Genomic DNA, 243,793 nt, shown 5'->3' on the forward strand with positions numbered 1-243,793 from the left:
GTCTCAAGAATGCTGCATGCTTCTTTACAGGGTTACAGCCTTATTGGAAGAACTAGAACCCAGCCTGAAGGGGCAGAGGAATTTCTGGTGACCTATGCTAATAGGTTGATTCAACCAAGGTATAAAAAAGTTAGGTTCTCCCCACCATTCCATTTCTGAGATAGAGGGAACTGATGCTACTTTAATGTTTGCTTTGGACCACTATTTCTGTTCAAAGCAAACCTAGTATCATTTGCTGTCATCCTGCACTGAAAAAGCCTGGGGAGGAAATCAAGGCTGAAGTGTATATTTATCAGTAGATTAAATAGCAACAGTGAAGCGGAGCATATGACTGGAGTACATTGACGATTTATCTTGAGCCTGCATGCTCTTAGGGTCAGGGGGGAATGACATTTGCCACAGTCCTGCATGGATTAAATTTGATCTCAGGTCTATTATTTGAAGTTAATTAGATTGCAAATGTTGAGTCCTTAAACAGAGGTGAATTGTTTAGTCCTATGAACTGATGCTACTTTAGTGTTTACTTTGCACCACTATTTCTTTGCACCCCTTGGTTTGGGTCTGTGTCCCTATGTGCAGGGCTGTCAAGTACATCCAAGATTTTCAGAAAGATTTTCCTCCCTACCTTTGCTGAGGGCATGGTTGGTTCTGTATTGCAATAGTCTTCTCCCACAGTCACTGGTCAGATGTACTTCTCCCTCAGCTGGGACAGGGAAGCAAAACCAAGCTCTGATCAGAGGGAGCACTAGGCAGAGCAAGTAAAGTTACTCTAATTGGCTGAAACTGCTGGCTTTGTGTTTGAGGCAGAGTTGATTATTGAGTTGCTGAAAGGAAACAGCAGCTTGGAAATGTAGCATGCTTTAGTCTCGTTTCCTTCCCCTTCTCAGTTTGCTTTCCTTGCTGGAGCTTGCTCTGGGTTATAGAGCCTAAGTAGTCTTCCTGCTGGTAAGTTTGTTTACTGTATGCACAGTTTGGTGCCACTATGTACAGATGAAAGGGAGCTATATTTCAGTCAGTACGGCTGTGCAACGCTTCAGGTGCTGATTCAATTCGGAGGAGATTCAGCCCCATTCGGTGGCTGAATCTCCAAATCCGAAATGAATCAAGGAACCAATAAAAAGGTTCAAATTGATTTGAAGCTCTCCAAATCTTCAGAAAAGATTCAGAGAGCTTTGGTGATTTGGGCAGTCCTTCCCCGCTGCAGCAGGAAGCTGGACCCAGACTCCGTTCCAGTAAGTAGGGTCTGGCTGAGGGAAGGCTGCAGGAAGGTGGCGGGGGACCCCTGGCAGGCCCCATCCTCTGCCTGCTCCCCCAGCCCCCCCCATTGCTCCCCTGCCTGCCCCAGCTCCCAGCCCTTTAAAAAAAAAAAAGCCCCTACTCACCAGGTGCTGCCCCCCCACCTCATGCCGCATGGGGGGCTCCGCACGAGCCCCCCCAGCCTCTCCCATGGCTGCCCCGCCCAACCCAGATCTGGTCCTTTAAGAAAAAAACCTGAACCCCCCCCCTAAACTCACCAGCTCCTGCAGTGCCCTCAGGGTTTCAGGGGGCTCATGGAAGAGTCCCCCACATGGCACTGTGCAGATTACCCCCCACTGGCCTGGAACCATGAGTTGACAGTTTTTTTCCTTAAAGGGCTGGAGCTGGGGTGGGCAGGGCAGCCATTGGGGCGGGGGGGGGGGGTGCTGAGATAGCGGCGAGGGTCAGGGGGCTCATGCAGCGTGGGACAGTGGGGATAGCACCCCTACCTGGCAGCACCTGGTGAGTGCAAGCTTTTTTTTTCCCCCCCTCCAAAGTGCCAGGAGCTGGTGGGGTGGAGCAGCCAGGCTGGGAGAGTGAGTGGGGAATGGGCCTGGATGATTTGGCCAAATTGATTTGGGACAGTGATTCGAGTCACCGAATCAAATCACTATCCCCTGAATCGGCGGAATCTGAAGCGAATACTAGCCGCTTCACACAGGCCTATCAGTCAGTCACTATCAAAGGTAGGGCTTATCTCTCTGCAATGCATCCAGAAGAATGGAAGCTCTGGCACAGTAGGGGCAGGTGAGATACTCTAAATATAGGCTGCAGACTCCAGTTGCCCACTCACTTATCTCACAGATGCTCAGGTACTTGGCATCCCTTCCTGCCTCCCAGCAGCTCTGCTAGGACATTAGGTATCCACAAGCTGCTTCTCCTGGTCACCAGAAGGCTACTGTAGCAATAGAACTGTAACAGCTAAGGTGCTTCTTGATGCATTTCTTGAAATTGCAAGCCAGCAGAGTAACTGTATTTGATTGCCCCAGTGCCTTGCCAGCACAGCAGAGGTGTGGGGAGGGTTAAGGAGTTGAAGTGGAATGGAGACAGAATGGGAGTTTCTGGAGCAGCCTGGCTCAGTTGATGCAGGTTCAGTGCCCCAACCAACCCATACCTGAGGTTGCCCCAGGCTTCCTTCAGTTTTCCTGATCCTTGAACTCTCAACCCGTGCCACTAAGCACTGAGTTCCTCTGGCTCCCCCAGCTGCTTCTGAGGAGTTGACACCTGCCTCTATTCATTCCTGCTCCCAAAGTCCCTCAGGATGAGACCAATTCTCATAGCCAAAGTACATTATATGCATCTGCAAAAAATGCGGTAGCTCTGTGTTTGTTTGTGAAGGGGAAGGTACTTTATCTGGCTCCTTAACTCCAAAGGCTAACCAATGCTCAGAGCCTCCCAGACGTTAGACACCAACAAGTTTGTCTGATTCAGTGGGTTCTGTGGGTGCTCAGCGTCTCAGAATCAGTTTACTGAAGCATTCAGGAGTGCCATGCACAGGGTAGCACAGGCCATTTATTTGCCTGGGGTTTCCTTTCCCACTCAGCTGTGTGGCTGGCTGCCATGCAAGAAACACATTTTGAAATGGCTTCCTGCAATCTGGCTGGTTTCTTGCTGTATCAGCTGGCTGGGTATATAAGCAGGTTTTTTGTATTTTTTTTTTTTCAAAGACTTGAACCCGTCCTGGATTAGATTGTCAACCCTCAAATAATGAGCCTCAGTTTTTTAACCAAGTGGTCCAGTTTCCATCACTAACAGATGCAATAATTTGATTCTCAGTTGCTGCGAGTCTCATTAGGAGCTTTTGTTTATAACATATGCCAGATTGAGAATGCTGTAAAGTCTTTGGCATCCAAGACAACCCTGTGAAGTTGGGTGCCCTTGGCTGATTTTGTGTGTGTTGTTAATTGGAGCAAATTCACCAAGTGGGCATTCACCATATGAAACAACAACAGAAGCAATCCCCAAAGACTGCAGTACTACAGTTCTGGAAATGCCAAGAGTATGGGCCTGCTCTGCTTTCTGCATTGAGATGATCAGTGTCCTCACTGCTTGTGTGAAAGAGAAGTTGGATCCTAGTTTGTGGAATGTGGAAACTTTCTTTTAAGCAAATAAATAATTAGCTTGGCTGTAGTTACTGAATTAATTTATCTGATATTCCTGGAACATTAACAAATGCCACTGTAAGATGTTCTCTGGAATACTGCTGCAATCACTCATTTCACAGTGAAATGTTTAAAAAATAGATGAGCTTCCATGATTTACAGGGAAACAGTCAAGGGATCTTGGTGGCATCATAAACCACAGCAGCAGATCACCCAAGCAAATATTAATTGCTTAAACCTCAGAGCATCCTATTTGTTGATAATGATATATGGAGCCAGCTTTGACATATTTTAACATTTTAAAAATAAATAACTAAAGCTTTAATTAGTGCAACTGCTCATTTAACTTTCCTAGCAACTGTTATAATTGTATTTAAAAGTCCAACATTTACAGTAGTTTAAAATTAAAACAAACCAACAAGCATGTAAATGCTTGAAAACAATTCTGATTCCTACAGGAAGACGGTAAACATGATGAAATCCCTCTTTCTTCACTGAGTGACCCATCATAATCAATTCAAGGTAGCTGCTTGTCATCAGTTGTGATTGCCTGCCTTTATCCCTAGCTCTGCTTGCCTGCTCCTTGGGTTTGATCAGAGTGCTGAAATGTCTAAGCATCATGTTTACTGCTTAGGAGGCCAGGAGAGGTGGTCATAAGGGAGAGATAGTAAACTGGGAATACCCCTGTATATTTTGCAAACCAGAAGAAAGTAGAATAGACTTGTACACTTTGCAGTTTGGTTTAATTGATCTGGCCTAACTATTTATGGGGACAGATTGAGAGAGGGTGCCACACGATGGAGTTACACACAAGGAGAGGCTGTCCAGCGGTGACTGCTGCTGCCAGTGCCTTTTTCAAAATCCCATCTGTTGTGTTCCATGTTCTAACCCTGGCACCCAGAGTCAGTTGGAAGGCAACAGCTTTCTGTTGCTACTAACCAGCAGTTGAGCAGAACCAAGAAAAAGGGGGGAGGGCTGCTTGCCCCCATTGCCATGTAGTAAATGAAAACTGCTGGCAGCAATTCAGAAATCAGAGAGGTAGACCCAAAAAGTTCCCTCGGGGAGCAGAGCTTCCAGAAAAGTCAATCCAGGATTTGAGAAGTGGCCGAGAGGTCCAGAAGGAGGCTGGATTGCCCATCCTAAGGTAGTGTCTGTCAAAGGAAAAGGAGAGTCAGGCCTTCTCTGAACCACACTAACTACATGGCTGAGAACTGTAGTCGGGGCAGGATCATACTGTGTCAGTACTTGGACTAGAGTCTGGTACAGCCTAGGGTTTTAACCATACTGCAATTTTTAATTGTAGCTGGGTCCTGTGGCTCAGTTGTAGTGATCAGTGTAGAGAGTGGGTGTTTAAGAACATGTTCTCTGGTGACACAATGTTTAATACTTTTCCTCACATCCCAAGAGAGATGAGGGCTGGACTTCCAAATCTCGCCTTGTTCTTCTCCAGGCTGAGAAGGAATCTTGTATAAGAAACCTGTGGTGGCTAACCTGCAGCATGTGTGCCACAAGAGCAGGGATGGCCTCTGTGGCACGTGGCAGATCAGGGAGGGGGCAAGCAGCACAGCAGCAGATAAGGCAGGGAGCAGACAGCAGAGCAACAGATCAAGCAGGGAAAGGAGATTGGAGTGGCACTCAGGGAGGGTATAGGGCTAAACTGTGGTACACCTGCCCCTACTGTAACAAACAATGAGAAGAAGGAGCCTCCTGGCTGTGAAAGAAAGCAGGAGTCCAGAGCAGGACTGGGGGATGGGAAGGCCCTCCTTGTATGAAGAGAATAAATAAATATCATGGAGATGATGAATGGGGATTATAGAAAAAGTGAAGCAAGTTACAGTTAGAAAATTGGAACAAATAATCCATTTATTCTCGAGGCCCCATTATAAACCTTCTAAATCCAGATTAATATAAACCATTGCCATAGAGACTTCAGGGTTTATTCACTTAAAAATGCTTGTTTTTTCAGCTTGGAGCATTAGATCTCCCACCAGGCTGACCCTCTGCTTGTAAGACATGGCTTTAAGGTATATAAATCCTGAAGCTGCAGTTCCCAAATGCATTCATGTAATGAATATGAAGGGATGCCCTAAAAATGTCATAATCCATTTCTGGAGCATCAGCGTAGCCTATTTATCTATCAGAGTTTATACGGTGCACTCATTCATCATTGCAGGTGCTGAGCTGAGAGACAGAATAGGACAGTGTCTTCATTATTGATTAAAATGTGCATGCAGCCTTGTAAGGTGCTGTGTGTCCTGTATTCCCAGCCCCAGTGAAGTCAGTGTATGCTCAGCTCCTTACTGGATTGAACCCTGTGTTCCTATTTAGGACTAAGTTGCGCCTTTGCCTCAGCTAAGGATCATCAGACTTTTGGCGCACAGCCACTGGACCAGACAAGAAGGCAGAATCCTGGAATCTGCTATTCTCCAAGGGGAAGTTGCCTGTGCCAGATCTATACCCAGGGCAGCATAAACACATTCACAAACACTAAATCAACCATCCTGTCCACGTGGATAATTTGCAGATCTTCCTCTGCACTCCAGACTTGGCTCCATCTGTCCAAACTAAAATCCTAACTTGTCTCTTTGACATCTCCTTGTGGATTTGTAGTCATCAGCTCCAGCCCAGCAATGCTAAAAGAGAGCTCTTAATCTTCCCTGACAAACCCTCCCTGCTGTCCCTTTGCTTGCTCTGGGGATGAAAACAGGGTCCTGTCTGTCAGTCAGGTTCCAAATCTTGGCTTTGTCTTTGACTTAGCCATCAGTCTGGGCCTCATACCTAGGCTATGTCTAAGTCTTACAGATCCTTTCTTCATAGCGGCTCTAAGATACAGCATCTCCTTTTCATCTCTGCAGCCAAAACTTTTTTCCCCAAGTTATCATCATCTAATGTCTTAATTAGTTTAACATCCTATTTGCTGGTCTTGACAGATGTGACCTTGCCTGGACGTTAACTTTCCAAAATATTGCTGCAAAGAACACTTTCCTACTCTGTTGGTTTGACCGTGTTGCCCCTCTCTGTGCCTCTTGACAAGGTTTTCCCCTTTTCTACTTGTCTTTGGTTTTAAATTCCTTCATAGCATATCCTTTTCCTACCTATCATCTCTCATTCAGTGTCAGCCCATGATTTCAGCCTTCTGTTTGTTTTCATCTAGGCACATTCCTGCTCTGTTCCATGCTCCTCTTTCCCCCCCCCAGTTACTTTGGAAGAAACTTCCTATAGACACTCACACAGTTATTCAATGCTCTTCTCCCAGGCCAGCCTTAGAACTATCCTTTGCCATGTGGCCTGCAAAAGTCTTGAGAACAAATAACTGCTGGTGTACTGCGATCATTGCCTATCACACAGACCAAGATTTTCTTATTATCCCCTTGTGCTTGCCTGTCCATTTGTATCCACATGTCATCTCTTATAATTAGATCGTGAGCTCTTTGTGGAACAGGCTGTCTTTGTATGGCACCTAGCATGGTATGGTCCTGGTCCATCACCAGGAGCCCCACTACTATTATAATACAAATAATGTGTGTAGCCAATGGGGGTAGGGTGGACAGACGTGTGGTATGTTTGGATAGGTGAGTGAGTGGTAGCTAAGAGCCTTATCTGATGAGAAACTAGTGTTTGAGAGCATTTGGCTACTTGCTTTAAAGCAAAAAATACAGAAAGGAAAGCATTGTCCTGACATCCATCCTGAGCTATATAACCTTGAGGTTTCTTTCCCCACTTAGAAAGGTGAATGAGCACGGCTGTGTGTAGGTAAAGTTATTTTCTTGCCAAATGTGTATGCCTTTACTACTAAATGAAGTGAAGGTGAACAATACTTAGAGTCATAATATCCCCTTTTTCCCACTCTAGTTTCTAAACCATTTGCCTACGTCTTGCTTAGAGGTGGATTTAACACTAATGCTTTAAAGTAGACAAATTCTTTAATATTGTTTCACCCAGTGTTCAGAAATGTAATCACATTGCCCATCTGAATGCCCTGTGCCTGAGCCTGAATGCCCTGTGCCACTCAGCAGATCTTTAGGTATTCAAGAAATTCCTAGTATATTTGTATCCTTATTCCACTGACAGCACCCTCAAGACATTTACACAGATCAAGGAAGTTTTGATAGGTTAAACGTGGAGGGATTAGCAGATTTGGTGTCATAGCTATGTAGGGGTATAGACCTGTGGCCCTGATAGCTTAACTCAATCAGGGCTTGAATAGGTTGAATAGGACTTGTAGAGAGATGCTGGCCAGAATGAACTTTACCAGTCACTCTTGATGTACATGTGGAAAGGCTTATTTCCTTTCTTGCATGAATATGGCATCTTCTCATTATCTTTCCCTTCCTGATTTCTGTAAGTGGTATTTTGCCCTTGGGAATGATGCAACCATACGTTCTTCATTTTCACAGATAAAATAACCTTGAATGACCTTATCACACTGTTCTTTCACTTTCTGTAAACCTCCCAGATTTTCCCTGCTGAATACAGCTAACAGTTATGGTGTTGTAGCATGGCTTATAAGGATACTTCCCCAGGGGGACAGAACTCCTCCTAGTTAGGTTTGATTTACCATATTCATTGGGATGAAGAGGTAGTTTTTCTTCATATACTGCAGTTGAAAGAGGACCTTTTTAGAACCAACTGTATGTAGGCTAGATCAGGGTAAGTGCTGAGTATGCTGAAATCCAGTTGTGTCTAATATGAATTGGAGACTCAACACTACATAGGATTCAGACCTGACGCACCTTATTCTTTTTCAGATTGTCATTGCTAGTTTTCTTTACTAGTGTGTCTTGTTTTATTTTTATTTTTTTGCCTTTTACACTAATGATGTAATGATGTATGACCCAGTTGATTTCAGTGGAATAGCTCCTGGTTATCAAAACATGGGATCAAAATTGTGCCCATTAACTTTTAACTAGTACTAGGTGATTTTTTTTTTTTTGTGGCAAAAACTTGCTGGGAGGCTAGGGGAGGGGCTAGTTTTGGAGTAACCAGAACTATATGCAAAATTCTGTTGAATTCACTGAATACTTTTGGCGAAAAATGGAGGAATTATTTTTTTTAAATGTGGAAATATATTAATGAAATTTTCAAAATGAAACATTTTGACTTTTTGTTTCAAAATTGTTTTGACCTAAAACTTAAAAGGAAAAGGTAAAACATATTTGGGTGAAACAAAATGTTCAGGTCAACTCCAAATGATTTTTTTTTTTCACTTTGGGTTTTTTTTCTTTCATTAAGCTATGAAAAGGAAAGATTTTCATTTAGGTTCTCTGTGAGCCATTCTCTCCTTCCCTTTGGCAGCTTGCTGGAAAAAACATGATTTGCTCAAGTCAGGGGCTGGACACTGGGATTTGTGCAGATTCCTATGCATTTCTACAGGATGCTTCGAAAAATCACATCTGGGTGTGTGAGATTTCCCTGTTTCTTTGGAATCCACTATGATGTCTGGATGCTGTTGAAACCACCTTGCTGTGCTTGGTGGTTTCATCCCTACATCCCAGTTTCTTCTGACACACTGTGAATTCATTCCCTTTTTGAAATGCAATATATTGGATTGGTAGCAAGTGACTGTGTTTTGAATTCCAAGGAGAAGCAGCTTTCTGAATTCCTCCATCAGATTGATTGTCACCTTGTACAAATCAGTCTTTCCTGGATCTCTTGAGCATATTTTAATAATCTTTGCAGCAGCAGGATGTTGGACACCATGGTCCCCCTGCTTTATCTATGGCAGGTTATGGTGTTAAGTCTTGTGGTTGTGATGGGGATGACTGCATAGTTTTGCTAATATGTTAGATAATGGATTCATACAGGGTGGTTTAGATAGGTTTGATCCTGCCTGCCTCAACCAGGGGATTGGACTAGATGATCTCTGGAGGTCTCTTCCTGCCCTATATGATTTTTCTGTAGAATTCTCAAAAGATTACAACTACTTTACAGGTTCTGAGAGTCTCTCTGACAAGAAATCTGGGAAGAACTTGCTTTCAGTCATCATTAGCTGAAAAGAGGCAGGGGAATATGATTATGACTACTAACAGACACAAGGATATGAGAATTTTGGTGGTGGGGGGAGAAATTATTGAGGAGTCTTGAGATCACTAAACTCATCAGTCATCACCTGTATTTCAGATCTTCCACCTATGACAGCTTGAGCTAATAAAAAAACCTAACTGGTGTTGTAATCAGTCTGTTACAGTCACTACTGAAATGGGCAATGCTCCATGAAGGGAAATGGACCAATTTATAAATGCATCTCTTAAAACTATAACATTTGTGACACTTTCAAGGATTTTTCCTAATGCCTCTTCCCAGTCTCCATATATAGTGCATTTTGTCTAATCTCTCATGTTCCTCTTTAACCTTCTTATGTTTTTAGTTCAATTATGGTTGTCTCTGAAACATTGTTTGTAAGGAGCTTTTTGACTGAGAGCTTTAATAAATTAAGATTATGACCCTAATTCTCCATGGAGGAATGCTCTCAGGGACTATTGCAATTTCATGCCTGGAGGGAGTCACATTTGCTGGAGAATGTTTGTAATTTACAATTCCTGAATTAGCTCTGAGAAACCATAATTCCTGATAAGAATACTGAACACACAACCCCTGTGCCCCATTAGCCAACAGAACCACAGTGGTTCTTGCAGAAGGGGTTGTAGCCTTGAAAGGTTCAGTCAAGAGCCTGATCTGGTTAGTGCAGAGAATGTCTGCAATTTTTATGCACAGGACCATTCTTAACAGCAAGCACCACCTGGTAAGATCATATCCAAAGTCAGATCTGCTGTACTAAGAGTATACTCAAGTCAGCTATTTATTTCTTGCAAAGCAAATCAGGCAAGTGGCATTTTGCCCCTCCACGCCTGCTTCACTTCTCCCCACCCCCAGTCAAAAAAACCTTAAAAGAAGAAAGGGCAGTTTAGGTTTCAGTATCAACTTGGCCAAATAGATGTGTCCCTGGGAAACCTTATTCTGTGGGATGTTAAAGCCTCTCCTAAATCTTTCATATCTTTATGGCTGAAATTGTATGTACATAATAAGCATTAGCCTCCCTCTCTCTCTCTCTGTTTCTGTAAGCAATGGGAGTAGTATGGGAAGGAGACATTTAAGTGAGCACATACCAAAGTACAGGAAGGGAGAAGTGGAGAGGTACAGGAGGAAAGAAAAAGTTTCCTAGAGTAGGACTGAGAGCAGAGAAGTTATGACTGGACATAGGGCTAGAATAAATTCAACCCTGATATAACTCCTGTACTTAGTGGAGGGAGATGAGAGCCCAATCCTTCAAACTTGGACCAATCCTTCAAATTTTTGTCTGCACATAGTATATCAGAAGCTTTGCTGCTCAGCATGAGCCACTTGATCTCAGGGGTTATATCAATGTGAATCTGGATTAACTCCACTGAAGCCAACAGGATTTGTTTGGATCTGTAACTGGTGATACAGAAAACAGTGTCTGGCCCTATAGGCAAAATCCTGGACTGTTGAGAGCAACAGGGATTTTGCCATTACCTTCTGTGGACTTCTAATGATTTCTGCCATTGAGTCTTAAAATCAGTGAAAAGTCAACTGGCAAGTGCTTTTCCCAGCAGGCACCCAAACAGCTGGGCAGAGCATTGAGAACTCCATAGTGGAGAACAGGGGATGGTAAAGACGGGCCAGAGCTGCTTCCAGGGCATGAAGGGATCTAGGACCAGAAGACACAGAGGGCTGAAGACACTGAAAACAAAGTGGCAGATGAGTATTGTTTGTTACTTGTATTGTTATAGCACTAGAAAGCCCCAGTCAGGGCTTGCCAAAATTGCCTCCATGGAGACCCCTGAACTGTTGCTGAGAATCAAGCCTGCCTTTTCGTTTCTGTTTCATGTGTCCCCAGACTCAGTAGTCAGGTAGAGTAGAGGTCCTAGATGGGTCTTAAGCATGCTCTTCTGTTGTCTTCCTTCAGAGAACCCAATATTGCTGCCTAATTGCCAATCTTGGTCACGTGTTCGTCCATACCCCAGAAATCTTCCAATTACTGGGCTGTGTTTGGTTGTCTCTCTTGCCTCCATCTTCTGCATGTTGTTTATCTTCTGAAGTATGTTTGCAGTGCGGTAGGGATTGTACCCTTAAGGCTCAAAGCTCTTTGGGGAAGGTGCCTGTTCTGTTCCGCTTATACAGAGCCTAGTGGAGTAGGGCCCTGATCTTGTCTGATATTTTTGATGCTATTGCAGAGAAGATGCTTAACAGAGATGTTTTCCCAAGGCTCAGAAGACCTGAGCCCAGCTCCCTGGGGCTGATGGGGAACATTGTACATTTTTAAAGGTAAGAGGATACTAAGTCAGTTAGCTGGGTGTTTACTGAAGAATGTCGGTTAGATGGATTGGTTCTGTAACAAGTGAACTCCGGTGTCAAAGTCATCACACAGGCTTTGCTTCCACTAGCAGCTTAGACCGCTTCCCTTTTTTACTTTTGCTGACTAAAAACATTAACTTCTCTCTGGAAAAAAAACTTACTTGTGTATTCTCTCCCGCCCCCTCTCTCTCCTTGTTCTTCTTCAGCAACTCTTTGTAGTCGAAGATGATTGTCTTTCATGATTGTCTTATTTGTGTGTCCAAAGATGGCTGATGAGGCCTATCCAGGTTCAACGGACTACCACAGTCTGGGCATGTGTTTCTGTGTGGGGTGGGTGGCCCTGGACTTTTTATTTGGTCCATGACATGCTGTGTCTGCTGCTCCCACTTTTCCATTTCCTGTTGTTGTGAGATTTCAAAGTACTGAGTTCCCTGCAGCAGACTCTTCTTCCATTTGGGGCAGTCCTGGGTGATAGCCTTCCATGAGTTGACATTGATGCATTTTTTTTAAGTTGTCCTTGAGGATGTCCGTGAAGCTCTTTCTTTGTCCTCCTCTTGAGTATATGCCTTAGCTGAGCTGGGAGAATAGAACTTGCTTTGAGAGTCTGGAGTCAGACATCCGGATGACATGGCTGGTCCAATAAAGTTGATGCTGAATGATCATTGCCTCAATACTCATTGTGTTTCCTTTGAGGAGGATGATAATATTGGCACATCTCTCTTCCCACTGGATTTGGAGGATCTTCTGCAGGCTGTCTTGATGGTACTCCTCCAACAACTTTAGATGTCTCCTGTATGTTATCCATGACTCAGCTCTGTACAGCAAGCTGGGGTCATGACTGCTTGATAAACCATGAGCTTGGTTTCAGATCTGATGGCGCGATCTTCAAATACCCATTTCTTCAGGTGTCCAAAGGCTGCACTTGCACATTTGAGGCGATACTGGATTTCTTCGCTGATGTCAGCCTTCTGTGAGAGATGGCTTCGGAGGTATGGCAAATTCTCAACATTTTTCAGAGTCTCTCCATGAATTTGGATTACCAGAGCTGGGGACTATTTGTTAGGAGCTGGTTGATGGAGGACCTTAGTCTTCTGAATGTTAAGCATCGGTCCCATTTTCTTGTAGGCCTCAGTAAAGAAGTTGACAATTGCCTGAAGGTCTGCTTCCGAGTGAGTGCACACTACAGCATCATCAGCATACTGGAGCTCAGTGAATGTGGTTTTGACTTGGAATCAGATGAAGTTAAACAACTTACCATCCATTCAGTAGTTTAGCTCCACTTTGGCTGGAAGCTTGTTGTTGGTTGGATGTAACTTCATGACAAGGAATCTTGAGAAGAGTGTTGGAGCAATGATGTAGCCTTGCTTAACTCCTGTTTTAACCTCAAAGGGATCTGTGATAGATCTATTACTGAGAACCACTGCTTGCATACTGTCATGAAGCAGGCAGAGAATGGTGAAAAATTTCAATGGGCACCCATACTTCCCCCACAACACTTGCAGCATACAGAGTTGAAAGATTTTGGGGGGTCAAAAAAGGCCATGTAGAGATGCTTATGATATTCCTGATATTTCTCATGATCTTCAAGCTGTGAAGATCATGCCAGTTGTGCCTGTTGGTGTCCTAAACCCACACTGAGATTCTGGGAGGAGCTCTTCAGCAAGTGGAAGGAGATGGTTCAGAAAGGTTCTCACAATGAGCTTTCCTGTGGTGGACAACAAGGTGATCCCTCTGTTGTTTCCACAGTCATTCTTGTCTCCTTTCTTGAAGATTTGGCACCCCTGAGGTCATCTGGGATTGCCTCATAATTCTAGGTCCTTAAGATGAGGGCATGAAGCTGTGATGTGAGTTCTTCTCCTTCCTATTTTAAGATTTTAGCAGGGATTTCATCCGCTTCAGATGCCTTGTTGTTCTTCACTTGCTTGATGACTTTCCTAACCTCATCAAGGGTTGGAGGGATTTTGAGATCATCTCTGACTGTGGAGGTCATGGGATGGAGTTGAGACTACTCTTATAAACAGCAGAGCCTCAACTGAGTAGGTCTTCAGAATGCTCCTTCCTATGGGTATTGATGGCTTCCCTTTCCTTGGTCAGGTTTCCTCCATTCTTAGGTCTCAAAGGGGTTGGTTTCTGAGTGCTCAGACCATAGGTGACTTTGGTAGCACTGAAGAAGCCACATATATCATGGATGTCAGCCAGATGTTGAATCTCTTTAGCCTTATCTTCCCACCATTTGTTCTTCATATCACATGTCCACCTTTGGACCTCTGCTGTGGCTTGTTGGAGATTCAGTTTCTTTTGCTTGGAGTTGGTGTTGTTTTGCCAAGCACAAAAGGCCTTGCACTTGTGATCGATCAACTCGTGGATCTCCCGGTTGTTCTTATTAAACCAGTCTTGATGTTTCCTGGTAGAGAATCCAAGTGTCTCTTCACAGGTGTTGATGACAGTGGCCTTGAGGGCACTCCACATGCTGCTGCCATTCTGCCATTGCTGTTGTTTGTAATTCACCAGTTTTCCATTGAGGCACTGGTGGAAGAGGTCTCCCTTGCTTGGGTCCTTCAGTCCTTCAATGCTGATCTTCCGCTGGCACTGCTTTTGATGCAGCTGTTAATTTGGAGCCAGTATGAATGACATAACTCAGCAGATGAGTCAGTGATAAGTCCAGCAATCATCAGCTTCTTGGGTGATGCGAACATTTTTGTGATCCCGGACACGGACAATGACATAATCAAGTGCCAATGCTTAGATTGTGGGTGTTGCCATAATGTCTTGTGCCTGATATTCTGGAGGAACAGGGTTCTGGTGATGGTGAGTTCACGTTCTGTGCGTTTGGTCAAGACAAAGATGCCACTGGAGTTGACCTTTCCTTCTCCTTTCTTGCCAGTGGTTCCATTTTAGAGGTTAGAGTCCCTTTTGACTCTGGCGTTGAATCACTGAGAAGAACAAGTCTGTTTCCCTCCAGAACATTCGAAAGGACTTAGTCAAGGTTGGCATAGATTTCCTCCTAGATTTCATTTGTATCAAGAGTTGAGGGATACGTGCTGATGATAGTGCCATATTGGCTGCCTGCCAGTTTAAGATGGAGTCATGAGGTGCTTATTAATTCTGATAGGGAATTCATTGAGTTGGTTTATGAATTAATTCTTTGTGGCAAAAACAACTCCATGAAGTTTTCATTCTCCTTCCTGTGTATCCTTTCAGAATAAGGTACAGACACGTCCATGTTCTTTGAGCTGTCCACCTCCCACTTGCCAGGTCTTGCTCAGTGCAGCTACATCAGTGTTGTGTTACCTGAGTTCTCAGGCCATGACTGCAGTGTGGTGCTCTGGGCATTTGCTATTAGGGTTGTCTATGAGGGTCCTGCTGTTCTAGGTCCCAAAAAGAATGGTGCTTCTCCACTGGTATTTTTGACTGCAGTAAAGGTGATCCTACTGGACACAGTTGTCCAGTCAGGAAGAAATGCAGAATACTGGAATACTGTATGAGACAGGCTATGTTTAGGACACCTTTTCTAGCCCCCTCCCCATGTGGAGAAGGCATACACACACACACAGATTCACAGAAGTTTAGGGCTGGAAGGGACCTTGGGAGAGTATTGGATCCAGCCCCCCTGCTCTGGGCAGAAAAGACTGCTGGGGTCAAATAACCCCAGCAAGGTATGCGTGCAGTCTCCTTTTGAAGATCTCCAGGGTAGGTGCCTGCACCCCTCCCCCTCCCCCCCCCCCGGGAGTATATTCAAGAGTCTGGTCACATGAACCATGAAGAAGTTTTTCCTTATATCCAGTCTGAAACCTTCTTCTAGGAGTGTATGACCGTTGCTCCTGGTTTTCCCCTGTGATGCCTTGGTGAACAGTTGTTCACCTAGACCCTCATGCTCACCCCTGATATATTTGTAAGCTGCCACCAAATCCCCCTGAAGTCTTCTCTTTTCTAGGCTGAACCAGTCCCATATCTGTCAGCCTTCCCTTGTATAGCTTGCTCTTCAGGCCTATATTCCACCAGTCAAGTGTCTCTTTTCTGGACTCTCTCAAGCTTCTCCACATCCTTCTTAAAGTGTAGTGCCCAGAGCTGGATGCAATACTCCATCTGTGGCCTCACCAATGCCAAGTACTGTGGGAGAATAATTTCCTTAGTTTTGCTTGAAATGCATCGGTTGATGCATGCCAGCATATTGTTTGCTCTGCTAACTGTAGCATCACACTGATGGTTCATTTTCATTTTATGGTCTGTTTTGGACTTGGTGCTAGCTCGGGTAGCACCACTGAGCCTGTAAGTTTGTTGCAAATTTTTCCTCCCCAGCTGGAGCGCTTTATACTTTACAGTGTTGAATGAGCATCTGGTTTTGGGCCACCCATCTAACTAATCTGTCCAGGTCCACCTGGATTGTCAGCCTACCCTGAGGCATGGCTGCGCTTTCCCACAGCTCAGTGTCATCAGTGAACTTTGCCAGTGTGCTTTTCACCCCTGTATCAGGATCATTGATGAAGATGTTGAAAAGCATCGGTCCAAGTACTAAACCCTGGGGTACCTCACTGGCTACCTTCCGCCAGGTCAACACAGATCCATCTATTAGTGCTCTCTGGGTCTGATCCCACAGCCAGTTTCCCACCCATCTGACCATTGAATTGTTGAGCCCATAGTCCCCTAGTTTTACCTTGAAAGCTTCATGGAACACCAAGTCAAAGGCCTTCCTAAAGTCCAAGTAAATCATGTTGACCTCATCTCCCTTATCCAGGTGGTGAGAAGGAGATGAGGTTAGTCTGACATGACCTACTCATAACAAAACCAGGCTGGCTGTCATTCAGAATTTTGCCTTCTACTAGCTTATTGTATATGGACTGCTTGAGAAATTTTCCAAGGATTTTTCCTGGGATTGAAGTCAAGCTGATTGGCCTGTAGTTCCCTGGGTCCTTTCTCCTTTCCTTCTTGAAGATGGACACAACATTAGCTCTCTTCCAGTCTCCTGGAACCTCTCCTGAGTGCAATGAATTCTCCAAGAGGTTGGCCAGCAGTCTTGCAATGACTTTGGCTAGTTTGTTCAATACTCTTGGATGGAGTTCATCCAGTCCTGTTGACTGATAGACATCCAGCCTCTCTAGCTATTCTTTCACCAGCTCTGCATTGATTGTTGGTAGGTGATCATCCTTTCTGTGACTATTCTCTGTCATATTTGCATTTGGCAGGCTATCACTCTTAGACTGGTGAAATACAGATGCAAAATACTCATTCAGGAATTCAGTTTTATCCTTAGTGTTGGTGATCAGATACCCAGATGCATTGAGCAGTGGTCCCATGGTTCCACTGGTTTTCCTATATTGCCTGTTACCTACATACTTGTAGAAGGACTTATTGTCTTTGATCTCAGTTGCTAACCTGAATTCGGTCATTGCCTTTGCTTTTCTAATCTGTCCCCTAGAGGTGTGACCCAATCTTATGTAGTTCTCCTTGGGGCCAATTCCTAGCTTCCAACTTTGGTAAGCCTCCCTTTTCTTTTTCAGAAGATCTGCAACTTCCCTATTGAGCCAAGGTGGCCTCCCAGCCCCTGTGCCACCTTTTTTGTCTATAGGTATGGACAACTTCTGTGCACTAAGGACTGTGCCCTCAAGGATCAACCACTCTTCATAGACACTCTTTCCCTGTGGTCCATGATCTTGTAGGGCATTACTCACTAAAGGCCTTAGCTTACTGAAGTCAGCTTTTTTAAAAGTGAAGAATTTGTACCTTACTGATAGATTTCCCAGCCCCATGACAGACAGCAAAAGTGATAGAGTCGTGGTCACTGTCACCTAGGTTACCCTCTGTTGTCAGATCACTCACCAGGTCATCCCCCTTGGCCAAAACTAAATCTAGGAGCACATTTCCTCTGGTCAACCCTTATACTTTCTGAGACGGGTAGAGCTCATCGATACAAGTCAGGAATCTATGTGACCAGTCAGATCTGGCCAAATGTTCTTCGTAGGAGATGTCTGGGTAGTTAAAGTTGCCCATGATGACCATCTCCTGTGCTCTCACAGCCTCTTCCAGTTCATTGGAGAATTCCAGATCTAGCTCCTCATCTTGATTCGGAGGTCTGTAATATAATCCTACAGTTAGGTCCCTTTTGCTGTGTCCCCCTGTATCTTGACCCATCTCAAGTCGCCCTTCCTTGGTACTAATTTCCTTATAATATCATAGTCCCTGCTGGAAAGCAGGATGACCAGTTCCTCGTATTTGTTCCCCATGCTCCTGGCATTTGTCTACAGGGATTAGGGCTGTGTGAAGCTTTGGTAGTTAATTCGATTCAGAGGAGATTCAACAGCTGAATCCTCGAATCTGAATTAAATCAGGAGACCCATTAAAAGGTCTGAATTGAATTGGAAGCATCCAAATCAATTCTGGAAAGATCCAGAAGGCAGGCTTGCAGGAAACAGAAACTGAGAAGAGGGAGGGAGAAGGTGGGAGGGTGGGTAAGACTGCTCTGATATTGAAATTTGTAGCTGTCTAGTGACTGTGATCTTTCCCTGAGTTCCCTTCCAATTACAGTGCCCTGAGAGAGGGATGTAGAAACAACATATAAGGGTGTGTGTGAAGTGATCAGTTTCTGTGCCTTTTGTGAGCTGTCTTGCAGCACCATCTGAAAGGTTCTGGCTTGGTACCACTAGCTAGTCTCTTGCTATCAAGTTGTATCCAATCCTTTCCTACTTACGCTTGCCTACCATCCCTATTGTTATCCCTCTCAACTTATTCTTCCCCCAAAATCCTCTTATTTGTTCTTGTTAGCCTGTCTTTTTTTCCCCTACACAAAAAGAAATCTGTGTTTTCCCTGACAGTGTGTCATCACTGTGCAGAAAAGCATAACATACACACACACACACACACACACACACACACAAATTTTGCAGCACACCAAACATGAAGTGTGCTGGAAAGGCAAGTGCCAGGTCTTCTGTCAGGGAAGAGAGAGGGGACTGCAAGTTTCTCCCCTCCCCGCCCCCAACAACATAGGCACTCCCTCTTTTCTGGCAGTAATGAGTCTTCTGCTGCTAGTGGGAGCAAGGAGGTGGGAGCAGTGTCTGCACCTGTACCACCTCCACTAACACTAGTAATAACCACGAGCATGACAGTCTCAACCCCAATTTCAGATCCCAGCATGAGCCTTCCAGTGCCAGAAGAAGAGCTGGATCTGGAAGCAGAGGAGCTGAGTGGCATAGCTAAGGAAATTCTGGGGAAGGAGGGAGAATCTGAGTTTGTGCTCCACACTCCTCAGAGTTTCCCTAGAGGCAAGTCTCTTCTGGAAGGCACTTCAGAGGAGGTTGTGGGGGCAGGGGGCTCAGCTCAACTCCTATTGTTGTGCTTCTGCCTGGTGAGGAGGGGGATAAGGCAGGATCCCCACCCTCAACCCAGAAGCGGATGGGTAGTGTAGTGTGGGATCATTTTGAGACGGCAGATGATCCCAGGTCTGCTACCTGCCAACACTGCCGAAAGCAGATGAGCCAGGGCAAGGAGGTGAAACACTTCACCACCACAGCAATGCTGCTGTTTCTCATGAGGCAACACCCACTTGCCCTTGTTCCTTCTCAGCCTGGCACCAGTGGGAGCATGCCCAAAAAGAAGTCCCCCTCTTGCTTCAAAGCCCCCATCCCAAAGAAGCAGAGGCAGACCACCCTGGGCCAGTGAGGGAAAGTTGGAGACAAAGCGGGGCGCATTCTCAAGCCGAGTGAGATCACCCAGAGCACTGGGGAGATGCTTGCTCTGGATGGCCAGCCCTTCTTCTTTGTGAGGGTTTAGGCAGCTCATGGCGCATGTAGCCCCATCCTACCTACCAAGTGCCCGCATGCACCATCTTTAGGAGGGGGGTGGTACACTCCCTGTATGAGGCATACAGGAAGTACTTGAGGGAGGAGCTGCAGAAGGCAGGGCCACAGGTAGCTTTGCACTTCACCTCAAACATCTGGAGCAGCCACGCTGGAGATCATACCTACCTCTCCTTCACAAGGCACTGGTGCAATCAGTCAGGGCATTGGTGGGCTCTCCTTCAAGCAGAGGTGATGGATGCATCCCACATGGCAAGGGAGATCATGGTAGCCATGAACTGCATGGTGCAGGGGTGGCCCGTTGGGCAGGGCAAGCTCACCCGTGGGTTCATGGTCACTGGCAATGGGGCCAATATGGTGCAAGTGGTGCATGATTCCAACTTTGGCATCCACTGTGTGGCATACAAGTTCTACCTCATAGTCAGGGATGCCTTGGAGGGGTACAGGGCTCCTGGTGACAACATTGTCACTACCATTGCCAGCCAGCTCTTTTCAAAATGCAGGAAGGTGGGAGACTACTTCCACTGGGGCATCAAGCAGGGCAAGATGCTGTGGGACAAACAGGCAGAGCTGAGCATCTTGCAGCACAAAATCATGCAGGATGTGGAGACTCGGTGGAACGCCACATACTTGATGCTGGAAAGGCTGGTTGAGCAACAGAAGGTCATCCATGAGATGGCCTTGCTCAGGGAGATTGGGATCAGCGGCCCCCTTAAAATGGAGTGGGATACCATCTCCCAGATCTTGGTAGTCCTCAAGCCATTCCTCAAGGCAACTGAGAGCCTCAGTGCTGGTGAGACTCTCCTTAGCCAGGTGAACCCCATAGTGAAGGATCTTGAGAATCAAATGGAGAAGTTCCAAGGGATCAGTGTTTCTGGCTAGGGCAAGCCGCTTTCACCAGAGGTGCAGGTACTGGTGAAGTGGCTGAAGGAGGGCATCAAAAAGCAGCTGGATCTGTTGCAGTCCAGTATGGTCCACATGCTGGCAGACATGTGCAACCTTAGGATGAAGGGGAGCATCTGCAGCAGCAAAACCCTCGATCACTGGACGGAGGTGCTGGTGAACAGTCAGGGAGGCAGAAGGGCAGAGGCAAGGGGACATGGAAGAAGGGGATCCATTTTTCCATGTCAGCACTCCAACCTCCACCACAGCTGGTGCCAAAGTGGGCCAAGAGCATGGCTTCACTGTTGGGGTCCAGAGGCACCAGACCCCACCATCAGGCAGTTAGTAGCCACTGAGGCCTCTGTGCTATCTCCTTATCTCACCAAGGACATGGAGCCACTGCACTGCCGTTGGCCTATTGGGCAACCTACAGCCAGGTGTGGCAGAATCTGGCCATGGTTGCCCAGGAACAACTGTTCTGTTCACTGACCATTGTTCCTAGTGAGAGGGTGTTCAGCATTGCTATTGATGTTGTGACACCCCACTGCACCTCCTTGGATCCTGGCTTGATGGAACAGCTGGTGTTCTTGAAGGTGAATGTCCTGCTGCTGGGGTTCCCCAAGCTCCACATGCAGATTGAGCGAGTGCCATCCTCCTCATGCTGCACCTGTTGCTTTTTTAATTTGCTTTCAGAACCATTTAATGCCCCACTGTCAGAGCTGGAGGCAGCAGTTTAGTTTATCACCAGCCAGCAGAGGAAAAACATCTCTCTCTGTGGAGCTCCCATGCCAGGAAGAACTTGGAGGTGTGGACTGGGACTATGGGGAAGGAGGAGGCCTCAGGTCCTGGGCATGACCTAAAACTGCACCCTGCCAGGGTAGGGAGGTCTGGTGGGACTGCCGGTGATGTGGCAGCCCTCGGAAATGCCAGGACCACGAAGCTTCCTAGTGAAAGGTGGGTAGGCAGTGCCTGATAACCTCCAGCCACCGCATGCATGCACAGTCCTGGCTGGGGAAAGCCCAGACCTGTAAGATCTTTGAGAGGCTTGAGGCTCACTGGTTTCAGTGGAGTTGTGAGAGTGAGAACAGGCAGGCGACTCGGATCTGACCTGAGGTACCCTTGACTGGTCTGTGCTGGGGCCAGGACCAAAATGGGGGGCCAGGGGCCCACTGCAAGGTATGCCCAGAGCAAGAGGCTTAGGATTCTGACATGGTCTGAAGGCAGGTCCAGGGCCTAAGAGGGAGCCTCTCTGGGTACCACAGCTAGAGGTGGTGAAGGATGCAATCTGTGAGGTATGGGCTGCAGTGTAGGGAAGGTATGGAGCTGTGGAATGGGTTTCACCCCTAGATATCAGGGGCCTAAATAGGCAGCCTCCCACCTGGGTAATATCTGAATCAGTTTTCCATCAAGGCATGGCAGAAGAAAGAGGGGCGGGCAGTTGGCCCAGGAACAAGTGGGTGGGCTGAGATCTGTCTGGCACCGGGAAGGCCACAGGAAATCTATTAAAGACAAGAACACCCAGTTACCAGCGAGGGGCACGTTTCTCACAAGAAAACCACTCTCTCTCCAATCTCTCAGTCCTGATCCTCAAAGGGAATTTACAAAACAGTTTTCACAGACAAGCCTGTGAACTTCACTTTGTCAACCCCCTAGATACAAAAACTCATGGCCTCAATATAGAACATTGGATTTATGACACGCTATAACCTGCCTGACATTTGACTCCCCAGGTACCTCTCCACTTTTACCTGCTACATCTCCCTTCCCTGCCCATCCCCCCCACTCCCTGCCTATCTCTCACCCCCTAACACCTCAATTTACATTTTCACTGACTGGTTTTCCTGCACGCATACCAGCCTCTGGCTTCTTTACTATTCATTCCATCCAGGAAGAGCGCACACACCAACTGCAGATGCTTCCTTAACCTAACAAAGTGTTTTTAAACCCAAAAGCTTGCTAAGATATATTTCTCTGACTATTCAGTTGGTCTAATAAAAAATATCAGATTGACCCAAAGAACCTTGTCTGCCTATGCCCTTAGATCAACATGGCTACAACCTACAGCCCTTAACACACACAAGTCATATGAGTTTTGCTTTCAACAGTTTGAGGTGCACTTTCCTAGAAACTCCTTCATCTACCTCCTTGAGACTTGGCAGGTTTCATGTCCTCAGAAGGAGCTACCATTCCTGCTTCTTTTCATCCATGTCTGCAAAAAATGACAAAGTTATATGTGTTTTAGTGATTCCCCATTATAGTCGATGACCTAATCTCTGAATTGGCGGCAAATCTGTGAATCCGAATCAGCTAAATTTGAATCGGGACAGTGACTCGAATCACTGAATTGAATCACTGTCCCTCTGATTTGGCCGAATCCAAATCTGAATCGAATGCTTGCTGCTTTGTACAGGCCTAACAGGCATTTGAGCCCTCTGCTGGAGCTCCTCAGTTTCCTGTCACATGGAGGGAGCTCCATTTCCTCATTCCATGCTGTACTGTTGTTCCTGTCATCTCCTGTTGTAATTGTTGTTTATTTGTTGACCCCTGGGCTTGCGCCACTCATTGTACCCCCATTCTCCCCATCCCCTGGCGATCTCAGTTTAAAGCCCTGTCCAGAAGGACTGCTATCCTGGCTGAGAAAAGAGCATTCTCCTTCAGCGTGAGGTGGGTACTGTCCCTTCCCAGAAGACCTCTGTCTCTGAAGTGGATGCTGTGGTCAAGGAAACCCTCTCAGTAGCGCCATCACTGGAGCCTTCAGTTCACCTCTTTGATAAATCCGTCTCTTGTAAGCCCATGGCCCACAACTGGGAGCACGAGGAGAAAACTACCTGTGCCCCCAACCCATTAAGCCCAGCCCCCAAAGTCCTGTAGTCACTCATAACCTGACCAGGATTGGTCTGAGCTATCATTTGTGCTCACATGGATAAGGAGCATGGGGTTGTGGTTGGAGGGCTGGATGAGTTTAGGAATCCTCTCTGCCACATCCTAGATATGGGCCCCTGGGAGGCAGCAGACCTCATGGACATGCACACTTTATAATTTTATGTATATATATGTTAAAGAGAGACTATTATAAAACCCACCTCCTCAACACACAAAAGACTGATTCCTGCACAAGCTGACCTGTGCACGAGCTGACTGTAAGGATTTTAAAGCAGAAGTACTGTTCCAAGGAAATAATGTTAGGTTTTCCTTCCATAGGTAAGAATAGAGGAAAGGCTTAACTGCTGATGAGGATAGCTGGGTGCATGGCAACTCCTGTACTTTTTCATTTAGATAAACTCAAATAGCATTTTCTTGCTTTCCCAACCCCCTTAGGCTCATACTGATACCACTGGCCTTTCTGTCTCAGAGCATGGTTTCTCTTGTTTTGGCTGCTTTCTCTTCATTCTTTGTAAAACAGGTAATTATTAAAGAGCTAGATGTCTGTGCTGAGCTGCTGTTCCTGTCGTAACCCATCTGCTCTGCTCACTAAGGCCATATACAGACATTTAGTTTCTCCTGGGAGAGTTGTTGCTTTGTACCATAAGTATACAGATACTTAGGATTTTTCTCCTAGAATGAAAAAGGGCCAGTTGAGGAGAAAAATAACCTGGCAACAACTGGGGCTAAATCACTCCTAGGAGAGTTTCTCCTGGGAAAGCAGATGTCTGCACAGGCTGGCTTCTGAGAGAAGCCACAGCACTGTCCTCCTGCTTTGCCCCCACCACTATCTGTGCACTGCTGCCATTTTGTCTTCAGGCAGATGGAGGAGGGTGCGGAGCACACCAAAATGTGCCCCTGACTGCACAGAGTCAGCACTGTAAGCCTTCTGCTCTTCAAGGGCTCATTATCTGCATGTGTGTTTGGTCATTTCGGGGTAAGTCTTTCCACCAGGAGAACAAACCCATGAGTATTCTTCCAGATCATTTGACTGTGTGTATACAGCCTTAGTCTCAGTCTCTGTAGGTGGTACATAGGGCACAAATACCTGAACTGTGTTTCTGCTTGGGGGAATGGGTGGCTGTAAAGGTCATCTGTGCATAAAATGAATGTGTGTCTTACATTCTGCTGCTCCACAGAAGCTATAATAGACATCACCTGAGAGGGTTTCTTGGACTAGGACGAGGGTTTGACCAATGGCTGTCTAGATTCATTGGGTCTCAGTAGCAGAGGTTGTCGAAGTGGTGGTTGCTGCCCTTCAGTATTTTTACTGGCTTTGGAATTATACTTGGCTCAACCCCCATCTCTGCAGTCTTTAGTTCATCAGAAGTCACTGGGGAAATAAGCAAGTGATTATGGAAGTGACTCACCACATGCTCCTAATTCAGGTTCCCCAAGAAGACTCTTCCTTCAAAGTGCTCACAAATAATAAACCAGAAGGCTTTTAGGGTGTAGAAGTTAGTCTATTGAGGAGGGCTATGTGCATGGATTACCTCTACTGTACATTTCATGCTGGTGTAACTGCATTGACTCAGGTATCTTATTCTGACTTGCACCACCGTAGGAGGAAAAGCAGGCCCTGCATTACCTATTACAGCTCCCTAATCTAGCACTTTCCTGTAGGTCTCACAGGGTACCTTGGGTTCAAGTCAGTGCTGCTTTGCACCTTTTGTTGTCATTTATTCCTGTACAAAGTGGGTATGAAAAGGTCTTCTGTTCTCATTCAGTAGATTCTTCTTTTCAGCATACATGCAATGACTAAATAAAATGCAAGACAGCAAGAATTGGGGCCAGTATATGTTGTCACTGGAAACTTTGCCTTTTAATTACAAGTTCATTTCTGGGTTTTAGAAATCATACTGCTGCTGCTTCTAAATGAGCTGAGAAAGATGCCAGCTGGCAAGGTTCATCAATCTCTGGGATCATCCAAGATGCCCAAAGGATTCCAGAGCAAAGTTGTAGCACCTCGCAATCCTAAGCTGGTCAGAGAGGAAGAAAAGGCTATGACTGTAAGTACTTAACATGGCCAGAACATTTGGACATCATTAGAGTTGGTCCATATCCCCTTATCTTCTCTGTATGCAGGGAGGGGGGGAAGTCCTACCTCCTTTTATATTGCAGCTTCATGAAGCCTCTCTGGGGTCAGCAATCAATGGATTGTAGGGAAGTGGAAGGAAAGAAGAACATACTATCCTTCACAAATTCTGGAGTAAAGATGATGCTGGGGAGAAGCATAGCTAGGCAGCAGTTTCCTTGGAGTGGGAATTAAAAATACGTCTTTAATTAATGCAGTGATACTAATGGATGGCAGAGCAGGAGTTTGCTCTTCAAGCCATTTGTCCTGAGAGTACTCCTGTTCGGCACTGTTGGAAGATCCATCCTTGGGGAATTCTCCTAATGCAGGGACTTCTGTAGCTGGCATAGATACACTGACATGGCTTGATACCATTGCCTGTGGGATGCCTTGAGGGAGAACATGTGCTAGGAGTGATCTTCGAGAGAAAATGGCATGCCTTGAGTACTGCTGCACTTTGACTATACATAGTTGATACAGTGCCCCCTGTGAGCTTTGGATTCAGGTAAAGTGCGATCTTGGAGGCACCCATGTTTAAGCACCCCCATGCTTAAAATCTCAATGCCTCACTCCAGGAGAGCAGTTCAACTTGATCAGGTGTAGGCACCTAGAATCCCTATACAGTTAATAGGGAGAGACAGGATCTTCTGAAAAGTGACCCAGTTTGACCCCATATAGGTTGAGGTTCTATATAGAAAATAATGAGGGAGTTGCCTCTAAAGGGAGCTCTTGAAAGCTTGAAGGTAGCCAACACAGGTGTACCTGAACTTCTGCGTTTCTCTGGAGCTTAGGTGCCAGAATCAGGCTGAACATAAGGCATCTCTGTTTACCTGTGATCCACTACATGGAATCCCACTTCCGGGGGGAAGGTGGTGATACTGCCGCTGCCTACCTTTTGCCAAGTACTCTAGCAGTTAGAGCATTCACCCAGGGAATAACAAGCCTGATTTATAGGCTTGCATCATACTGAGGGGATTTGAACCACTTTCTAGGTGAGTGCCCTAAACACTGGTCCATGGTATGTCGAATCTGGGTCACTGAGTGGTCAACAGAGTCGAAAAGAGTAAGCAGCAGGGAGCATGACTATAGACTCATAGTTACAGCACTCCTTTATGAGGGGAGAGTTTCAGATTCTGGTCCCTACAGCCAGTGTTTTTGTTTTTTTAACTAATGGTTGTTTAATGCCAAAAAGAGAGACTGGCAGAAAGCGAGAGGGTGACTGACCTTGTAGGCTAGTGTTTATGGCATTCTCCATTGTAGGGGGAAAATCCTGGATTCCAGTTTTTACTGTCAGGACTCTTCAGGTTGATCTAACCTGTACCTTCAGCTGGTCCAAGATGCAGGAGGCACAGAACTGCCATAATGTCATCCTTGTCCCCTCTTAAGCCCTGCACCAAACTGCTTTCTACTTCAGGGAAGCACTGAGCCACTGACTTCTTATCAAGCAAATTGTGGCTAAGATAAATGGCTGGTAGAATTATTTTGCCTAACACCCACTTTCCATTAATCTAAGTGGGGCTTGTCTGAAATAAGGTAAGCATGATTTGACCCAAGACTAAGATTGTTTCAAGGTAACATCTCTTTAGACCAATAGGTTGATAAGGACAAAAAAAGAGAAGAAAACTGCTTATTAAAAATAGATGTTTTCAACTTGAACTCTTGAGGGTTCTCACTCCATTTTGTTTATGCTTTGATCTGGCAGTTCCCCCGGAGACGTCATCCCTACGCATAGTGAGCTTTGTGTACAATGGAGTCGTGGGATTTTTGTTGCTTTTCTGCTTCAGAGTGGCTTGCTTGATCCAGCAAAATTAAAGAAAAGTTAACTAACCAAACAAAAATAAATCTCCAAACACATGTCATTTCAAATCACAACTGAAGAAGAGGCTCATGGGATGGAACCAGTTAGTCAGTGCATGTGTATTCTGCTCTATATAATTAATTTACTGATTTTAAATATTTCAGTAGGCAGCTTAGAGGAGTTCCAGGAGTATCCTAACGGCTGTGGACACAAATTATTCATCAATGGCACTTTAACAAGAAAAACCTCTCTCAGTGTAAGAATTTATGTAGCTTTGGCTGCTGTTGTTTTAAATTGCAGCTGACTCCCTCTGCCTTCCTGAAGGAGATGTCTCTTACTACAGAACAGAAGCTGGCTAGCACTCATGAAATACGACTGCCCCAGATTATCAAGCTTTTAGACATGAGCGAAACCTCCCATCAAAAGGTAGTGCTTCCTTTTCTCTTTCTGTCAGTCTGTTTGAAGTGATACTTGAAGAGAAAGAGTGAAAGTGACACACTTGCCCTAAACTTGTTTAAATATTGCATGTAGTGGGTCTTACTGTCCTCTCAAGCCGTTGACTTCGGCGATGCTTCTGGTTTATACTGGTGTGAGAGGCAAATTTGTTCAGTCTTCCTTGGAGCTGAAAGAGCTGATTCTTACCTCCTTAATGCCAGTAGAAATGTAAAACTTCTCATATGCAACTAATGGACTTTATGTGGATCATCTCTACTGTTCATAAGGATAGCTCTTCTTTTTTAATTTTCATACTCTTGCCACTCAGAAGATCACAGCTCAGTACTTTTGAGTCCTTGTTCCCAAATATTTAGGATCATACTCTGCCTTAAGGTATGTACTGAAAACTCACAGAGGTGTTGTGGACATGCAACTAAAAGTAGAATTTGGCTTAACAAATGTCCTGATTGCTTGAATTTTGTAACAGCAGCGGAGTTTGTAAATACTTTAGCCTAAAAGAGCATGAAAAAAAGCTAAAGGTGCTCTGAAAATTAAGTTCCCCAAATCTTTCTCCAGTTTATTAGATAATGGGTAGCAGGATTGTGAAGGTTGCATGGGGAAGTTTCCCTCGGACAGCATGGATGCATGTAATATATCAGAATGTTTAAACCTGATTTTTTAAAAGGATGACTGTATATAATACACAATCCAAATGGGGGGGATTTCTGAAGTAAGCTACAGAGCAGAAAATGACCAGTAAGAGACTTGTAACAAATTGGTTAATAATTGAAATAGATAGCACAGGAAACTTGGAACATATCGGAACAATGGGGATGCTAAAATAGCTGGCAGGACAATTTGCAGTACTCCTAACCATGGAAGAAATGATGACCTCAGTGAAATAAAAAACTTCCGCTGACTTCTGTAGACTGGGCTTTCACTGCATAGGTCTAGACGTAAGGGGGTCTAAAGATATGCTGTGCTTGGGGAGAGCTTCCATGGAGCACCCTGCTCAGTTGCTTTTGTTCTGTGCAAGTCAGGTCTTGAAAATGAGGCATTGTAGCTGCCCTGAGGGCATGTCTGGCACTGCTCTTAGGCTCTCTGCCCCAGGCACAGCCAGCTTTAGGGAAAATGACACCCTGGGCAAACTTGGATTTTGCTGTCCCTCCTCCTCCCACTTCAGAAATAAAGCTATAATATCAAATGTTTTTTATAATTTACAAAAAAACCCAAAAAACAAAAGTGAAAATGACGCAAAATTCAATTAAATTCAGTTTTGTTCAAATAATGAATATACGTCATAAAAATAACATTATAGCTGTGGCAAATAAACTAGACATTAAATTAAACGCTAATAATAACAATAACAAGTAAAAAAACTTTGTTCACCAACTTTCCAAGACTCAGAAGATGATTCTGCATGCCTTTGTTGATATTGTTCGTGACAAGTCTACATTTTGAGCTACAAGCAGTCTTGATAGACAGGAGGGCCAGAAAAGATAGCCTGCCATCTCCTATGGTCAATTATAAATATGCTTTTATGACCTTCAACTTCAAGAAGCTCCATTTGCTGCTCACCACTGATATAGGCATGGTTAACAGGGTCCTGAGTGCTATGCATATGTTTGGGAAGTTGTCATGAGGTTCATTGTTGTAAATACATTGTGTAACTTCCTGAGGAGCATTACACTCCCTTGGAAGTAGACTTTGGAGATAGCCAAGTTCTTTGTAGAGGTCAACGTCATTAATGTCAGAGCTGTCTCCATATGTCAACCCACAATGAAGGACTTTACAGTGTTTCTTCAAAGTTTCTTTCAGGGAGTTGCATCATATTGTATAGACAGCCCCAAAGGCTCATGTGTTGATAGATTTGCTCAAACTGTTCTTCCACAGACAGTCTCACCATGTCTATAACCCGGTTGAAAAATTCAAGTTTCAGCTTGACTTCTGGATTGCTGTTTCCTTTTTACATTCATAACTGAATTGATGCTTTTTATGATGAATATGTGGGGCTGGTTTAGTGGAGCACTATATCAACGCAAAGATTATGCAATTATCCTGTTTTATCCTTTGCTCTGCTTCAACCCATCTTCAGCAGGAATTGAAATGACTAGATGACTTCTCATGTTGCATAAGAATCTGAGATGTGCTTCCAGCCATTTGACCCCTCAAATGCTAGAGGTGATTTTAGATTCAAGTTGAAGAGGTTGCAGCAGAAACAAAAAACCCTGTCAGTGGACTCTGAGTAAAGCAGCCAGCACTGCTTCAGAACTTCCCTGTTTTCAAGATTTCTGTACAAAAATGTCATAGACAAATGGCAGTTCTGCTCATCCAGAAGAAAATCCATGTCCTTTACTTTTGATGGACTGTTGCTCACTAGCAAATCTCCCATTTTCAACATTAGATTGGACCATAAAGCAGGACCAGAAATGGCATCACTAATGCCTATAATATGAATCACTTCATCACTGTTGCCAGTGGCATCATTGTTATTCTGGTCCAGATGAAGAATTTCTCTTTTGTTTGGGTCTCCTTGTTTCTCTTTTGATGATTCTTGGAAGGTGAATTGTGGATCATCTATACATTTTTCATCTGATATCTCTGACATGACCATCTCGGTACTATTGCATGGATTGTCATTAGCAAATTTCAAGTGTTTTTTTCATCATGTCTGCATCATTTTTCATTGCAGTTATTAACTGTGCTTTTGTTTCCTGTTCTGCCCCCCTAACATACTCTTTTTAGGTACTTGTGACATTTTCTTTCCTTTCAAGCATCATGGCTGGTGAAAATTAAAATGTCCCCTGGCACTCACTGGCATGAGCTTGCAAGAGTCACTGCCATTGAAAATTACAATGAACATCCTGGCTCAGGCTCTGTTCCTGCCAGCACTGCCACCGCTGAGCAGATGCCCCCCACCCCCAGGGTTGTACAACTCTGGTATGCTATTCAGCTGGGATCCTGGTTTTCTCTGTTTAAAAATCCCAAATTCTCCAATTAAAAGCCCCCCAAATTATCTGATACTCCCCAAAGTCTGTGTTTTTCTGTGATTAAAATGAAATGCCACTATATATATAGGTATCAGTTGACCACAATGTTTTATTGATATATTTACAGTTTTAAAGCAATTTCAAAGTCTAACAGTGCCTAATCATTATAATACAATACATTCTAAATACCTATATATTTTGATGTTTGATTTTGTTTTTTTCTGCTGTATAAAATCAGAGCTCCCCCTGCCCCTTTTGCTCAATTGAACACAGGTCCAGCTGTGGCTGTCACCACACTGTTTTGTGGCACTGAACAGTCTTGATATGCCAGTGTCCTGCCCCTGACCATACTGGTGCCTCTCACCCACAGCCAACAGTGCCCTTCACTCCCGACCCACAGCCCCCCTCCGCCCCCTGGTCCTGTCAGTGCCCCTCGCTCCTAACCCACTGCCTCCCTAACCCTGCTGGTACCCCTCATTCCCAGCCCACGGCCCTCTGGTCCTGATGGTGCTTCTCACTCTCAACACAGCCCCCTGGCTCTGTCAGTGACTCTCATTCCTAACACAGCCCCCTGGCCCTGCTGGTGCCCATCACTCTTGACTCACAGCCCCCTGGTCCTGCCAGTGCCCTTCACTCCTGGCCCGTAGCCCTCCCTGACCTACAGCCTCTTCATTCCCCCAGCCCCCCAGTGTGTGAGGAAGGGAGTGGGTGTGTGTGCACATATGACACATGGTGGGGGCAGAGGGTAGAGGCAATGTGGTGGGGGAAAAGTGGGGGCATGTGCCCCCTGACATTTCTGTTCCAACACTTGGGCGTGATGCTGCAGCCAGGCTGCACCAGTTCCAGGCAGAAGCTGCCTCCATGGCCAAGCAGGTGGGATCTGGTATGGGAGGGAGTGCTGCACTGCCATGGTTCTGCTGCCATTCCTCTCTTTGGAGGCCAAGTTCCCTCATTGGTGCTAGGCAAGCAGGGGATACCTCACCTTGGCCATGGTGGCATGGTGCTCCCTCCTGTGCCAGGACCCACCGCCTGGGCCACAGAGTTGGCCCCTTCCTGGAGCTGGTCTGGCCTGGCTGCAGCCCTGCACCTCACTGTGGGCACAGAAATCTTGGGGGCATGAGTGCCCCCCTACTGCACTGCCTTGGTCCCCCTGCTCTATGTCACCTGCGCTCCCCCAAATTGCTAATTCTCTAAATCAGCATCTAATCTTCAGATTCGGATTCAGCTGAGTCGAATCAGGGACAATAATCTGAATCAACGAATTGAATCCCTGTCCCTGATTCAGGCCAAATCCAAATCCGAGTAAAATAGGGCCCGCTTCGCGCATCCCCAGTGTTCATGGAATAAATTAAAACAAACTTTGAAAGAATAAAATAAAGTACTCATTTCTTCAATTTAAAACTCTTCAAAAAATGTATAAAGTTTAATCCTTGTTTAAGGTCTTCAAGTTATCAAGGTCATGTTAATCATGTAGTTTTCTTCTTTATCATCTTTGGCATAAATCTGATGATCTATAACATGTTTCTCCTTTTTTTTGGCCTTTTTTACAGACGATAAAATTCTCAAGTCACTAGTATAGTAAAATCCCTGTTATCTGCGATTTTACTAACCAGAATGCTCCATTAACTGGAATTTCAGCAGCAGGACACACATGGTGCTGCACTGTGCCCTGCCACTTTCTTACTTGCTGTGCTGCTTTCTTCCCTGGCTGCATGCACACCCCTCACCCATGTTGCAGTAGCCTGCAGCTAGGCTGTCCTGGTGTTTGAGGGCAGGGGGGAGTGGTGGCTGGCTGGACATGGAGGTGGGGACACCTGACCCCGGCACCAGCACCTCCCGCCCTGCCTGGGGTCAGAGCCAGGAGCCCCTCACTCCTGAACAGCAGCTCTAGCCTCATGGTCCCATGCAGAGCGGCCAGGTGCAGCACCTGCTGCAGGGACCAGGGCTGGGCTCTCCATGTCTGCCTCTCTGGCATGGCTTGCAGCTGACAGTGCCCAGGGCAGGGCCAGAGCCAGTGCTGCCAGGGTGCAGCTGGGACCTGCCCACCCTGGGAGTGATTCCTGCAGCCCCTCCTGCCATCCCTGGGATCGGAGCCAGGAGCCCCGCACCCTGGGCAGTGGCTCCAGCAACCCCCCTGGCCCTGTTCCACGTCTGGCTGGAAACCCTGTGCCTCAGGTAACTGACACTTTTAGCTTACCAGCACCTCACATTCCCCACTCATGATGGGTAACAGGGATTTTACTGTATCCTGGTGCCTCTATATTAGGGAGAGAGCAGGAAATAAAGCTAAAATGCATTCCAGGAATGCACTAAAGTCCTGTTTTAAGTTCATTGACCTTAGTTGTTCCTTGGCAAGTGTTTTCCACTGCTTTTATACCATTGCTCATATAGATGTTCTAAACTTAACCCTGCTAAAGAACAATGCAGAGTTGTCAATCATGACCCATCAGTTCCAATATACATTTGATTAAACAGTGTTTGTTTCTGTATCTTCAGTTCTCAACAGTTGATGTGGACCAAAGCTTGTTTCAGCCATTTCCATCAGAAGTGGTATTTCAGAACTATACCCCTTGTGAGATCTATGAAGTACCTCTGATTCTGAGGAACAATGACAAGGTAATGTGATTGTTTGGGAGAAATCCATGGGGTTGTCTAATTCATGTAGGTTTTTATATTGCACTGATCACTGTACTATTAGCCCAGTGTTGGAGCACAACTTACAATCAGATGTTTCCAGGAAAGCTGCTAGCATCCATTTTTCCAAGGTGACTATAACCTAACAATCTAATATGAGTGTCCGGGTGCTTAATGCTTCAGTGGAGAGCGTCCATGTTTTAAAACTTTGATTAGCGTGTGGAAAGGGTTTTTGTAGCACTGTATTGCATACTCAGATGTCTAACTGATGTATTTACAAGCGTAAATGCCAAATGACTTTTAAAGGCCTTGTGTTTGACGCTGAAAGTCAAGGTTTTCGTAATGACCAGGAGTGACCTCTCTAACTCATGTGACTTCCTTTTGAGGAGATAGACTTAGGGAGGCAGTACTTTATAAAGTTCTAAATTAGGTTTACTAGGGTTTGTGTTGGATAAGGCCAAAATCTCTTGTGCAAACTCTTTGTCTCCACTGAGAACTGTTTCTCCCTATACCAGCACTGGAATAGGCCCCAGGCCTAAGAAATTAATCCTAGGTTTGGGATCTATCTAGGATCCAGGAAGAGGTGACTTGTTTCTCATGGTTAGCAGTAGCTACACAGAAATAAAGGCATTTATAGAGTGATAGTGACTCCCTGTTTCTTTGAAGTGCCTGGTCCTGTGATGTGCTGGAGAATCATTTACATGTCTTTTTATGTTTATCTCTTCCCAGTAGAGTAATGAAGAGGTGAGGGGGTTGGAGGCAACTGGGGCACTAGTCTTGGGTGCTGACCCAGGGCTGGGGTGGTGGGGGAGAGGCACAGAATTAGCTGGCTGTGCTGCCAGCCCAGTGGTCGCTGCACCACTGGCGAGATAATCACTAATGCTGTCCCATGCACAGGTGCAGCTCAGGGTTCTCAAGCACCCACTTATACCTCTGTCTTTTTTCAAGGTTCATGCTGGTCTTCACAAAAAAAGCAAGGCATCTCAGGCTTGTCATGTTATGAACTGAAAGAGCAGTCTCATACTTATTGATGATACTGACCCTATTATCACTCTTATGCTTGGATCACATTAGCATTTGGCTACAGCAGAGGGGGTTTTCTCTCTGAGGTGAAATTTTTGATGGTGGAGATGGGTTCTTGTCAGAGGGAACTTCCCTCTTTCCTTAAGAACCATTCATTGAATGGGCCTATTCCCAGGAAATTAGCCTCAGTTAGGATAGTGGGTGAGGTGCACATCCAATGGACAGCCAAGTGCCTAAGATAGGGTCAGACTGTTCTGAGTTGTACACTGTGTAGGCTTTCTTATCCTTGAGATGTCCTTAGAAAAACAGAAAGGGATTTGTGACTGGAAGGTTCAAATACTGTCAGCCAGGGACCCTTTGTTGCCTTCAGCTTGTACATAGTATGTCTGCTCAGATCACACCAGTGTGTGTCCACTGCACTTTTTGCCTACTATGTGGTAGATTGTTTTGAACACAGGAATGTGCCTCCATTAAAAACTTTTCCTTAGGTTTATACTTTGGATTATACTTTGGACACCAACCTCCTTGTGGGGTCCCACCAGTGTGTGTGGAGTCACTAGTTCACTATACTGTTGTGGTTCCTATTGGGAAGCCCTCTGGGCCACTCATCTCAGCTCATCTTCCTCATGTATATAAAGAACTTCTAAATTTCTGCTAGGAACAAATTTGCTTGAATGAGGTGTGTGCTGGCATGGATCCTCAAGGAAAAGACAGCAGGGAGGAGGAGGAAAAAGGAGCTGACTTAGAAGGTGTTCCAGAGAGAATATTGTATGCCCAAGGGTTTTGCTTGACATCTAGCAATAAATATGCTAGGAATAGAGAAGGGTCATTGTGAAAGGACACAAAAGTGTGAAAAGTAATCAGAGATTCAGTACTGTAAGGAAAAAACATATTAGCAATTAAAATTTAAGGTACAGGGTAGGATGGGAAAGCATATAAGACAAAGTGGGAAAAGCATAAAGCGTGCCTTTAACAATGTAATTGTAAGAGGAAATAAACTAGGGAGCCTGCCACAAAATAATGATTCATAAGAAGCTCTGCAGCTGAAGAAGGAGCAAGAGTTCATGGAAGGACTCATAGCACCTCCTGAAAGTGGTGGAGTAATTTGAAAGATGCCACAGAGAATCTGACAAGGATGGGTGAAGGAACCAAGTACTAGGCAGTATCCCAGGAGGAGAAAAAGATACTGTAAGCAGTTCAGTCACCTTTTTGAACTGAATTTTCATGGTGATGGAATAATGGAAATATAGCTGTGTTACAGCACAGGTTCTCAGACCAGAGGGCCCAGTTTGGTGGTAATTCACCATGAAATGCCTTATCATCTCTAACACAATCTTGGATAATTTTTCCTGTACTGAGAGTCTCAGTGTAGTGCACATATTTGCTACAATGTCTGCTTAAGTTTTTTTTTAATTCCCTCTCTGCTGCATTTCCAAGCACTAGTGGTCTTTCAAATCACAGGCCTTCCGTTGTATTGGAATGATGATGGAGATGGGGCAGTAAGTGATGTTGAGCTTTTCCATCCACCAGGGATCACAAAAAGTTAACTTACTGTATTCCTGCTTCAGGTAGAAAAAAATCTGCATACATATTTTTTAAGCGTTCACTAACTTACTGAACTTTTCCAATTGAACCTTGGGATGCATATACTTTGCGAGTGAAAGATTGTGAATGAGACAGTGGAACTGTGGTGGGGTAGCTCCCCAGAAATGCTAGGCCAGTTACCTCCCCAGTGAAAGGTGGGTAGAGGTGCCAGAAAACATCAGCTTCCACATCCCTAGTCAGTGAGACCTGAAACAGGGGGAGCCCAGGCTCACTGCAAGCATGAGGCAGGGCCCAGGTTGGTGGAGGAACCGGTGGCAGTGCCCAGTCTCGCAGGAGAGCCTGAGCACATTAGGGAGCCAGGAGTTAGGCTCCATGGGGGACGGGGCTTGGAGCCCTAGTCCTGTTGTGAGGGGCTTAGAGCCCAGTGAGGGGGCCTGGGGCTCAGAGAGATAGAGAGTGGGTGGTGACAGGGGACAGGGCTTGGAGCCTGAGGATGGGGCTTAGAGCCAGGTGAGGTTTGTGCCCTGGGGATGGGGCTTGGAGCCTAAGTACAGGGCCTCGAGCCAGAGGATGGGGCTAGTAGGCCCAGGGATGAGGCTGGGTATTAGGCTGTAATGATGATGAGGCTGGGTGTTAGGCCAAGAAACATTTGTGAGGCATGGGACACGTGAAGGGCAGGTAAGAGTGTGTACAGAGGTCCTTCTCATCAGGGCAGGTAAAGGGCAGCCTCCCACATGATTAACATCTGATAATCAGGAGCATCAAGGCATGGCAGAAGATCCTGGCTGGTGGCCAGCCAGGAAGCAAGTGGGCAGGCCTACTTTGAGATCAGCCCTGGGGCACTCACTCGTTACAGACTCTAAGCAGCACTCCTTAGATTTAGGGAATCCCTCTATAACTTTTGTGAATTGAATGGCACTGTTTTAAAAACGAAATTTATATATTAAGTGCTTACCTCCTGCAGAGGGTCTCAGCAGTGGGGATGGGGGACCAGCCAGGCAGGGACAAGCCTGAGTCTGTTCTTACCTGTTTAGTTTATTTGCTTATCTCCTCACACCTTGTAGCACCCTTCAAAGGATCTGGCAGCACATCAGGCTACCTCAACACCCTGGTTGAGAATCTCTGACTTATATCTAGTTATAATACACTGAGGCCTGTGATAATAACTTTGATTTGCTTGTATAGTCCAAGTGTAGCCTCTGTAAGCTTTAAATGTAGAAGTAGCATGCTATATTCCTTCTCTATTGCTGCTATTTATACATTATCAAACTGTTTTTCTGCCTACTCCTTGCTCTTGCTTTCTCTAGCTCTTTTTCTGAGAGGGGTTTTCAGATATTTTAATGGTGGATCCAGCAGAAAAATGAACATGTGCTGTCATTTTTGTATACGATGACAGAAGACTTCCGAGCATAACATAAAATTAACTTCTGAAACTTGCTGCCATAAGTATTACTGAGGCTAAGAGCTTTGACGAATTCAGAGCAATATGGATTGACAATGAGAGTGACTGTGAGTGACTGGTTACTGGATGCCTGTAGCTGGACTGTCAGGCTAAGCTGGTTTGGAAATCTCTATGTTCCTAAGTCTTAATTGGTTTTTGTGCACCTGCAAAGCACCCTCACCTTGTTAATTAAAAATGTCCGGTTAAGCTTCTCAGCCATAGATTTGGTATTTTAGACATGATGCCTATGTACCAGTAAACACCTGTTTGTTTTCAGTTTGCTTCCAGTATTCTGAAGGGCAACACTCACTGCAATATGGCCTGCAGGGATTCCAATGTGTTGACAGGATACCCAGAAATCTGGCTTCACTGGGCTGTAACAGCTGTCTGGTTATTAGCTCACTAAGCAGTAAAACCCTCTGAAGAGTTCAGGTTTAGTTTTAATAATAAAACTACTGTACAAGTCACTGATGATAGCATATCTTCAAACTGAAAAAATACAGAAGTTGCATTCCCCCTAAAGCATAGAATTAACAGATAGGCATGGCTTAGGAATATGAGGAAAGAACAGCCTTGCTTTATCACATGAGATAGTTAGTAACTCTCTTGTAGATTTCCTCTTTTTGAAGGTTTGGGACTGTCCTTTCTGGATTCTCTTCAGCGACTACTTCAGCAACTTTTGGCTGTCTCATTCTCCTGCTGTTCTGCTGTCCCTCTGTGCCGCCCCAGCATTCTCTTACTTTCTTCATTCTTCCAGTGCTTCTTATTCTTAGATGAACTCACTTGCTCTCACAGCCACCGTGCTCACACTGATATATCTCAGGTCTTCTCCTTTTCCTAGCTTGCTGAGCAGTCTCTGTGGTGACATCTCACTAACAGCTCACACAACAGGTCAGATGTTTAATTTCTCCCTTTCCATGTACTTCCATCTCTGGGTCTCAAAGCTCTTTGTAAAGGCAGAGTAAGTAACTTCAGCACCATTTGATGGTCAGGGAAATATCGTTCTCTTGGTCCTTCCATGTGAATTGCATGATCAAATCATTTTGTATATCTCTGGTAGGTTCCACGGCTGGTGAAAGTTGTCCTGGAGAGCTCACCTTATTTTAGAGTGATCAGCCCCAATGACATTGGTCACAAAGTGGCACCAGGGATGCCATCCACATTTCGCATCCTCTTCACACCTGAGGACAACAAGGTAATGCTGCCGACTTCAAAGAGATCAGTGCCAAAGCATTGACTTTGAGTAAGAGGTTTTTAATAGTATTATCAATTATATATAACTTTTCTGACTTCCACCAGGTTATTCTGGTCCCAGTTCTTGGTAAGTAGGTCCCAAGTATGCTTCAGCCATTACTCCTTGGTAAAAATTTTACTTAAATAGACTGAATGTTCTTCTTACCCTTTGGCCTGTGGTGTACTGACCTATTTCATCCTTAAACACCCATGCATTTAAGATGGAATTCCTGCCATCATCTGTGGAAGAGAGGATCTCTCAAAATCCCTTGGGTCTCTATTAAATGATACCCTTTGGTTGGTTGGTTGGTTGGTTGGTTGGTTGGTTTCTAAGCTTTCAGAATGACTGTGCATTTCTGAATTTACTGAGGCAGGTATAAAGATTAATGTCTAAGTTTTCTAAAGTATCTTGTGATTTTTCAGAGATTCAACTTGAGATTTCTGAAAAGAATCCAGTTTCCAGTAGATGGAAGGTCAACATTTTCTGAAAGCATTTCCTTGAAGGTGCTTCATGTAGGACATCCAAAAATTGGGGCATGCGAATCCTTGATACCTAAGGTCTTTTTAGAACCAACCCTTGCACTATTGGAATGTAGTCTGCATGCCATGGTTTCAGAATAACTACTTTAAAATAAATGATCGGAGTAGGAGGACCATTGCTATAGACAACCCAATACTATGGAACTAGATTGCTGTTTGATAGACCACTTATAGGAATTACATTGTGGTCACATTTCTTATCTATGCATATGGGAAGGAAAACACACATATAGATATCCAGTTATTATAAGAATACCACAGGAATGTAAAAGACTAGGGAAACCATATTCCTCATTTCTCCTCCAACAACCAATATCTCATCCTCACTTTGACTTGGGGAAAAGAAACTGATTACTTTTTTTAAGGAAACTCTGTTTTTAGGCCTTACAGCTCTGCTTTCCCTGTAGATATTGGCCTGCCTAAATTTCAGCTGCAAGTCTGTGAAAGGAAGCACTATATATGTGGCAGAGAGCCAGCTTGGCACAGACAAATTGAGCAGTAGATGCTTTTAACTTAGTGGAGCTTGGTGTGCTGCAGAAGGCTTAGTGGGACTTGCATCTGAATGATTCTGTACAGAAATAAATGGAAATACAAAATCTGCCCTGCCATTTTATCTTTCTCATACACATGATGTGCAAATTCTAGTGTTTCTCACATAGTAGGGGGCAACTGAATAGAAACATCTCTTAATGTTGGTGTGGCTGTATCCTTTAGCATTGTTACCTTCAGGGCATGCCTACTAGGGCGGTGCAAACTTTGGTCCCTGATTTGGTTCAGCAGAGATTTGGCCGGATTCAGTGGCCAAATCTCCGAATTCAAATTGAATCAGGAGACCCTTTAATTTCTCTGAATCGAATTGGAACTCTCTACGTAGCAGGTGGCTCATGAATGCTGTGATCCTGGGGTGGATGGAGTGTCCACCCCAGAAGTGCAGGGGGCTGGAAGTGGACCAAAAGCACTTCAAGTCAAATTCCAGGTCTGCCTGGGAGCATGCAGGGGCCCCCCCTTGTATCTCCCTCGCTCAGCGACTGGTGCCTCCTGGGTCTGGGGGGGCACCCAGGGTCCACCCATGGCCGATCACTGAGCCAAGGCAGTGTTTTGGGGGGGGCTCCAGTGTGCTCCCTGGTGGACCCAGAAGTGGACCAGAATTACTTCCAGTCCATTTCCAGATTCACTGCCGAGCATGTGGGGGGGCCCCTGCAGTCTTGCGGGATGTTCCATCTGCCCCAGCATTGCAGCATGCATGAGCCATGCTTGCTACCTTGAGGTATGTAGAAAAAACATTTAAAGCTGTGTCTATGTCTGAATTGCTGATTCTTCAAATCGGCACCGAATCTTCAGATTCAGATTTGGCTGAATCGACTCAGGGACAGTGATCTGAATCAACTAATCGAATCACTGTCCCCAATTCGGACTGAATCCAAATCAAATAGGGCCTGTTTTGCACACCCCTAATAACTACACATTCATTAATGAGCTTTTCCTAATGTCCATTAAATTTAATACCTTCCATGTGAGGTACTAAATAAACATGTGTTAGGCTGCCGTAATGTGCAGTAGTGAAAGAACATACTATTTTAGTAATGCATAATGCACAGTAGTCTATTTTTACTGCACATTAGTGTATTAGCATGATTTTTATGTGATGTGTTAATGCACAGTAAAATAAACTACTGATAATATCTAATATAATCTCTATCTATCTATAGCAGTGTTTCCCAACCAGTGTGCCGCAGCACACTAGTGCGCCATGAATCAAGTCCAGGTGTGTTGTAGAATTTTGGGCTGGAGCCATGCCTCCCACCTGCTGCTGCCACAGAGAGACTGGGGGGCATGGCTCCAGCCAGTGATTTCCATCCCTGCAATGTGTTCAGCTGTGCCACCCCTGCCCCTGCTCTGCACCAGCTGCTTGGTTCCGCCCCAGCATTTGGCTGGTGTGTCATGGGATAGGAGAAGCCCAGTAAATGTGCCGCTGGAACTGAAAGGTTGGGAAACACTGATCTTGACTTGGCTAGATTACCATGCAGTGACTGTGAGTATGCAAATAGCATTGCTATACTAAAAGTGAGTATGATTCTATGTGACAGGGGGGTTGAATTCCCAGCAAGGTTGCATTCTATGCCCCATAAATTGAAGTGGTGGGTTTTTAATTGAAACCCACTGTTTCAATTTTTCTGCCAGATTACAGTGAGGGGCCCAATCATTTGGTTTTTTTTGGTCGGAGTCTGCCCCCAGTGAGGGGGTGAGCTGTTGGCAGGCCAAGTGGCCGCCGAGCTGCAAGGGGCCCTGTCCTTCCCTCTGCAGTGGCAGCACCCCTAGGGCTATCCAGGTGGGTTTCCAGCAGGCCAGGTACTGCCCCAGCCAGTTTGGGAACAGAGAAGAGTTAGATCAGGCCAGGTGCTGTCTCTGAGCTGGGAAAGCACTCAGCCTGCCCAGCCAGCCCTGGGGGGTGCTGTCACTGCAGACGGAAGGGTTGGGGCCCCCTGCAGCTCAGGGGCCACTCAGCCTACCAGCAGCTTGCTCCCTAGGTGTGGGGGAGGCAGGCAGGCTCTGCCAAAAAACATCACCACCACTAACAACAAAAAGGATTGGGCCTCTCACCACTTCTGCTTCAGTGGGTGCCTGCTGAAGGCAGAAGTAGTAAGGGGCCAAATCCTTTTTTTCTGTGGAGCTTGCCTGCCTTTCCCACAGCTGGGGGCGAGCTGACAGCTGCAGTGCATCGTTGCAAACTAAACTACATCCAGATGTAGTTTAGTTTGCAACGATGCAAAGTCATTTAACGCCCCCAAATACTTGAATGTGTGCAGCGTGATGCCATTAAGCCACACAAAGTGACATTTTCATCACATGTACATGTTAATGGTGTCACATGTACCAAGCACTCTGATGCCAACTTTTGATACTGTAGTCCTGAGATTTGTTCAGGCAAAGAAAGGATTAGCAGCTGGCAAGGAGAGGTAAAGGCAAGGCAGGAAGATGCTTAGAGAATCACAGAGCAATGTTTTTCACCATCATACTGCTACCTTTTAGCACTGTCTTTCAAATGATTTGCATTGCCCAAGAATAGCTTTGCATCAGCCTGTGTTGATATACTAAGACAGAGAATGGAGGGGTCTGTCTGGTCCTCTCTTTGGATAAGATTATTTTTTCTTTTCTCTTTTGTTTGTCAGTGTTTTGGTTTCATTTTGTTTCTTTTATCCCTATGTTTATAAGGTTTGGAAATGTGACGATGTAATAAATGAAAAGCACCAGGGGTTTGTGTTAGTAGTCAGCAGTGTGCTTTTTGGCAGTGGGCCAGAATGATCAAGTTTAGTTCTGAGATGAACTGGTGCTAAGACCTGGCTGCTGCCACTGCTTTTCCCTGTTCTTCAGCCACAGTGCAGCATGGGTGTGTAATGCAACATCCTATAGTGCTACATGGTGGATCCAATGATGCCATGGGCTGTATCTCACCCATGGGCCACATGTTGTTAACCCGTAGTATATATCCTCAGCAGCATGAGCATATAGAACAGGTATGGGCAAAATACAGCACGCGGGCCAGATCTGGCCCACAGCAGGTCATTGTCCGGGCTGCGGTGGGTCCCTTCATCCCTTGACCCAGGCACAATCCAGCCATGGTGATGGTGTGTCCTACCACCCCCTGGGCATACAGCAAGGCTGAGGTAGCTCCACAGCTAGACTTTCTTTCTAGGCAGCTCAGGTGGCAGATGGCTCCTTCCAGCTGCCACTGGCCCCAGCCCTGTGGCACTGCACAGCTCTAACCCTGTGCATCTGCTTTTGTCTTGCACCACTGCTGTTGAGCCTGGGTGGGTGCATGGGGACAGGGCTGTTCAGTGCAGGTCCCCGCTGGTACCACAGAGCTGGGACTGGGGCAGTGGTGGCAGCTGGAAGGAGCCACCTGGGCTGCCTAGAAAGGCAGTCTAGTTGCGATGCCTCCCCAGCCCTGCTGTGTGCCCACGGGGTGGCAGGATGCGCCATGGGCAGGCAGTGTGGAGCAGGCACAGGGTGGGGTGGGGCAGACTGGATCAGGGCTGTTCGTGGGTTCCAGCTGATCTCCTGCAGTGGGAATGAGCATGTGCGAGGCAGGCTGTGGTTGCACGGTGTTGGCAGTGGCCTGGCTGTTGTGGGGTGGGGGCGGTTGCTGACTGGCTTAGGGGGGTACATACAGGGGTCTCATGCACACCCCACCATACTTACAAACCCTCCTATGCAAACCCAACAACCACACCCTCCCCCACACACAATCATACACTCCGGAAACACTGCACCCACCCACACCCTCGCCCACATCTCCCCCATACACACAACTCTGGGGGGAGCCCCAGTCACTGTTATGCACCTCCACATACCTCACACCCACCCCCCACACACCCCACAAACCCCATACCCACACATCCCCACAAACACTACCCTCACAAAAATCCTACACCCACCCACATCCACAAACCCCATACTCACCCCTCCATACCCTCCTACCCCTCCGCACTCCCCTACAATATACAAGAGTTAAGGCTTCATTTTGAGCTATTATTCAATGACCTCAATATGTACCATACAAACACACACAAATCAGGACAAAAATATTTTTAAAAATAAAACTAAAATATGTTATTGTCAGTGTTTGATTTTTAGTGTATAATTAGGTTTTTTCCTGGTTCCAAGATGCCCCCCTCAAAAGGAGTACTTCTGGAGACAAGGGGAGGGACTTCTGGTGGTAAAGATCAGGCATTAGAGGGAGGACTTCCAGTCCCAAGATGACAACCAGGGGGCGGAGCACCTGTCAAGGGACAGGACTACCCTTGCGGCCCTTGACAGCTTGCCAAAACTCATTAAGTGGCCCTCCACCCAAAATAATTGCCTGCCCTGATGTAGAATAACCATTTCCTTTGGCAAGACTGAAAAGTTAGTGAAAATCATTAATATTTACAATAAAAAAATTGCAGGTATGGGTTATTTTTTAAAGTGCCCAAGTGACTAGGGAACCTAAATCTTACTTCCTTAGGTTCCTAAAAATACCTAGGTGACTTGTAAATGTTACCAATTGGGATTAGTTAATTAACATCCAAAAACTGAAGGAAAAAGCAGGATAAGAGGATGGAATAATTCCATCCTAGGTGCCTGCTGATGGAAAGCTGAGTCCTTGATAGCAGAAAGCCTACCTGACTGAAGTCACAGAAGTAAAAGTCTCACAGTACCAGGCTGTCTGAAGCCAGTGGAGAATTGACAGTCACCCTTGAATCCTCTCAGCAGTCTTTGCAGAGGGGGATTCTGGGGATTTCCAACTTCAAGCTAAGGCTGTTTTCATGAGGCAGAACTCCCTGGATGGGCAATAGTAGAAGAAACTCCCTGGATGGGCAATAGTAGAAATGCTATCACTGCCACAAAGATGAGTGCTGTCACTGATACGGCAGTCTGACAATTAGTTTGCAGTTTTTGTGCCAGCAGGAATCGAGTAGGACTGAGCTCTGTATTTCTCTGTTTAGATTACATCAATACCTGACACTGTGTCCCTCACCTATCCTTTTAAATGGACATGGTACAAAGGGACAGTTTTGCCTTTGTGCTACTAACTAGTGTGAGTTTTAGTTTTATACACATGCCTATAAGCATCCCTACAATACATTGTTTGAACAAAATTAGGTTGTGCCTGCAGACACTCTACTCTTCCCCCATATGCATCTGATTCCCCTCAAAGGCTGATTTCTTCTGCAGACTCTGTAAACAAGTATAAACAAGTTAGTCCGAGCCCCCAAGGTCTGGAACAGCCTGCCATCGGAGGTGGTTCAAGCACCTACTTTGAACACCTTCAAGAGAAATTTGGATGTTTATCTTGCTGGAATCCTATGACCCCAGCTGACTTCCTGCCCCTGGGGCAGGGGGCTGGACTTGATGATCTTTTGAGGTCCCTTCCAGCCCTAATGCCTTTGAAATCTATGAAATCCTGTAGCATATTCTAAAGGTCAGTATTGCTAGGTTGTTGTGTAAGGGGACAAGGTCAAGTTTTTAACTGAGGTCATTGGATAAAGAATTTTTCCACTGCTCCCCTTCTCTTTGAAATCACCATGAATGCAGAGTAATGTCAACCAGCAAAAGTTAGGCTTTGTGCACTTAAAATGCAGTGGTGCAAGTTATAACCCACTTCTCCCCCTGAAGTGCACCAAGATCCATAAGGACTCTGGAATATGTTGTATGTACATGTCTACATAACTTTATATCTGATATATAGAAAGCGTGCTTGCGTGTATTATGTAGTCTCAAACAAATAAGTAATCCTTACTCATGCATGAGAAAGTATTACAAGAACAGTCATTGAATTATTATACTTTACTTTTAAAAAGTTCAGTTTCCCAAAACTAAACTCACACATCTGCTTGTCTCCCTCTGCTTCTCTCCCCTGGTAAGAACGTTACTTTTTTAAGCTCTAGCCTTTCCCTATCATGGTTTGAGATCTTTGCTGATATTGTATTGGCTGCATATAATTCTCTTGCCCTAAATTTGATCTTCTACTGGTATAACTACACTCTGACTTCAGTGGAGTCATCCTCGATTTATAGAGGTGTAGCAGAGAGAAGAATCATAGCCTGCGTGTGCTAAAGAAAAAGGATTTGATAGCTGTCAGTGGCTGAAAGGCCACACAGAATGTGGCTCCTTCCTGAAGAATGAGTATTTTCGTATTATTTCTTAGTCATTTGGGACATGTCATGAAATTAGGCATTCAGTAAATAAATAAATAGCTGGCATGTATCTTCGTTCATTGGCGCTTGGTTTGTAAATGTGAAATGCTAATTTTTCTGCTGGGCAGCATTTCCAATTAGTTGCTCTAGCCAGTCCTGATTTACACTTTTCTGTTTTACGGCTCCATTTGTATAATGTGGGTGTTCTCATTCCATGATGCATTCCTGGGTGCTTGACAGTCTCTGCCTAATTAGAAACCATTGCTGAACCGATTTGCAAATAAACAATAGATAGGAGTTTTCATGTTTCTTATGTGTGTGTCCTTCAGGATTGTTAATAGATTACGTTAAATAAAAGAGAAGGCAAAGCAACAGGCATAAAAAACATTTTATAGAAGAGCTCATTTCATTTCCCTCTTGTTACTCCTTGTACTTTAAAAACCCAACCTTTTTCAGGCAATACAAGCTTAGGCTGTAGGGTTTGCAAAATTCATTACTGCTGCCCGGTGGAGATTGTCCTGTCATATTTCATATTAATCAACGGGCATTAATTCAACGAGTTATTGCATTAGTGGAATTAACTTATTTTAAATGCAACCCAGCCTTTTAGAGATGAATGGTAGCATATTGAAGCTATTCCAGGTATTTCTTGGGGGCACAGTTCCTTCAGGGAAGTGAGTATGCTCGCCTTAAGGCATGCATTGCGTAAAATGAAACTGGGGTAAAGCATCTCTTTGATAAGGATGGAAAATTCTAAGTCACTAATTGGATACTGTCTTGTGATATGATACATTCTGAGGGGATAGGGATAGGTCCTCACATAAAGGAGAATCAGAGAGGACACTCCTGAGATACCCAGAGTCTCTAGTCACTTGCAGTCTCTCTTTCCCACCTCCCAGCCACTCTGACTCCTCTTGCCCCATAGTTCTAGTCTTGGCCCTCTAGTCTGGTCCAGCATGCCTCGTAGTCTTATTATGGGGGGTCTAGGGGCATTCATCTCTGTGTCTATTTGTATTTGGTTATACAATTAAGTTTGCATCTGAGGGGCTGTTGACATATTGGGCAGGTAGGGTACATATCTTAGTGAAGCTAAAGAGTACCGATCATCCACCTGATGCAGAATTGTTTGAGGAGATGTGGCAGGGCAGCCTCCAGAGGTGCCGTGACCTCCCCTAGTGCCCCTACCTACCGTGCCAACTTGGGTCCCGAATGCACCCTCTATCTCGCCCACCACGTCTTGCTGGTATATTATCAATGGGAGGCTGCCTTCCTGCCCGCCTTGGCACATGCCTGCCTTGCTGTACCAGGGCTCTGGCCTACTTCCTGCCACCCTCTCCCGGGGCCTGCTCAATAACTGCACCCTCCCCCGGGGCCTGCTCAATATGCTCTTGCCCCCACCGGGGCCCTGCTTGCGCTCCCTGCCTGCACTCGGGCCTTGCCTCGCGCTTCTTGCTGTGAGGGGTCCATCCGCCGACCGACCGTCTCACTGGGGACTCCTGGTGAGAGGGGAGTGTGTCGTCCTCACTGCGCTCACACCAGTCTCGCCTGCCACGACTTTGATGGTAACCTAGGGGTTCATAATTGTGGCGCGTGCAGTCCGTCTCTGCGGGGTCCAGGGGTCCTGAGGGCTCCTCCTCCCCTACACCCTCGCCCGATCCTCCGGGAAAGTGGCCGCCTCTCAGGGCGGACCACTTGTCAGGGTGCTAGCCCCAATAAGGTTTGTGAAGGAGAAAAAAATACAAAGTCCAACAAAAGTTCCTGGCTGGGGTTCACCGGGGTCAGGGTTTGTTTGGCCCCTCAGCTGTCCCCCCCGATATCCCTTATCAGCTACGGGCTGACCCCCTTCCTGGATCTGGGCTGGGATCTTCCGCCCTCTCCCAGGGGCCTCCTTCCGCCCCTTAGTCTTCCCGAGGGTCACAGGCGCGGTGGTTTCCCCACCTGTGATTGCCCCTATATTACAGTACTTACGGTACCCGGCTCCTGCCAGGTGCCGCCGTTTCCTGCGGCGTTAAGCCGCTCGTCTCTCCACCACCGGTCGGCCAGGCCTCCTCGCTATGCCAGGGCTTACCCCTGCCCCAGAAGTTCCTGCTTCGTCACCAGGCGGCTCGCACCCGCTCCAGGGTGTATTCCCCGACGCCGGCTCTTCTCCCCCTCACCTCCAGATCCGCCGCTCCCATCTCCGCATCCGCCGCTCCTGCCTGGCCCGCCGGGCTCCTTTTATCCATCCGGGTAGGTCTCGACCCGGGTACTTCCGGGTTCCTGGAAGGGGGAAACTTGAGTGCCTGGCTTTCCGCCAGGACCCAGAAGTCGGGCCGGTTTCCGTCGCCCTCGCCCGGCACCTTCTTCACCCCCTCACATGCCCCACCCCTTAAGACGTCACTAGGCACTTCTTTACTCTGACCGTCGCCTCCCCTGTCCTGCCCTTTCTGCACTGGGGGGGGCCTCCTTCTGTGGCTCAGGCTGCGGTCCCGTTCCCCCGTGTCTTGACAAGAAGTCTGCCACGGTGTTAGTACGCCCTGGTTTGTATCCAATCTGAAATTGGAATGGCTGGAGTGCCAGGGCCCACCTCATGATTCGTGCATTTTCTGTTTTAGTGGAGTTAAGCCAGCGTAGGGGAGCATGGTCCATTACTAACTGGAACTCCCGGCCTAACAGATAGTATTTAAAGTAGTCAATACCCCACTTTATAGCCAAACACTCCCTTTCAATGGTAGAATACCTTTGCTCATTGTCATTTAACTTACGACTAGCAAACGCTACTGGGCGTTCCACTCCATCCACCTCCTGGGTGAGGACTGCCCCCAGGGCATAGGCCGAAGCATCTGTCTGCAGAGTAAACGGGACATTGAAATTAGGCGTGTGAAGAATGGCTTCCTGACAGAGTGCTTTCTTGAGCTCTTTGAAGGCTCTATGTCTCTCTGGAGTCCATTTAACTTTGTGGGGCTCTCGCCCCCTGGTTGTCTCGACTAAGGGATTGGCAACCTCGGCAAATTGGGGAACAAATCGTCGATAATAACTGGCCAAACCGAGAAACGCCTGCATCTGCTTCTTTGTCAGCTGCGCTTCATAGTTGCAGATGGCCTCCACTTTGTCCCTCAGTGGCTTCACCTGCCCATTGCCGACCAAGAAACCCAAGTACTTCGTCTCACTTTTGCCCAGGGCACACTTCTTTGGGTTGGCCATCAGACCTTTTCACCTCAGCTCTCGCAGAATCGCCCTTAAGGCCTTTACATGTTGCTCCCATGTCTGGGTGTATACCACGATGTCGTCTATATAGGCTGCAACGTATTCCTGGTGGGGTGCGAGTATCCAGTCTATAAGTCTTTGAAACGTTGCTGCCACGCCATTCAACCCAAAGGGCATCCTTTTAAACTCATACAACCCCCATGGCATGCCGAAAGCTGTCTTTGGTTGGTCTTCTGGCCGTAAGGGGATCTGCCAGTATCCCTTCGACAAATCTAAAGTGGAGATAAAGTTAGCTTGTCCTATCCGCTCCACCAGTTCATTCACCTGGGGCATGGGAAAGGCGTCAAACTGTGTTATTGCGTTTAGCTTTCTAAAATCCACACACAGTCGCAAGCTGCCATCCGGCTTTGTTACTGCCACTAGCAGACTCCGCCAGGGGCTACATGAGGGGGTAATGATCCCCTGCGCCAACATTCTGTCTAGCTCCTCCTTAATAGGTTGGTGTCAGTAAAAGGGAATCCTCCACCACCTCTCCCTGGCGACCTGGCCCCTCTTCGTCATGATAGCATGTTCGACTCCCTTCGCCTTCCCCGGGCTTTCTGTGAAGACATCTCTAAATTCATGGATTAAGTCTCGCAGTTGTCGTTCCTGCCCGTCCCTCAGCTGCCGATCCTTGGCGTCGGGAACATCCCTGGAGAGGCCTGGTGATGGGTCCCGCCCTTGAGTTTCTTGTTCTTCGGCCTCCCAATCCATCTCGAGCAGGAGCCCCTGGGGTTCTTGCCACTCCTTTAGTAGGTTAACATGGAAAACTTGGGTCTTCCGACATCTACCCTCCCTCCATACTTCATAATCCACCGGGCCCACTCGCCTCACCACCGTCACCGGTCCCTGCCACCATGATTCAAACTTGCTATTGGCACTAGGCAACATCACCAGCACCTTCTGACCTGGCTATAATTCCCGCTCCTTCGTCCCTCGGTTATACCGGTCCTTCTGTTGCCTCTGGGCTTCGGCCAGGTTATCGTGAGCCGTCTTCCGGGCCAGGTGAAGCCGCTCCTGTAGGTCCTGTACGTATTCAGCCGCCTTATGGCCTATGCGACCATCGTCCTCCCAGCCTTCCCGCATGATATCCAACAAGCTCCTGGGACGATGCCCAAAGACCAGTTCGAATGGGGAGTAGCCTGTCGAGGCCTGTGGGGCATCTCAGACCACAAATAAAAGTGGCAGCACTAGTGAGTCCCATCTCTTGGGGTCCTCCTGGGTGCAACGCCATAGCATCTCCTTTAGGGTAGCGTTGAAATGCTCTACCAACCCTTTGGCCTGAGGGTGGTATACTGTCGTTTTGAGGTGGTGTATCTGCAACACTTTGCACAGTGCCACTACCACCGCCAACATGAAGTTCGACCCCTGATCGGTTATTATTTCTGTAGGGGTTCCAAACTTAGTTACCCACTTCATAAGTTCTTCCGTGACCTTAACCCCCATCACCGCCCTCAGGGGTACGGCCTCTGGGAAGCGGGTGGCATAGTCAATGAGCACCAGAATAAACTGGTGCCCCGCCCCACTACGAGGTAATGGGCCCACTACATCTAAGGCAACCCTTGCAAATGGGTCCCGAACCACTGGCACCGACTGGAGGGGCGCCCGGGGGGGCTTGTTAGCGCTCACTTTTTGACATTTTTCGCATGCTTTGCAGAAGTTTTCTACATCTTCATACAGATGAAGCCAAAAGCACCAGTGCGTCAATCGAGCTTCCGTCTTACGTTTTTCCAGGTGTCCCCCCATAGGATTCCCATGTGCTAACTGCAATAGCAGGGCTATATAGGGTCGGGGAATCAGGAGTTGTTCTACCTCCTCCTCCGCCCGCTGACCTGGCTTAATGTGATACAACAAACCCCGCCTTATTTCTAGGCGGGGTCCCTTTGCTCGACTCGCGCTGGGGCTTACCTGCAGCCGGGGCCAGGTGACCGCCTCCTCTCTGAAGGGTTGCAGCTCTACATCCTCCTCTTGGGCCTCCCTGAACTGGTTGCCGCTGGCAAGGTCTTCCAGCTTTACATCGCTCTCTCTCTGAACTTCCCCTCCGGCTAAACCCGCCAGGGGTTTATCCTGGGGCCGGGCTTCGCCAGGACCTCAAAGATCTCCGGCCAGTCCCTTCCCAAAATCATGTGGTACAGTATCTCCTCGCTCAGGCCGACCGGCAGGCGTTGGGAGGTGCCCTGCACGCGTACGTCTAGGACCCTTCTTTCAAAATACGACCTCTGCTTATGAAGACAAACGAGGTGAATTCCGGCGCATCGGGGGGCTTGCCTCCACTCAATCATAGACGGCTGGACCAGGGTCTGTGCACACCCGGTATCCACCACGGCCGTCAAGGGGCATTGTCCCACCCAAGCTTGAACCTTGGGTAAAGGTTGGGGGGAAGCCCCCGCCCCCACGCAGACCCCACACTCCATGGGTTCCTCTCTCGTGGGCTCCCGCTCTCTCCTGGACCTGCCAGGGTACTGTCTCTCTTTGGCGGGTTGATAGCCCGGGTTTACCGGACAAACCCTGGCCATATGTCCTCTTCCTCCACAGCGGAAACAAAAGAAGTCCCTTCTTTCCAGTGTCCTTTCATTTTTACCTCCCTTCCCCCTCACGTCCCGACATACTTCTGTCTAGGCATAGTCCCTTTTGGGCTGCCTCATATTGCTCCGCCAAGCACAGGGCCTGGCGTGACGTTGTGGGCCCGTGACATCTGACCCAACGTTGCATGTTCTCCCCCAGATCCGCGAGGAACTGTTCCAGCAACACCTAGTCACAAATCTCCTTTTTAGTAGCCTCGGCTGGCCTCAGCCACTTGGCTAACTCATTGGCGAGGAATTGCCACAACATCTTAGGGCTCCTCTCGTTCTTTGTTTTGGCTTCTCGAAAAGCTTGCCGGTGTTTCTCTGCGGTAATTTCTAACCTCTGCAATATTTCGGCTTTCACCTTGTCGTAATCCATGGCTTCGCTCTGCGATAAAGCCCGATAAGCTGCTTGAGCCGGGCCCACCAACAGGACCCCCACGCGACCGGCCGACTTTGCCCGGTCTATCCCTGCGGCCAGGGCTGCTCGTTCGAAGGACTCCAGGAAAGCCTCCACATCATCCTCCTTTGTCATCCTTGGCATATTGAACTCTCCGGGGTATAGACCTCCCCGTGTCTGCTGCTGCAGCAGGTGCTCCTGCACATTCATCTGCCTCATGGCGGTCTGCTGATGCTGCTGTAATAGTTGGACCACCAGATGCAGGGTCTGCTGTCCGGTATACATGCCCATCAGGAGCTCCATTTGGGCTGCACCACCGGTCTAGGTTGCCCTTCCGGAATCCGCGTCACCGCCCCGGGTTCGAGATTCCTGGCCAATGCACCACTTGTGAGGGGTCCGTCCGCCGACCGACCGTCTCACTGGGGACACCTGGTGAGAGGAGAGTGTGTCGTCCTCATTGCACTCACGTCAGTCTCGCCTGCCACGACTTTGATGGTAACCTAGGGGTTCATAATTGTGACGCGTGCAGTCCGGAACCGGCACTCCATCTCCGCGGGGTCCAGGGGTCCTGAGGGCTCCTCCTCCCCTACACCCTCGCCTGATCCTCCGGGAAAGTGGCCGCCTCTCAGGGCGGACCACTCATCAGGGCGCTAGCCCCAATAAGGTTTGTGAAGGAGAAAAAAATACAAAGTCCAACAAAAGTTCCTGGCTGGGGTTCACCGGGGTCAGGGTTTGTTTGGCCCCTCGGCTGTCCCCCCCGATATACCTTATCAGCTGCGGGCTGACCCCCTTCCTGGATCCGGGCTGGGATCTTCTGCCCTCTCCCAGGGGCCTCCTTCCGCCCCTTAGTCTTCCTGAGGGTCACAGGCACGGTGGTTTCCCCACCTGTGATTGCCCCTATATTACAGTACTTACGGTACAAGGTGCCGCCGTTTCCCGCGGCGTTAAGCTGCTCGTCTCTCCACTGCCGGTCGGCCGGGCCTCTTCGCTGCGCCGGGGCTTACCCCTGCCCCAGAAGGTCCTGCCTCATCGCCAGGCGGCTCGCACCCGCTCCAGGGTGTATTCCCCGATGCCGGCTCTTCTCCCGCTCACCTCCGGATCCGCCGCTCCCGTCTCCGCATCCGCCGCTCCTGCCTGGCCCGCTGGGCTCCTTTTATCTGTCCGGGTAGGTCTCGACCCGGGTACTTCCGGGTTCCTGGAAGGGGGAAACTTGAGTGCCTGGCTTTTCGCCCGGACCCGGAAGTTGGGCCAGTTTCCGCCGCCGTCGGCATCGCCCTCACCCTCACCCTCGCCCGGCACCTTCTTCACCCCCTCACACTCGCGCCACGCTCTCCGCCTGCACTGGGGCCCTTGCCCGCACTTCTCGCGCTTTCCACCCGCACTGGGGCCCTTGCCCGCGCTTCTCGTGCTCTCCACCTGCACTGGGGCCCTTGCCCGTGCTTCTCGCGCTCTCCGCCTGCACTGGGGCCTTTGCCCGCGCTTCTCGTGCTCTCTGCCCACACTGGGGCCCTTGCCCGCACTTCTTGCGCTTGGGGCTCAGGCGGCTTTAGCCTTACCTGGCCCCAGACCCATTCTAGGGTCCTATGCCTGACTCGGGCTTCCCCCCGCATTGGGGCTCAGGTGGCCTTAGCCTTACCTGGCCCCCAGACCCACCTTCTTGGGCCTGTGCCCCACTAGGGCCTGTCCTGATAGTCGCCCACACTGGGGCTGGGGCTGGGACACCCCAAAACGCCGCGCCCCCTGCAGCGCTAGGAACACCCCCTTCTACTGGGGGAGCTCCCCTGAAGCCTCTTCCACCCCTACAGCCTCGCCAGGTCCTCCGGCAGTAACAATAACCAAACCAAAATCTCCCTCTCCTGGGTTACAACATAAACTTCAAGCCAACCTGGCTATCCCTTGCATATATCCTTATCAGGGTTTCTTCCACATTATCAGGCAGACACTCCAGCCATCAGGCTTCTCTCTTATGTTCTGCTCTGCTTGCTCCAACAGAGCTCCCTCTTCCTCTTAGGCTGCCACAAGGGGAACTGACTCTGGCCTTAGCCTTCTCTGTTTATAAAGGCCAGGCCTTGCCCCCTGCTGGTCAGCTGACCCAATCAGTTGCCATAGCAACTCCCACCTGCTGCCCTGGTGAGTGGCAGCTGAGCCCATTTACTACTATTCAGTGGCAGGCACCCTAGTGCCTTGCTACAGGAAAGCTATGCCCCCACTTTGAGAGAAGGAGTTACAGCTTGAGAGGGACAATAAGAAAGAGCAGGACGCCCCTGCACATGAAGCAGGGGAGTGGGAGTCGGTAGGGTTGGGAGGGAATAAGCGTGGGAAAAATTTTGTTTTCTTGTAGGGAAACATGGATTCTGGGTTACAAAGCAAGGTCAGGTTGGACAGAGGGATGCTCTGCTTAGTCAGAGGCAGGGGAGTAAAAAGGGGAGGACTGCTTTTGAATTTGGAGGATTATGCAGGGGAGTGTTTTTGTGATACCTTCTTATTTTGATATATATTCTGTTTCTATACCTTTTTGTTTTTTATTTTAAGCAGTCCAGAGCCTTTTTTGGAAAGGGCAGCATATCCACTTAATAAATAAATCAAATAAATAAAAGGTAGTTTATAGCTGTGGCTTACAATCATAATGCCTTCTGCCAATGTATTTTAACCATCTGTAATGAATATTGCTCTTGTCTGCAATGTACTTATAATGTCTCCGATCATTTATAAATTCCTTATAAGCCATTTATCGTGGGACCTTTGATTTAAGAATTACTAGACTGAGTCAGCCCTGAGGTCCTTCTAGTCCTTTGTCCTGTCTGTCAGTGTCCAGAAACATTTGCTTCTGAAAAAATGGCAAGAACCCTGCAACAGGCAGGTGTGGGGTCATCTTCTTCCATCATTAGATCTCCTAGCCTCTACTAGAGGTTGACTTATACCTTGAAACACAAAGTTCAATATCCATTCCAGAGTTTTATATAACTATAAAGGGTAACAGTTTTCATTTTATTCATCCTCAAAGGCTCTTTATTTTCTCTCTGTAGCAAGTTAAATAATGCCATTATCTGGAAAATATTGGTTAGGAAAAGCTCACTGACCATTTAGGGTGCTGACAGACATGTAGCTCCCCACTGTAACTCATGGTACTTCATAAAAATTATGAGGTGAAATTGATGTTTATCTGCATTTACCAATAAAAAACAAATCCTGCCAAGCCTAAGTATGTAGCACATTGCTGGCATTTTTATCATTATAACAGTTTGCCTGTAGCCTTTTAAAAATCTGCATGTGGCGAATAATGCATCACCTCTCCCAGAATTTTGCATCATGCATTTGAGACTGTGTTGACTGCATCCTCTCCTCAGGGCAGTATTCTTGAGGTGGAACCTCAGTTAGTGTTATTTGTCACAGCTCCATGAACTATAGTGGAACCAAAACGGTTTTTACCATCTGAGCACCTGCCGCTCAGGTAGTATACATACTTTGGATTTCCTGGTTTTTATCGTTTAAAATCCCTCTTGCTGACACTAATTTGATGCCAATTTATTTAAACACAAACCTTATGTTCAGCACCCATTGAAGTACCTGGCCATGAAGTACCTGACTTGACTTGGGAGTAACTTCTTTGATGCCCATGGAATTACCTTTGTAGAAGTGAGATGGGAGTCATGCAGTGTATTTTGATTTTCAGGCTTAGATTTCATCCCAAGGAATGAGGCAGCTTTTCATTTTTTAAACCTATTTTTGTTTTCAAGATGTCAAATACTGCTTGTCTTAATCATAAGGCCTGATTTTAATACTTTATTGACATTGGGCGTATCTACACAACATGCTTTACTGCAGTAGACCAATCTACTGCACAGTAAAGCATCACCATGTACACATGCACAGCATTTACTGCACAGTAAATTAGTCTAGTGTGCAATTGACTACTACCTGTAGATACAGGTAGTAGATTAACTGCAAAGTAGCTAGTGTGCAATAGTGCACATGTAGACAGCTGACCAGGAGCACTTCTCCCAGTCAGCCTGGGCAGTAGAGGGCCGGGAAACTGTCTCCTCCCCTGAGCAGCTGCTTCTCAGTCCCAGGCCCCAATCGACCAATCTGAGCACAGGGATGGGGGACAGCTGCCCCGAAGGTGGAATAGGTCCTTCCACTCTGCCAGAGCCCAGGTCTAACCCTAGTATTCCCTGCCTGCCCAGGGCTGGCACTTGGGGGAGCCTGGAGCTTCCCCTGGCTTCTGTAGGAGAGCAAAACAGAACAGGAGTAGCCCTGCACTGAACTACTCCCTTCAGGAGCAAATTTGCTCCCGATGGGCACATGTGTAGATGCATTTCCAAGGAAAGCTTACTGCACCTTATTTTACTGCGCAGTAAGTTTACAGCATATTAATGGCATGTGTAGCCATGCCACTTGAAGAGTCCCTTAATCCACAAGGGATCTAATTTATTTTGGTGCAAATATTCTTGATCTATGCACCATAAATAAAGGATGTCAAATGTGGTTCCATCATTATTTCGTTTGATTCAATGAGCTTGAGACATTACAGACTTGCATAGCATGGGAAGTATTTGGCCCTTTAGTTCTTTTTTACAATGATGTTGTTTTGTTCAGTCTCTTGCCCTCCACTAACTTTGAAAATTAATTTTTCATTACATGTCACTATCTTTCAGCTGCCCTAAACTATAGAAATGATTTATTTTTTTTACTGTTGATCTATATTTACCCCATCCTCCTCTGCCCACCTTGTTTCTGGAGAGAGAAGATATATAAATTACAGCATGCCAAAACTTAATAAGGTATTTGCCTTTCAAATGGAGTTGCAACACCCATGTTATATTTATGTGTCCAAAATGATAATGCATTTGACATTTTTCTGTCATTTACTAATTTGGCTTCTTGAAGATTTAAATAGTCAGAAGTGCTAAGTACTAAGAAAATACATACAGAAATTTCACACTAGCTACCTTTTAGCTTTTCTTTTCTTTTTGAGGGTTAGACTGCAGATTGAGCACAAAATTACTGATTCGGGAAATTTGGGGCAGATGAAACACACTGCTGAAATATGATATTCAGATTTGCCTGCAGAACTCCCTCATAGCTACTATTATGGTGCTTTATGCTTCTTTATATGGGAATCTCACATTCCTTTGCAATTTGCAGCTTGCCTGTTTGAGGTTTGTCTCCAAAATTCATTTTTTCTCTAATCCTGGATGTAACAGTGTCTGTTGTTGTAATGCAAGAACCCCCTTGGGGCCTGGTAGTCAGTATGGCACAAGAGCAGTGAAATGCACAAAATGTTAGCTGCTAATAAATAGGTCTAAACCTGTAGCTATGTCTGCATGCCTGGAATATCTTCCAATAGACAGTACCTTGAAGAGCACAGTATGACTGAAAGAAATAAATGTGCATCAGTCAGGTGATGGTAAAAAGCAGAAAATACTATGCACTGGGGTAATTTAGATGTTGCAATTGTTGAACAGGTTTACTGCTATGCTAGAAATGTGTCGGAATCAAAATTTTGGGACCATTGATTTGTTTAACAGTATTTGTAGCAAGGAGACAGTCTTCAAGATTTATAGAGCCTAAATGAAAGACCACTACTATGGTAAATGTCTGGTCAGAGATCAGTTGGTCTAATGAAGGATATCAGATTTACCGAAAGAACCTTGTCTGCCTATTAGGGCTGTGCGAAACAGAAGCGTTTCATTTTGACCAGCGTTTTGACTTTTTGACAGAACAGTGTTTTGTCTCAACTTTTGTTTCGAGTTGAAACAGCTGTTCCGTTCCGTCAAAACGTTTTGCTGTTTTGACCCTGTTCTGACATTTTGCCTATAGGATATAATGTGGAAGGGCAAAACAGGCTATAACTTTTTAATTTCTGGCCAGATTTGGATGAAACTGGAAGAACTTGTAGCCCCTTCTGAGAGCATGACATGTGCCAAGTTTCAAGAAGATAGATGCAGGGGGTTTGGAGAGACTGCACTGCAAAAACTTGAGAGAAAAAATCATGTCACGTGTATGTGTTAAGCCACAGTGTGGTCAAAACTGCAGAGATCGTAGCCCCTGCTGAGGCCACAAAGCCTGCCAAGTTTCAAGGAGATAGGTGCAGGGGTTTGGGGAAACTGCACCTCAAGCTGCAGACAAGCAAAACTTGTGACATGGGTGACAGTGTTTGTGTTGAGGCGCAGCACGGTGAAAGATGCAGGCCTCCTAGCCCCTGCTGAGGCCACAAAGCCTGACACCTGTTGAGGACATAGGTTCAGGGGTTCTGGGTTTGGGGGCCCTGCACCTCTGGCCACAGGCAGGCAAAACTCATGACATGGGTGCTTGTGCAACTGTTTCTGTCTTGGGGCAGGGTGCAGGGAAACTACTGCAGGCCTTCCTGCTAGGCCCTGCTGTCACCACAAAGCCTGCCAGCTGTGGCAGAGGGGTTCTGGGGCCCTGCCCCACTAGCTGCTGACAGGCAAAACTCTTGACATGGGCACTCATGCAACTGCTGCCTCTCATCAGGCAGCACGACTGAAAATCCCTCATCACTTGTCACCAATGTGGGAAAAGCGGGGGGGCTGAAAACGATTTTACGAGAACTCAGGAAGCATCTACATGCAGCTTGTTTCTCGCTCTGTTGTGCAAACATGCAAACCGCAGACTTGCAGTTGGAAAGTCCTTAGCTTCGCAACTATGCTAGTTTGAAATGCGATTGCGCTAATGGAATTTTCCCAATACCTTGTAATCAAGTATATAAGCAATGGAGAATAGGCACTCAGGGTCGGCTTTGATCTGAGTCTCATGACTCCAGGCCGACCTGCTTGCAAGCAATAAAGGCTTTACCTCTGTGGCTTGTGGTATGACTCACTTCTGGGGACCAAATGGGAACTTAGCCTCCAGGAGCTCGAACGGCCCCTTGTGCAACACCAAGACCTGAGGGTAATAATTGACCACAGTATGAACATGAGCTGGCAGTGTGATGCTGTAGCCAGTAGGGCCAACAATACATTGGCATGTATCAATTGATGCATTTCCAGCAAAACCATTGCAAAGAAATGATTCTCCTGCTCTACTCAGCTCTACTCAGCATTGGTGAGACCGTAGCTGGAGTACTGCGTCCTGTTCTGGGCTCTGCACCTTAACAAGGACATGGTAAAGCTTGAGAGAGTCCAGAGGAGGGCTTGTATGACCAGAGACTTGCATGACAAGCCATATGAGGAAAGGCTGAGGGACCTGGGACTCTTCAGCCTGAAAAAGAGAAGGAGGCTGAGAGGGGACTTGGTAGCAGCTTACAGCTACATAAGAAGTGTACATCTAGGGCTCGGTGAACAACTGTTCACCAGGGCACCCTTGGAGAAAACTAGGAATAATAGTCACAAACTCCTGGAAGATTGTTTCAGGCTCAACATTAGGAAAAACTACTTCATAACTAGGGTGTCCAGACTGACCATTGCTCCTAGACAGGCTGGGGAAGTGGGCAGAGAGCAACAGGATGCAATTCAATAAGGACAAGTGCAAGGTGCTGCATCTAGGGAGGAAGAACTGCCATCATACCTACAGGCTGGGGGGTGACCTTCTTAGCTCTACTGAGGTAGAAAAAGATCTTGGAGTCACTGTTGACTCCAGGATGAACATGAGTTGCCAATGTGATGAAGCAGGTGGCAGAGCCAATCACACCTTGTTGTGCATCCATAGGTGCTTCACAAACAGGTCCAGGGAAGTGATTCTCCCCCTCTATGCGGCACTGGTCAGATGGCAGCTGGAGTACTGTGTCCAGTTCTGGATGCCGCAGTTCAAGCGGGATGCGGACAACCTAGAGAAAGTCCAAAGAAGGGCCACTCTCCTGATTAAAGGCCTGTAGGGAAGGCCCTATGAGGAAAGGCTAAGGGACCTTAACCTCTTCAGCCTCTCCAAGAGAAGGCTGAGAGGGGACCTTGTGGTGGCCTACAAATTCATAAGGCAATGATCTGTTCACCAGGGCACCTCCTGGAATGACAAGGGACAAAGGCCATAAGCTACTAGAGAGAAGGTTTAGGCTGGACATTAGGAGACAGTTCTTCACAGTCAGGGTTGCCAGAATCTGGAATGGGTTCCCAAGGGAGGTGGTGTTTGCCCCATCCTTGGGGGTCTTCAAGAGGAGACTGGGCAGGCACCTGGCTGGGATCACATGATCCCAGGGTTAGTGACTCTTCTTGCCTGCCAGGGCAGGGGGTCAGACCAGATGGCACACTGAGGTCCCTTCCGACTCTATTAATCTACGAATCTTTGTGGTCAATTATTACCCTCAGGTCTTAGTGACAAGTGGTGGGGGATCGTCAGTCCTGCTGCCTGATGAGAGGCAGCAGTTGCACAAGCACCCATGTCAAGAGTTTTGCCTGTCAGCAGCTAGGGGTGCAAGGCCCCAGAACCCCCCTGCACCTATCTTCTCAACAGCTGGCAGGCTTAGTGGCCACAGCAGAGCCTAGCAGCCAGGCCTGCAGTGGTTTCCCCTCCCCCATGTCCCAAGACAGACACAGTTGCACAAGCACCCATGTCATGAGTTTTGCCTGTCAGCAGCCAGAGGCGCAGGGCCCCAAAACCCAGAACCCCTGCATCTATCTCGTTGACAGCTGGCAGGTTTCATGGCCTCAGCAGGGGCTAGCAGGCCTGCAGCTTTCACCCTGCTGCACCTTAACACACACAGTGTCACCCATGTCATGAGTTTTGCTTGTCCACAGCTTGAGGTGCAGTTTCCCCAAACCCCTGCACCTATCTCCTTGAAACTTGGCAGGCTCTGTGACCTCAGCAGGGGCCACCACCCCTGCGGTTTTGACCCTGCTGATGCCTCTGTCCTATTCCCTGCTGCTGCAGGTGCTGCCCAGTGCATGATACAGAATGGACTGTGCAGCTGCCACAGCTCCTTCATACATCAGGAACAGGAAGCATTTTGTGCTTTGAAGTGCTCCTTGCAGTCTGGTGGGTCCCAGAGCTTGGTAGGCCATGCACTGGGCTGGGGAGCAGCAAGGACTGGAATAGGGACTCTAGTATGTCCCCATCCAGATGGGGACTGGTACAGCAGTCAAGGAATGATCTGTGGGACTGGACTGGCTAGACTGCAATAAGTGGTGATACTGTGCAGGTAGGAGCCTTTTGCTGCAGTTTGGGATGCAGGTGGTGGATCTGCCTTCAATCAGTGCGTGAGCAAGGGCTACTTGCCCTCAACTCTCTTTCAGTGTCTATGGTTGAGGACTGTCTCCCCCTAAGGAAGTGATTTTCAACCAGGGTGTCACAACATGCTTTGTCATGATTCACAAAATAAACAAAGAGATTTCAAATAGGAATCCACAGGGTTAAAAACATTTTGAAATGTTTCCCTCTCCCCCAACTTCTTTGCAAGAAAAGAATTGCTCTGTTATTTTTCCATAGTCAAAAAATGAATGAAAACTAAGAGCTAACGTTTTCTGCTGGGTGCCTTGAGTCTAACAAGGGGTGCCTACAGTCTGACAAAGTCAAGAACCACTACCTTAGGGCTTGTAGCAGGACAGGGTTTTCAGTGGTGAATGGTGTGTGTCTTTCCAACTCCTGAGAAACTGCAAAGAGCTGGGTTGAGTCCAGTAGTTGTACATGTGCTTCAAGAAGGAGCCACCTGCTGTCACATTGCCGTTTAAGATCAACCACATAATATATTATAGCATTCAGCCCTCCTCATGACTTAGCTGTGTTAGTTTAGCCCTCTGTTACTGAAAGGTTGCTGATGCCTGCCATAAGTTAAACTGGAATTTCTGAGGTCTGAAGCAGAATGATTTTTGTAGTTTAACTGACCTCAGCGGTGTTTGCCCAAGTTACCAAAACTCCATTCAATTTGGTGTGATTGTACAGTTCTTTTCTGAAAAAGCCAGGCATGGTCCAGTTTGCTTTGATTAGGATGCATTGGCAGAGTTGTGTAGAGGACTGGGACATTCTGATTTGCAGCTGAATTCCACTGTTTCTTGAACTTTGACTTTTCTAATTTATCCAACTTTTGCAATATGAAAAGAACAAACTACCTTCATTCCCATACTCATCTGACTTGAACATTTTAATCACTGTGACCACTTCATTCAGGACTTTTTTGTTGATAGGTTTTTATTTTATCCTGCAAAGATCACATGAATGGATCCATTTTCTGTTTTTTAAAATCTGTGTATTCTGTTGATTCTCAATGAGGGTGGCATGGGTTGCTGTATAATATTATCAGTGTTAGGTGTGCAAACATCTGTATATGATTCAAAAGATACAACCAGAGAGGTTTCAAACGGTAATCCAATCCCTCAGCCTTTGCAGGGACAGGGTTGGCAGGGAGGAACCTTGTGCGACCTTTGACCATCTGTAGAAGGTGGCTAGCCAGTGTCACAGCAGTGTATCTAGGGGGCAGAGGCCTGAGTGGAAGGAAGGGAATGATGCTCCCCATTCCCTCCAGCCTTTACAGTGGTGGGAGAATCCCTACATTGTCTCTACCTAGCCACAGAAGCTAGGCAGTCAGCACTACACCAAACAGTGCATCTGCGAGTGCAAGTGGAGTAAGTGGAATGGTGCTCCTCACCTTCCCCTGGTCTGCTGTTGTTAGCATACCCTCACCCATGCCCCACCCCTATCCCAGGCTCTCGATTAACTCCCTACATCATTCATTGTAAATGTTAACCCCTACAGTCCAATTAATGCAATTATTCCTTTTTATAGTATATCCAAATCAGAGTATCAGATATTTTTGTTATATGATTGCTTAACAATTGCTTCCTCTTGAATGTATGGGTGTAGAGAGATAAAGTGCATTGAGAAGAGTGTTTGCCTTGCATACTGAGAGGTCCCTGTAAGTCACGCTACTGAGATTGTAAGCCATTAGAGTAATATGTAATCTTATATTATATAATCTAATGTAATAATTTAAAATGCATCACTTCAGAGACCAGAGCATTTTTTTTAAGCAGTTACTTCAGAGGCTTCTACAATGGGTAAATGGTTTAGAGAAAATAGGACTCTGCCCTTTCTTGTCAAAAACTGATGATATTCAAAGAAGTGCCTTCCTTAATTCATCTTGCTCTTTTACATCCTAGTTTTTCTGCTCCTTTTTTCAGCCATTGTGGGCACAGACAGAAGTTACATTTCGCGTGCAATCAGCCCCTTGAAAGTGCTCTACAGCCATGCACTTACAGAATTAGGATGTGCTGCAGATGTAGTGAGGGTTCAGATGAAGGTGCTCCAAAGGGGAGTGCTTTCATTAGTTTATGTCATGTGCCAGGAGCAGGACTAGGCTAGACTGATACAGCCTAGCCCTGCTCTTAGTGCTGTCCTCAGAATGTGAGGACAGTAAGGGGGGAGGGAGTTCCATCTGGGGTTTGCCCAGCCTGGGCCTGTCCACACATGCAAGCACATGCACTTGCAGCAGCTCAAGTAGAAGCGGTGCAAATTTGAGCTAGGGCTTTTTGCCAAAGTGCATGTGCCTGGACATGCACTTTGGTGTGGGGCAAATTGTGCCACTTGGGGCAACATAGCCCCCTCTCTTGCCATCAGGGACCAAGAGAAAGGGCAGTGAGAAGGGCTCTTCTTCAGCCTCCTCCACAGCTGGGGGGTGGGGAGGGCAAGGGCCCTGCTCCCAAGCCTAGACCACCTACGCCTGAGGGGACCAGCTGCACTACATCAGTCGGCACACCCGCTCAGCCTGGCCCTGGCCCTTGGCCCAGCCCCACCAATGTGGCCCTCCAGTGGGTGAATCACAGCTATGCACAGGCAGCTGTGGGGAGACCTGAAGTTGGGGGGTCTGGACCTTCCACTGCCAGCCCTTCCAGCTTGGGCAGCTGGGCCCCCTTTCCAGCACTCACCTGCAGGCAGGGGGTGAGGTGCCAACTACCCAGGTGGGAGAACCTACACTTTGAGGCCTGTGTGTAGGCCCTGGCTTGGGTAGTGAGGGGCCCCACAAGATTATGGTAGCTTACTACTTTCATGGCAAGGAGGTCTTTTTCCTTGTTTCAGAGGCTACCGCACAAAAGGTGGTGGAGAGGGGGCTCATGGTGGAGGGCACATACATCCTCCCTATATCCCTGATTGGGCCCTGCTCCCCCTGCTCCAAACCCTGGGGCGGGTTATCTGCTCAGTGGTGGCCCTCTCACTGGGGTGCTGAGACCCTGGCCTCTGCTTTATGTGCTTTTTCTGTCACCAGGGTATGATCCAGCTGGCAGCAGGAATGCAGCTAGAAGCTGAGGGGTGCCTGCTGATTCCTTTTTGGGGGGCCCTGGTGAGGGTTTTCTATACACTGGGGGACCTGTGGTGCTTCCAGTGCCATGTCCTGGGGCACTTGCGTCACAAGTGCCCCATGGGCCGGAAGGAGAGGACATCTGTAGGTCCCACTGATGAGAGAGGTGCCCATGTCACTGATACCCCTCCCCCCTCAGGCCTCTCTGGCATCCCAGCCACAACTACCAGCTCCCCAGTGAGCTATGGGGACTCCACCCCCCAACCAAGTTTGGAGTCCCAGGGAGGGGGGGCAGCAGCCAGGGGAGGAGAGGGAGCAGGACCTCCCAACCCCCAGCCATGTGTCTCCTGCCCCCCCCCCATAACTGCCCCAATCCTCACCTTCTACTGGAGCCTGTTCACCTGAGGACCACCCCATGGCTGAGTGGGTGCAAGTCCCCTCTGGCTGCAAAGCAAAAAGGAAGGCTCAGGTGTAGCTAGAGCCCTCTGATGTGGAGGACTTCTGCCCCACTCCCAAGACCACAACAAGGAGGGGGAAGGTGCAGCCCAGCTTCTGGGAGCCTCCCTGGCTGTGCTTGACAACCCACTCCTGAGAAAGAGATCAAATGAGTGATCCCTGTGAAGGAGGTTTCAGGGCTACTGGACAGCCCTGAGCAAAAGCCCATGGAGGAGACGCACCCCCATTCCACTGGCCAGAACCTATCCCCTGAGGTCATGGGCACTGAGGTTGAGGCCAACCCAATAAAAGGTCCATCAGTGGAGCCCTCCCCTCTAATGATCTAGGGGAGATGGGGGTCCTTAGGCTTACCCTGATGAGTTCTGAGGGGAGAAGTAACCTCTTCCAGGACCCCAAGACAGGCACTAATACCACCCTGGTGCCTGACAGGTCTTTCCCATTCCCAGTCAAACCCTGATACTAGCCTGCCCAGTGATTCCCACACCAGAGAGGGATGGGGTGGAGTCCTTGGACCAATGGTCTGATCTTGTCAGGGACCCCATACAGACGCACTGAAATTCCAACTCTGCCCTCCCATCTTGTGAGGTAACCCTGTCCTCATCCTTACCCCTATCCCAAGGGGCTACAGAACTCTCCCACTCCCAGCCAGAGTCTGGGGTTTTAGTGGACCAGGGGGTTCAGATGGCACCTAAGGAGCCCACTGAACCCCAGGACCAGGAGAAGGATGCCCAAGCATTGGCAGGCTCCATAGAGCCTGCAGACCCTTTGGTCCTGGCGAGCTACTTGCATTTCTTGACTGCTACTACACCCACTGGTCTGCCAGCAAGGTACAGCTTGCCTTGGACCACTGGGGAGATTTTGACAGTGTCCTCGCCACTGCGAGGGCGCTGGCAGGGGAAGGCAAGGGGCCCAAAAGCTGTAACACCCGGATCTATAGGCAGACCCACAGTTTTGGAGACACCCTCTATACTTATGGGAGGGTGCTGCGCGAGCTGGCGAACACCACATTGGGCTTTGAGATGCATGAGGCCTCTGCTGAACTGTCTGCTCTACTCCCCCAGTCATGAAGTCATTTAAGATCATGAACCTCAATGTCTGTGGCTGCAGGAAGGGTCTCCAAAGATCCTGGGTGCTCTCCTTCCTTCAGGAGCGGGGATATACCCTGTGGTATTCTTGCAGGAGACCCTGACAACTCCAGCCAATGAACCTAATTGGTGGCTGGAGTAACTAAAAGAGACCCTGCCTCCCCACCTCTTGGCCACCTCTTGTGGGGTGGCCACCCTGTTCTCCCCAGGCCTGCAGCCAGAGGTTCTCTGGGACGTTGAGGTAGTGCCGGGCCACCTGCTGCACCTCCAGGTCCAAGAGCAGGGGCTGTTCCTGAACCTTCTGAACGTACGAGCCTGAGCTGGTGGATTTTTCTGCCAGGTGGCCACTTACATTAGCACCCTCAACCCTTGCAAGTGCCTGGTCCCCTGGTCCTTGGCGGGGACTTTAACATCACCTTAGATGTGTGAGACCAGTCGGGCAGCAACCACAATCAGTCCGCTGTGGGAGTCCTCAGGGAGATCCTGATAGACTACTCTCTGGTGGGCATCTGGCATGCCAGTCACCCTGCTGACCCCCCCTGCCTTCACCTATGTGAGGGTGGGGGGTGGAGCAGGCATGCCACTCACAGTTGAATGAGGTTTATATCTCTTTGCTGCATTTTGCTGAGGCCCACTTCTCTGGCATCCGCCCGACCCCTTTCAGTGATCGCCACTTTGTCTGGGCCCAGGCCATGCTAGGGCCTGGGTGTCCAGGGTTGGCCTACTGGCATTTCAAAGCCAGTCTGCTGAAGGATGTGGGCTTCAGGGTGGCTTTCCAGGAGTTCTGGCTGGCCTGGTGGGAACAATGGGCAACTTTCCCCTTGGCTCAGAGATGGTGGAATGCAGGGAAGATGTGCATCTGGCTTTTTTGCTGCAGCTATACTTGGGGACACATCCAGCAGAGGGAGGCAGACTGGGAGCAGCTTGAGCAGGAAGTGTTAGAGCTGGAGCAGTGCCTGGCCACCGACCCAACCAACCCATCCTTCTACAGAGAGTGTTGAGAGAAGTGGGAAGATCTTCGTGCTCTGGACAACCACTGTGCCTGCAATGCATTTGTCTGCTTGCATGTCCATCTCCTGAAGCTCCTGCTTCTTCTATGCCCTGGAGAGGAGGCAGGGGGCCAAGCAGTACATCACCTGCCTTCTGACAGTTGATGGCACCCCCCTCACGGATCCAGGTGAGATGTGCCAGCTCACACAGGTCTTCTGTAAAGAGCTCTTCTCCCTGGATCTGACTGATGCCAAAGCCTGTCAGACCCTGTGGGAGGGACTCCCTCAGGTCAGCGTGGGTGACTGGGACCAGCTGGAAGCTTCTCTCACTCTGGCTGAGTTTTTGGCCATCCTCCACCTGGAACCTGGCAACAAGGCACTGGGCATTGATGGGCTGACTGCAGAGTTCTACCGGGCCTTCTGGGACATTCTCTGCCCAGACTTTGCCACAGTCTGAGCCGAATCCAGGGGAAGCGAGGAACTCCCCTTGTCATGCCAGAGGGCCCTGCTGACCCTTCTGCTGAAGAAGGGGGATCCCCACAACCTGAGGAACTGGTGTTTCATGTCCCTCCACCACACGGACTACAAGGTAGCAGCGAAAGCCATCTTGCTGTGCCTGTGGTCCATGCTGATGGACATGATCCATCCTGACCAGACATTTCATCTTGGACCTGTACCTGGTTTGGAACCTCCTGGAGCTAGCATGCTGGGAGGGCCTGTCTTTCACCCTCCTATCCCCAGACCAGGAGAAGGTGTTTGACAGAGTGGATTGTGGGTAGCTCATGGGCACGCTGTGGGTCTTTGGCTTTGGACCCTGCTTTGTGTGGGTTCTCCAGGTGCTGTATGCCTCTGCAGAGTGTTGGATTAAGTTCAACTGGACCATGATGGAGCCCATCCCATTCAGGACATGGGTGTGTCAAGGCCACCCACTATCAGGCCTTGACCTTGGAGACCTTCCTTTTTCTCCTATGGAGGCGGGTGGCAGGGTTGAAGCTCTGGGAGCTGGCGGTGTGGCCAGTCCTGTCAGCATATCCTGACAAGGTACTTCTTGTGGTCCAGGACTCGGGCGACCTGGTGCAGATGGAGGCCTGCCAGGCATTGTACTCGGTGGCCTCCTCTACCTGCATCAACTGGGTCAACCTTCTTCTGGCCCTGGCCAAGTGGGCCCTGTACTTGACCAGAAAAGAGGCTCTGGCCAGGAAGGTGCCCAGAGACTGCGGGGCTGCATTTCTCTCTCTTGTCTGTCTACTTTTCTGAGCAGAGCACCAATGGGTGCCATCTGCCAGCTCCTTGGATGCCTTTGAGGACCGGTGGGTGTGGCCCAAGGGGCTCTGCTTGGTGTCCCCCTCCAGAGAACTTCTTTTAAGATTTTGAACCTTTGACCCTCATGTCATCCCTACCCTTTTCTTCCTTGTTGTCTCACCAAAAAAGTAAAAATAAAAATCAGTTGTCTCTTTCAAACTTTGGCCCAGCTATTAGTTAACTAGCTGGGCCTTAAGGCCCATGATCTCTGGAAGATGCAAATGGACATGAGCTTCTGGGCACCAGCCAACTGGTATCTGGGGATACTAGCTCTTGTGCCAGCTGGACTGCTGAAGCAGCCTGAATGTTCCCTGCACCCTCTACCCACTGCAGCAGTCTGGCAGTGGGGGCTGCTGCCTGGATGTGACCTGGTGCCACTAGATATATATTAGAGAGGGAGAGAGCAGGAGATCAGTTGGGCAACATTTTATTATTATATTTACAATTGTAAAGCAACTTGGAAGCCTACCAGTGCCTCCATCATCATAATAAAACAAATTCTAATTATCTATACAGTTTGGCATTGACTTTGGGCTTCTCTGTCATAGAAAAATCAGACCTGTCCCTACCCCCTTCCCTCACCAGGATTTGCAGTGTTGAGCAGCACTGCTATGCCCCTGCCTCTCATTCTCAACCCACAACTTACACCCTGCCCCATTCCCCTCACTCCTGCCCCACATGCCTCTTGCAGTGTCTCAAAGGGCTTTGAGATGTTGCAAGATGCACATGTGCACCTGTGTGGATGCGCCCCCTGTGTTGGACTAGGGAGCAGATGGATTGGAGTTCCCCATGAAGTGGGAGGGTTCCAATCCACCCACCCTACCCTCCAGCACAGGCTGGGCAAATCCCAGACTGAATTCCCCCCCGTCCCTTCTCCCATTCTGAAGATAGCACCAGGGCTGGAGGGGTGGGGGGAGGGGAGGTGCTGATGAGTGGGGTAGTAGGGCTAGGGGACCAGTTGCAGGAACACGCTGCTCCAAGCTGGAGCTCAATCTCCCACCCCCCAGATACAACAGTGAAAGTCTGCTGGTCTGGGGGGAATCTTGCGAAGCGCCCGCGAGTTACAGCAGGGAACTGCAAGTCTGTCAGCTCCCTATTAGTTGTTAATCCCTCCTAACCTGGACTCTTATTATCTGCTTCTCCTTAAAACCCAGTTCTTCTACAGGCCTTCAACAAAAAAAACCTAACAAAGCTGAAAACTCTGGATTCTGAATCTCAGCAGGCCCAACCACTAGCTCTAGGCTGAAGTGCTAGACATGACAAAACTTCTGGGGTCAGTGCATTGTGTTCTGAGGGCCTGTCATCTTGCATAGGGAGGTTACAGTAATGAAGCTGGCTTGACAGAGAACACTAGATCCAATTGTAATCAGGTACCCCATTTATAATATTGGAAGCCCTTCTTGTCTACAGTTCAAGAAGACTATCCTATAAAAAAATCTTTTTAAAAAAAATGAGGCAACATTTGAAAGTCAGGGCCTGTAACCTAATGTTCACTTTTTGTAACGGAGTTTTTTGTCTGTGAAAACAGTCGTATCCCTTGAGACTCTTCTGTTATGGGAATGATATATGAGTTTAACTGATGCCGAGTTGATTTTCCCATAGGATTACTTCCACCAACTAACCTGCATCACTGAAAGAGAAAAGTTTATCATACCAATTCGAGCTATAGGTGCCCGAGGAATACTGGACTTTCCTGACCAGTTGAACTTCTCTACTTGCCCTGTCAAGTACAGCACTCAGAAAACTCTGCTGGTTCGCAACATTGGCAATAGAGAGGCTCGCTACCAGATCACCACCCAAAGGTAAGAGTTTGTGTGCACTTGCTGTATTATACCTTCTCACTTGCTAAAGGTGCAGTTCATGCTAGACAACAAAAGAAGCAGAGCAATCTTGGGGTGCATTCAGTTTTTAAAGGGGTGCAGGTTTAAACCCAAAAGCTTGCTTAAAATTTTTTCCCCCCAACAATTTAAGTTGGTCTAATAAAAGATATCAGATTCACCCAAAGAACCGTGTCTGCCTTCGGTTTTTAAAGTAATTTACTATGTTTTTACTTTCAAGGGAACTTTTTATCCATTGTCCATTGTACGTCATAGAGTTTTATAGCATGGGATTGTGTGTATCTCACAGAAACACCAGCCAAAAATCCTGTTGGCTTGAAAGGAACAAAACTTACTGTACTCTGATAGGCAGAAAGGATGTCTCCTGCTCATGAGAGAGAGAAAATCCATGATGGGAACTTTCTTTGACACATGGTTCGTAAAGTTTATATGCACCATTAAGAAATGATGCAGTGAGCTGGGGGAACACCCACTTAACTAGTTAACAAAATACTTTCCATAATAGAATTAATGAAAAGGAACAAGTTAGCAAAATCTCAGTGTAGCTGGTGATAGTGGAGACCCGTTTCCCAGAAACTTAAATGCAAAGGCACAGCCCCTTCAGTCTTCAGAAGAGCGCTAGAGCTATCTGCTAGTGGGCTGGCATGCATACTACATGTTGCGGGGTATGCACACACCCCAGATGGCAGGGTTTTGCGGTTGCCAAACACATGCTGAACCCCAGGAAGCCATAAATGTCATGTAGCAGTGCAGTTCTACCATGTCCTCTTGTTCCAAGTGGTTGTTGTGTCAGGTAACTAGTGCTAACTCCCATCACCTCACATTACACTGATTCAGAGAAACACTTAAGCATATGCTTAAATTGGGACTGAGATATGTGCATCAGTGCTTTGCTGAATAGGAATAGACTTTAGCATGCGAAGCACATTTTAGTGCTTTCCTGAACTGGAGTTCCAAATAAGTGCACAGTAGTGCCTTGGATTATGTATATGGGTGAAACAAATTAAAACAGCTCATAAGCAGTTGACAAAAATGTCATCTGGAAGTTTACACATGAGAGTAGGAGTCTAGAATTTAGCTGGAATTCTTTATATGAACTTGGTCGAGTGTCTAACGTCTCTGTCTCCATTTCCTCAACTCACAAACACAGGAAACGAGAGCTTAAAAGAAACCTTTGCCTTTTTTTGTACTACTTTTATGCCCCATTTAAATAATCTATATCCTCCCCAGTGCCAAATGAAGGGCTTCCTTTCTGGCACAGATTTCTCAGGTTCTGTCTGTCTTGTTTGACTATCTGGCCTTCCTCAACATCAGACTGACTGGCTGGAAATGCCAGTGAAACTGGGTAACTTGGGAGAGCTTGTCAGATTTCTCTCAAAGGAATGACTCTAGAGTTGGATTTCATGTCTTGTCTTTACTGATCCCAAGTCAAGTCTTGGAGTAATAGTTTTGAAGTTAGATAGCTCTAAAGTAAAACAGCTAGACACCACAGTATAGAACAGAAGAGTGAACAAACCAGGGCATTCTGTGAATTGGCCATGAAAAACCAGGGGTGCCTGGGGAGGATACAGAAGAAAGGGCCCCAAGTCCTCTTCCCATTATGAATTTTTTGTGGAATGGGCTCAAGTCAGAGACCTTTTCTCCCTGTGGTCCTCCAGACTTCAGTTTTATAGGTTAAATAAATGCTAACTATGGGCATTTTTACATGTGCTCCAGGAGGTGTGATGGGGCGCTTTAATTAGTGAGCTGCACTAATTAAAAGCATCCAAATGTTATGTGTATCAGCATCTGCCACACTGAAAAATGGTGGCAGGGCACTTTGAACTAAAGCTCACTGAACAAGCTTTAGTTCAAAGCACTCCGCCACCATTTTTCAATATGTGGATGCTGATACACACAATGCAGGAGGCTGCTGGAGCACATTAATCAAGTGCTCTGATGTGCTGAATTTCCAACACATTGGAGCCAGCTCCCTGCATATCTATAGGAGCCCTCAATACCTAATATCTTTAAATGTGCTTAATAACTCCTCTAACAGGTTCACTGTGTGTTTGTCACATACATGTTAAACCTCAATAAATATGTATTTAATGATCATTATTATTTCAGCAAGCAGTTATTTCTATCCTGATGTTGAAGTACATAATTTGTATATATTAGAAAATAATTTATAACCTCAAACCACAAGAAAAACCCAGAAGAATGCTACGAATAAGCATATTGATCAGGTGAAAAGATGAAAACCTGATATATTTCCCTTGTAGTCATGGTGTTGAAGGGAGTCTATCATCTCTTGCATGTCATTATGACTTTTCCCAAACCAGATTGGAACTTCAAACAGATCATTTACATCTTTGAGTACAAGTAAAATTTTATTCTAATTAATAAGAAGAGGGGCTCCACTTCCTTTCAGACTTCTTTTAAATATTTAGATGTTCTTCCATCCCTGCTTCTGCAGCAGGGCACATTTTTTAAGTGACAAAAAGGATTATATGAAATGTCAAAAAGAACTCTGCAGTGAGAACTTGGGGAAATTTAGTTCTATTAATGTGTACCCATATATACATGCATATATATTTAAGGAGGGGTAAATGGGTGTGGAATAGAGTTAGATGTTTTCTAAAGGTCACAATATGGAGCAGATATTGACTATGGCGTTCACTACAGCAGTGGAAAGTGTTCAGATACTGTGGTCATGAGCACAGAATGAATAAGAATCAAGGCAGAACAAAACTGGCCTTCAAACCAAACTGATAACTGGGCTGGACAGTCAGGCCAATATGCCACTCCATCAATTAATAGATCCTTATCTGACAATTTTCTGTGAATAAATGTGTGCACAGATCTTCACAAGAGACAGGCCATTTTTCTGTTAACATTAGGGGAATTAATTTCCCTGAAGTACAGGGTACAGCAGAGACTTCAGTATTATTAGCAATGCAGGTGATGGGGATTTGGTTTAATGTGTCACTAATTCTTCTATGTGACCAGTATTAGCTTGATGGTGATAGTGATTAATTATGATCATAGAACACTCAGAATAGTGTCAGGAGCTTCATAGATAAATGAGAGTCATGTTCCCGTCCTGAAAGTCTTAAAATGTAAATATAAGATGAGATGCACAACAAGGGGAAGGGATCACAAGGCATTCTAGTACAGATCTGACTTTAGGAATACATTTGAGAACATCAATTCATTTGTATTCAACAAAGTCTTGAAATACCTGCTTAAATTTAGATTTAAGCTTAAACACTTGCATGATCAGAGGTCAGCAGGGCAGGCCCTACAAGGACAGGCTAAGGGACCTGAACCTGTTCAACCTCCACAAGAGAAGGCCGAGGGGGGATCTAGTGGCTGTTTATGAACTAGTAAGGGGGGACCAACAGGCACTGGGGGAGTCCCTGTTCCCCCCAAGCACTACCAGGAGTGACTAGAAATAACGGTCACAAGCTGGCAGAGGGTAATTTCAGATTAGACATCAGGAGGCACTACTTCACTGTCAGGGCAGCTAGGATCTGGAACCAACTTCCAAGGGAAGTGGTGCTGGCTCCTACCCTGGGGGTCTTTAAGAGGAAGCTGGATGAATACCTGGCTGGGGTCGTTTGACTGCAGTACATTTTCCTGCCATGGCAGGAGGTCGGATTTGATGATCTGCTCAGATCCCTTCCGACCCTCCCAACTATGAAACTACAAATACTTTGCAAAATAAGAATGTATTTTTGACTCAAAGCCATAAAGATCATGTCTTGCATGTCCTCAGATTTTAAGTTGTTGTATTCGTAAGTACACTTATGTATTATTAATTGGGGAATTAGTGAGGTAGAATAGAATTCAAGTTATTTGTAAAGATCTAGAAATATCATCCAAGCTATGTCTTTAAATGTGCTTAATCCTTCTGCTTAACATCTCCAAGTTATTGTCTTTCCTGTTTATCCACACAGCCAAAATGCTTTTCATCTCATGTCTTGATTAACACAATATCACTTACTCAGACTGACAAATGCAATATTGCCCTGCTTGTACCTATCAAGAAAGCTACTACAAATATAACTTGCTAACCTGCTGCTTTGACTGCATCCTTCCACTAGCCTCCTCTCTTTGTGGTATCAACCACTAGTTACTTTCAAGGTCCTTCACAAACTATCCCTTCCCCACCTTTCCCCTCTCATTTTGTATACAGAGGTGTAGGAGGCTGTCTGTTCATATAACACAGTGAAATTGCCCCCACAGTAGACAATATAGACCATCAAATCACCAAACACACAGTACATAAACAAAAAATGGTTAACTCATACCCTTCATTCTTTTCCCAGACCTGACCCTGAGAAAGTACCTTGGCTCAATAATAATGCTGCTGCTCCTGCCACCTCTGCCACCCCTAGCCTTATAGCCTTCTCCTTTGCTCAGCTCCCTTCCCTGGGAGCTGTTAACTTCCTCTGGGCCAACTCATTATCCCCATCAGCTGGCCCAGTTCTCTCAGGCGGGCCTGCAACCGTCTTTTCCCTGCCTGAAGCTGGATTGCAGCCCCTGAGACATGCAGCCTGCTACAAGAGGTCAGTTCATTTGAGGTTGTCCATAATGCCAGCCTCTGTTGCTCACTAGTCTTATTTTCATATGGCCATTTCCTGCTTTGTTCCATAATACCTGCCATGCTTGGGAAGATCTTCCTTTAAACATCTATGAAGATTTAACATTGCCTCTCCCCTCCCCCAAACACTGCTTTGCCATGATACCTGCAAAAACCTTGGAAACAATTAGGCTGCTATTAAACTAAAAACACTGCCCATCACATTGTCCAGCATGGTCTCATTGTACCTTTTCTTGTCTGTGCCTGCCAGTCCATCTTTTATCTTCATTGTCACAGGGGTGCCCTGTTCCTATGGAGAGATAAGGGCAGTTGCCAATATTCAGGGCAACGCAGGTGGTGGTTGCTGGGGCAACCAGGCTGGTCAGATGACCAGGAGGGGGCAGGGCCTGGAGCGGAAGCCTAGGTAGTTGTTCCCCTCTGACAGGCTGAGAAGCAGGAGCTCTGCTGCAGAGCAGAGCAAGGCAGGACTGCCTGAGTGTTTGAGCGTCTGCGTGTTGATATGGGATGAAGAGGCCTCTGACAGGGAGGCTTGAAGGAGAGCCAGGGTGGCACGGAATGTTATAGCCAGTAGGCTGATTTTGGGTTACAGTTGGTTGGCATGGCTTTGAGTTTCTGTTTCAGTTATGAGGGTACACCGGAGGACCGGGTGAGGCTGTAGGGGAAGGAGGAGGCCTCAGGGGAGCTCCCCAGTAGCACGGGGGTTCCTGGTGCCCTGTAAGGGCACAGCGAGCGGTGCCAGGGAAGGCACAGCTGGCTGGCGCCGGGGTGGCGCTGCATTTGGGGTTTGTGTTGACCCCAGCCCTGTGTGGGCGATAGCTAGAGAAGCCCGAGCAGGGTGGAAGACCCAGGCGGTGGGTCAGGGGGCCAGGCACGGCTATGGCCACCTGAGCCCCGACTGTGAGAAGCGCAGGAGACAAGACCCCAGTGTGCGTGAGACCGTGGGAAGTGCTAGGCGCAGGCCTGAGTGTGGGTGACCGTGGGAAGCATGAGGCACAGGCCTGAATGCAGGTGACCGTGTGACCTACAGGAGGCAGGCCCCAGTAGGGCATTGCCTGTAAGGGAGAAGCTCCACAACGGGACAAGCCCATTGAGAAGCCCCGGAAAGGGAGCAAGTCCATTGAGAAGCCCGGTGAGGGCAAGGAGCGCATGAGCGCTGAGAGACTGGCCCCAGTGGTGCACTGTCTGTGTGAGAGAAGCCCCTGGAGAGGGCGTGTACTGAGAGAAGCCCCCGGAGAGGGCGCGTACTGAGAGGAAAAGGCCCGGTGTGAGTGAACATTCAGGTGGAGGCCTTTTGAGAAGGCCTCTAAGGAAAGTATATTGGCAGGATAACATCCGGAAAATCTGTGAGGCTTGGGGCATGCTAAAGGGGAGGTTGGAGGCACAAGTAGCCCATAAGGCTGGGGGTGCACCAAGTCACTCCTTACAGAATAGGGGACAGGACAAACGTAGCACCGTGTCCAAGAGGAAAAGGGCAGCCTCCCTTATAAAAATATATAACAGCAAGACATGGTGGGCGAGAACGAGGGTGCTGGATCACCTACTTGGCACAGTAGGGGGCGCTAGAGAGATCACGGCTGCTCCTAGGCCCTGCTCCATGACATTCATATTGTAATAATAAATAACAGTAATACAAAGATAGAAAGCTGTCATGGCTTCATCTGTTGCTCTTTTTCTCATTGTTCAAGGCAAGCTAATGAGTTTCTTCTCTGTGACATTCAGCAAGATAAATGTTAAATACCAGGAATTTTGAGTTGAAAAAGTTGGCTGGGAGGAAATCTCAATGCAGAGCTGCCATTTTTAACCTAACCTCTGCCTTCGACATTATAAACATTGTGCTGTACCACATTTAAGGGGAAAGGAGTTCAGTATAAAAGAACAGTTCGTTGGTAGAACTTCACAGTGGAACTTGTAGAAGTTAAGCAAACTATCGTGCAGACACGATTGTCAGTGCTACACTGTACTCTTGACTTATTGCAACTGCAATCCCAGAAACTCTCTCTTGCCCCTTCATATACCATTTAATGCTCCCTCCTTCTCTTTCCCACTGCTCTAGTCCCTGTCTCCAGGTCCATGAAACAGCTAAGGATATAGATGGCTAAGGATGTAGAACTGTCCTTGGAGAACTGACTCCTCTCACCTTTGTAGTGTATGGCCTGCACTGCATGCAGAGTTTAGCTGGGGAAGTGTTGTTGCCCTGATTGTCAGTTCCTCTTTTTCCTCAAACACGAGGCAGCATGAAGATCTGGGTGAGATCTGTCAATCACTGACATAATTCTGAAAGGGAGACATTCAAGGTGACTAGTTCTCATCCCAAACAGTAGAAAGACACTGAGGGTCAGATTCCTTTTGACTGTGAGTCCCGTGAAGTCATTGACATTACATAAGAGTTGAAATTGTCTGTTGGCCAAGCCAATTGAAAAGATGCTACCCCTGGTATCAGCCTGATTCTGGTAGACAAGGAAATGGAGAAAGTGAAAGCCTGATCTTCTCCAACAATGGTAATTTCAAAGCATGAATAAGGATTATTTTCTTGGTAAGAATGATCAGCTCAGAACTTCTTTAAATTTAATCTCAGAGGTCTCTCTGCAGTGCTTGTGTCCCTAACATAGTATGGAGCGCAGAGTGCTTGAGAGAGCTGTAGAGACCATTAGAGATGTCATGTTGTGCAAGGATCTTTCAGGGTTATTGCTTAATTTCGTTGAGGCCTAAGATGCAGAAGAACACTTAGAAGCTGAGGCCAGATACAGAGATTGGAAAGGCAGAAGCTGAAAATGTTAGAGATTCCCACCGGGCACAGGATTCTCTTTCAGAGTTATGGAGTCCTGGGTGTTCTGTTGTTTCAAACAAAGAGATATAATTAACAGGGATAGTCTCTTGTCTCTAGCATTATCAATATTAAAATGAATGTGTCTGCTTGGATTAAATTACGTTTTAGGTTTTTAATGGAAGTCTGGAAGACGTTTGGTTACTAGTAGGTTTTTGTAAGACTGAACCTTTCCCAAGAGTCTTCTTTATGAGATCTAGACTGGCTGAAAACTGTTTTTGTCAAACTGAAATGTTATATTGAGCAGGCTAGAAGGAGGAAAAGGAGAAAGACGTGTTTGGAAGGGGAAAAGGCAAAGTAGAGGCAGTTGATGAAAGATATTGGAGCTCTTATACATACATACATCTTATAATTGGACAGATACTGATGATTTAGAGTAAAGGCCTCAATAAATTAATTTAAAGTTGCCAATTCCATTCACTTTTGACAGTCACAATTCTAAGTTTATGACAGTGATTTTTGGGGTTTGGCATCACAACAAAACATAAATTCCATATGGATCTCCTTCTAGTGTAGAAACAGTGGGCTAGATTCTCAGCTGGCATAAATCAGTGAAGTTTGATTAAAGCTACTAGGGCCAGGGTCATTTACTCAAGCTGAAGATCCAAATTTATGCTTACTATTGACTCAGTACAGGCTTTGAAACTTTGGCAGGCAAGATGGAGATAACAGATCACAAATGGAATTTTATGAACAAACCAGAGAGCCAAATACGTAAGAACCAGTAGTAAGGGAGGATTTAAGTAAACCAGATGTAAGAAAAGTACGTTAAGAAGGAAACCTTTGCTGCATGTTTTCTCTGTTTAGAGTCCTGATGATTACTTAAAAGAACAGATCTGGAACCAGCACAATTAATGAACTAAAGGTCAAAGTTTAGTCTGACAGTTTCCCCTCACGCTGATGGATTTTTCATTTTCATTTAGCCATTGAAATATATTCCCTGCTGCAATTGTCTATCCATAGTCTGCGCCATTATTTAGTTTATTTCCCTTGTGAGCTGACTTAAGTCTAGGGATATAGGCCTTCCATTCCCCAGCCCTAGGGAGTCCAGTCCGAGGTAATGTCCTCAAGCTCCCAGAAAAAAGGGGAAGTAGAAAGAAGAGTCTAGTAGGTAGGGCATAGGGGATAGAAAACAAATGGCTTCTACTCCTGCCTCTGCTACTGATCTGCTTTGTGAACTTGGGAAAGTCACTTTTCCTCTCTGTACTTCCAGTTCCTTTTGTTTGCCTTGTCTTTTTAGATTGTATACTCTTTAGGTTGCAGATTATCTCTCATTTGCATGCCTATACACTGTGATCTTGGATGGAACCTCTACCATACCACAAAGAAGAATTTGATAATGAAGATTGGTCCCCTCATAAATATCTCCTAATGGCTAACCTAACACTGCAAGCAGTATCACCAAACCAAATGGAAAAGCAGTAAACGTGTTGTAGTCTCAAGCATAAAAAGGTGGGAGTTGTTAGTGGACTGAAATCAGGATCACCTTTCTGAAAACTTTTTTTTGTTTTTTGTAAAAAGGGGAGGAAACACTCCTTTCCTTTGACTGAGTAACCCTGTCACACATGTCAGACTACCTTCAAGGCATGCAGTTATTGAGATGTGGGGGAAACTATCAGGAATACTATAATAAGCTCAGCCTTTCCATATCAGGTCCACACCATTAATAGGGACAGAGTAAGCGATCTGAATGCTTTTGGCAGTTGAGGTAAACTGCATACCCTTGAGAGAGGATTTTTTTTTCCCTTTCAGCTGTATGGGACCAATTAATTCATGCAATTTGATACTTTCTGGCTTTCACAGCTCAGCTTCAATGAAATTGCTTGTCTGCCTTTGGCTTAGGCAAGAGCAAACCTGTATTTTAACGGAGGCCTAATCACTGGTATTCAACTACTTCCATCACATTAAAGGATGATTATTGGGGAACTGCAGACAGACTTAACTGGCAGTAGTTATTTACAGAGCTCCAAGCTTGGCAAGCAGAATGCAGGTGAATTACACCACATAGCAATCAAAGTCTACAGATATTGAGGGCCATAATGCCTAGTGCTGCTTTCCCAAAACAAACAGCTCTAAGAACCTGCATGTAATCACTTTGGGCCCAATCTTTTTCCCATTAAAGTCAGCAGAAAAACTGTCACGATGGTAATGGGAACAGGGTCAGGCTCCTAATTGCAGTAACATATCCTTAATGAGCAAAAACTTGAGCAATTTCATCGGCTGTCATAGTGCTCATATGAATAAAGCTCAGCTTGTGCATGACCAAGTTGTTCTCATTATTTTTATATGTGGACTGCATTTCAGAAACACAATACCATAGGACAGACTGCGTTGTTTAGGGTGATTATTTAACCACAAGCTAAGCTTTGTAAAGAAACAAATGAAAACTTTGGCTTTCCAGTAGAGGTGTGCAAAATGGGCCCTATTTGATTTGGATTCAGATTCGTTGATTCAGATCGCTGTCCCCAATTCATAGTTTCATAGTTAGTAGGGTTGGAAAGGACCCGAGCAGATCATCAAGTCCAACCCCATGCCATGGCAGGAAAGAGTACTGAGGTCAAACGACCCCAGCAAGGTGATTGTCAAGCCTAGTCTTAAAGACCTCCAGGGTAGGAGCCAGCACCACTTCACTTGGAAGTTGGTTCCAGATCTTAGCCACCCTGACAGTGAAGTTGCGCCTCCTGATATCTAGCCTAAATCTACCCTCTGCCAGCTTGTGACTGTTATTTCTAGTCACTCCTGGTAGCATTCGGGGGAACAGGGACTCTCCCAATTGCCTGCTGGTCCCCCCTGGCTAGGTTGTAACAGGCCACTAGATCCCCCCTCAGCCTTCTCTTGTGGAGGCTGAACAGGTTCAGGTCCTGTAGCCTCTCCTCATAGGGCCTGCCCTGCTGCCCCCTAATCATGCGAGTGGCCCTCCTCTGGACCCTCTCCCATGTTGTCCACATCCCTCCTGACATGCGGCGCCCAGAACTGGACGCAGTACTTCAACTGCAGCCTGACCAGTGCCACATAGAGGGGGAATATCACCTCCATGGACCTGCTTAAGATGCATCTGTGGATGCATGACAAGGTACGGTTGGCCTTCCTGACGGCATCCCCAAACTGCCTGCCCATATTCATCTTGGCATCAATGCTGACTCCAAGATCCTTTTCTGCCTCTGCACTGAAGGGAAAGGAGTTCCCCAGCCTGTAGGTATGGTGCTGGTTCTTCCTTCCCAGGTGCATCACATTGCACTTGTCAGTGTTGAATCCCATCCTATTCTCGTCCACCCACCCCTGTAACCTGTCTAGGTCCAATTATAGACTATTCCTTCCTTCTAACGTGCCCACTTCCCCCACATCTTAGTGTCATCAGCAAATTTGAACAAGGTGCTTTTTACCCCCTTGTCTGAGTCAGTGATGAAGATGTTGAACAGTGCGGGCCTGAGGACCAAGCCCTGGGGGACCCCACTGGCCATATCCCTCCAAGTCAAAAATTCGATTCGGCTGAACCTGAATCTGAAGATTCGATGCTGATTTGGACACAGACACAGCTTTAAATGTTTTTTCAGCACAGCTTGTAAATGCTGTGGTGCTAGGGCTCATGGAGCGTCCCACAGGAGCATTCCACCCCCAACATGCTTGGCAGCAAACCCAGAAGTGGACCGGAAGTACTTCTGATTCACTTTTGGGTCTACTGGGGAGCGCGCTGGGGGCCCCACCCCCTTGGCTCAGGAATTGGCTGTGGGAGGACCCCTGGTGCCCCTGCCCAGACCCAGAAGGCACTAGTCACCAAGCCAGGGGAGCACGGTGGGGGGGAGGGGGGGATGCCTGCATGCTCCCTGGTGGATCCAGAAGCAGACTGGAAGTGCTTCTGGGGGACACTCCATCCACCCCGGCATTGCAGCATTCACAAGCTGCTTGCTACCTAGAGTTATATAGGCACAGCTTTCAATGTTTTTTCTATGTCTGAATTACCAAATCTTTCCGAATTGATTTGGAGGGTTCCAGTTCAATTCGGAGAGATTAAAGGGTCCTCTGATTCCATTTGGATTTGGAGATTTGGCCACCGAATCGGATCAAATCTCTGCTGAATCTAATCAGTGACTGAAGCTTTGCACAGCCCTACTTTCCAGTGGGTGCTGTGTAACATCTCTTAACCCAAACTGCTATTGCCCAGATATGCATGTCACATGATCTGTTTAGGAAGCTACCGCAAGACATACAAATATTGATCTTTCCATTCAGTCAGCCAGGAATCCCTTGCTGTATCCCACTCCAGTCAACATTTTCTATCAGATTCCAAGGGCACTGATACATTCTCACAATGACTTCTAACACATTGCAAAGAACTTAAAACCAGTGTAGGTACTTTTCTTAAACATGGCAAGCATTTTTTATGAACTCTATTACTAAGTGTTCTAGAGTCCTGCTAACCAGAATTATAACCTGTATAATTTGAGCTTAAATAGAAAATCTCTATTAAATTCACTTATAATGAAATGCCCCTGTTCATTGCACTTCAGTTACTTAGCATCTAAATTGTTCAGGCTATAATTGAGGTACTCCTTTTTCTTGTGTAGTTTATTTACGTATCAGGGCACCACACTAACTATAATTTTCATTTGCATTGATTCAGAGTCTTTCTGATTGCTCCATTGCTTCCTAGAAACAACTGTCACTGATATACCAATAAAATACAACCCTTTTTACATATAAAAGGACATTTTTTATCATGAAAAAATGGAAATATGGAGTATCTTGATATTTCTGTCTTTTGCATGCCACAGAACTTGTTAGCACTTAGCAAATAATTAATGATAATTTCTTTTTGCAGAAATATTTATAGACTGAAACATCAGGTGAAAAAAAAGTCAACAGCTTCTCATTCAGAGTGTTGTTTCTAATGCTAAGTGCTGTTATGATCATTGTGTTCTTCAAAAGCAATTCTGCAATTATGTTTACTAACTTCCTACTTACAGTAACTAACAGAACTGGGTTTGTGAACTTGGTTCCAGAACCACTCTAGAAACTGAGGAGTCACAGAATCATTTCCTATAAATAGAAATGTATAAAGGAATAGCAGCGAAGGAATAAATCTGATGTATAGGCCAATTTCAAGACTCATTTGATATCTGTGTTTTTATCAGAAAGGTGGGGTCATTGGATCTGATTCGGATCATATATGCCCTGATTTAACTACTCTGATTACGGTGGAGTTAGTCTTAATGTACATAGGTGTAAGTGAGCAGAACTGGGCCTAGAACTTAGAACATGTGTTTGTTACTGACAAAAGGGTGTTTCTAATTTAGTCTTGATGTGTCTGTTTTGTTGCTGCAGCCCTTTCTCTGTGGAACCCTCCATTGGGACTCTAGGGATAGGGGAAACCATGCAGCTAATGGTGGAGTTTCAGCCTCGGAAAATAGGTGACCACTCCAAGTATCTGATCGTGAACTATGACACAGGTAGGTGGTGTGCTGTGACCTGTACAAGTGCTCCATGTAGTAGAAAAACAAAATACTATTAGAAAAAAGAGACGTCAGGCTAGAAGCGTGTTTCCTAGCAGTTCAGTAAATATCCAAATAAACATGAAACTTGCTTTTAAAAAATACTCTGTCACAGGGCGGGGGCCTAGGAGCGGCCGTGATCTCTCTTAGCGCCCCCTACCATGCCAAGTTCGTATAAATGCACCCTTGTTCTCGCCTGCCATGTCTTTGATGGTATTAGTGTTACGGGAGGCTGTCTTTTCAACCCCTTGGACACGGTACCCCTGATGTATCCTGGTCAGTGCCCCGTCTCAGCTGACCCCATGCACTAAAGCCTTAAGGGCTACACGTGGCTCCTACCACCCCTGATACCATGCCCCAAGCTTCGCAGATGTACCGGACGTTGTCTTGTTAAAATCCCTTGCTGCGCCCTCACGGCACCCCCTTGCTTGCCTACTATTGCCTGCGCCCTTGCAGACGCCCTTTGGGCTCGTCTCAATTGCCCACCCTGGGGCCTTTCTCCATGCTCCCCGTGGACGCTCTCTGGCCTTCGTCGCAGCCACGCCCTCACCAGGGCGCTCTCTCTCTCTCAGTTCTGCCTGCACTGGGGCCCTGCCTCACGAACAGGGCTCAGGTGGCCGTAGCCATGCCTGGCCCCCAAATCCCCTCCCTAGGGCTCCTATTCCTGTCCCCCCTCCCTGGGGCTCCTATTCCTGTGCCCCCTCCCTGGAGCTTAACGCAAGCACCCTCTGGGCTTCTCATTGGTGCCCACTCTGGTGCTCCTCATAACTGGGGCTCAGGTGGCTGTAGCTGTGCCTGGCCCCTAAATCCCCTCCTCGGGTCTACGATTCCTATACGGCTCAGGCGGCCTCGGCCTTACCTGGCCCTCAATCCACTGGGCCCCTTCTCAGGGCTGGGGTCAGTGCACCCCTGACTGCTGTGCCCTCCCTGGCACCAGGGTCCCCACACCGTTATGGAGCCCCTAATGAGGCCTCCTCCAACCCCTATTAGCCTTACCCAGTCCTCTGGTGTAACAACAAAGAAAAACCATAAGCCAATCGGCCACAACTCAAAACCAAGCCTCCTGGTTAAAAAGTAAACTCTAAACCATCAGGCCCTTTATCCTTCCAAATCCCTAGAAGGGCTTCCTCCACCTGGTCTCCTTCCATGGAAGCTGCTCAGGCCACCGGGCTTCTCTACTCTGCCCACTTCAACAGAGTTCCTACTTCCTCAGCTGCCAGAGAGGAACTGTCTGCTTGGCCTCAGCCTGGGCTGTTTATATAGGCCAGGCCCTGCCCCCTTCTTGTCAGCTGACCAAACTGCAGTTGCCCGAGCAACCGGCACCTGTAACTCTTTATAGGACCAGGGCACCTCAATGCCCTGCAACACTCTCTTTTAAAACTCCAAACATTTGATGGTCTGAAAATGGACAGCTGAAGGATCCAGACAAATATGTATTTCTTTGGTGTCTGCCATGATGGGGTCCTTGTCCATCACAGAGCTTCCTTGGTGGTACTTTAGTCCTCCTCCTCAAGTTTCCCCTCAGTGGCCACACCAAGATCTAAATGTAACTTTATCTTGTCAGAGTTATTTAAGCAGAAGCAAACTTGAATCTAACCAATGACTAAAGCAGGACTGTCCAACTGGTGGCCCCTGGGCTCCCACCCAGCCACCACTCCCCCCCTCCATCATTCTGGTGATAGCGATAGCTAAAGTCTCCAGGCTCCAGTTCCCTTCTCTAGCTTTTTTTCTGCCCTGGGCATGGCAAGCCAAGGCAATGCATTCCACAGCCTAGGGAGCTGAAGAAGGGGCCTTGGTGCATACACACATGGCACTGTGCAAGCGGGATTATGGCATGCAGTGCAGCAGCAGGGGGAGCCTCTGTATATGGTGTAATATGCTACTGTGGTAGGAGGAGGAGAAAGAATCATCTGGATGTGTAGTTGAGAATAGTGGTGTGGGGTATGTCTCGGGGATCCATGGTGCAGTGTAGAGGTGCACCCAGGTTGTTTGTGGCGCAGGGTGGGCATGGCCCACACTGGTATAGCCCCTGCTGAAAAGTTGGGCAGCCTCAGACTAAAGGCTTACTGGAATGGATTTCTTGAATATGAAACCCTACCCTTTCTCTTAACCTTTTCTGTTGCATGTCCTTTGCATTTACCTTCCTCATGTCATCCACCACATGCCCCTCACACCAAAAGTAGTAGGTTGAAGTAGGCCAGAGTTGAGGGCTCAATACTCTGCATGATCACCTTATAGGATGATGTTCATCATCTTACAGGATCAAGTTCAAAATGTGGTGTCAACGTGAATAAGAAGCCAAGGTTAGAAGTAAACATGATGTCAGTTGTAAGAATCAGCCTCAAAACCTACTTTCTAGTTTTAATACCTTTACTTAATATTACACAGTTGCTAGTATACTTGCTGAGAAGTGTGTAGCCTCATTCTGGGAAACTCTCTTCTTCTGGTGATGTCCTTCAAAAGAAAAGCAATCACAATTCCAGATGGAAAGCCATGCAAGTGCCTCATATATGTGTGTTTGCCATTTTCATTGCTTGCTTAATGAGAGGATAAAATGCAAAGGGCCATACCTTTCACTGGTGTGAACCAAAGCCAGCTGAGTTTGGGAGTGGGTTTCTAGGGAAATGTAGGGAGGGGCTTATATCTTGGTGTACTCAAAATGCTGATGCTAAAAATGCCTTTATATATTTTAAGAGTGATTGCAGGGCCATGAAGCCTTACTTCATGGCACTTTTGCATGTAATATATATGATTTGAAGAGCAGTAACACCTGATTTCTACCAAGATTTCATAGATTTCGTAGACATTAGGGCTGGAAGGGACCTTAAAAGATCATCGAGTCCATCCCCCTGCCCGAAAGGCAGGAAGTCAGCTGGGGTCATAGGATCCAAGCAAGATAAGCATCCGATTTGCTCTTGAAGTTGTTCAATGTAGGTGCTTGAACCACCTCCGATGGCAGGCTGTTTCAGACCTTGGGGGCTCGGACAGTAATGAAATTCTTCCTTATGTCCAGCCTGAAACGGTCTTACAGGACTTTATAACCATTCGACCTCATCATCCCTTGGGGTGCTCTGGTGAACAAACGTTCCCTCAGATCCTGGTGGTCACCCCTGATAAACTTATAGGTGGCCATCAGATCACTCCTGAGCCCACGCTTTTCAAGGCTAAAGAGCCCTATAGCTCTCAGCCAGTCATCATAAGATCTGTTTTCCTGACCTCTGATCATGCATGTGGCTCTTCTCTGGACTCTCTCACGCTTCTCCACATCCCTTTTGAATTGTGGAGCCCATAACTGGATGCGGTACTCCAGCTGCGGCCTCACCAAGCCCGAGTACAAGGGGAGAATGACGTCTCGGGGTTTGCCAATTTCCCAGCCAGCGGATCGTGGTGGACTCAAGGCCACAATTGGCCAGTTTTGCTAAGAGGTAATCATAGGATACCAGATCGAAGACTTTTTTGAAGTCAAGATATATGACATCAATCTCTTCTCCCTTGTCCAGGTGATAATTCACCTGGTTGTAGAAGGAAATGAGATTGGTCAAGCAAGACCTACCCACAACAAACCTATGCTGGCTATCCCTCAGGATGTTGGCATCGGCCAGTCCATTTAGGATGGCCTTTTTTATAAACTTTTGTAAGACCTTCCCTGGGGTAGAGGTCAGGTTGATGGGCCTATAGTTAGCTGGATCCACTTTCCTCCCTTTCTTGAAGATAGGCACCACATTGGCCTTCTTCCAGTCTTCGGGCACTACACCAGAGTGCCAGGAGTTCTCAAAGAGGCTGGGCTTTGATGCTCACCAGCTTCTTGAGTACCCTGGGGTGTAGATTGTCAGGGCCAGCTGACTTGAAGGTATCCAGCCTCTCAAGGTCTTCCTTCACGTGGTCAGCGAGGTCACAAGTGAGATCAGAATCAGAGCTCAAATACCTAGATGGCTTGAACAGAGTGTCAGTCTGATTTTTAAAGGACCCCATTCACTTAAACAGCCAGCTTGAGTGGTCTCATTATTATCAGTTCCTACCAAAACATATGGACCCCTGGAGTTGACCTAGCACCTTATAGCCCCAAGAGGTGCTTAATCTTTACTGGGGCTCAAGTTCATTTAAGGACTTGTATGGAAGGCTGGCAGCGTACCTGTCCTATAGGTAATTACTGGACACCGCCCCCCGCCCCCATCACAGTGTTGACCAGTGAAGGGTGTGGACTCTACTTTTTTCCCAAAGAAATTTGGCTTCTTGCCTAATCTCTTTTCTGCCAAGACTTTGATGTACAAAAAGTGGCTAGCAGAATCTAGCAGGACAAACTTACTGCTTCCTGTTGGAATCAATTCTCTTTTCTCATCCTCGTAACCGAGTTGTCTTCAACTTCCTTCTCTTTAAGGCTGAAGACATCTTTGTGGTTATATGTAGTCACATTTGCACAATACAGGCACCATCTGCTATCACTCTGCAGAAAGATAGGTCATCCCATTGCTCACTATCTTGTCTGCCATGACTGGTATAATACAAATTGGGGAGGGAATGATTTGTGTCAGGATTATTCTGTCTTCTTAAGAGGGTAGAACTGTGGGCTGCTTCAGATTTTGGGCCTTAAGAGCCAAACTGGGATCTCCTCCAATCTCTGTACTCCTACCTCAACCTCCATGTGGATAATTGTACAGATCCTCAGTCCTTATCAAAACACCCTGACACTGTGGTTGAAAGTGCTTGATTTTGCCCCAGGAATACCTAGTAGTCCATTAAGGATTAGTACAAGCTCTTCTGCTCCTCACCAGTCTCTCTCTCTGCATATGCTGCTGTCTGTGTTCCCTCATTGCTCAGCTGCTGAGGTTTCTTAAGGAGTCTGTCTGATCTCCACGGCTAATCTGGTTCCAGCTCTGCCATGCAGCTGCAGCTCATGTTCCATGCTGGGGTTAACAACTGTGCCTGCAGCAGCTAGCTTGCTGCTTGCCATCAGGGGAGATATACCTGACCAGCTCTGCCCCCACTCAAGAGTCCATCTTGTCCCAGCAGGCATCCCTGCCCCTGGTTCCCTTCCAGGCTGCTCTTCCTGGTGCAGCTGGAAGTGAGACCCAGCTCTGAAATGGGTAGCTCTGCTCTGGCACAGTGCAGGGTCCCGAGGGGGTCCCAGACCTCTTCTGGGTGAGGGGGAGGGTATCATAGAATTGTAGAATCAATGAGTGGGAAGGGACTCCATCTAGTCTGACCCCCTGCCATGGGCAAGAAGGAGCACTGGGAGTGGGAGGGGTCATAAGACCCCAGCCAGGTGCCTATCCAGTCTCTTCTTGAAGATTTCCAGGGAAGGTGAGAGCACCACCTTTCTGGGAAGCCCATTCCAGGCTCTGGCCACCCTTACAGTGAAGTAATTCTTCCTAATATCTAACCTAAACCTATCCTCCCTCAGCTTGTGGCCATTGTTCCTAGTGACTCCAAGGGGGGCCCTGGTGAACAGACTTTCCCCGAGTCCCTGTCGGTGGCCCCGATAAGGTTGTAGGCAGCCACAAGATCCCCCCTCAGTCTCCTCTTGCAGAGACTGAAGAGATTCAGGTCCCTCAGCCTCTTCTCATAGGGCTGGCCATGGAGGCCCCCAACCATATGAGTGGCCTCCTCTGGACCCTCTCCAGGTTCTCCACATCCTTCTTGAAGTGCGGCACCCAGAACTGGACACAGTACTCCAACTGCGGCCCGACCAGCGCCACAGAGTGGGAGCAAGACCTCTCTGGGCCTGTTAGTGATGCCTCTGTTGATGCATGACAGGGTGCAGTTGGCTCTGCCTGTTGCTTCATGACATTGGCAACTCATATTCATCCTGGAGTCAATCCTGACTCCAAGATCCCTCTCTGCCTTCGTGCTGCCGAGAGGGACAGCCCCTAACCTATAACCATAATGCTGGTTCCCTCTCCCCAGGTGCAGCACCCTGCACTTGTCCTTGTTGAACTGCATCCTGTTCCGATCCGCCCACTTCTCTAACCTGTCCAGGTCTGCCTGGATGCGGTCCCTGCCTGCCGGTGTATTCCCTTTACCCCACAGCTTGGTGTCATCAGCGAACTTGAACAGGGTGCTCTCCACACCCTCGTCCAGGTCACTAATGAAGATGTTGAAGAGCACCAGCCCTAGGACCAAGCCCTGGGGGACTCCGCTGCCCACACCCTCTCAGGTCGACGTCGACCTGTCCACCACCACCCTCTGGGTGCGACCCTGGAGCCAGTTTGCCACCCATGTGACTGTGCATTCGTCAATGCCGCAGTCCCTCAGCTTGCCCACCAGAATTGGGTGGGACACTGTGTCGAAGGCCTTCTGGAAGTCCAAGAAGATGACATTGACTTCTTCCTTCCCATCTAAGCTCTTTGTTACCTGGTCATAGAAAGAGACCAGATTAGTCAGGCAGGATCGGCCTTGCACGAACCCATGTTGGTTACCCCTCAACATCACTTTCCCTGCAGGGCTCTTACAAATGTGGCCCTTGATAATTTTTTGAAAGACCTTCCCCAGGATAGAAGTGAGGTTGCCTGGCCTGTAGTTGCCAGGCTCTTCCTTCCTCCCGTTCTTGAAAATAGGGACCACACTGGCCCTTTTCCAGTCCTCAGGGACTTGGCCTGAGCATCAGGCGTCCTCGAACAGCTGTGCCAATGGCTCCACAATGACACCAGCCAATTTCCTCAGCACCCGCGGATGAAGGTCATCTGGGCCCGCCAACGTGGACACATCTAAGCCCTCCAGGTAGTCCTTAACTAGGTCTGAACTAACAGTCAGGGGACTCGCATCCTTCCCGAGTGCACCCCATTGTCAACGGACAGGAACACGGAGGCAAAGAACTTGTTGAAGAGTTCTGCCTTCTCTCGCACGTCCGTCACCATCTGCCCTGCCCTGCCTCGTAGGGGTCCAATGTTATCCTGAGACTTCTTCTTGCTACCTATATACTTGAAGAAGGACTTTTTTTTATCCTTAATCCCAGAAGCTCATCTAAGTTCCAGTGCTGCTTTAGCCTCCCTTACCAAATCCCTACAAGCTCGGTTCAGGGAAGTGTACTCCTCCTTTGTCCCTGCCCCCTGCTTCCACCGTCAGTATGCTTTTTTCTTTCCCCTCAGGCCAGCTTGGATATCCGCGCTCAGCCATGAAGGTTTCCTGCCTTCCTGCACAGAGGAATTGAATCTGGCTGCGCCCCAAGGATAGCCTCCTTGAGGAAGGACCACCTTTCCTGGACCCCCATACTAGCTACCCCCTGGGCTCCGAGTGCCTCCCCGACTACTGCCCTGAGCACATCGAAGTTGGTTTTCCTAAAGTCAAGAATTTGCCCTGTGCTAGTTACCCTCCCCACCTTTCTCTGAATAGCAAACTGGATCATTTCACAATCACTGTCTCCTAGCCTCCCTTGTACTAGCACTTCCCCCACCAGGTCGTCCCCAGAGGCTAACACCAGATCCAGTATGGCATTTTCCCTAGTGGGGACGAGTACCTCCTGCACAAGGTGTAGGTCCTGTACGCACATCAGGAACCTGTGTGAGTGGCTAGACCTGGCTGACTGCTCCTCCCAGTTGATGTCAGAGTAATTCATATCACCCATGACCACAACATGCTTTGCATACACGGCCTCCCCCAGCTGCCTGGAGAATTCCAGATCCAGGGCTTCCTCCTGATGTGATGGCCTGTAGTAATACCACCAGATCCCTCTCCCCCCACCCTCCTTGAAGTTTGACCCACAGAGTCTCAGTTAAGCCTTCCTCTGGTCCCATTTGGAAGGTAGAACTGGTATACTGTTCCCTAACAGAATGTGCAGGGTTCTTTTCTTTTCACCCCCACCCACTATCACAATCCGCATGGGTGACTTCAACGCAAGAGTTGGGTGACACACTGAACTCTGGAGTGGCACCATTGGGAAAGAGGGGGTGGGGAAAGTCAATTCTAATGGTATCTCCCTCTTCAGCAATGTGCAGAGCATGATTTTCTTATCATGAATACTATCTTCAGACAGAGTGACAAATATAAGACCACTTGGAAACACCCATGCTCCAATCATCATCACCATCTTGACTATATTATTATCAGAGCCTGTGATTGTACTGATGCCTGTATCACCTGAGTCCTGAGAAGTACAGATGACTGTTGGACAGACCACCACTGAGTTGGATCAATCTTGGACATGCAGCTTGTACCACAACACTATAAAACAACCAAAAGGAATGTGGAAGAGATTTAACATCAAGGCACTACAAGAGCAAGCTAGATGTAAGGTTCTTCAGCAGTGTCTTATTGGGAGGACCAGATGGCATTCCCACAGAGGTCTTCAAAGCTGGTGGAACAGCACTAGCACAAAACCACCAGATTCTCATCAAGATAAGGGTTAATGAGGAACCCCACCTGACTTAAAGAATGCCAACATCATGACCATCTTCAAGAAAGGGGACAAGTCAGTGTGTGGGAACTACCAAGGCATTGACCTCCTTGCCATTGGGGGGAAGATTCTTACTCACATCCTTCTGAATTGCCTCCTCCCCCTTGCTGAAGATGTCTTTCCAGAATCCCAGTGTGGCTTTAGACCATCATGGGGTACCACTGACATGATTTTTGTTGCACGACAGATCCAGGAGTTCTTTATGGCATTCATTGACCTAACCAAGGCCTTTGAATCCAGTTGAGAAGCCTTATGGAAGGTACCGGCTAAGTTTGGTTTTCCACTGAAGTTAAATCAGCATCCTCAGCCTACTCCATGATGAGATAATCACCACAGTCCTTTTCAGTGGATCAGAGACGGACACATTTACTATCTGTACTAGTGTCATGCAGGACCGCATCATCACCTCAACCCTTTTCTCCATTTATCTGCTATCATTTTGATTCTTATCCGTGACTGCCTTCCTCCCAGAACTGGCGTTGACTATCAAATGGGCAGTCAGCCTTTCAACTTGTGGTGCCTCCACAGTAAAAAAAAAAATGTTACCAAGACTGGCATCACCAACTTCCAGTATGCTGACAACTGTGTTATCCTTGTACATGCTGAGACCAATCTGCAGTCCACCCTTGACCTTTTCTCAGGTCCCTATCATAGCTTGGGACTCCTCCTTAATATTGGGAATACCAAGGTGCTCCATCAGCTTGCTCCAGCACAAGTTGCTTCCCTCCCCCACACAAATTACCATTGGTGGAGAACCCTTGGAAAACTTTGAGCATTTCCCACACCTTGGTAGCCACATCTCCCAATCAGTCAGTCTTGATAGACAAGTCGAACATACAATTTTCTGTGCCAGACTATACTTTAAAAATCTGCTTTGCCATGTCTTTGCCAACAGAGGTCTACAGTTAGAAACTATGATCCTGGTCTACAATGCAGTGGTTATCCCTATGCTTCTCTGTGGGTGTGAGACATGGGTGACATATTAAAGCCATTTTAAGTGCCTGAAATGGTTCCATCAGTGTTGCCTCAGGAAGATCCTTTGCATTAGATGAGAAAGCTACTGCACCAATGCCAGCGTCCTCTCTGCAGCTATCATAACCAGCATTGAGGCAAAGATCATGAAACATTGACTCCAATGGGCTGGCCACTGTGTGGAGATAGATAACTGACACTTCTCCTGAAACAAGTCCTCTTCTCTCAATTCAGTCACGGTAAGAAGACCCACAGAGGACAGAGGAAGCACTGAGTGCTGACACTGGATTTTAGGAACCCAGCCCTTATACCTTTGTTCCAGGTGGGCACAACTTTCAGACTGATCACAACACCTGCCAGTTGATAACACGGGAATTTATTGATACAAAGTGATAACAGAAAAGCAACAAGACCAATCCTAGGGCTGTCACCAGAGTCAAAGTACATCTGGTCAGGATGCAGGCTCCACTGTGAGGCTCTCTTTCTTAGGTGTCAGCAGTCTGCGGCTGGGATTCCAAGGCCCACAGCCCCCCTCCAATGGGGTGCATGAGACAGGCTGTTGGCGTATGCCCTAAGTCCATGGAGGCCTCAGGGGCCTTTCTGAGGGGACAGGGACTCTGTTAATCTCATGTCCCTACTTGTATGTTCTCCTTCCCCTTTAATGTCTCCTGATGACTCTTCATGTGCCCCACCATCACAGCATTGACGAGCCACCTGCTACCCAGAGGTATGTAGAAGAAACATTGAAAGCTGTCGGTATGTCTGAATTGAATCGGAACCCTCCAAATTGATTCAGAGAGATTAAAGGGTCCTCTGATTTGATTTGGATACGGAGATTCGGCCACCAAATCAGGCACCAAAGTTTCACACAACCCTGGCAGTTGGCCAGGATGTTGTGTACTATCTCCCACCCCCACCCCCTGGCAGACATCGTCCTTGTATCCAGGGATAGCCAAAGTTGTAGAAAGGGAATGCAACAATGTCTCTCTGTGAGGCCTTGCAATTAAAGCTGGGCCATCAGCCACATTCTAGTTTATTCCTACTTGCCATTTGGGTACAGAACAAGAACTGTAGAATACTGCCTTAATGTGCAGTGCCAGATGCTTGGTTGGCCTTTGAAGAGCCAAGCTGAGTGGTGCAGTAGGTGCTGGGGTCATGGATCCACTTTTTTCCTCCCCAACCACCACCAGGACTGTGGCAAGGTGGCTATTGCACTGTCTACATAATCCTTTCACTTAGGGTACTTTACAGACTGTTTTTCCTGCAGGGGGCTGAAGGAGTGCAGAAAGGTTCTCTGCATGTGCACCACCACTTATACATAAATCCAGGACTGAAGCACAGTCTGACCTTAAGTCCCATTGGTGCAAGAGACTTGCTGCCTCTGGTTCACAGGAAAGCTTTTATGACCCTGATGCTTCTAGTTAGGTATCTGAAAGAAGAGTCTAGCTGGTTCTCTAAGCACAGGAAGGTTTGACATTCCCACTGCTTGAGAGGCAGGCGGGGGGTGGGGCCAGCGGGGGTCCCCCCAGTCCCCTTCCCCTTCTCCAGCCCCTCGTCCCCTTACTTACCTGCACTGGAGCCCTGATGCTGGCATGCTGCCTGCCCTGTATGGGCAGGCAGCGTGCTTCAGCACCAGGCCAAGGGCCAACCACAGGCGTGCCCCGCTTTTTTCACTTCAGTTCTTTTTGACCCCTGGATATCCAGGGGTCTAATTTTGCTCCCATGCTGGAAACTTGCAGCAGGGGGGAACCTTTTTCCATTCCCACATGTGACTCTTGCAGTGTCTCAAAGGGGTGTAAGGCATGGGCTCAAAGAGGCATGTGCAGACTGATCTGGATGTACCCCTCTTTTACAGGGAGTGGGAGCCATCTTGGGTGTCCCAAGAAATTCAGAGAAAGACAGTCCCTCAGGTTGGCTGGTCCCAGGTTCTTACGGCATCATCTCAGGAAATTCTAATATCAGGCAAATAAATCAAATTGAACAGGATTTGCACTGACCACTGCCTATTTGAGCATAAATCTTTATTATGTTATTAGTACTGCCATCTGGAATGAATTTGAGAGAGCTATCACAGCCAGGCCATGGTGCTTTCTTCCTTTGAGCCAACATGAACGTTTGTTGAATAGACATTGATTTGCTTGGGGACAGCCATAACAGAAAAAAATAATTCACAAAGCACTTTTCATCAGTAGATCTCAAAGAACTTCATAGAGGAACATTCTACCCACTGCTACAGTGTCACAGAACAAGTCAGCATCAGAACATGAGCCAGAAACTAGGTCTTCAGTTATATATGCATGGTTTAATCCACTAGGTCAAGATGTCTCAATTCTTACCTGTGGTTACATTCAGAATTATTTTTATTGCTGTCTTCTGTGATATTGACTTGTGGCAAAAAAACCAAACTAAACCAAACCAACATGTGCAGTCGTAAGTGATAACTATCGACTTGAAAAATCTTTCCCGACATTTAATCATGAACGGTGAAAGCAGGAATTAGATTGTGAGATTACAGAAAATACTAAGACTTATTTTAAATGCACCAGTTAGAAAGGTGACATGAATCTCTTTATTTAGTCCACCATAGAATGACAGCAAGTTTGATGTGATATTAGAGCCATTCAAAGTTGATAGAGATGACAGGTAACTACAGTATTTAGTATATTTGGTTGACAATGGTGAATGCAGAGCAAATGTAGCCTTCCAATAGCATTACAATGTTGCAAAGCCTACTGTACTTGAAAAATGGGTGAAAAGGAATTTTGCCAATGATATTAGAATGATTAATTCAGTTTCAGATGTGAGATTGGTATGGGGTTCCTTGGCTATTAATGCCCAAATTCTGGGGTACTCAGTTGCTTTTCTTAATACTTGTTTGGTGTATACCCTAAACAACTGGGTACATAGGAATGATGCCTTTCATTTGCTCTCTAAAGCTTCACAAAGCAATGAGTTAAGTTTTAGTGGTGAACTGTCTGTGCAGGCAAATCTACTGTTCTTAGTACTAAGGTGAGTTTCTCCTTGGCAGATATTCTGTTGACTCCAATGTACCACCACAGCTGTGAGCCCTGATCAAATGACTGCTGCTTCTAGCCTGGGAGCAGAGCAAAGCCCTTGGCTGTAATGTGACCCATGACTGGTTGTGGCAGGCAAATGATTGGTGCTTCCAGCCTCAGGAGCTTATTGGAGCCAAAGGCTATGATGCATTTCCAAGGCTAGCAGCCTCATCAAGTGATCGGTCTGGCCACATGTTTAAATTTAAAGTGCAGTGAAAATCAGGTCACAAAGTTATTACACATTTGTGGTTTATTCCCTACTTTATCATGGCAGCAATTGCATATACATGTGGCTAGGTTACTAAAGACACAATTAACTGGTTTATCCTGTCTTAAGTATAAGATCTGCCAGGGGCCTATGGTACAAAAAGGCATGAACTTCCATATATAACAGCCCAAGTCATCATTAGGCTGTCACATGTGAAAGCTTATGCCTCTTTATCAGGGCACCAATAGCAGTGAAGATGTAATAACATGGGTGTTACCATGTGATAACCATAGTAGGTACTCAAGGCCCCTGGAGATTTGTACTCCTCTTACATGGAAAGGCCCATGCTACTGCCTCTTTACTGTTATTACCATTGGTAGCTAGAGTAAACTAACACTAGTATGCTAGCACAAGCTCCCTATATTTCACCTTCACTTTGGTGTATAGATCTATCCATAGATGTAAAATATCCTAAACAGATATTAGCTTCTAGGGATATGAACTCCCTAGAACTCAGATATCTTCACATGCGTCTTTTGAGAATCTCTTCTCTATTAAGGCCCTGTCACCTGTCTTTTGGACATGGTGTTACAGTCAATGGCTTGTAAGGATGTGTAGCAGGTCTAGGTCTTTAGACACAGTGGTAATTCTCCCTGGTAGTCATGTAGCTCCTGCTTCACTCTGGCTCCCTATTCTCCCCTCCACTCTCTTGTCTGTCATATCTTGCTATAATTGTTTAACTTGGGATAAGGGATGTTTCCTAGGACCTCACAGCAACTTCTTGTCTTTTTTTGATGAGTACACAAGCATACCATGGGCCTTAGTGGTCACTTTCATAGATGCTAGGGTCAGAAGGGACCTCATCAGATCATCAGGTCTGACCCCCTACCTGGGCAGGAAAGAGTGATGGGGTCAAATGACCCCACCCAGATGCCTATCCAGCCTTCTCTTAGAGACCCGCCCCCCCCACAAGGTAGGGGAGAGCACCACCTCCCTTGGAAGCTCATTCCAAGTTCTGGCCACCCTTACTGTGAAAAGGCTTTCCCTATCTAGCCTAAATCTGTTCTCTGTTGGTTTGTGACCATTGTTCCTTGTTACCCCAAGAGGCACCCTGGCAAACAGAGCATCTCCAATTCCTTGCTGCACCCCCCTAATGAATTTGTAGGTGGTCACAAGATCACCTCTCAGCCCTCTCTTGCAGTGGCTGAAGATGTCCAGGTTCTTTAGTCTCTTCTCATAGGGCTTGGCCAGCAAACCCTTAACCCATACGAGTGGCCCTCCTCTGGACCCCCTCCAGGTTATCCACATCTTTCTTAAAGTATGGTGCCCAGAACCAGATGCAGTACTCCAACTGCAGTCTGACCAGTGCTGCATAGAGGGGAAGTATCACCTCCATGGTTCTCTTTGTCATGCATCTGCTAGTGCATGATAAAGTGCAGTTAGCCTTGCTGATGATTTTGTCACACTGACGACTCACGTTCATCTTGGACTCCACTATGACTTCTGAGATCCCTTTCGGCTTCTGAGCTGCTGAGAGGGTCATTCCCCAGCCAGTAGGTGTGCTGGATATTTTTATGCCCTAGGTGCAGCACTCTGCATTTGTCCTGGTTGAACTACATCCTGTTGTGTTCTGCCCACTTTTTCAACCTGTCTGGGCCTGCCTGCAATTGTTTCCTAGCCTCCAGAGTGTTTACTTCACCCCACAATTTAGTATCATCCGCAAACTTGGACAGAGTGTACTTTACACCTACATCCAAGTCACTGATGAAAACGTTGAAGAGTACAGGTCCAAGGACTGAGCCCTGTGGGACCCCACTGCCCACATCCTTCCTTGTCGATACCGCCCCAGCCACCACCACTCTCTGGGTGTGACCCCCAAGCCAATTTGCCACCCACCAGACTGTGTAATCATCTAAGTCACAGCCTCTTAATTTATTTGTGAGAATGGGATGACATACTGTATTGAAGGCCTTCCTAAAAATCCAAGAAAATGACATCTACCTCTACTCCTGTGTCTAAGCATTTTGTGACCTGGTCATAAAACAAAACCAGATTAGTTAGGCATGATCTACCCATTACAAATCCATACTGGTTGCCCTGCTGCATTATTTTTCCCAGAGGACTCCCACAAATATGATCCTTAATAAACTTTTCAAAGATTTTTCTGAGGATGGAGGTGAGACTGACTGGCCTATAATTACTTGGATCCTCCCTCCTCCCCTTCCTGAAAATAAGAACCACATCAGCCCTTTTCCAGTCCTCTAGGACCTGACCCAAGTGCCATGAGTACTCAAACAGCCATGCCAGTGGTTCTGCTATGACAGTGACTTTAGTGGCCTCAAACCTTCCTCCAACCATGTCCATGCTTCATAGGTGTTACCAGTTAATTTTCTGGATGGGCCCCCAGCCTTTGTCTAAGATATGGCCCTTTCATGCTTCCTTGTCTTTAAGAGTCCCAGCAGGCCCTCAGCCCCAGTCCAAGGTAAGGTCCTTTCCATGGACTCAGGGTTTGCCCTTCTTGGGCACCAGCTACCCTTGTGGGTTCAGTTTCCTCCCTCCAAGGCTTGGGATTCACCCCTGAAAGTCTCTAAATATTCTCATGCTGTTAGGCATTCAAATGGGACCTCCTTCTTCCCCTGCAGGTCCCAGTCCAAACCACCAATATAAACTATAAACAAAAAAATAAGCTTGCTGGGTCTGAACATAAATCTCAGCTCCTTGACGGTGCAACCCAAACCTCACCCTACCTTGGTCATTTTCTCCTGCAAGCCATCTATGCCTTACTTACAGTATCCCCTGTCAGCCCAGGAGTCCTCTGTAGTGTCTCTGCTTAGGAGCTCTCTCTCCTGCAGGACCAGACTGCGTCTCTAGACTCAGCCCTGGGATTATACATCCACTGGGCTATGCCCCTTGGGGTCATGAGCCTTCCTTTGGCCAGCTGCAGGTGTCCTCCATTAAGATCCCAGACTGGCCTGACAGCTGCAGCAGCATCTCTCTTCTCCAGGCTGAGCTCTCTACTACAGTATTACTACTGTGCTACCAGCACTGCAGTTGACACTTTGCCACCCAGGTCACTCAGTTGTATTGCCTTATTGTTGAGCCACTTATTTTGCATTGGGTGCATACAGCCTGTTAGTTCCTTACTGCCTGGCCTTTCCTGGCTCCTGGTAAGCAACTCCATGCATCTTGGGCTCCCTGTGGCAGTTTGCCACCCTTAAAGTAACAAGGAGTCCCTGGCTCCCTGTTACAGGATGCATTTTAAAAAGAAATAAAAAATCCATTAATCTTAAAATATTTTGCTCCTTCACAGTTTGTTCTTCCCTGTCATAGGATGCACTCCCAGAGATGGCACATTGCTCCTTTCTGAATCGTTAATGGATGTAAACAGGAGTGGAGGTCAGGGCTCATTGAAGCAGAGCCCTTGGTTTATTGTATTTGGTGATTCTGAATTTGCTAAAGCACAATCAAATGTAATGCAGAGTACTCTCAACTGGTCTTGACCTCAGAGATTGCTAAGAACGTTCAGCATTTTATAGACCAGTTCTCCACCAGAGTCTTAAAATCAAGGCTGGATGTTTATCAAAGTAACATCCCCTAATCCACTGTTCTTCCCCTAGATGTAGCTGTTGCCAGGTGAAATCTATGGCCTCTGCTACACAGGGGATCAGATTAGGTGATCTCAATGATCCCTTTTGGCTTACCCTCTGTGAATCTGACTGGGTCCCAAATAAGCTGACCTAGACCAGGAGGGATTGAAGAAAAAAATTACTTGCAGGATTTGGTTTACCAGAATTAGAGACTATTGAGACAGGAGATTTTACCCTCCCCCCCCCGCCCAAACACATGTAGGCTCCCAAAATGAGTTACCAGTGGGTAGGGTCTTACTGTGGAATAGCTGTCTGAAAACTGTTCATATATCTGTTCTTATCTTGTGGTAAGTCCCACTTCAATGAAAACTAAACCAGAAAATCTTAGTTCTGTTCTATTCAGAGGTAAACTTACCTCATTCAGTGTTCACATCTCAGAGGACTTGTGGGCACATAACCAGTTTCCTTACCTTTGCTCTTCCACAGAAGTCTCCAGCCCCTGTAGACTGGAGCTGTAGAGCCCATGTAAACTGGAATTCTTTAGACATGTTGTACACATTCAGTAGGAGAGTAATGTGTTGCCTATAATTCCTGTACTAATAAGCCAACCTTTTCAACTCAGAAAGAGGTACTGTGAAGATATGGTGAGAATTAATGGTTTCTCCATAGCATGAAGCATTGTGGGGTATCATAGAAGGTAGGGTTACAGCCATAAGAATCAAGATATTATTGGGGCCTTTTGCTTTAGATTTCTTTATCATGTGGCTCTTGTTCCAGGTAACTTTAAGGGCATTTTAGTTTGCTGTGAGCATCATTAGTAGTATTTATTATTCCACATACTGAAATTAGACAATTTTCCTGTACATAGAGTAGATGTTACTTCAGTGTTCCAATAGCTTCCTATGGCCACAGCTGTTTATAATGATTAGTATTGACGCCTATAGTTATTTATTTTAATGCAAGTCTTGATTCCTTAGCTACTTAAGCTAGTGCTAGGGAGATGAAATCTTCTGATCCCTAGACAGACCCCTCTTGCAGATCCCAGGTTAGCTGGTTTCACATTTTCTGTCCATATGCTCTCAATTTCAAGAACCAGTTCCAATAATCAGTTTTTCATTTTTCAGATAAGGCTACTGTACTTGTTACAGAATCTGTTCAGACTTCTGTCCCTGTGCAGGGCTCTTTGTATTGAGACAGATGATCTATCATTTTGAGAGCAAATGCAGAAGAATTAGGTTTGCATCTAATTTGAGATATCTACGAGGATCACATCTCATAGTAACGTAACTAGTAACCTAACTGGCAAGATCTTGTAGTAACATAACTAGCTCAGAGAATACACAAAGTTGTTAATGTAACACATTATGGCTTTACGTTTTCTACAGCCAGCTGGTGTAGAGGTAGGTTTCTGCAGGAACAGGAATGCATCCATGTTGCACATCTTTGCGTAATACTAATTATTGCATTAGCCAGAGATGTTACTGATATGAAAAGAAGATTTCCCATTAATGTCAATGGATATAGCTATCAATGACACTGACCCTGTGTGTGCAAAGACATCTTTGCACTCAAAATATCAACTTGAATATTTCACTTAATTAAGTTTTTACTTGAGGTAACCACAGAAGCAGAGATTTCCATGCAACTCAAGATTTCCTGACTTTTGCTTCCATGAAAGTGATCCTTCAGGAAGAGTGCACTTTCATCTTCCATTGCAGGTCATCATTGACTACAACCTGTTTAACCTTTTGTTTGTGGAAATTGCTAATGGATTCTTAAGTGTTACTAACTCTGGACATAGATGAAGGCAGCAGTGACCATTTAGTAGTCACATTTTCCTTCTGATCAATTAGTACTTGATTGAAAACATGAGAGCTTCTTGAAGGATGATTGATTTATTAAATAATATATTGTGCACTTTTTTGTCAGGCTATTAGGATTAAAGTTCTTGCGCCAGTCAAAGCAAGTATTTCAGCCAGGCAAGATATCCTCTCTCATCATTACCATAGCATGAATAATGGTTAAAAATAGGTCTCATCATCATATATATATTGCAGCCACATCTTTGCTTATCTTCTAGAGTATTATCCTATTCATCAAAGATATTCAGAGAGATTCCTCCACTGATTAGTAGCAGAGCCTCTTCAGTGACTCCCAATATTTTTTTCTGCCACAATATTGTATATAGTTCTTCTTATCAAGAGACAGTTACAACTTTTATGAATCCCAGGCATGATACAGAGGGGATGATAGCCTACTTTATATACCCCATTAAAGAAAGATGCAAGATGAATGTAGCAATTTACTTGTCTCCAAAATACCATATTTTTTGCATACAACACACCTTGGAATATAATGTGCTTTGTTTTTAAAAAGCAAAATGAAAGAAAAAAGATCTTTCTTTATAGTAAGGAAATACAATGGCAGCATCTAGGGAGCTGACTGCTCATTGTTCCGCTCCCTGTGGATTGTTGCAGATTTTACTTTCAGCTGGTAAGTGGCAGAACCTGCTCTTACCATATTCCTAGTATATAATGCATGCTCTGGTTTTCAGCTGCCTTTTTCTGGGGAAAAGGTGCAGTTCCATGTAAGAAAGTATGGTTGATGGAACGCTAGTATTTAGAACAGAGAGCTGTCTGTATCGGGTTAACCAGTACTGATTCCTTGTACTTCTTTGTCTGTTGCCACTTGTTTAATTTTGTCCTATACTTAGGTTGGAAGCTGTTTGGGTGGCATCTGTGTTTCTGTTTCAAGTTTGTGCAGAGTGACCTAATTTGGTCCTAGTCCTTGACTAATTCTCCTGGCTACTATAGGAGTAGAAATAATAATTGTAACAATAATATTTAGAATGTCCTGAGTTTTTATTCTATCCTGAAAATGATTCTCTAAAACTACACATTTTATCAACAGCAATTATTTAGTGATGACATTTATAAATGAGCAGTTACTGAGAGCTGGAGTAAATAATGCAGTTATTTAACAATGCCAAGAATTGAATCCTGGACACAGTCTGGTAGGAGCACAGCTAAAAATGACCTGCCTGTAGAATTGTTATTGGTTTGCAGTATGTTACTATGCAGGGAATCCAAGCAAGAAAGCTTATTTGTGGCTTCTTCTAGCCTTATAAAGATCAAATGTATCTTGGAGATGAAGCCATTAACTTCATTAACAAGTAAATGTTAGAACAAAATTATTTTGCATGACCAAATGGTAGCTCATTGTAGTGATTCCCAAACACTCAGAACTTGACAGACATCTGCTCATGTTGCCGCCTTAAGAGTCTAATTACAAATCCCAGCAAAGGAGAAAGGAACAATACATATTAATGAAGACATTAACACCCCCCCCCAAAAAAAAAAAAAACCCAAAAAACCAAAAAACCCCACTCCATGGTATTATTTCTGTCTGGCTGCCTAATCAATATTTTTGTCCATTCCTGGTGTCTAGAATAGTTAAAAATGAAGGTAAGTGTTGGCTACAAATCTCATAAACATCCCAAATTAATTTAGAAAGTTTGCCCATTGCTCTACTTATTTATTCATCCAAATATCCATTAAGGGTACTCAAAACATTCCTGTCTCTCTGTCTGAGGTCATTTTGAAGAGGGAGATGTGGAAAGTCTTCACCTCTAGTATTGTTAAGATAGTGTTTCCTGAATTATTAGTGGACTTCTGCAGTACTCTGTGACCACATCTACTCGAAATGCTGACTGCACAGTAGCTCATTACTACTGTGCAGTGGCATCATGTGGCACCAAGAGTGATGTGATGCTACTGTGCAGCAGTAATGAGCTGTTGCACAGTCATCATCACCAAGAGGCTGTGTGGTTACTGCGCAGTAATGCCAGTTACTGCACAGTCATTTTGTACTTGTGTATGCAAGTACTAAATGTTTGTGCAGTAATAACGGCACAGTCAGCGTCTTGTGTAGATCAGGTCTGTGTCACTTAATTTATTTTATCCTTTCAGTAGTTTGGCTTAGCATGGGCCTTCAGGAAGAATAATTAGATGGCTCCATCTTTTCTTTGGGAAGGGAAAAATCACCATGGTATGGTAAGCTACCTATGTCCATTGACTTGCAGATAAAAGCAGTACTAATATAGCTTGCTACCTGCTTTGTCAAAGAGTTTCAGAAGCACTACACTCCAGGTGCTCTGCTATTCTAATATATGAAAAGTCCATCTTGATTTAGTTTTCCAGCACAGTTGCATCTCAGGCTGTCAAGTGAGTTTGTCTTTGTGTCCTGCCTTTATGTAGGTAATTTATTTAAAAATATCTAAGGATGATGTGATTGACAGCCTCTGTAATAAGGATGCATGATATAAATAATGACAGCATAGACATACCCAGCTTCAGTAAATGTGTGGTTTCATGGCAGTAAAAAATCCCAAAAGACTAAACTGTAGACAACTACCCTGTCAAATGAAATTCTCAACCACTATATCACTATTACCGCAGCGAGATTTTTCCCTTACATATTAAGTGACCAAGAACCCTAAATGACATGTCACATCTGATTTGGCATCTCAGACATGAAGTATGCAAGTGCCCTTGGCTTACACTGACAGCTCTACTCTTTGTGTCAATTAATCTGTCTACCAATGAGAGAGAATCATAACAACTGAGAGCTGGAAGGGACTTCAGGAGGTCATCTAGTCCAACCCCCTGCTCAAAGCAGGACCATCCCCAACTAGATCATCCCAGCCAAGGCTTTGTCTAGCTGGGTCTTAAAAACCTCCAAGGATGGAGAGTCCAAAACCTTTCTGGGTAACCTGTTTCAGTGTTTTCATAGATTTCATAGATTTCATAGACATTAGGGCTGGAAGGGACCTCGGGAGATCATCGAGTCCAGCCCCCTGCCCAAAGGGCAGGAAGTCAGCTGGGGTCATAGGATCCCAGCAAGATAAGCATCCAATTTACTCTTGAAGGTGTTCAATGTAGGTGCTTGAACCACCTCCGCTGGCAGACTGTTCCAGACCTTGGGGGCTCGGACAGTAAAGAAATTCTTCCTTATGTCCAGCCTGAAACGGTCTTGCAGGAGTTTGTGACCGTTCGACCTCGTCATCCCTTGGGGCGCTCTGGTGAACAGATGTTCCCCCAGATCCTGGTGGTCACCCCTGATAAACTTATAGGTGGCCATCAGATCACCCCTGAGCCTGCGCTTTTCCAGGCTAAAGAGTCCCATGGCTCTCAGCCTGCCATCGTAAGATCTGTTTTCCTGACCTCTGATCATGCGTGTGGCTCTCCTCTGGACTCTCTCAAGCTTCTCCACATCCTTTTTGAATTGTGGAGCCCAAAACTGGACGCAGTACTCCAGCTGCGGCCTCACTAAGGCCGAGTACAAGGGGAGAATGACGTCCCGGGATTTGCTCGAGAAGCATGTATGGATGCAAGCCAGCATTCTGGTCGCTTTACTAGCCGCAGCATCGCATTGGAGGCTCATGTTCATCTTGTGGTCAATGATGACCCCCAAGTCTTTTTCTTCTGTAGTGCTAACCAATGTAGCACTGCCGAGCCTATAAGGGTGCTGCAGGTTTTTCCTCCCAAGGTGGAGAACCTTGGATTTTTCGGTGTTAAACACCATCAGGTTCTCATCTGCCCATTTGCTGAGCTTGTCCAGGTCAGCCGGGATCACCCGCCTATCTTCTGGCGTGGATGCTTTGCCCCAAAGTTTGGTGTCATCGGCAAACTTGGCCAGTCCACTCCTGACTCCAATGTCCACATCGTTAATGAAGATGTTGAACAGTATGGGTCCCAGGACAGAGCCTTGAGGGACCCCACTGGTCACAGGGCACCATGATGAGTGACTGCCATCAATCACAACTCTCTGGGTCCGACCACGAAGCCAATTTCCCAGCCAGCGGATCGTGGTGGAGCCAAAGCCACAACTGGGCAGTTTGGCCAAGAGATGATTGTGGGATACCAGATCAAAAGCTTTTTTGAAGTTAAGATATATGACATCAATCTTTTCTCCCTTGTCCAGGTGATAGGTCACCTGGTCATAGAAGGAAATGAGATTGGTCAAACAAGACTTACCCACAACAAACCCGTGCTGGCTATCCCTTCGGATGTTAGCCTGGGCCAGTCCCTCAAGGATGGCCTCCTTAATAAACTTTTCTAAGATCTTCCCCAGGATAGAAGTCAGGCTAATGGGCCTGTAGTTAGCCGGATCCACTCTCCTCCCTTTCTTGAAGATCGGCACCACATTGGCCTTCTTCCAGTCTTCGGGCACTACACCAGAGTGCCAGGAGTTTTCAAAGATCCGTGCCAGGGTCTGGGCTATGACGCTCGCCAGCTCCTTGAGTACCCTGGGGTGCAGGTTGTCAGGGCCAGCTGACTTGAAGGTATCTAGCTTCTCAAGGTGTTCCTTCACGAGGTCAGCATTGATGGAGGGTAGGGGATCCCCCTCACCCAGATTTCCCTGTCCCATAGCAGGCATGGGCATCCCATGTGACTGATGAAAGACTGACGCAAAGTACCTATTTAATAGGTTGGCTTGTTCCTGGGCGTCAGTTGTCAGTTTCCCCATCTGGTTTAGCAGGGGTCCAACATTGCCCTTGCTTTTCCTCCGGCTCCCCACATATCTGAAAAAGGACTTTTTGTTGTCCTTGATGCCTGAAGCTAGTTGGAGTTCAGTTGCAGCCTTGGCTTTCCTGGTTTGGTCCCTGCAGGACCGGACCAGCGTGGAGTAATCCTCCTTGGAGGTGAATCCCGTCCTCCATCCTTTGTAGGCTTTCCTTTTTAGCCGCAGGAGGTCCGCTAGGTCCCTAGAGAGCCGGGAGGGCTGCTGTGCCTTCTTGCTGCCTTTCCTCCGTGTTGGAATAGATTTAGCTTGTGCACTGAGGATCGCTTCCTTGAGAAGCAACCACTCTTCTTGAACTCCCAACTCCCTGGGGTCATGGTCCCTGATGGCCTGACCGACTAGCCTCTTGAGCTTGTCAAAGTCGGCTTTTCTGAAGTCAAGGACTTCTGTGTTGCTGACTGACTTGCCAGCTTTATGGCGGATGGTGAAGGTGATCAGCTCGTGGTTGCTGTCACTCAACTTCCTATCAATCACTAGGTCACCGATTAGGTCGTCCCCCATAGCCAGTACCAGGTCAAGCAGCGCTTTGCCTCTCGTTGGCCCATAGACTTCTTGAGTCAGGTAGAGGTCATCCACGCATGAGAGAAAGCTTTGCACCTGCTCAGATTTAGCTGAGTGATCTTCCCACGAGATGTCCGGGTAATTGAAGTCACCCATGACAACCAAGGTCCTGGAGCAAGCAGCCTCAGTCAGTTCCCGGGCGAACTCCTGGTCAAGCTCGGGACTTTGAGTGGGAGGTCTGTAGTAGATTCCCAGCGTTGTGTCCCCTGTGCCGAATTCCCCACGAATTTTTACCCAGAGGATCTCTAGCTGTCCATGCCGGTCGCCAACATCAGCTTGCAGGGACATGTAGCTTTCCTTCACATAGCGAGTTACACCCCCGCCCCTTTTGTCAACACAATCCCTCCTGTTTTACTACCCTCCTAGTGAGAAAATTCTTCCTAATATCAAACCTAAACTTCCTTTGCTGCAACTCGAGACCGTTACCCTTGTTCTGTCGTCTGCCACCACTGAGAACAGACTAGATCCATCCTTTTCTGACCCCCCCACTCCTTTCAGGTAGTTGAAGGCTGCTATTATATCCCCTCTCAGTCTTCTCTACTCTAAATCAAATAAACCTAGTTCCCTCAGCCTCTCCTCATAAGTCATGCTCCCCAGCCCCATCACCATTTTTGTTGCCCCTGTTGGACTCTCTCCAGTTTGTCCACATCCTTTCTGTAGTGGGGGGGGTGGCAAAACTGAACACACTACTCCTGGGGTGGCCTCACCAGTGCTGAATAGAGGGGACTAATCACTTCCCTTGACCTGCTGGCCACTCCTACCAATGCAGTCCAGTATGTCTTTAGCCTTCTTGGCAACAAGGACACATTGCTGACTCAAATCTTTCGTATTGTCCACTGTAACGCCCCGCCCTTTTCTGCAGGGCTGTTGCCTAGCCAGTCAGCCCCCAACTTGTACCGGTGTATGGGATTCTTCCATCCAAAGTGCAGGACTTTGCACTTGTTCTTGTTGAACTGCATAAGATTTCTTTTGGTCCAATCCTCCAATTTGTCTAGGTCACTCTGAATCCTAGCCCTACCCTCTAGCATATCTACTGTTCCCCCCAGCTTGGTGTCATCTGCAGACTTGCTGAGGGTGCATGCTGTGCCATCTTCCAGGTTGTTGATGAAGACAATGAACAAAACTGGCCCCAGGACCGATTCCTGTGGTACTCCATTTGATACCGGCTGCCAACTAGACATTGAGCCATTGACCACTACCCTCTGAGCCTGCTGCTCCAGCCAGTTTTCTATCCACCTTATAGTCCATTAGTCCAGCCCATACTTCCTTAGCTTACCTGTGAGAATATTGTGGGAGATTGTATCAAAAACCTTGCTAAAATCAAGGTATACCACATCCATTGGTCCCCCTGCATCCACAGAGCCAGTCATCTCATCATAGAAGGCAATCAAGTTGGTCAGGCATGACTTGCCCTTGGTGAATCTACGCTGACTGTTCCTGATCACCTCTCTCTCCTCCAAATGCTTAGGAATGGATTCTTTGAGGATCTGCTTCATGATTTTTCCAGGGATTGAGGTGAAACTGACCTGTCTGTAGTTCCCTGGCTCGTCATTTATCCCTTTGTTAAATATGGGCAGTATGTTTCCCCTTTTTCAGTCATCCAGCACCTCTTCCAATCACCCTGAGTTTTCAAGGATGGTGGCCAGTGGCTCTGCAGTCACATCAGTCAACTCCCTCAGCACCCTCTAGTGCAGGCTTGTCCAGCATACAGCCTGTGGGCCACCCTGAGGCCCGAGGTGCTGCGACGGGAAATGAAAGTAAACACTGTTTACATTCGTTCCCACCCCTTGTCCCTCCCTCAGCCCCTCAGCAGCGGGGGGGGGGGGGCGGTCCTTTGGCTGGGGTCTGGCCCACTGGGTGATAAAAAGTTCATGATCTGGCCCTACATTCAAAAAGGTTGGACACCCCTGCTCTAGTGCATCCTGTCTGGCCCCATGGACTTGTATTTGTCCAGCTGTTCTAAATAGTCTCTAAACTGTTCTTCAGATGCTGTTGGCTGCTCACCTCCTCCCCAAACTGTACTGCTTGGTGCAGTAGTCTGGGAGCTGACCTTTCTTGTGAAGACAGAAGCAAAAAAGGTACTGAGTACTTCAGCCTTTTCTGCATTCTCTGTCACTAGTTTGCCTCCCCCATTCAGTAAGAGACCCACACTTTCCCTGATCCTCCTGTTATTACTGACATACTTGTAGAAACCCTTCTTGTTACACTTCATATTCCTTGCTAGCTGCAATTCCAATTGCACTTTGACCTTCCTGATTTCATCCCATCATGAAGATGGGATAAGAAGCAATACTTTTTAGGCCTGTTCAAAGTGGCTAGTATTTGCTTTGGCTTTGGATGATTCGGGGGACAGTGATTCGATTTGGTGATTTGAATCACTGTCCTGAAACAATTTGGCTGAATTACCCAGTTCTATCCCTAGCCTGCTGTCCCAGCCCAAGCAATGGCTGCCCCACCCACCCCAGCTCCCGGCACTTTGAAAAAAATAGGCTGGATACAGCGGGTGTGGCCGGGCAGGGGGGCAATCCCCACTGCCCCACACTGCATGGGGGCGCTCTGCACAAGCCCCGCCTGCTGCCATGGCTGCCCTGCCTGCCCCAGGTCCGGCCCTTTAATCAGGTTGATTTGTTCCTGCACTCTCAGTAAGGCTTCTTTAGAGTACAGACAGCTCTCCTGGACTCTTCTGGAAATCCACAGCCTGCTGCCGACTCACTGGCGTCTGGGCATTGTATTGTGTATGAAGCTATCTGTGGATTTATATATTCAGGTTGATTTTGATTTCCTCTATTATTTTTTGCAGCAGGAGTTGCTCCTATAGGTTCTGAAGCCTTCAGAGAAACCCCTAGCACTTTACACCTAGGCCTTTGTTTTAAAGTGTATGGGCACAAGATTATAGGGCAGTCTCAGCTGATGAAATTGGGGGCAGGTCTTTGACTTCAGTAGAGCTCTGTTGCTTTGGTCTAGCTGATCTTACATATGCTTTTGAATATATTCAGAGCTGTGCATAGCTTGCATTTACCAGTGTGCACTGTGCTTTATCCACCAACCAAGGAGCATACAACAGGCTTGTGATGCATGCAAGACATGATCACTTGAAAAAAAGCGCCTCCTTAGACTCTGATAAACTGCCTGTCCTTGAAATTAGATTCTCCATTCATTGGAGAAATCATCGTCTTCCTGTCAAAATAGACTCATGTGCATCATAAAGCCACTCACTGTAGCACCAGTTCTCCTGCACACATAAGGGAATGAATGAAAGCGGGGCACGTTTCTTGCAGTGGTGAATCTTGTTTCACTTCCCAGAGTCATGGAGGATCCTTATATACCAGGATCAGTGTCAGTATGCTACATAGTAGCTGGGCCAGGGTTTGGGGGCCCATTCAGCACACAAGTACTTTTCTCCATGCTCTGGAATGCTGTCTCACAAGAGATCTCTGTGTGCTGCTCTGTAAAGGATATTTCCTACTGTGTAAAGAACATCTTCTGGCCACATTCGCATATAATCTGTTGAGTCACAAATCTTTGCTGAGGTTCCTCCAGCTTCAGAACTGGAAAAAATACTTCAGAGTAGCTTGACAGTGCGTAGCACATGGCCTGGCTGCTCAGGCTCAGCTGTGGAGCTGGTACTGGCTTTGGAGCTTGACTTTGGCCATAGGCACTGATCCATCACTCTTTACAGACAGTGGTTTCAGAAAAGCCATTTTTAGGTTAAAAAGTTAGAGCCATCATGTTCATCACATTCTTTTGTATTTGTGAGAAAATGTATTTTTGGATGTGTGCATAAGCATAACTGAATGCTAATACCCCAGGGCTCCTGTCTGGATTTTATGTATACCACTGAAGTTACCTTCTGAAAAAAACTTTTGGGTATGCAACCTTTAAAATACTAGTGTCCATTGAGGTTTAGGCGGGTGTCCTATTCACTTAGCAGGCTTGTAAGTAGTCCTTTATTAGTTTGTTGATTGCTCTGTGGAGTCTGCCACCATCTCCACTTCGTAGGCAGGGAGATGAAGGTTAGAAGGATCAAAGACGAGAATCCTCACTATGTTTATGTAAATAGTTGTGAACGTTCTCATCATGAAATCATGCAGTCATGAGTAAGTGACAGTATCAGGATAAAAGTAGCAGGCTAACCAGGCAGTATGCTATATATACATTGCCTCTCTCTCCCAGGCCAGATTCCAATGGCCTCAGTTCAGTGCATGTGAGTCAATTAATCCTTTCCTCTTTACCAAAGTGTTTCAAAAGAAAGAGGAGATTTCTTGCAGTAAAACAGCCAGCTTCTCCTATCTCCCTCTAAGCATATGTAGTTCAAAGGAAAAGTTGATTAGTAGGGCTGTGCAAAGCTTTGGATGCTGATTCAATTCGGAGGAGATTAGGCCTGATTCAGTGATCAAATCTCTGAATCTGAATTGAATCAGGAGACCAGGTAAAAGGTCTGAATCAATTCAAAGCTCTCCAAATCAATTCAGAAAAGATTTGGAGAACTTCAGCGATTCGGGCAGTCCCTGCTTCTTGCAGCAGGGAACTGGACACAGACTGCACGCTGGTAAGTAGGGAGTGGGGGAGGGGGCAGGGGACCATGGTGGGGACCCCCGCCAGGCCCCATCCTTTGCCTGCTTCCCCAGCCCCCTGAGTGCCCCCCTGATCCCTGCCCACTTTCCCTGCCCTCCCCACCCCCATGGCTGCCCTGCCTGCCCCAGCTCTTTAAATAAAAGCCCTGACTCACCGGGTGCTGCTGGGGGGGGGCAAGCCCCACTGCCCCCCACTGTATGGGGAGGTCTGTCATGTGCCTCTCAACCCCCGGCCATGCTCTCAGCCCGCCCCATGACTGCCCTGCCCACCCCAGCTCCTGGCCCTTAAAAAAAAAAAAAAAAAGTCCTGCCTCAATGTTGCAGCAGCTTTGGGGCTTCTGGGGGCTTGTGGTAGAGCCCCCCATGCAGCGTGGGGCAGTAGGAATTGCCCCCCACCTGTCAGGAGCTCATGAGTTCGGGCTTTTTTTCTTTTTTTTAAAGGGCCAGGAGCTGGGGGAGCGGACGGGGCAGCCATGGGGGTGGCTGAGAAAGTGGATGGGGATTGGGGGACTTATGGCAGAGTCCCCCATGCAGCATGGGGCAGCCGGGGGAAGCAGAGATTGCCCCCCTCCCTGGCAGCAGCCAGTGAGTGGGGACTTTTTTTTTCAAAGAGCCAGGAGCTGGGAGAGCGAGCAGGGGGTGAAGCCAAGTTGGAGATTCAGCCGGTTTGGCTGCGGCTGAATCTCCAAATCCAATTCAGACGAATCAATTTGGGACAGTGATTCGAATCAGTGAATTGAATCACTGTCCCCTGAATCGACCGAATTAAAAGTGAATACTAGCTGCTTTGCACTGGCCTATTGAGTAGGAAGGAGAAACATAGCACCTGTCCACTCTTGTCATTCAGGAAGCCCTGACCAAGTGGTGACTAAGGTGGCGACCTTCAAAAGCACATGAATATATAGAAACAGAAGTCTTCTTGACTTCCAGTGGCACTGCTGCTTCATAGTCAAGAAGCCACTTTTGCAAATGACACTGCAAATTATTACCAGCCTTGGGAGTGCACATCTCAAAAGAAATACAGAAAAAAGGTTAAGTCTTTGCAGTCCAGTATGCCATCTCTGTGTACTTTTCTCCTGCTCAAGAGGAACATGACTACATCACATGAGGACACAAACTTTGTTGGTCTTGACCATGTTTACTATCAGGATGAGTTAATACATTAATTGATTTCTCTACAAACTGAAACAAAAACTGGAAAGTGTTATTCATGTATTGTCCCAGCCAATAAAATAATTCACTTGGAAGAGGCAATTGAATTTCCCATCTTTTGCTCTGTTCTAGGTGAAGATATCCACGTAAGTATGTATGGAGCTGCCACAGATGTCAACATCAGGCTGTGCAAGAACTCCTTGACAATCGAGAAGGCATATATTACCCTGGCAAACCAGAGATCGGTGGTCATACATAATCGAAGTGATATCATAGCACACTTCCAGTGGAAGGTTTTTGCAACTCAGGAAGAGGAGGATCAACAAAAAGAAAGGTTAATTTGAAAGATAGATAGATTCCAATATGGTATTCTCTTATGGGTCAACTCCATGTATGGTTAAAGCTTTACAACCTTTGCACAGATAATATCAAATTGTGTTTTACTCTAACCGCCCTGGCTGGGGAAAAATTGCTAGGATCTAAGGCAGTGGGTCACAACATTTTTCATACCAGCTGTACCCCCAATACAGCTGTATTGGGTAGAGCTGGTATGATACAATACAACTGTAAATAATATTGTTCGAAGAGAAGCATAGTTGTGATGCCCTGACACCTGCGGGTCATGACCCCAAGCAAGGACATCCGTGCTCTAAGTGTTTAATTAACTTACACTGTTTGTTCAGTATGTGAATAGTGTGGAAAATATTGTAATCATGATAATAGCACATTTTACAGTTTTCTGGAGGAAAAAATCAGTTACATCAAAAAAACTATTGCTTTAATAAGAAAACTGGTATTACAAGATAATAGAGTAACTTAATCCTGTGCTCAGTGGCAGCATGCCCAACCGCTGCAGTGGCTTCTGTGAGATGATAAAGTAGCAAGGCCCAAATGAGAGTGATTCTGAGACTGCTTGAACTTGTACAGAGGTTCACCTCTGACACTGCGAGCCACAGAATTAGCAAAGAGCATTTTTTTTATTCATTATGCTGCTGAATAGAATGTCTTATAACCTATGGAGGAGTGAGTGGTCAAGGTGAAAACACTTTAAAAAAAAAGATCATTTCTAGGTGTTGTTTAATAGTGAAGAGGAGCTGAGATTGACTGAGGAGAGGTCAACTCTACCTCAGGGTTTGCCAGAGCAGCATAGGATCCCCTACCAATGTAATGGTTTGTTTACACTTACGGATCAGTCACAGGACTATCTTCAAATCTATAACGATTAGCCATCTACAGAAAGAACCCATAGGCTTCACCCCTGGTGGCTGTCCAGTCTGACGTTTGACCTTTTGCTGAGTATCCAAGGTTTGAGGTTTAACTTGCTGCCACCCATCCCTCCCTTAAGGGGGTTTGGAACTCACCCAGAGACTGCAGGCTGAAAATATAGCAGGTTGCCCAGCAGCAAATCTCTGCTTCTGACTTCTGATCCTTCTGCACCCCTACTTTGTCTCTTCTGCATATTGTTAAAGCCTATCAAAAGAAGAGAAATAAGTAGTGTGCAGACTGATTCCTAGAAGAGCTCTGCTTGAATAACAGGAAGTAGAATGCAGTTGACTGCACGGTAAAATTTTAATGGGGTAGGAAACTCATGTGGCTTGGATTAGTTGAGGGCAATCCTCAGGCTCAGTCCTCAATGCCAGTGAGGATGCACCGTATGATGCAACAGGGGAATTCATAAAAGCAGAGATGGAGAAGTTATATTGGCCCTGGTTGCACCCTCCACAGCATCTGTCTGTTTGTTATTGAAATAGTGCATAGTTTTTGGCTGTTACTCGTTTCAGCTTTGTCCTTGACATCCATCATGACTTATGATAGGAAGAACTCCTTTCTGTCCCTGTTGGCTTTTTCAAAGACTATACCCATTCCCTGTGGGCGTGATCTATCTGTTGGAATAAATAGGTTTGTCTCATCATGACTGGATGGCAGTAATTCACTCTGCAAACAGCAAGAAAATCTGCTCAAGACCAGTCCAGACCGTCAGCCTGTATAAAATGTGAGACGCCAAGGACCCATCACTCTAATGTAGCATGCTCACCAGAGGTTCCCCATTACTTCCTGGGGCACTTTAAAATTATTAAAGCCCTTGGTGATCTCCACCTAAACTATCTCCAAACAGCCTCTTAACACATGACTAAGCAAGGCATCTGTGGACATCTGAGATGCAGGAATTAGATGCAACTGGGGTGAAAAAGTCAGGAGCCAGGAGTTAGGAATTCTTGGCTGTGGAGATTGGAACGTGCTTTCCTTTGTATGTGCCTTTTCAAGAGCCCATCATTTTGCAGTGGCTTCTTCTCAGGAGCCCATAAGAGAAAATGAATGCAGGTGAAGAAGGCAGACAAAAAGACGGAAAGAGGGGGAAATTGGCAGAGAAAGAGTTTAGCCAGTAGCAGACTGTTGCAGCAATGCTTACTACATTCTAAATAAATTACATCTTAAGTCTAATGTCTGATAAGGCCCATAGTGATGTACAAAAGACCTACCCACAGCAGTATCTGCTGTTGAGTCACTTTCTGAGCACTGAAAAGGAGGCATATTTCCAAGCAGCCATACCTCTGCAGGTAACTGAGCCAGCTGGAAGTAGTTAGACCACTTACAGTTCAGGTTGTTAGGGTCAATCTTTCTGCTTCCCTATCTCTTGACAGCCTAGAACCTGCATCTCCTGCTTCCTGGGCAAATGACCTAACCAGTAGACTACTGGGCTACAGCATAGGCTCCACCCCATTGCTGTTGGCAGGTATGCATGCGGGGTGATTCTGTTTCACTGAAAAGTGAAATAGGATCCCAAACTGCATGTAAGGTCATTTAGGTGTGTACAGTGAAATAGGACTCTACCCTAAATTTACTGCATAGAAGTGGTGTATAAATACCATGAGTTGGTGGATTAATGTGTTGAGATGTCTGTCCATTTCCACCAAAAATGTGAGGAAGTACAAAGCAAAAATTGATATAATATCTCTACCAATGGAGCATCTTTTTTCCCTGCTCTAGCCATTCCTCCTCTCCTGGCCATTCTTGCTTTGCAGTCTGCTCACACTCCACATGAAGATTAATGTAAGGGTTTGGTATGAAATGCCACCTTCTTGAATACTCTTCTGTTATAACTGAAATTTATATTGGCCAAAGAACCACCAGGCTTAGCATGTGGAAGAATGTAGTTCAGCCTTCAAAAGTGACCTGGGATGTTAATGCTGCTCTTATCCCCTGCTGAAGGCATCAGAGATTCATTCTTCATTCTGGTGTCACTGTAAACAAAGGGACTTTTCAAAGTCATTGTGGTGTGGCTTATACATTGGCTTTCTCGTAACTGGGCACTTTCAGGAACTGTAGGATTCACATATGGCAATAGCTTGCCTTAGCTTGTATCAAATAATTTAGTAGTAGATAGACTTTCCAATCTTGGCTGAAATTAGCAGGGTGAGGATCAGGGAAAGGTACTGGGATTTGCTGGGTTTTGTCCTTATGAACTCCAATAGTGGCCCCCTCTCATCCTTCCTGAGAGAACACCCACGCAGAATATACAGGCACCTTTAATGATTTGAGGCATCTTGAGCACTTAAAATGAAATGTTTTAAAGAAGTGCAGAGAGAGATGAGGTAAAGAGTGTGTGGTCCTCTCGGAGCTACACACCCAGCGATGTAACAGGGTGGAGCAACTAGGGCAGCATTCTTTGTTGAGGGGAGGTGAGAAAGGTGGCAGTTGGCCATGCTGGTGCCATTGGCACCATGGCAGCTGACTGCCCTGTGCATTATATCTGCCTCAAGCACAGCGGTGCCTTGCTATACCTCTGCATACATATCTACTGCGTGAGATTTTTCTTCCCTTGTTTAGGGCCAAGAGGGTTTGTGCATAAGTATTTAGGAGGATTACTCTAATTATATATGAAGAGGGGGCTGGGACAGTATCCAGTCCTGCTGCTCTCATGTGCTTGCTTCATGTATTTACGTAGCTTCTTTGGCTAACTGGAACAAAAGTACAGATAGAGACAAAGAAAGACTGCAGAGATAAATGACCAGGAATAATTTCTCTGGACCAAGGTGAATGTGAGGGGACAGTACTGTATAGGGAAATACAGACCAAAGCCCTCATTCTGGATAAAATGAAAAGGCAGGAAACAGTTCCTTCAGTCTACTGGTGCCTGTACACAAGTGTGAAGGCTGCTCAAATGTGCTGTAATTACAGCATGTCGAAGCAGACTTTGAGTCAGTCTTTCTGCTGCCCTGTCTTCTGACAGCTGTATTTCCTGCTTCCTGGGCAAGTGCCCTAGCCACTAGGCTATCAAGTCTGCTGGAGTGTGGTAATTACCATGCTCCAGCAGCCCCCTGCATCTCATGTATCAGCATCCACATACTTAAAAATGGTGTGGGGGGGTGTTTAAACTAAAGCTCATCGAATGAGCTTTGGTTCAAGTGCCCCCGCCACCATTTTTAAGTGCAGGGACACTGATGCATGAGATTTTGTGGCACTTTAATTAGACTGGCTCTCGGAGCTGCTCTTATTAAAGCACCCCCCCCCCACCCCGACGCCCCTCCCAACCTCCAAAGCACATGTAAAAGTGTCCAGATAGCTGTCATTCCACATCCATTTTCAGGTCACACATGAATGCTTGCTCTTAGCAACTTGGGAGGGGAATTGGGAATCTACATCTACAAATTAGAGGATTTGGGGATTGGTCCTCTAGTTTTTCATGCTCAGAAGGAAGCAAGTGTCCAAAGACCACACTTTTAACTCACACATGATCAGGAAAAACTGCCTTAGACTGGAGCTAGTTTTAAGGGTTTCTGAGCAAATAAAGCTCAACATAATTGGGTCACCAATGCCTTGAAGGGCATAACTAGTTTTCTACTGCTCTCTGTTTTTAATTACAACGTATATGACTACTGTACAAACCTAGTGTTGAAAAGAAAAATCTAGTGACCTTCCACTGGAATTCGCTCCCTGCTTTCTTTTGCTCTTCTTCATATTTCTGCATCTCCAGCAAAGGCCCTAAAAAGTCTCTGCTAGTAATAGGGGGCTTTCCCTTTAGCCAAATCCAGGCAGATTTATGTATTCGATCTTGTGCCAATTTCCATTTTAAGATTTCAGTCTAATTTTTTTCATTTCTTCCATCCCCAGTGGATGATCACAAGTGTGGGGCAAACAGCTGTGGCATCACCCACTAATGTACACACTAATGCACACCTGACAGTATAGGTCTCCTATTTTTGCTGTGATCTGACATACTGAAAATTGAACGTGGTATCCCAAAAAGATTAAACTCTTTATCCACACCCTATTAGTGGATGGCCTGAATTGCTGTCTATAAACTACCCTCATTCATTCACAAAACACATGATCTGTGGGATACTACACTGTGGTTTCTACAGTGCAGTGGTGGCCAAGCATGTACCAAGGTCAGCCAACTGAAAACTCAAAATCAGAAATTCAACGGGTATGGCTCCAGGACTAGTTCAAGGAAATTCGGGGCTCCTTGTGAAACCATTTCAGTAGGCTCATCTGTCTGCAAGGACAAAGATCCAGTCCATTCCACTAATGACCATATGGCTTTGACTCTGTCAAGTCAGCTAGTCCCATGTGGAAGAAGCAGTGTTTGTGAAGCAGTCTGAAGATTAGCAAATAGAATAACAGAATCAAAAGGTGGGAAGGGACATACAAGACCGTATAATCCAGCCCCCTTCACAAATGCTGGAAAAAGAGATTGAGAGGGGACAAATTATAAAAGTTTCCAGATATCTGAAAGGCGGCCATAAAGACGAGGGAGAACAACTGTTTTCCCTTCTCAGAGGGCAGAAAGCAAGGCATTGAGTTTAAACTGTAGCTAAAGAGATTTAATCTCAAGGAAAAAACCTGCCTAACTGTAAAAGCAGAAAGACAATGGAAGAAACTACCTAGGAAAAATTCACTGGACATTTTCAACAGGGCATTGGTTAGGCATATATCTGGGGTAGTTTAGGGAAAGTGCAGCCTGCATTTCATAGTTTCATAGTTTGTAGGGTCGGAAGGGACCCGAGCAGATCATCAAATCCCAGTACTCTTTCCTGCCATGGCAGAGGGTCGGACTTGATGATCTGCTTAGGTCCCTTCTGACCCTACCAACTATGAAACTATGAAATGCAGGCTGCACTTTCCCTAAACTATCCCAGACACATGCCTAACCAATGCCCTGTTGAAAATTTCCAGTGAAATTTTCCTAGGTAGTTTCTTCCATTGTCTTTCTGCTTTTACAGTTAGGCAGGTTTTTTTCTTGAGATTAATCTCTTTAGCTATAGTTTAAACTCAATGTCTTGTTTTCTGCCCTCTGAGAAGGGAAAACAGTTGTTCTCCCTCTTCTTTATGGCTGCCTTTCAGATATCTGGAAACTTCTATAATTTATCCCCCTCTCTTAATCTCTTTCTCCAAACCAAATGTACATCTCAACCTTTCTTCACCTTTCTTCACCTGGCTTTAATTTCCCCCCTCTCCTCCACTCCTGAATTTTGCCACTCATTTGTGGCTCTTCTCTAGATTCTCTGCATCCTTCTAAATGCAGATTTCAGAAAAGGACACGAGACTCCAGTTGAGGCCTAACCAAATACTGAGTAGAGAGGTACTATCACTTCCTGTGTTTGGCATACTATTCTTCTTTGAATATAGCCCCAAAATGCATTTTTTTTGTGTGATGGCATCATATTGCTGATTCACACTGAGATCCTGATCCACCACAATCTCCCAATCCTTCTCAGCAGTACTACTGCCTAGTCAGCTATCCCTCATTCTATAGTTGTGCATTTGGTGTTTCTTTTCTAGGTGTAGCACCTTACATTTGTCTTTACTGAATTTAATTTTGTTGTCTGTAGCTCAGTTCTCCAATTTATCAAGATCTTCTTAAATTCTAATTCTGTCCTCCAAAGAGTCTGCATCCTCTTCCAGTGTTGTTTATCACACCAACCATGATCAGTGAGCTGTCTGTTCCTTCATCCAAACCATTAATAAAAATGTTAAACAGTGCTGGACTCAGAACAGCCCCCTGTGAAACCTCGCTTGAGACCTCTTGCCTTTCCTGACATTGATCAATGTATAGTTACTCTTTGCTTGCAGTTATTCAACCAGTTATGTATTCATCTAGCAGTAATTCTGTCTGGGCCACATTTCTCCAGTTTACTTGTGAGAAAGTCACATGGGATTGTGTCAAAAGCTTTACTAGAGTCCAGCAGGTATATTATGTCCACTGCATTTCTCTCTTTCAGCAAGCTAGTTACCCTGTCAAAGAAGGAAATCAAGTTGGTTGGTATGATTTGTTCTTAACAAATTCATTTTGGCTGTTATGATCCCCTTTCCTCCTCCAAATCTTTACAAATTGACTCTTCTATAATTTGCTCCAATAACTTATGAAGTTTTGAAGTCAGGCTGACTGATAATTTCCTGGGTCCTCCTTTTTTAAAAACAGGTACTACTTTAGCCCTTCTTCAGTCATTTGGGATCGTGCCAGTCATCCATGACTCTGCAAATATTATTAACAATGACTCTGAGATTTCTCCATCTAGTTTCTTCAGCATCCAGGGAAGAATTTTATCAGACGTGGCTGCCTTAGTCATTCAAATTTGTCAAAAGCTCTCTACTTCACTTTCTACTTATCTTGATCTACAGCCCTTCCCTTCCAAAATTAATATAAACAAAGAAGTTGTCTGGGCAGTTTATTTTTTTGTGAAAATTGCAGCAAAGTAGTCATTGAGTAGCTGTACCTTTTTTACAGTTCTATGAATAGCTTCACCATATCATTGAGCAGTCGACCCACAATTAACCTCATCTTTCTTTTCTGCCTGTAGAATCCTTTCCAGTTGTCTTTAATATTCCTTGTCAATTGTACCCCCTTTTACCTTTACTTTCCTAATTTTTATCCTTACATATTCTTGCTGTTCCTTATTATACTGCCTTAATGACTCAAACTTTCTTCCATTGTCTGTTTGTTTTTTCTCTTGATTTTGGAGGCTAGGAGCCCAAAGAGGTATGGGGAAATCACTGTGACTGGTGCTTCTGAGATGTTTTTGAAAATCCACCCACAGTCTTATTCAAATAGCACCCTTTCTGATGATCATAACAGATACTGACCCTCTCAGGGCACATGTCCCAACAAGCATGCACGTGCAGTTTGCAGCATTGCAACGTGCGTCCAGCACACATGCACCCATTCACCGTGCTGCTAATTAGCAGCACAGCAGTTCTTCTTGACATTGGAAGAGCCTGGTGTAAAAAAAAACAACCCAAAACCTGCTGCTAAAAAAAAGCAGCATGGTGCATGCCGCAGCAGCATGCACTGCCAGAAATGGAGCCTGGCTGGCCATGCTCTGACTGCTGGCCAGGTGCGTGCTGTACCACATGTGCAGGGGCATACTTGGGGACAAATATGTGCCACTGCTATTTGTTCCATGAAAAATGTGTACCCCTGCACATGTGCGATCATCAGGACACACCCCCAGTGACCATTGTCATAGTATGAACACAGTACAATGAAGAAGGACAATCTTGTTTGGATGCCACATGCAGCACTTCCTATCACTCCTGTGAGAAGCAACAGCTGATCTGAGGGGTAGGTGGATTTTGAACAGTGTCATCAGATATGACAAAGGCTGCAGGACATAGCATGGCATTTTTTTGCTGTAATTCCTATGCATGGGCCCATCAACTTTCCCTTTCCTATTCAGAGCTCTTGACTTTCAAAAATGCTTTATCCTTCAGTATGCTGAAATACAGAGGAAGGGTGAAGAGGGAGAAGTACCTCTTCCACCAAGCATGCACAGAGCAAAATAACCCACCTTACAAAATGAAACAGCAATTTCATTCCTAATCCATTAGAAAACCCATTGATTCAGTTATGCCCTCAGCCATGTGGTAGGTTGCTTCCTGCAACACTGCAACACTGAACTGTGAGTGTCGCTGCCCCAGCACATTGGTGATGTTCTTTGGAAAAAAATGTTGCTCATTAAATTATCTGCTTCCTTTGTCTCTCCCTTTGGCTTTAGGCTCTGTTACAGACAGCAGACCCAGGAAGACGATGAGACTGATCGATTTCTAAAGGAATGCAATGCAGATCCTACTCTCCGAGAACGCCTTTCCGTTCTCTCCCACAGTTTCCAGGACCACAGAAGAATGGTGCAAGGAGATTCTATGCTCTTCTCTGATAACATCTTTACTATTGAGCCAGTGGTGAGTGCAGACTAAGTATCCTACCGTGTACACTCTGTGTCATAAGGTCTCTCAATAGACAAATGCATATTGTTCAGTCACTGAGAGAGTCAGCTTTGCAATGTTTCCAGCTAGAAATGAAGAGCAAAATGCAATGTTATTGCTGAGTGGAGAGTCCCAACAGGCAATAAAAATTTGCTTCCATCAAAACCACTCCGTTACACCCACAATCTGATTTTTACTAGTCTGTGTTCTCCAACAGACAGTGGAGTGGTCCAGCCTGGGAGACAGTAGAATCAGATTCTGTTCTTGCTCTGCTGCTAAATAGTCGTATGACCTTGGGCAAGTCACTTACATTCTCCGGCTCCATTTCTTCATCTATAAAACAGGGATAATGATACTAAATTTTTTTTGTTTTGTTTTCTTGGTTAAGTCCTTTGAAGTCTATGACTGAAAAAGCTATGTATAGGAGCTAAGTAGTAGTACTTGACCATTCAATGCTAATATATTTAACTGTCCTTTCATAGGCAGGTGTTAGTATATGGTAGCTATTTATTACATGCACCTGTATGAGAAACATTAGCAGCTTGCATTGTTCAGAGAGGTGCTGATTTGAGCACATCTTGAGTATGTGGTATTTCAAGATTAATAACTTGTTATTGTGGCCACTGCTGATCACATGATCAGTCCAAGGTCAAGAGGTCTTTTGGGGATACAGGCCCAAATTCAGGCCAGGGGTAATCAGAGGTATATCCCCATACAGTTCCATCTGTATAGCTTTGACTTACACCAGGTCTGAATTTGCCCTCCAAGATCATTTCTAAGCCCTTCCATAAGCATGACACATTGGAATACATTTGTTATTTTTAATATATGTACCTTTAAAAGCAAGTTTTGCATGTCTTTGTAAACCTAATCTAGCTATGTGAACAAAAACCGAGGCATGCAAATTAACTGAAGCTGTAATTCTCTATATTTACACTGTCTGATACAATGTCTTCTCACTTTGCTGGGTAATGAAAAACCCTTTTCATTCTCTTTTGAGTAAAACCAATTATCTTTTTTTATTAAAATATATGGAACTCATTTTTTCTTACAGAAGGGGTCAGGTTTTCAGTTCCTTTGTATGTCTGGAGTAAAGCCCCTCCTGAAAACAGATTTTCACTGCTGTAAGTGAGAGCTGACTGTTAAATCAGAGGTTGTAGTAAAGTACATTACATATAGTGGAGTGGAGCACCTTAATTTTACCAAGGTCCCACAGCCAAATAGGCAGAATCTAGAATGGGGGGTGGCCCAACCCCCTGCTCTAGCAACAAGGGAACTATGAAAAAGTATCTACTGTATAATCTCAAAGGCAACTTAAAGGCTTTGGCTCAGACCCTCAGTGGGAGTTAAGCTTGAGGGTTATGTACCTGAATAGCTTTAAGGATTTGGGCCTTGAAGTCTCTCAGAGTCAATGAAGCTTATTTTTCCAAGTGATTAAGCTACTTCTAGAAATGTAACTTGCTGTGCTGTGCAAAGCTTCGGGTGGTGATTCGATTCAGAGGAGATTCGGCCCAATTCAGTGGCCAAATTTCCAAATCCAAATCAAATCAGGGGACCAATTTAAAGGTCCAAATTGATTCAAAGCTCTCTGAATGTTCGGAAAAGATTTGGAGAGCTTTGATTCGGGCACTCCCCGGCTCCCAACTGGCAAGTACTAGGGGTGGGGGAGGGGACTATGGGGGGGGCCCCCTGCCAGCCCCCATGATCACCCTGCTTTCCCAGCCCCCCCGACCCCCGCCTGCTCTCCCAGCCCCACCATGTCTGCTCCTGCCTGGCCCAGCTCCCCATACTTTTAAAAAAAAGCCTCAGTGCTTACTGGGTGCTGCCGGGTGGGGGATGATCCCTGCTGTCCCCCACTGCCCCACGCTGCATGGGGGGCTCTCCATGAGCCCCCCGACCCCTCCCCCAGTCCTTCCCACAGGTGCCCGACCCAGGCCAGGTGCTCCAGCTCTTTAAGAAAAAAAAACCAAGAAAAGCCCTGGGACTCACCTTTCAGGGCTTCAGGGGCTTGTGCAGGGATCTCCGTGTGCAGACAGGAGTGGTGAGTCCTGGGGTTTTTTCAGGTTTTTTTTTTCTTAAAGGGTGGGACACCTGTGGGGGGGGGGGCTGGGAGAGCGAGGGGAGGCTTGGGGGGGGCTTGTGCAGAGCCTCCCATGCAGCATGGGGCAGTGGGGGGGTAGCAGGGATCGTCTCCCACCCAGCAGCACCTGCTGAGTCAGGGCTTTTTTTAACAAGTGCCAGGAGCTGGGGCAGCCACTGCTGGGCTGGGAGAGGGGTGGCGGATGGGCCTGGCCTGGCAGATTCTGAGAATCCAAAGCAAATACTAGCTGCTTCTCACAGACCTCCTAATTAGCCCGCCTAAAGGGCCATGTGAATACAGCTACATTGCTTAAGGCCTATTTAAGGGTACTGCTGCCAAGCACGTTAAGTTTGCTGGGTAGACATTACTAAAATCTCCTGTTTATAGTTTATGGAATATGTAATAATTTATTTCTCCTCATACAACTTAGTACTTCTCTTTTTAATTCCAGTCTTATTTTGACTTAATTTTTCCATTCCAATATCACTGTATTTCCCATTTAGTATCAAATCTCTGGCAATCTCACCCATCCTCTCTATTTTTCTGAATCTTTGTCATCTATATTCCCATCTCTGCATCTCTCTCCCCTTCTGTTCTGGTAACTATTGATTTAGGCTAGGCATTGGGACCCTGACTGAACACAGCATTTTCTTGAAAGGTGGTATGGCTTTGGATGTAAAAGCCTCTGATTAAGCTATGTGTATGGAGCACTGGCTGAAGTGAGCAACACTTCTGCTTTTGTCTGCAGGTGCCACAGCTATCACAGACTACTGTAGGTGTCAGCCAATATAGGGTTAACTTATCTGACAGAAAATAAAATAGGAAAATGGCAAATAATTTCTGAATCAACATGTGACTATAAACCCCTGAAACATGTGACTATAAACATTTTCAGCAGCTTTCCATGCCCATGGGAAACAAACTGTTATGCAACTCTGACTTTCTGAGTGCATCTCGAATTTGGTTTAATTTATTTTTACAAATAGACATGATATGTCAGCAGAAACAGCTGTGGTGGAAGCCCAGGTGGCTACCAAAGGACAAAGATCTCGCTTTTTACTGCAATTTTCTTTTGAAGCATACCGTGCCATTATCTGTGAGTCACATTGAGACCATGTGGGAGCTGACTCCTTGGAAATGGAAACCAGAAAAGAGAAGGAGCTCAGGGATTTGCTACCATTGCACTGTCCTTGACAAATCATCACTGTCCTCTTATTGCCTTCTATGGATTCCTCAGCCTCCTATGTTCATGCTGGATAATGCCTCCATTATTGTAGTATAGTATGGCAGGGGAGAGGCAAGTGTTACACATTTGCTTCTCCCTGCTATTCTACATTACAATTATTAGTGTTACAGAGGCTCTCCAAACTGTGATTTCTTTAGCTATGCTCATTAAAAATGAGGCCACTGTTGACCAAGTCTGTCTTTGCCAGGAGAAGGTTCACTCTTTTGGGAAGGATTTCATCCATATAGCAACCCTTTTGTGTTGTATCATGATACCACTTCCTTAGCATTGTACTCCATGCAGCAGGTGGGCAGCTTGCATCCATTCCTGCCCCACGCACAAATGTCTCAGTGACATTGAGCCATGAACACTGTAGAATCATGCTTGTGGCTTTGCATCTGTTATTTCTTTCAAGGTCACGATTGTCTTTTCAGTGAAGCAACAGTTGTTTGGGACAAGACTCAGATATTGGCTTTTGTACTCTCCATTTTTATGATGAGGGGTACCCTGGTCTAGTGGAACGTGCTTGGGAGTCAGCAGCCCCTTAGTTCCATTACAAGCTCTTTTTGTTTCTTTATTGCTTTGAGCAAGTGAATTTACCTCTTTGCATCTACCTAACTCTGTCCTATCTGTATGATGGGATTAAGAGCATGATACTCAGGGTTTGTGAAAACATCAGTTAGGCTCATGTTTTCAAAAATGGCATTTTCTCATTTTAGATGATATAGAGCCTGGTCTGGAAAGCTGTAGGGATTGGCAGGGATTGTTGTAGGAATTGGCATCTCTGAAAATCTGGCTATGGGCATGAAGCTAGACACTTGCACATAAAGGCCTTTTTTGGACATATAGCATGCTCTGATTCTTAGAAGGCTGTTTTCCCCTGTATCAGGACCACATCCTGGGCGGGGTGGCTGTGATTCACTTTAGCAAGCTGATACCCTCATACCTAGCTGACCCTAGTCTTGCCCCTTAGTCTCTGAGTTGTGGATGTCCTGGTCCTAGTAGTGCCTCAGGGCACCCGTTGCCTTATGAGCAGAGGTCCTGGTTTTCTCTGTTTAAAACTTTCAAATTCTCTCATTAAACCCTCAAAATCCACATTTTTCCGCAATTAAAATGAAATGCCACTGCATATATATAGGTATCAGTTGAACATGGTGTTTTATTGATATATTTACAATATTAAACCAATTTGGAAGCCTACCAGTGCCTCAATCACTATAATAAAACAAATTCTAAATATTAATTTTGGCATTGGATTTTGGGCTTTTTACCATGGAAAATCAGAGCCCCTCCGACCCCTTAGCTCACCAAGATGCAGGTCCAGCAGCAGCTGTCCCCCCCACCACTGTTTTGTGGTGCTGAGCAGCCCTGATATTCTGGTGCCATGCCCATGACATTGCCCCTCACTCCCAAGCCGCAGCCCCCTGGCCCTGCCAGTGCTTCTCACTCCCTACCCACAACTCTCTGCCCCACTCAGCCCTGCCAGAGGGGGGCCCCAGCTGTGTCAGGGACCTGGGTTTGCAGCCCCCTGCCTCTCCAGCAGCACCTGAGCCCTGGCTGCTGCCCATAGGAGACAGCAGTTGTTTCAGACCAGGCAGAGCGTGGAGCCGTGCTCCCCCTCCCCCATAGGCGGCATGGTTAGAGTGGGGCCTGTGCCGGGGACAGATGCGGGCTGGTGGCTGCAGGCTTGAGGCTCTCTGCTATGCTGCCCTCCCCTTTGGGGGATCTGTTTTCCAGCAGGTGTGGAGACTGTGCCACCGCCAGAAGCTGTACACCTACATCCCTGCCTGCCCATCATCAGCAGGGATGGCAGCATGGAGTTGTGCCCCACACTGGTGGTGGGTGGGCAGGGGGTGTCTCGCAATGGCAGTGCTGGGCTTATGATGGTGACACTGAGTGTCCCCACCTAGTGGGCCATGGAAGCCCCCAGGAGGAGGGTGGCAGAGTGGGGAGCCTGAAGCCTGCAGGGGGCAGTGTGCATCCATTCCTGCCCCACACACAAATCTGGTGGGCATGTGCCCCCCATGCCTCCTCCCTGGAGCTCACACAGTGGCAGGGAGCCAGCCCCTCCATCACCCCCACAGATGAGCCACTTGCAGCTTCCGCAGTTCCATCCTACTCTCCAGTCGGGCCCTGTGGCCACGCATTCCCACCCTGGCCCCCAGGTCCCACATACTGCTTCAGCTGGGCAGTACCCCACACCCAGCCCCAGCCCTGACCAACTCCTTTCTTCCCTCCCTTACTTATGGGGCCTCAATGCCTTCCCCCCCTCCACCCTAACTAACTTGCAGAGAGCTGCAGGAGCTGCTCTCCATGCTGCCTGGTTGCCACGTGCATGTGTGTGCATGTAAATGCACGTGGCACCCCCTGCCTGATTGCCCTCCTCCTGCTCCACCCACATCCTTGCAGGATGGAACTCTGCCTGTCAGCAAGGGGAAACCTGCCGTTTCTCATGTTTTTCTCCTTTAAAGGAGAAAAGATGCCTTTTTCTCCTTAAAAAGGGTAAATCCATATTTTTCTCCTTAAAATAGGAAAATCCACATTTCACTGCAGTGAACAGAAAACTTGGATCCCTGCTTATTAGGGGTGTGTGAAGTGGGCCCTCTTTGATTTGGATTTGGCCCAAATCAGGCATAGTGATTCAATTAGTTGATTTGGATCACTGTGCCCAATTAGATTTGACTGAATCCGAATCTGAAGATTCAATGCCGATTCAGAGAATCACAGCAATTCGGACATAGACGCAGCTTTAAAAAATGTTTCTATGTACCTTGAGATACCAGTGCGGCTTATGAACATTGCAATGCTGGGGTGGATGGAGCATCCCACAGGAGTGCAGGGGGGCCTTCCGTGTGTTCAGCAGTGAACCCAGAAGTGGACCGGAAGTACTGCCAGTCCACTTCAGGGTCCACCAGGGAGTATGCGGGGGGCGCCCGCCACAGCTCCCTGGCTCAGCAGTTGGCTGCGGGGGAACCCTGGGAGCCCTCCCCAGACCCAGGAGGCATCAGGCACCGAGCCAGGGAGGGCATGGGGGGGCCCCCTGCATGCTCCCCAGCAGACCTGGAAATGGACCATAAGTTCTTCCGCTCCACTTGAGGGTCTGCTGCTGAGCGCACTGGGAAGTGCCCCTGCCCCCACCTCCCCTGCCCTAGTGCTTCTGTGGGACACTCCACGTGCCCCAGCATCACAGCAGTCGCAAGCTGCCTGCTATCTAGTGGTATGTAGAAAGAACATTTAAAGTTGTGACTATGTCTGAATCTCTGAATTGATTCAGAGGGTTCTGATTTTATTTGGAGAGATTAAAGTGTCCTCTGATTCGATTAAGATTAGGAGATTTCACCACTGAATCAGGCTGAATCTAATCGGTGACTGAAGCTTCCCACAGCCCTAATGCTTATGAGCTATATTCATGACCTCCATTCTCCCCTGTGGCCATGTCCATACCTCACAAATGTTACTCCATGTTAATTTAGAGTAGGGGGGCTCCATGGCCCCAGTGCAGCTTTTGGCTCTTAGGTTTTGAACTTTTGTCCAGGCCTCAGCTTTCCCAGCCTTGGCCCTTTTATTCTGGCTGTGACTATCAGCCCGGGTCCACTGTCCTGGACCTTGGCTACTGGGTCCCAGCCCCATCTCACACTCATGTGCTCTGGGCCTCTGTCACTTTGAGAGGTGAGAGCTGCTGGGATTTCATTGTATTGAATAATTAATTTGCTAGAATGCCCAATGCCAATGCCTTGGTTAAGTGTCTTTTTTTTTAACCTAAGGAAATCAATAAAATGAAGGTGCACACCATAGTCCATGAGGCAGTTACTCAACACACTTCGTAAAGCAATCTTGTGATAGACCACCATGCTACCACCACAATCCTAACAGGTACCTGTGTAACATCAGAAGTAGAATCCCAAGATACAGTTAGGAAAGATTTTTCTAAGAGAATGGAATAAACATACTGAAAAACTTGTGATTTTTCAGGGCCTCTGGCCCTGTCTTGTGCTCTGGGCCCCTGGCCTTATTCTGCACTTTTGTGCTCCAGACCTGTCTTCAGCCCTCTGGGTCCTTGATCACAGGCTAGGCCGCCTGTTGCAGAGTATTCCATCAGGCATCCCACCATGATCTCCACACCTCCCACGTAGCCACAGTCCAGTCCTATGGTATCCAGCTTAACTACAGCATAAAGAATGAAGCTGCTTTGCAAACTAAAAAGGCTCACCCACTCTGGGTCAATGTCATCTACAAGCCCTGCTTCCCATTGCTGTCTCTTATGCCAGCTCTAGGGTGGCTTGGGTGCCTGCCAGTGTATCTTCTGCGGCCCTTCTTTCCCAGGAACTCCTCTCCCTGCAGCACATGGGGCCAGAATGCCATCTTGAGCATAGGGACTGGGCTTATGTACCCCAAAGCTCCACCCCTTCCTGTCATGTGGCTTCCGAGCCACACACAGGGCCTTCTTGGGCTTGTTGGCCAGCCTGCTCTCCTCTGCTACAACAGCCAACTGCTCTCACCTCTCAGAGTGACAGGGCCTTGGCCCCTGTTACATCCCCCTTCTGTATTGCATTGCTTTATACTTTTTTATATAACAAAGCCATGTAAAAAACATTGCACCTATGTTTGTGCTGTCTTGAGACACAGCATCCCTGAGTACTTTATATTATGCAGCAGTTGTGTCTTGTTTCTGGTTGACTTTAACCCATAACACTGCAGAATCATGTTTGCTGTTTTCTATCTTTTACTTCTTTTAAGATAAATGTCACTTGTAGTTTTTCACCTTTGACTTAAATGTCTTTCTAAGGAGAACATGACTACCCAAGCTGACTACCCACTTCCAAAAACATGTAGCAGCTAGCCTGAAAGGGTAAGTAATGAACCGTAGCTGTTTAACCAGCGGTTCCTATTTTCTGTGGTGCAGCAGAAATGTACAGAACCTCATCAGCAGCCTATTTTAATTTCCCAAGAGAAATAACTCAGTATTTCACTACTTTTATAGCCTCATGTACAGTACCACTGATGGAAAAAGGGGTGGAAATTACTGAGAAGTTGCCTCTTTTGGGAAATATTTTTTCTTCTTTCTTTCTTTCTTTTTTTTCATGGAATGGAAAGATTGCTCACCAACATACTTGAGTTTTCCATCTATCACTTATCTTCTGGAATTAAACTGACTATCTGCCTGATAACAAGTACAGGGCAGATTTTTTGATAAGTTCTGCTGAAATTTTTTTTGTAACATACAGAATTCTACAGAGCACTAATTTGATATCAGAAGCTTGAGAAACTGGGCTTTTTAACTAGTTTGGCAGATGGGTTTTGAGTGGGAATGTGAGTGGAGCATTCCAGCAATAACACCACATTTACTTACTCCTGGGTATTATGTTGGTGTGTGAAGGGATGGCTTTATCACAAGTCTCTCAGTATGTTTATTCCATTCTCTTAGAAAAATCTTTCCTAATTTCCTTCTTGGGATTCTACTTCTGATGTTACACAGGTACCTGTTAGGATTGTGGTGGTAGCATGGTGGTCTGCCACAAGATTGCTTTAGGAAGTGTGTCAAGTAACTGTGCCTCATGGACTATGGTGTGCACCTTCATTTTATTGATTTCCTTGGGTTAAAAAAAAGACACTTAGACACTTATCCAAGGCATTGGGCATTCTAGCAAATTAATTATTCAGTACAATGAAATCCCAGCAGCTAAAAAGTAGTCACTTTGGGTGCATGTACACATGGTAGAGGTTTAGTCCTCAGGGTTTTATTCCCCTAAATTGGACCTGTGGGCTTTTAATTGAAACCCATCATTTCAAGTTTTCTGTCACATTCCTATGAAGGGCCTGATCCTTTTCTTTTCTTTTTTCTTTTCTTTTTTTTTTTTTTTTGTCAGAGCCAGAGCCTGCCCACAGCCAGGGGACAAGCTGCTGGTAGGCCAAGTGGCCCCTGAGCTACAGGGAGCTCCAGTCCTTCCCTCTGCAGTGGCAGCACCACCCAGGGCTGCCCAGGCAGGCCATTAGCGGGTCAGGCCCAGCCACAGCCACAGCTTGGAGGCAGCACCTGGCCCAATCCAACTGTTCCTCAACCTCAAGCTATAGCAGCACTCAGCCCATTAGAAGCACCTGTGTGGCCCTGGGGGTGCCATCACTGCACAGGGATGGACCAGGGCCCTCCGCAGCTCAGGGGCTGCTCAGCCTACCAGCAGGTTGCCCCCCAGCCAAGGGAGAGGCAGGCAGGCTCTGCCAGAAAAAAAAAAGGATTGGGCCCCTTGCTGCTTCTGTCTTCAGCAGGTCCCTGTGACCAGCAGGATGCCTTGGGCCACCTGAGAACAATGCGGGAAGGCTGCAGAAAGGCATTTGGGTTTGTTGGTGGCTGGAAAAGGCAGCGGGGACAGTGCATGGGGCACAAGTCTGCCCAGGTAGGCTTCTAGCTGGCTGGGTGCTGCCCCAGCTTGGAGGCACCCGATCCAGTGATTCCATGACCTTGCTTGGGCTCCCAGCTCCTCGTGCACTGTCCCCACCACCTTCTCCAGCTGCCAGCACACTCGTCTTGCCCCTCGGGCAGCACAGAGAGGTGGCAGGAGGGTGGCTGGGTATGCTGGCAGCCGGAGAAGGTGGCGGGATTGGGGAACAGTGCATGGAGCGCTGGAAGCCCAGGCAGGCTAGGGGAAGTATTAGATCGGGTACTTCCAACTTGCCTAGCCAATTAGCAGCCTACCCGGACTTCTAGCATGCTATGCACCATCCTTACCACCTTCTCCAGCTGCCAGCAAACCCAGCCACTTTTCCGTACTGCTCCAGGGGCAAGCCAGACCATTGCTGGGCAGCCCCAGGCATCCTGCCACCCATTGGCACAGCCACTGCTGAAGACAGAAGCAGTGAGGGGTCTAATCCTTTTTTTCTACAGAGCTTGCCTGCCTCTGCCATGGCTGGGGGCCGAGCTAACAGCTGCATTGTTGCAATTTGCAAACTAAGCTACATAGGGAGTTTGCAGCGATGCAAACTGATTTTAAAACTCCCAGGCTCTTGCACATGTACACTGTGACATCCTTAAGTCACACAGTGACATTTTTGTCACGTGCATGTTAATTGTATCACATGTACAAGCACCCTTTACTCCTAGTGGCATTAAAATAGACCTTCCAAAAGGAACTGTGCTAGTCAGACACATCCAGAGACTCATTTTCACATTTATATCTTTCTGAGAAGGAAATTATCAGCTCTCTCCCAGACCATCACAAATGGAGATGTTTTGCAACACATCTGGAAGGTCAATCTGCCATTCTGGACCAAGATGGACAGCAACTTCCAGAGTCCCAGAAACCTCAGAGAAAATGCCCTGTCAGCCTTCCCTTCCTCCTTCATAAGCAAATAGGTAGAAAAACATTTGATAAGGTGTCACTGAGGAAACTTGTTGATAAAGCTAAGATGACAGACTCTGATGATCTGGATTATAATTTGGGCACTGTGAAGGTTGTAGAGAGCAGGTGTTAATAGAGCAAAGTCATCCTGAACAAAGGAGTGTTGGGGACTAGGACCTAGTACAATCAGATAAGGCATTTGGGAGCTTAGGAAGTTATAGAATACAGTAATAGCAAGTATGTAAAGAACTGCCAAAAGGAGATAGAGCAGGAAAATGGTATAAAACTAGGTTTAACAAAGAGCAACAGTCTAAAGTTGTGTGTGGCTAAGAGTGAATGACAAAAGGTTATATGGCAGTTAGAAAGTGGCTAGATCCTTTTACTGATCATTTCCAGGCATCTGGAGGTTTTTGTGTTTTGAAAGGTCTAGAATTTCCATCAGGGAAATATAATAGTGAGCGTGCATTTCAGATGGTCTCTGATGACACATGCTTTCAGACTTACCTATTTCATAATCAAAAGATCTGTTTGAGAATAGACTTCTGTGCAGGTGATAAACCACTTTCTCCTATACCTGCTCCTTCTTTTTTCTGAAAATTCCTCTCCTGCTTTGCTTTTCCATCAGAAAAGGGAAAAATTGTTGTTTCAGTACAATTGACTAGGATATCTGAAAAAGACTGTTAACCCAGGAAATGTCTGGCAGACTTTCCGTTCCTCCCAGCCAGCTGACCTATATTCAGAAATCCCAGCAGTCTATCTCTACATTCCTCTTCTGGGACCCACCCTGCCTCTGCACTCCAGAAGAGCTGATGCTCACAGTCTTCTGTTAGAACAACTAGGGAATCTGGTTTGTTGGTGCTACAAGCCAGGACCCTGGGTTCCATTGCACAGACTCTACCACAGACTATGTGCATGGCCCAAGGAATGGCTGTTAGGGTCAGATTTTAAAATATATTAAGGTGTTTAACTTTTCTTCAAACCAACATCCAGGAAAAAGCCAAATCTCCTTAATGACTACTTTGCATTGGTCTTCCATCAGCCCATTGGGATCGCCCTGTCTGACTAGATGCAAGATCACCAGGGGAAGGGTGAACATACGCCCATCATTGGCACTGATCTTGTGAGGAAACACTTTGAGAGGCTGGGAATCTACAAGTCAGCCAGCCCAGACAAAATGAACCCAGAACTGCTAAAGGAACTGGCTGACATCATAACGTGGCCAATGGCAAGGATATTTGAGAACTCGTGGTGCTTGAGTGAGGTGCCTGAAGATTGAAGTGGGCCAATGTGGTGCCCATCTTCAAGAAGGGGAGGAAGGAAGACCCAAGGAACTACAAGCCAATCAGTTTGACCCCAATCCCTGGAAAGATCTTGCAAAAAATCATCAAAGAAGCCATTAACAACAGGCTTATAAGAAGTTACAGCTAGCAAGGGATGTGAAGGGGAACAAGAAGGGTTTCTGCAATTACTTCAGTAACAAGAAGAAAATCAGGGAAAGTGTGGGTCCCTAGTGACAGATGATGCAGAAAAGGCTGAAGTACTCGATACCTTTTTCACCTCAGTCTTCACAGGCAAGGTTAGCTCCCAGAGCACTTGGCAGCACAGTTTGGGGAGAAGGTGAGCAGCCAACAGTGATGAAAGAACAGGTCAGGGCCTATACAGAGTAGCTGGACATGTACACGTCCATGGAGCCAGGTGCAGTGCATCTGAGGGTACTGTAGGAGCTGGCTGATGTAACTGCAGAGCCACTGACCATTATCCTTGAAAACTGGATGACTTCCTTAGGTTGCTTATGAGAATGTTGTGGGAGACCATGTTAAAACCCTTACTAGAATCAAGGTATACCACATACACTGGTCTCCCTGCATCCACAGAGCCAGTCATCTCATCACAGAAGGCAATCAGGTTGGTCAGACATGACTTGTCTCTGGTGAATCCATGCTGATTGTTCTCCCGCAAGTGTGCATAGCCTGTGCCCTGCCAGAAGAGGCCATAGGTGGCTACCAACATTCTCCTTTTGCCAGCCAGCATCATGCATAGCCCAGGAGATGCAACAAAGGCCCCAGGGCTGCTGGCTTCTTGCTGCTTGGGCCTCAATAGTCTCAGCTGCCCCCAGAATCAAAAATGACCAAGAAAACCCATTTTGGCCCCCACAACTTCCCCTTTCTCACACACACTTCGAGTACTCCAATTGAAGCAAGGGCCAAAATCTGGGCCTCAGCGTGGCATGCCGAACCCCAAAGGGGGTTCGGCATGCCATGCTGAGGCCTCAACTTTCTTCCCTGGAGCCTTGCCACTACTCCGTTTGGTCCTGGGGACCATGGTAGCTTCCATGTGTCGTGGTGCAAAAAACAAAATTCTGGACACAAGCTCACAGGCACACACCCAGACACCAACTTGTACCTCTGTGGCCCCAGAGTCAGGACACCGTCCCTTATGCCACACAAGTAGGCAAATGGCATGCTTTCTCCCACACTGCCTTTCTCTTCACCACAGTCGCATCCATAGAATTGCCCACCTGTGGCCCACACTTAAAAAAAAAAAAAAAATTCAACCCCTTCACAGACGGGCCTGTGCCCTGCAAGAAGAGGCCATAGGTGGCCGCCAACACCCCCCTTTTGCCAGCCAGCATCATGCACAGCCCAGGAGATACAACAAAGGCTCCAGGGCTGCTGGCTTCTTGCTGCTCAGGCCTCAATAGTCTCAGCTGCCTCCAGAATCAAAAACAACAGAACAAGGAGCAATGGTCTTCAGTTACAGCAAGGGAAGTTTGGTTAGATATTAGGAAAAACTTTCTCACAAGGAGGGTAGTAATACACTGGAACAGGTTAGCCAGAAAGGTTGTGGACTCTCCATCTTTGGAGGTTTTTAAAACCCAGGTAGACAAAGCCTTAGCTGGGATGATTTAGTTGGGGATGGTTCTGCTCTGAGAAGGCGGTTGTATTAGATCACCTTCTGATGTTCCTTCCAACTCTAATTTTCTACAGTTTTATGATTTAGCTCCTATTGGCTGCAATGAAGTTAGGTGTCTAAGCACCTTAAAATACCTGGCCATTAATCTTTCTGGGTGAGTCTACATGGGATGCTAAATGTGCAGTAGACTAATTCTACTGTGTATTAGCATGTCATGGGAAAAGCTGTGCTATTCTGCTAGTGCACAATAGAATTAGTCTACTACACATTAGCATCACTAAAAAAGTGTGTGCCTGGGCTGTTGTACAGTAGTGCTGGTTAGTGCACATTTTGTACCTGTTATTATGGGTACTGAACTTAATGCACACTAACTGTGGCACATTAATGCACATGTAGATGGACCCTGTGTGTCTCATCACTGTGCTCTGCAGTAAGGGAGTAGCATTGCCCTGCCTCATGCGGTGTGGTGAGGATGAATGTGTTAAAACTTGTGAGGTGTTCAGATACTACAGTAATGGGGACTGGGATAGATTCCCAACGTGCCCACTAATTTGCCAGGTGATGTTAGTCAAGAATGCTGCTGGGCCTCAGTTTCTGTATATTGTAAAGCAGTGAAGACTTTTTATTTTCCTCATATTAGGATTGTAAAACAGAACTCACTAGTTTTCATGAGGTTCTTTGAAATCTTTGGGTGAAAGGTGCTATTTTTATAAGCCTTTTGTGTTAGTTCCTACATTCATTCCATAGATGCATTGGGTTTTTATTGGTATTCATGGGCAGAACTATTACTGCACATATTGGGTTAAGAATTCAATTGCCCAAAGTGTGAGGCTAAGATGGCCACCATAACTTGCGTGTATCTATCTTGACTGCATTATTTTAGGAGACAGATAATATAGTTTACAGTTTCCCATACCAGTCACTATATATGCCCAAATCTTTAACAGTGGGGAAATAAAATGCAGTCATTTGGGGGGGTAACTAATAACAAGACCGAACAGTTGCAGAGACCAATGCTGACTCTGGGCTATTTAATATGTCTGTCTCTGGCTCTTGGCATCGTGTCCCATATGTAGATCCACACATCCTATCAAGTCTGTCTGCCTATCCTCGCCTCTGTGACGTATTGCCATTACTGCACTCCTGATGGTAAGATCCCAATGTCAGTCATGATTCTGTCACAGATCTGCTAGCCTTGGAGTTCGTCAAAACCCAAAGTCAGCTAACCCCACTCGACTAGAAAATCATACTGTTGTTAGCAGATACATATTCATCAGGGCAATAATTCTTTTTAATTTTCTTTCTTTTCTATATACATTTGTTTTTGCCTATGTGTTACTGTAACGGGGAACCCTAGCCCTGTTACTAGACGGCAGGTCTAGGGTTCAGAAAGACCCCAGACGACGGAGAAGAGAGGGGGTTGTGTAACAGGGAACCCTAACCTTGTCACTAGAAGACGGATCAGCCCCTTTAAGGACAGAACTTTCTGGCATGGAATGCTGGTAAGGAGAGGGTTAAATACTGAGCCTGGCCAGCTAGTCAGCTGACCAGCAGGGGCAGGTCAGGACTATAAAAAACCCTGGGGAGAACAGCAGTGAGGGCTGGTAGCCGAAGGGGAAGGAGTGCATCCCAGAGCTCCATGAGAGGCTTGGTGAGCAGTCCAAAGGCTGGAAGAGGGGACTACGGAAGCCCTGAGAGATGGCAGCTGCCCCAGAAGCCAGTGGTGGGGAGCCAAAGCAGGAACCCAGTGTAAATGTAAGCTGATATACAGCTGTCTGAGCACATTTTTTTTTATTAGTGGCCGTTATTGCCCATGGATGGGACTGTCCATATTTCTTTTGGTTATTGAATACCCAGTGGTTTGGGTGAGGGTATTAGGGGGAGGAGGCCTCATTTGGGGGCCCACCACAGTGAGGACCCTGGTGCCAGTGAGGCTGTGGCTTTTTGGGGTATATAGGTACTGGCACCATAGGGGGTACAGGATTTTGGGGTGCACTGACAGCACCAGAAGGCACAACCTTAAAAGGCCAGGGTAGCCTGGTACACTTGATGTGTCATTCTAATTTTTTTTTTGGTGGGACTAAGCAAGTCCATCCCATGGTCTTGAACTTGCACCACCCTGGCTGTAGGGCTGGTGGCTAGACTTTTAGGCTAGGGAGACCATGCTTTAGACTGTAGCAGGAAAGAAGGCTAGAGCCTCAGAGTCAAACCCTGTTTGGTGGGTTTAGATGGGGAGGCCTAGCTAGAGAAAGACCGGGGTTAAGGCCTATGGAGGCGAAAGACCCTGACATATGAAATACAATAGGCAGTCTCCCGCTTTCAAGAACATCAACATAATAATTCTGATCAAGACATGGCAGGTGAGTAAAGAACGGGACACAAGAAACCTTAAAGAGGACTCTAAGGGTGCCCCATATAGGGCGCAGATAACAGGGAAAATGGCGCTGGGGAAAGCAACCTGTTACAGTTACATTGCACTTTCTTTCATTGAGATGTATTATACCTGTCAGCCTTTGAGTAATGTGCAAACTGTCCTGAGGGTAGGTTTTAAGGCCCGTGTGCTTGTGAGTGGAGCAGATAAATAGACCAGTACGTACAAGTGGTTCATGATCTAAATAGACAGCAATAAGGCACTTTATTGTGTAGTCAGTCAAAGAGTCTGACCCTGTACCATTAAAATTCTGGGGAGTTCTGCTACTGTCCTGAATGAAAGAAAGACTGATCCCTAACTGTTCCAGCCAGATTTGGATGTCACAGGAGTGCGAATTAGAACTAACCCTACTGAAATCAGTGGAATCCTTGGAATCATAGTGTGAGATTGGGCTGGGCCTGATGGTTTTGGTTTTATGATAATGGGTAGCTCAGAATGTGTTTAATTTCTATGGTGAAGGCATGTGTTCTGTGGTAGTGTATGCCTCCACTACTGCTCAGCATACCATATGGAACTGAAAAGAATATTGCCAGATTTGGGAAGGTTGGTTTAAAAAACTAAGTGTCACCAACATAACTCCTTTTTTAGCATTTATAAAGCCTGCTGCACTGGGATGAACTTGTCCCTGAAAGAAGAGGGAGCCACCGTACTCCCCTCCAGAGGAGGGAAAATGCCTGCCCTGAAGTAAATTGTTAGTCCTGGAATGTAAACCGGAGCTGGGCTTCCAGAAGAAAAGCAGGCCATTCACCAGAGGTTGGGGGACTGTGGGACAGCCCTTGGTTCCAGGAAAGAAACCAACTGCCTGATTGGAAGAACTCTGGTCTGACAGGGATAAGAAGCTCAGAGTTTGACAGACTCAGCATTTAGTTTGTTTTGGACTCCCAGAGACAATGTTGTGGTGATGTTTCCTGCTGAGCCAGGGACATTTGCTGTGAATTAACCTTTCTGGTGTCTGGCGGCTACCTTGTTGGATGTCCACAGCTGTGTCATGCCTGCCTTTGTGAAGCCCCAAAATAGCATGGGTTTACACAGGTCCAGACATGACTGCCTGTGATCACTGGAATATATAATCCTAGGTTATTGCTGTGCCATTTTATCATGGGTTCCTTAGGATTTCAATTTTAAAATAAGGCCACTTTCATCTTCCAACCATACTTGGCTTTATTCCTTCCTAAGGAACATCCCCCTCACCCCCCACGCACCCTCTCTCCCCAGTCTTATTGTAAACCTGAAGCCATCCTATTTTCCTCCTATTTTCCCTATACAGCCGTAAGACCTCTATCATAACTACGGTGCCTCAGGCCAAACAAGGTTCTGGTGATTCTCTCTGAAAGCATCAGTGTCTGAATTCTTATTCAACTGATGTGCTGATAGCCAGCAATGCAGAGTACTCCTTGTGCTCCTCAGGGAATGAATAGTCTCTGTAGCTTTCTTCTCTGAGGATCACAGCAACCAGACCAGGATAGAGTTACTAGTGGTCCACTTAGCCTATACAGTGCCAGATAGCTAAGATGTACATCTGCACAGTAGACAGTGTGGGGAAATAAAATTAATTGTGTATACACACACCTTCTCTGAAAATAGATTGCTGAGATATGAAATGATAGAATTAATAATATTAAACTGGATGAGGAGTAGAATGAAGACCACTCATGAATTATTAGACTTTAATTAACTAAACCAGGGAAATCTATCATTTGTCTCTGCTTTGAACTCCTGAGCTACAGTAAACTCTCAAAGACCGTGGCCTGAGTCTTGTTTTATTTAGTGACAGTGGAAAAGCTTTTAGTTAAATGTATAGAAACCAAAGGTAATTCCATGGAAGTTGTTGAACGAGTGTGATATCAAAATTGAGCCCAGTGGCTTTATAATGGAATGAAATGCTGACGGGTTTCCAATGCTGGTCTCTTAAATATTTCTAACATGCAGCATCAGGCAGCAGTGTGGAGATCTAATAATGTTTCATGCTATTAATTTTGCTGGGTAGAAACCTGCATTGGGAAGTACACTTGATTAAGCTGATATTTGCAGTAGGTTTATAAATGAATCCAAGTGGCTTTGTGTTATTCCATTTTTCTTAATTTTGTTTCTGCACTTGAAATGACTTTATCCATATTCTGTTCTTTGCTCTTTCCAATCTGTTCACTTCTAACCAGGCTAAAAGCATGGTATGCTTCAGGGAATCATTTGAAACTGCAGCCTAATAACTCACCATGTCATATTTCTTTAATTTCTACAAGGGCAATTCTGTGAGATGCTGAGTGCTCTCCCATTTAAGTTCATGGGAATTTTTCTGATTATTTAAAATTTATACTGCAGGAGTGCTTGGGGCTTCAACAGTGTTTGAGGCCTTCCTGTTCTACTTAAAGTCTTGAACTACCCAGTATTAGGCCAAAGTTTGCTAATAAAAATATTTCAATTCTCTCTTTCTCCCTCTATAACTGAGAACTTTCAGTTTTCAGAGATTTTTTTTATTGTGGTGCCCAATGCTAAACGTTGCATCCATTTATGTCAACAAATACATGCACAACAATTTGTAATGTTGTGGGTTGGGTTAAACTTCTTTAGACCTGGAGCTAATTTAAGTACGAAATGACTGCACAGTAACAACCATGCAGTTAGGGGCATGTGTAGACTAGACACACCCAGAGAGGAATGTCAGAGACAGTTACAGAAGGCCTTGTAGCTTGGCCCTGAGTAAAAGCTCCTACACTGTCTTTCTTGGCTGAGTGATGCTGAAAGAAGCTTGGAACTGTGAGTGAAGAAACCATCTCCTATGCTTAAAGAAATAACTCAGTAAATTCTCTATAACAGCTTTGTATAAAAGATATGATTCCATCATCAGGTTTTCCTCTTAACTAAAACATCTCATGACCCCAAATTGTTAGCTAGCCATTCAGGCCAAAAAAGACGACTGTAATAGTAACAGCAGCCATTAGTAGGAAGACATTTTTGTTGATATGCTTATCCTTAGGTATAAATGGTGTTCCTGGAATGTGTTAAGTGCCCTAAATTAGGACCATAGTAGTGGGAGCTGGAAAACATATACTAGATTGCTGATCAGACTCTCTGATAAAATGCATGTTCACAGCCAAGTTACCTAATGTAAGGTAAGGCACAGAGATCTTTGCTTGGCCTCAAACAGGCTTCAGGATTTGTACATGCAGATTTTGCATCTGCCTCTGGTTTTATATTCAATTTTGTGAACACAGAAATAAGATCCTACTGTTCTAAGGTAATTTAAATGCTACAATAACTGTTTATGTCTTTCATTTGTTTTAGGAAGGAGATGTTTGGCCTAATTCTACAGCTGAAATTAATGTGATTTTTAAACCACGAGAAGCCAGAGTCTATCAGCAAACAGTCTACTGTGATATCTCAGGTACAGCATTCCTACTTGCACAGTAAGGAAAAGGAATACTCCCCAGTACAAGGCACCCAGTTACTAGGCCTGTGCGAAGCAAAAAGTATTCACTTTGTATTTGGATTCAGCTGATTCAGAGGGACAGCGATTTGATTCAGTGGTTCGAATCACTGTCCCAATTCGATTTGGCTGATTCTGATTCAGAGATTCGGCACCGATTTGAAGATTTGACCATGGACTATAACAAGGAATCACATAAATACCTATAACTTTGTGATTTTTTTGCAGATGTGGATGAAAAAAAGCAGGGATGGTAGCCCCTTCTGAGGGCGTGAACCCTGCCAAGCTTCAAGGAGATAGGTACAGGGGTGTCTGTGCAAGTATGCCTCAAACTGCTGAAAGCAAAACTCGTAACACTTGTGTGTGTTAAGGCAGAGCGGGATGAAAACAGCTGGGATGGTAGCCCCTCATGCGGGCATGAGGCCTGCCAGGTTTCAGGCAGAGTGGTGCAGGGGTTTCTGTGAAAGTGCACCTCTAGGCTCTGAAAGCAAATTAAAAAATGAAATAGGTGCAGAGTGAGGAGGGTGGCACTCCATCTGCATGTGGATCTTGGTGAAATCCAGCAGCAGGACATTCACCTTCAGGAACACCAGCTGCTCCACAAAGCCAGGATCCAAAGAGATGTGGTGGAGTGTCACAACATCACCAGCAATGCTGAACATCCTCTCGCTTGGAACAGTGGTCAGTGAATAGGACAGGTGTTCCCAGGCAACCATGGCCAGATCCTGCCAGACCTGGCTGCAGGTTGCCCAATAGGTCAAGGGGTTGCAGTGCAGCATCTCCACGTCCTCAGTGAGATATGTAGCCACCGAGGCCTTCACACTACCTGCCTGATTGTGGGGTCTGGTGCCTCAGGACCCCAACACTGAAGCCATGCCGTTGGCCCACATTAGCAGCAGCTATGGTGGAGGAGATTGGCTTGTGGTTGGAGTACTGGCACAGAAAAGTGGATTCCTCTCTTTCTCTTCCCCCTGCTTGTGCCCTTCTGCCTCCCTGACTCTGTTCAATCACCTCTGTCCAGTGATTGAGGGTTTTGCTACTGCAGACACTCCCCTTCACCCTCAGGTCAAACATGCCCACCAGAACGTGGATCATACTGGACTATAATGGATCCAGCCATTTTTTGATGCCCTTCTTCAGCTGCTTCACCAGTGTCTGCACCTCTGGTGAAAGCGGCTTGCCCCAGCCAGAAACATCGATCCCCTGGAACTTCTCCATGTCATTTTCTCAAGCTCCTTCACTATAGGGATCACCTGGCTCAGGAGGATATCGCCAGCATTGAGCCTCCCTGTGGCCTCAAGGAATGGCTTGAGAACCACCAAAATCTGCAAGATAGTACCTGTTGCAGAGCACTCAGGTGCCCTGCACCTGAGAGCAGAAAACAGCTCAGGAGAGACCCCTTAGTGGCAAGAAGGGGGAGGCTCAGCTGCCAATCACCAGGGCAGCCAGAATCACAGGTGCTGGTTGTTAGGGCAACCGGTGGAGCCAGCTGACAGGAAGGGGCAGGGCTTAGCCCTTCTTAAGCCCCAGGCGTGAGGCTAGGAGGGCAGTTCCCCTCTGGTGGCCAAGGGTGGGGAGCTTGGCCAGTGCAGACAGAGGGAAGAAGCCTGACTTCATGAGCATCCCCTGATCGCTGCTATGGGTTGGAGTATTTCTCAGGAGGGATTGAATGTTGTTTGGCTGGATGGTTTAGTTTTTATGTTATAGCACGGGGGCTTTGTGTTTTTGTGTTTGCTGTTTTGACTGGAGGACCAGGTGAGGCTATTAGGGGTTGGAGGAGGCCTCATAGGGACTCCACAGTAGCATGGGGACCCTGATGCTAGAGAGGGTACAGCATTTGGGGTGCATTGGCCCCAGCGCCAGAACAAGGGGGCAGTGAGAAGGCCCAGAGCAAGGGGGGTGGGGCAGCGAGAAGCCCCAAGGAGGTAAAGGAGAGGGCCAAGTCACAACGGAGCCCAGGTCAAAAACTACGTCAGTACTATCTGTGTGGTGTAGGGGTGGAAAAGGAGCTGCAGATAGCACCCCCTGGCACTGGGGCACATACAGTGGGAAGCCTCCTGCTAATTACATCAGTCAATTAATCAATTAAGATCAAGGTATGGCAGGTGAGTAAGCAGGCGGTTGACCCATAACAGAAGGGTGGAGTCACCAATAGAAGGGCTCCAGTAGAGATACTCCTGTCACAGTATCCCACCCTGTTTTATTAAGGCGACCACTGAACCCAGTCTCCCCAAGAAAAGCCATCTCATGGATGGCCTTCTGTTGTTCAACCAGCCTTTCCAGCATCAGGTATGTGGAGTTCCACCAAATCTCCACATCCTGCATGATTTTGTGCTACAGGATGCTCAGCTCTGCCTGGTTGTCCTGCAGCATCTTGCCCCGCTTCATGGTCTGGTGGAAGTAGCCCACAGCCTTTCTGCATTTCAAAATGAGCTGGCTGGTAGTGACGGCACCATAACTGGGAGCCCTGTCCCCTTCCAAGGCATCCCTGACTATGAGATGGAACTTGTGTGCCACACAGCTGATGCCAACACCACCTTCACCATATTGACCTTGTTGTCAGTGACCATGAACCTGTGGCTGAGCTTATCCTGCCCAATGAGACACCCCTGCACCATGAGGTTCATGGCCATCATGATCTCCCTTGCCATGTGGGACTCATCCATTGCCTTCACTTAAAGGAGAGCCCACCGATGCCCTGACTGATCTAACCAGTGCCCTGTGAGGGAGAGGTAGGCACGATCTCCATCCTGGCTACTCCAGATGTCTGAGGTGAAGTGCAAGGCTGTCTGTGGACCTGTCTTCCGCAGCTTCTCCCTCAAGTGTTCCCTGCCTGCCTCATACAGGGAAGGCACCACCATCCTACTAAAGGTGGTTTGTGCAGGCACTTGGTACAATGGGGCCACAAGTGCCATGAACTGCCTGAACCCTGGATGCTCAACAAAGGAGAAGGGCCGGCTATTTGGAGCAAGCATCTGCCCAATGCTTTGGGTGACCTCACTCGTCTTGGGAATGCAGGGACTTCTTTTTGGGTGGTGCAGGGACGGGCAGTGCTACCACTTCCTTGCTTCCCACTAGCCCCAGAATACTCATTGCTGCCAGGAAAAAGGGTGCATCTGTGTTTGGGGTGGGGGGAACTTCCAGCTCTCCCTCTGCCTCCTCTCCCTCTCTTGTCGGAAGACCTGGTACCTGCCTTTCCAGCACATTTCATAATGTTTGGTGTGCTGCAAAATGTGTGTGTATGTAATACTTGTTGTGCTTTATTGTGCTGTGATAACACTGTCAGGGAAAATACAGATTTCTTTTTGTGGGTGGGAAAGAAGACAGATTAACAAGAACAAATAAGATGATTTGGGGGAAACAGAAGTTGAAAGCAATGGATAAAGATAACAATAGGGATTGTAGGCAAGGATAAGTAGAAAAGGATTGAATACAATTTACATGAAGAGAGACTACCTAGCAAGAGACTAAGACTTTCAGACACCACTTCTCCAACAGCTCACAAAAGGCACAGATCACTTCACACACCACTTTATACGTTGTTTTTTTGTCCCTACCCCAGAGCACTGTGATTGGAAGACAACTCAGAGAAAGATCACAGTCACTGGCCAGCTACAGATGTCAATATCAGAGCAGTTCCCCCCCACCCCCAGCCCTTTCCATATATGGAAGATCACCCCATTCCCATCCCTCTTCTCAGTTTCTGTTTGCCGCAAGCCTTCCGAATCTCTCTGAATTGATTCAGACGCTGCTGATTTGATTTGGACCTTTTAATGGGTCTCCCAGTTAGATTTCTGATTTGGAGATTCAGCCACTAAATTGAGCCAAATCTCCTCCTAATGAATTGGCTACTGAAGCTTTGCACAGCCCTACCAGTTATATACAAGAAGAATCCTTTTAGATAGACTAACCAGAATACTCACAGATCTACATCTGGATAAATAGTTTGTAGTTAACAAAAGGAGAAGTCTTGTGGGTAAGGCTGCAGGGTGGAATCCAGCAGATCTTTGCAGACTCCCTGTGTGACCTCAAGCAACTAACTTAATCTTTTTTGTGGCACAACTGTTTACCTGAAAAAATCCACAATAACAATAGTTTCTTTTTCCTGCTCTTTGTATTATATATATCCATAAATTTCTTCAGTGCATAATTCACAGTTGCTTGCCATTTGCTTGCTATGAGTAATTGCATCTCTTGCTACACTCAGCCCTGATTCCTGCATCCACATGAATGAGTGCAGGAGGCCAATAGTTGCAGGTGCCTTAGTTAATTACTAATTAATGTCTCTGGATCTGTTGACTTACTGAACTTATAAACAAAGAGTTTAACTTGTAAATTTTACAGACTAGTAGGTAGATGACTTGAAGCTGGCTTCCAGCAAATATTTGAACTAAGAATAATCTAGATATTCATACAAGTAAAGCTTCATCAATGTTTGTAGTAAGCAAACATGAAAAGGCTGGAAACACTATAATCCACATTCTTTTTTAGATTTTTCTGGATAAACATGGAAACTGTTTTGCTTACTTTCCCAGCAGCTCCACACAGCACGTTTCAGAATTCTGTACCTAGGGAGGCAGGTATTAACAAAATGCAGTAACCTCTCTATATTAGGGTTATGACCAATTTCTGTTGTAAAGCACTACCATAGGAGCCCTTATAGGTTTGGACTCTAAATCCTTAGTTCTAGAGAAGAAAAAGCTTTTATAGATTCCCAAGTCTAATAATACTCACTTTTTTAACTTCATGATCCCATGACTTGTCTAACCTATTTTCTTAAATTGTAAAGTGGACTTTTATTTGTGGCCACAGTAGTTACAAAAAGTGGGGTAGGGACAACACAAACCACAACAGATTCTATAAACCTTTATTTTAAAAAAACAGTGAAAGTTATTAAGTGACCATGAGATCTTTGTGTATCACATTATTTATTATGAAGTTTAAGCATGTAAAAGCAAGGAAGTGACAGTGGCTCTCAACCTTTTTAGAGTCAAGGAACCCCTTGATAGACTCAAGGCATGTGTCAGAAAATACCATCTCTTAGTTTTCACTTGCTTTTGACTATAGAAAAATTATAGAGCAATTCTTCTGGTGCATAGAACTCAGAAAGACCACAGCAGGGCAGAAAGTTTTTGACAGTATGGATTCCTATTTGAAATCTCAAGTTTATCTTGTGACTTATGTTTGCTAACATTGTGCTTAATAGTGCTAGGATGGTGTGGCACCCCATGGCATCCTTGACAGGATCTCAAGGCACCCCAGGGTAATGCAGTACTCTGGTTCAGAATTTTTTATGTAAGGCCACCATAAATATTACATTTATCACATTGCATGTCTACACAACATACCTAACTAGTCCCAATAGCCATAGTACAGTTCACTGTTAAGGACAGTATCCAGGTTCAGGTTTCTGATTTCATCATTGGAGGCTAGAACATTGGAGCTCCTGAAAACTCTCAGCTCCTTGGAAAGAGGAAGAATGGGTCTTTCGTTGTTCTCTTCCCATGTCCCACTGGAGGTAGACATGATGAGAGGCAGTGCCTAGAGATTCTGAACATGACTATCTTTCTCATCTGAGGGGGAAGGCCAGCTTTATGTGAGTTTCAAAATAGAAGGAATAAAATAAATAATTTCCTGGGGCTTCAGGAAACTTCTGAGATGGAGAGAATAAAAGAATAAAAGGAAGGTCTTCTTGGGACTTCAAGAGAGAACTGGAAAGTGCATCTGAAGGGGAAAAATGGTATGAATGTATTTTACTGCAGTGCCCTTCAAGGCATTCATCTCCCATCTGTACCCTTGATACAGCTAACCTTCCACAACCTGCTAAAACTTGAATGCTGGACATACTGAAATCTGTGACAGAGCTTCCATGAGCTTCAGTGGAGCCTCAACTTTCTTTTATGAAGTTTATACTGTTACTGATGCAATATGGAGATATCTTCTGACAACGTCCAACATTAAGTTCCTGATATAGCCAGCTCTGCAGTATCCATGAAATATAGATACTCAGCCCTATAATTAATATCAGGCCTGTGAAATATAAGTCTCTTCTTTGTGAGTGGGCAGTTGGACTTCTGCTATATCTATTTCAACATTATATCTTTATATTTAATGTATAAAACAAAGGCTTTACAACTCATATTTCCTAGCTGGGAGGTAATCAAATAGTCACCTCTCAAGGCTTTGAGACCATAAAAAAACAGCTTATCATTTGAAAGATCTAAGGCTGTCACAGGGCAGATTTTATAGTCATATATACAGTCAACCTCTGCTATCACAGTCCTTTCTTTCAATAATAAGTAATTCAGGATGGTCTTAAATTATCACACAAGAGGGTTAGAGAAGAATCTAAAATGTTATTTCCTTTAATACCAGATTTTTAATAAATTGTGAGCTTGAAACAAAAGTAACTTGTTAAAAAATAGAAAGATGTTTTTTCCTGGAGCTTTACAATGTCACTTGTACTGCAAGGACTTATCTTAGGCTGTGATTCACATGCTTTGTGCTACTCCAGTGGTTTAAAATAGCCTATAAACACAAAGGCTCTGTTCTGAGCTCTTTAACAGGCCAATATGGGAAAATTAGCAACTTATAAACTATAAGCACAAATGCAGGATAGATAGCTTATATTTATGTGGTGAGGGGACATTAGTGGTATATGTCCAATCTGGTCTCTTCAGAGATGGATCCACAGGGGTTGTGCCAATATGGATACACTCCCTTCTGCCCCTACCACTACTGTCCCCGGCTGATTCAAATGCAGGGGGAGCCCCAGAGCCACACCTGCAGCTGTCCAGGGTGCTAGGTTTAGCAGGGAACATCAGCAGCATCATTCAGGTTCCTCCTTCCAGAGCCTGCTCACAGCCAGTGTGGGATACAGAGGCGGGGAGGAAGGGAGGGAGGAGGGCAGGGTGGGAGTAGGGGCTAGAAGAAGAAAGTTATGTGCTAGTGCCACTGTACCCAGCTGAGTCTGGCTCCCCATATAGCTATTCCCTGGAGCCCCCAGCTGGAGGAGGGCAGGAGTGGCTCCAGCCATCCCTTGCTCCCTTCCCTCCATTGTTGAAGGGGCAGCATGCCGTGCCCCTTTGTAGTAAATCCTGGATTTGTCCATGGGTCTTTTGTACTTAAAAGCATACCACCTGTAATCAAGGAAAGACTTTGCCAAGGCTCAGTGCACTGAACACTAAGTTCTAACCATTTACATTCACAATGGCCATAACTGAGTGCTGCACACCTCTGAAGATTAGGTTCTTATTTAGGAGTCTAAATAGGAGCTCAACACTTGAGATTCTGCCCCTGAGTTTCTTGGACGATCTGACTTACATAGCCAAAATTATTTTGGTACATATTACACCCTAAAGAAATGGCCAATGCTTCATGGTTCTTAAGTAATTCTAGGTTGTAACTTTCAGGGCTTCAACCAACCTCTAAACATAAAAGACCAGCATGAGACCAACATGAGGACAAATTATCCCACCTGTACCTTCTGGAGGTTCCCATACTTTCCCAAAGCAGCTGGTTCTGGCCCTTGTCAGAGACAAGATCCTGAACTGGATGGGTCATTTCAACCTGACAGTTCTTGCCCTTGGGTCTTGTTACTGAAAATTTGATCTTCTTCACAGGCCGTGAGACCCGACTCCCCCTGCGTATCAGAGGGGAAGGAATGGGTCCCAAGCTCATCTTCAGTTTTGACCAGCTAGATATTGGGAAGATCTTCATTGGGTCAACACACAGTTATGAGGTGAGTACTTGGCTCATGACGTACGTACAACAGATATCCTAACTCCTTACTGAACAGCCTTGCAGTCAAGGGAAAGTAACTCTGCAGATCAGGGAGCTTCTTGCACTCCACAGCTTCAGGTAACTCAAGCTGGTGCACCTGGTGTCTTCAGTATAAGCTCCAAATGAGCACACTCGGGGCTTTCTGAATGGCTCTGAAAATCATGTCTTCGGAAGGTATGTATTCCCTTGTGAAGTGGTGATTGCAGCTTGCTTCTAGGAAGGCACTTTTTCTTGCCACATCCTTCTTATAGGGTTTCTAGATCAGATATTTTGAGTGGAATAAGATGCACTTTTAACATTAAAACAGTATACATACACAGTAGGGCTGTGCAAAGCGGCACCATTTCGTTTTGCCTTGAGTTTTGATGGTTCAACGGAACACCATTCCTTTTTGAATTTCATTTCAATTCGAAACAGCTGTTCCATTCTGTCAAAACAGAAAGGCTGTTTCGACATTCCACTGAGGATGAGGAGTCAGCCAGCTGGGTTGACTCCCCATCCCCTGCGCTAGATTGCGCTGGGGCAGGGAGTCAGCCCAGCCCCAGTGTGATCTAGTGTGGAGGATGGACAGTCAACCCAGCTGGGCTGACTTCCCACCCCCAGCGCGATCTAGCGCTGGGGAGGATGGGAAGTCAGCCCAGCTGGGCTGAGTTCCTTTTTCCAGTGCTATGGTCAAAATGTTTCAACTAGCCTTGTTTTGTTTCAAGGCTGTTTTGCAGCCCTTTTTTTTGTTTCAGTTTTGCTGTTTTGACCTTAAAATGAGTCAAAACAGTGTCAAAACGAAACAGCCAGCAAAATTTCACACAGCCCTAATACGCAGCCACTACTCTGCATGTAAAGGACAGCTCTTGACTTGGTTCATGTCCCGCTGTGCTGTGATTATTAAGAAGACACCATAGCTGCAACAAGGTTGCTGCATTTGAATTCAGATTCCCAGAAGTTTGCTGCAAACAACCCTCTTGTTCAATATATCCTGTAATTCCTAAGATTAAGGGAATACCATTTCCTCTGTTATTTCAAAATTGTTCTTTGTAAATGATTCCAAATACATCTCACTCCCCAGCCTTCACACAGTTTGCAGCAAGGACTTTAAGAATCGTTAAGAAACAGAGAGTTTCTGCAAAGGAATGTCCTGATCATTTCCCCCCTACAAAAGCATCAAATATTAGCACAAATGGAAAACACAGCAACCTAAAGAGGTATTAAATGAGGCAATGCATCATACTGGACATTTTTGAAAGCATGGGTATGGCAGGGAAGGACATGTAAAGGTGTTTTCTTACAAAAATATTTTGCTGTTTATGAATTTTTAATGCCAATGCCTTATTGTTTCTTTCTCTATCCATTTATTATTTTCTGTACTTGAGAAAATTTGAATAACTGGATGTTGCCCTTAGTCAAATGCGTTTCTTGGCAGCTATGCAGTGAGTAAAATTTATCATGGTGCAGCCTCTGTTAGGTATCTAGTGTGACTGAGAAGCAAGGTGTGTGAGAGGCCCATGTAGTTTTATGCTTACTTTTATTTCCTCTATTGAGGAATAGGGCAGTGTGAACTACATGCAGCAGCCACATTTAAAAACAAATCACATTTTTTTGCTTCTGATGCAATTCCTTTGCCAGATTCTGCAAGGACAAAAAGTAGTAAAGAGAAAAACAAAAGCCCAGACCCTAAAATAGATTAAATGTGTCTATGGAAGTGGCAGGATTTTGCCCTGGAGCAGTCAGGAAATTTACAACTTTGCTTTGGGCAAAATTTGTCAGTGACACACTGCCAACATTTGCTGGAAAAAGTGGTGACATTTTGACCAGCATAAAGGGTCTGATCTTGAGAGAAGTTGAGCCTGTTCTGGCTCTTGTTCCAGCCAGTGGGCTTTGTGGGTGCTTAGGAACTTTCAGAATCTAATCCCAAATCACATTTGTTTTTGAGTAATTATAAAATTCATAGACTATGCTTCTGAATCTTTGCGAGATGACAGTTGTTTGAATGGGAGGTTGAGGGGTAGCACGCACCGTGTTTCTCAGCTGGCATATAGAGTTCAGTCAAGATAAGATAACCAGCAAATTAAATAAAAAAGAAAAGGCCCTGCATTGAATCGGTATTGTGGATGCCTCTGGAAATAGTAAGAATGATATTTTAAAGTGCAATAAACAGCAGGTGACCTTGTTACATGCAAAGAATGGTGGTCAATAAAACGAGAAGTGGGTTAATAAAAATTGCACTTCAGTATCATTCCACCTATCATCTGATTACCCCAAAGCACTTTTCAAGGGTAGGATAAGCAACCAAGTAATAAATATAAGGATACTCCCTGGGAAGGGTGTGATTGGGTATCTGTATAATATGTTTTGTCACATCATTTGCACATGAAACTGGGGAATTTTGCTATTATATTGCCTGCATTTAAATTGATATCTGTTTTTGTCTAATCTACCTATCTATAAAACACAAAGTTATAACATTTCTGTTTGCAGTGGTTTATGTTCCCAGCTCTAAACAAGAAATGTGTATTGTTAATGTGATTATTACCACAGAGCCAGTGCCTTCAGCTTAGTGTTGGAGTAGGAATCAAATTCATTCAGCACCCTGCAGGATGAGTGCCCATCACGAGCAACATGGTCATAGAATGATTCGTCGGTAGTGGTGGGATTGTTCCTGGCTACTCTTTGGCAATGGAGCTAACCCAGAAGAGTCTTGCTGAGTGTCTGTCTTGCACTGCATGTTCAGCATAGAGGATTGTTTTCTCTTTTCAAAGTCATTGGTGTAAATCCAGAGTAACCCTTTTTATTTATTTGGAATTACTGCAGATTTACATGAGTGTAAGGGAGTGCAGCATTTGACCCATTGTATTTTCCTTGGCTTCCAACTGGCAGTGTCAAGTCACTCCTCCCCCACCCCTACACACACTTTACAGATGTTAATCATTTAATTAGAAAACAAATCAATTCAATATGTGAGAAAGGAAGGTTTCTCGTATGTTTTCTTTCTATCCTTTTTCCTGTTGCAGGCAATTCTGTCTAACAAAGGAGCCATTGATGCCCTGTTTAACTTGATCCCTGCATCTACTGCTCTTGGCTCTTGTTTCACCTTTGATCCCAAGGAAGGCATTATTCTGCCAGGTGGGCTTCAAACCATCCAAATCTCATTCAGTTCCACCATCTTAGGAGAGTTCGTGGAGGAGTTTAGGTTCAACATAAATGGATCACCCAAGTCTGTGAACCTGACTATTAGGTAAGATGGATTATAGCGATTATTCTTAGATCATTTGCATTCTCACAACATCTCTGGTTTTAGATAGTTTTTACTCTCCCCGGGCTCCTATGTAGTGAGTATTTCCATCTCGTTTTACAGATGGACATATGGAGGCCCTGAGAAGGTAAGAGATTTTGTCCAGAGTCGCGCCAGAGCCAAGACTAGAAGCCAGGATCATGGTTCCTTGTCCTCAGCAATAACCATAATCTACCCACTGTTTCTTAGGTGTTACCACATTTATATGGTGAAGTGTAAGGTTCTGTGAAGGGAGGAGTTTCTGCAAACTAATTTACCTTGGAGATTTCCTGTCCCTCAATGAGTGGCATTCACAACTGGGCAACCATTCAAATCAGGCCAGTTGAGCACTTCGGGATAATCCATTTGCATCAACTTCTGCCATGCAGTGGCAATCTTATGAGGCCCATTTGTATCCACATGCAAAGAATTGTCATGGGTACCAGTGTAGTGTTTTCTGTGTCATTGCTCATTCTAAAAGAAAGAGTCTCTCCTGGAGAAATATTTGAATGAGGATTGTACAGAAAGGCAGCTACATGGGAAGGACTGCCCCAGCTAGTGAGCTCCGATACTTCTGGTTGTTTTAAGGGCACTTTGGAAGTGCTCAGTGTCTGGAGGATTTAGAAGGTGGAAGAACTCATTTTTTAACTATGTTCAAGGTAAGAGTTGGCCATTTGTACCTTAGCAGTCATTGTGTCATCTGAAACCTACTTGAGCATTGGATAGGTAACTTTCTGGTGCTGGAACATCCTAATTTTTGCTATACATAGTACACTAGGGAAATTAATAAATAGCCTCATTCTGTGATGTACTGAGTGTTGTAGCTCCTCCTTTTGAAAATTAGTTGGGATCATCTTGAGAAACTTGTCCCAAAGCAGGGAACACCAGATCACTGTTGACAGTGAGACTCTGGAACCTATCAATGTTGCAAAGTGGGTTCAGCTTGGTTGTGTAACTGGAACCTGGCATTTTCATCCAAAGATAGAGCAGGCAGCACAGCAGCAGCTAGTAGCATATTGCACTTGACTAGGTAATTCCTATTCTTAGCAACAGCAAGTGCTGTGGTAGTTCATATATCTCATGAGATAAATGTTGATTCACAAGATCATTAATTTTACAGATAACACGAAAAGAAAAAGAATAGTGAAAATTAAGCTGTATCTGGTTTAAAGAATAATCTTCACAATTTGAATTAATGTGGGGGCAGAATACAGAATTGAAGGGCCAATTCTGCTGCCTTCTCCAACCTTTGTTGGGCACCATAATGATGAGAGAGGCTGCCAATGTAGAGAGGCATTGTCATGTGATAAGAGAAGACTCTTTCAGTGCTGGAGAAACATAGAGCTACTTTATGCTATCACAGTTGTTCCCCCTTATAAGCCTGAAGGATGGGATATATTGAGGCTGGTGGAGCAGTTGCTCATCACTTTGGAGATACTGGGCTGGGGTGCAGTTTACAGGCAGCCCTTGGAAGGTCCTTCTTATATTTGTCCAAAGGCATTCTGAAATAAAATTACTTCAACCACAAGTATAGGAGAGTGCTACCATGCTGGTAAGCATCAACTATATTGTGAACATAAAGTAAGGCTATGCATGTATTACTGTTAATAGATTCAATAAAAAGCATCTTCAGATTCTCATATGCACGTTCCAAACATTCCTGTATGTCACAGTCTGCATTTGCCGTGGGTTGCAGGAGTGAAGACATGCCACATATCAGTTCTCTAGTCCTAAAAGCTAAGTAATCTCCATGCTAGGCATTGAACTAGTTAACATGGAAGAGGAAAAGGCTGTCTGGTAGGTATTTTATTGTTATACATTTGTCTTCTTGGTCCAGTCAGAAACAGCAATAAAGGAGGCTTGTATCGGAGCAGTATATTGCCTATATCCCAAATTGTTGTGCTGCTACTGTATAAATACTGGTCCAGGCACATTTAGAATCCTGTTTAAAGCATCTTATTTGAAAAGAGACATAGTATGACGTGTACAGCATATAGGACCGCAGATTATAAATGGAATGGAAGAGACCATACATGAAGAGAGGATGACAAATCTGGGGATATTTAGCTTGTAGAGATGAGTAAAAGATGGTGTGATTGCATCAGTTACATTAACAGAGATGTTACTAAGTTCCATGATCTACTTTAAGCTGTTGAATAGACCAGAGCTGGGGGTAGTGCAGGTTTGAACTTCGGAATCAGTGTTAAGAATCAAATGAAGTTATTATTTTAGAGTGATGAGTAAGTAAAATGACATCCAGTTGTGGTGATGGAGTTAAATAACAAATTAAGCCAAAATTGATGACTGTACAATCTAGAAATTAACAAGTCAAACATGGTGTTGGTTTGGTGGTTGAAAGTACCCAGCTTTTCTATTTGGCAACCGACAGAGCATGTTTTGTCATAATGCTTTTCCTTCCTGTAGCAGGGCACTAGGGTGCCTGCTATTGAAGATAGGGAATGGCTTAGCTGCCACTTAGGAAGGCAGCAGGTATTAGCTGTTGGGAACTGATTAGATCAGCTGACAACCAGGGGGTGAGGCTTGGCCTTCATAAGGAAGGGAAGGCTGAGGCCAGAAACAGTTCCCCTCTGGCCACTGCAGGAGCAGGAGCTCTGCAGTGGAGAGCTGAGGAGCAAAGCTTACGCTGGCAGCTTACGCTGGCAGCTTGACCGCTGCAGTGATGCGAGGGGAGGGAGAGAACCCCTGCGAAAGGTATTGGAGAGAGCCAACATAGTTTGTGGAGTTGTGATTATTACACCGGAGGACTGGGCGAGGCTGTAGGGGTGGAGGAGGCCTCAGCAGGAGCTCTCCAGTAAGGTGGGGGAGTTCCTGGCACCGCGGAGGGTGCCACATTGTGGGGTTGTCCCTACCCCAGCCCACTGGGGTGACTTCAGGAAGAGCCTAGTAGAGGCGGAAGCCCAGTAGGGTGTGGGCCCAGGAAGGTGGGTCTGTGTAGTGGGGGGTCCCAACCCCAGCCCAGCATGGGCATTACCGGGACAGGCCCCAACTAGAAGTCCCAATTGGGAAGAGCCCCACTGGGGCGTAGGCCCAAGTTGGGCATAGGAGGCCCGAGTGCGGGCAGCGAGCGCAAGAGGCGCGAGTGAGGGCCCCAGCGGGGGCATAGAAGGCCCGAGTGCGGGCAGCGAGCGCAAGAGACGCGAGCGAGGGCCCCAGCGGGGGCATGGAAGGCCCGAGTGCGGGCAGTGAGCGCAAGAGACGCGAGCGAGGGCCCCAGCGGGGGCATGGAAGGCCCGAGTGCGGGCAGCGAGCGCAAGAGACGCGAGCGAGGGCCCCAGCGGGGGCATGGAAGGCCCGAGTGCGGGCAGCGAGCGCAAGAGGCGCGAGCGAGGGCCCCAGCGGGGGCATGGAAGGCCCGAGTGCGGGCAGCGAGCGCAAGAGGCGCGAGCGAGGGCCCCAGCGGGGGCATGGAAGGCCCGAGTGCGGGCAGCGAGCGCAAGAGGCGCGAGCGAGGGCCCCAGCGGGGGCATGGAAGGCCCGAGTGCGGGCAGCGAGCGCAAGAGACGCGAGCGAGGGCCCCAGCGGGGGCATGGAAGGCCCGAGTGCGGGCAGCGAGCGCAAGAGGCGCGAGCGAGGGCCCCAGCGGGGGCATGGAAGGCCCGAGTGCGGGCAGCGAGCGCAAGAGGCGCGAGCGAGGGCCCCAGCGGGGGCATGGAAGGCCCGAGTGCGGGCAGCGAGCGCAAGAGGCACGAGCGAGGGCCCCAGCGGGGGCATGGAAGGCCCGAGTGCGGGCAGCGAGCGCAAGAGGCGCGGGCAGCGAGCGCAAGAGGCGCGAGCGAGGGCCCCAGCGGGGGCATGGAAGGCCTGAGCGCAGGCAGCGAGCGCTAGAGGCGCGAACGAGGGCCCCAGCGGGGGCATAGGGAGGCCCGAGTGCGGGCAGCGAGCGCAAGAGGCGCGATTACAGGCCCGAGTGCGGGCACGGAGCTCGAGAGGCGCGACCACAGGCTCGAGTGCAGGCATAGGGAGTGCGGGACGCAGGTCAGGATGCGAGTGGCCGTGGACTATAAGGGAGGCAGGCCTGAGTGGGGCGCTGCCTGTGAGATACAAAGCCCGGGAGGGGGTGTGTGTATTGAGTTGGCCCCGTGAGAGGACCAGCACCGGGACTCGGAGAAAATTCCGGTATAGTAAGATCAGCCCCGTGCCAAGAAGGGTAGGAAGGCAGCCTCCTTAACTGAACTAAGAAGATCAAAGACGTGGCGGGCGAGACGGAGGATGTGTTAAAGACCCAGACTTGGCACGGTAGGCAAGGACACTAGGGGAGGTCACGGCACCCCTAGGGGCCGTCCTGCCACACTTCCCCAAATTGGTTTTGGTATGTTTTTGCATGGAGTGGTTTTTGCCTTCTACCAAGACATGATTTTTAAAGTATCTCTTACATTGATTGTACAGAGTAGTCACCAGATGACTCCTGAATTGAGATACCTGTAATTACATCCACTCTAACAGTGTGTGGCTATGTAATACAGGACATGTTGGACAGGCAGGTTGAAGTGGACAGTCATCTTTTCATTTGACTCTACACTTTATCTCACTTTCCTCTCCAACTGCCAGCTCAACTTCCTTTGTCTCAAGAATAATGGAACCTTCTTGTTGTTTCCTCTTTTCTAGACTCCTTCTCCTTCATTGTCGCTTCTACCTTTTCTGAGAGTACAAGGTCACTAATGGTCTTCTGCTCCATTCCCTTTCTTTCATGAGTTTGCACTCCTATGTTCAGCTCCTATTGGGAATGCTGTTCCATGGGATCCTTTAAAGGCTCTTCACTCTCCTCTCGTTGTCCCTCAGAGTTCTGTTTTTAGTCCCTTTCTCCTCTTATTCTCTCTGCGATCTCATCTGCTCCCTTGGTTTCTACTTGACTGGGACCTCTTGGGAAGGAAGCATATGTCTCTGGAATGGTCCCTTCTTCTGACTGATACTGGCATGAGGGGCTGCCCTCATCTGATGATTAAGAAGGAAAAAGAGACTGTCAGAAATCTCACCCTTATGTAAGGAGGGACAGTCTGGGTATGATTTCAGGGCATCAACTACTGGGCTACTCCAAGTTAGAGAAGCCAAACTGCTGCACTGAATGTATACATCAGCCCATGTAGGAGTCCCAGCTGAAGCTTGGAGGAGACTGGTGGAAGGATGTGTTGTCTCTGCATGAGGTGACATCTCTAATGGCGTAGAGCTGTCAGGCTGTAGGAACTCTTAAATTTCAGGGCAAAAATTTCATTGCAGTTTCTGAAACCTCACCTGTTAGCTCATAAGAGAGTTTCCAGTCCCACTAACCCCTGGATAGCCTCTGCAAAGATGCTTTTGAGCACCACTGTCCCCTCAGAGTGGGACTGTTCCAGTTGACCCCATTCTAGCCAGAGCTGTAGGCTCTTTTGGTTGTGTTTTGTCTGCCATGTTATTTCTTGGCATTATCCTGTGATGTATCATGCCTCCTTGTTAGTGTTTTCTTTACCACTCCCTTCTCATACCATTCATCCCATCCAGAACTGCCATTCCCATCTGTCCTCATAGGCAGCCCCTTCATCAGCAGAGATACCATTCTGATATCACCTTTTCCATTGACTGTGCTGATTAGCACTGTGACCTCATCCTGATTAAAGTGGGCATGTCTTCTGGTTTTGGTTGGATGCCCAGTCACCACAAATCTGTAATTGGAAGTAAATGTAGAGGTCCTTTCAGCTGAGCATTGGCTGACAGAATCTGAGAATGCTAGCTTAGGTGCAGAACTGTTACCTATATATTAATTTGGCATTATAACACTTAAATTAGGAAGGGACGATAGGTCATGCTGCTTTTGAAAACAGAACTGGTAATTGGCCACATAAACATTTGTGCCTTCTCTATACATTTCTCCTGTGTTCTGTCCACCAAACAAATGTCTTCAAATTGCTAACATCCACCATAACAGCTGATTATAACCCAAACACCTAGTCGCGTACTGTGTACCTGTCATTTCTGTTCACACTAAAATTTTGGCCTGTCTGAGATGTCCTTATGGAGAGAAGCTTGAGCTTTTGAGTAAGCAGCACATGCTCAAAATGGCTAAAAGAGATCTTTTTATCTTCCCCTTTAAAGTGACCCCACTACCTCCTTTTTTCTTATCTGAGAAACCTGTGACTCTCTTGCCAATCAGCCATATTCATTCCCTTTGACCTGAACATCCATTTAGTCCTCACACCTAGGCTATGTCTAAGTTTTGCAGATTTTTTCTGCACTCTTCTAAGCTACTGCCTTTCCTATCCTTCTATAGCTGAAATTCTTATCCAGGCTCTTAGCATCTCACATCTTAGTTACTGCACTAGGTTTGTTTTTTTTCTAACCTTGACAAATTCAGTTTTTCCTTGTGCGTATCTGTTCAGAGTGTTGCTGCAAAGATCTTTTCTCTGTGCCATTGCTTTGAGGATGTCACTTTTCACATCCCTCCACTGCCCCCCCTTATCATATCAGACAAAAGCTACTTGTCTTGACTTTCACCCTTTGTAGCCCCCCTTCTACCTCTCTATTACATCTCATTCAGTATTTAGAGGCAAGTGTCAGCCTCATGACTATCATGATGACAACCTTCATTGCCTCCAAATACTTAAAGGACAACCTTTGTGCTTATGCCATATTGTCACTCGTGCTTCAGAGAAGCTCCCTGTAAGCATTCACAAAGCTTTTTTTTTTAATAATTCTCTTTGCAGTCCAACCTGAAAACTCCTCTTTGCTGTGAAGCCTGCAGAACATTTGATAATATTTAGGCCACTGGTGCACTGAGATCACTGCCCATCATGCTGACCAATATACTCTCGCTGTCTCCTGGCCATCTGTCTGCATCCTTCTGTCTCTTCTCTTATACTTCAGCTGCAGGCTTTTGAGGGACTGTGGGGTTCTTTTCTGTTTTCATATAACTGGTATAATAGGCTCCTGACTGGGACTCCAATGTTTGTGGTATAAAAATACGTAAATAATAATAAGCCACCTAATAAGCAGTAGTTCTGCTACAAAGTAATCTTTGTGCCTTCCCCTTCCCAAAGTGTTTGAGAAACCTTGTGTTCACTAAATTAAATCAGACAGCTTTAGACTGCTCCAGCTCTCTATGGGTCCCTTGCCCACTGCTCCCCTCTAACCAAGCATTAAGTGTTTTTGCTGTAACACACTCAAAAGGTTCAGTTGTTTCAGAATTTACTGCCTTTTCTCATTACCTGCAAACTGCACTGTTATCAGCTGTTGTGTACGGAGTCCTGAGATGGACACTGAGAGTTTAACTCATTCAAGCACTGACACAAACCAGTGAGCAAAAACGGCAGTAGTTTTCCTTAGGACAGTCTATAATCAGGGCAGTCTTAGAGGGAACTTTCTTTTGTGATAAGGCAAGTGTCACTAAGCGGTGCTGTTATACATATGGGGGTGTAGGTTGTAGTCGTGTTGGTCTCAGGACATAGGCAGACAAGGTTCTTTGGGTGAATCTGATATCTTTTATTAGACCAATTTAAATAGTTGGAAAAAAATTTTAAGCAAGCTTTCAGGTTTAAAAACCCTTTGTCAGGCTGAGGACGTTTCTGCAGTTGGTGTGTGCTCTTTCTGGATGGGATGAAAAGTAAAGAAGCCAGAGGCTGGGCTGGTATGCATACAAGATAGGCAATCAGTGAAGATGTAAATTGAGGAGTCAGTGGGTGAGAGACAGGCTGGCTTTGTGGGAAGAGGAGGATGAATATAGCAGTTAAATAGTGGAGAGGTACCTGTGGACTTAGATGTCAGGCAGGTTGTAATGTGTTATAAATCCAATGTCCATATTTAGTCCATGGTTTTTAGTTTCCAGGGGGTTGATGAGGTGAAGTTCCTAGGTGCGTCTCTGAGAAGTGTTTTGTAAGTTTCCTTTGAAGATTAGAACTGAGAGATTGGAGAGAGAGTGGTTTTCTTGTGCGAAATGTGCCCCCACAGGTCATTTAGAAATCTATCAAAGACAAGAATACCCGTGTGCATTCATTCTGGTGTGCATTTGTTGTTTGGTCTCTCCTACATATTTTTTTTCCATCAGGGCATTTGGTGCATTGGATGAGATATATTACATTTCTGGAGGTGCAGCTGTAAGATCTGGGAATGTTGATGGCTATGTCGTGGGGCATAGTAATTGTGGGGGCGGTGGAGATGTGTTGATAGGTTTTGCATTTCTTGTCATGGCATGGTCTGGATCCATTCAGTGTGCTTTGGGCCATAGGAAGTCTGCTTCTGGTGATGAGGTTAGTGAGGTTCAGTCCTTGTTGGAAGGCTAGGATGGGTGGTTCTGGGAAGATCTCTTTAAGAATAGGATCTCTTTCTAGTATGGGTTGCAATTGTTTGAGGATTTTCCATATGGGTTTGAGGGAGGGTGATACGTCATAACCAGCGGTGTGCAATTTGTGGGGGGTTTTCTTCTGTACTGCAGCAATTCTTTACATGGTATCCAGGTGGCTCTTTCAAATGTCTGATCTATCTCTCTGGAGGAGTGTCCTCATTGTGTGAAAGCCTTTTTAAGATTGGTGAGGTGGTAATTGCAACTGAATCGAATCGGAGAGATTTGGACATAGACACAGCTTTAAATGTTTTTTCTATGTACCTCTAGGTACCAGGCAGCTGGAGATCGCTGCGATGCTGGGGCACATGGAGCGTTCCACAGGAGCACGGGGGAGTGGGGCCTCCAGCGTGCCCCCTGGCAGACCCGAAGTGGACTGGAAGTACTTCTGGTCCACTTCCGGGTTCACCGCCAAGCACATGGAGGGCCCCCCGCACTCCTGTGGGATGCTTCCTGCGCCCCAGCATCGCAGCAATGACGAGCTGTGCCTGGTACCTCAAGGTATGTAGAAAAAACTTTTAAAGCTTTGTCTGTGTCCAAATCACTGATTCTCCAAATCAGCATCAAATCTTCAGATTCGGATTCAGGCCGAATCCAAATCTGAATTGAATAGGGTCCGCTTCGCACCCCACTACAAAGAACCTTGTCTGCCACTGTTATACATAGGGATCTTTCATTTAACATGCCCAATTTCCTAGCCATGTAACTGCCATTTTGGGCTCTTACACATAGTTACTAATAAGGCTGTCAGTTAATTGCAGTTAATAAATTAACGAGTTCATTTAAATTAACAAAAATAAATTAACGAGTTCATTTTTTTAATAATCGTGTTAATCACACACATTGTTTTGACCAGCGGAGCAGACCAACTGCGGACCAGCTGAAACCTGTGAGCACAACCCAAACCCTGGCCTGCCCCATGCTGAGCAGTGCCTAGGCAGAAGCTGCTACTTGGCACGGGGGGAAAGTGGCACCTTTCCCTCACTGCTGCCAGGCCCATACTGCTGCAGCTGCCCAGAGCCCACACCCAGGCTACCCTGTGCCTCTTGTCTGCTGCCATCAACAGTGACTCCAGGCCTCCCGGTGAGACATTGGTGGCAGTGTAGAGGAGTCACAGGGGCTCTGGGTGGCTGCAGCAAGAAGGGCCCAGCAACGGTGAGGGGGAGAGCCTGATTTTCCTCCACGCTGAGCAGTAGCTTCTTCCTGACTACTACCACTGCTCATCATGGGCAGATGAGTTTGGAGCAAGCTCAGGGTGGGCCAGGGTTGTGGTTGTTTGTACGGGTTCCAGCTGGTCCGCCCTGGCTGGGGTGAGTCCAGAGCAGGCTGGGGTTGGGTGTGGGGCTAGGGCTGTGTCCTGGTGGTGGTGGCAGGGTGAAGCCGCAGGGCATATGGGCTCTGGGCTGTTAGGTAGTGGTGGGGAGGGTGCTGACTATTGTTTAACTGTGCAATTTAAATTGTAATTAATTGTGACTTTTTTTTAATCTCGCAATTAATTGTGATTAATTTTTTAATCACTTGTCAGCCCTAGTTAGTAATAATATTCCATGTGCAGTACCCTCCTCCACTGTGCATGCTCAGTAGGTTGCACTCTGATTGGGAAGGTTTATGTACATGGTGCCATCAGTCCCAAAATGGTGGCTAGGTAAAAATACATGGGCAGTGGGTATTAGATGCTGAAGGAAGAGGTCTAGGAGATCACTCAGAAAGTAGGAGACCCAGATTTACAGCCTCTTATCTAGAGCAGGTTTGAACTTATATTTCTCCTATTTCCCAGCATAGTGTTTCCCAGCCACAGATAAGGGCCAGGACTAGAATCACAGGGGCTGCCCATCCACCGCAGCAGCCATCTACGTAGTTACACAACTTCTAGCTTTGCTTTCCTTCCTCACCACACATCTGTGTCTGTCTCCATCTCCATCTCTGTCTCTGAGGGTTGGAGCAAGGCCTGCAGCCTGGTGATTAGCGCACTGTGCTAAGAAGCAGGAGATCTTTGTTCAAAACTCCTTTGGGTTAGCAGGAAGGGCGTAGAACAGGGGTTGGCAAAATATGACCCACGGGCTGTTCTGGGCTGCCAATTGATCTGATCCAGCACTCCACATGGGGCTGAGCCCTGCCCAGGGAAGCCCATGCCATGCTCCCACCTGTACTTGCCCAAGGCCCTAGCCAGTGCCCACAGCTTCATGGCAGGGCTGCTCCCTGTGTGGCTGCAGCCACCTGGGTACTGCTTGGCTCCCCCTGCCTCCAGCAGCTTCTCCTCCTCCTCCTCCTCCTGCCCCTGCTGTGCTGCTCTGGACAGCAGGTTGTGTGGGGAAGCAACAACAGCCATGGGGATGCGTCCTGGGTACTGCTTGCCCAACCGGACAGGGGAGAAGCTGCAGCCGAGCAGATCTTGATCCGGTATATGGGGCTCCAGCTCCAACTCCTGGCCGCCTTCCACCCACTTGGCCACCTGCAGGTGGTTGCTCATCATGCTAGGCAGCTAAGTGTGTGGAAGGCAGATGGGAGCTGAAGCTCTGTGTACTGGGGCAGGAGCCACCCAACTGCAGTTTGCCCTCCACCTGGCTGGACGTGTAATGCCCAGCACATGTGTCACACCTGCCATCACTTTCCCATGCTACCTGATGCCCAGAGCACTGCAGCAATGGATAGAGTAGAAGGAATATGAGGAGCTGCTGGATGCAGGGGTAGTAAAGCAGTACCCAGGCAGCTGCAGCCCCACTGGGAAGCTGTGCATGCAGAGCCAGAACCATTGGTGGGCACAGACTGGAGCATGATGTAGGCTGCCCCAGACAGGAGCAGGAGGGGCTCAGTACCATGCTGAGCACTGCAGGGGCAGCCACAAGCTGGATGGGGGAGGGAAGCATGGACTGTACCTGCACCCCACTGCCCAGGTGAGTTCTGCTGCTTGTGCCCCTTGCTCCCCCTCCCTCTCCCCATCCCTGGCCAGTTCCTGGGACCTAGCACATGGGCAGCCCTCCACACATGTACACGCTTACTCCTCCACACCCCGCACACCCTTCCCCCCACAGAATATACAATAGTAGGACTTTATTTTGAACTATTATGCAATCACCTCTATATACACTACACAAACACACATAAATTAAGACAAAATTATTTTTAAAATTAAAATATGTTTATAGTAGATATTTGATTTTTTTGTACACGATTTAGTATGAGTATACCTCCCTGACCCGAGCTTGTAGAGATTTGGCAAGGAAGGCTAAAGCAGCACTGGAGCTTAGATTAGCTTCTGGGATTAAGGATAACAAAAAGTCCTTCTTCAAGTATATAGGTAGCAAGAACAAGTCTTGGGGTAACATTGGACCCCTACGAGGCAGGGCAGGGCAGTTGGTGATGGCTGTGCAACAGAAGGCAGAACTCTTCACCAAGTTCTTTGCCTCCATGTTCCTGTCCACTGACAATGGGGTGCTCTCAGGTGATAGCATAGAGAGACCCAGGAAGGGTACGAGTCCCCTGACTGTTAGTTCAGACCTAGTTAAGGATTATCTGGAGGGCTTTTATGTGTCCAAGTCGGCGGGCCCAGATGACCTTCATCCATGGGTGCTGACAGAATTGGCTGGTGTCATTGGGGAGCCATTGGCATGACTGTTCGAGGACTCCTGGTGCTTGGGCCAAGTCCCTGAAGACTGGAAAAGGGCCAGTGTGGTCCCTATTTTCAAGAACAGGTGGAAGGAAGAGCCTGGCAACTACAGGTCAGTCAGCCTCACTTCTATCCTGGGGAAGGTCTTTCAAAAAATTATCAAGGGCCACATTTGTGAGAGCCCTGCAGGGGAAGTGATGTTGAGGGGTAACCAACATGGGTTCGTGCAAGGCCAATCCTGCCTGACTAATCTGGTCTCTTTCTATGACCAGGTAACAAAGAGCTTAGATGGGAAGGAAGAAGTCAATGTCATCTTCTTGGACTTCCAGAAGGCCTTTGACACAGTGTCCCACCCAATTCTGGTGGGCAAGCTGAGGGACTGCGGCATTGATGAATGCATGGTCACATGGGTGGCAAAGTGGCTCCAGGGTCGCACCCAGAGGGTGGTGGTGGACGGGTCAATGTTGACCTGAGAGGGTGTGGGCAGCGGAGTCCCCCAGGGCTCGGTCCTTGGGCTGGTGCTGTTCAATATCTTCATTAGCAACCTGGACAAGGGTGTGGAGCGCATCCTATTCAAGTTTGCTTATGACACCAAGCTGTGGGGTAAAATGAATACACCAGCAGGCAGGGACTGCATCCAGGCAGACCTGGATAGGTTGGAGAAGTGGGTGGACCTGAACAGGATGTGGTTCAACAAGGACAAGTGCAGGGTGCTGCACCTGGGGAGAGGGAACCAGCATTATAGGTTAGGGGCTGCCCCTCTCGGCAGCACAGAGGCAGAGAGGGATTTTGGAGTCATGATTGACTCCAGGATGAATATGAGTTGGCAATGCGATGAAGCAATAGGCAGAGCCAACCGCACCCTGTCATACATCAACAGGGGCATCACTAACAGGTCCAGAGAGGTCTTGCTTCCCGTGACAGGAGTATTGCTGGAGTCGTTCTAGTGATGACTCTGTTCTCCTGTTATGGGCCAGCCACCTGCTTGCTCACCTGCCATGCCTTGATCTTAATTGATTGAATGATGTAATTAGTGGGAGGCTGCCCACTTTATACGCCCCAGTGCCAGGGGGCACTATCTGTGGCTCCTTTCCTCCCCTACACCACAGCCCAAGCCTCGCAGATGGTACTGCCAGGATCTTGACCTGGGCCCTGCTGTAATTCAGCCCTCTCTTTTACCTCACTCGGGGCTCCTTGCTGCCCCCCTCTCGCTCAGGGCTCCTCGCTGCCCCCCTTATTCCAGGGCTGGGGCCAATGCACCCCCAAGATACTGCGCCCTCTCTGGCACCAGGACCCCACGGTACTGTAGAGTCTCTGTGAGGCCTCCTCCAACCCCTAATAGCCTCACCCAGTCCTCCGGTCAGACAGTAAGCACAAAGCCCCTGGGCTATAATGTAAAACTAAACCGTCCAGTCAAAACAACATTCGATCCCTACTAGGAAAAATACTCCAGCCCATGGCAGCAAACCAGGGGATGCTCATGCAGTCAATCTTCACCCCTCTCTCCGCACTGGCCAAGCTCCCCCCTCCTTGGCTGCCAGAGGGGAACTGCCCTCCTGGCCTCCTGCCTGGGCTTAAGAAGGGCTAAGCCCTGCCCCTTCCTGTCAGCAGGTTTCGCTGGTTGCCCCAGCAACCAGCACCTGTGCTGCCCTGGTGACTGAAAGCTGCGCCTCCCCCTTCTCACCGTTAGGGGTCTCTCTTGAGCCGTTTCTCTTTTCAGGCGCAGGGCACCTAAGTGCTCTGTGACGCTCCCCCTCTATGCAGCGCTGGTCAAGCTGCAGTTGGAGTCCTGTGTCCAGTTCTGGGCGCTGCACTTCAAGAAGGACGTGGAGAACCTGGAGAGGGTCCAGAGGAGGCCACTCGTATGGTTGGGGCCTCCGTGGCCAGCCCTATGAAGAGAGGCTGAGGGACCTGAGTCTCTTCAGTGTCCACAAGAGACTGAGGGGGGATCTTGTGGCTGCCTACAACCTTATCAGGGGCCAGCAGCAGGGACTCAGGGAAAGTCTGTTCACCAGGGCCCCCCTTGGAGTCACCAGGAACAATGGCCACAAGCTGAGGGAGGATAGGTTTAGGTTAGATATTAGGAAGAACTACTTCACTGTAAGGGTGGCCAGAGCCTGGAATAAGCTCCCCAGAGAGGTGGTGCTCTCACCTTCCCTGGAAATCTTCAAGAGGAGACTGGGTAGGCACCTGGCTGGGGTCTTATGACCCCTGCCACCCCCAGTGCTCCTTCCTGCCCATGGTAGGGGGCGGACTAGATGATCTGTCTAGGTCCCTTCCGACTCATTGATTCTATGATTTGTTTTTATCTATAATTTATTAAAATGATATCTTCTGAAAGTTTTTATGTATGCAGCCCTCAACAGCTCACCAAAACTCATTAAGTGGCCTGCCAGCCAAAATAATTCCCTGTCCTTTGGTCTCCTCCTTTCTGGATGAGTTCACTAACTTATGCGCTAAAACATGGAAGGATTCTTGTGACATATACTTGTACAGAGTCTTGTGCATCCACACTGCATGTGGAATAGGGTCTCAAAGTATGCACTGCTGGCAGATAATGGCAGTAATTCTGCTGAGTATGTGCCATTTGGGCAGGTAAAAGGAAATAAGAGCTAGCCCATAGTCTGCTGGCTCACTGGCTGTCTTGGGAAGATATGCAATGGTTGTTATATTTTTGCTCTGAAATATTCTGTATAGAGTCCGTGGTCTGCAAGGTCTTCTACTGCTCATACAGGCAGCTGTATGAGCAGCAGAAGACCTTTTGATCTCTGCCTTTGTATTTGAATAGAGAAAGCTCTTGGGGCAGAATTGACTGAGTATTACTGTAGGGTTGAAATTTCTTAAAGGTAAGAGTGCTCCGTGTGCTCTTTGACAATTTCTGTTCTAGGACTTCTGATGTATTTATACAATGTAAACAAAATTAAAATCAGAATATACCCAATTCCTTGTTGCTGATTTCTTTGCCAATGAGAAATCAATCAGAAGAAATCAAGATATATTTTTACTCACACTGTTGCCAGAAAAGAGGCAAAAAGTAGTGTTGGAAAAAGTAGAAACAGTGCTCACTGCATACAAAGTGAAGGTGAAGTTCCCCCAACAAGCTATTGGAAAATACCTTATCATCCATTTAAAATGGAAGCATGGCTGCCATCACAGTGCTCAGAAAAAAACTTGGAGGTACAATTCATTATAGGGTCTCAATTCCATTGAGAGAAAGGGATCTTAGTGTATTGAACCTGTCAGGTTGTACCTATAAATGGTTGGTTAGCATTTTCTAACCCCACACACTGGTTTCAATGGAGTTTGCAAATGTCCTACTTCTATCAGTGAAAAAGTGGAGGAATGAAAGAGAAAATGAGAATTTAAAAGTGAGTTAGCCTGAGAACAGTGCAGTTTCCTAGTGTCTTGATACAGGTATACATTAGGCCTTTGTGAAGCAGCTAGTATTCGCTTCAGATTCGGATTCGGCTGATTTGGGGGACAGTGATTTGATTCGGTGATTTGAATCACTGTCCCGAATCGATTAGACCAAATCTGATTCAGAGATTCAGCTGCTGCCGAATCACACAGTCCCATTCCCTGCCCGCTCTCCTGGCCCTGGCAATGGCTGTCCCATGCACCCCAGCTCCTGGCACTTTGGGGGAAAAAAGCCCCAGTTCACTGGGTGCTGCCAGGCAGGGGGTAATCCTCAGTGCCCCATGCCATGTGGGGGGGCTCTGCCATGAGTCCCCCAACCCCCTCCTGCTGTCTCAGCCCCCCTGTTGCTGCCTCGCCTACACCAGCTCTGGCCCTTTAAGGGGAAGAAAAAAACAGAAAAAACCCTGCACTCACCGGTTCCTGCCTGGCAGGGGGTAATCCCCACTGCCCCCTACTGCCCCACACTGCATGGAGGGCTCTTCCATGAGCCCCCCAAAGCCCCAAGGCTGCTGCAGGAACCAGTGAGTTTGGGTTTGGTTTTTTTTGGGGGGGGGGGGTTCTTAAACAGCTGGAGCTGGGGCAGGTGGGGCAGCCGAGGGGGGGGGGGGTCGAAGGCTTGTGACAGAGCCCCCCATGCTGCATGGGCCAGTGGGGGGCAGCAGAGATCACCCCACCACCTGGCAGCACCTGGTGAGTTGGGGCTTTTTTTTAAAGCACCGGGAGCTGGGGTTGGGCAGGGAAGCCATGGTAGGTGATGGGGGAGCAGGCAGGGGATGAGGCCTGGTAGGAGTCCCCCCATGGTCCCCTCCCCCCTCCTCCAGCCCCACCTTCCCTGCCCCCTACTTACCAGCTCCAAGTCTGGGTACAGTTCCCTGCTGCAGCGGGTGGAGACTGCCTGAATCATCAAAGCTCTCTGAATCTTTTCTGAATCGATTTAGAGAGTTTTGAATTGATTCAGACCTTTTTATTGGTCCCCTGATTTGATTCAGATTTGGAGATTTGGCCACCAAATAAGGTCATATCTCCTCCAAATCAGATCAGCACCTGAAGCTTCACACAGTCCTAGTATACATTGGGCTTTGGTTTAATTATCACCCGGTTGTCTAAGCTACGATGAGAGGCAGTCGAGAAGCGGAGTCTCCGATGTTTCTTCAGTTACAGTATGCCGGATACTAAAGGGGTCTGTTGGTTCACGGGGTTCCAGAGCCAGCAGCTGCCGACTCCGTAGTCCCAGAACTGGTCAACAGCTCATGAATGGGATAGTCTATAGGGTGTCCGTTGGTTCACGAGGTTCCAGAGCCAGCCCTTGCGTTCCAACAGTGGAACAAGTCCAAAGCTAGGTGCGGCTGCTAGTTCTGTGGCATTGCGGCATGCAGTGTGGAGCTGCGACTCTAAGTCTCCTATAGCTCCTACAGCATTTATGAAGTGTCGCAACAAAACTTCTGTCACTCTACTGGGAATTATTTCTGTTTTGTTAAAGAGTCTTTTCTTGGCTCCCCTCTCGGCTTCTAGTTTGCGGCGGCAGCGGACTAGACTATCATAGGCCTTCCCAGTTTCAGGTATTCGCTGGGGGTTAATTTGGCCGGGGGGGTGCTTTCCTATGACATTATGAAGGAGCCCTAGAATAGAGGCTTGTTCTTCACTGGCCGGTGACGCATCTCCTTTAGAAGGGAGAATACCTGCAAGGGCTCCGTTTCCCCCTGCATTTGTTGGGGAAAATATGACTTTGGGGGCGGCCATTACACACCCCAGAGCAGCAGCAGCTAGTGAGCATGTCCAGATTCTACTTCCTGGTTCGTTCACCCAAATGCGACCAGAGATTTGAGTCTTAGGGTCGCTATCGCCTGCCACATGATAAGCAAGATGATTCCAAAGATCATCAGAGGTTAATGGGGGTGAACGGTGTCCCAGTCGCCAGGGACACATGCAGACTAGCATGGCCTGATCGTCTACTTGGTATCCTGTTCGTGACGCCATGTGGCGAAATGCCGGGCTAGCGGCTCCGGCACCGCTTAGGGGAGCCGCGGGCTTTGCGGAGTTGTGCGAGCGCGCGGCTTGTGGGGCGGAATTGAGGTAGCTCTTAGCTGCCCTCGAGGTTCGCCGAGTTGACACAAGTAGACGACTTAGAGTAAGTTGTTAGTGTCTCTTAATCTATAGGGTGTCCGTTGGAACGCAAGGGCTGGCTCTGGAACCTCGTGAACCAACGGACACCCTATAGATTAAGAGACACTAACAACTCTAAGTCGTCTACTTGTGCCAACTCGGCGAACCTCGAGGGCGGCTAAGAGCTACCTCAATTCCGCCCCACAAGCCGCGCGCTCGCACAACTCCGCAAAGCCCGCGGCTCCCCTAAGCGGTGCCGGAGCCGCTAGCCCGGCATTTCGCCACACCAGTGTGCAAGTGACTTATTGATAGCTCTTGTACAGCAATCACATTAATATTATTGCACTTGCAGGGGGATGTTGATAGGTGTCTTGAGCTTCCCTGAATTCCTGCTTCAAGATCTTGTAACTTAATTGCTTTGGGCCTATATTTATCAAGGGAAAGACCTACTTTGTTCACCAGATAAACACCATTTATCTGAGAAATATTGCTAACAATTAGAACCTATGACCTGGAAGCCTGGTTACAATAATGCCACCTAGCTCTTTTCATCAGTAGATCCTATATATAGAACTATAAGTATAGCAGTTCTCGTTATTAGATCTAAAATTATACAAAGGAGGTTACTATCATGATCTCCATTTTACAGATCGGGAAACTGAGACAGAGCAATGAAGTGTCTGGCCCAAAGTCACCCTAGGCAAGTGGCTGAGCCAGGAATAGAATCTTGAGTCCTAGTCCAGTATTCTAGGCTTCGTTGGTTTTCTACTGGCCCCATTATTGGATCATGTTTTAGGGGCTGTGTATGCTAAATGAATCTGTTATATCCACAGATCCTTGACAAGGGAGGAACAGAATCTTTATTTCCAGATTTTACTTGACCTCACACAAGAAATTTGACTCGATCAGTCAGATTGATTACCAGCACAAATTAGGGCCCATTCAGGATGAACTAGGGAAATGGTAACAGTTAGGATGGCCAAAGTGGAGCTTCTAAATGATTTCTTTGCATCCGTGTTCCTGGACACAAATACAAATACGCATCCCATTGGGACCTTAGATAAGTCCATTATAGATACCAACCCACCAAGTGTTCGTGCTGACCTAGTAAAGGGGCACCTGGAAGGGTTGAATGTATTTAAGTCAACAGGTCCTGATGATCTTAATCCTAGGGTACTTAGGGAATTAGTTGGAGTCATAGTGGAGCCACTGGCACAACTGTTTGAGCACTCATGGTGCTCAGGACAGGTCCTGGAGGATTGGAAAAGGACTAATGTGGCCCCTATTTTCAAGAAGGGGAGGAAGGAGGAACCGAGTAACTACAGGCTGGTTAGTCTCACCTCTGGCTCCCCACCACCTCAACACCTGTCCCGACCTCTTCTCTGCCTCCAAACCCCTGTCGGGGGAGAGATGTCGACAGCATGGAGAGGGTCCAGAGGAGGGCCACTCGTATGATCAGGGGACAGCAGGGCAGGCCCTGTGAGGAGAGGCTACGGGACCTGAACCTGTTCAGCCTCCAAAAGAGAAGGCTGAGGGGGGATCTTGTGGCCTGTTATAAACTAGTAAGGGGGGATCAGCAGGCATTGGGGGAGTCACTGTTTCCCCGAGCACTGCCAGGAGTGACCAGGAATAACGGTCACAGGGTGGCAGAGGGTAGGTTTAGGTTAGATATCAGGAGGCGCTACTTCACAGTCAGGGCGGCTAGGGCCTGGAACCAGCTTCCAAGAGAAGTGGTGCAGGCTCCAACCCTGGGGGTTTTTAAGAGGAGGTTAGATGAACATCTTGCTGGGGTCATTTGACCCCAGTATTCTTTCCTGCCATGGCAGGGGGTCGGACTAGATGATCTGCTCAGGTCCCTTCTGACCCTAGAAACTATGAAACTATCCTTGGCAAGACCTTTGAGAAATGGTTAAGGATCACATTTGTGGGCGACAAGTGGGTAAAATGATGCTAAGGGGCAGTCAGCATGGGTTCATAGCAGGCAGATCCTGCCTGACTAACCTGGTTTCATTTTACAACCAGGGCACAAAACGCATGGATGAAGGAATAGATGTAGATGTTTTTACTTAGATTTTAAAAAGGCCTTTGACATAGTGTCACATCCAGTTCTTATAAATAAATTAAACAGTTGCAATGTAGATTATTACACAGTCTGGTGGGTAGAAAATTGGCTTATGTGGTGGATGGGTCAGTTTCTACCTGGAAGAATGTGGGCAACGGAGTTCCCCAAGGTTCCTGGGACCGGTACTATTCAATATCTTCATTAGTGACTTGGACAAGGGAGTAGAAAGCACCCTGTCCAAGTTTGCTGACAACATCACACTATGGGAGGAGGTACACAAACTAGATGGCAGGGAGCAGATCCAGGCTTATTTGGACAGGCTGGGGAAGTGGGCCGAACATAATAGGATGCAGTTTAACAAAGATAAGTGTCATGTGTTGCACATGGGGAGGAAGAATCATCAACACTCCTACAGCCTGGGAGGTACCACTCTAAGTAGCACAACTGCGGAAAGGGATCTTAGAGTCATAGTCAACTCCAAAATGAACATGAGTCACCAGTGTGATGAGGTGATAAGTAAAGCTAACTGTGTTGCCCTGTGGGGTCAGGCCAACTCTCAGGATCTCAATATTGTGCTGTTAGACAGGAGGGTGTGACACAATTGCACATATACAAACACACAAATCAGTTAGGTGCATACACACACATATACATGCACACTACCAGCTCAGGCACATACACATCCAAACCAGCCTAGGCACATGCATACCTATCACCAGTTCAAGCACATAATCACTACACACTAAAAATTAGACAAAAATCAATTTTTAATACCTGCACACTCAGTACACATACACAGATCACTAATTTGTATATCATGCCCACAATTATATATATATATACACACACACACTCACCAGTTTGCACACATACAACCCACCTACACATAGGTAAGTTCCTAACTTGGATGGTACGGTATGTATGTGTGTGCTTGGGGTACCTGGCATACCTGGGGGAAGATTAAGGTGAGAGAGAGAGAGTTAAAGTGTAGGGAGTGAAAGTTGCCAGAACCAGGATTAGAGGGAAGCTGACTGAGGAACTGAGGCTTGGGTTTACTTAAGATCAAGTGGCCTCAGGGTTACTCAAGGTTGCTGGTGCATGGGAGGAAAAAGGAAAAAAAAAAAAAAAGAATCCTGGTGGCAAGGAGGAGACGGCCAGGAAAGATAGAGAGACAGAAACCTGTGAGCTTGGGGCTGGAAACTGAAGCAGATAGCTGAGGTATTTTGGGGGGAAGGGGGCAGATAAGTGGTGGCAAGGAGGAGACAGCCAGGAAAGAAACTGAGGCAGAAACCTGGCTGCTCAGGGGAAAAGGCAGTGGGGATAAGACAGTGGCAAAGAAACAGGGGTTTGGAGGCAGAGAAGAGGTCGGGACAGGTGTTGGAGGTGGTGGGGAACCAGAAGCAGGAGACGGAGAAATGAGATGGAAGTTAGAGGGGCGAGGAGCAGAGATTGGAGCAGGGCTGAACCATAGTAAAGCAAAACCCAACTCAGGGGTCCAAATAACAGATTTATTAAACAGACAACATGCTACACAGCCCCATGAAGTTACTGGTTCACACGCACACGCACTCTCAATGGCAGCAGGAGAAAGAGACTCAGTGGAAGGGTTGGAGTCCAGGTAGGGAAGAGAAACAAAGTCCAAGTCCTTGGTTGAAGAGAGGGTGGAAGCTACCTGTCCAGGCTGGAAAGGGGTTTTTGTCCAGTAGGTGTTGTCCAGAGGGGGAGGTCGCCAGCAGGGTCTCTGGGTGGATAGGTGGTGTGGCATGGTACTGGTCCAGATGGAAAGGATGGAAAGGGCTTCCCAAGGAGTCAGTCTTCACTACCCCTTTTTATGGGGTAAACTACCTCTGATCTCCTATGGGGAGGGTCTGTCCAGGCAATGTCAGTCCTGTTCCAGAGGGCCCCAGGAGTTCTTTCTGAGCATGTGCAGTCTTGGCACAATGGTGGGTTGCCTCATCTTTTGTTTCTTGAATGCTGAGGGTGGTTCCAAGGGCTGGGTCATCGGTCTAGGTATTGGTGTTGATGATTTGGTCATTCAGAGGGAGCTATTTTTAGACCTACTGCCATTGTCTCTCAAGAACCCTCATTTACCCCCATTCATTCAGGAGCCAAGTTACATAGGAAGGGTAGGTGTGAGTCGCAGGTTACACAACTGGGCTTGGGGACAGGCTGGAGACTTGACAAACAAAATGGAAACTTGACATGACTTATGCTAACTTACATATGTAGGCCTAAATCATATAGGACCAATAAAACAGTAATATAGAATAGTAAAAATCAATATAAACATAATCATTATACAATATAAAGGAGAAAAAAACAAAACAAATACAACTTGCTACCAAAATAAAATGCTGAAACTTATCCTATGCCTTAGCTCACTTATACTTATCTATAGGGAATAGAGAGGGAGAGACAAAGTCAGAAATGGTTGGGGAAGGGGAGGGAATACATTTAAAACAAGAAAAATAAAAATGGAGGGTTTTGCTACAACCACAGCCTTTCTTGTATAAGTAGATGCATCACAAACAGGTCTAGGGTGGTGATAATTCTCCTCTATGCGACACTGGTCAGGCCACAGCTGGGGTGCTGTGTCCAGTTTTGGGCACCATATTTCAGGAGGGATGTGGATGGCCTGGAGAGAGTTCAGAGGAGGGCCACTCATCTGGTTAAAGGCCTACAGAAAAAACCTTATGTGGACTGATTGGGAGACCTGAACTTCTTCAGCTTCTGCAAGAGGAGGCTGCGAGGTGATCTTGTGGCTGCCTACAAACTCATCGGAGGGGCCCAGCAAGAAATAGGGGATACAATGTTTACCAGGGCACCTGTCAGGGTAACTAGAAATAATGGCCACAAACTGAAAGAGAGAAAATTCAGACTGGACATCAGCAGCACACATTCCTGCCCAGGGCAGGGGGTTGGACTCAATGATCTAATAGGTCCCTTCTGACACTAACATCTATGAAACTGTGAGACAGCTTTTCTCATTTTGCATTACTTTGCATTAGTTGCTTCATATAGACTCTCTACCAATCACACAGAAGCCCTGCTAAGCATGGGTGGTAATGTACTGTTTTGAAACTACCTGGTGATTCCAACCTTTTCCAGGTTGAAGTGAATTGCAGCAGCAACTGAAAGCTTTAACTCTTCCTTTCTAAACAGCTTTTTCTTTTTCCTTCCAGTGGATGTGTTATTGGACCCACATTTCATTTCAGTGTACCATTCCTAAATTTTGGTGATGTCTCTTTTGGTGAGTATACACCATCCCCAGTTGCGAAGTTAAGTAAGACCTACAATGGTATTAAAATAAAAATTTTAGTGGAAGAGCATCTATTACATTTGTTACTTTGCAACAGACTTTGGGGTATAAAAAGTAGGTCTGTGCGAAGCTTCGGATGCTGAGTTGATTCAGAGGAGATTCAGTCCCAGTCAGTGGCCTAATCTCCAAATCCAGATTGAATCAGGGGACCAGTAAAAAGGTCCAAATTGATTTGAAGCTCTCCAAATCTTCAGAAAAGATTCAAAGAGCTTCAATGATTCGGACAATCCCCACCCGCTGCAGCAGGGAGCTGGACCCGAACTCGGAGCTGGTATGTAGGGGCTGGGGGGAGGGGGGTCTGGGGAAAGGGGGAAGGGCTATGGGAGGACCCCCCCCAGCCCCTGCCGCCTCCCCCAGCCCCCTGACCCCTTCCTGCTTCCCCAGCCCCACCCCCCACGGCTGCCTCACCTGCCCCAGCTCTGGCCCTGTAAGGAAAAAATAACTGAAAAAACCCCTGGGCTCACTGGCTCTTGCAGCAGCCTTGGGCCTTTGGAGGGCTCATGGAAGAGCCCCCCACACAGTAGGGGGCAGTGGGGATTGCCCCCCCCGGCAGGAACCTCATGAGTCCAGGGTTTTGAGGGGGTTTTTTCCTTAAAGGCCCAGAGTTGGGGTGGGCCAGGCAGCCATGGGTGGAGGGGAGGGCTGAGACAGTTGGGGGGGAGGATTGATGATGCATGGGGCAGTGGGGATTACCGCCCCCCACCCAGCAGCACCCAGTGAATCAGGGTTTTTTTTTCCCAAAGTGCCGGGAGATGGGGCAGCTGTTGCCAGGCTGGGAGAGGGGCAGGGGATGGGCCTGGGTGATTCAGAGATTTGGCAGCAGTCGAATCTCCAAATCAGATTTGACTGAATTGATTCAGGACAGTGATTTGAATCATCGAATCAAATCACTGTCCCCCAAATCGGCCTAATCCAAAGCGAATACTACCCACTTTGCACAGGCCTAATAAAAATTAACTTGCTGTAATAGGAGCAGTTGATTTATCAAAGTGGGGCCATGGACAGATATACTATCTAAAGCACTCTCAAATACCTTTGTAGTGCTCCAGACAGTCAATGCACAGTGCACAGATATGCCTGGCCAGAAAAATTGCTTTAAAAAGGCTGAAATGCTTCTAACAAGAGGAATATCTTTGAAGTGCTTCATTTTGAACTGTTTCCTGAGAACTGTGTACTCTTGAGTACCATGTGGTGGGATTGGTTAGTCCTCTAAAATCCTGCTGTACAGCATGGTTCCTTTGCTCCCCCCCATCATGGGAACAAGGGGGGAGTGTATGGACAGCCAGTGAATGCTCTGCTGCGTGCTCAGCTGTCTTCAGGAACCTCTGGAGACACTCTGGCACTCAGGGATTCCTGCTTCCACCCCCCCGGCTGGAGTTACATGGCCTTGAAAAACACTGAATTTGAAGAACTCCAAACTGGAGTGAACTTTGGAGTGTTCAAATGCATGTTTGCTCATGCCTAATATATAATAAAACTCAGAATACTGATATGTACATTGAAATCCTACAATATAGATGCAGGTAGTTCTTTGCTTACGGATCATGGTGCCAGAAAGACAATCCTGATCACTGCAGTTGGAAGAGCCCAGATTTCCCTCACAGAGCATGGCCAATCCTTAGTCATAAATTGACATGCATTAATGAAACACAGTTTTGAACAGAAGTCTGAATTTATTGATTTTTTTTGGTAAATGAAAGGAAACATCTAGCAGCAGCTAAAAGGGAGGCATTTGAAGCCTGTAAAAGTTTTAAATGAAGATGGAATAAAAGAGTTCTCAGGATATTAGTAAACATGTCCCCTAGGTAGTTAAAGCTGCATCATAATATGCACTATAGACTGTTACAAGTGAGCCATATACAGTAAGGAATAATGAGAGCTTTTTGTATTTCATTTCATTCTGAGATGTTAAATGGGAGGAAGTAAACAATTTAGCTGGTGTTAAGGTTATCTAGTATCTGTAAGTAGTTTGTTTAACTCAAAACTTGTAATCTCTTTGGCACCAGCATGACTGTCCATGGTTGCCCCAGGAGTACAGAGGGAAGGGAGTGTTAAGTTAACTTCTCCCTGGGGTCTGTGCATTGCACAGAGAGGAAGAGTTAGCTGTGTCACTAGTCGATAGCAGTCCTGCTATTTCAATTGCAAGGCAATAAAATTACCTATCCTGCTGTCCTTTTGTGTGAAAAGTTAATTCCTTCTGTGAGGACATCTCGTTATTTTTTACCAGTTAATATAGCCATGAAACAGCTCTGTAGTAGGAGTTGATATCCTCCTCAACACTGGCATCTTCTCCTCCATTGAAAGCACAGCATTGCTGACACACACTCCCATGTCCGTGTATTCAGAACATCTCTATTTAAATGCAGATTCTGATTCTCCCAGCTCGAACAAAAGGCTTTTTACAGAGATGGTTGAAAGTTTAAATGTGAAATCAATTGTGGATTGATTGAAGGCACATTATCATTCTGTGCCTGGGACATCTCTATGTTTTCATGCTGTCCATGGACTTTTTAAGAAGACTCATTTACCTTTCCTAAATAGTAGTCTCCTTTCTGTACACCACTGTGTTGTGGCTTTTAATTTCTCTGTTTCCTTTTGAATAAATAAAAAAAAATACAACCCCCCCCCCCAAAACCCAGACATCTTCCATGGAAAAAACAAAACCAGTTATGTAACACTAGCTTCATTTTCTTTAAGGAGGTTTTCATTAATGAGGCCTATTCAGCAGCAAACAAAGGTTTTAATATATACCATTAATTATTGTCATTGTCTGGTGACTTTGTTCATTTTTTAGTGTCTATGCAGTGTACATGTGTCCCTCACACTGACATCCCACCTTCCTGCTAAATGTCTTCTAATACTATATTTCTGTAGCAATTGTCTTAGAAATTGTTCCAGTTGAAGATCATATGTAAACAGAATCCTCCATCTCCAGCTTTTTTTTCTTTATTTTGATATCATCTAATGCTTTGTAGTTGGAGAGTGAAGAATGTGCTATCTTCATTCCCATAGGATTAGCTGGTGAAGCAAGCAGCTGACTTCTGTAATAGCTTAGGTTCTGATCTTGCAAGCTAATGCATTGTCCTCTGCATTATGCCTGCACAATAAACTGTAGAGGGACAGAACATTTCTGCCAAGAACAGTTATATTACTGATTCAGGGTCTGAGGTAACAGGTATTTAGAGTGCTATAGATAGTAAACAGAGCCTAGAATTTCACCTGGAAGCGGATTCACAATGTATATATCAATATAACATACCTTCACCATCTTGTTTTATCTATCAAGCAAGCAGTGCTCTGTATTCAGTTCTTTTCAAGGTCATTCTCTATAAAGAGTACTACAAGAAATTATTGTATGGCAAAGTGGAGATCTGCTTGAGAGGTGAATGGGAGAAAATTCTTAGTTAATAGAAGGCAAAAAATGTGTTTTGGGAGGCTGTTACTATCTAAAAATTCATGTGAAGAGGTGAGAATCAGGATAGGTCAGCTCCCATTGTTTACTGGCTAGAGCCAACCCAATAGAGGGCACAGTCTTCAGATTTAATGATTTAAATGAGTTTGCTATATTGCAAGCTAAACCACATCCACATGTAGTTTAGTTTGCAACATAGCTATTTGTAATGTTGCAGCCTTCAACAGCTTGCCCACCCTCCACCCCCGCCCCCCACTGCAGGAGAGGCAGGCAGGCTGAAGGCAGAAGCAGTGTGTGGCCTGAGCCTTTTTTTTTTTTCACCAAGGAGCCTACCCACATCTCCCACAGCCAGGGCCAAGCTGCCGGTGGGCTGAGCAGCCCCTACCTGTGGAGGGCCCCAGTCCTTCCTTCCATGGTGGCGATACCCCCTGGGGCCTCCCAGGCAGACTGCTAATGGGCAGGTGCTGCCCAAGCTTGAGCTCAGGGAACAGTTGGACATGGTTAGATGCTGCCTGTGACCTAGAGCAGCACCTGCCCACTAGCTGCCCTACAGGTGGCCCTGGGGGGCACCACCACTATGGGGGGAAGTTCCGGGCCCTCCCACAGCTCAGGGCCTACCGGCAGCTTGCCCTGCAGTCACAGGAGGGGCAGGCAGGCCTTGTGGAAAAAAAAAAGATCAGGCCCCTCACTGCTTTTTTTTTTTTTCTCACCAAAGCCTGCCCATGTGAACTGCTGCCCGGCTGCACAGCCCCTGAGCTGTAGGGGGCCTTGGTTCTTTCCTTCACAGTGGCAATGCCCCGCAGGGTCACCTGGGCAGGGTGCTAGCTGTGCAGGTACTGCCCCAGCTCACAGACAGCACCCACTGGATCCAACTCTTCCCTGAGCCCATGTGCTAGAAGTCTACCAGGCACTGCTCCCCAAGTGGCCTTGGGGAAGAGTTGGATTCAGCAGGTGCTGCCTGTGAGTTGGGGCAGCACCCACATAGATAGTAGAGCTGTGTGAAATTTTGACGAGCATTTCGTTTTGAAGCTGGTTCGATGTGTTTCGAGCTTGAAACAGCAACATTGAAACAAAACGAAAGGCTTTGAAACAGCTTTGAAATTAAATGAGGGTAGTCGAAATGTTTCAAAAGTTTCTAAATGTTTTGAGTTTCAAAGTAACCCAGTGGCAGGAGGCAGGGGAGAGCCAGGGCTGTGCTCCAAGCAGCTCTGCCAGCCCCACAGAGCTCAGCCCAGCAGTGAGAGGCAGCGAGAGAGCCAGTGGCGGAGCTACTCAGAGTGCAGCCCTGGCAAGTGGTTCTCCCCTGACTCTCACCACTAGGCTCAGCTCCATGGGGATGGTGGAGCTACCTGGAACACAGCCCTGGTTCTGAGCACAGCCCTGGTGAGCATAGCCCAGTGGCTAGAGGCTCCAAAGCCCCATGGACCTGAGCCTGGCAGTGGGAAGCAGGGGACAGCCACTGGTCAGGGCTGTGCTCGGAGCCAGGGCTGAACTCCAAGCAGCTCTGCCACTGGCTGTCCCGCTGCCTCTGGGCTCAGCTCTGTGGGGCTGGTGGAGCCACTCAGAGAGTAGCCCTGGCTCTCCTCTGCCTTCTGCCACTGGCCTGCAGTCCGAGCAGCTCTGCCAGCCCCACAGAGCTGAGCTTGGTGGTGGGAGGTTGGGGAGAGCCACTGGCCACGGCTGCGCTTGGAGCTCTCCTGCTAGCTCCCATCACCAGGCTGAGCTCCGTGAGGCTGGTGGAACCACTTGGAGCACAGCCTTGATGGATGCAGCCAGGCAGCTGGAAGCTCCACAGCCCCACAGATCTGAGCCTGGCGGCGGGCAGTGGGGGAGAGCCACTGGCCAGGGCTGCACTCGGAGCCAGGGCTGCGCTCTGAGTAGCTCTGACACTGCCTGTCTGCCACCTCCCATCACCAGGCTCAGCCCTATGGAGCTGTAGAGCCTCCACCTGCTGGGCTGTGCTCATGAGGGCTGTGGTCTGAGTGGCTCCGTCAGCCCCATGGAGCTCAGCCTGGCGGCGGGAGGTAGCAGGAGAGCCAGTGGTGGAGCTACTAGGAGTGCAGCCCTGGCCAGTGGCTCTCCCCTGCCTCCCACCATCAGGCTCATCTCTGTGGGCCTAGCAGAGCTTCTCAGAGTGTAGCCCAGTGGCAGGAGGTGAGGGAGAGCCAGGGCTGCACTGTGACTGGCTCCACCAGCCCCATGGAGCTCAGCCCAGCAGCAGGAGGCTGGGGAGAGCCAGGGCTGCACTCTGAGAGGCTCCACCATCCCCATGGAGCTCAGCTCAGCAGTGGGGGGCAGCAGGAGAGCCAGTGTTAGAGCCGCTTAGAGCACAGCCCAAGCCAGTGGCTCTCCCCCACCTCCTGCCACCAGGCTCAGCTCTGGGGACTGCAGAGCCTCCCACCACTGGGCTGTGCTCACCAGGACTGCACTTGGAGTGGCTTTGCCACTGGCTGTCCCACCACTGGGCTAAGCTCCATGGAGCTGGCAGAGCCACTCGGAGTGCAACCTGGTGGCAGAAGTTGGGGAGAGGCAGGACTGTGCTCTGAGCAGCTCCACCAGCCTCACAGAGCTCAATCTGCCCTCCCAGGGCTGCTGGATTCCTCCCAGGGGTGCAGGCCCCCAGATCTGTGTGTGGGGTCACAGGAGGCTGTCACTGCTGCCTGGGGCCAGCGGCAGCTCCAGTCTTCCTGGTGCTGGATGCGGGCTGCGCAGAGGAATCTGGCACAGCCCCACAGCCTTCCTGGGGGTGTGATCCCCCAGATCTCCGCACAGGTTGACAGGAGGTAGGCTGCCACTGCCAGCAAGTGACAATAATTTTGCTTTCAGCAGTTTGAGGTTCAGTTTCCCAGAAACCCCTACACCTATTTCTTTGAAACGTGGCAGGCTTCATGCCCTTAGAAGGGGCTACCATCCCTGCAATTTTCATCTGAATCAGGCAAGAAATAACAAAGTTATAGGCATTTTCATGATTCCCCATTGTAGCCTATGGGCGAAACATCAAAACGCCTTGAAACAGTTTCAACCAAATGAAACAGAACAGTGCTTTAAAATGAAACAAAATGACAAAATGAAACACTGTCCTTTTGAAATGACGAAACAGAAGTCAAAACAAAATGGTGCTGTTTTGCCCAGCCCTAATAGATAGCACCCTGCCCGGGCAGCCCCGGGAAGTCCTGCTGGTATGTATGGAAAGACCAGGGCCCCCCACAGCTCATGGTCTTTGTGGCCTGGTGGCAGATCTCCCCACAACTTTAGGAGAAGCAGGTAGGCTCTACAGGGGAAGAAGAAAAAAAACAATTGGGCCATTCATAGTCACAGTGGTGGAAGCCCCTAAATTGAAATGGTGGGTTTTTAATCATCACAATTAAAAAACCACTATTTCAAGTTAGAGGACTAAACCCCCATCATGTGTACAAGTGGCCTTGGTGATCAGCAACAGGGAAAGTAATATTTCTAGAGAAGCAACCTCTGTGAGCAATGTAAAAAGAAGCTGACTGTAGATTAATTATTTGCTTTGCTTCTCGGTTAGCTGTAATTCAAATAAAAAAGAGCTAAATTCCAAGTACAGTTTTTATCATAAATAGACTCAAGGATGTAAGGGATAGTTCATGCATAAACTTACATTTGGTGCCATTACTTTATAGGATTTCCTCGTACATTATCATGTTGCCTCTGTAATACATCCTTGGTTCCAATGACTTTTAACCTTCGCATCCCTGGAGATGGCCCCAGTGATCCAAGTGTTACCAGTGTTGTTCAGATTTCAGACATCACAAGACCATCCTGGAGGAAGGGACCCCAAGGAAATGTCAAGCCAAAGGAATTTACCATATTGCCTAGCAGTGGGACCATCCGTCCTCAAGGATTTCTGGACATCCAGGTACAACCTACATCAAACCAGTGTTCAGCAGGTGGGGGTACAGCTTTATAACATTCAAAACAGGGCTTTTTCACTATTAGGTTTCAGCATAATATGAATAAAACAACAGTTTTCATTAACCACAATTATAAAAAGAAGCTTGACTGTTTCCAGTTTGGTTTCCAAAGTTGCAAGGTATCCATGAATTTTAACCACAAAAACTCTTAATGAGTGTTCAGATATAGGTCTACAGAACTTTTGAGAGCAACTGGTTTTTGATTTAAAGTAGGAGGAAGAAGAACTAGGACAAAAAGTAGTAGCTGAAAAAAAGGAATACTTGTGTTTAAAAAAAATTTTTTTTTTCCTTGGTTTAATTTTCACCTCAGCATAGTGTCTTAATCAAAGCAGTGATTTCTAACAGGGACAATGAAAGCTAAGGCACTCAGGGACTATCATGACAGCTCTTAAGCCAAATTTTTCTGTCAATAACTCAATATAAATTTGGAGTAATTATATTAACGTGAATTTTCTTTGTTTTAAAGTGGCATAGTTGAGAGCAAAATTTAGTCTCCTGATTTTAAAGACAATGAATTTAATATATTTCCTGTTTCTGTGAAACCACCATAGTGTATTCATTTGCAACTGTCCATCGGTGAATGGCAGTCCTTGAAGCCCCATGGAAGCCTGAAAAAAGCTCAGTCCTCTTGTTTTATTCATTTTTGCAACTGATCAGTTATTACATAACATGGAAAATAAAGACTTTATCTCAGTCTCATGGCAGTGAGTAGTGTTAGGGTATAACTGCCAAATGCCAAAATGTGGTACAAGTCCCCTTCATATCCTTCTCGACTTGTGAAATTAATTCACTGGATAGTGAAATAAAACTGATGAGCCAGATTTATCCATGGTGTCAGCACACAGACTAATTGTGGAATGACAGCAGGAATGGATTTCTACCCTAACTGTAACATTAACTGGAAAGTCAGGATCTTTTTTTGGAAGGATGTTTCAGCACAAATCTGATACCAGTGTGATTAGGGAGAATCTTGGGTCTATTTATGGGTCTATTTAGCTCAAACTTTGGGGGAGATAAACATGCAGGTTCACTTTGTCCCCAAGCTTGGCTTTGCAAACAGCTATAGCATTTTCTCAGAGAGCACTTGGGACTGATGAGACTATGAACCAGATGACCATGCCCTATCAAGACAGGACATATACCAGTGTGGTGAGCCATTTTTGCAGCCTGGTAAGCAGTAGAACTCTAGCCTGGAACCACTGCTGTATAAAAACAGAGGAGCCTGCCTGTAAACATCTTCACCACCTGCCAAATACCAGCCAGGGTCTTGTGTACAGCATTTCAGCTCCATCATTCTACTGCCTAAAGCAAAAAAACCCCCACAAAAAGTAACAAATGGGTGTGTTTGCTTAGGAACTTTCTTTTCTTCACTTAGTATTTCACACTGAATCTGCTCTTCAGGGAATTTTAATTCATTCCCAAAGAGGTGAAGCAGACACATGCACCGCTTTTTTCACTGAACAGCAAATTTAAAAAATGAATAAAAAAAACCCCTTAGCAATACAGATCATCTTTGATGTGCTTGCAGTTTGGAAGGTACTTAGAAGCAGTATGCTTGACCAACCAACAATGACCAGGGTTGACTCCTTGATCTGCTTCATGCTTAAATAACAGCAAACTTAGATCAGCCCTGCAATACTTGGTATCAAACTGCAGAACTTTCAGAAAAAACAGTAATATACTTGCAGTAATATAACTTTTCAAGTTGGTGTAAATGACTGTTGTCATTTGAAATGAACATCCTGAGGGAGGGAAAAATACTGTAAATAATTCGGGTTGTTAAAGCCTTAATTTCTGGAGTTTTCTATTACATGGATGTTTTTATTGAAAAATCCCTTGACTCCCAATTCTGCTCCTACATTTCCCAAATTTTTACAACTTTTTTTGCAAAATGCTTCATTAACGGACTCCCAGGAAATGCTTCCTAGGTAACTGATAGTCCAAAGAGTCACCATTGGGAATCACTGATAATGTAAACTAGTGCAGCCTTACTCAGCAAATTGTTACCTAGTGGTTGATCTCCAGAAATCCCAAACAGGGCATGCTAGAGTTCACTGAATTATCACACTGACAGAAAGAGGGGGAGCACTTTAGAAAATAAAATATTTGCTCCTCTTTTCCTTTGGTAGGTGACCTTATGTTCCAACACTGTGAAGAAATATGAAACGGCGCTGGTGGTAGACATAGATGGCATTGGAGAGGAAGTGCTAGCCCTCCTAATTACAGCAAGGTATTGGTACTTTGCTTGCAGCTGTTCCCACTTTGTCCCCATTTTACCTACAATGTGCTGCCATATACACAATTTGCTGGAAATAGCCTTTCATCCCTAAATAATAAGCATAAATTAATGAGATTATTCTGCATAGTTGAGCACTAAAGCTAAATCTGATAGGGGAATGACAAAATATTGAAAACAACACACACAAAAAAGCACTTGTCCTATAGATAAGGGAAGGACCACGAACATTTTTCAGAATGAGAAGAGTAATGCTATTCATTGTTGGCTTGACTTTTAGTACATGCAGCATTACAGATTTCAGGTGCAAGCAACCCAACAGCCATCCCATTTCTTCACAAGTATTATACTTGAACGGGGTGGCAACAAAAGTGGTACATTTGTTCCCTGCAGTGGAAAATCTGTTAGAGACATGAATGGCAACCAAATGAGAGATGAAGCTAACTTGTCGATTAGCATGCAAAGCATGAGAGAAGAGATTTAGGCCCAAATTGTGAATTTTTATTAAGAAAGAACAAATTAAAGATATTACAGAAGGAAATTATTGTTAATTTTAAAGAAAGAACTCAAGTTCAACAGAATTCCTTTAGTCCTCTTGGTCTTCTGGCATCGTACATTTAGGTGAGAGTTCATTCATTCCAAGGCAGATTCTGTAGGGCAAATTCAGCCTTGTTGTAACTCAGTCAGCTTCCATGAAGTTATAGCAGTGATGTATTTGGCCATCTGGTTTAATCATTTATACACCCAAAAATATGTGATTTACAGACTTCTTGCTGCCATAAGTGCTGTCAATGACAGTGGAGTTTAGCCTATACTGAGTGCTTTAGCAAGTCCCAGCTGGAGTTAGTTTTGTAAGATAATTTCTGAGATTGTCATATAGGAACAATAATGGACATAACGTTCAATACGCTGGGGGTCTCTGAGCCCCAATTTGTTAATTAATGCATTTTCTTGTATGTCAGTAAATCATAAATCAATCCCGATTCATGTTTTGGTGTAATGATCCAGAAAATAATGGGTAGGCACTGCAGGGCCACAGGCAGAATGAGAAGACAAAGCTCAGAAAAAAACAAAGACCATCCTTTTCAAGCAAGGTTTTATGGCAGGAATTCCAGGTTAATTCAGATGGATGCCAGCAAAAATCCTCAACTGTACAGGCAAGCCAGGGTAGTTCCTGTGCTTTTAGTCCTGACTGCTGGGGTATTTCTGTAGTGTCTCCACAGCAATCATGAGGCACCTCTGAGAAACAAGCCTCCTCTGCATGCACTGGATGCTAAACAAATGTCACATGGTCCCTGTTAGAGCAGGCCTAGGCATGCCCAGAATCACTCTCTGGGGCATGCCTGAGACTGAGATCCTGGCAGAGCATCTTTGGGCACATGCCATAAGTGGTTACACAACTTCTTTTGGCAAGCACCACATGCAGAATAAGAGTGAATAGGTAGGGCTTGTTTCTCAGCAACAGTCTCAGGATCCCTGTAGGGCAGAATGGCTCAGCAGAGTGAACACCTTCTTTTAAGATCTTGATCAGATAGGCTTGGCTGTACTTAATTAACTAATAATGCTTCATTAAACTGGAAGTTGAAATCTGGTTGGGCATTAACCAAGTTCCAAGGCCATTGCTTGGCTTAGGGGAAACCTTTCTTAAAAGCACTCTTGGCATAGTGTACAGCAGTTGATTGTGTTCCCTTCCATGAAGCACCAATTGCCTATCACAGTATGCTAGAAATGTGGAGCTCTGCTAAAGAGAAGAAAAGGCTAGTTCAGGTGAAAGAGGTAAAGTGCCAAAATGGAGCATAAAGATAAGACATGTACAAAAGACATGTAGGCCTTTCAGGTCCACAGGAGCTAATGGGACCTGATTGTAGAAATGACTTGGTGATCAGAAGTCTTAGCTTCTCGAAACTCTAGGGAGCTGGTTGGGGAAAAAAGATTTAATGAGATCCCAGGAGATTTGTTGAAAGAGGACAGCAGAGGCTCAACAGGCTGAATTACTGCCTAGCTTCATTTGGCTCCCTTCCTTGATTTTTGAATTTGGCATGCTAGCTTTTGTTAATCTGCTAGCATCTTAGAAGTAGTGAGGATAGTGAATGACTTCGAACAAAGAATTTGAAGAGGGCTGAGAGACAGACTAAGAGATGAGGGGGTTGGTAATGGCACTCACTGTCTCACTCAGCAAAGGCTTCTTGTCACTGGCTGGTGCACTGTTGTAAAGTGAAATAAATAGATGAAAACATGAATGAGCAATATGCAAACCTATTTAAGTGAAAAATCAAGATAGCTATAGAAACTGATAATGGGTGATCATTTACAGTGGTAAGATCATGTGGCAGTTCTTTTCAACCGTGACTATGATAGATAATGCGTTTATAAAAAAGGCCACTAGTCTGCAAGAGAACAGCAATTAACTACTGTGTGAACCCTTGCACCCCTCGAGTCCTATCTAATGTCATTATGTCTGTTTCTTTTGGGAAGGATTTCACGTGGCTGGAGCCCCAGCTTGTACTGTCAGGGCACTGTTATACAAGGGTTCAGGATATGTCACTGAAGCATTGCTGTGAAGGAGCTGGCGCTGCCAGATTCCTCGGAGGCCTTGTGTGAAGGGACCTTCTGTAAGGAAGCTCAGCGTGCCAGCAAGGCCATGGACTGAGAAGTTATACCCTGCCTAAATGCTTGCTGGCACTGATGGAGCACTGTTGTGTAGAGACCCATAGCTGATTCCCCATATGTCCTTTAGTAGAAGGTGTTGATTAAAAAGTGAATAAAAAGAATTTTAAGATGATTAATGGCCTTATGGGTGTAAAGCTTCCATGTGACAATGACAAATGTGTTATGCTTCATTCACCATATTCTGGGAATAAACAAACTCTCTATTCTCTGGGTATATATAATGCTTTTTTTTTTTGGCTAGATGTGTTGTTCCGCCACTCCATGTGGTTAACCCTGTTGTGAAATTTGGGCGGTGTTTTCTGAAGTACCCTTACCAGCAAATGGTGACACTCATAAATGACAACGACCTTCCAGCATGCTATGGAGTTCTCCCTCAGGTTTGTCATCTCATCCTCCCCTTATCTCTGGCCGTTTTCGTGGGACTGTTAGAGCATGGGAGGACGATTTCCAGATTAGACAATGACAGGCAGCTCTGAGTGCCATGTGTTTCCTGCCTCAAACAGCCTCTGTCTTTGGGCTTACATGGTCACTTGAAAGGGCATCTCACAGCATGGAAATCAGAAATCATTAATTTAAAGAGTAATGCTATGTCTCCAACAGGGGTGTCTTTCTGTGAGAGGTTAGAAGTCATAGGGGAATAGAGGTGAAAGCTGGTAATTGAGCCCATAGCTGGTGGTGTGTGCCTTGGCATGATCTAATAATTCATACTATAGTCTATTTAGTTTTGTTTAGAACAGTTTTTAACTATCTGTACAGTACCATGCCATTGAATGTAGCCCATACCATTTGCTTCTTACTCTCTGATGCTTGTAATACTTATTTAGGTCCTGTCCAAGAGGAGGCTGCCTCCTTAACTGGAAGCAGCGTAGATGCATCTGCGTGGTGTTCTGGGTGGGCTAATTAGCAATTCTTAGCAAAAAGCCCAGTAACTTTACGATGCAGACACAGCCTTAGAGGATCATAAACAAAAATGTACTTCCATACTCTTTTTTCTGTTTCCACACATTGATGCTGTCCTGTATCTTCTGAGGCATCGGCCAATACAACTATCTGTCTTCTCTTCCTTTTGACTGAGCAAATCTTCTCTAAAGAAACCTACATATGCTTGAAACAGGTCTTGGGGCTCATCTACATGTTCATTAATGCACTGTAATTACTAATTTTATGTGCCATAATCAGCGCTACTGCACATTAGCAGAGATTAACTTTTTTTGGTGATGCTACTACACATTAGCCTAAATCTACTGTGCATTAGCATAGACTTTGCTCACCAAAAGAGTATCCAGAAATTGAAAGTTTCCACACAAGTAATTATGAAGACAAATTTTGGTTATGTCTTTGTGCAGGAATATGAGGAGAAGGCCACTGTTTTGTATTCCAGCCCTGTGCCTTGTGGCATTATTCAGCCTCACAGCTCGGTAGAAATCCCTTTAGCACTAGAATCCCAGGTGACTGGAGAGCAGGACACTGCTGCATACATAGCTGTGTTTGGGAGCAAAGAATCCCCACTGGTAAGACCATAATGAAATATGTCTTTTGTTGGTTTGAATTAATGTTCCCTTGGGAGTGTGAAGGCCTCTACTGGGAGCAGCCATTGTTGTTCTTATGGTGCATGAAATACATTTGTATTGAAACATTTAAGTTCTTTGCAATTCCAGGTATTGTCCAGCAACATGAAAAACTAGGGTAACAGCAACTTGCATAATTAGTATGCAAATACCATTGCAATATCACTTTAGGTAATTTTAGGTTACTTGCACTGTCCCCATCAATAATGAGGATAGACTGGAAAAACCAAGACTACTTGGATTGCAGAAAAGATGAATAAGGGACAAATCCTGGAAGTGCCAAGGACCGTTCATTTATGTTGAAGTCAAAAGGAGTGGAGGAAGCTCGAGTCATTGAAAGATCATTTCCTATTAAGGAGTACATGGTGCAGAGATGATAAATTGGGTCTTTTGGTATTCCCTTTTCTATAGTCCAAAAGGGGATTCAGTGGGATTCATCAACAGGAAGGGACTTAATCATTACTTCTACAGGTTCTAGTCTGGGTGGGTGCTTCAAGGGGAGGCAGAAACTTCTCTCCTGCAGTCCAGTATTCACTGGATAAACGAACAAAGGCAAGATACAATGGCTACATATGGCTATTAGAGGGCTGTACAAAACAGCACCATTCCATTTTGACTTGCATTTCGACGGAACCGCGTTTTGTTTTGAATTTCATTTTGATTTGAAACTGCCATTCTGTTTTGTTTCATCGAAACAGTTTTGCTGTTTCAATGCTGTTTTGACATTTTGCCCATAGCATTATAGGCTCTAATGGGGAAGCTTGAAACAGCCTATAACTTTGTCATTTCTGGCCTGATTTGGATGAAACTTGCAGGAGTGGTAGCCCTTTCTCAGGGCATGAAGCGTGCCAAGTTTCAAGGAGATAGGTGCAGGGGTTTGGGGAAAATGCACCTCAAACTACGGACAAGCAACATTCATGACATGGGTGACACTGTGTGTGTTAAGGCGCAGCAGGGTGAAAGCTGCAGGCCTGCTAGCCCCTGCTGAGGTCACGAAGCCTGCCAGCTTTCAAGGAGATAGGTGCAGGGCTTCTGGAGTCTGGGGCCCTGCACCTCTAGCTGCTGACAGGCAAAACTCGTGACGTCGGTGCTTGTGGGACTGTGTCCGTCTTGGGGCACGGGGGGCGTGAAAATTGCAGGCCTGCTAGGCCCTGCTGTGGCCACAAAGCCTGCCAGCTGTTAAGGAGATAGGTGCAGGGGGAGTCTGGGTTCTGGGGCCCTGTACCTCTAGTTGCTGACAGGCAAAACCCATGTGTGTGTTAAGGTGCGCCTTCACTCAACTGACACCAAGACAGAAAGCAGGGCAGTTCAAACAATGCTGCCTTTTATGCAGTTTTTCCATCCCTCTGCAGGAGCACTGGGATTGGAAGGGACCTCAGAAAAGGATGACAGTCACTGGCCAGCTACATAGTCAATAATGAGAGCAGTCCTTCCCTCCCCGTGTCTCCTCCCTCCCTTACTTTAGTTTCTGTTTCCGGCAGGCAAACCCAGCTTGAGCTTCAAAACTCAAAACATTTTGAAATTTTCTAAATGTTTCAACTTGCCTTGTTTTGTTTCGAAGCTTTGTGTTTCATTTTGATTTTGCTGTTTTGAACTTGACATGAGTCAAAAGAGTGTCGAAATGAAACTGCCGGTGAAATTTCACACAGCCCTAGTGGATAATGCCTTACCCATGCCAGAGTGGTTAGAACACGGTTCTGGGAAGTAGGACACGTATAAGTTCTGGCTGCGTTTAAACCAGGCCTCCCAGTTCCTGGATGAGTGCCCTAACTGCTCGGCTATTGGGATAAAACAGGGATGGTGCACTCTGCTTCTCTGGCATCTAACACTTAGCCATGCATTTGTGCCTGCAAACAATTTCCGGGCTTGTACTCACTGAAGTATGTGTATGAATAGGGTCATGTACCTGTCGTGCCAGAGTGCAGCCTACTGCTTGTGCTCAGTAGCTATTTGAGCACTGACACTGACACTGCACGTGGAATAGCATTGCAATCTGGGCAGGGGTGCCAAAGTTAGTGTTATTTGGGTGCATAAAGTGAAACTGGATCCTGCCCCTTGTCTCTTAGAGTTTAAGCAATATTGTTTGCTTTCTGATTTCCACAGCATCTTGTCAGCAGTTGGGCTTTTTAAAATGTTATTCTAATTTAGGAAGAGGATATTTTGAGCCCGTGAACACTGTAGCCTAGTGCAAGGAGACTATTGATATAATTACTTGCCTTTCATTCACTGGGAAGATGACTTGGAATATGTATCACCATTTCACTCAACCTCTCTGTTCTACTGGTCTGACCCAAGTGTAACAAAGAGCAGAAAGCTCCTGTTACACTTGGGTGAAAGAGCAGCATGAAGAGCCTCAGGCAGGGAAACCTGCTCATTATGAGTTGTCAGGAATCAGGGACTTACCTGATACAAATACTGCCTAACCGGCTGTGGTACAGTAGCATGCTGGGCTAGAGCCCTGAAGGGGAGACAAGATATCAGTATAGCAGAGGCCAGCAGCAGTAAGTCACCCTAGGGTTGAGCCAGCAAGTTAAATCAGGAAACACCTGCAACAGCTCAGGGAGTCCCCTGACCAAAAGGAGGCCAGGCCAAAGAGATGTATAAACATAGGCCCTGAGTCAGAAGAGGCAGTCTGGCCCTCCAGGCAAGCGCTCCAAAGCAGGAGCAATGCAGGGCTGGAATCCAGAAGCCAGACTGGGCACAGTAGGCGTTAGTTAAGAAAACCAGCAAGAGAAAAGGGGCTGAGGCTGGGAAGGGTGAAGCTCCGATCAAGGTGTAAAGGTCTGAGGTGTCCTGGTATCAGACTGGGGTTCAGTACCCACCAGAATTATTAAGTGACAACAGCTGTGAGGCATGATCATGGTTGTAGGTGAGGTTGGAGGCCATGATTTGCCCTTCAGGCTAACAGGTACCCTGGGGATGGGCACTGACAGGCCATCAGGACCCACCTAACAAGGGCAGGGTAGAGACCAACAGGAGCCAGGAAGAACTAGCTGGCATCTGGGGCCTGCTCTAGGACCCATTAGGCAACCTCCCTTCCAATCAAACAATTACATCAAGGCATGGCAGGAAAGTAAGAAGGGGAAGGCACTGTAGAGCTGGAGAAGGGTCTCATGGCCATGAGGGGTCTTCACAGCCAACCCTGGAGCACAAACCTGGTTACACCAAGGTTGAGATTTTCAGAAGAGCAATCTACAAGTTAGGTGGTACCATTTAAATTTCTCATGCTTTTGCACACTTCAGAGACAAATAGGAGACATGATTCTCTACAGCAAAGAACTTGAAGTCCTTGCTTACACTAGTGTAACCATCAACTTTAACTGAGTTACTCCTAAATTACACGAATGCTGTACAAGTGAAAAGCTAAGTTATAGGGAAGTATTGGGAGAATATGGAGGAGCAATAAGAATGGGTGGAAATGGGCTAGAGAAAGAGAAGAAAGAGGCGAATAGGTGGAGAAGAGTATCTGGAGGACAAAAGTGGATGGTATGGTGGAGTAAGGCAAATATAGGGCAATAGATTTCCTTGTCTTCAGCTGTTACTAATCTGACCTTCACATTAAGATCACTTAAAATTCTAGGTCTGTTTCTGTCTTTCCCTGCCAATCTGTTGTGTTGAGGGACTGCAAATACAGCTACAGTCAAGAAATGTAATGTGAATAAAATATTCCTTTTCAACTTTTTATATTTTTGTTTCTCCCTGTTTCCTGGAACAGAAGATCCATTTAGTGAGTACTGGAGAAGGCCCAGTTATCTATGTGTATCCCGCTCAGATAGATTTTGGCAACATCCAGGTTTTAAAGGATATTTCCAGGACTCTCCACCTCTCTAATCAGACTGTTATTCCTGCACGGTTTGGGGCACAGATGGTAAGTGTGCTGTAGGGCTATTTTGAAATGAAAATGTGACTTTGAATGTTTTGATTGTGACAGCCTGTGACCCGATTTTATATGCGTACTCTCAAAATTGTCTCAGAGAAAACAAAAAGTGCATGACTATACACCAAGAAAATGGCTCTTGTTCTGCTCTCTCTTGTACCTGGGCAACCCCCATTAATGTCACAGAGGATGTAAGAGCAGAATTGGGCCATTGCCCATCTTTATAATCATGCTTTTGATGTAGCTCAGGGAGTTTAGCTGTGCTACTTGTGTGTATGTACCTATGTGATGGAGTCAGAGGACATCTTATCTTTTTGTTCCTAGAAAGGTTGTCCACAAAGATTCCCTCATTGGGGCCATCCACATGACTTCTGGCTTGTGCTCCAACTTTTCTCACAAACCTTTAGCTACGTGGGACATGAAAGGCCTGCCACATATTAATGATGGGGAGATGAGCTGGATGTATACTGATTCTGCATGTATTGAGGGTCTTGTCATCTGGGTCACTGAATAGAAGCTACTTTGTGTTTAAACATTAAACTATACGAACAGTGAACAACCAAGAACTTGATACAGGATCTGTGTATTTTGTAGTGGCCCAAAGGAGGGCCACACAAATGATTAGAGGTTATACAAGGAGAGGCTGAAGGACATGGGACTGTTCAGCCTGGAGAAGAGAAGACTTGGTGGCAGCTAAGTACACATTAGGGGCTAGGAGAACATCTGTTCACCAAGGCACCCCAGGGGAAGACGAGGAATAATGGTTATAAACTGATAGAAGATCGCTTCAAATTAGACATAAGGAAAAACTACTTTATGGTTCATGTGTCCAGAGTCTGGAACAGGCTCCCCCCAGAGATGGTACAGTCACCTTCCCTGGAGATCTTCAAAAGACAACTGGATGCACACCCCACTGCGATCATCTGACCTCAGTAGTCTTTCCTGCCTTAGAGCAGGGGAGCTGGACCTGATGATCTTGTGAGGTCCCTTCCAGCCCCTAGCTTCTGTGAATCTAGTGTCCCAGAGTATCTCCATGTCTTTGGGGAATATCATCAGAAACAGAGAGTCACTTTGATTAGGAACTTATTGGCCTGACAGCTTGTGCAGGTATTGCCATGGCCTAGAGTCAAGTGCCTGTCAGGAGTAGGTATGACCCAGCCAGCATGGGATCACATGGTGTTTGAGATTTGTTCCCCTGTGGTCACTGGATGTTAATGTTCACTTTGACTCCAGGGACAAGTTATTACATGGTACATTCCTATTTCTTTCCTATCTCCCAGTGTCACTCAAAGTTTTTTATTCATCACTTCTGTTGATGAGACATATTTTATCATTGCTGATTGTCAGAGGAAATATATTTCTGGAACTTCCTCATATTTCAGACTCCAGATGATAACCAAAGATGTTCATGGCTGAGTTCAGAAGGACCAGCCATTCCTCCCATGAATAGGACACTGTCTGTGCCATTCATGTATCTCCTCAGCAAATGCAGGATAGTAGATTGGCAGCTGCTTGGGAAGCCAAAGGCAAGACTAGATTTCATAGACATTAGGGGCTGGAAAGGACCTCATGAGATCATCGGGTCCAGCCCCCACCCCACCATAGGCAGGAAGTCAGCTGCGATCAAGTGACCCCAGCAAGAAATAAATCCAGCTGTTTTTTGAAGGAATACAAAGTAGGTGCTTGCACCACCTCTGGGGGAGAGTTTGTTCCAGACCCTGGACACACACACCATAAAGAACTTTTTTCTAATATCCAGTCTAAATTGGCCTTCCTGGAGTTTGTGGGCATTAGACCTTGTTATCCCTTGGGAAGCTCTGGTGAACAGATGCTCTCCCAGGTCCTGATGTACCCCTCCTATGAAGTTGCAGGCTACCACCAAGTCCCCCCTGAGCCCTCTCTTCTCCAGACTGAAGAGTCCCAAGTCCAAACTAGATATGGCCTGAGGAGTTTGATAGAGCCTAACTAGACCCAGACACTATCTGTGCAATTATGTCCAACTGGGTTTGGGCAGACATTCATGTACTCTAAGAAAATTACACTAATATTTCAATCTAATGTAAAAATATACCAGGATCAGGAATGGATTGCTCAGCTGCCCTGAAGTAGTATGTGCTACTACACGTTTCAATCGTATGTGGTGAGCTAAGTTACCCTAGGATTGGATCAGACAGCTGAAACCTGACCTTGTATCAGTAAAGAATAACACCTGATTCTTTCAGGGCTAATTCTTCTCTGGACTGGGTAAAGTTACCTCAGTTTAGAGATGTCTTCCATCTGTCTGCTACTTTGTTAAATGGGTAGTATGCTGATTACATTGATGTGCTTTGTCTGTCCACACCATGTGCAAAACTAAAGCCTCATCAAGCATATTTAAAAGGGTTAAGGGAGGGGAAATTCAGTTCCAGAGTCTCCATCCTCTGCACTTTCTGGCTTTTACTTATCTCTTCCAGGTTCCTATAACTGGTTAGGGATTGACAGCCCGCTAAGCAGTTCATTTTCCGTGTTATTACCCATGTCGCCTTTTTGCTATCTGTAGAAATATGGGTCAAAACCAGGTGCCAGATTCTAAAGCTAGTGCCAGCTGGGCTCACAGTGCTCCTGCATCAACCTCTCCAGTGACTTGCTGCCCTGATTTATAAGCTCCAATTCACAGCAATCCCTACAACTATTGTGAAGAATCAAAGAGAGCAATAAAATTGGGTGATTAGCAATGGTCTTTTTGCCCTGCATTGATGGCATGCTTTGCTAATGCACAGCCCTCATGTTTGAGCTCTATGATTCTTTGTATCAAGACTGTCCTAGAACCTCTAAGAGCAAATTGGCTTTTATTAGTAGATGCTTAGGATTGTGAATCCAAAAAAGATGACAAAGCCAGTAGGGAAATACAGATCGCCTGAGCAAGGGACTAACAATAGAGGGATGGGGGTGAGGAGCAGAAGGCAACTAGGTTACACGAGATACTATATTAGCCAACTAACCGGGGGGAGGGTTCACAACGCTGAGAGACAAAGGAGATAGATACACACAAACCCGTTACAATGGTCCGCAGTGGTGGAGGAAGTGGTTCAGAGAAACTCTCTCAGTCCATATAGAGTCTTATCACAGGGGTCCTCTTCGGGTGGAGCGGGGTTGTCTGTTGCTGATGCTACCTGTGATCAGAGGTCCAAAGGGCAGCAAAGGCAGCAGCTCAGTGTCTCAAAAAGCTTTAAGTGTCATTGAAGGAGTTGTGGTAACATTTTCAAAAGGTTTTTCCTCTACACTGGGAGCTTGGTGTAAGGATTCTGTAATTTTGTGGTATTTCACTTATACCAGTGGGCAATGGTGGATCCAGGTGGGATGAAGTGGTGCAGTTTCACCCTCCTTTGATTCCTGGTAATGTCTCTTCCATTTCACAGCCCTGCTGATTGTTTCAGGCTCAAACTAAAAAACTTAACTCGGGTGCAGTAACATTAACTCAGGTGTAGAAATGATTGACAGTGAAGTATTGGAAGTGCTGTCAAGACTCTCAGGAAGACTAGACTTTGCTTTACGAATCTGAATAAAAGATGTACATTTAACTATAATGACTACAGGACTAATGAAACAGTATCTTTTGACTATTTTGACCATTTTTGCCTCTAGTTTCTTGTGTTTTTAAAAATAATATCGAATCCAGCAAATCGGTGAATATTCTAATAAAGTTATATTTGTTTTTGCTTAAACTGAATAATATAGCACTGAACCCCTAGCATGTTAGTAAAGCTTCTAGTTTCTCTTTAACTGGAGGAAAATGTCATATGTGGTGATGCACACTATCTGCACCCCCATTTTCAAAGTCCTAGATCTGACCATGTCAGCAGGGGTCAACCTTTCTGGCAGACCTGAAGCAAGCCCCACATCCTTCCTGAATGCCACTCTGATTCTTCTCCCCTGCCTGATCTGCTGCTCCCTACCCAATCTGCTACGTGCCATATGCAGAGGCCACTCATGCCACCCCTCATGGATATAATTGCAGTGATGATTCTGTGACAAGACATGTTTGATGTGCTGTGTTCTAGCACTGTGTAGCAGCTGTTTTGGAGACTTATGGGTGTGTTTTGGCTTTCCTTGACAAGCATGTAGGCTTTGGCACACCCTGCTTTACAATTTGAAAGTTAATGGCTGCTGCTGTTTCAGTAACTGCATTTAACCAATGTTGCTTGTTCCCTATTAATGAACTGAGCCATAGGAACTCTTCTCTCTGCCCATGTCCACATGGTAAATTTACAGCACATAGAACTGTGTCCTCAAGCACAGTGATTCCAGCTTAGAAGGCAGCCTTTGCAAAGCAGCTTGGAATGGCTGAGGATGCCATTAGGAGTGCAGTAAGTGTGCCATGTGGACATGATCTGGGCTGTATGCATTTTGTTGATCAGAAAACATTGTAGTTGTCTGTTTTAATAGTAGCATTAGGAGGAAGATTCATGATGGGCAACTAGAAGTTGGACCTCATGGTGAGTTCACAGTTTGTTGTGCAGATCATGCAAAATATCTGTAATAGAATAGAAGGAGTTAAATGACTGAATGACTCTCTGTTGGCCAAAGAACTAAAATCTTCTTTCTGATATATTTTGCTGTCGGATGGAACTGTACACTTGCATCTGAGAGCAGAATGTGCGCAGACTGTTAGTTAACTTAGCTGGTAGATGACCTTAGCATTGTTTGTTCACCTGTCCTGCTGGACAAAGATCTTATGTAGTGGGATTCATAGTTACCTAGATAGTGATTGAGACCAGTTTTTGGAGAAAAATAGGCAAAGAGCAGTTGGCAATGCCTTCCCCACTCCAATAACATTCAAATTTGTGAAGTAACCCTATCCTTCCTTTGGTGGCTGGAGGATGCTTAGTTTGGATTTTTCTGCAAAAAAGAGCTGTGACTTCCTCTCACCTCTTTGGTAACTAATCATGAACCCCAGCATTTTTGCAGTAATACCTAAGGATTATAACATACACTTTAGGAGAAAAAGCTATTGATTGAAGTTTTTGGAACAGCGATGGGTCAGTGACTTTGCTGGGCTCAGACAGGCAGCTCCACTGATTGAATAAGATTAGATTTAGTGGCAACAGGAGCAGAAGTAAAAGACAGGTGATCATGTTCAAGATGTAAAAGGAAAATGTCTTATTGTGTTCATCCAGCTTCATCCTGCTAGTTTTGTTCTTATCTGAAATATGCACATTGTGATTTACACCTGACTACTGAGTTCCTGAAAGCAGTCAGGAAGCATTGCTTCATTGGGAGGGAAATCATTATGGGCACTTGTACATGTGATGAAAATTGGCCCTTTTTGCAATTTAATTGTCACACTGTAATGTGTGTGGGTATTTTTTTACAATTGAAATGATTTTGCTACATTACAAACTAAACCATGTCTGCATGTAGTTTAGTTTGCAATGTAGGTATTTATTTGTAAGACTGCAGCCTTTGACAGCTCACCCCCCTTCTGCAAGAGAGACAGGCTGAAGGCAGAAGCAGTGAGGGGCCTGATCCTTTTTTTTTTTTTCTTGGAGCCTACCCACCTCTCTCATGGCTGGGGGACAAGCTGCTGGTGCACAGAGAAGCCCCTGTGCTGCAGAGAGCCCCAGTCCTTCCTCCCACAGTGGCAAAACCCCCTGGGGCTGTCCAGGCAGGCTGCTAGGGGGTGGGTGCTACCCCAGCGTGGACTCAGGGAACAGTTGAGTCTGGCTAGGTGCTATCAACAAGCTCAGGCAGCACCTGCCTGCTAGCTGCCCACTGGATAGCCCCGGGAGTGCCACCGTTGTGGAAGGAAGGTCCGCGGCTCCCTGCAGCTCAGGGCCCACCAGTGGCTTTCCTGCTGGCCATGAGAAAAGCAGGCAGGCTCTGCAGGAAGCAAAAAAAAAAAGTTCAGGCCCCCTCACCACTTTTTTATTTTTTTATTTTTTTTTCCTCAGCAGAGCCTGCCTGTGTAAGCTGCCACTGGGCCATGTAGCCCCTGAGCTGCAGGGGAGAGGGGGGATCCTTCCCTCTGCAGTGGCGGTAGCCCCCAGGGCCACCCAGGCTGAGTGCTAGCTGTGTGGGTGCTGTCCCAGCGCGCAGACAGCACCCACTGGATCCAACTCTTCTCCAAGCCCCCGCACTGGAAGCCGACCAGGCAGCCCCCTCCACCCTCATTCTGGGCTGCCTAGCTCCCTGAACTCCTTCCCTTCTTGGGCGTGGTCCCCCTGGAACCTTTGGCCACACAGGCCCTGGCCTTACCTCCCAGGCCAGTCCGAAACCCCAGGCCCTCAGCTCTGGGCATCTCTCATGGTGGGCCCCTGGCCCTTTTGACCATTCTGGTCCTGACCCCAGCATTGACCAGTTGAGGGTATTCTAAGTCAGGCTTCTGAGTCTATAGCCCACTCTCTAACTTGGGTCTGCCTTCTTGTCCCTGTTATGGGGTGACCCACTTGGTTGTGGGAGCTGGGGTTGTTAAGGCAACCCAACCCACTTTTCACCGGTGTGGTAACTGGCCTGGCATTTCCTGGGGGTTCCCATGCCACTGAGAGCCCCACCAGGCCACCCACTCCCAGTAGGGTGCAGTTTTAGGTCATGCCCGGGACCAGGAGCCTCCAAACCACCCCTACAGCTCCTGCCCTTACCTCCAGGATGTTGCCTTGCAGCCAGACAATATTACCACCTGCCTCCCAGAAGTGAACTGTTCTGTTTATATAGGCACCCAGAGATTTAAACTGGTCACCACAATCAAGCACATGCCAGCTGCTTGGCTCAGCCCTTAAAGTGGCAGGCACCACAGTGATAGTCCACTGATTCTTCAGATTCTTCTTCCTCCTTCAACACAGACCTGTATAGAAGGCATGGAACAGAGGCACCAGGTCTTGTGTCCCTCTGTGGGATCCTGGTCTCACTCTGTAGCTCAGGGTCCCTGATGGCAGATGTCCAAGCATCCAGTATGGGGCTCAATACATTTCTCTGGTAGGCTTTTAACTTAATCAGTAGCAATGACAGAGCAAGAGGAGACTTAATGCACTGTGTCACTTCTCCAACTGGCTTCTATTTAACATAGCCAATAGCAGTGACTCAGAAGAAGGAGGGTCTGTATAAAGTGTTACTACTTCAGTAGGCCTTCATTTAACTTGGTAAGTAGCAATGAGGGACTGAATGTCTGGACTCTGTCTGGTCTTTGGACTCTGTCTCGATGATCTAAAGTGGGGAAGGTAGGTTGGCTCAGGAGTTCAAACCAAGTGTGGCGAGCTACAGATAAAGGGTAGAGCTCAGCTCAGCTGCACCCACACAGCTAGCACTCAGCCTGGGTGGCCCTGGGGGCTACCGCCACTGCAGAGGGAAGGATCCCCCCTCTCCCCTGCAGCTCAGGGGCTACATGGCCCAGTGGCAGCTTACACAGGCAGGCTCTGCTGAGGAAAAAAAAATTAAAAAAAAAAGAAGTGGTGAGGGGGCCTGAACTTTTTTTTTTTTTGCTTCCTGCAGAGCCTGCCTGCTTTTCTCATGGCCAGCAGGAAAGCCACTGGTGGGCCCTGAGCTGCAGGGAGCCGCGGACCTTCCTTCCACAATGGTGGCACTCCCGGGGCTATCCAGTGGGCAGCTAGCAGGCAGGTGCTGCCTGAGCTTGTTGATAGCACCTAGCCAGACTCAACTGTTCCCTGAGTCCAAGCTGGGGCAGCACCTCCGAAGGCATCCTCCTCTCTGCTGTACCCTTGCCTAGGCATATGCATTGAAGGTCTTGGTGTGATGGTCGCATAGACCTCTTGCGTGTACACCATTATCCAATGGATCAACAGTTGCCAAGTATGGCAATGACTCAAGAATACAGAAAGCCAGGCAGCAGACTCTTTTACTACACACAAGAAAATAGGTTAGTACAAGAAGAAAAAGAACTGAAAACGCTCTAGCCACAGATGTAGTAGGGACCTATCTTGGCCATTCCTTCCTCCCCTCTCTCCCATTACCCTAGCAGCCATATTAATGGTTCTTCCCAGAAGCACCTCTGTGAAGGAATGGTGCAGCTGAGCTGAGCTCTACCCTTTATCTGTAGCTCGCCACACTTGGTTTGAACTCCTGAGCCAACTATGGAACAAAAGCCCTTTCAGATTGTGTGCTAGAGGAGGCAGATGCTGACATGCTTCTTGTGTTTCAAACAAATTGCTTCTATATGTGCCAGGGCTATCCCTGCTGTGTGCTGAGAAAGAATTTTGTGATTTCTCAGGCACTTCTCCTGTATCCATGCGCCTCCTAAAAACATTGACACAGCTAATGAATAAAACAAAGAAACCTAGTAACAAAGGCATAAGATCAGTGAGAGTAGTATGAGTGAAGAAGAGGGAACCAACACCTTCTGTGTGAGCCAACAGTAAGCTTTGGTTCTGGTTTTTTAAATTCTAGTTGATTTCCAAAAGACATGTCACATTCACTGATCTGAATACAGGAGACACTGGGAAGCACAGACAGGCCATAGAAGACAGGCAAAAAAGCATTAACCCAGCATATCTTCCCCATAACAAAAAATCCAGAACAACTGCCTAGTGTGAGACCAATATTGGCAACTCCAACTGACACTGAGTTCTGTGAGCTGCCATTTCCCAATCTACTACTACTCCAGCTTTGTTAACCCCATAGGCAGTCAGAAAAAATAATTATTTTGATAAAAAATCCCTAGTTCTTAACTCAAGAAAATTCCCCATTGACTTCAAAACCATATTAATTTCAAGAAGTGTTTTATCTGAGTCAGGACTCCATGATTTGTCCCAATAATAAAAAATAGCACCACAGGGAAGTGGTTGAAACTCCAGAGCTAAATTATTTAACGCAATGACAAAACAAAGTTCCTGGAAAATCTGAGGACAGTTCAGTATTAATAGAGGCAAGATGATGGACTACATGAAAGAATAGATTTCCCCTCATCTCTAATTTCTTGGTTCTCTTGAACCAGCTGATTTAGTTAGGAAAATGGAAAATGGAAAACACAAAAGAAAACCAGGGTAATGAATATTGGGGCACGGCATGGTTGACATTGGGTTGATACAAGGACAGTTGGTAAATGCAGCTGCTCTCTTCCACTGGATAAAATAGATATGATCTTGGGGCTTTCTATGGCTTGGGCAATATGCATCTGAATTCAAATATAAGGACAGAATGTCCAGAAAATGTCAGTATATCCCTGCCTCCATCAGTAAATTATCTAACCACTGCATAACTGAGCTTGTAGGCCACTGCATAATCCAAGTCACCCAGGTTTGGTGGTGTACGATGTATAGTTCTGTGCATCCTCACTGCTCTCATAAGCCAAAACCTATACTGTGCATTTTTTTTTGTCACAGCATCTTTTTTCCACAGCTACTGACAGTATGGCAATTTAAAGATAAAGTCTGCAAGAGTCCTTTGAATCCAGCATGGAGTTTCACTTTTTGGATAAAAAGGCTAGAGAAATAGGTCAAAGTCAAAGAGCCAATATGACTTCACCTGAAGGGAGATAAGGTCCACAGTACAGGGTGACCATTTCTCTTCCTTTTTATATCATCAACCCTTTTTTTTCCCGTAAATGTTTGATGATGTTGCCAAATTTACAATTGCAAAACACTGTATTGATTAATTAATTCCTGCGCTACAGAAAGGGGTAGTTTTATCAGCAAAGGAGTCTTTCTTTGATCATTTAATACTTGCTCTATGTCTGTTGCTCTTCCTACCTTGGGGCTCTTGTATTTACTTACTAATGTTGGCATCTTCATAGATTTTCATAGATTTCATAGACATTAGGGCTGGAAGGGACCTTGAAAGCTCATCGAGTCCAGCCCCCTACCCGAGGGGCAGGAAGTCAGCAGGGATCATAGGATCCCAGCAAGATAAACATCCAAACGTCTCTTGAAGAGGTTCAAAGTAGGTGCTTGAACCACCTCTGGCGGCAGTCTATTCCAAACCTTGGGGGCTCAGACAGTAAAGAAATTCTTTCTTATGTCCAGCCTGAAACGGTTATGGAGGAGTTTGTGACCATTTGACCTTGTCATCCCTTGGGGCGCTCTGGGAACAAATGTTCCCCCAGATCCTGGTGAGCACCCCAATAAACTTATAGGTGGCCACCAGATCACCCCTGAGCCTCTGCTTTTCCAGGCTGAAGAGTCCCATGGGTGTCAGCCTCTCATCATAAGGTCTGTTTTCCTGACCCATGATCATTTGCGTGGCTCTCCTCTGGACTCTCTCAAGCTTCTCCACATCCTTTTTGAATTGTGGAGCCCAAAACTGGACTCAGTACTCCAGCCGCGGCCTCACCAAGGCCGAGTACAACAGGAGAATGACGTCCTGGGATTTGCTTGAGAAGCATCTGTGGATGGAAGCCAACATTTTGCTCACTTTACTAGCTGCAGCATCACATTGAAGGCTCATGTTCATTTTGTGGTCAATCATGACACTTTCACCCATAGTGCTAGCCAGCGTAGCACTGCCGAGCCTATATGGATGCTGCAGGTTTTTCTTCCCAGGGTGGAGACCCTTACATTTTTTGGTGTTAAACACCATCAGGTTCTCATCCACCCATTTGCTGAGCCTGTCAAGATCAGCCTGAATCGCCTCCTGTCCTCAGGTGCGGACGCTTTACCCCAGAGTTTGGTGTTGTCAGCGAACTTGGCCAGTCTGCTTCTAATACCAATGTCCACATCATTAATGAAGATGTTGAATAATGTATGCCCAAGGACAGAGCCTTGAGGGATCCCACTGGTCACAGGGCATCACAACGATTGATTTCCATCAACCACCGCCCTCTGGGTCCTACCATGGAGCCAATTCCCCAGCCAGCAGATAGTGGTGAAGCCAAGGCCACAGTTAGCCAATTTTCCTAAGAGATGATCATGGGATAGCAGATAGAAGGCTTTTTTAAAATCAAGATATATGATATCAATCTCTTCCCCCTTCTCCAGGTGATAGGTCACCTGGTCGTAAAAGGAAGTAAGGTTGGTCAAGCAAGACCTACCCACAACCAACCCATGCTGGCTATCCCTCAGGATGTTGCCATTGGCCAGTCTCTTAAGAATGGCCTCTTTGATAATCTTTTCTAAGACCTTTCCCGGGATAGAGGTCAGGATGATGGCCCTGTAGTTTGCCGGATCCACTTTCCTCCCTTTCTTGAAGATAGGCACCACATTGGCCTTCTTCCAGTCTTTGGGCACTTCACCTGAGCGCCCAGAATTCTTGAAGATCTGTGTTGGGCTGAGCTATGATGCTAGCCAGCTCCTTGAGTACCCTGGGGTGTAAACTGTCAGGGCCGGCTGACTTGAAGGTATCCAGCCTCTCCAGGTGTTCCTTCATGAGGTCAGAATTGATGCAGGGTAAGGAATCTTTCTCACCCAGGCCTCCTGTCCCATAATGGGCAGGGGCATCCTGTGGGACTGGTGAAAGACCAACACAAAGTACCCATTTTGCAAGTTGGCTTTTTTCTGGGCATTGGTTGTCAGTTGTCCCATCTGGCTTAGCAGGGGTCCAATGTTGCCCTTGCTTTTCCTCCGGCTCCCCACATATCTAAAAAAGGGACTTTTTATTGTCCTTGATACTTGTAACTAATTGGAGTTCTGTCACAGCTTTGGCTTTCCTGGTTTGCTCCCTGCAGGTCCGAACCAGTGCAGAATATTCCTCCTTGGAGGTGGATCCAGTCCTCCATCCTTTTTAGATGCAGGAGGTCCGCTAGTTCCCCAGAGAGCCAAGGGGGGTGCAGTGCCCTTTTGCTGCCTTTCCTCCAAGATGGAATAGACTTTGCTTGTGCATCCAGGATTGGTCCTTCAAGGAGCAACCACTTGTCCTGAACTCCCCTCCCCTTTGGGCTGTGGTCCTTTAGGGCCTCACTGACAAGCCTCCTGAGCTTGTCAAAGTCAGCTTCCATGAAGTCGAGGATTTCTGTATTGCTGACTGACTTGCCAGCTTTATGGCGGATGGTGAAAGTGATCAGCTCATGGTCACTGTCACCCAGCTTCCCTTCAATTGTTAGGTTACTGATTAGGTTGTCCCCCGTTGCTAGTACCAGGTCGAGCAGTGCTTTGCTTCTTGTCGGCCCATAGACTTCTTGCATCAGATAGAGCTCATCCATGCATGTGAGAAAGCTTTGCGACTGCTCGGATTTGGCTGAGCGCTCTTCCCACAAGATGTCTGGGTAACTGAAGTCTTCCATGACAACCATGCACTGGGAGCGTGCAGCCTCAGCCAATTCCCTGGTGAACTCCTGGTCAAGCTCTTGATCCTGGGTAGGAGGTCTGTAGTAGACTCCTACCATTGTGTCCCCTGTGCCATGTTCCCCACGGATTTTAACTTGGAGGGTCTCCGGTCGTCCACCCTGGGCGCCAATGTCAGCTTGCAGAGATGCATAGCTTTCCTTGACATAGAGAGCTACACCCCCACCCCTTTTGTCTACTTGATCCCTCCTGTACAGGGTATAGCCATGCATACCCCGACCCAATCATGGGTGGAGTCCCACCAGGTCTCTATTATCCCTATGACATCGTAATTATTTGTGTGAAGCAGGAGGACAGGTTCCTCCTGTTTATTCCCCAAGATCCTGGCATTTGTGTACAGGCACGCAAGTGTCCCTTTGGAGGTCCTTGCCTTGTCTACAGCTCACTCCAGGGCTGGGGCAGGGGTGGGCTTCCTTAAGTACCTTGGCCTTCTGGGTTTGCAAGTGTTGCTCAGCGGGCCAGCGATAGCAGTGGTCCCCCCATCCCCCAGCAGGCTTAGTTTAAAGCCCAGTGGAGCAGGTCAGCCAGCCTGGCTGAGAAGAGCCTCCTCCCCAGCAGAGAGAGGTGGAGGCCATCCCTTTCCAGCAGCTCACTGCCTCTCTCACCAAAGAGCGGACTGTGGTCATGGAAGCCAAAGCCTTTCTGATGACACCAGCACTGCAGTCTTTGATTCACTTCCTCGATCCTCCTCAGCCCGTAGCTCAAAATTGGGGGAGTTGATGAAAACACCACCTGTGCACCCAACCCAGTGGGCTGGAGGAGCTCAGGGATCTTCTCCACAGTGTCTCAGATTTGGGGTCCCGGGAAGTAGCAGACTTTCCAGGCTAAGGGGTTGGGGTGGCAGATTGCCCCCTCATGATGGAGTCTCCCACAACAAACACTTTGCATTTTGTCTTAGGGAGAGCAGGGGTGGTAGCTACAGTTGAGCCTGTGTTGCCTGCAGGAGATGGCAGCTTGGCAGGCTCTGCTGGGGCTGCAAGAGGTTCGTACTTGTTGCAAAGCTTCAGCAGGCCGGGGATCTTGGTGCGGCAGGCCTTGGGGCCCTTGACCACCTTGGTCCAACCCCTTGGCTGGACAGAATGGGAGGTCCCCGAATCCTCCCTTATCCTGGAAGGAGATCTTGGTCTACCCTCCACCTGCAGGGGGAGAAGGGCCTGGTAGTAGGAGTCTATCTCCTGCTCACAGTCCCTGATGGCACACAGTCCCTGGACTGTGGCCTGGAGCTCCTCTAGCTGGTGTGCCAGAGACCCCAAAAGGGAGCAGACCTCACAAGGGGAGTTGGCCATGCTCCCAGACCCCAGAGCCTGAAAAAGGGACAGGCAGCCCCCGCAGCCGAGAGCCAGGGGCTCCGTGTGCGTGGAGCCCAGAGCCATGGGCTCCATCTGGGTGGAGGCCTCTGAGGAGCCGGGGGGGGGGAGGCCATAGGTTGCAGCACATGCCCGTCCACACGATGCCGCTGGTAGGCCGGCTCCTGCTGGGACTGCCTACCCTAGGGGGCTCACAGGCAGGGCCTTGGGCCCTCCCGCTCACCCTCCTGCACAAATTTCCATGCTAACTCATGTGCTGGGCCCAGAAGCGCACCTGTTTGCACGTCCTGTTCGCGAGGCTCTGGTTGCACAGCTCCCTGGGGGGCTGGGCAAAGTAGGAGCTAGGGCGGGGCAAGGCCCTCCTTGGCTCCACTCAGCTGCCCTGCACACCTGGGCCAAGGGGAGGCACACCTGGGCCAAGGGTTAGTGAGGAACTAGTTAGGGAGCTTCTGGAGGGACTGGACGTATTCAAGTCAGCTGGTCTGGACGATCTCCACCCTAGAGTACTAAAGGAATTGGCTGAGGTCATTGCAGGACTCCTGGCGCGGCTTTACGAGCACTCGTGGTGCTCTGGTGTGGTGCCAGAGGACTGGAAGAGGGCCAATGTGGTTTCCATCTTCAAAAAGGGGAAGAACGAGGACCCAAGAAACTATAGGTCAGTTAGTCTTACTTTGATCCTAGGCAAGCTGTTCGAGAAAATTATGCTGGCACGCATCCATGAGGAGCCAGCAGGGGATTTCATGCTTAGGGGCAAGCAACACGGGTTCATCAGTGACAGGTCCTGTCAGACCAACCTGGTGGCCTTCTATGACCAGGTCACCAAATCATTAGATGCAGGGGTAGCAGTGGACATAGTCTTCCTGGACTTTTGGAAGGCCTTCGACACTGTCTCTCACACTGTTCTCATTAAGAAACTGGGGGACTGAGGTGCCAACACCCACACAGTCAATTGGGTTGCCAGCTGGCTGGAGGGCCGCACCCAGAGAGTGGTGGTGGATGGGTCATTTTCAGCCTGGCGGGATGTGGGCAGTGGGGTTCCTCAGGGCTCGGTCCTCGGGCCCGCGCTGTTCAATATCTTCATCAGCGACTTGGACGAGGGAGTAAAAAGCACCCTGTTCAAATTTGCTGATGACACTAAGATGTGGGGGAATGTGGGCACTCTAGAAGGGAGCAATAGGCTACAGTCAGACCTAGACAGGTTACAGGGGTGGGTGGATGAGAACAGGATGGGATTCAATACTGACAAGTGCAAGGGGCTGCACCTGGGGAGGAACAACCGGCACTATACCTACAGGGTGGGGAATTCCCTTCTTGTCAGTGCAGAGGCAGAAAAGGATCTTGGAGTCATCAGTGACTCCAAGATGAACATGGGTCAGCAGTGTGAGGAAGCAGTCAGGAAGGCCAACCGTACCTTGTCATGCATCCACAGATGCATCTCGAGCAGTTCCAAGGAGGTGATCCTCCCCCTCTATGCAGCACTGGTCAGGCCGCAGTTGGAGTACTGCATCCAGTTCTGGGCGCCGCACTTCAAGAGGGATGTGGACAACATGGAGAGGGTCCAGAGGAGGGCCACTCGTATGATCAGGGGGCAGTAGGGAAGGCCTTATGAGGAGAGGCTGCGGGACCTGAACCTGTTCAGCCTCCACAAGAGAAGGCTGAGGGGGGATCTAGTGGCCTGTTACAAACTAGTCAGGGGGGATCAGCAGGCACTGGGGAAGTCCCTGTTCCCCTGAACACTGCCAGGAGTGACCAGGAATAATGGTCACAAGCTGGCAGAGGGTAGATTTAGGCTAGATATCAGGAGGCGCTACTTCACGGTCAGGGCAGCTAGGGTCTGAAACCAACTTCTAAGAGAAGTGGTGCTGGCCCCTACCCTGGGGGTCTTTAAGAGGAGGTTAGATGAACACCTTGCTGGGGTTGTTTCCTGCCATGGCAGGGGTCAGACAAGATGATCTACTCAGGTCCCTTCCGACCCTTGAAACTATGGACTATGTCCCTCCCAGCATGGGCCCCACTTTCCTCCGACAGTGCTGGGGGTCACTGGGGTGCTCCGTAGTCACTGGGGGTTGCTGGGAGGGCCTTGGGGTGCACGGGCACAACAGGCTTGCACCCGTGTGTCTCACGCCACTTCTGGGGCCAAACTGAGCTACTTCACATGATGCTGAGAGATGTCAGCATTAATAAGTAAATGGGAGGAGGAAATAGAAATGGGTCTTTCTTTATGTCTTCATCAGTGTCCTTTTCTTCAGGTGGTCATCCTTTGCTCCCTGGACATGTTTCCTTTTTGGGGCATTGTCCAATGACCCATTCCCTCAACCCTAGTTAAGGGATCTCATGATACCTGATTCCCTGTGATCTAAGATCCTGTCTTCAGGCTTCGAGAAGTGGTAAACATCCTCTGTTCTCCATACAGTTGCAGGATTCTCCTGTGTTGGTCACTGTTTCCCACTCTTGCAACAAGAGCTTCTTTTACTGGGTCTGTTAACCTGCCTGTTTTAAGCAGTAAAGACAGTTGGGGGTGTTCTCCTAACTTATATATTGACACATTTTAAAAGCATCTGATAGCAGTAAAGGGCACTTAGTTCTCCTGGTTCAAAAGGAAAAAGATTAAAGGAAGAAAGGGGATAGGGCTCTGTTTGCACCCTCTGTTTGCCATGGAAGACAGATTATAAGCCAAGTCCCAAGTAGACGCTTGTCACCAGCATGCAAGAGTGAGCCACATAGTGGGCTACCTTCCTCATCCTCAAAGAGGAACTGCCCCTGAAGATGAGTTCTAGTCATGTATGAGATTTTAGCTTGTAAAAAGAAGCATAGCTAAGCATTTGTTAACTGATGGGTTTCTTTGGGATAGATTTATGTTTACTAAATTTCAGAGCAATTTATAAAGATTGTAGACAATATCTCAAAGTATGTAGTTGCAGCTCTTTTTCTCCTCTTTACATCTGTCCTCATCAGTGCAGAACGTATTTCATTTACCAACTTACAGCCTATTATTTCCAGCTTTTCCCATGATCCCCTTTAATAAAGTGATGGGCATATGGATAGAAGAGTAAACATTTAGCTAAAATTAAAGCACTGCAGATAAACGGATGCTGCCTCAGTGATTCTGATACTTTTTCTGGTTGATCAAAGATTTTGTTTTGAGCTTGGAGAATAGTACAGCCTGTGGGGAAGGAAGGCCCTCTGACTTTGAAGAGTATGTTTGCATTGTTCTTAGTTTTGTCCAACTGTTCTGAATGAGGGCTGAGCCGACTTCAACAGGCAAGCAAGCTGTTTTTAAATGTATTGTAAATTATGATCTTTTTCAGGCAGCTGAATAATTAGGCAGTCTATCAGTGTTTGTTTACATGCTCCTTTCTATTAGTAAGATGCAAACGAACAATAGCAAGCTGTACCTCACATATGCTATTACATATATTTACAGTATGACTTAGATATGTGTTTTAAGTTGCCTTTCCTAGGCAGCTATCACTGGGCACCTGGGAAGTGGGATGGTGTGGTCTTCTATATGGGAATCAAATGGTTCGTAGGATGAGGCTTGTAGATTTACCTGTCATCACTGCATGTTTCCAATACTGTTGTATCTGCAGGCCTTGGCCCTGCAAGAGTTTAAAGGTCAGATCTTCAGCTTGTACATATTGGCATAACTTCATAGAAGTCTTTGGAAGGATGGCAAGTTACATGCAGCAAATGACATGCCTCTGAATGTGCAGCTGGGTACAATTCTGTATAGCTGGAACTGTTTTATACTCTTACATGGTGCAGCTATGCATAGATGCAAGAGAGGATCTAGGATTTTGTAAAGAGTGTTGCAAATGGTGCAGTACATCGCCTACAATGCAATACATATTTTTCTTCAGTTAAGGAGAAATTAGATGCTTTTGCTCATTTGCTAAGGGGTAGCACCATATTATTTAATTTACAATCAAACCAAAAACATATATAACTATTGGAATGTGCACTCATTTGCTAGATTATATATAAAGTTAAAAAAAAACACAAAAAGGCAAAAAGTAGTCAAAAGATAGTGTCATTAGTCCTATAGTCATTATAGTTAAATTTATGTGTCTTATTCAGACACATAACACAAAATCTAGCCTTCTTGAGCATTTTGACAATGCCTTCAATACATTTTTGTCTGGCATTACCACGCCCAAGTTAAGGATTTTAGCTAGAGCTAAAAACAGTCTGAAGGGCTGTGAAATTGATGAGAGACGTTACCAGGAAAAGCTAACAGACAGGAAAATGGCAGAAAAAGAATAGTTTAAAGAGTGGAACATCAAGACTGTTAAAAAGGAGAGAGTGTTATTACCACCTGTGGAGTGGAGAGAGATTAGCAGGAATCGGGTGGTTTATAGTAAGTTATGAAGTCAATTGACTCCCTCACAGTTGCCTGAATGAAAATGCCACTGCCCCACCCTGACTAGAGCAGGAATCAAAGTGGGGTGACAGCTGCACTACTGCACCCTCCCTCCATTCTGCGCCCCCCCACCCCGATCTTTCCCTGAATAGATGAGTGCATTTGCATTCACTGTCCACTTTTTTTTAATCAGCAACTTATTGTACCTGCAAAATTAGAGAGTGTCTCTGAAAATGTGAGCCTGAAGGCCACATTTGCCAAAGTCTGGATTTTCTGATAGCAATTGCGTGTGCAGTCTTAATTATACATAATAGGAGAGAGGAATTGTCTATGCAGTGGATTAGAAACCAGGGATTTATAAGACCTTATATCAGGGGTTGGAACATTTTTGGTCACAGTGCCAAAATCACCTCAACCTCCATCTGCAACTCAACTTGGCATGCCAGAGATGAGGGAGGCTCAAGGGGCCTGATTCTCATTGCTGGCAGTGGAGGTATGCGTGCAGCCAGGCAGACAGTGGGGGAAGGGTTGGTGTTGTGCTGCCCCAGCCCCTTCTCCACCATGTGCTGCGAGCTGCATGCATCCACCACTGCCAAGAAGCTGGTGGCAAGGCCCAAGAGCCCAGCACAGCTGTTTGCAGCCTCCTGGGTACCTTCCGCAGCCAGCCTGGGCTCTGGGCAACTATAGCTAGGTGTGTGGGAGGCTCCAAACATCTGTGCCAGGTTCTACAACCCTGACATTGGCTCTGTGGCAGCTGTGCCTCTGGGTGGATGGTGGGAAAGGAACCAGGGTTGCACTGGCCCAGCCCCTTTCCCACCATGTGCTGTGAACCACACATGTACCTGCTGCCATGGAGACAGTGCTAGGGCTCCAGAGCCCAGCGCAGCTGTTTGCAGCCTCCTAGATGTCTTCTACAGCCAGCCCAGGCTCTGGGCAGCTGTAGCAGGTGGCTGGAAAGCTGCAAACAACTGTGCCGGGCTCCACAGCCCTGGCACCATCTCCATGGCAGTGGCAGCTGCACACATGCTTCTGGACAGATTGGGGGAGAGGAGCACTGCCCCAGGCCCCTTCCCAGCTATGCACCCAGAAGTGTACACACAGCTGTCACAGCCATGGAACTGGTGCCATGCAGCTGTTTTGCAGCTTCCCAGCTGAAGCTATTCTGGGCTCTGGGCAGCTGTGGGGAGAAGCTGCCCAGAGTCTGGGTTGGCTATGACATGCCGAGGAAAATGGCCTCGCATGCCATGCTGTGGCACACATGCTGGGGGTTGCTGATCACTGCCTTATATTGTCCCTGACACTGAGGGCCAGGCACCTCTCTTCCTCACTTCTCCAGCTATAAAATGAGCATACTATTTAACTGCTTCATATGGATATTATGTGATTAATTGGGGAATATTTGCAAAGTACTTTGACAGTGGAAGATACTGTCAGTTGTAACTATATGAGGATCTAATGGTCCCTACTGGCCTTAAACTCTATGAAGTGCTAAGTATTATTGTATCTGTAAAGATGAAATGCAGATGAATACAAGGAAGCTTCAGGGCACAGGGACTCCTGATGGAATAAAGAACACTTGCTCTGCTCAGTGAATCTAATAGCAGGGTGTATAAGCTGGACCTTCACTTTGTGAACTGACTTCTCTCCCAGCAGTTAGGAAAGTCTGTCAATAAAAAGGATCCGCAAAGCCTCATCTCACTAGGTAATTCTTTTTTTCCATGCAAATTGCCTGCTAAGGAACCAGGATCACGAGGTTCCAGCCACCACTGATTGTGTTTCAGTTTGCTGTACTAGGATCATCTCCCATCCTTAGGATGCCCCGGGGAGGTCTTGAGTAGGGGCAAAGTCTATGAATGAGGGAGGAATTTGGGCCAGGGAATCTCAGACCTGTTTCTTAGTTAGCTACATTTCCACCGGAGTGCTGCAGGCAGTCTTCTTTATTTGGGGATGAAGCTTCTATCTTTGTGACATGTAAGAAAGTGATGTACTCCCAAGTTTTTCAGAGCATAAGACGTTTTTAGTTGAGGATCTTGACCCTGGCTGACTTCACTGTTTGTGCCATGTGCTTGTCATAGCCAAGAACCTGACTTGGTTCAACACCCTTTGAAACCAATGGGCCTGTGGCTGCCTACTGGAGCGCAAACTTAAATATTTCTTAGGATTTGTTGTCTTTGATAAGTGGGATAAACATAAGAGATAAACTAACTGCTCACCAAAGGGGCTACTTATTACTAAGAGCTCTATAGCAGCTGGACATCTTAACTGAGACTGAGGAGCCATTGTGTTAGGCACTGTGCAGATGCACAGAAAGAGACAGTCCCAGTCATAAAGAGCTTGCGGTTTAAATTAGAAAAGAGAGAAAAAAGATTATTAATCAAATATTGTAGTTAGGGACCTGAGAGATGGCAATTGTTCACTATGATCTTGGAGGGCGCTTATAGTGGGAGTAGAACCCTAATCACCTTGGATCTAGCCTAGGCTTTTAACCACAAGAGCTTCTTTCACATTTATGTTTATCTATAAATCCCCTGGAGGACTGCCTCTGTCACAGATTCTGATTTCTTTTATTTCAGAGACACTCCAACTTTTTTCTTCCAAGGTCAATTGAATACGATCTGCCAGCATAAGGCAACAGTGTTCTTCATCTTAATTCATCCCCCTAGAGCAGTGGTTCTCAACCTTTTAGATTCAAGGCACCCTTCATAGATTCGTAGATCTTAGGGTTGGAAGGGACCTCAGTAGATCATTGAGTCCAAACCCTTGCCCTGGGCAGGAAAGAGCGCTGGGGTCAGATGACCCCAGCTAGGTGCTTGTCTGGTCTCCTCTTGAAGACCCCCAGGGTAGGGGAGAGCACCACCTCCCTTGGAAGCCTATTCCAGATTCTGGCACCCCTTACTGTGAAGTTCTTTCTAATGTCCAACCTAAATCTGCTCTCCATCAATTTGTGGCCGTTGTTCCTAGTTACTCCAAGGGGTGTAAATAGAGCATCTCCTATTCCATGCTTCCCTCCCATGATAAATTTATAGGCAGCCACAAGATCACCTCTCAGCCTTCTCTTGTGAAGGCTGAAGAGATCCAGGGCCCTCAGTCTCTCCTCATAGGGCTCTGCCTGCAGGCCCCTAACCATACGAGCGCCCTCCTCTAAACCCTCTCAAGATTCACTGCATCCCTCTTGAAGTGCAGTGCCCAAAACTGGACACAATAATCCAACTGCAGCCTGACCAGTGCCGCATAGAGGGGAAGCATCATCTCCCTGGACCTTTCCATCATGCATCTGCTAATGCATGATAAAGTGCGGTTAGCCTTGTTGATCATTTCATCACATTGATGACTTACGTTCATCTTGGAGTCAGCTATGACTCCAAGATCCTTTCCACTGCTGTGCTGCTTAGAAAGTCATCCCCCAGCCGGTAAGCATGTTGGTAGTTCTTTTTGCCTAGGTGCATCACTCTGCACTTGTCTTTATTGAACTGTATCCTAGATTTCATAGATTTCATAGACATTAGGGCTGGAAGGGACCTCGGGAGATCATCGAGTCCAGCCCCCTGCCCAAAGGGCAGGAAGTCAGCTGGGGTCATAGGATCCCAGCAAGATAAGCATCCAATTTACTCTTGAAGGTGTTCAATGTAGGCGCTTGAACCACCTCCGCTGGCAGACTGTTCCAGACCTTGGGGGCTCGGACAGTAAAGAAATTCTTCCTTATGTCCAGCCTGAAACGGTCTTGCAGGAGTTTGTGACCGTTCGACCTCATCATCCCATGGGGCGCTCTGGTGAACAGATGTTCTCCCAGATCCTGGTGGTCACCCCTGATAAACTTGTAGGTGGCCATCAGATCACCCCTGAGCCTGCGCTTTTCTAGGCTAAAGAGTCCCATGGCTCTCAGCCTGTCATCGTAAGATCTGTTTTCCTGACCTCTGATCATGCACGTGGCTCTGCTCTGGACTCTCTCAAGCTTCTCCACATCCTTTTTGAATCGTGGAGCCCAAAACTGGACGCAGTACTCCAGCTGCGGCCTCACTAAGGCCGAGTAAAAGGGGAGAATGACATCCCGGGATTTGCTCGAGAAGCATCTATGGATGCACGCCAGCATTTTGGTCGCTTTACTAGCCGCAGCATCGCATTGGAGGCTCATGTTCATCTTGTGGTCAATGATGACCCCCAAGTCTTTTTCTTCTGTAGTGCTAACCAACGTAGCACTGCCGAGCCTATAAGGGTGCTGCAGGTTTTTCCTCCCAAGGTGGAGAACCTTGCATTTTTCGGTGTTAAACACCATCAGGTTCTCGTCTGCCCATTTGCTGGGCTTGTCCAGGTCAGCCTGGATCACCCGCCTATCTTCTGGCGTGGATGCTTTGCCCCAAAGTTTGGTGTCATTGGCGAACTTGGCCAGTCCACTCTTGACTCCAATGTCCACATCGTTAATGAAGATGTTGAACAGTATGGGTCCCAGGACAGAGCCTTGAGGGACCCCACTGGTCACAGGGCACCACGATGAGTGACTGCCATCAATCACAACCCTCTGGGTCTGACCATGAAGCCAATTTCCCAGCCAGCGGATCGTGGTGGAGCCAAAGCCACAACCGGCCAGTTTGGCCAAGAGGTGATCATGGGATACCAGATCAAAAGCTTTTTTGAAGTCAAGATATATGACATCAATCTCTTCTCCCTTGTCCAGGTGATAGGCCACCTGGTCATAGAAGGAAATGAGATTGGTCAAACAAGACCTACCCGCAACAAACCCATGCTGGCTGTCCCTTAAAATGTTAGCCTGGGTCAGTCCCTCAAGGATGGCCTCCTTAATAAACTTTTCTAAGATCTTCCCCAGGACAGAAGTCAGGCTAATGGGCCTGTAGTTAGCCGGATCCACTCTCCTCCCTTTCTTGAAGATCGGCACCACATTGGCCTTCTTCCAGTCTTCGGGCACTACACCAGAGCGCCAGGAGTTTTCAAAGATCCGTGCCAGGGGCTGGGCTATGACGCTTGCCAGCTCCTTGAGTACCCTGGGGTGCAGGTTGTCAGGGCCAGCTGACTTGAAGGTATCCAGCTTCTCAAGGTGTTCCTTCACAAGGTCAGCATTGATGGAGGGTAGGGGATCCCCCTCACCCAGATTTCCCTGTCCCATAGCAGGCATGGGCATCCCGTGTGACTGACGAAAGACTGACGCAAAGTACCTATTTAATAGGTTGGCTTGTTCCTGGGTGTCAGTTGCCTCATCTGGTTTAGCAGGGGTCCAACATTGCCCTTGCTTTTCCTCCGGCTCCCCACATATCTGAAAAAGGACTTTTTGTTGTCCTTGATGCCTGAAGCTAGTTGGAGTTCAGTTGCAGCCTTGGCTTTCCTGGTTTGCTCCCTGCAGGACCGGACCAGCGCGGAGTAATCCTCCTTGGAGGTGAATCCCATCCTCCATCCTTTGTAGGCTTTCCTTTTTAGCCACAGTAGGTCCGCTAGGTCTCTGGAGAGCCAGGGGGGCTGCTGTGCCTTCTTGCTGCCTTTCCTCTGTGTTGGAATAGATTTAGCTTGTGCACTGAGGATCGCTTCCTTGAGAAGCAACCACTCTTCTTGAACTCCCAACTCCCTGGGGTCATGGTCCCTGAGGGCCTGACTGACTAGCCTCTTGAGCTTGTCAAAGTCGGCTTTTCTGAAGTCAAGGACTTCTGTGTTGCTGACTGACTTGCCAGCTTTACGGCAGATGGTGAAGGTGATCAGCTCGTGGTCGCTGTCACCCAACTTCCCATCAATCACTAGGTCGCCGATTAGGTCGTCCCCCCGTAGCCAGTACCAGGTCAAGCAGCACTTTGCCTCTCGTTGGCCCATAGACTTCTTGAGTCAGGTAGAGGTCATCCACGCACGAGAGAAAGCTTTGCGCCCGCTCAGATTTAGCTGAGTGATCTTCCCACAAGATGTCCGGGTAATTGAAGTCACCCATGACAACCAAGGTCCTGGAGCAAGCGGCCTCAGTCAGTTCCTGGGTGAACTCCTGGTCAAGCTCGGGACTTTGAGTGGGAGGTCTGTAGTAGACTCCCACCATTGTGTCCCCTGTGCCGAATTCCCCACGAATTTTTACCCAGAGGGTCTCTAGCTGTCCATGCCGGTCGCCAACATCAGCTTGCAGGGACATGTAGCTTTCCTTCACATAGAGAGCTACTATTTCATTCTGCACATTTTTCCAATATGTCCAGATCTGCCTGGATCTGTTCCCTACCATCTGGTATCTTAATTTTGCCCCATAATTTGGTATCATCTGCAAACTTGGACAGGGTGCTTTCCACACCCTCGTCCAAGTCACTGATGAAGACATTGAATAGCAGCAGTCCAAGAACCGAGCCTTGCAGGACTCCACTGCCCACATCTTTCCAATTCGATATCGACCCATACACCACCACTCTCTGGGCATGACCTCTAAGACAATTTGCCACCCACCTGACCATGTAAGTCACAGCCTAACCATCTACATCACAGCTTGTCAGTTTATTTACAAGAACAGAATGAGATACTGTATTGAAGTCCTTCTTAAAGTCTAGGTCCAGTGCCAAAAAACCCCACAGTGTCTACCTAGGAAGGTGCCGGAGTGCTGGCATACCAGAAAAACAATGTGATGGGGGGTACATGGCAGGATGCACTGCATATTAGTATATTTAATAATAATAAATGTTGCCTTTGTTGTTATGTATTCCTTTTTGTAGAGTATGTTGTAATGAGAAAGAGAGAAAAAAAAAGACAAATAAGAGAAAGAGGAGAGAGAGAGAAAGAAATAAAAAGGAGAGCAGAGAGAGAACCAGACACATGCAAACGCACATCCAGAACCAGACACACATGTGCGCACACAGATGCACAGAACCAGACAGAGGCAAACAAACACACAGAACTGGGTGTGCGGGAGCCAGGCTCCTGGGCCACTGGACAAAGTCCGACCCAACAATGCCCTGGTCCCGCCAGAGCCCCTCTGCTTTCCTGGGAGCCAGCCCATCAGCTCAACCACCCACCCACCCTCCCTGTACAGCTAAGCCCACAAAAGGTGTAGTGCTCCTGGCAGGGGGCAGCGCCAGCCTCATCCTGGTCGGGGGCTGGGCCGGGGCTGGGCTTCAAGTGGGTGGGAGTCAGGTAGGCTCAGCTGCTGGAACCAGCCTGGGCTCCAGAGTTGGCAGCAGCTACCAGAGCCTGGACCAGCTGCAGCTGGAAGGCTGCAAACAGCTGCTCCAGGCTCCAGCATCAGCTCCATACTAGCAGGTGCACGCGCACCTTGGAGTGGATGGTGGGGATAGGGCCTGAGGCAGCACAGCCCTCCTGCTGTCCGCTCTGAGGTGCATGTGCAGTTGCTGCCAGCATGGAGCTGATGCCAGGGCTATGGAGCCCAGCATAGCTGTTTGCAGCCTGCCTGCTGCAGCTGCTCAGAGCCCAGGCTGGCTACAAACAGCTTGTGACTACCTGGTCTCGAACAGCCGTTCACATGCTGCCTTGGCCCGGATGGTCAGTAATGGATGTACCAAGATTTCTTGTAAACCCTGAGGTAGATACTTATCACCTAGGTGGCCACCCACTGACTCATCTGCCATGACTTTGAATGGCAAAATGGAAAAAAAGGAAAGAAAGAAGAAAAAAAAGAGGATGGAAAGAAGCTGCTCTGCCGGCACATCTATGCTGCACTCTCTTCCCCTTAACTGAGACTACTTCCTTGCTAGGGGACTTAATTCATTGGTGTTGTCTATCCCACCACACAGCCCATCCAAAAGGGGGGAAAAAATGGAGAACAAAAAATTATGAGTTGGGGAGGGTATGCTCAGTTCCCTCCCCAGCCCTACCGTTAGGACACAGTGGTACCTCCTCATCACTCTCTCCAAGACCTCTTCACCCATGTCCCCGCCAGTCAGTACTCCGCACCCAGTATCTGGGAACGCTCTGGGCAATGACCCGTCGTCTGGCCAGGGGTGGCTAAGCCTCTTCTTGGGCTGTTATTTCCCTCACACCGCCGAATGCGGCTTACAGTCGCTCTCCCCCGACATTATCTGTGGTGTTCTGCTTCCAGCACCTCGCAGTCCTTTCTGCTCTGGTTGGCCACTGCTTGTGCTGTGGGCTGCTGTCAAGCCTGCTAGTGCCTGGCTGGGCTTTCTCTTTTTCTGCCCACACCAGTCTCCACTGGTGCAGAGGGCCTCTTCTGGCTCTCCTGCCTCCTGGGCACACCAGCCTCTGCGGATGAAGAGAGCTTTCGCCAGCTCTCCCTTCTCCCAGGCACGCCAGTCGTCGCTGGTGTAGAAAGCCTCTGCTGGCTCTCTCCCCTTTCTCCCCTCCTGGATATCCCTACCATCACCGGTACAGAGAGCCTCCACTGACTGTCTCTCCTCCTGCCCTCCCCAGCCTCCACAGTGGTCCTTCTTGTTCCCGCTGGCTGGTGATTGCCGATGACATCACTGGCCAGCCTCAGCTGTATAAAGGTGCAACTTAGAACCCGTGTGGGTTCCCTTCTTCGCTCTGGTTGCGCCACGGGCCCTGCTGCAGGTAAGAGTCCTTCTTGTATTTTTTTTTCTTTCATACATGGTCCCTGCTCTAGGAACCCCCAGGGTGTGGTTCAGGGCTTTTTCCTCTGTCACCAATTTCCCTAGTTTGTCCAGTAGGGGTCCTCTGCTACCCTGCGCCTTCTTTTTGTTCCCTATATATCTGAAGGACCTTTTGTTGTCGTTAATTTTTGTCATCAGCCTAAATTCTAATCCTGCTTTGGCCTTCCTAACTGATTCCCTGCAAGTGCGAGCCAGGGAAGTATACTCCTTCTTGGTAGCTACCCCCTTTTCCCACAGCCTGTATACCTCTTTCTTTGTCCTTAGGCTTTCCTGGACTTCCCTGTTCAGCCAAGAGGGCTTCTTGGCCCCTTTACCCCTTTTTATGTGCAATGGCATTGTCTCTTTCTGCACCCTTAGGATCATTCCCTTGAGGAACGACCACCCTTCCTGGACTCCCATTTCACCAATGCTCTTGAGCTTTAATGCCTCACTAACTAATTTCCTGAGCACACTGAAGTTACCCTTTCTGAAGTCTAGCACTTCAGCCCTGCTGGTTAGTTTACCCACGCTTTGCTGGATAGTGAATTCAATCAATCGATGGTCACTATCCCCTAGGTTACCTTGTACCTGCAGATTCCCCACCAAGTCATCACCTGTAGCTAACACCAAGTCCAGCAAGGTGTTTTCCCTAGTGGGATCGTATACCTCCTGTGTTAGGTTCTTAACCTGCATACAGGACCTCCGCCTATGTGAGCGATTAGATTTAGCTGACTGTTCCTCCCAGCAGATGTCAGGGTAGTTTAGGTCACCCATGACAAACATACCTCTCAATCATACGGCTTCTGAGAGCTGTCTGGAGAGTTCCAGGTCTGGCTCATTCTCCTGGTGTGGCAATCTATAATAGACCCCCGCCACCCAAATCCCTTTCCCTCCAACTCCCTTGTATCCTGATCCACAGTACCTTGGATTAGTCCTCCTCTGATCCCACCTTGATAATAGAGGATGTATATTGTTCCTTAACATAGAGAACAATACCCCCACCTTTTCCCCCGACTCTATCCCGTTTGTACAACCTGTAACCCTCAATGCCTACTGCTCAATCATGAGTAGGGTCCCACCAGGTTTCAGTTAGTCCAACTAGGTCAAAATTGTTGCTTGCAAGCAGGAGTGCAAGTTCCTTCTGTTTGTTCCTCATACTCCTAGCCTTAGTATAGAGACATTTAAGCCCCCCCGATGGGTGCCCTTGGTATCCCCCTGTCCTGATGTCTATTGGGCCCCTTAGTGCTTACCTGGACTGATCCAGTGCATTGCTTGTGGCTCGCTGATCCTAGGTTCTCCTTATCCTTTGCTTCCCTGTCCCCTGAGGAACCTAGTTTAAAGCCCTTTGGAAGAGATCAGCCAACCTGTAAGACTCTTACCTTTAGAAGAGAGATAAAGACCATCTTGTCCCAGGATGCCTCTCTCGTGGAAGTGTGGATCATGGTTGTAGAAGCCAAAACCCACATGATGGTACCAACTCTGGCGCCGCAGGTTGACTTCCCTGACCATTGATCAGAGGGATGGACAAGAAGATCATCTGTGCCCCCAACTTCCTAAGCCTGGCCCCCAGAGCCCTGTAGTCACTGATGACACAGTCTGGACTACTCCTGGCCACATCATTTGTGCCCACATGAACAAGGACCATGGGATAGTAATCACAGGACTGGATGAGGTCAGGAATCCTCACCATGACATCCTGGATTCTGGCTCCATGTAGGCAGCATCTCTCTCATGTCGTGGGATCCAGTTGACAGATAGGCCCCTCCATGCCTCTCAGGAGGGAGTTGCCCACCACGATGACCTTGCATCTCTTCCTTGGCTGCTCAGTTGTCATTCAGCCTGCCTGGTATTTGTTGCAGACATGTCTTCCCCTGCAGCTTCCTCTGCTGCACCATCCTCCAGTGCTGCCGGGGCTTTGTATTTGTTCCCCAGTTGCGTTAGGGAAGCAGTCACAGCCATATACTATCTAGCTTTGGAGGTGACCATCCTCCATTCAGCTGTCCTGGGACTCTCCCGTGATGCGTCTGTGCTAGGTGTCTGGTCCTGCAGAGAATGAAAGTATCCATCAATCTCATCCTCTGCAGCCCTGATCCCCCGCAGCCTGCTCACCTCTGCCTGGGGTTCCCTCACCTGCCCCACCAGGGCCTCAGTCTGGGCGCGTGTGGGACAGGCAAGGGAACCCCTAGCCCCCACACTACCCCAGGCCTAATAGGTCCTGCCAGGCAATCCCTGCAGACAGGGGCCAGGTTAGTACCGGCCCATCCAAGGGGCCTGTCTGGGTGGAGGCCTCACAGGAGCTCTGGGCTGGAGGCAGCAGCAGGGCAGGGTCCCTGGTTGCACTCTCTGTCACCACCCCCATAGAAGCCCCAATCATCATCCACTTACCTAAAGTCTCTGTCAGAAGCTCCCGTGTACTCTTACCCATGAACTGCCTGCAAACTGTTCCCCTGTTGGCAGTCCCTGGTCACAGGCTCCTTGGTCGCCTGGGGAGTCTGGCCTGGACTGACTCAGGCCAAGGCAGCAATCACACAGCAGTCAACAGCCCCACAGCAATCATCAGCACTCAGCGCTCAGTCCCAGCTTCTCAGAGCACAGCCCCCCCAAACAAACAAACAGTCAGCTAAACCAAAGGGACAGGCAACTGGATCACTTACCTTTCCTGGGCAGGATCTAGCGCCTGGCTTGGCTTCTGTCCTTCCTCCCTCCTCTTGCCTCCAGCAAGTGCCTGCAAACTGCTCCCCTGATGGCAGTCCCTGTTTATTGGCTCCCTGGTTGCCTGGGGAGTCTCCTTTTATACCCTTCATTAGACTCAAGGCACCCCTTCATAACATTTGTGAATGGAGTAACCCCCATTTTAAAAAGTGAACTCATTTATTACAGTGTTAACCTTCTTGAAGAAAGGTCAGGCAATGGGGGTGGGGAGAGTGTCAGACAAAGAAGAGCCTGCACCTGCACTTATCATCGTATCTCCTCATACCTGGCGTATTTCTCCCATCTTTTGGCACCCTTCAAAGTATCTTGTGAAACCCCAGGTTGCCTCAACACCCTGGCTGAGAATCAGTGCTTTAGAACCTGATTTAGTGGTAGCTTCATCCTATTCCAGCCCAGGCTCCCAGAAGATACCACTCTATTACACTGGTGTTTCCTAGGACAACTATTCATGGAAACTCATGATTTTTTATCTTTACAGTTAAAGGAGCTGCCTAATTTTTCTCTGCTAGTTCTGTCTGTCTTCAGAAATATAGACAAGATATGTTAGTCCTGTTTGCTGCTTCCACTTTCTCCAGTCTGAGATAGAAGTTGTTCAGTAGCCTCTTTGAGGGTTTAGACCACTGCACACTCATTGCAGAACTTATCCCTTGCAAGAGAATGTCTCACCCTTTTCTCTGTTGTTCTGTTGATCATTATTTAGAATGGCTGATAGCAGACAGGATCTGTCAGACACTGGCCTGAAGTTATCAATCAGCTTGTTGGGTTTATGATTTTCCAGCTCTTAATAATATTCATGTTTATTCTCCTTTCCGTATTTTCCTGTACTGATTATCATATTTAGTAATTTGGTATGACTGAAAAAGTTGGATCATGTAAGATTGCCGTATGGGAGTTGGGCAAAACTATGTGTCTATCTAAAGAGTCCCATAAGAAAAGATATCATTACTCTGTGTACTGTCAGTATTTTGTGTCACACTAAGCAGATGGATAGATTTAATGGCCAAATTCAGCTTCCTTTTTTACTGATGCGAGCTCCTGATTTACATAACCAAAATCAATCTAATTAGCTGGCTATATCCAGTTCCAAGTGAACTGGCCCCCAGCTCATTTCTGAATGGGCTGTAGTCAATATCTGAAAATCACCCCAGTGTTCATTATAACTAGATACTGGAAGTTTCTGCTTGCAGACAAAGTCTGCCCTGGGGAAAGTTAATGATCCCAGGGCTGCTCCTCTTGGAAATGATGTGGCTATTTCACCCCCCGGCTAATGCTCCTGCTCTTAAAATCAGTAGCGCCCAATGACATCCAAGAAGGAAGTAGTCTATTACAGGTATTAAAATAGCTTCCACCTTTATCAATCCAGGCAGCACACTATGTGTATGTATTTTATTGCTTAGTAGACCCTTAAAATAAGCTGTAGTAAAAAGGTTACTATAAGAAATCAGATGCCACTATATTCCTTAGGGAATATCTTTTGGTAATAATAGCCGTCACAGGACCAAGGAGGTGTCCTGTGACTAATAGAGGGTTAAGGAGCAGCCACCTACCAGGGGCAGCTCAGGTGCTGGTTGCCGCAGCAACCAGATTGGTCAGGTGACCAGAAGGGGCAGTGCCGGGCCTTTAGAAACTGCCCAGGCCTGAGCCAGAGAAGCAGTTCCCTTCTGGCAGGAGCAGGAGCAGGAGCTGGAGCAGGAGCTGGAGCTTTATGGCAGAGCCGAGTGGCCTGAGTTGGTGGTTGCAGCCTTACCGTACTGACTGGCTGCGATGATGCTAGGGAGGAGAACACCCTAAAGGGAGGTAGGGTTGGAAGCCCTAGAGGGGCTTGGGGTTTACTTTATGACCAGGGAGGCTCTGTATTGTTTGTGTTGTAGCCAGTTGGCACGGGTTTTGGTTATAGTTACCCCGGAGGACCGGGTGAGGCTGTAGAGGTGAGAGGAGGCCTCACGGGGACTCCCCAGTAGCTTGGGGGTTCCCGGTGCCCAGTAGGGGCACAGTGCCACAGTGGGCACAGCACAAGGAGTGCCGGAAAGGTGCTTGCCGAGTGGGGGTTGTAGCCCCAGCTGCGAGAGGTGCGGCACAGACCCCGGGGTGGGGCGGCGGGGGCGAGAGGCACGGCACAGGCCCCAGAGGGGGAGAGGTGCCCCAGGAGTGGGCGTGGGTATCAAGAGAGGGCCCCCCCCCCCAGGAATAGGTGGGGCATGTTCTGACTATTAGGAACCCAGTAACAGGGGGACTAAAACGGACCCTAGAGGGGTTCCTCAGTGTTGGGGACCCCGAAGGGCCTAAAGGGCCAGGTAAGGCTTTGGCCGCCTGAGCCGAAACAGACTTATAACATTGGCATTACCCAGTAGGGTCGGAGAGGCCGGGTAAGGCTCCGGCCGCCTAAGCCCAATCCAGTATCCACCAGTATTCGGACATTAGTGACTAGCAAAGGTTTAGGAAGAAGGCCCAGGCGGCGTGATAGCCTCGGGAAGTTTGGAGACTGGTGTCGGGACGTGGTGAGCCCCAGGGGCGCCAGGGAGTGGACAAACCCGTGGTTGCCAGAGAGGGGCACTAGGGTGGGATGAGCCGGTCGGAGGAGCAGGACAGAATAGATGTTCAGGAACAACTGCGAGGTTTGGGGCATGCTAAAGGGGAGGTAGGAGGCACGCATAGCCCTTAAGGCAAGGGGTGCACAGAGGTACCCCATATGGAGTAGGGGCAGGGACATTCACACCGTTCACCGGGGGGATAAAGGCAGCCTCCCATCCAAACCTATTTATCATCAAAGTCGTGGCGGGTGAGAATCCGGGGGTGCTGAGTCCACCTTACGTGACGGTAGGGGGTGCTAGGGAGTACACGGCCGCTCCTAGGCCCCACTCCCTCACAATAACGCATAACTTTTTTTCTGTCAAAGCACTTTACAAAGGTTGATATCAGTGTATATCATTATCCTATTTTACAGAAGGGAAACAACGGCACAGACTAGTTTTCTGTTACATAGTGAAAAGTAGCAGGAAGAGACAGAAATCTCTGATCTCCTAACTTCTGTTCTAGTGGCCCCTCTGCTTCACTTTTCAGAACAGTCGAAGTCAGTTGGCATTGCTTTCTCCCCCATGGTAGGCTGTATTCCTCAGAGCCGGCCCAGTGAAGCATAAATAACTCTTCCTCTATAAGCGTGACCTCGTTCCTTGTGCAAAAGTTACCCTAAGGGAGGACAGGTGACGTTGCCTTTGCCATCCCTTTGCTTGGGAGTACTTTAACTTCCATCTGGAATCCACAAGAGGCTGTGAAAAATGCTTTGAATCAGTGCATCTCCAATTGCCCAGGCCATGACCTTTTCCTACCCAGTGATCTTCTTTCCTTGGAGACTTTCCAACCATGCATAGAGGTTATGACCTCTTCCCTTCAGCCTGTTTTCTTCTCCAAGGCCAATAGCCTGGATCATCAGCGGCAGAAGATGACCTAGAGCCTGGAGTGAATTTGGCCCCACATCCTTTTCCTGTCCTTGCATTCTCCTACTTATTGACCCTATGCACATCCCTTGAACCTGCACCAAATGCTAGGGTCAGCTTGCCCTCTCAGAAGTGGCTAACTATCAGGTTACTAAAACAGTTTGGGTCTGTACTGTGTCTCTCTGGGAAATGTATCATCTACTTTCATCATACTGTTCAATCACTATGGCTCGATGTTTCTTTGGTACAATTTACTGCTGGGCTCTGTGCCAAGCACTGATAAATTAGCTGCGTCAGATAGCAGACTTGCAGATTCACCTATAGAACAAAACAATCAGGTCTCCTTTTCAGCTCAGCTACCCTTTGTCAGCATGAATCAGAAGAGAAATAGTATGTTAATATCAGTCTAAACCTAGTGTCCTCTGGCATGAAAATAGATTTCATAGGGGTGTAGACTTTAGGGCGGGAAGGAACCTTGAAAGATCATCGAGTCCAGCCCCCTGCCCCAGGGGCAGGAAGTTAGCTGGGGCTTGTGCTTTTCTGATAGCTTCTCTGTTGTTGCAGTTTCATAGATTTCCATACTGCTATTGACCACTTAGTTAAGCAGTTCAAGGAAAATGGCAAAGGGTTGGTGATATCACAAGTGTACTGAACAAACTAGGCTTCTCCTGTCTTCCATGTGCATCATCTTCAAGTTGTTGGTTTTAGCTGATAAGAGCTTGAAAGATGCAAATGCATTGGACATGTGATGCTTAAAAGGAGTTTCAGGAGGCTGAGTGCAATATCCACAGTCAGGCTAGGAGAGGGCCAGTGGTTACTACAGTTTTTCTTAGATTCAGTTGGCCTCTTTCTGCATGTAGACTGGTAGGTGACAGTGGGAGTGTTCTCATTCAAGTACAAGATCCAAGAGTCCTTAGCTGGAGGCTGATAATATTATGGTAGCTGCTGGCCAAACCATAAGGTTGATGGAGCCCAAGGTCCAGAAGCTGAAGAATTAGAAGGCCAAAGAATAGACTGGGAAAGAATACAGAAGACACAGGCGCAGAGGAATCCAGGCAATTAAATCAGTACCTACCCCTATCCATATAAAAAAAAAAAAAAAAGCAGTCACGAGGGTTAAACCTAGACAGACACCCTTCTGCAATGCTGTCCTTTGGCTTGCCATTCTATTTTCAGCCATTCTTTTCTGAGGCTCTGGAGAATTACAAATTAAATGGAGCTGACTGAGTATGTTCATTTTGCCAGCATAGTGTAACTAATATAAAGTTAAAGCCCTGGGGTATGTTTTAGCCCAGGTCTGCACTTAGGGTCCTCTGACACACCTAACACAAAATCTCTGGGGGAAGAAAGTGCACCCTAGAGACAGTTCTAGGAATGTGAGGGTCCCATATCCCCTGCAGAGCCCCCCAGAATAGCCCCTAAGGGCTTGTTCCATGGGATTGTCTGCATGCAATGGTTTATAACCTACTGCTGGCCAGTTACTTACTTCCCAATCATCCCCTTTCCAATCGGCTTGGAATCACTTCTGGTGATTGAGGAAGGTCCCAGGCCATTGGAAAAGGGCAAATATAGTGCCCATTTTTAAGAAAGGGAAGCGGAAGGATCCCGGGGACTACAGACCAATCAGCTTCACCTCAGTTCCCAGGAAAATCATGGAACAGGTCCTCAAAGAATCCATTTCTAAACACTTGGAGGAGAGGAAGGTGTCCAGAAACGATCAGCATGGATTTACTGAGGGCATATCATGCCTGACTGACCAGACTGCCTTCTATGATGAGAAAACTGGCTCTGTGGATGCAGGGAAAGCAGTGGACATAATTGTTATGTGGACAAATAGTTGACTTTCAGCAAGGCTTTTGATACCATCTCCCACAGCATTGTTGCAAGCAAGCTGAGGAAGTATGGGTTGGATGAATGGACTGTAGGGTGGATACAAAGCTGGCTGGATTGTTGGGCTCAACGGGTAGTAATCAATGACTCAATGTCTAGCTGGCAGCCAGGATCAAGTGGAGTGCCCCAGGAGTCAGTCCTGGGACCAGTTTTGTTTTGTATTTTCATTAAAGATCTAGAAGATGGGATCGAGTGTACCCTCAACAAGTTTGCCAATGGCACCATTCTGGCAGGGGGGTGTAGTAGATATGCTAGAGGGTAGGGTTAGGATTCAGAGTGACCTAGACAAATTGGAGGATTGGGCCAAATAAAATCTCATGAGGTTCAACAAGGACAAGCACGAAGTCTTGCACTTAGGACGGAACAATCCCATGCACCAGTACAGCCTGGGAATTGACTGGCTAAGCAGCAGCTCTGCAGAAAAGGACCTGGGGGTTATAGTAGACAATAAGATTGATGAGTCAGCAGTGTGTCCTTATTGCCAAGAAAGCTAATAGCATATTGGGCTGCATTAGTAGGAACTTTGCCACTAGATTGAAGGAAGTAATTATTTCATTCTGTTCTGCACTGGTGAGGCCACATCTGGAGTAGTGTGTCTAGTTTTGGGCCTCCCACTTTTGGGCATTTGTACACGTGTGTGCCACAACACTAAGCGCTTTTAAAAGCACCCAACGCTGCAGCACATATATTTGTATAAATGGCAAAATATGCATAAGTGCCGATTTTAAAATGGCAGTGACCTGCTTTTGAACTAAAACACATCAATTGTTTTAGTTCAGAAGTGCACCTCTGCCATTTTCTGCACGCTGATGTGCACTTCACCATTTATACAAATACATGCAATGCAGCACCAGACGCATCAGCTCGTGTGCTCTGCAGATTCAATTAATCAAGTCTGCTCTGATGTGCTGGATTTTGGGTGCATTGGAGCAGACTAAGGTTCATGTATAAATGCCCATAGAAAGGATGTGGACAAGTTGAAGAGAGTCCAGTGGAGAGCAACAAAAATGGTTTGGGGGCTGGGGCACATGATTTCTGAGGAGAGGCTGAGGGAACTGGGTTAATTTAGTTTGGAGATGAGAACACTGAGAGGGGACTTGATAGCAGCCTTCAACTTCCCAAAGTGGGGGGTCCCAAAGAGGATGGAGCAAGACTGTTCCCAGTGGTAACAAATGACAGAACAAGGAGCAATGGTCTTAAGTTGCAGCAAGGGAGTTTAGGAAAAACTTTCTCACTAGGGAGGTGGTAAAGCACTGGAACACGTTACCTAGAGAGGTGATGCAATCTCTGTCCTTGGAAATATTTAAGACCCTGCTAGACAAAGCTCTGGCTGGAATTATCTAGTTGGGGAGGGTCATGCTTTGGGTAGAGGTTTTGACTAACCTCCTGAGGTCCCTTCCAACCCTAATTTTCTATGATTCTATGACTATTCATTATTAGGTTAAATGAATTTCAAAATTAAATATGTGCATACGTGTAATAAGAATGAATTTCAACCTGAGATGTTCTACTTGCCATACATTTGTTTCCCTTTCTTCAAATTTTACTTTGCAGTGCTCCGTAAGTGCAGTAAGATCAATTGTTCTCTCCTGATGTTAGCTTTTGATTGTGTTGTAGGCTTGCAATCACTCAACATGGAGGATTGAGCCCAGTGAAGGAGTAGTTCCTCCCGAGACCGAGATCCCAGTGACTCTGACAGCCAACTTGGATGACACCGTGAAATTCCAGGACAAAGTGAACTTGGTAATAGAAAACAGCAACACCTATGTGATCCCAGTCCAGGCTACTGGCATTGGTACCACTATTGTCACCAACAAACCTTTTGCTCCAGAGTTCAACTTAGGACCCCACTTCAGGTAGGTAATTTGCCTGGTCCTCACCTTTTCCATATGCTGTTTTTTCTGGGAAATCCAAATATGGAGCCTGAGCAAGGAAGATTTTCTTTAGAATCCACAAGGTCTCGTCTTTACTGTCACTTTCTCAAGCCCAGGAAAACTGCCTAGAATCAAGTCCAATCTACTAGCTCCCACTCAGTGCCAGCCACCCAGTTCCACCCTGCCAGCACCCAAGCCTAGCAGTTAGGTAGAATAGACAGTCTAAACACATGTCCCAGAATTTACCTCAGGTTCTCTATGTGGGGACAGCCTGAGAACATTGTTGATGTATGTCCTCATGACCCCTGTAAGTGGCCTAGTCTGCCTAATAGCCATATGTGGTCACATGCTGAGTAGGAGCAAATGTGAGAAGCTAATTCTTGATAATTGCTCCAGGCTCAGCTGGGATGCACTATAGATTTGCCTGTTGGTGCTCAATATCCTCTTAACATGAGAGCATGGCTCCTATTACTTAACTAAGAGCTGCAGGTGTACATTTGAACACACATCATGGTTATTTAACATGTCATTCTAGAAAGCTTCCAAATAGAAGCCAGTGCTGAAATGTCCCTTACAATCGAAAGCAAATTTCCAGTACTGTAATGAGCTTCTTTTCTCAACTGTTCTGGAAATCTTGTGTAAAACAAGTTCCAGGAAACCTACAGCTGAGAGATGCTACGTTAAAAAGAATTCCGTTTTTCCTGTTTCCTCTTTTTTTCCTTTGATGGGATGTCCTCTTGGCTAATCAGGAAAATCACAGTCCTCTTAAGAATGAAGAAAGAGGCCTATAAATAATGGAAGCTCAGGGTGGGCCCCAAGGAGGGCTATTCCACGACAGCCTGCATTTGTAGGGAACAGATAGAAAAGGCTAAAGCGGTGACTAAACTTAGATTAGGAATGGGAACTTAAATTAGCAACAAGAAGTCCTTCTTAAGGGAACAGAAGGAAAACAAATGGGAATGTGGGGCCATTGCTCAACAACTCAGGAGAGCTGGTTACTGGCACCCAGGAGAAAGCTGAACTCCTGAATGACTGTTTTGTCTCAATCTTTCACCAGACCAAGGGGAAAACCAGATAGAGTAAAGAATGAACATGGTAGCAATAATCGCCTTCCTACTATTGCTGTAAAATTGGTGTACGACCAATTAATAAAATTAGACGTCTACAAATCAGTAGGACCGGATTATCTTCGTCCGAGAGTGCTGAAGGAGCTGGCCAAAGTCATTGTGGAACCCCTGGCCAAATTACGGGGAAGCGTGTTCATGCTTTAAGATACGCTACAGTTACAGGTGGACCTAGACAGGCTAGCAAGTTGGGCAGATTGGAACCTGATGAAGTTCAACATTGAGATATGTAAAGTGCTCCACCTTTGGACGAGCAACCCCCAACACATCTACAGGCTTGGTGGCCCCAAACTGACTAGCACCACAAATGAAAGAGACCTGGTGATAATAATAGGCCACGGTATGAATATGAGCCAGCAGTGAGATGCTGTAGATAGTAGGGCAAATAATACTCTGGCATGCATCAATTGATGCATCTCCAGCAAAGCCAAGGAGGTGATTCTTCCATGCTACTTGGTACTGGTGAGACTGCAGCTGGAGTACTGTGCCGCAGCGCTGGGTGCTTTTGGGCACCACACTTTAACATAGACATGGATAAGCTTGAGAGAGTCCAAAAAAGAGCCACCCATCTGATCAGAGTCTTACATGACAAGCCATATGGGGAAAGGCTGAGGGACCTGGGACTCTTCAGCCTGAAGAAAAAAGCTGAAAGGGGACCTGGTAGCAGCTTCCCGCTCCACTAGGGGAGTTCATCAAGGGCTCGGTGAGCAACTGTTTACCAGGGTACCCGAGGGGAAAACCAAGAGTAATGGCCACAAACTCCTGGAAGATCAGTTCAGGCTCAACATTAGGAAAAACTTCTTCACAGTCAGGGTGTCCAGACTGTGGAATAAGCTCCCTCCAGAAGTGGTGCAATCACCTACCCTGGAAATCTTCAAGAGGAGACTAGACAGTCCCCTTGCTGGGGTCACCTGACCCCCAGTTATCTTTCCTGCTTGGGGCAGGGACCTGATGATCTTCCAAGGTCCCTTATAGAATCATAGAAGTAGGGTCGGAAGAGACCTTGTAGATCTTCAAGTCTGACCCCCTGCCTGGGTGGGAGAAAAGACTGGACTCAAATGAGTCCAGCCAGGTTGTCATCAAGCCTCTTCTTAAAGATCCCCAGGGTAGGAGCCAGCACTACTTCCCTAGGAAGTTGGTTCCAGCTCCTAGCCGCCCTGTGAGATAATTCTTGTGGATGTCTAATCTAAATCTACTCTTTGATAACTTGTGTCCATTGTTCCTTGTCATGCCAGGGGGCACTAGGGGAAACAGTATCTCCCCTAAACCCTTCTGGTCCCCCCTAGTGAGTTTATAGACGGTCACCAGGTCCCCCCTCAGCCTTCTCTTGTGAAGGCTGAACAGGTTTAGGTCCCGCAGTCTTTCAATGTAGGGTCTGCCCTGTAGTCCCTGGATCATGCAGGTGGCCCTCCCCTGGACCCTTTCAATGTTGTCCACATGCCTTCTGAAATGGGGTGCACAGAACTGGATGCAGTACTCCAGCTGTGACCTGACCAGCATCGCATAGAAGGGGAGGAATCACCTCCCTGGCTCTACTTGAGATGCACCTGTGGATGCACGACAAGGTGCGGTTAGCCCTGCCAACCGTGACCTCGCATTGTCAGCCCATGTTCATCTTGGAGTCAATAATGACTCCAAGATCGCTTTCTGCCTCCGTGCTCTCAAGAAGGGAGTTTCCCATTCTATAAGTGTGCTGCTGGTTTCTACTGCCTAAGTGCAGCAGCACCTTGCACTTGTCAGCCTTCTGGACTTACAATCTATGAATCATGTCTCATCAATCTCATGCATTGCCCCACAGCAGCAGGAAACCTCGAGGCATCTTTTTAGCAACCCCTTTACTAAATCAGTTGTGCTGCTTTATTTCTATCTGAAAGGGGCTCCACCTTCCAGTTCCCTGGGAAAGCAGTGGGAGCCACAAATTTGTATTTGTCTTGGACCATTCCCTAGTTTACTTTTCCTTCATGGATTCCATACTAAACCTCTGCTAGCCTGAGTTCTCCTCTGTAGCACTTCTCTTGTCTCATCATTTTCCAACAACACTTCATGAATTGAGAAAGAAGCTGTCGGCTTGAAAGGTAGGCATTATCGTTTGGACTGAAAAGGGAGAATTGCAATTGCAAGTCCCTGTTCTAAAAGTGGGAGGGAAGTCCACTGACCCTAGATGCTGGAAAGGAGCATCTCACGTGAAAAACTTGACTCTGAAATATAGTACCCGTCTGTCACCTATAATTATGTGACAGGCTAGCCGATGGTGGCTTGGCCCGGAGGTTTTGAAAAGTTCAAAAATGATTGGCGGGGGGGATTTCCTTTTCCCCACCAATCAGGCCCTGGAAAAGGAGAAGACTTGTCCTCCCCGCCCCTCCATCCCCCCTGCCCGGCGCAGGTAGGGAAACCAGACCTGAGAGTAGAATCACCTCTCATGTCAGCTGATTGGTCCTGCCAGCTACCTAGGGGGAGATGAAAAGGGCAGCACACCTGGTCCAAGGAGAGAGGATGACATGGGACAAAGGAGAGGAGTCACAAAAAGCTGGTGAGAGCTGACCAGCGAGGTGGAGCAGTTGCCCCAGAATAGCCCTGGAGCCGGGGAGCCACAGGAGGTGGCTCGGTTCCGGCTGTTCAGTGCACAAGCGATGTATGGCAGATGCTCTGCTAGGACCTGAGCCCCAGTAGGGAGGATGGGAGCTCAGCGCACAGGTAGTGTGTGGCAGAAACCCAGTGCCCCGAGTCGCAGGCAGCAGCCCAGGCATTTGACCAGCAGGGAGGCTGGGAGCAGGGGTGGTGCCTGGTGGATCCCGGAGGGCCCAAAGTCCTGAGCTGCAGGCAGCAGTTTGGATGATCTGACTGCCCAGCATGAAGCTATGCAGCTCAGCATGCAGACAGCATGTGGAGGATCCCCAAGGGACTAGAGTCAGGAGCCAGCCCAGGCATTGATCGCTTAGTAGAATTCTTGTTTTCCACATGGGAGACCCATGTTCAATCCCTGGCCAAGACACCAGAGGGGTGAGTTGCTAGGAAGAGGGAATCCCTACAGGGTAGGAGAGTTCCTCCAGGGTACCTGTGCCTTATGTTTTGTAAAACCCTGCACCTCAGGCTTTGTTGTTGATTTGCTTCTGCTAGATGTATATGTGTATCTTACCTGTCTTGAATCCCCTCTTCTCTCTTAGACCCATTGCCACCCCCCCCAAATGTGTCATACCTTAACCTGGTTCTTTTCCTATTAAACCCATATATGGTTAAGTTCCAACTGGTCTCGGCTCTATTCTACAGGGGGTAGGAGGGGAGCAGCTACCCCTCCCACAGCGCGCTAGCACTTGGTAAATCCCTTCAATTGGAGAGGGGGTACCTTGTCTGAGTACCACCTGGGTTACAAATGATTTCAGTTTTGGTTCTGTTTGAGTATACAGGACAAATTATGTACATTTAATTAATATAATCTAAGTAGGGGTCATTGTGTGATCCTTGTTTAATTTTAAATATCATTCTTGTTCACTATCTCCATCTCCTTGCTTATCCTGGAGGCTGATATGAATACAGCCTGATGGGCAGGTTGGATGTACAATGGATAAGATAATGTTGGCACAACCAAATTAATGATTTTCTAGCAATCGTTCTTCTTCCATCTTTCAGCATTTTTCTTTGGCTAAGTTACGATTGCCACTGGCTGCAGAATTGCAGCTGAGTAAAATGAAAGAAGACATTTTTACTGAACCAGAAATTACACATCTACCCAGAACCTCTTGCAGTTCAGCTCTATAATGGCATATTATCTAGGAGAAAAAACATTTCATGCAACCGTTGTACAAGTCAAACTTACTTTTGAACATATTGTTTAAGAGTGATGTGTTACATACTGTAAAATCTATGCTTGTGTAACCTGTGCAGTACTCCAAGAGGTACCCCCTCTCCAACTGAAGGGATCAAAGCAGGTGCACAAGTGCTGTGGGAGGTGTAGGGACTCTCCTCCCCCTATACAGCAGAGCCAGACCACCAATGGGGACTCACCCATATACTTTTTAATACTGGGAATATAACAGGCATAAATCAGGGGGTATAGTGGATACTACAGTGCCCCAAAGGGGCAGGATTCAACAAAGGTTAGGCACTTACAATCATTGACAAAAGACAGGATTAATAAAATATAAAACACAAACAAGCAGAACAAACAATACAGGATGGTGAAATATAAAAAGGCATAAAATGTCAAATGACACGGAAATATAGGGCCTTGGTACCTGGAGAGGGAGAAAGGCACAGTGGCCCCTTTCCATTGCAAGAAGATTTGCTTCTTGTTATTTTACTTACCCCAAGTCACCTCAGTTGGGGCTGTGAACCTAGATCTCCCACATCACAGGTAGGAACACTGCCACACAGCCACCACTGGTAGCACTGCTCTAGCCTGCTGGGGGTCTTGACCTTCCCAGAGCCCTGGCCTCACATTAAGCTGCCTGGCCTCTGATTAGAGGAGCTGGAAGCAGAGCTGGGAACCCCTCAGGTCACTGCTCAGATCCTTCCTGGAGCTGGGGAGCCTCTCCTGCTGGCTGCAGCCTCTCCTTGGGGATCCTGGAGCCTAGCGGGGGGCCTCTCCTGCCAGCCACACGCCATGCTGCTGAGGGTCCCACTGCTGCCTGCAGGTCCTGCTCTTTCAGACTCTTCTGGGGCGCTGCTCCTGCCCTGCTGGCTCAGCTCTGTGAAGCCCTTCCCTTGTTGTCCCTCACTGGTCTCTCCCCTGAGACAGCCCACGCTGCCCCTTTTATCCCCCTCCAGGTGACCCAAGGGGCCAATCGGGACACAGGGGAGTGAGTCTCTGGGGCCTGATTGGTAGGAAAAGGAATCCCAAGTCCTCCAATCATCTTTTACCCCTTCAAAACCGCTGGGCCAAATCATTACCAGATTGGTGAGGAAAGGGAATCCCAAGTCCTCCAATCATCTTTTGCCCTTTCAAAACCCCTGGGCATAGTCACTGCCAGATAGCCCATCGCACTTGTATTTAGTTGCATGTGGTAAACACACATTTTTGGTTACATGTTTCTTACCTCTAAAATAAACTGTTCCAAGAACAATTCGTCTGCTGGTTGTGCTTAGTTTTATATAGAGTAAAATAATTATGCTTTCCTATCCTTCCATTAGCATTTCTTTGCATAATGGAATTGATTTCCCACTGAATATTCATTTCATGTTTAGTTGGTTATTTATACTCAAATATTGCTTTTCTTCAACAGCACATAGGGCCCATTCCTGCTCCTATTAGAGTTAATGGCAAACTCTTATTGATTCTGTCTAAGTTCTTGTATTACACTTATTACCATTTTACCATAGTATCTTCAGTAGGAACAGGTTGAAGCCCTTGGGGCCAGCTCCTGCTACAGACTCCTTGAAGGTATGCAAGTTAAAGGTGCTCACCACCTCTGGTGCAGGCAATTAACCTGGGGCAGGTGAAAAGAAGGCTGATAGCCTCTGTAGATGGTAGGTAAAACAGAAAGGAATTTCTATGTATACTGTGTTTTCTCATTGTAGGAAGGCTGGCTCTATAACTGCAAAAAAGCTTTAGATTTTCAAGGACATAGGGTTGTGGGATATGATCCTTGCTTTTCTTTAGCTTGAAACCATGGGAAATCATGGATGAATCCAGTAACTTCATCCAGCTACTTTAGGATTGTGTAGGTGTTGGCAATACAAATTTAGGATTCCGGATTAGCCCAGGGATTGGCACGACACCTCGTTCGATGAGTGACAGAAAGGCTTTATTTACTACAGGTATTTAAAATCAAGTCAAGTGAGCCCAAACTAAATCAAAGTCCAGTAATTAGCTATAAGGTGATGATTTCTCACCAAACAGGCAGCGAAGAGGCGGTCTGTTTCTCTTCAATTTCTTGAGTAAGTTGGGCGCATCAGCAACTAGTGTTAGAGAGATTTCTCACTGTTGAAGCATACGCACAGTTTGATGTTTTACTGCCTTTTTATACTCTTAGTTTAGCATCTTTAAAGCATTCTTTTAGTTGTGTAAGTTGAGACAGTCCCAAGCAGTAATTGACAGGAAAAACCTGCTTATTACTGGTTATCAGAAATTTCTAGTTTGAATGAGTTACCTTCTTCGGTAACAAGAGGTTATCCAGTTAGTTTCTTGATATGTTTCAGATTAACAGCCAGGAAAAACATACTAAATCAGGATGAAACATCTATTACATATGGAGAACGTCTCTTCCTGCACATAAACACGAGTTAGTCGCAAACTGATAATTTTACCTTACTAATTAATCAAGGATAGACATTTCATATGGTTACACACTGCTTGAAATCATTCTGAATATAGCAAGCTGGAAGAGATACTTCATTATTCCTTCTTTGATGGCCTAGCCATGAACTCACATCCTTTTGCAATATGCAATTAGCATTATTATTCTGTATTTTAACTTTTGTGAGTAGGCCCAAGCTTAGCATGAGTTTCAGAGTCATCGGTAGGTCAGGGGTCAATAACCCCTGGCACGCCTGCCAAGCATGACATGCAAGGCCGTTTTGCTTGGCACACCACTGCCATCCCGGGCTCTAATCTACTGCTGCCAGCCACGGAGCCCAGGCTGTTCCCAGCAGGCAGCTGGGAGGCTGTAAGCCCTGCGGCAAGCAGACCAGGCTCCGTGGGCCGGCTGCAACTGGGAGGCTGCACACAGCTGCTCTGGGCTCCTGCATGTTGGCACTCCAGCACCTTCCAAGGTAGACACTGTGGTTTTTTTGGCACTCTGGCCAAAAAACGTTGCCTACCCCTGGTGTAGGTGTTTGCTAAGCCCCTTTTGTCTGGCAGTACAGAGACTTTGTTATGAATGAGAAAAATCGTAGCTAGGTTTCTGCCATTTTGGGGTCAATCTTTGAGGCTTTTTTATCTTTTTTTTAAAGTAGCTGCATATGAAGTGTATGCCTGAACTCCAAGCAGAAGGTACTTCTGTAGCCATTGCCAGTTCATCTCACAGATTCACAGATGTTTAGGGCTGGAAGGGACCTCATTTCTCCCTCCTTTTGACCAGTGGCTCCTGAAGAGAATGCAAAGGGTCTGGAAGCTCACTCTTCCTGCTTGCTGTAGCCATTGCAAAACAGTTCAGTTTTGAGGCAGTGGAGCATTGAGGACTTATGATACACAAATACTGAGAAAGCATTACAAAATGGTAGATCTCTGGGGAAGTGTGCTTTCTTTTATCCCTAGCTTTACTGCATCCTGAGGTTTGATCCTTTTGTTTTTTTAATCTTACAGTTTGTTAGATGACCAAGTACTTGAGGTTCTCCATAATGTGTGGACCATTTGACTTCAGTAGATCTTTAAAAAGTATTTCATGTTTGCTGTCATGTTTGCCGCCAGAGTTTCTGTAGGTGTCATAACATAACACACTATTAAGAGTTTGTGTTAGTGCTAGGTGTATTCAAGCTATGCAGTCTAACAAATTGCCTGTGCCTTCCACCTGGCTGACACATTACATCATCAATAATGCGTTATCTCTGCCACTCTTCTAGTTTGGATCCCTGCTCCTATCACTTTAAGATAACTAACCGTGGGAGAAGAACCCATCAGCTCTACTGGACAACGGAAGGCTTCCCTCCATTTCGTCAGCATAACCATTCTGTCAATAATACCAAAGGCAAAAACTCCCCCCAGAGTCCAGAGTCTCCTTCTCCTGTGTTTAAGCTTCAGCCATTAAGGATGGAACTAACACCAGGCAAGAGTATGGACATGATTTTGGAAGGTGTCTCCAATACCCCTAAGGTAAAGTACTGTATGAATGGTGCATTGTTTCAATTAGATCACTGATACAGGTATCTCTTAGGCTGCTCCCTTACCATTTATTTGACAAAACAATCAGTTTCTTTCAAGAATTGCTTTAATGCCACAAGTTACCATGGTAGCACCAGTTGCTCTTCTTGCTTGAGCATTATTAGTTTCTAAGTCTTGTCTTGTTACTATAGCTACCAAAAAATCCAAGTTTCAGATACCAGCTAGGGAACGCTTTGGCTTCTGAGGCAAGCAACAGATTGCAGGGAGTTGTTTGCTGAACGAGACTGGAGTTCTAATATAGACTGCTTAGAGACTGAATTTTAGATCAAAAGGAAATAGAAAAATGCCGACTAATATATTTGGAAAAGCAAGGAATAATCCAGAGCACACGGGCCATGGGAACAAGTAATCAGAAAGCCAGTCATTTGTTATCATTTTATAAATAAAATATCCATCTAGAGTCTTGCATGGACACTGTCGAAAAAAATAAAAACAGACCAATAGAGCTAAAGATTACAACATGACATGCTGCACCCAAAAGACACTGGTAGTTCATTCTCACTTATTTCCCATCCCATACGCCCCAGCCATTCAGTCAGCCTCTATATTCTGGGAACAGCCTGGGAATTCAGGTAGGTCTCGTAACATGTAGTGTGCCTTTGGACTGAGTCCTATTCCCTTTTGCCCCTTTGCTCCCAGTGGAGGTACTTCTGCAGGGCTCCAATTCTGCAGGCACAGAGGAAGTAGAGGGTAATTGCCACCCTTAGTTCCCCATCTGCAACTGACAGACATAGATATTTAGATTATGTATTAGAAATCTGCATTGTTTTGTATTATCCCTGATGTCGGAGGTTTGGAAACCCCTGAAATAGTTTTGAGGAACAACAGTTACTTGAAGCTCTGGAAAGAAGTCTTCTGTTCTACACTGGGTAGAGCATGTGAAAAGAATGGGTAGCAGCTATGAAGACAGAGGGATAACCACATGGCTGTTCCTTCCCACAGTTGATCCCCAACAGTCTTTGATCTTAGTGGGGAGGGAATCATGTCAAGCTCTGTAGTGCTCAAATCCAGCCTTCCCACCCTAGAAGGTTCAGTGTCTGTGCTTTCTAGATGGGCTATTTCCATGTGAAAGAGACTTTGACCTGTCTTTCTCCATTGGGACTGCTTCTAGTTAAGTTACTAGAAAGGCATTAACTGTTGGAGTGGGCCTAACACATGGAAACAAAAAATGATCAAAAGGCTGGAGGGAACAGCTCACAAAGGGGAGCTGAAATGGGCTCTGTCTGCACAGCTTGGTTGCATGACACCTAAATGAGACAAAACACAAAACAAATATGTGGACTACGTAAAGACAGAACCATTAATTTTTGTTACTGTAGTACCACTGGAAGCAACTAGGAGCAATGGGATGGAAGAGAGGAGAATAACATTTATGGTGACAGAAAAATATCCTGACATAAGAACTGTGCAGTAGGCTCCCAAGCCAATAGATACAATTCCCTTTCCTTGGGGGATTAAAACTTTATCAGGCAAAACATAATTAGGCAAGTAAACAAGAGGAGCCTTATTCATTTATTTATGTACCTATTCAATTTATATGCCATCTTTTTTTCTAATCTTTTCTGCCTTTTAATTTCTGTGATATTTTTGACTGAGGTTTTACTGGCATCAGGATTTTTTAAACACTTATTTTCTTTCCTACAACATCTCTTAAAAATGGCTCCCTACAATTTGATTTAAATGTTATGTTAGCAAGGGGGCATATCATAAAGATTTTCACATAAGCAAGTAATTGTTGTCAACAACACATAACTGGCAAGTGCCATTTGTACTTGCAGAATATATAATATTATAGAAATGCTTTTGAATAAACAGAACACAGTATAAGGGTATAAAGAAACAAGGGGATTTTATAGATAAATGCTTATTTTTTCTACCTATAGTACGTAGCACCCAGGGATTATCAAGACGGGTAACAGGTACATTCATAAAATAAAATGAATTTGTATCAGTGGCCAGTGAAAACGGTATAGATCTGTTTGCATGATACTGATGATGGGCTATGACACTTTCACATACAGGTAGTAAAGGAACGGTTGATATGCCATGCCATTATAGGGAAGCAGTCTGGAAAGGAGCGGATAATGACAGTGGATGTCATATGTGAATTCATTGCACCTGTTCTGCACCTCTCCTCCAAAGAAATCACTTTTCGAGTAGAGAAGGTAAGCCCTTTGCCAGCCATTCAATAGATAGCCAGCCAGCTGCATATTTAAATGGATATGATACATGTGCCTATTTATTTTTGTGTGTGTGTGTGTGTGTACACATATGTATGTATATGAAGACTCCAATGATGGTAGCTAGATAAACAGAATTCACTTCATTACACACTTACTAAAACTGAGTCAGAGTACTTAAGCGATTGACTCAAGGCACATGGGAAGTAATAGAGGATGTATAATCATATGGTGTGTAATAAATATTTTGTTAGCTTTAGTGTGCAGCAGTCACTTTTCCTGCAGGGATGAAGCCATAAGCAGATCATCCTGAATGAGTACTAATAAAACCATTGTACAATCCCATTGTGAGAGCTCTCTGTAACTATCTTAGAAAAGCTTTAGGGACTTTTTAAATGCTGCTGGGACTCTTCTTGTTTTCTTTCAATTATAAAGCTGGTTGCTGTAGTTGCGTGAGCCTGTCTGTACAAAGTCATGACTACTACACCTGTGCAAAGCAGCTAGTGTTCGCTTCGGGTTCAGATTCGGCCGATTCAGGGGACAGTGATTTGATTTGGTCATTCGAATCATTGTTCTGATTTGATTCAGCCGAATCTGATTCAGAGATTTGGCTACTGCCAAATCACTGAATCATCCAGGCCAGGCCCATCCCCTGCCCTTCTTCCAGCCCGGCAGTGGCTGCCCTAGCTCCCAGCACTTGTTAAAAAAAAAAAAAAAAGCCCTGACTCAGTGGGTGTTGCTGGGCGAGGGACACTCCGCTGCCCCACGCTGCATGGGGGGCTCTTCATGAGTCCCCTGACCCTTCTCCTCGCTCTCCCAGCCCCCACATGGGTGCCCTGCCCTAACCAGCTCCAGCCCTTTAAGGAAAAAAAACCCCAAAAAAACCTCTTGACTCACTGCTCTTGCCAGCGGGGGTGGTCCCCACTGCCCTGTGCCACATGGGGGGGCTCTGCACAAGTCCCCAAAGCCCCAAGGCCACACCAGGAGTGATGAGTCCCCAGGGCTTTTCTTGGTTGTTTTTTTTTTTTTTTTTTTCTTAAAGGGCCGGAGCTGGCCCAGGCAGGGCACCCATGTGGGGGCTAGAGAAATGGGGAGGGCCGTGGGGGTTCGTGCAGAGTGAGGTAGGGGTCCCCCATTGGTCCCATCCCCCAGCCCCTCCTTCCCCACCCCTAGTACTTACCAGCTGGGAGTCAGGGGACTGCCCAAATCATCAAAGCTCTTCAACATGTTCAGTTTGATTCCCTAATTCCCTGGTGCCTGTATTGCTGCAGAACTGTAGCTCTGTTCTGTCATGTGTACAAGCAAGTTGTTAGGACTACATAGTCAGATGGAATTAGGAACCTCCTGGTTATCCCTGCTGTCTCCCTGCATTCTGTTTGATGCCACGTTCTCTGGTTTATTGAATATAATGACACTAGAGTAGTTAGAGAGAAATACATTTAGAAGCTGTTTCCCAAACACAGTCTACTTTTATATATACCCTTCAGAACTCTCACAGAAACTCCAAATTTGAGTGACAACTAGTAGGCTAAAATGGGGACCAGCAGACAATTTATCATTATAGCAAAGGGGCCTGACCTGTGCAGGATCATAGCCAACTGTGTATGCAAGGCACATTTTAAAGCTAATGCCAAGCAAACAAAATCTCTCCATTACAGGCTAAGTCTTGTTCACCTTACTCATGCAAGTAGCTCCATTAACTTTAATGGGAACAGTCAGCTCAGAAGGGTTGGCAGATTTTACTCTATGAATAAAACCCCCCTCTGTCTCTTAAAAGAAAGATGCATTTCTATTGGTTAAAACAGGGCTGCTTGCCAGCCACGTGCAACATATGAGGGGTTAACCTGTGACCCTCAGGCTCCTATCCAGCTGTCTTTCCTCCCATCATCAACAGCAGCAGTCAGGCTGTCTGGGCTTCCTTTCAGCCTCTGCTTCCTGCATCTGGCTCAGGAGGTATGCAGTGTGGCGCAATGCAACCTGCAGTGCTGGAAGAGCCTGTGGCACAGTGCAGTGGGGAAGACCACAGCTGGTGAGCTTAGGGGTGGAGTTCTCCACTTAATGCAGCAGTGAGGGGCCTGCAAATGTGTGCAGTGAGGCAGCTTAGGATGCTGCCTATGCACACTGTGTGGGGTTGTACATGCAATGGCAATCTGGGTACCTTTGGCTCTCGCTGTTGTGGCCTGTACAGTATGTGGCCCCCCAGCCGCTTAGAAGTTAGACTGCCCTGTGTTATAGGTCTGGATTGCCTTTCCTCTTCTGCCGGTTCATTTCCCATATGGTCTTGGTTAAGTTACTTCAGATCCTTGTGCTTTTGTTTTCTCACCTGTGAAATGGGGATAATAATCCTTTCTGATGAATGAGATTGTTTTTTGGTTTGTAACAAGTGTATTTGAGATCTTGAGCCAAATGGTGTAAAGGGTACACTAACAGTAGATAGGGCTTGGCTGAGAGTTTTCAAGTTTTGACATTTTTCTGTAAAAAAAAAAAAAAAAAAAAAAAAAGTATCCAAAAAAAGGAAAGGAAATGACAAAATGGTCATAAAAAAAACTGCTCCTTGATTTTTGCCTAGTGATATGGCTTTTCAGAATACTTCGAATGTTGCTGGTATTTCAAATTGCAACATGCTGAAAGCCAGGGTGGGGGAAGGGGGGGTGGGGAAGGGGACAACACTACCTTTCTTTCTTCCTTTTGCATTTTTGGAAATGCAAAGTTATGCTCTGCTTTGTTTGAAAAATATGCTTTACTTTCCTAACATTGTCACATCCATCAAAAGCTTTTGTGGAACACTTGATTTTGTTAATACCATAATGCTGCTGTGTTTCAGTGAAAAAGCAAAAGTACTCTTACACGATTTTGTCTCAGCTGCTATCCTGCAGCACAGTTGTCCTAGTGGGCATTCACTTTTCACTGTTCTTTGGATTTCTTTTTATTTTCCTTTCTTAATCAGCTTTGCATTTTTGCAGCACCCCAGTGATGTTCTGACTCCACAGTTTGAACCTCTGATCTTAAAGAACATTTCCTCTCTGCCACTCAATGCCCTTTTGTCTGTAAGAGAACCCTTTTTCCTCTGTGATATGGACCATCAAATGCTGCTTGCAGGGGCGCAGGTAAGTAGGCAGTAGGTTTTGTGCAAGGCCCCTTCACACTTTTCATTGTGTCTGAGTGGTCAACACCCAGGTTTCTCAGATAGTGGCTCACCAATATATTGGGCTGTGTTAAATCTGTATGTATAGCAATCTATTGGATTAAATGAAAATGAAGAGCATTCCCTTTCTGATAGTGGTACTTTCTGAAAGGGAAGAAGTGCCTGACTCACACTCATTATTAAGATGCTGCAAGCACTGGGACAAATTCTGCTCTTAGCTTCATTTCTGTAACAAGAAGAAACTCCACTAATGTCACTGGAGTGACAGTGCAGTGGGAAATAAACAGCATAGGTAAAATCAGAATCAGGTCCACTGACTCATCACCCTGACCTTGGTCTCGCATAAAATCTCTACATCATTTCCCTGGAACAAAATTTTCATTCAGTTAGGAATGAACCTGAAGTGTTGGCATCTCTCAGACGTATGTGAAGTTTTGCAGAACTAATCTGAATGCATGAATTTATTTCTTGCAATTAAATCCACATCTCCCCCCATACTCAAAAGACAGTTCAGTTACAAAATCAGACGTGAAGGGGAGTATATTAGTGATAGGGGAACTACCCCGTAGGACCTTGGACTTTACAGTTACCACTCTGATGCAAAGAATAGCCATTTGTAATATAAGAGTGAGCACAGGAATGTAGTCACTCCTATCTTTCTGCTCCAGAAACACAGATCGTTATGTGTGAAGTACTGGAGATGTTCCATTAGTTAATAACTATGCAAGACTTAATGACACACAGTGGAGCCATTGTGATTATATACAGTGGAGAGGAATAATAACAAATATACTATAGCCAGTTTACAATATGCTGTCTGGATTTTTTTTGTCCCCTCTTCACCTCTTTATTTCAGTCTAAAGCTATGTAGACCACAAATATAGTAACATTTTGGGTAATCATATTTTTGAGCCCATAACGTTTGGGGCATTCAAAACTACTTTCTCCATCCCTGCTGTACTGATGCAGTGTAGGGAAAAGTGTATACGACTCAAAGGTGGTGTGAGACACGAGCAGTTTGGTGCTAATCAGAGAAGCACTTAAACATAGATGGCCGATCTGAGATACTTGTGTGTCATGATTTCATCACACTAAGCTCTAAACATTATTACAACAATGACTAGTCTTTGTGTCCCAATGCAGCCCATGAAGCTGGTGACTGATGAGGAACAGCATCTTTCCATCAGGTTTGATCCTGCCTACAGAGATGATTTGAACAGCCGGGTAGCGGAGGAGGTCTTGTTTATTAAATTCCTGGAGCATCCTCATGAGGAGCAGGTCAGCCTTCGAGGAGAAGTACACTTTCC

At 46.7% G+C, this 243,793-nt stretch overlaps 1 protein-coding gene across 1 annotated transcript; it reads left to right on the forward strand.

Moving 5' to 3' along the window:
* The first annotated feature begins 25,200 nt into the window (after positions 1-25,200).
* On the forward strand, positions 25,201-243,357 carry LOC149857377 (axonemal central pair apparatus protein HYDIN-like). The gene is made up of 22 exons (XM_090063943.1): positions 25,201-25,320; positions 27,484-27,609; positions 33,105-33,224; positions 38,312-38,446; positions 69,506-69,705; positions 82,476-82,600; positions 111,856-112,057; positions 120,720-120,903; positions 140,193-140,292; positions 147,957-148,075; positions 151,122-151,345; positions 174,079-174,146; positions 181,272-181,507; positions 183,692-183,792; positions 186,710-186,845; positions 187,815-187,979; positions 191,752-191,904; positions 227,965-228,203; positions 236,843-237,092; positions 239,183-239,326; positions 242,305-242,448; positions 243,343-243,357. The coding sequence occupies exons 1-22, from the start codon at positions 25,201-25,203 to the stop codon at positions 243,355-243,357; spliced, it is 3,306 nt and encodes a 1,101-aa protein (XP_089920069.1).
* The last annotated feature ends 436 nt before the right edge of the window (positions 243,358-243,793 follow it).

The sequence above is a fragment of the Crocodylus siamensis genome, chromosome 9 (assembly GCF_052110815.1).
Source record: "Crocodylus siamensis isolate JL-2025a chromosome 9, ASM5211081v1, whole genome shotgun sequence".
NCBI lineage: Eukaryota > Metazoa > Chordata > Crocodylia > Crocodylidae > Crocodylus > Crocodylus siamensis.

Coding starts and splice junctions, on each gene's coding strand:
- LOC149857377 (XM_090063943.1), top strand. CDS start 25,201: ATGCCAGCTGGCAAGGTTCATCAATCTCTGGGATCATCCAAGATGCCC. Junction 174,147..181,271: donor TTTTGGTGATGTCTCTTTTG/GTGAGTATACAC, acceptor ATTACTTTATAG/GATTTCCTCGTACATTATCA. Junction 228,204..236,842: donor AACTTAGGACCCCACTTCAG/GTAGGTAATTTG, acceptor CCACTCTTCTAG/TTTGGATCCCTGCTCCTATC.